This window comes from Heterodontus francisci, chromosome 23 (assembly GCF_036365525.1).
Source record: "Heterodontus francisci isolate sHetFra1 chromosome 23, sHetFra1.hap1, whole genome shotgun sequence".
Taxonomy (NCBI): domain Eukaryota; kingdom Metazoa; phylum Chordata; class Chondrichthyes; order Heterodontiformes; family Heterodontidae; genus Heterodontus; species Heterodontus francisci.
Window position 1 is genome coordinate 63,327,570 of NC_090393.1, and position 279,079 is coordinate 63,606,648.

At 45.2% G+C, this 279,079-nt stretch overlaps 3 protein-coding genes and 1 long non-coding RNA gene across 8 annotated transcripts; 2 read left to right on the forward strand and 2 right to left on the reverse strand.

Annotated features, from left to right (window-relative positions):
• The first annotated feature begins 28,561 nt into the window (after nucleotides 1-28,561).
• On the forward strand, nucleotides 28,562-56,944 carry ddt (D-dopachrome tautomerase). Its single transcript, XM_068055428.1, has 3 exons — nucleotides 28,562-28,737; nucleotides 32,578-32,749; nucleotides 56,751-56,944. The coding sequence occupies exons 1-3, from the start codon at nucleotides 28,626-28,628 to the stop codon at nucleotides 56,821-56,823; spliced, it is 357 nt and encodes a 118-aa protein (XP_067911529.1). The 5' UTR covers nucleotides 28,562-28,625; the 3' UTR covers nucleotides 56,824-56,944.
• On the reverse strand, nucleotides 49,654-73,941 carry LOC137382876 (uncharacterized). Its single transcript, XR_010977303.1, has 3 exons — nucleotides 73,811-73,941; nucleotides 70,236-70,369; nucleotides 49,654-49,824 (listed from the first exon to the last, which is right to left on the reverse strand). It is a non-coding gene; the product is annotated as an uncharacterized lncRNA (long non-coding RNA).
• On the forward strand, nucleotides 73,922-135,688 carry klhl22 (kelch-like family member 22). Of its 5 annotated transcripts, XM_068055423.1 has the most exons (8): nucleotides 73,922-74,074; nucleotides 96,953-97,447; nucleotides 105,525-105,804; nucleotides 114,611-114,776; nucleotides 126,744-127,462; nucleotides 129,831-130,023; nucleotides 132,161-132,394; nucleotides 132,813-135,688. In XM_068055423.1, exons 3-8 carry the CDS (start codon nucleotides 105,602-105,604, stop codon nucleotides 133,191-133,193), a joined length of 1,896 nt encoding a protein of 631 aa, XP_067911524.1. In that variant the 5' UTR covers nucleotides 73,922-74,074; nucleotides 96,953-97,447; nucleotides 105,525-105,601; the 3' UTR covers nucleotides 133,194-135,688. The 5 variants fall into 5 exon arrangements, with proteins under 5 accessions (XP_067911524.1, XP_067911523.1, XP_067911528.1 ...); XM_068055422.1 differs by lacking the exon at nucleotides 96,953-97,447; XM_068055425.1 differs by lacking the exons at nucleotides 73,922-74,074; nucleotides 96,953-97,447 and adding an exon at nucleotides 102,878-102,958.
• Nucleotides 135,689-155,323: 19,635 nt separating this feature from the next.
• crkl (v-crk avian sarcoma virus CT10 oncogene homolog-like) lies at nucleotides 155,324-240,528 on the reverse strand. The gene is made up of 2 exons (XM_068055429.1): nucleotides 239,410-240,528; nucleotides 155,324-158,787 (listed from the first exon to the last, which is right to left on the reverse strand). Exons 1-2 carry the CDS (start codon nucleotides 240,196-240,198, stop codon nucleotides 158,653-158,655), a joined length of 924 nt encoding a protein of 307 aa, XP_067911530.1. The 5' UTR covers nucleotides 240,199-240,528; the 3' UTR covers nucleotides 155,324-158,652.
• Between the last annotated feature and the right edge of the window lie 38,551 nt (nucleotides 240,529-279,079).

Below are 279,079 nucleotides of genomic sequence, written 5' to 3' on the forward strand. Positions count from 1 at the left end.
TGTCCATCCAGTGACACCAACCCGAAAACACAATTTCCATTCAGTGACACCCAACATTAAAACACAGTGTCTATCCAGTCAAATCCAACACTAAAACAGTGTCCATTCAGTGAGACCCAACACTAAAACACAGTGTCCATCCAGTGCCACCCAACACGAAAACACAGGTACCGTCCAGTAAAGCACAACACTAAAACACAGTGTCTGCTCAGTGACAACCGACACTGAAACACACTGTCCATACAGTGACACCCAACACTAAAACACACTGTCCAGCCAGTGACACCCAACATTAAAAACAGCGATTGTTCAGTGACATCCAACACTAAAACACAGTGTCTGCTCAGTGACACCCAACGTTAAAAACAGCGACTGCTCAGTGACACCCAACAATAAAACACATTGTCCATCCAATGACACCCAACATTAAAACACAGTGACCATCCAGTGACACCCAACACGAAAACACAGTATCCATCCAGTGATACCCAACAATAAAACACACTGTCCATCCAGTGAACACCAACACTAAAACAGTCTCTGCTCAGTGACAACCAACACTAAAACACAGTGTCCATCCAGTGACAACTAACATTAAAACACACAGACCATCCAGTGGCACCCAACACTAAAACACAGTGTCCACACAGTGACACCCAACACGAAAACACACTGTCCATCCAGTGACACCCTGCACTAAAACACAGTGCCAATACAGTGACGCCCAACACTAAAACACATAGTCCATCCAGTGACACCCAGCACTAAAACACATTGTCCATCCAATGACACCCAACATTAAAACACAGTGACCATCCAGTGACATCCAACACTAAAACACATTGTCCATACAGTGACACCCAACACTAAAACACACTGTCCATCCAGTGATACCAGCACTACAACGCACTGTCCATCCAGTAACACCCAACATTAAAACACTGTGTCTGCTCAGTGAACCCAACATTAAAACACATTGTTTATCCAGTGACACCCAACATTAAAACACACTGTCCATCCAGTGACACCCAACACGAAAACACAGTTTCCATCCAGTGATACCCAACACTAAAACACACTGTCCATCCAGTGACACCCAACACTAAAACACACTGTCCATCCAGTGACACCCAACACTAAAACACATTGTCCATCCAATGACACCCAACATTAAAACACAGTGACCATCCAGTGACACACAACACTAAAACACACTGTCCATCCAGTGACACCCAACACTAAAACACACTGTCCATCCAGTTATACCAAAGGCTAAAACACATTGTCCATCCAGTGATATGAACACGACAACACGTTGTCCATCCAGTGACACCCAACACTAAAACACATTGTCCATCCAATGACATCCAACATTAAAACACAGTGACCATCCAGTGACATCCAACACTAAAACACATTGTCCATACAGTGACACCCAACACTAAAACACAGTGTCCATCCAGTGACATCCAACACTAAAACACATTGTCCATACAGTGACACCCAACACTAAAACACAGTGATCATCCAGTGACACACAACACTAAAACACACTGTCCATCCAGTGACACCCAACATTAAAAACAGCGACTGTTCAGTGACACCCAAAACTAAAACACAGTGTCTGCTCATGGACACCCAACGTTAAAAACAGCGACTGCTCAGTGACACCCAACAATAAAACACAGTGTCTGCTCAGTGACACCCAGCACTAAAACACAGTTTCCATCCAGTGATACCCAACACTAAAACACACTGTCCATCCAGTGACACCCAACACTAAAACACACTGTACATCCAGTGACACCCAACACGAAAACACAGTTTCCATTCAGTGACACCCAACACTAAAACACATTGTTCATCCAGTGACACCCAACATTAAAACACAGTGACCATCCAGTGACACCCAACACTAAAACACATTGTCCATCCAGTGACACCCTACATTAAAACACAGTAGTGACACCCAACACGAAAACACAGTTTCCATTCAGTGACACCCAACACTAAAACACATTGTTCATCCAGTGACACCCAACATTAAAACACAGTGACCATCCAGTGACACCCAACACTAAAACACATTGTTCATCCAGTGACACCCAACATTAAAACACAGTGACCATCCAGTGACACCCAACACTAAAACACATTGTCCATCCAGTGATACCCAACACTAAAACACACTGTCCATCCAGTGATACCCAACACTAAAACACACTGTACATCCAGTGACACCCAACACGAAAACACAGTTTCCATCCAGTGATACCCAACACTAAAACACACTGTCCATCCAGTGACACCCAACACTAAAACACACTGTACATCCAGTGACACCCAACACTATGACACAGTTTCCATCCAGTGATACCCAACACTAAAACACACTGTCCATCCAGTGACACCCAACACTAAAACACACTGTACATCCAGTGACACCCAACACGAAAACACAGTTTCCATCCAGTGATATGAACACGACAACACATTGTCCAACCAGTGACACCCTATACTAAAACACAGTGCCAATACAGTGACACCCAACACTAAAACACATTGTCCATCCAGTGACACCCAACACAAAAACACATTGTCCATCCAGTGATATGAACACGACAACACATTGTCCATCCAGTGACACCCTATACTAAAACACAGTGCCAATACAGTGACACCCAACACTAAAACACAGTTTCCATACAGTGACACCCAATACTAAAACAGTGTCCGTACAGTGACACCCAACAATAAAACACAGTGTTGGCTCAGTGACAACCAACACTAAACCACACTGTCCATCCAGTGACACCAACACGAAAACACAATGTCCATCCAGTGACACGCAACACTAAAACACAGTGTCTATCCAGTCAAATCCAACACTAAAACAGTGTCCATTCAGTGAGACCCAACACTAAAACACACTGTCCATCCAGTGCCACCCAACACGAAAACACAGGTACCATCCAGTAACGCACAACACTAAAACACAGTGTCTGCTCAGTGACACCCAACACTAAAACACACTGTCCATCCAGTGTCACCCACCACTAAAACACACTGTCCATCCAGTTATACCGAAGGCTAAAACACATTGTCCATCCAATGACACCCAATATTAAAACACAGTGTCCATACAGTGACACCCAACACTAAAACACATTGTCCATCCAGTGACAGCCAACACTAAAACACATTGTCCATCCAGTGACACCCAACACTAAAACACACTGTCCATCCAGTGACACCCAACATTAAAAACAGCGACTGTTCAGTGACACCCAACACTAAAACACAGTGTCTGCTCAGTGACACCCAACGTTAAAAACAGCGACTGCTCAGTGACACCCAACAATAAAATACAGTGTCTGCTCAGTGACACCCAACACTAAAACAAACTGTCCATCAGTGACACCCAACACGAAAACACAGTTTCCATCCAGTGATACCCAACACTAAAACACACTGTCCATCCAGTGAACGCCAACACTAAAACAGTCTCTGCTCAGTGACAACCAACACTAAAACACAGTTTCCATCCAGTGACAACGAACATTAAAACACACAGACCATCCAGTGGCACCCAACACTAAAACACAGGGTCTTCTCAGTGACACCCAACATTAAAACACTGTGTCTGCTCAGTGAACCCAACATTAAAACACATTGTTTATCCAGTGACACCCAACATTAAAACACAGTGACCATCCAGTGACACCCAACACTAAAACACATTGTCCATCCAGTGACACCCACACTAAAACACAGTGACCATCCAGTGACACCCAACACTAAAACACATTGTTTATCCAGTGACACCCAACATTAAAACACAGTGATCATCCAGTGACACCCAACACTACAACACACTGTCCATCCAGTGACACCCAACATTAAAACACAGTGACCATACAGTGACACCCAACACTAAAACACAGTGACCATCCAGTGACACACAACACTAAAACACAGTGTCCATACAGTGACACCCAACACTAAAACACACTGTCCATCCAGTGGCACCCAACATTAAAAACAGCGACTGTTCAGTGACACCCAACACTAAAACACAGTGTCTGCTCAGTGACACCCAACGTTAGAAACAGCGACTGCTCAGTGACACCCAACAATAAAACACAGTGTCTGCTCAGTGACACCCAACACTAAAACACACTGTCCATCCAGTGACACACAACACGAAAACACAGTTTCCATCCAGTGATACCCAACACTAAAACACACTGTCCATCCAGTGAATGCCAACACTAAAACAGTCTCTGCTCAGTGACAACCAACACTAAAACACAGTGTCCATCCAGTGACAACTAACATTAAAATGCACTGATCATCCAGTGGCACCCAACACTAAAACACAGTGTCCATACAGTGACACCCAACACTAAAACACAGTGACCATCCAGTGATACCAACACTACAACACATTGTCCATCCAGTGACACTCAACACTAAAACACAGTGTCTGCTCAGTGACACCCAACATTAAAACACTGTGTCTGCTCAGTGACACCCAACATTAAAACACAGTGTCCATCCAGTGACACCCAACATTAAAACACAGTGACCATCCAGTGACACCCAACATTAAAACAGTTTCCATCCAGTGACACCCAACACTAAAACACATTGTCCATCCAGTGACACCGAACACTAAAACACAGGGTTTGCTCCGTGACAACGAACACTAAAACACAGTGTATATCCAGTGACACCCAACACTGAAACACAGTGTCCATCCAGTGACACCGAACACTAAAACACAGGGTTTGCTCCGTGACAACGTACACTAAAACACAGTGTATATCCAGTGATACCCAACACTGAAACACAGTGTCCATCCAGTGACACCGAACACTAAAACACAGGGTTTGCTCCGTGACAACGTACACTAAAACACAGTGTATATCCAGTGATACCCAACACTAAAACGTAGTGTCCATCCAATGATACCCAGCACCAAACACACTGTCCATCCAGTGACACCCAACACTAAAACACATTGTCCATCCAGTGACACCCAACACAAAAACACATTGTACATCCAGTGATACAAACACGACAACACATTGTCCATCCAGTGACACCCTATACTAAAACACAGTGCCAATACAGTGACACCCAACACTAAAACACAGTTTCCATACAGTGTCACCCAACACTAAAACAGTGTCCGTACAGTGACACCCAACACTAAAACACAGTGTTGGCTCAGTGACAACCAACACTAAAACACACTGTCCATCCAGTGACACGCAACACTGAAACACAGTGTCTATCCAGTCAAATCCAACACTAAAACAGTGTCCATTCAGTGAGACCCAACACTAAAACACACTGTCCATCCAGTGCCACCCAACACGAAAACACAGGTACCATCCAGTAACGCACAACACTAAAACACAGTGTCTGCTCAGTGACAACCAACAGTAAAACACACTGTCCATCCAGTGTCACCCACCACTAAAACACACTGTCCATCCAGTTATACCGAAGGCTAAAACACATTGTCCATCCAATGACACCCAATATTAAAACACAGTGACCATCCAGTGACACCCAACACTAAAACACAGTGTCTGCTCAGTGACACCCAACACTAAAACAGTGTCCATACAGTGACACCCAACACTGAAACACATTGTCCATCCAGTGACAGCCAACACTAAAATACATTGTCCATCCAGTGACACCCAACACTAAAACACACTGTCCATCCAGTGACACCCAACATTAAAAACAGCGACTGTTCAGTGACACCCAACACTAAAACACAGTGTCTGCTCAGTGACACCCAACGTTAAAAACAGCGACTGCTCAGTGACACCCAACAATAAAATACAGTGTCTGCTCAGTGACACCCAACACTAAAACAAACTGTCCATCAGTGACACCCAACACGAAAACACAGTTTCCATCCAGTGATACCCAACACTAAAACACACTGTCCATCCAGTGAACGCCAACACTAAAACAGTCTCTGCTCAGTGACAACCAACACTAAAACACAGTGTCCATCCAGTGACAACGAACATTAAAACACACAGACCATCCAGTGGCACCCAACACTAAAACACAGTGTCCACACAGTGACACCCAACACTAAAACACAGTGACCATCCAGTGATACCAGCACTACAACACACTGTCCATCCAGTGATACCAGCACTACAACGCAATGTCCATCCAGTGACAATCAACACTAAAACACAGGGTCTTCTCAGTGACACCCAACATTAAAACACTGTGTCTGCTCAGTGAACCCAACATTAAAACACATTGTTTATCCAGTGACACCCAACATTAAAACACAGTGACCATCCAGTGACACCCAACACTAAAACACATTGTCCATCCAGTGACACCCACACTAAAACACAGTGACCATCCAGTGACACCCAACACTAAAACACATTGTTTATCCAGTGACACCCAACATTAAAACACAGTGATCATCCAGTGACACCCAACACTACAACACACTGTCCATCCAGTGACACCCAACATTAAAACACAGTGACCATACAGTGACACCCAACACTAAAACACAGTGTCTGCTCAGTGACACCCAACACTAAAACAGTGTCCATACAGTGAAACCCAACACTGAAACACATTGTCCATCCAGTGACAGCCAACACTAAAACACATTGTCCATCCAGTGACACCCAACACTAAAACACACTGTCCATCCAGTGACACCCAACATTAAAAACAGCAACTGTTCAGTGACACCCAACACTAAAACACAGTGTCTGCTCAGTGACACCCAACGTTAAAAACAGCGACTGCTCAGTGACACCCAACAACAAAACACAGTGTCTGCTCAGTGTCACCCAACACTAAAACAAACTGTCCATCAGTGACACCCAACACGAAAACACAGTTTCCATCCAGTGATACCCAACACTAAAACACACTGTCCATCCAGTGAACGCCAACACTAAAACAGTCTCTGCTCAGTGACAACCAACACTAAAACACAGTGTCCATCCAGTGACAACGAACATTAAAACACACAGACCATCCAGTGGCACCCAACACTAAAACACAGTGTCCACACAGTGACACCCAACACTAAAACACAGTGACCATCCAGTGATACCAGCACTACAACACACTGTCCATCCAGTGATACCAGCACTACAACGCAATGTCCATCCAGTGACAATCAACACTAAAACACAGGGTCTTCTCAGTGACACCCAACATTAAAACACTGTGTCTGCTCAGTGAATCCAACATTAAAACACATTGTTTATCCAGTGACACCCAACATTAAAACACAGTGACCATCCAGTGACACCCAACACTAAAACACATTGTCCATCCAGTGACACCCACACTAAAACACAGTGACCATCCAGTGACACCCAACACTAAAACACATTGTTTATCCAGTGACACCCAACATTAAAACACAGTGATCATCCAGTGACACCCAACACTACAACACACTGTCCATCCAGTGACACCCAACATTAAAACACAGTGACCATACAGTGACACCCAACATTAAAACACAGTGACCATCCAGTGACACACAACACTAAAACACAGTGTCCATACAGTGACACCCAACACTAAAACACACTGTCCATCCAGTGGCACCCAACATTAAAAACAGCGACTGTTCAGTGACACCCAACACTAAAACACAGTGTCTGCTCAGTGACACCCAACGTTAGAAACAGCGACTGCTCAGTGACACCCAACAATAAAACACAGTGTCTGCTCAGTGACACCCAACACTAAAACACACTGTCCATCCAGTGACACGCAACACGAAAACACAGTTTCCATCCAGTGATACCCAACACTAAAACACACTGTCCATCCAGTGAATGCCAACACTAAAACAGTCTCTGCTCAGTGACAACCAACACTAAAACACAGTGTCCATCCAGTGACAACTAACATTAAAATACACTGAACATCCAGTGGCACCCTGCACTAAAACACAGTGTCCATACAGTGACACCCAACACTAAAACACAGTGACCATCCAGTGATACCAGCACTACAACACATTGTCCATCCAGTGACACTCAACACTAAAACACAGTGTCTGCTCAGTGACACCCAACATTAAAACACTGTGTCTGCTCAGTGACACCCAACATTAAAACAAAGTGTCCATCCAGTGACACCCAACATTAAAACACAGTGACCATCCAGTGACACCCAACATTAAAACAGTTTCCATCCAGTGACACCCAACACTAAAACACAGGGTTTGCTCCGTGACAACGAACACTAAAACACAGTGTATATCCAGTGACACCCAACACTGAAACACAGTGTCCATCCAGTGACACCCAACACTAAAACACAGGGTTTGCTCCGTGACAACGAACACTAAAACACAGTGTATATCCAGTGATACCCAACACTAAAACGTAGTGTCCATCCAATGATACCCAGCACCAAACACACTGTCCATCCAGTGATACCCAACACTAAAACACATTGTCCATCCAGTGATATGAACACGACAACACATTGTCCATCCAGTGACACCCTATACTAAAACACAGTGCCAATACAGTGACACCCAACACTAAAACACAGTTTCCATACAGTGACACCCAACACTAAAACAGTGTCCGTACAGTGACACCCAACACTAAAACACAGTGTTGGCTCAGTGACAACCAACACTAAACCACACTGTCCATCCAGTGACACCAACACGAAAACACAATGTCCATTCAGTGACACCCAACACTAAAACAGTTTCCATACAGTGACACCCAACACTAAAACAGTGTCCGTACAGTGACACCCTATACTAAAACACAGTGTTGGCTCAGTGACAACCAACACTAAACCACACTGTCCATCCAGTGACACCAACACGAAAACACAATGTCCATTCAGTGACATCCAACACTAAAACACAGTAACCATCCAGTGATACCAGCACTACAACACATTGTCCATCCAGTGACACTCAACACTAAAACACAGTGTCTGCTCAGTGACACCCAACATTAAAACACTGTGTCTGCTCAGTGACACCCAACATTAAAACACAGTGTCCATCCAGTGACACCCAACATTAAAACACAGTGACCATCCAGTGACACCCAACATTAAAACAGTTTCCATCCAGTGACACCCAACACTAAAACACAGGGTTTGCTCCGTGACAACGAACACTAAAACACAGTGTATATCCAGTGACACCCAACACTGAAACACAGTGTCCATCCAGTGACACCCAACACTAAAACACAGGGTTTGCTCCGTGACAACGAACACTAAAACACAGTGTATATCCAGTGATACCCAACACTAAAACGTAGTGTCCATCCAATGATACCCAGCACCAAACACACTGTCCATCCAGTGATACCCAACACTAAAACACATTGTCCATCCAGTGACACCCAACACAAAAACACATTGTCCATCCAGTGATATGAACATGACAACACATTGTCCATCCAGTGACACCCTATACTAAAACACAGTGCCAATACAGTGACACCCAACACTAAAACACAGTTTCCATACAGTGACACCCAACACTAAAACAGTGTCCGTACAGTGACACCCAACACTAAAACACAGTGTTGGCTCAGTGACAACCAACACTAAACCACACTGTCCATCCAGTGACACCAACACGAAAACACAATGTCCATTCAGTGACACCCAACACTAAAACAGTTTCCATACAGTGACACCCAACACTAAAACAGTGTCCGGACAGTGACACCCTATACTAAAACACAGTGTTGGCTCAGTGACAACCAACACTAAACCACACTGTCCATCCAGTGACACCAACACGAAAACACAATGTCCATTCAGTGACATCCAACACTAAAACACAGTGTCGGCTCAGTGACAACCAACACTAAAACACACTGTCCATCCAGTGACACGCAACACTAAAACACAGTGTCTATCCAGTCAAATCCAACACTAAAACAGTGTCCATTCAGTGAGACCCAACACTAAAACACAGGTACCATCCAGTAACGCACAACACTAAAACACAGTGTCTGCTCAGTGACAACCAACAGTAAAACACACTGTCCATCCAGTGTCACCCACCACTAAAACACACTGTCCATCCAGTTATACCGAAGGCTAAAACACATTGTCCATCCAATGACACCCAATATTAAAACACAGTGACCATCCAGTGACACCCAACACTAAAACACAGTGTCTGCTCAGTGACACCCAACACTAAAACAGTGTCCATCCAGTGATACCAGCACTACAACACATTGTCCATCCAGTGACACTCAACACTAAAACACAGTGTCTGCCTTGTGACACCCAACATTAAAACACAGTGTCCATCCAGTGACACCCAACATTAAAACACAGTGACCATCCAGTGACACCCAACATTAAAACAGTTTCCATCCAGTGACACCCAACACTAAAACACATTGTCCATCCAGTGACACCGAACACTAAAACACAGGGTTTGCTCCGTGACAACAAACACTAAAACACAGTGTATATCCAGTGACACCCAACACTGAAACACAGTGTCCATCCAGTGACACCGAACACTAAAACACAGGGTTTGCTCCGTGACAACGTACACTAAAACACAGTGTATATCCAGTGACACCCAACACTGAAACACATTGTCCATCCAGTGACACCGAACACTAAAACACAGGGTTTGCTCCGTGACAACGAACACTAAAACACAGTGTATATCCAGTGACACCCAACACTAAAACGTAGTGTCCATCCAATGATACCCAGCACCAAACACACTGTCCATCCAGTGATACCCAACACTAAAACACTGTGTCCATTCAGTGACACCCAACACTAAAACACGGTGTCTACTCATTGACACCCAACACTGAAACACAGTGTCCATCCAGTGACACCCAACACTACAAGACAAAAGAACAAAGACAAAGAACAGTACAGCACAGGAACAGGCCATTCGGCCCTCCAAGCCTGCGCCGATCTTGATGCCTGCTGAAACTAACACCTTCTGCACTTCCGGGGCCCATATCCCTCTATTCCCTTCCTATTCATATATTTGTCAAGATGTCTCTTAAACGTCGCTATCGTATCTGCTTCCACCACCTCCCCTGGCAGCAAGTTCCAGGCACTCACCACCCTCTGTGTAAAAAACATGCCTCGCACATCCCCTCTAAACTTTGCTCCTCGCACCTTAAACCCATGTCCCCTAGTAACTGACTCTTCCACCCTGGGAAAAAGCTTCTGACTATCCACTCTGTCCATGTCGCTCATAACTTTGTAAACCTCTGTCATGTCGCCCCTCCACCTCCGTCGTTCCAGTGAAAACAATCCGAGTTTTCCCAACCTCTCCTCATAGCTAATGCCCTCCAAACCAGGCAACATCCTGGTAGACCTCCTCTGTACCCTCTCCAAAGCCTCCATGTCCTTCTGGTAGTGTGGCGACCAGAATTGCACGCAATATTCTAAGTGTGGCCTAACTAAGGTTCTGTACAGCTGCAACATGACTTGCCAATTTTTATACTCTGTGCCCTGACCGATGAAGGCAAGCATGCCGTATGCCTTCTTGACTACCTTATCCACCTGTATTGCCACTTTCAGTGACCTGTGGACCTGTACGCCCAGATCTCTTTGCCTGTCAATACTCCTAAGGGTTCTGCCATTTACTGTATACCTCCCACCTGCATTAGACCTTCCAAAATGCATTACCTCACATTTGTCCGGATTAAACTCCATCTGCCATTTCTCCGCCCAAGTCTCCAACCGATCTATATCCTGCTGTATCCTCTGACAATCCTCATCATTATCCGCAACTCCACCAACCTTTGTGTCGTCCGCAAACTTACTAATCAGACCAGCTACATTTTCCTCCAAATCATTTATATACACTACAAACAGCAAAGGTCCCAACACTGCTCCCTGCCGAACACCACTAGTCACATCCCTCCATTCAGAAAAACACCCATCCACTGTTACCCTCTGTCTTCTGTGACTGAGCCAGTTCTGTATCCATCTTGCCAGCTCACCTCTGATCCCGTGTGACTTCACCTTTTGCACCAGTCTGCCATGCGGGACCTTTACTAAAGTCCATATAGACAACATCCACTGCCCTTCCCTCATCAATCATCTTCATCACTTCCTCAAAAAACTCAATCAAATTAGTAAGACACGACCTCCCCTTCACAACACCATGCTGTCTCTCGCTAATAAGTTTGTTTGTTTCCAAATGGGAGTAAATCCTGTCCCGAAGAATCCTCTCTAATAGTTTGCCTACCACTGACGTAAGGCTCACCAGCCTATAATTTCCTGGATTATCCTTGCCACCCTTCTTCAACAAAGGAACAACATTGGCTATTCTCCAGTCCTCTGGGACCTCACCTGTAGCCAATGAGGATGCAAAGATTTCTGTCAAGGCCCCAGCAATTTCTTTCCTTGCCTCCCTCAGTATTCTAGGGTAGATCCCATCAGGCCCTGGGGACTTATCTACCTTAATGCTTTGCAAGACACCCAACACCTCCTCCTTTTTGATAATGAGATGACTGAGACTATCTGCACTCCCTTCCCTAGGCTCATCATCCACCAAGTCCTTCTCTTTGGTGAATACTGATGCAAAGTACTCATTTAGCACCTCACCCATTTCCTCTGGCTCCACACATAGATTCCCATCTCTGTCCTTGAGTGGGCCAACCCTTTCTCTGGTTACCCTCTTACTCTTTATATATGTATAAAAAGCCTTGTATAAAAAGACAGTATCAGCTCAGGTGCTCCCACCACCATGACACATTGTCCTCCCAGTGACACAAACTCCATCACCCAGTGTCCGCCCAGTGACACCCAACACTATCACACAAGATCCTCCCTGTCACACCCAACACCATCAACCAGTGTCCGCCCAGTGACACCTAACACCCTCGCACAATGTCCTCCCTGTCACACCCAACACCATCACCCAGTGACCACCCAGTGACATGCAACACCAACAGACAAGGTTCTCCCAGAGACACCCAACACCAAGACAGTATATGCCCAGTGACACCCAACACAAACACATATGGTCATCCCCGTGACACCCAACACCAACACACAAGGTTCTCCCAGTGACACCAATGCCATCACCCAGTGTCCGCCCATTGACACCCAACACCAACACACAAGTTTCTCCCAATGACACCAACACCATCACCCTGTGTCCGCCCAGTGACATCCAACCCCAACACACAAGGTCCTCCCAGTGATACCCAACACCAACACACAAGGTCCTCCCAGTGACACCCAAAACAACACACAAGGTCCTCCCAGTGACACCAACACCATCACCAAGTGTCTGTCCAGTCACACCCAACTAAACACACAAGGTCTTCCCAATGACACCCAACACCATCACACAGTGTTCACCCAGTGACCACTCAAACTCTGCTTTTAGAGAAATCCAAGGGTTTCTTTTTAGTTTCTTTAAACCTTGTATTAAAAGATCCATAATCCTTCAATATGCACATTAGCACAGTTTTACAGGCTTGAGAGATGGCAGAGGGAAGAGGGAGAAAAGGGGAGAGGAGAGGTGAGAGACAGATGGGAGAGAGCAGAGTGGGGAGAGAGGCAGAAGGTGGTGGTGAGTCACCTTCTTGAACTGCTGCAGCCCATCTGGTGTGGGTACACGCACGATGCTGTTAGGGAGAGCGTTCCAGGATTTTGATCCAGTGACAGTGAAGGAACGGCAATATCGTTCCAAGTCAGGATGGTGTGTGGCTTGGAGGGGAACTTGCAGGTGGTGGTGTTCCCATGCATCTGCTGCCCTTGTCCTTCTAGGTGGTAGAGGTCGCGGGTTTGCATAGTATTGTCGAAGGAGGCATGGTGAGTTGCTGCAGTGCATCTTGTAGATGGCACACACTGCTGCCACTGTACATCAGTGGTGAAGGGAGTGAATGTTTAAGCTGGTGGATGGGGTGCCAATCAATCTGGCTGCTTTGTCCTGGATGTGTCGAGTTTCTTGAGTGTTATTGAAGCTGCTCCCATCCAGGCAAGTGGAGAGTATTTCACACTCCTGACATAGCACAGTTGTTCTTCGCACTAACATGGATATCCTTCACACTAGCAAAGATGTTATTCACACTAGCATGGTTTCTGCTCATGAGCATGGATGTAGTTCACTCTAGCACAGATGTTGTTTACACTAGTACAAGTGTGTTTCATACTAGGAGGGATGTAGTTCACACGAACACAGCTCTGGTTTATATTAGCTGTAGCAGGGTGAATGAGGGCTCTGGTCCCTGGGTTAGGATGCGGCCCCTAGAAAAGCCCTCCCCTATAAAGAGCATTGCACCTGTAGTGGGAGGAGACTTTCCCCAGGCAGTAAGGTGAGGTGAGACAGGCAGGACAGTGCCAGACACGACAGGGGAAACAGAGCAGGTCAATGCTAGGCAGGGCAAGCGAGGGATTCTCACGGGCACAGATGTGGTCCACGGTGACATAGATATGCCCGATATTGGTTGGTAAATGTTCAATTGTCAAGTTTGGGCCTCCTGACTGTGGCCTCAGGCGGGCACACTGCTGATATCACACCCATCTTGGGTCTGATTTTCAACCTGCCCCTCCTCCATCCCAATGACCTGGTCAGGGCTGCCCCTCTCTCAGCTCATCTGTTGTTGAACCAGTCATCCACACCTTTGTTACCTCTACAGTTGACTATTCCAAAACACTCCTGGCTGGCCTCCCACATTCTACCTTCCATAAACTTGAACTCATCCAAGATTCTACTGCCCATGTCTTTACTCGCAACAAGTCCCATGCACCCCTGTTCAGCAAGACCTCGATTTTGAAGTTCTTACCCTTGTTTTCAAATCCCTCCATGGCCTCACCTCTCCCTATTTCTGTAATCTCTATTCCCACAACCCTCATGAGATTCCAGATTTTAATAGCCCCACCATTGGTGGCCATGCCTTCAGTCTCCAAAGCCCTAAGCTCTGCAATTCCCTCCCAACACGTCATCAACTCTCTACCTCGCTTTCCTCCTTTAAGACACTCCTTAAAACCTACCTCTTTGTTCAAGCTTTTGGTCATCTACCCTTATATCTCCTTATATGGCTCGGTGTCAAATTTTGCTGTAGAACACTCCTGTGAAGCTTCTTGGAATGTTTCATTATGATGAAGGTGCTATATAAAGACAAGATGCTGCTGTTGTTGTTGGATTTGCTCACTGATTAGCTTGCAAGCTCAGTAAAATTAACCAGGACAAACCAGCAAATAAGGAACAGAAACACAAACAGGACCAACTGAGTGGGTTTCCCGGGAATGAGCTTTATGGGCCCTGCCCAGGCTGCATCATGGACACCCCCGGCCTTCCCAGGAGAGGGGAAGATCACGATTGCAGACTTGGCCTGAGTAAGGATCTAGGCAGCAGAGTTTTTGGATGACATTAGGTTTACGGAGGGTAGAATGTGGGAAGCTGGACAGGTGTGTGTTGGAATAACATTGGCAATTTTCCAGCCCAAGGGGACCTGAATCAGGAGAGTTTTGGAAAATCGTAACTGAAACATCTCCAATTTCCTCAGCTCTTTCTATTAATATTCTGGGGTGGAAACCATCAGATCCTGGAGATTTGCTTATCTTTAGTCTCATTATTTTCTCCGTTACAATTTAAAGGTAAATGTTGAATTATTTCTGTGGATGCTGGAGGAACAGGAGAGCCCCCTTGCAACCCCCAGGTCCCACAGTAATAATCCAGGCCACTACTGCCACTGGGGTCCCAGTGCAGAGAGTGTGATTGTGCAGAGTGGGGGCCCCGGTGGGTGGAGTGAGAATATAGAGAGTGGGGGCCTTGATGTGAGGACTGGAGATCTTGGGCAGGGTCTGTGTTATAATATCCCCTTATGTGGCTTGGTGACAAATTTTATTTGATAAGTTTGTTGCTCTGTCAGCAGGTAAGGGCCGGCAGAATGTTAGGGCTCAGCTCACATTGCTGTCTGCCATCTGCTAAAGTTTGTTCGTATTTTGAGATTTTGTTTTTTTTTACCTTGTTCACCTTCATTGCTTTTTACTTCCCTTCTCGTGCTTGATCCTTTGTGCCTTGCATCACCAACCCTTTTGTAATTTAATCTCTCCTGTCTTCCACCCGATCAGACCTTATCTTTTGTTCTTTTTCCCACCTTTCCCCTTTCACTTCCTTAAAACTTATTACATTTCTAACTTTTTCCAGTTCTGATGAAAAGTTACTGACCTGAAATGTTAACTCTGTTTCTCTCCCCACAGATGCTGCCAGACCTGCTGAATAATTTCCCATTTTCTGTTTTTATTTCAGACTTCTGGCATCCACAGTATTTTGCTTTTGTGTTGTGATGGGATTTTATGGGATGGAGTGGGGTGGAATGGAATGTGATGGGGTGTGATGGAATATCATGGGGTGTGATGCGATGGGGCAGGGTATGATGGGTTGTGATCGGATGTAATGGGATGAGGTAGGGTGCAATGTTATGTGATGGGATGTGGTGGTATGGATGTGATGGGGTGTAATGTGGTTGGATGGGGTGTGATGGGATGGCATGGGGTGGAATAGGGTGTATTGGAGTGTAATGGAATGGGATGGGATGGATTGTGATGTCAAGTGAAGGGTTGAGCTGTGATGTTGTGTGATGGCATGTGGTGTGATGGGATGGACTGTGTTGTGGTTCATTGTCATGGGTTAATATGGGTTGGGACAGGATGTGATTGGGTGAGATGAGATGTGATGGGGTGTGATGCGTTGGGATGTGATGGGATGAGATGAAATGGGTTGTGATCGGGTGTGATGGGGTAGACTGTGTCAGGTGGGATGAGAAGGGACGGGGTGTGATGGGGCGTGATGGAATTGTGATGGTGTACGATGTCGTGTGATGAGATGAGCTGAGATGGGGTGTGAAGGGATGTGATAGGGTGGACTGAGATGTAATTGGGTTTGATGGGGTAGGCTTGGTCTGATGGGATGGGAAGGGATGGGGTGTGATGGAATGTGATGGGGTTGCATTGGGCACGATGTTGGGCTGATGTCATAGTGTGTGCTGTGATGGGATGGAGTGTGATGGGCTTGGCTGAGGCGTGATTGGCTGTAATTGAATGGGATGGGATGGGGTGTGATTGAGCGTGATAGGATGTGATGGGGCATGATGGAGTTTGATAGGTTGTGAAGGGGTGTGATGGTCCATGGTGCTTTGAGTGAAATGTGATGGCATTTGATGGGATGTGATGAGTTGGGGTGTGCTGGAATGGGATGGGATCAGGTGGGATGGGGTGTGGCAGAGTGTGATGGGATGTAATGGGATAGGATATGATGGGCTGTGATTGTGTATTATGGGGTGCAATGGTGTGACCTGGGTGTATGGAATGTGAAGGGATGTTGAATGTCAAGGAAGGTAGTTAGATTCTCTTTTGGAGATGTTCATTGCCTGGCACTTGTGTGGCGTGAATGTTACTTGCCACTTATTAGCACCAACCTGAATGTTATCCAGGTCTTGCTGCATGCAGGCACAGACTGTTTCCGTATCTGAGGAGTTGTGAATGGAACTTAAGTCCCAATCCAGGACTTCAGCACAAAAATCAAGGCTGGTACTCCAGTGCAGTACTGAAGGACTGCTGCACTATTAGAGGTGGCGTTTCTCAGATGAGAGATTAAACTGAGGCCCCGTCCGCTTGCTTGGGTGGATGTAAAAGATCCCATGGCACTGTTTCTCTATGATTCTATGAGATTGAGGGGAGATTTAATAGAAATGTACAAAATTATGACAGGCTTAGATAAGTTAGAGAAGGAAAAACTGTTCCCATTAACTAATGGCACAAGGACTGGGGACACAGATTGAAGGTTCTGGGCCAGAGATGCAGGGGGAATATGAGGAAGAAGTGTTTTTCGCAGAGGGTGATAATGACCTGGAACTGGAACAAGCTGCATAAAATGCTGGTTTGGCCACAGCTGGAGTACTGTGTACAGTTCAGGTCACCACATTATAGGAAGGATGTGATTGCACTGGAGGGGATGCAGAGGCAGTTCACCAGGATGCTGCCTGAGCTGAAGCGTTTCAGCTATGAAGAGAGACTGAAAAGGCTCGGGTTGTTTTCCTTAGAGCTGAGAAGGCTGAAGGGGGACCTGATTGAGGTATACAAAATTATGAGGGGCATTGATAGGTTAGATAGGAAGAATCTTTTTCCCTTAGCGGAGGTGTCAATAACCAGGGGGCACAGATTTAAGGTAAGGGGCAGGAGATTTAGAGGGGATTTGAGGAAAATTTTTTTTCACCCAAATGGTGGTTGGAATCTGGAGCACACTGCCTGAAGATGTGGTAGAGGCAGATACCCTCACAACATTTAAGAAGTATTTAGATGAGCACTTGAAACGCCACAGCATGCAAGGCTATGAGCCAAGTGCTGGAAAATGGGATTAGAATAGATAGGTGCTTGATGGACGGCACAGGCACGATGGGCCGAATGGCCTGTTTCTGTGCTGTATAACTCTATGAATAACTTGCTGCCCACATGGGTAGTGGGAACGGAGGCAATCAGTGACTTCAAGAGGAAATTGGATGTCCCTTGAAGGAAATAGACTTGCAGGGCTATGGGGATTGAGCGTGGGAGTGGGACTGACTGACTAGCTCCATGGAGAATTGGCACTGACTTAATGGGCCGAATAGCCTCCTTCTGTGCCGTAAATGACTCTATGACTCTATGACTATGCAACCATCAGTGAACCATCACTTCTGACCTTCTGATGAAAGAAAGATCATTGATGAATCAGCTGAAGATAGTTGTGCCAAGAGCCAAGTCTGTGGCACCACGGGTGGGTCAGCTGCACAGGCGGGGAGGAAAAGGATTGGAAGGGCTATAGCGATAGGGGATTCTATCGTAAGGGGTACAGATAAGCGTTTCTGTGGCCGCAAACGTGACTCCAGGATGGTATGTTGCCTCCCTGGTGCTAGGGTCAAGGATGTCACGGAGCGGCTGCAGGACATTCTGAAGGGGGAGGGTGAACAGTCAGAGGTCGTGGTACCAATGACATAGGTAGAAAGAGGGATGAGGTCCTGCAACAAGAATTGAGGGAGCTTGGTAGAAGATTAAAAACAGGACCTCAAAGGTTGCAATCTCTGGATTACTCCCGGTGCCACGTGCTAGTGATTATAGGAATAGGAGGATAGAGCAGATGAATACGTGGCTGAAGAGATGGTGCAGGAGGGAGGGCTTTCGTTTCCTGGATCACTGGGACTGCTTCTGGCAAAGATGGGACCTGTACAAGTTGGACGGGTTGCACCTGAACAGGAATGGGATGAACATCCTTGCTGGGAGGTTTGCTAGTGCTGTTGGGGGGGCGGGTTAAACTAATTTGGCAGGGGGATGGAATACAGAGTGGAGGTACAGTAAGGGGTGAGGCACAGTTAAATATAGAAGAGAAACTGAGTCAGTCTGGAAGGCAGAGCAAATATAGACCTGTTAAGGCACAAGTGAAAAATGCAAGGCTGGATTGCATCTATTTTAGAAACATAGAAAATAGGAGCAGGAGTAGGCCATTCGGCCCTTCGAGCCTGCTCTATCATTCATTATGATCATGGCTGATCATCCAAGTCAGTAACCTGTTCCCGCTTTTCCCATACCCTTTGATCCCTTTAGACCCAAGGGCAATATCTAACTCCTTCTTGAAAACATACAATGTTTTGGCCTCAACTGCTTTCTGTGGTAGCGAATTCCACAGGCTCACCACTCTCTGGGTGAAGAAATTTCTCCTCATCTCAGTCCTGAATGCAAGGAGTCTTACTAGTAAGGCAGTTGAATTGAGGGCATTGATTAGCACATGGGATTATGATATTATTGCTATCACAGAGACATGGTTGAGGGAGGGGCAGGACTGACAGCTCAATATTCCAGGGTATAGAATCTTCAGGCATGACAGGGGAGGGAATAAAAGAGGAGGTGGCATTGCACTGTTAATCAAGGAGTCAATTACTGCAGTAAGGAGGGATGATATCTTAGAAGGTTCCTCAAATGAGGCCATATGGGTAGAACTTAAAAACAAAAAGGGGGCAATCACTTGGCTGGGAGAGAGAGATAGAGGAGCAGATATGTAGGCAAACCTCAGACAGATGTAAAAATAATAGGGTAATAAAAGTAGGGGATTTCAACTTCCCCAATATCAACTGGGATAGTCTTAGTGCAACAGGCTTCGGGGTGGGGGGGCGGGGGGGGGAGCTGGTGGGTGGAATTCTTAAAATGCATACAGAGAGCTTTTTGAGCCAGTACGTGGAAAGTCCTACAAGAGAAGGGGCAGTACTGGACCTAATCCTAGGGAATGAAGCTGGACAAGTGGTAGAAGTGTCAATGAGGGCGCATTTCGGGGATAGTAACCATAACTCTGTAAGATTTAAGGTAGTTATGGAAAAGGACAAAGATGGACCGGAAATAAAGGTAATGAATTGGGGGAAGGCCGATTTCAATCTGATAAAACAGGATCTGGCCAAAGTGGACTGGGAGCAGCTACTTGTAGGAAAGTCTACATCAGGCCAGTGGGAGTCATTCGAAGAGGAAATAGTGAGAGTTCAGACCAACATGTACCCGTTAAGGTGAAGGGTAGGACCAACAAGTCCAGGGAACCCTGGATGTCAAGGGATATAGAGGATTGGATCAGGAAAAAAAAGGAGGCTTATGGCAGATTCAGAGTGCTGAAAACAGCGGAGGCACTAGAGGAGTATAGAAAGTGTAAGGAAGGTACTTAAAAAAAGTAATTAAGAGAGCGAAGAGGGGACATGATAAAACACTGGCAGACAATATAAAGGAAAATCCTAAAGCATTTTATAAGTATATTAAGGGCAAGAGGATAACCAGGGAAAGAGTAGGACCCATTAGGGACCAAAGTGACAATCTGCATGTGGAGCCGGAGGATATAGGTGAGGTTTTAAATGATTACTTTTCATCTGTGTTCACTATGGAGAAGGACGATGTAGGTGTAGAGATCAGGGAGGGGGATTGTGATATACTTGAACATATTAATATTGAAAGGGAGGAAGTATTAGCTGTTTTAGCGGACTTAAAAGTGGATAAATCCCCAGGTCCAGATGAGATGTATCCCAGGCTGCTATGTGAGGCAAGGGAGAAGATAGCAGGGGCTCCGACACACATTTTCAAATCCTCTCCGGTCACAGGAGAGGTACCAGAGGATTGGAGGACAGTGAATGTGGTACCATTATTCAAGTGGGGTAGCAAGGATAAACCAGGTAATTACAGGCCGGTGAGTCTAACATCAGTGGTTGGGGAAATATTGGAAAAAATTCTGAGGCACAGGATTAATCTCCGCTTGGAGAGGCAGGGATTAATCAGGGATAGTCAGCATGGCTTTGTCAAGGGGAGATCGTGTCTAGTTAACTTGATTGAATTTTTCAAGGAGGTGACTAGATGTATAGATGAGGGTAAAGCAGTTGATGTGGTCTACATGGACTTCAGTAAGGCTTTTGATAAGGTCCCACATGGGAGATTGGTTAAGAAGGTAAGAGCCCATGGGACCAGGGCAATTTGGCAAATTGGATCCAAAATTGGCTTAGTGGCAGCAGGCAGAGGGTGATGGTCGAGGGTTGTTTCTGCGAGTGGAAGCCTGTGACCAGTGGTGTACCGCAGGGATCGGTGCTGGGACCCTTGCTGTTTGTAGTGTACATTAATGATTTAGACCTGAATATAGGAGGTATGATCAGTAAGTTCGCAGATGACATGAAAATTGGTGGTGTCCTAAATAGTGTGGCGGAAAGCCTTAGATTACAGGACGATATAGATGGGCTGGCAAAATGGGCGGTAGCAAATGGAATTTAATCCTGAGGTGATGCATTTTGGGAGGACTAACAAGACAAGGGAATATACAACGGATGGTAGGGCCCTAGGAAATACAGAAGATCAGAGGGACCTTGGTGTACTTGTCCATAGATCACTGAAGGCATCAGCACAGGTAGATAAGGTGGTTAGGTAAGGCATATGGGATACTTGCCTTTATTAATCAAGGCATAGAATATGAGAGCAGGGAGGTTATGATGGAGCTGTATAAAAACGCTAGTTAGACCACAGCTAGAGTACTGTGTACAGTTCTGGGCACCACACTATAGGAAGGATGTGATTGCACTGGAGAGGGTGCAGAGGAGATTCACCAGGATGTTGTCTGGGCTGATGCGTTTCAGCTACGAAGAGAGACTGAAAAGGCTAGGGTTGTTTTCCTTAGAGCAGAGAAGGCTGAAGGGGGACACAATTGGGGTATACAAAATTGCCATCTGTGCAAGAGAGTTTCAAACTTCTCCCACTCTTTGTGTTCAGTCCCAGTTTTAATTTGATCACCTGCAACAACAACAACTCCCAGCATTTATATAGCACCTTTAACATAGTAAAACGTCCCAAGGTGCCTCTCAGGAATGATATCAAACATAATTTGGTTCCAAGCCACATAAGAAGATATTAGGGCAGATGACCAAAAGCTTGATCAATAGGGTTTAAGGAGTGTCTAAAGGGATAAAGTGAGGTAAGGAGGTAGAGATGTTAAAGGAGGGAATTCCTTTGGGGCCTAGGCAGCTGAAGGCACAGCTGCCAATGATGAAGCAATGAAAATCGGGGATGCTCAAGAGGCCAGAATTAGAGGAGCACAGATATCTCAGGCGCTTGTAGGACTGGAGGAGATTACAGAGATAGGGAGTGGCGAGACCATGGAAGCATTTGAAAACACAAAAGAAAATCTTAAAATATAGGCATTGCTTAACCAGCAGCTACTGTAAGCCAGAAAGGACGGGGTGATGGGTAAATGGGACAGTGCGAGTTAGGACATGGGCTGTGGAGTTTTTGGACGATCTCTAGTTTACAGAGGGTAGATTGTGGGAGCCTGGCTAGGAGTGCATCAGAATAGTCAAGTCCAGAGGTAACAAAGACATGAATGAAGGTTTCAACAGCAGATTAGCAGAGGCAGTGGCCGAGATAAGCAATGTTACGGAGGTGGATATAGGTGGTTTTAGTGATGGTGCAGATATGTGTTTGGAAGCTCATCCATGGGTTAAATGTAACACCAAGGTTGTGGATAGTCTGGTTCAGCCTCATTAAGTTGCCAAGGACAGGGATGGAGTCAGTGGCTAGGGAGTGGAGTTTGTGGTGGGGATCAAAGACAATGACTTCAGTCTTCCCAATATTTAGTTGAAGGAAGTTTATGCTTATCCAGTACTGGATGTCAGACAAGCAGTCTAATAATCTAGAGATAGCGGAGGAGTCGAGAGAGGTGGTGGTGAGGTAAAGTTGGGTGTTGTCAGCATACGTGTGGAAACTAATGCAGTGTTTTCAGATGATGTTGCCAAGGGCAGTATTTAGATAAGAAATAGGAGGGGGTCAAGGATAGATCTTTGGGGGACACCAGAGGTAACGGTGCAGGAGCAGGAAGAGAAGTCATTGTAGGTGATTCTCTGGCTAGAAAAGGGTAGCTAAGAACAGAACCAGACAAGTGCAGTCCCAGTCATCTGGGCAATGATGGAGAGGCGTTGGTGGAGGATTGTGTGGTCAACCATGTCAATAGCTGTAGAAAGATCAAAAAGAATGAGTTGAATATTTTGTCATTGTTACAGTCACACTGGATGTCATTTGTGACTTTGATGATACTGTGACAGGGGTGGAAACCTGAGTGGAGGGATTCAAACATGAAGTTCTGCAACAGATGAGCAACAGATTTGGGAGGCGACAACATGTTCAAGGACTTTGAAGAGGAAAGGGAGGTTGGTGATGGAATGGTAGTTTGCAACGATGAAGAGATCATAGGTTTTTTTTGAGGAGAGGGGTGATGACAGTAGATTTGAAGGAGAGACACATAATACCTGAGCAGGGAGAGCAGTTAATAATATCATCTAACATGGGGACCAGGAGGGGAAGTTGGGTGGTCATCAGCTTAGTGAGAATAGGGTCGAGGGTGCAGGAACTGGGTCTCATTGACAAAATGAGTTCAGAGAGGGCATTGGCAGCAGGGGGTGGGGGGGGCAGTGGTGGTTATTGGGGCAGGGTGTTGCATATATGGGAGAAACTAGAGAAATATGCGAGTTCAGGGCTATGCCAGAGGGAACCTTCGAGGAAGTTTGGCCAGGTGGGCTAAAGGAAGGGAGGGAAGCAGTGGAGACAGCTGAATTGATGAACTCAATCTTAGTGTCAAAGAAGTCCATGAGGTTCTCACACTTCTTGTTGGAGGTGAGGGCGGAAGAAACAGGGGAGAAGGGTTTAGGAAGATGGTTTGCATAGAGAAAAGAAGCTGGGGGTTGTCCTTACATTCCAGGATGATCCTGGAATAGTGAACAGTTTTAGCAGACAAGAGCAGGACCTTATAGTGTTTCATGTGGTCCAGCCAGATCTGGCGGAGAATAGTTAAACCAGTTGTCTGCCATATCTATTCAATTTGGAGTCCCTTGAACTTAAGGGAATGACGATGACAGTCATACAAGGGAACAGCCAAGGTGAGAGAGAGTAATGGCTTTACTGCGGAGTTGGGCATCAAAAGTGAAGGCGAATGTGTGGTTGAGTAGATCGGTAGCTGCAGAAATGGAGGGCCAAAGGCTAGACAATTGGGATTTTGAAAGTGCAGTTGTAAGTGAATTGGGAGATATTTATTTTTCCAGGGCAGAAACAGAAGGAAGCAGGGTTTGGAAGGTCAACGGGATGTGGGTGGAGAGCGATTCAAGGAGTGAGTGGTCAGAGGTGGTTTTGTGATTGACACAATGGGAGTAGCCAGGCGGCACAGTGGCGCAGTGGTTAGCACCGCAGCCTCACAGCTCCAGGGACCTGGGTTCGATTCTGGGTACTGCCTGTGCGGAGTTTGCAAGTTCTCCCTGTGTCTGCGTGGGTTTCCTCCGGGTGCTCCGGTTTCCTCCCACATGCCAAAGACTTGCAGGTTGATAGGTAAATTGGCCATTATAAATTGCCCCTAGTATAGGTAGGTGGTAGGGAAATATATAGGGACAGGTGGGGATGTGGTAGGAATATGGGATTAGTGTGGGATTAGTATAGATGGGTGGTTGATGGTCGGCACAGACTCGGTGGGCCGAAGGGCCTGTTTCAGTGCTGTATCTCTAAACTAAACTAAACTAAACATGACAACCTCAAGGGGATGGCTACGAATACGGGTTGAGAAGTTTACATTGAGAGAGAGATTGAGGGGGGATAAGAGGCAGTGAACTCAGAGGAGAGAGAGCATGATGAGTTGAGATGAAGGTTGAAATCCCAAGGACGAGAAGTCGCTCAGTGCACAGGCTGAAGGAAGAAAGCACTGGAGATCTCTTATCGTACTTAGGCAGGCGGTTCAGAATGAGGATTTTAAATGAGAAGTGGGAGAGATGGAACAAGGTGAGATGCTCAAAGAGGAGGTAGGGGACAGACTATAGAGTCATAAAGTCATTTATGGCACAGAAGGAGGCCATTTGGCCCATCTAGTCAACACCAGCTTTTGACAGAGCTATCCTGTCAGTTCCACTCTCCTGCTTGATCCCCATAGCCCTGCAAGTCTATTTCTCACAAGTGTCCATTCAACGTCCTCCAGAAGTCATTGATTGTTTCTGCTTCCACCACCCTTGTGGGCAGTGAGTTCCAGGTCATTACCACACGCTGCGTAAAAATGTGCTTCCTCACATTCCCCCTGCATCGCTTGCCCAAAACTTTCAATCTGTGTCTACTAGTCCTTGTGTCATTAGTTAATGGGGACAGTTTACCCTTGTCTAACTTATCCAAGCCTGTAATAATCTTGCACACTTCTATTAAATCTCCCATCAATCTCTTTTGTTCTAAGGAGAACAAATCCAGTTTTTCCAACCTAACGTTGTAACTTAAATCCCCCCATCCCTGGAACCATTCTGGTAAATCTCCTCTGCACCCTCTCAAGAACCCTCACATCCTTCCTGAAGTGTGGTGACCAGAACTGGATGCAATATTCCAATTGGGCCTAACCAGAGTTTATAAAGTATATGAACCCCAAGCTCCCATATGCTTTACTAACCACTCCCTCAATATGCCCTGCTATCTTCAAACATCTATGCACATGCACGCCCAGGTCCCTCCGTTCCTGCACTCTTTAGAACTGTGTCATTAAGTCTTTATTGCCTCTCCCTATTCCTTCTGCCAAAATGCAACAGCTCACACTTGTCAGTATTAAATTCCATTTGCCACCTCTCTGCCCATTCTGTTAGCCTATCTATGTCCTGGTGCAGGAGGGTTCATATCATCCTCACTGTTTTCTGCACCTCCAAGTTTGGTGTCATTGGCAAATTTTGAGATTCTACTCTGTATTCCAAGATCCAAGTCATTTATGTATGTCAAAAAAACATTGCTCCCAGCACTGACCCTTGGGGAGCAGCACTGTCTGCTATCCTCCAGTCTGAAAAGCAACCATTTACTACAACACACTGTTTTCTCACCTTAAGTCAATTTTTTATCCATTTGGACACTGACTCTCTTATTACGAGCCTCAATTTTGTAAACCGGCCTTTTATGTAGTACCTTATCAAACTTTCTTAAAATCCATTTAAACAATATCCATCTCATTTCCTTCATCAACCTTCTTTGTTATGTCATCAAAATACTCAATTAGATTACTCAAGGATGATCTGCCATTTACAAATCCGTGCTGGCTATCCTTAATTAACTCGAACCTCTCTAACTGTCCGTTAATATTTTCCCTAATTATTGTTTCTAAAACCTTACCCACCACCGATGTTAAACTAACTGGTCTTTTAGTTGCTAGGACTGTCCTTACCATCTGTTTTTGAATGAGGATGTCACATTTGCCACTCTCCAATCCTCTGGCACCTTCCCCGTATCCAGGGAAGATTGAAAGAGTATGGCAAGCCTTTCTGCTATCTCCATCCCCACTTCCTTTAGCAACCTGGGATGCAAGGCATCCAAACCAGGTGACTTATCTACTAGCCAGACTTTCCAATACCTTCTCCATCTCAATTTTATCCATTGTCTCTAATCTTGCCACTTTTACTGATAATTTGTCAGATTTCATCTTCTTAGTGAATACTGGCACAAAGTATATTAGTTAAGTATATTAGCTTTGCCCTTTGCCTCTAAGCATATATTACCCTCTTTGTCCCTAATAGATCCCACACCACCTTTTACTACCCACTTATTATTTACATGCTGTTCGAAGATCATTTGGTTTCCTTTTATGTTGACTGCCATTCTATTTTCATATTCTCTCTTTGTCAGTCTTATTTTCTTCTTCACCTCTCCTCTCAACTTATTGCATATGGCCTGGTTCTCACTTGATGAGTTCACCTGACATGCATCATACACCCTCTTTTTTTGTTTCATCATCTCTATTTCCCTTGTCAACCAACCAAGGAGCCCTGTTTTTGATTTCCCTACCTTTTGCCCATGTTGGAATGTAACTAGCCTGTATCTGAAGCATCTCTTCCTTAATGATAACCCATCGTTTCCTGTCAGTCTTTGGTTCCATTCTACCTTGGCTAGATCTGTTTACATTGTGTTGAAATTAGCCTCTTCCAATCTACACATTCTACCTTATTTGCTCCTTTGCTGTTCGACTAGTCTAAACCTTAAAAAGATGATTTGATGGTAAAAGCCACACCATTATCACAACAGTCTGGGCAGGTCAAGTTGTGGAATATTTAGCCAGCGGAGAAGCTTAATTTAGGGGGAAGGTGTTATTTAAGGAGCATTTTAAAGAGAGAGTTGGAGAGGTTTAAGGATAAAATTCCAGAGCTTATGCCATAGGCAGCTGAAGCATGTCCACCAACGATGAAGGGAATGAACAAGATGGCAGCATTGGAGGAACACAGTAATCTCAGAGGGTTGTGGGGCTGGAGGAGATTATAGAGATAGGTGAAGCCTTTGAGGGATTTGAAAACAAGGAATAGAATTTTACTACTGAGGTGCTGCCCAACTGGAAGCAAATGCTGGTCAGTGAGCATAAGGGTGATGGGTGAATGGGACTTGCTGCAATGAGAGCAGGCAGATAAAAGAGAAACAGCAAGAGTTAGAACAAAGGATGTAGTGAATAAGAAACTGCCCCACTAAGATAAAGGCTGACAGCTGCAAGTTAAAACACACAATGGAGAGCCAAATAAGGTAAAACAAAAACAAGAGTTAGGGGCTAGAAAGTTAGAGTAGGGGGAGAAGTAAACAGAGGAGGAGACTGTAGCAACCATAGGATAGGTTAGTGTCATAATACGTTATAACCAATAATGTAAAATAAAGGCGTGGACAAATGGATTTGTATTGTATAAACATGAACTGAATATGTTGATCGGTGTGCCTGCTTGTAGGACACCCGATCTTGCAAGAACGTTAAATAAACTTACTTCTTCAGAGTTTGACTTGGTGTAAATTATTATTAAGTGGGCTACGTTTCTCACAGTCAGCCAGGAGAGCATTGGAATAGTCAGGCCCGGACACAACCCATACCTCTGTAAATCTGACTGTGATGTTGCAACATCAATGTCATTGCAAGGAAAAGGGCATTTGACGGCAGTCAGCAGAGAAAGTCCTTTGATCTAGATGAGGTGGGGGATTGGGTCTTTTCCAGCCAATGGCAGCGCTGTCCCGCCTCCTCCACTCCCAACTCCCTGTCCATATCCCGCATTGTATCAGTTCGCAATACTGGGATTCTGGCCGATTGGATAATGCCCTTCCTAGACTTGGAGAGTAACCTGCCGGCAAGCCACTTCTCCGAGGAGCTGGTGAACAAACTGTGTTGCGTAACGGCCACCATCCTCGGCAAACCCTTGGAGGCAGGTTTAACTTTTTAAAGAGAGAATTTCCGAGGCTTTTCACTTGGAAACTGATGGGGGAGCAGCTGGAAGGGACTGAAACACAACCTCTCGGGAACAGGAAGTTCACATCAGCCTGTTCTGGCCCCCGAGAAGTTTTCTGCAATTTGCTCCGACGTAACTCAGCCAGTAATTGTAAAGTTTGAATTCCCTAAGTCAGTGATAGACAGGCTGGAGCTGGAACTAAGTTGTGTTGAATTTATGTCGAGGCTCTTGTTTTTGTTTTTGCTCTGGCACTGTGCCAGCCTGAGCCTCTGCAAAGGGTTTGTGAGGCTCTGGAATGCACTGCTGGATTAGTGATTGAAGCAGAGATCATAATAACTAAAATAGAAATCTCAACAGGGAACTGGGTTGTCGGGTGCAGGAGTCAACAATCACCTTGAAAATCCACACTGGCAGGGTTCCTGTTAGTCCCAGTATGGAATGTGCATTCTCTTCTTGTAGGGATTCACATCACTTACTTGTGCAGAGAGCATAGTGCGGTTTAGCAAAGGCTTCAATACCCACATTCTCACCCACCCCAGCCAAGTGTGACCAGGGGAACAGCTGGAGTTGAGGTGAAACCGCAGAACCTGTCAACGCAAAGGACTGCCAAGTGGCCCGTCCATTCTTGATCTGGCAGGGCCTCATGATGTTTTGGGGTATTAGTTTATGGGAAGGTTCCCAGCCCCACTGTCACATGTCTAATACCCCCAGCCCAGATCCCATTGGCAGGCCAGGTGGCTTCTTCAGTCATCACCTTGTGCCCTGGAGTATTGCAGGTCTGCCTGGTTTAGGTACTGGATTATTGTATTTGTCACAAAGGATTAGAACCATAGTTTACCACACAGAAGGAGGCCAGTCGTGTCTTGGACACAACAACAATTTGCGTTTGTGTAGCATCATAATGTAGAAAAATGTCCCAAGGCCCTTCACAGAGAAGCAATCAGACAGAAATGTCTGTCATACCAAAGGAGATATTAGGAGGGGTGACTAAAAGCTTGGGCAGAGAGTTGGGTTTTAAGGAGCCTCTTAAAGGAGGTGGAGCTTGGGTGGAACTCCCGGAGTGGGACCTATATGGTTGAATGCACAGCTATTAGTAGTGGGGTAAAGAGAGATGGGGTGGTGGGGGTTACTCAAGTGGCCAGAATTGGAAGAACGCAGAGTTCTCTGAGGGTTGCAGGGCTGAAGGAGGTTACAGAGATAGGAGAGGTGAGGACATGAAGGCATTAAAACACAAGATTGAGAATTTTAAATTGGAGGTATGGGGGATGGGAGCCAATGTAAGTTAGCATCTGTTAAAACAAACTTTTAAAAACCTTTGTTAAATCTTCTTAGCACTGTTGAAAATAGTTTCAGAATCTCGATTTGCTCCTCATAACTAAGTTTGCCATCTCTGTCATCATCCTGGTGAATTTATGCTGCATGCTCTCTATAATGGGGCACCCAAACGTGCACGTATAAGTACATCTGTGATCGAACCACTTTCCCTTTCATGTTCGGACATGTCCTATATGCCACACATTTAATCCACGCTGTGGCTTTTCTGTCACTGGAAAAGATGAAAATAAAATTACACTTTCCCATGTTTCAGCATGATCCCAAAGTTTCCAGGCTGGCAACGCCATCTACCAGAACACACCCATCCGGTTATATTGGCAGATGTGCCTTCAGATGTCCGGGCTTATTTTCTAGAATTCCCCCACTCTCCAACTTTCTACTCCTTTAAGACCAATAGCAACAACTTTTATTTGTACAGTACCTTTAAACGTCCCAAAGTGTTTCACAGAGGCATTATAAGACAAAGATGACCAAAAGCTTAGTCAAAGAGGTAGGTTTTAAGGAGCGTCTCAAGGAAAGAAAGCGAAGTGGAGAGGTTTAGGAAGGGAATTCCAGACCTTAGGATCTCGGCAGCTAAAGGCACAACCACCAATGGTGCGGCTATTAAAAGTGAGGATGCTGAAGAGGCCAGAATTAGAGGAGTACAGATATCTCGGAGGGTTGTAGGGCTGGAGATTACAGAGAAAGGGAGAGGGCGAGGCTATGAAGGGGTTTGAAAACAGGGATGAGAATTTTAAAATTGAGCTGTTGCTTAACCAGAAGCCAGTGTAGGTCTGTGAGCACAAGGGTGCTGGGTAAACAGCATTTGGAGTGAGTCAGGACCCGGGCAGTAGGGTTTTGGATGACCTCATGTTTACAGAGGGTAGAATGTGGGAGGCAGGTCAGGAGGGCACAACAACAGTCAAGTCTAGAGGTAACAGACACATGGAATGAGGGTTTCAGCAGTAGAAGTGCTAAGGCAGGAGTGGAGACAGGCAATGTTAGTGGTGGAAATAGGCAGTCTTAATTATGGTGCAGATATGTGGCTGAAAGCGTATCCCAGAGTCAAATATGACACTGAGATTGCGAACAGTCTGGTTCAGCCTCAGACCGTTGCCAGAGGGAGGGATGGAATCGGTGGAAAGGTGTTTGGGGGGGGGGGGGGAGGTGGTGGTGGTGCCGAAGACAATGGCTTCACTCTACAATATTTAATTGGCGTAAATTTCTGCTCTTTCTGTAGTTGATGTCGGATAAACAGTCTGACAAGTTAGAGACAGAGGAGGGGTCAAGAGAAGTTGTGGTGAGTTAGAGCTAGTTGTCGCCAGAGTACGTGTGGAAACTGATGCTGTGATGTCGAATGATGTTGCCAATGGGCAACTTGTAGATGAGAAATAGGAATGGTCCAAGGATAGATAAATCCTTGGGGAACACCCAGAGGTTACTGTGTGGTCCAAGGATAGATCCTTGGGGAACACCCAGAGGTTACTGTGTGGTCCAAGGATAGATCCTTGAGGGACACCCAGAGGTTACTGTGTGGTCCAAGGATAGATCCTTGAGGGACACCCAGAGGTTACTGTGTGGTCCAAGGATAGATCCTTGAGGAACACCCAGAGGTTACTGTGTGGTCCAAGGATAGATCCTTGGGGGACACCCAGAGGTTACTGTGTGGTCCAAGTATAGATCCTTGGGGAACACTCAGAGGTTACTGTGTGGGATTGGGAAGAGAAGCCATTGATGGCCATTCTCTGCCTACATTGAGATAATGGAATCAGGCGAGTGCAGTCCCACCCAGCTGGACAATGGTGCAGAGGTGTTGGGGGTGGATGGTGTGATCAACTGTCCCAGGTTGCAGATAGGTTGAGAGGACAAGCAGGGATAGTTTGCCCTTTGTCACAGTCACATAGGTTGTCATTTGTAACTTCGATAAGAGCCGGTTCAGTACTGTGGTGGGGCAGAAACCTGACTGGATGAATTCAAACATGGAGTTCTGGAACAGATGAGCACAAAATTGGAGGCGACTTTGGAGAGGAAATGGAAGTTGGAGATGGGGCGGTAGTTTGCAAGGATGGAAAGGTCAGGATTTGGTTTTTTGAGGAGAGGGATAATGATGGAAGATTTGAAGGCGGGGGGGGGGGTGGTTTGGACTGAACCTGAGGAGAGAGAACTGTTAACAATGCCAGACAACATGGCAGCCAGGATGGGAAATTAGGTGGTCAGTAGTTTAAGACCGTCCTTAAAACCAACCTCTTTGACCAAGTTCTTGGTCTCCCCTCCTAATATTTTGAGCTCAGTAGTCATTTATTTTGATTATGCCTCTGTGAAATGCTCTAGTACATTTTTCTACAATACTATGCGAATACTGGTTGTTGCTGTGTCAGCAATGTATATGCTAATGAGACAACTTTACTGATGGTTTAAGGTAGATTAAACCTTTCCATGTCCATTACTAATAACACATTCTCCTGTACATTTATTCCTGAAAGAAAGTTTTTCTTTTTACAGTCAGTCAATGTGTCTGTGAAGGCAGACCTGCTAATGGCCATTAGAGGCAGCATGGCCCCTGGTGTCCAACTGGTTGTGTCTTCCATTGGTGTGGTGGGAACAGCTGAGCAGAACAAGCAACACAGTGCCAAGTACTTTGAGTTCCTCACACAAGAGCTGGGACTAACTGCAGACAGGTAAGTGTGAGAATTCAGAGCCTTGTGGTAGACATGTCATCTGCATTCCCAGTGGTGGCTCTCATCTCTGAGTCAGAAGGTTGTGGGTTCAAATCGCACTCTAGAGACTTGAGCTCATAATCTAGGCTGACACTTCAGTGCAGTACTGAGGGTGTGCAGTGTTGTTGAAGGTACTGCCTTTTGGATGAGACAAAAAAGAAAGACTTGCATTTTTATAGGCCTGTCACAACCTCAGGACATCCCAAAGTGCTGTACAGCCAAATAAGTCCTTTTAAACTGTAGTCGCTGTTAATAATGTAGAAAATGTGGTAGCCAATTTGTGCACAGCAAACTCCGGCAAACAGCAATTTGACACAAACCTGGGCACTGCCTGCCCTCTTAGGTGGACACAAAAAAAACTCCCATGGCACTAGTTCAAAGAAGAGCAATTGTTCCAGGGGATTAACCAAAATGTATCTGTCAACCATCATCACTAAAACAAATAAGGCAGGAGAGAATATGGGTTGTAGAGTTTGTAAGGAATGAGGGGATTTTTTTTGGCGGTGTCGGTTGGTCAATCAAGAGAAAAGGAGATAGAAGTAATTGGGCTCGGGTGCGGCCTCAATTTGAAATTATAAACAAGGGTAAAGTAGCCTGAAAGAACATATACAAACATCCAAGGGCATTTGAAGAAAATGCTGTGTGTAATCCTTTGCAATTGGCTGAAGACACTTCCTTCAATTAACAAGTAGGATTTGGTATCTACAAAGTCTCTTGTGTACTGTTAACGCAAAGTTTTAAATGGAGTCCCCTGATTATCAGCATGTTTATTCTTATTTATTTAGTGATACAGCACTGAAACAGGCCCTTCGGCCCACCGAGTCTGTGCCAACCAACAACCACCCATTTATACTAATCCTACATTAATCCCATATTCCTGACCACATCCCCACCATTCTCCTCCCACCTACCTACACTAGGGGCAATTTATAATGGCCAGTTTACCTATCAACCTGCAAGTCTTTGGCTGTGGGAGGAAACTGGAGCATCCGGCGAAAACCCACGCGGTCACAGGGAGAACTTGCAAACTCCGCACTTGATCAGTGTTTTCCTATTTAGTGGCAGAGAAATCATAAACCTTCTATCTGGACTGTGCTGATTTCAACCAATGATACACATCTACCACTGTATAGGAGCTGGAGTAGGCTACTCAGCCCTTTGGCCTGTTCCTCCATTCAATTAGATCATCATTGCTGTGCATCTTAACACCATCTATCTGCATTAATTCCATCTCCCTTAATATCCTTCCCGAACAAAAATCTATCAAACTCAGTCTTGAAATTTGCAATTGACCCCCACCCCACCTCCCACCTCATATTGGCAGGCTGGGGTACCATAAGGATCAGTGTACAAAATATGGTCTCACCAAGGCTCTATCCAATAGTAGCAAGTTATCTTTACTCCTATACTCAAATCCTCTTGCAATAAAGGCCAACATACCATTTGCCTTCCCAATTCTTGCTGCACCTTCATGTTAGATTTCAGTGACTCATGGACAAGGACACCCAGGTCCCTTTGCACATCAACACTTCCCAGTCTCTCATCATTTGGTCCCCACATCCAAATCGTTGATATAGACTCTTAATAGCTTTCGCCCAAGCACCGATCCTTGTGGTACCCCACTAGTCACAGCCTGCCAATCTGAGAATGACCCATTTATTCCTACTCTCTGTTTTTTATGTCCGTTAGCCAATTCTGAATCCATGCCAGTATATTCCCAACCCCCCCTCCAATCCCATGTGCTCTAATTTTATTTACTAATCTCTTGTGTTGGGACCATATCAAAAGCCTTCTCAAAATTCAAATACATCACATCCACCATTTCCCCCTTATCTATTCTGCTAGTTACATCCTTAAAAAAACTCCAACAGATTTGTCAAACATGATTTCCCTTTCATAAATCCATGTTGACTCTGCCCAATCCTACCATTATTTTCTATGTGTCCAGTTATCACGTCCTATATAACAGTTTCTAGCATTTTCCCTACTGCTGACGTCAGGCTAACAGGTCTGTAGTTCCCCGTTTTCTCTCTCCTTCCATTCTTAAATAGTGGGGTTACATGTGCTACCTTCCAATCTGCAAAAACTGTTTCAAAATCTATGGAATTTTGGAAGATGCATCCACTCTCTACAGCCACCTCTTTCAACACTCTGGGATGTAGATCATCAGGTCCAGGCGATTTACCGAATTCCATTCCCATTAATTTCTCCAGTACTACATTTTCACTCATATTAATTTCTTTCAACTCCCCATTCCTGCTCGTCCCTTGGTTCTCTAGTATTTCTGGGAGGTTTTTTGTATCTTCCTCTGTGAAGACAGACACAAAGTATTTGTTTAGTTTCTCTGCCATTTCCTTATTTCTCATTATATATTCTCCTGTCTCTGCCAGTAATGGGCCCACATTTGTCTTTGCTAATCTTTTCCTTTATCATACCTATAGAAGCTTTTACAGTACGTTTTTATGTTCTCACTAGTTTACTTTCATTATTGTATTTTCTCTTTATCAGTTTCTTGGTCCTCCTTCGCTGAACTCGAAAATGCTCTCAATCCTCAGGCTTCCTACTTTTTTGGCAACTTTATAAGCCTGTTCCTTTGATCTAATACAATCTTTAACTTCTCTTGTTAGCCATGGTTGTATCACTTTTCCTGTTTGGTTTTTGTTTCTCAAAGGAATGTATATTTGTTGTAAACCATGTATTAATTCTTCAAAAGTTAGCCATTGCCTGTCTACCGTCATACCTTTTAATGTAGTTTCCCAATCTACCACAGCCAACTTGCCTCTCATACATTCGTAGTTTCCTTTGTTTAGATTTAAGACCCTAGTTTCGGATTGAACTACATCAAGGTTTTATTTATTTAGAGATACAGCACTGAAATGGGCCCTTCGGCCCACCGAGTCTGTGCTGACCATCAACCACCCATTTATACTAATCCTACATTAATCCCATATTCCTACCACATCCCCACCTTCCCGCAATTCCCCTACCACCTACCTATACTAGGGGCAATTTACAATGGCCAATTTACCTATCAACCTGCAAATCTTTGGCTGTGGAAGGAAACCGGAGCACCCGGCGAAAACCCACGCGGTCACGGGGAGAACTTGCAAACTCCGCACAGGCAGTACCCAGAATCGATCCCGGGTCGCTGGAGCTGTGAGGCTGCGGTGCTAACCACTGCGCCACTGTGCCGCCCTATTTCTTTTTTTTACATCTTGATTGTTAATGTAATGTAAAAGTTAATGTAAAATTCTATCATATTATGGTCACTCTTCCCTACAGGCTCCTTTTACAATGAAATTATTAATTAACCCTTTCTCATTGCACAATACTAGAGCTAAAAAAGCCTGTTCCCTAGTTGGTTCCTCAGCATGCTGTTCAAGAAAACCATTTCGTATATATTTCAGGGCGAGAGATTTCCAGATTTCCACTACCCATTGTGTGAAGAAGCACTTCCTGACGTCACCCTTGAGCCACCTAGCTCTAATTTTAAACACTCTCCATCAGAGGAGAGAGTTTTTCTCTATTTCAGCTCCTTTATATCATCTCCTTTAATCATCTAAACACCTCCAATTAGATCACCCCTTAATCAAGGAGATACAAGCCTATTGTATTGTTCAGTTGAATCTATGCTGCACCTTCCAGAAGTATTTCAGATGATCTTCCACATCAAAGTTCCTCATGGGATACATGGAAGAATTCCATTTTGTTCCCAACGTTGTAACAATATAGTAGAGGCATCAAAAGACAAGGGCTGTTCCATTTTGCTCATGGGCTGTAACCAGGATACATTTTCTTGGTTCAATATTCACAGGAGTGCTGTCTACACAGAGGGCCATGCAATTTGTAAGGTTATGAGTGTGTATCTGTAGAATGTTTTGCATAGTAGTTAAAAAAGAAAGTCATCTGTATTTTGAGACTTGCTTGAGCACCCTCTGATATCCTTTGTTTTGACACTGAACATTCGCATCGTCACTGGAGATTTTGGCTTTTGGCATTTATTTGAATGTAATGTTGTTTTCTTTTCACTTTCAACATCTAATCTTTGAATGCACTTCTTGCATTTATTAATCAGGGATGAAGATTTCGGTCTGAAGTACTGATGCTGTTGGGTGATTTTTCTGTCAGGAGATGTTTTGTAGAATAAAGGACATACACACTGACTGCATGCAGTTGGAATCAGATGTCTAGTATAGAAGAGCTTAGTAACTGAAAAGTAATCAATTACAAATAGAACACATTTTGAGTTACTTTCTTTGCAGTGTCAAATGTCAAAGCTTAAAGAAAATTGCAATTATTGTTGAACTTATCATTCATATAGCATTGCATCCATTTGCCCATAACCCCACTTGCCTAGATTACATTTATATAGCATTCTTCACATCTCTATGACATCACAAAGTGTTTTACTGCCAATGAAGTACTTTTGAAGTGTAGTGATTGTTGTTTTGTAGGAAGAACACGGCAATCATTTTGCACACAGCCAGGTCCGACAACAGCAACGAGATAATGAGCAGATTGGTAGAGGTTTGGAACTCTCTCCCGCGAACAGCAGTTGAAGCTAGAACGGTTGTTAATTTTAAATCTGAGATAGATAGATTTTTGTTAAGCTAAGATATTGAGGGATATGGGCCAAAGGTAGATATATGGAATTAGGCCGCAGATCAGCCATGATCTCATTGAATGGCGGGACAGGCTCGAGGGGTTGAATGGCCTACTCCTGTTCCTAGATTGCTAATGTTGATGAAGGGATAAATATTAACGAGGACATCAGGGAAAACTCTGCAACTCTTCCAGTAGTGCCATGGGATCTTTTTCATCCACTTGACAGGACAGGTGGGCCCTTGGTTCAATGTCACACTGAAGGATCAGCATCTCTAACAATGCAGCACTCCATCAGTACTGCACTGGTGTATCAGCCTGGATTATGTGCTCAAGTCTCTGAAGTGGGGCTTGAACCCACAACCTTGTGACTCAGAAAGGAGAGTGAGACCAACTGAGCCACGGCTGTTAGTCAAAGCTGTTACTGGAATCAAGGTCTTTGTTGTTAAACTATTCATTGAGCTTGCACTGAATCACATCAGACTTAACGTATCAGGTACAATGTGCCTGACTAACTTTTCTTTAGAGACTCTAATCTGAGTTGTTCAGAATCTCTCGATGTTGTGCTGTTCACCATCCACTATCATGATGATGTAGTGGATTATAATCCTAGTCCCTTTTTGGGGCTGTCTTGGATCAGGCGTACTTATCAGATAATCACTCTGAATTTAAGGTTGAGACAGACCGATCCCAGACACTTGAATGGGTCTGAAGGACTGATCTAACTCTTCCTTCAGGAAAGGAACCAGCTGAGAATATTACCGATTACCAGATAGCCTTTTTAACAAGTTTGAGCCAGATTATAATAACACGGATTATAAGGGTTGTGGAATCTCTCCTCAGTAATGTACGGAGATGGGTTCACGAGTTATCGACACAGAAGACTACGTGAGACAGTCAATCGCAACATTAAGGAAAAGATAGAAAGTGAAATCTTATTTCTAGTAGAGAATACAATTTTTAAATCTAAATTTTTCAGTAGGATATCAATCGATTATTAAAGTAGCATTTACCTGAAATCCCCGAATGGAAGAATGCAGAGTTAGCGAGATATCTCTGTCCCTGTTAAGGGGCGAACTATCATTGCCTCACCCCATGGTACCTTTACCATAAGAGATGTTAGAGTGAGTCCAACAAATCTAAAAATCCAGTGTGTGCTTTTAATATTTATACTGTTTTCCAAGTTGCAGAACTAATTTTTTATGTATGGGAGTGTTAGTTTAGTTTAGTTTAGAGATACAGCACTTTAACAGGCCCTTCGGCCCACCGAGTCTGTGCCGACCATCAACCACCCATTTATACTAATCCTACACTAATCCCGTATTCCTATCACATCCCCACCTGTCCCTATATATTTCCCTACCACCTACCTATACTAGGGGCAATTTATGATGGCCAATTAACCTATCAACCTGCAAGTCTTTGGCATGTGGGAGGAAACCGGAGCACATTCGTCCCCCTTTATTTCCCAAATAAGGCTGGATAACTGTTAATTTCAGTTAAGATCCACTCTCTTTGATATCTAAGAAAGGTTGTACAACTATTAATCTCTAGGATTTCCGTCGCTCTTCAATTTCTAAGAAATGCTAGCTGTGAGTGTCATGATGGTCAATTTGTCATTAGTCATCTAACTGTATTTCAAGATTTTAATTCAGGTTTTGCGTTTTGTTAGTTTTGTCAAAAGTTTATTTGTTTGTGGTTTAGGACTGGCAGCAAAGAACATCTTATCAACCATTACACTGTGTAACCTTTGTGGCAGTTTGCAAAACTGTGTTATCAATGTTTTACAGTGTGTTGAAGATGGTGACATTAGGAGGGGATCCTCCTTATCAGAAACTGCCTTTATGTTCTAAGATGAGGCAAGCTTTTTCACTGAGGCTGTTAGTATTATAGAAATGAATGTTTTAAACCTTTTAGGAAGATGAACCCATTTTAAAGAACTTTTTAATCCCTCACTCATAGAAACATAATTCTTTTAACCATATAACCCCTCATTATGGACGGATTCCTTCACAATGACACTTCAGTGCTTTTGCTCCAAATGAAGGAAATGTGTCTAGGATTCTAATTATCTGATGTGGGCACGGTAAATGGCAATCAGAGACAAAAATCCAACAGCTGGTGATGTGAACAAGTGGAGAAAAATGTACTTAAAGTATACTTTGACAAGTGTCAGGGAGTTATAAATGTGTCTAAACCATTAAATAGCCAAGTTTTGCATAACAGAAGAAATATGCTCTTCTGCTTTTCTTCCCACACCTCCAACTTAATTGTAAAACCTCTTGGTCTCTGTGGAGCTCACAATAAGTTAAGATGATCCATTGTTCTGCAATGACAGGGGCATGACTCCCTGTAATAGACAATGGGATAGATTTTGGTCAGACCCCAGTATTCTGGCCCAGACTTGGAGCCGTGTGATCAGTGGGCACTTGAACCGAGAATTGGTGGAACTTGGTCCTGGCCTGATTCGTAGCGGCTGATTGTTCCTTCACGGGCAGCTTGCCTGAATGAAGAGATCTATCTCAGTCCAACCACCTCGCCAGCCGTAATCCTTGGGTAAGTCCAGGGGGTGGGGTTTAGAGTGAGCTACATGTGGGGGGGGCATCGCAATTGGGGAAAAGAGAGAAAGGGAATTTGCCTTTTGTTGGCAGTTGCTGAAGAACATTGAGAGGAGTCGGCTTGATGCCTGCTGCTCTCATCCGAGACTCATTTCTTGATGGAGTCCTTCAACAGGTGTTCGGCCCCTGAATTATGTGCTGAAGGGGCGCCCGCTTGATGTACTCGAAGAAGAGTCCCACGAATTTAGCAGTCGGGCTAACACCTGTTCAGATTGCAAAGTGTTGCATCCATTTCAAGCCTGAAAAACTGACTTATTTAACCTTGATGCATTAACTGTTCATCCAGTTCTATGTAGGACCTTTGGTAAATGGGGAGGTGGTTTTTGAGATGAACTTCCTTTCCAGGGTAATTTCCCACTATTCAAAGATCATCCAGGAAGGCAAAGATAACGCCAGGCTTCTCTTCTCCACCACAGACCATCTTAAACCACTCACCCCTGCCTCCTCCACCCTCACCTCCAACAATCATTATGCGCACCTCAGACTTTTTTTTATGACAAAGATTGAGCCCATCTGTTTCTCTTCCTTCCCCTCACCCCCTGGGCTTAACTTTCTCCAGGTACCCTCTGCTCTAACCCTGAATTTGTACCTTTCTCTAGTTTCTCCTATCTTCCCTCATGCCCTCTCCAAGCTCATCTTGTCGACAAGACCCACGTCTCATTCTCTGGATCCTATTCCTTCTAAACTGCTGACCACTCATCTTTTCTTCCTAGCTCCGATGTTAGCTGATATTATGAACGTTGTCTTTCCTTACATACTGTTCCCTTCTCCTTGTACTAATATCATTACCCATCTCCTTAAAAACCACCCCTTGACCCCCTTCGTTATTGCAAACTACCGGCCCATCTTCTCTTTCCTCTGCAAAGTTCTAGAGCGTGTTGTTGCGTCCCAAATCCATGCCCATCTTTCTCAGAACTCCCTGTTTGAATCTCTCCAAATTACTTTCCACCCCCACCATGGAAAAAACTTGCAGTTACACCTGCCTTTCACTATATTAGAATATTTCAAAGGTTAAGGACATCTCTTCTGGGCTGGAGAGGAACTTGGAGTGGGAGGGGAAGGATCCAGTTGTCGTGGTCCATGTAGGTACCAATAACATAGGTAGGACTAGGAAAGAGGTTCTGCTGAGGGACTAAGAGCAACACAGGGCTAAATTTAAAAAGCAGAACCACAAAGGTAGTAATCTCTGGATTACTACCTGAAGCACATCCAAATTGGCCGAGGATAAATAAGATTAGAGAGGTAAACGTGCGGCTCAAAGATCGGTATGGAGGAAATGGGTTCTGATTCATGGGGCACTGGCACCAGTACTGGGGAAGGAGAGAGCTGTTCCAGAGTAGTGTAGAGATACAGCACTGAAACAGGCCCTTCGGCCCACTGAGTCTGTGCCGACCATCAACCACCCCTTTATACTAATCCTACACTAATCCCATATTCCTACCACATCCCCACCTGTCCCTATATTTCCCTACCACCTACCTATACTAGGGGCAATTTATAATGGCCAATTAACCTATCAACCTGCAAGTCTTTGGCATGTGGGAGGAAACCGGACGGGCTACATTTTGAACGATGCTGGGACCACTGTCCTGGCAAATCATATAACTAGGGCTGTACATAGGACGTTAAACTAATTAGTGGGGGGGAGGGTTCAATTAAAGGGACGTTTAAAAAATCAAAAAGAAACAAGTGAGCAGAGGTGCAGAGTAGTGAAGAGGCGAATGGTAATCAAAGTGTGACAGAAAGGGGCAGAAAATATAAGCAGAAGAGTGCAGCAGAAATTAGACCCAGAATGAGTAATAATGGTAAAAAGTCAAAGCTTAAGGCTCTTCATCTGAATGATAGATAGATGAGTTGACGGCACAAATAGAAATAAATGAATATGACTTTATAGCTATTACAGAGATGTGGCTGCAGGGAGACCAAAACTGGGAACTCAATATTCAAGGGTATTCGACATTCTGGAAAAATAGGCAAAAATGAAAAGGAGGTGGGGTAGCCTTGTTAATAAAGGAAGGTATCAGTGCAGTGGTGAGTAGTGATATAGGTGCAATAGATCGTGAGGTGGAATCAGTTTGGGTGGAAATAAGGAATAGCAAGGGGAAGAAGTCATGGGTGGGAGTCGTCTCTAGCCCCCGAAGAGTTGCCTCACTGTTGGACAAAGTATAAATTGGGAAATAATGGAGGTGTGTAAGAAGGGTGCTACAATTGTGATGGGTGATTTTAATCTGCATATTGACTGGACAAATCAGATTGGCAGAGTTAACATGGAAGATGAATTTGCACAGTGCATCAGGGATTGTTACTCAGAGCAATATATTGCAGAACCTACCCGGGAACAGGCTATTTTAGATCTAGTAATGTGTAATGAGGTAGGATTAATAAGAGATATCAGTAGTTAAGGATCCTCTAGGGGGTAGTGATCACAACATGGTAGAATTTCAAATTTAGTTTGAGAGCAAGCAACTCGGGTCTCAAACCAGTGTCCTCAACTTAAACAAGGGCAATTACAGAGGTATGAAGAAAGAGTTGCCTAAAGCAGGCTGGGAAGATAGACTAAGGGGAAGGTCGGTGGATGAGCAGTGGCAGACATTTAAGCAGATATTTCATAACGCTCAGCAAAAATTTATCCCGGTCAAAAAGAAGGATTCGAGAAGGATGAAACGCCCGTGGTTAACAAAGGCGGTCAAGGAGAGTATCCAATCAAAAACTAAGGCATACAAAGTGGCGAAAACTAGTGGTAGGCCAGAGAATTGGGAATTTTTTAGGAACCAGCAGTGGATGGCTAAAAAGCTAATAAAGAGTGAGAAAATTGATTATGAAAGTAAATTGGCAAGAAATATAAAAACAAACAGCAAAAGCTTCCATGGGTAAATAAAAAGAGAGTAGCGAAAGTGAGTGTGGAACCCTTGGAGTATGCGAATGGAGAATTGATAATGGGGAACAAAGAAATGACAGATAATTTAAATCAATATTTTGCATCGGTCTTCAGTTATCAGATAAGCAAGGAGCTAATGGGAGGAAAGATCTTGTAACAGTCTCTATCACGAGGGACAAAGTATTTGACAAACTAATGGGACTAAAGGCAGACAAGTTGCCAGGACCTGATAGCCTACATCCAAAGGTTTTAAAGGACGTGGCTGCAGAGATAGTGGAGGCATTGGTCAAAATATTCCAGAATTCACTGGATTCCGGGAGGGTCCCAGCGGATTGGAAAACTGCTAATGTGACGCCCCTGTTCAAGAAGGGAGGGAGACAAAACGCAGGAAACTATAGGCCAGTCAGCCTAACATCAGTCGTTGGGAAAATGCTAGAGTCCATTATTAAGGAAGAAATAGCAGGACATTTAGAAAAGCTTAGTGCAATCAAACAGTGTCAACATGGTTTTGTAAAAGGGAAATCATGTTTGACAAATTTGTTAGAGTTCTTTGAGGATATAACAAGCAGAATTGATAAAAAAGGAACCGGTAGTTGGAGTGTCTTTGGATTTCTGGAAGGCATTCGATAAGGTGCCACATAAAAGATTATTGCACAAGATAGGAGCTCACGGTATTGGGGGTGATGTATTAGCATGGATTGAGGATTGGTTAACTCACAGAAGACAGAGTCGGGATTAATGGATCTTTTTCAGGTTGCAAAGAGGTAATTAGTGGAGTGCCACAAGGATCAGTCCTAGGGCCTCAATTATTTACTATCTGGATTAATGACTTGGAGGAGGGGCATAGTGTAATATATCCAACTTTGCTGACAATACAAAATAGGTGGAAGGACATGTTGTGATGAGGACATAAGGAATCTGCAAGGGGATATAGATAGGTTGCGTGAGTGGGCAAAAACTTGGCAGATGGGAGTTTAATGTCGGAAAATGTGAGATCATGCACTTTGGTCGGAAGAATCAAAAGGCAGACTATTATTTAAATGGAGAGAGACTCCAATAAACTGCAGTACAGAGGGATCTGGCTGTTCTTGTGCATGAAACACAAAAAGTTAGCGTGCAGGTGCAGCAAGTAATTAAGAAGGCAAATGGAATTTTGGCCTTTATTGCTAGGGGGTTGGAGTTTAAAAATAGGCAAATCTTGTTACAACTGTGCAGACTGTTAGGGTGTTGGTGAGGCCACACCTGGAGTACTCAGTACAGTTTTGGTCCCCGTATTTAGGAAAGGATATACTGGCATTGGAGGCAGTTCAAAAGAGTTTCACTAGGCTGATTCCTGGGATGAAGGGGATGAGTTATCAAGAATGGCTAAACAGGTTAGGCTTTAATTCATTTTAGTTTAGAAGAATGAGGGGTGATCTTATTGAAACATACAAGATTCTGAGGGGGCTTGACAGGGATGTTGAGAAGATGTTTCCACTAGTGGGAGAATCTCAAACTCGCGGACATAGTTACAGAATAAGGGGACATTCATTTAAAACTGAGATGCGAAGGGATTTCTTCTCTGAGGGTAGTGAATGTCTGGAATTCTCTACTCATGAGAATTGTGGAGGCTAGATCACTGAAAGTATTTAAACAGGAGGTAGATATATTTTTGAAATATCGGGGAATTAAGGGTTATGAGGAGCTGGCACGAAAGAGGAGTTGAGGTCTGGGGCAGATCAGCCATGATCTTATTGAATGGCAGGGCAGGCTTGAGGGGTTGAATGGCCCACTTTTCTTTAGAGACTCTAATCTGAGTCGTTCAGAATCTCTCGATGTTGTGCTGTTCACCATCCACTATCATGATGATGTAGTGGATTGTAATCCTAGTCCCTTTTTGGGGCTGTCTTGGATCAGGTATACTCATCAGATAATCACTCTGAATTCAAGGTTGAGACAGACCGATCCCAGACACTTGAATGGGTCTGAAGGACTGATCTAACTCTTCCTTCACGAAAGGAACCAGCTGAGAATATTACTGATTACCAGATAGCCCTTTTAACTAGTTTGAGCAATATTATAATAACACGGATTATAAGGGTTGTGGAATCTCTCCACAGTAATGTACGGAGATGGGTTCACGAGTTAGCGACACAGAAGACTACGTGAGACAGTCAATCGCAACATTAAGGAAAAGATAGAAAGTGCAATTTTATTTCTAGTAGAGAATACAATTTTTTAATCTAAATATTGTTTCAGTAAAATATGTAAATAGGAAATCCATCAATTATTAAAATAACATTTACCTTAAATCCCCAAGTAGAAGACTGAAGAGTTAGTGAGATACTTTTGTCCAACAAATCTAAAAATCCAGTGTGTGCTTCTAACATTTATACTGTTTTCTAAGATGCAGAACTAATTTTTTATGTATGGGAATGTTACCTCGAGTACAAGTAAGTTCGTCCCCCTTTATTTCCCAAATCAGGTTGTATAACTATTAATTTCCAGGTAAAGCCTGTCCATCTTGGATTTCTAAGAAATGCTAGCTGTGAGTGTCATGATGGTCAATTTGTCATTAGTCGTCTAACTGTGTTTCAAGATTTTAATTCAGTTTTTGGGTTTTGTTAGTTTCGTCAAAAATTCAGTTGATTGTGGTTTGGAGCTGGCAGCAAAGAACATCTTATCAACCATTACACTGTGTAACCTTTGTGGCAGTTTGCAAAACTGTGTTATCAATGTTTTACAGTGCGTTGAGGATGGTGACATTAGGAGGGGATCCTCCTTATCAGAAACTGCCTTTATGTTCTAAGATGAGGCAAGCTTTTTCACTGAGGCTTTTAGTATTATAGAAATGAACGTTTCAAACCTTTTAGGAAGATGAACCCATTTTCAAGAACTTTTTAATCCCTCATTCATAGAAACATAATTCTTTTAATCATATAACCCCTCATTATGGACGGATTCCTTCACAATGACACTTCAGTGCTTTTGCTCCAAACGAAGGAATTGTGTCTAGGATTCTAATTCTGATGTGGGCACGGTAAATGGCAATCAGAGACAAAAATCCAACAGCTGGTGATGTGAACAAGTGGGGAAAAATGTACTTAAAGTATACTTTGACAAGTGTCAGGGAGTTATAAATGTCTAAACCATTAAATAGTCAAGTTTTGCATAACAGAAGAAATATGCTCTTCTGCTTTTCTTCCCACACCTCCAACTTAATTTTGAAACCTTTTGGTCCCTGTGGTGCTCACAGTAAGTTAAGAGGATCCACTGTTCTGTAATGACAGGGGCATGACTCCCTGTAATAGACAATGGGATAGATTTTGGTCAGACCCCAGTATTCTGGCCCAGACTTGGAGCTGTGTGGGCACCTGAACCGAGAATTGGTGGAACTTGGTCCTGGCCTGATTCGGAGCGGCTGATCGTTCCTTCACGGGCAGCTTGCCTGAATGAAGAGATCTATCTCAGTCCACCCACCTCGCCAGCAGTAATCATCGGGTAAGTCCAGGGGGTGGGGTCTAGGGTGAGCTACATGTGGGGGGGGGGCATCGCGACTGGAGGCAGGGACATGCTCCTGCTTTTCAAAAGAGAGAAAGGGAATTTGCCTTTTGTTGGCAGTTGCTGAAGAACATTGGGAGGAGTAGGCTTGATGCCTGCTGCTCTCATCTGAGACTCATTTCTTGATGGAATCCTTCAACAGGTGTTAGGCCCCTGAATTATGTGCTGAAGGGGTGCCCGCTTGATGTACTTGAAGAAGAGTCCCATGAATTTAGCAGTCGGGCTAACGCTCCAACGACCCAGGTTCAATTCTGGGTACTGCCTGTGTGGAGTTTGCAAGTTCTCCCTGTGTCTGCGTGGGTTTCCTCCGGGTGCTCCGGTTTCCTCCCGCATGCCAAAGACTTGCAGGTCGATAGGTAAATTGGCCATTAGCAATTGCCCCTAGTATAGGTAGGTGGTAGGGAAATATAGGGACAGGTGGGGATGTGGTAGCAATATGGAATTAGTGTAGGATTAGTATAAATGGGTGGTTGATGGTCGGCACAGACTTGGTGGGCCGAAGGGCCTGTTTCAGTGCTGTATCTCTAAACTAAACCTGTTCAGATTGCAAAGTGTTGCATCCATTTCAAGCCTGAAAAACCGACTTATTTAACCTTGATGCATTAACTGCTTCATCCGGTTCTATGTAGGGCATTTGGTAAATGGGGAGGTGGTTTTTGAGATGAACTTCCTTTCCAGGGTAATTCCCCACTCTTCAAAGATCATCCAGGAAGGCAAAGATAACGCCAGGCTTCTCTTCTCCACCACAGACCATCTTAAACCACTCACCCCTGCCTCCTCCACCCTCACCTCCAACAATAAATATGCGCACCTCACAGACTTTTCTTATTACAAAGATTGGGCCCATCTGTTTCTCTTCCTTCCCCTCGCCTCCTGGGTCTAACTTCCTCCAGGTACCCTCTGCTCTAACCCTGAATTTGTATCTTTCTCTAGTTTCTCCTATCTTCCCTCATGCCCTCTCCAAGCTCATCTTGTCGACAAGACCCACGTCTCACTCTCTGGATCCTATTCCTACTAAACTGCTGATGACTCATCTTTTCTTCCTAGCTCCTATGTTAGCTGATATTACGAATGTTGTCTTTCCTTACATACTGTTCCCCTCTCCTTGTACTAATATCATTACCCATCTCCTTAAAAACCACCCCTTGACCCCTTTGGTATTGCAAACTACCGGCCCATCTTCCCTTTCCTCTACAAAGTTCTAGAGCATGTTGTTGCCTCCCAATTCTATGCCCATCTTTCTCAGAACTCCCTGTTTGAATCTCTCCAAATTACTTTCCACCCTCACCATGGAAAAGATTTGCAGTTTCACCTGCCTTTCACTATATCAGAATATTTCAAAGCACTTTACAGCCAATGAAGTACTTTTGAAGTGTAGTAATAAACTTGTGCATTGCAAGCTCCCACAAATAGCAATGTGATAATGATGAGATAATCTGTTTTTGTGATGTTGATTGATGTATGCATATTGGCCAGGACGCCAGGGAAACCTCCCCTGCTCATCTTTGAAATAGTGTGTTAATGTCCACCTGAGGGGGCAGATGTCAACTGTCTTGAGGCTGAATCAGTTTAATGGCTCATTTGAAAGACGGCACATGCAATAGTGCTGCACTCCATCAGTACTGCACTGGTGTGTCAGATTTGATTTTTGTGCTTAATTCAACCTTCTGACTCGGAGGCCAGAGTGCTTCTCATGGAACTGCAGCTGATAATACTGGAACAGTTCTTACAAAGTCTCAGATGACATCCTAGTTGACATTGACAATGTTAAGTTATCCCTTCTTGAGCTTTGACATTATTGACCATGAAATTCTGCTCCAGTGCCCTTCCATGTCGTCCAGCTGGGACTGCACTCACTTGATTTCAATCTTATCTATTCAGTCATAGCCAGAGAATCACCTGCAATGGCCTCTCTTCCCTCTCCTGCACAATCACCTCTGGTGTTCCCCAATGATCTATCCTTGGCCCTCCTCTTATTTCTCATCAACATGCTGCCCCTTGGCGATTTCGTCCAAAACCATTGCATCAGTTTCTACATTTACACTGACGGTACCCAGCTCTAGCTCACCACCTACTGTACTGACCCCTCCAATGTCCCTCTAACTCAATATTGGGAAGATCAAAGCCACTGTTTATCCTCGTCACAAACTGTGTTCTCTTTCCACCAACCCTATCCCTCTCGCTGTCAACTGTCTTGAGGCTGAACCAGTCTGTTCACAACTTTGGCATTACATTTGACACCGAGATGAGCTTCCTACCACACATCCGCACCATTACTAAAACCGCCTATTTCCACCTCCGTAACATCATCGACTCCATACTTGCCTCACCTTATCTGCAGCTGAACTTCTTAACCGTCCTTTATTACCTCTAGGCTTGACTATTTCAACACACTCCTCGCCAGCATCCCTACTTCTTCTTCTTCTTCTTCTTCTTTGGGCCTCCTTATCTCGAGAGACAATGGATACGCGCCGGCGCATGCCTGGGCAAATTTATGGAGGTTGAGAGTTGCCCAGTCGTCAAAACCCCCCTCTCGGCCTTTCTGGTGGGGTCCAAAGGAGTGCAGGACACGACGTTTGGCACCAGTATGGCTGCAGGAACTGCCGGAAACATGCCAAAGGTGACACATGACCGCCTACGAGGTTCCGCTCCGGATTTTCTGTTAGGGTTTACTCCCTTAGCCTTGGTCTCTCCCGAGACGCCCACAAGGCAGTGGGGTTGTTGGGGCCCCTACACAGGTGTAGGATGGTGCCGGTGGGAGGAGGGGATGCAAGGGGGAGGGGTACTTCTACTCTCTGCAAATTTGATGCAATTCAAATCTCTGCTCCCTGTGTACCTAACTTGTACCAAGTCCCACTCACCCATCTCCCCTATAGTTGCTGATCTACACTGGCTCCTGGTTAAACACCTCAAGTTTAAAATCTCTCCACAGCCTCGCCCCTCTTTATTTCTGTAATCTCCTACAGCCCTACAACGCCCCGAGATTTCTGCGCTCTTGAACATTCCCGATTTTGATTGCTCCCCCAAATGTGGCTGTGCCTTCACCTGTCTAGGCCCTAAGCTCTGGAATTCCCTTCCTGAGCCTCTACACCTCCCTTTCATCCTTTAAGGTGTTCCTTAAAAACCTACCTCCTGAGGCAGCTTTTGGTCATCTGCCCTAATATCTCTTTATGTAGCTTGTTGTCAACATTTGTTCAATAATGCTTCTGTAAAACATCTTGGGACGTTATTGTTTTAATTGGTGACAGAAGTGTGTAGGCTAGACGTCTCTCCTCCACCTGTTACCTCGCAGTTTAGTCCTAGATTTTGCACCAGGGCTGACAGGAACTCCTATACATGCCCTTGGGGCTCTGAAGCTTGAAAGAGACAAAATACAAAATACTGCAGATGCTGGAAATCTGAAATAAAACAGAAAATGCTGGAAATATTCAACAAGTTCGACAGCATCAGGGAAGAGATAGAAACAGAGTTAACATTCCAGGCCGATAACCTATCATCAGAATATAATGTCTCATATGCTAGAAGCTTAATCTGCACAGGGGCTTATGCTGACATTGAAGAGAAATGGGTACGACCATTCTTTAATACCCATCTGAATGGGCAGGTGTCATAGAAGCATATATAGGAACATAGAAAATAGGAGCAGGAGTAGGCCATTTGGCCCTTTGAGCCTGCCCCGCCATTCATTATGATCATGGCTGATCATCCAACTCAGTAACCTGTTCCCACTTTCGCCCCATACCCTTTGATCCCTTTAGACCCAAGAGCTATATCTAACTCCTTTTTGAAAACATTCAATGTTTTGGCCTCAACTGCTTTCTGTGGTAGCGAATTCCACAGGCTCACCACTCTATGGGTGAAGAAATTTCTCCTCAGCTCAATCCTGAAAGGTTTACCCTGTATCCTTAGACTATGACCCCTGGTTCTGGACTCCCCCACCATCGGGAACATCCTTCCTGCATCTACCCTGTCAAGTCCTGTTAGAATTTTATAGGTTTCTATGAGATCCCCCCTCACTCTTCTGGACTCCAGCGAATATAATGCTAACCGACTCAATCTCTCCTCATATATCAGTCCCACCATCCCAGGAATCTCTCTGGTAAACCTTCGCTGCACTCCCTCTATAGCAAGAACATCCTTCCTCAGATAAGGAGACCAAAACTGCGCACAATATTCCAGGTGTGGCCTCACCAAGGCCCAGTATAATTGCAGCAAGACATCCCTGCTCCTGTACTTGAATCCTCTCACTCTGAAGGCCAACATACTATTTGCCATTTTTACCGCCTGTTGCACCTGCATGCTTACCTTCAGTGACTGGTGTACGAGAACACCCAGGTCTCGCTGCATATTCCCCTCTCTCAGTTTATAGCCATTCAGATAATAATCTGCCCTCCTGTTTTTGCTACCAAAGTGGATAACCTCACATTTATCTATATTATACTGCATCTACCATGCAATAGCCCACTCACTCAACTTGTCCAAATCACCCTGAAGCCTCTCTGCATCCTCCTCACAACTCACCCTCCCACCCAGTTTTGTGTCATCTGCAAATTTAGAGATATTACATTTAGTTCCCTCATCTAAATCATTAATGTATATTGTGAATAGCTGGGGTCCTAGCACCAATCCCTGCGGTACCCCACTAGTCACTGCCTGCCATTCGGAAAAAGACCCATTTATCCCCACTCTTTGTTTCCTGTCCGCCAACCAATTTTCTATCCATGGCAATACACTACCCCCAATCCCATGCGTTTTAATTTTACATGCTAATCTCTTATGTAGGACTTTGTCGAAAGCCTTCCGAAAATCCAAATAAACCACAACCACTGGCACCCCCTCATCAACTCTACTAGTTACATACTCGAAGAATTCTAGTAGATTTGTCAAGCATGATTTCCCTTTCGTAAATCCATGCTGACTCTGTCCGATTCTACCACTGTTCTCCAAGTGCTCTGCTATAAAATCTTTGATAATGGACTCTAGAATTTTCCCCAGTACCGAAGTCAGGCTGACTGGTCTATAATTCCCTGCTGTCTCTCTAACTCCCTTTTTAAATAGTGGGGTTACATTAGCTACCCTCCAATCTGTAGGAACTATTACAAAGTCTATAGAATCTTGGAAGATGACCACCAATGCATCCATTATTTCTAGGGCCACTTCCTTCAGTACTCTGGGATGCATACTATCAGGCCCGCCGGATTTATTGGCCTTCAATCCCATCAATTTCCCCAACACCATTTCCCTACTAATACTGATTTCTTTCAGTTCCTCTCTCTCACTAAGCCCTGTGTTCCCCAACATTTCTGGTATAATACTTGTGTCCTCCTTTATGAAGACAGAACCAAAGTATGCATTTAGTTGGTCAGCCATTTTTTTATTCCCCATAATAAATTCCCCTGTTTCTAACTGTAAGGGACCTACATTTGTCTTCACCAATCTTTTTCTCTTCACATACCTACAGAAACTTTTACAGTCAGTTTTTATGTTCCCCGCAAGCTTGCTCTCGTACTCTATTTTCCCCTTCTTAATCAATCCCTTGGTCCTCCTTTGCTGAATTCTAAACTGCTCCCAATCCTCAGGTCTGTTGTTTTTCCTGGAATATCTATATGCCTCTTCCTTGGATCTAATGCTATCTCTAATTTCCCTTGTAAGCCATGGTTTGGCTACCTTTCCCGTTTTACTTTTGCGCCAGACAGGGATAAACAATTGTTGCAGTTCATCCGTGCGCTCTTTAAATGTTTGCCATTGCCTATCCACCGTCATCCCTTTAAGTAACGTTTCCCAATCCGTCATGGCCAACTCGCGCCTCACATCTTCGTAGTTTCCTTTACTAAGATTCAGGACCCTAGTCTCAGAATCAACTACGTCACTCTCCATCTTGATGAAGAATTCTATCATATTATGATTGCTTATCCCCAAGGGGTCTCGCACCGCTAGATTGTCAATTATTCCTCTCCCATTACACAATACCCAGTCTAGGATGGCCTGTACTCTAGCTGGTTCCTCAACATATTGGTCCAGAAAACCATCCCGTATACATTCCAAGAATTCCTCCTCTACGGTATTGTGACTAATTTGATTTGCCCAATCTATATGCAGATTAAACTCACCCGTAATTACAGATGTGTGTTTCTATCACATGCATCTCTAATTTCCTGTTTAATGCCATTCCCAACATCACCACTACAGTTTGGGGGTCTATAGACAACCCCCACTAACTTTTTTTGCTCCTTAGTGTTTCTCAGCTCTACCCATACAGATTTCACATCGTCAGAGGTAATAACTCTTTCCTCACTATTGCGTTAATTTCCTCTTTAACCAGCTATGCAACTCCACCGCCTTTTGCTTTTTGTCTGTCCTTCCTAAATACTGACTATCCCCGGATGTTCATTTCCCATCCCTGGTCAACTTGCAGCCATGTCTCTGTAATCCCGATTATATCATACCCGTTTACATCTATTTGCGTGATTAGTTCATCCATTTTATTGCAAATGCTCCGCGCGTTAAGGCACAAAGCCTTAAGACTTGTCTTTTTGACATTACTTGTCCTCTTCCCAATATTTTTAACTGTGGCCCTGTTTGATTCTGGCCCTTGATTTCTCTGCCTATCACTTTTCTTATTCAGCTTACTGTCTTTTGTTCTTGTCTTTGTTTCGCCCCCTCCTCTGACTCCTTGCAAAGGTTCCCATCCCCCTGCCATTTTAGTTTAAATCCTCCCCAACGACTCCAGTAAATACTCCCCCTCGGACATCAGTCCCAGTCCTGCCCAGGTGTAACCCGTCCAGTTTGTACTGGTCCCACCTCCCCCAGAACCGGTCCCAATGCCCCGGGAATCTAAAACCCTCCCCCTCACACCATCTCTTCAGTAATGTATTCGTCCGATATATCCTGCTATTTCTACTCTGACTAGCACGTGGCATTGGTAGTAATCCTGAGATCACTACCTTTTGAGGTCCTACTTTTCAACTTGCTTCCTAGCTCCCTAAATTCTGCTTTTAGGACCTCATCCTTTTTTTTTTACCTATGTCGTTTGTACCAATGTGTACCACGACCACTGGCTGTTCACCGTCCCCCTTCAGAATGTCCTGTAACCGCTCTGAGACATCCTTGACCAGGGAGGCAAAATACCATCCTGGAGTCTCTTTTGCGTCCACAGAAACGCCTATCTATTCCCCTTACAATTGAATCCCCTATAACTATTGCATTCCCACACCATTTACTCCTCCCCTGCGCAGCAGAGCCAACCGTGGTGCAACGAATTGGGCTGTTGCTGCTTTCCCCTGAGAGGCCATTCCCCCCAACAGTATCCGAAGCAGTTTATCTGTTTTGCAGGGGAATAGCCACAGGAGATTCCTGCACTGCCTGGCTAGTCCTCTTGCTCCGCCTGATGGTCACCCATTCCCCTCCTGCCTGTGAGTCTGCAGTGTGACCACCTCTCTATACGTGCTATCCACGATGCTCTCTGCCTCGTGGATGCTCCACAGTGTCCCCAGCTGCCGCTCCAGCTCCGAAACCCGGGCTTCTAGGAGCTGCAGCTGGACACACTTCCTGCACACATGCTGGTCCCGGGCACTGGAATTGTTCCCGGCTTCCGACATGGAGCACGAGGAGCACACCACGGCTTTGAGCTCTCCTGCCATGACTTAACCCTTTAAATTAAATTAAACCTTCCGGAAGATCTTAATGTCCAATAATATCAGTTACTCTAGGGCCCTTCTTCCCTGGTCCTCGTTACTACCGAACTTCCTAAAAAAAAAACACTACTTGCTATATTTGAAATAAACTTTAAACTTTTCTTACCTGAGATACTTACCCAGCTATTTAGAGCTATTCCCTAACAGCAGTGACTCACCAACCAATCACCTTGCAGCTCTCCTGTGATGTCACTGTTGGCTTTTTTTTTCTTTTTTTTTCAAAACTCCGGCGTGCTGTAAGAGGTCTGACTGCTCTCCGCTCCCGGAAGGTAAGAGCACAGAAGGAGACCATTCAACCCATTGGCTCCATGCCAGCTCTCCGCGGAGCAATCCAGTCAGTCACACTACCCCATTCAATTCCCGTAACCCTGCAAGTTTATTTCCTTGAAGTTTTCATCCAATTTCCCTTTGAAGTCATTGATTGTCTCCCCTTCCACCACCCTCATGGGTAGCGAGTTCCAGGTCATTACCACCCACCGCGTAAAAAAAGTTCTTCCTCACATACCCCCTGCATCTCTTGCCCAAAACCTTCAATCTGTGTCCCCCTAGCCCTTGTACCATCAGTTAATGGGAACAGTTTTTCCTTGTCTAACTTATAACCTGTCATAATCGTGTACACCTCTAACAAATCTTCCCTCAATCTCCTTTGTTCCAAGGAGAACAACCCCAGTTTTTCCAACCTAATCTTGTAACTAAAATCCCCCCATTCCTGGAACCATTCTGGTAAATCTCCTCTGCACCCTCACATCCTTCCTAAAGTGCAGTGACCAGAACTGGGCACCTACTCTGGTGGGGCCTTATCAGAGCTTTATAAAGGTTCAGCATAACTTCACAGTTTTTGTATTCAATGCCTCTATTTATGAAATCTAAGATCTTAAATGCTTTGCCAACCACTCTCTCAATATATCCTGCCATCTTCAAAGATCGATGCATATGCACCCCCAGGTCCCTCTATTCCTGCACACTCTTTAGAACTGGTTTAGAAAGGGTTTAGAACCCTATCCCTTCTGCTAAAATGCATCACCTCACACTTGTCTGTATTAAATTCCATCTGCCACTTGTCTTCCCATTCTACTAGCCTATTGCAGGTGGTTGGTATCATCCTCACTGTTTGCCACACCTCCAAGTGTGGTATCATTGGCAAATTTTGAAATTCTACTCTGCATTCCAAGATCCAAGACATTTATATATAGCAAAAAAAGCAGTAGTCCGAGCACTGACACTTGGGGAACACCACTGTCTACCATCCTCCAGTCTGAAAAACAACAGTTTTTCCCTTGTCTGACTTATCTAAGCCTATCATAATCTTGCGCACCTCTATTAAAGCTTCCCTGAATCTCCTTTGCTCCAAGGAGAACAACAGCATCTCCAACCTAACCTTGTAACTAAAATTCCCCCATCCCTGGAACCATTCTGGTAAATCTCCTCTGCACCCTCTCAAGGACCCTCACATCCTTCCAAAAGTGCAGTGACCGGAACTGGGCACCTACTCTAGTTTTCTGTCCTGAAGCCAACTTTCTATCCAATTGGTGGGTGCCTTGATTTAAGAACCCAGCAGAAGTCAGCACCAGGAGTGGCAAGAGAAAATCTGATCTAATAGTACAGGCTTGTTTCCTATTTGTTTTGAGAATTGCATATATTCAATGGTGGAAAGTACTTGAGCATTTTCTGTTCCAGCACTCTCTGCACTACTGACTGTAGGTATATACCTGTCTACAAAATAAAAAGTTATAATTTAAAAAATAATTGTGGATCCTTTTAAAAACATTGGGTACATTACTTTTTTGTTTACAAGTGCCGACCAGCGCGAACAATAGTGTCACGATAGAAAAATCTGATATCCTGTGAGTTTGATTCCTGTTACTTGAGTTAAACTGATTGCAGACAATATAATGGTTAGGATGTTATACTGGTCACAATGCCTTTGTGCTACACTGTGATGATTGGACTTGGCTACGATGCCCTCTACAGTCCAAGAGCCTGCTGACACTTGTTAGGCTTACACATGAATAATCACCCAGGAAAAGTAGTGGGGACAGATCAGTCTAGGAGAGGTAGTGGGGCGGGAACAACCCCATGGAAGTGTCCACCAGGGTCTTACAAAGCAGAGAAAATTGAGGAGAAAAATGTGGTCATTTATAGCAACCCAACTGTTGCTTTGTCAGGAAACAGTAAACTCACAGACCAAGGTTCAAAACTCAGGTGATCAGATTTCTCTACTGTGATACTTCATGCAAGGCTGAAAACATGTAGAAGATAAATGATTGAGGAAATTATCTTGTCAGTTTATCTTTGAGTATCCACATCCAGTCATGTAGGCCAAGTAACTTTGATCTAATTCTGCTTTATTGGATGGCTTGGATTATGCAGACTTGGGAGGTTCAAAAGGGCTGTTGGCTCATACATCCTAAATTAGAACATCAGAACGTGTTAGTGTTAGTAACTTGGGAAATGAAAACGAATGGGAATGTTAATTTGAACTCTCTGTATGTTCCATGAAGCTCCATACTGTTGCCCTAAGTGGCTGGCAAAGACAATCTTGATTTATCCAATTAAGTGTCTCTTAACAGAAATGCACACAATGGAACTATGATTTGATATTCCCTAACCTCTTAACTACTTCTTTCCAGGATCCTGATTCGATTTTATCCTTTGGAGAAGTGGCAGATTGGGAAAAATGGGACCGTCATGACCTTTCTGTAGACAAACTGGACTTGAAATTTTGTGTATTGACGCCTGTGTACCCCACCTGCCAGTGGTGGGCAGTTGTGTCCTTGAGCGTGCTACAGTATCCAAAAATAAACATTTCCAATTATGAATCAAATTTTGACCATGATACTAATTCAACAGACAATGAGTGAAACATACAGAGGCTATGTTGGAGTCACCAGGTCCTCTCCCAATGTTAGCAGAATTCTTGGGTTAGGGAGGGGTAGACCTGCTCTTGATCACCAGGTGAGAGTGGCCAAAGACCAAAATTCTGAAAATTAGTGGCCGAAGACAAAAAGATCTCAAATTTTGTTTTGACAAGGAATCCTGTAATCATAGCACTGTTAATGATCTGTAATGAATGCAAATACTTCCAGGCCACTTCAAATGTGTAGAAACATTGGTTTTCCTTTGTTTACCTTTAATTACCATCAAGAAAGCAGGGGGTATGGGAGGGGTGCTGTGGGGGGGAGGGGGGGGGGGGTGGTGGGCAGGAGAGTGTGGGAGGGGTGTTGGGGGGCAGGAGGGTGTGTGGTGGGAGGTTGGCCGCTGGACAACCAGTGAGTGGAGTTTGTGGAGGGGGCGGAAGTGTAATATCTTGTGCAGGTTTTGATGAAGGATTCTCATCCAAAAATATAAATTAAAATGAAGTCTGCCTCTTTTATTACATTCCGGGCACCTTAACAAACTAACAGCTTCCCGAAATAAACTGAGCTCTTAAGAGGCTCTTTGATATGGACATTAATACAAATTGTTATTGCTTTTTATCCAGTATAAGCGCATGCCTGTTGCAAACGTGGATGTTTGAATAGGTGGGGTCTGCCATCGCTATAGTGCCCAGCCTCAATCGCAACACTGTTGACACTGCAAAGGTGCCTTCAGCTTGCTGCTGGGCTTCCTGAGGACCGGTCTTCCCTCCACTCCCTTCCCCCCCCTCCCCCCCACTCCCTTCGCAACCCCTCCCTTCCCCCCCTCCACTCCCCCCTCCCCCCCTCACCTCCTTCCCCCCCTCCCATCCCTACCATCCCTCCTCTCCCCTCCCTTCCCTCCCTTCCCCCCTCCCCTTCCCCCCCTCTCCTTCCACTCCCTTCCCCCCCCTCTAACCCTTCCACTCCCTTACCCCCCTCACCTTCCACTCCCTTCCCATCCCTTCCCTCCTCCCCTTCCACTCCCTTCCCCCCCTCCCCTTCCACTCCCATCCCCCCCTCCCCTTCCCTTCCCTCCTCCCCTTCATCTCCCTTCCCCTCCTCCCCTTCCACTCCCTTCCCCTCCCTCCCCTTCCACACCCTTCCCCCCCACCCCTTCCACTCCCTTCCCCCCCCTCCCCTTCCACTCCCTTCCCCCCCACCCCCTTCCACTCCCTTCCCCCCCTCCCCGTCCACTCCCCCCTTCCACTCCCTTCCCCCCCTCCCCTCCCCCCTCCCCTTCCCCCCCCCCCTTCCACTCCCTTCCCCCCCTCCCTTCCCCTTCCCCCCCTCCCCTTCCACTCTCTCCCCCCCTCCCCTCCACTCGCTAAGTCCCCTCCCCTCCCACCCCTCCTCTCCCCTCCCCTTCCCCCCTCCCCTCCACCCCTCCTCTTCCCCTCCCCTTCCCCCCACCCCTTCCATTCCCTTCCACTCCCTTCCCACCCCTCCTCTTACCCTCCCCTTCCCCCCCCTCCTCTTCCCCTCCCCTTCAACTCCCCTACCCCCCTCCTCTTCCCCTTCCCTTCCCCCCTCCCCTCCCACTCCCTTCCCACCTCCCCACCCACTCCCTTCCCCCCCTCCCCCTCCCCACCCACTCCCTTCCCCCCCTCCACACCCTTCCCCCCACTCCCCTCCCCACCCACTCCCTTCCCCCCCCTCCCCTCCAACTCCCTTCCTACTCCCTCCCCCCACCCCCACTCCCCTCCCCCACTCCCCCACTCCCTTTCCCCCCTCCCCTCCCACTCCCCCCCCTCCCCTCCCACTCCCTTCCCCCCCTCCCCTCCGCTCTCCCTCCCCCCTCCCCTCCCCTCTCCCCTCCCACTCCCTTCCCCCCCTCCCCTCCCACCCCATCCCCCCTCCCATCCCCCCTCCCCTCCCACCCCATCCCCCACCCTTCCCACTCCCTTCCCCCCTCCCTTCCCCCTCCCCTCCCACTCCCTCATCCCCCTCCCCTCCCACTCCCACTCCCTTCATCCCCCTCCCCTCCCACTCCCACTCCCTCAACCCCCTCCCCACCCACTCCCTCCCCCCTCCCCTCCCAACTCCCACTCCCTTCATCCCCCTCCCCACCCACTCCCTTCGCAACCCCTCCCTTCCCCCCCTCCCCTCCCCCCCTCCCCTCCCATCCCTCCTCTTCCCCTCCCCTTCCACTCCTTCCCCCCTCCCCTTCCCCCCTCCCCTTCCACTCCCTTCCCCCCCCTTCTAACCCTTCCACTCCCTTACCCCCCTCCCCTTCCACTCCCTTCCCATCCCTTCCCTCCTCCCTTCCACCCCTTCCCACCCCCACCCTTCCACTCCCATCCCCCCCTCCCCTCCTCCCCTCCACTCCCTTCCCCCCCTCCCCTTCCACTCCCTTCCCCCCCTCCCCTTCCACTCCTTCCCCCCCTCCCCTTCCACTCCCTTCCCCCCCCTCCCCGTCCACTCCCTCCCCTTCCACTCCCTTCCCCCCTCCCCTTCCCCCCTCCCCTTCCCCCCTCCCCTTCCACTCCCCTTCCCCCCCTCCCCTTCCACTCCCCTTCCCCCCCTCCCCTCCACTCTCTTCCCCCCCTCCCCTTCCCCTCCCCCCCTCCCCTCCACACTCTCCCCCCCACCCCTCCCCACTCCTAAGTCCCCTCCCCTCCCACCCACCTCTTCCCACCCCTTCCCCCCACCCTTCCACCCCTCCTCATCCCCTCCCCTTCCCCCCACCCCTTCCATTCCCTTCCACTCCCTTCCCACCCCTCCTCTTACCCTCCCCTTCCCCCCCTCCTCTTCCCCTCCCCTTCAACTCCCCTACCCCCCTCCTCTTCCCCTTCCCTTCCCCCCTCCCCACCCACTCCCTTCCCTCCTCCCCTCCCACTCCCTTCCCCCCCTCCCCTCCCCTCCCACACCCTTCCCCCCCCTCCCCTCCCCTCCCACTCCCTTCCCCCCCCTCCCCTCCAACTCCCTTCCTACTCCCGTCCCCCCCTCCCCCACTCCCCTCCCCCCCTCCCCCACTCCCCTCCCCCACTCCCTTTCCCCCCTCCCCTCCCACTCCCTTCCCCCTCCCCTCCGCTCTCCCCTCCCCTCTCCCCTCCCACTCCCTCCCCCCCTCCCCACCCCTCCCACACCCTTCCCCCCTCCCCTCCCACTCCTTCCCCCTCTCCCTCCCCCTCTCCCTCCCTCCCCTCCCATCCCTTCCCCTCCCACTCCCTTCCCCCTCCCCTCCCACTCCGTCCCCCCCTCCCCTCCCACTCCCTTCATCCCCCCTCCCACTCCCACTCCCTTCATCCCCCTCCCTCCCACTCCCACTCCCTTCATCCCCCTCCCCACCCACTCCCTTCCCCCCTCCCCTCCCACTCCCTTCATCCCCCTCCCCACCCACTCCCTTCCCCCCTCCCCTCCCACTCCCACTCCCTTCATCCCCCCTCCCAACCCACTCCCTTCCCCCCCTCCCCTCCCACTCCCTTCCCCCCTCCCCTCCCACTCCCTTCACCCCCTCCCCTCCCACTCCCTTCACCCCCCTCCCTCCCCCCCCCTCCCCTCCCACTTCCTTCCCCCCCCTCCCCTCCCACTCCCTTCCCCCCCCTCCCCTCCCACTCCCTCCCCCCCCTCCCCTCCCACTCCCTTCCCCCCTCCCCTCCCACTCCCTTCCCCCACCCCCACTCCCTTCCCCCCCTCCCCTCCCTTCCGCCCCTCCTCCGACTCCCTTCCCCCCCCTCCCCTCCCACCCTTCCTCCCCCTCCCCTCCCACCCTTCCTCCCCCTCCCCTCCCACCCTTCCTCCCCTCCCCTCCCACCCTTCCTCCCCCTCCCCTTCCCCCCCTCCCCTCCCACTCCCTTCCCCCCCTCCCCTCCCACTCCCTTCCCCCCCCTCCCCTCCCACTCCCTTCCCCCCCCTCCCCCTCCCACTCCCTTCCCCCCCTCCCCTCCCACTCCCCTTCCCCCCCCTCCCCTCCCACTCCCTTCCCCCCCCCTCCCTTCCCCCCCTCCCCTCCCTTCCCCCCCTTCCCTTCCCCCCCCTTCCCTTCCCCCCCTCCCCTCCCACTCCCTTCCCCCCCTCTCCTACCCCCCTCCCCTCACTACCCCCCTCCCCTCCCACCCTTTCCCCCCCTACCCTCCCACTCCCTTTCCCCCCCTACCCTCCCACTCCCTTTCCCCCCCCACCTCCCACTCCCTTTCCCCCCCCCCACCTCCCACTCCCTTTCCCCCCCCCACCTCCCACTCCCTTTCCCCCCCCCACCTCCCACTCCCTTTCCCCCCCTCCCCTGCCACTCCCTTTCCCCCCCTCCCCTCCCATTCCTTTCCCCCCCTCCCCTCCCACTCCCTTTCCCCCCCTGCCTTTCCCCCCCTCCCACTCCCTTTTCCCCCCCTGCCTTTCCCCCCCTCCCACTCCCTTTTCCCCCCTCCCACTCCCTTTCCCCCCTCCCCTCCCACCCTTTCCCCCCACCCCTCCCATTCCCCCCCTCCCCTCCCATTCCCTTTCCCCCCACCCCTCCCATTCCCTTTCCCCCCTCCCCTCCCATCCCTTTCCCCCCCACCCTCCCATTCCCTTTCCCCCCACCCCTCCCATTCCCTTTTCCCCCCTCCCCTCCCACACCCTTTACCCCCCTCCCCTCCCACTCCCTTTCCCCCCTCCCCTCCCACTCCCTTTTCCCCCCTCCCCTCCCACTCCCTTTTCCCCCCTTCCTTCCCACACCCATCCCCTCCCCTCCCCTCCCCTCCCACTCCCTCCCCTCCCCTCCCACTCCTTCCCCCCCACCCCTCCCTTCACCCCCCTTTCCCCCCCCCTCCCCTCCCTTCTCCCCCCTTCCCCCCCTCCCACTCCCTTCCCCCCCCCTCCCCTCCCTTCTCCCCCCCCTCCCCTCCCTTCTCCCCCCCTTTCCCCCCCTCCCCTCCCTTCACCCCCCCTCCCCTCCCTTCTCCCCCCCTCCCCTCCCTTCTTCCCCCCCTCCCCTCCCTTCTCCCCCCTCCCACTCCCTTCTCCACCCACACCCTTCTCCCCCCCTCCCCTCCCACTCCCATCTCCCCCCTTCCTTCCCACTCCCTTCCCCTCCCCTCCCCTCCCACTCCCTTCCCCTCCCCTCCCACTCCCTTCCCCCCCTCCCCTCCCTTCTCCCCCCACCCCTCCCTTCTCCCCCCTTTCCCCCCCCCTCCCCCTCCCTTCTCCCCCCTTTCCCCCCCCCTCCCCTCCCTTCTCCCCCCTTTCCCCCCCCCTCCCCTCCCTTCTCCCCCCTTTCCCCCCCTCCCACTCCCTTCCCCCCCCCTCCCCCTCCCTTCTCCCCCCCTCCCCTCCCACTCCCTTCTCCCCCCCCTCCCCTCCCACTCCCTTCTCCCCCCCCTCCCCTCCCACTCCCTTCTCCCCCCCCTCCCCTCCCACTCCCTTCTCCCCCCCCTCCCCTCCCACTCCCTTCTCCCCCCCCCTCCCCTCCCACTCCCTTCTCCCCCCCCCTCCCCTCCCACTCCCTTCTCCCCCCCCTCCCCTCCCTTCTCCCCCCCTCCCCTCCCTTCTCCCCCCCTCCCCTCCCACTCCCCTCCCTTCTCCCCCCCTCCCCTCCCACTCCCCTCCCTTCTCCCCCCCTCCCCTCCCACTCCCTTCTCCCCCTCCCATTCCCTTCTCCCCCTCCCATTCCCTTCCCCTTCCCTCCCCTCCCCACCTCCCTTCCCTCCCTCCCCCTCACTCCCTTCCCCCCCTTCCCCTCACTCCCTTCCCCCCCTTCCCCTCACTCCCTTCCCCCCCTCCCCCTCACTCCCTTCCCCCCTCCCCCTCACATCCCTTCCCCCCTCCCCCTCACTCCCCCTCACTCCCTTCCCCCCTCCCCCTCACTCCCTTCCCCCCTCCCCTTCCACTCCCTTCCCCCCCTCCCCTTCCACTCCCTTCCCCCCCTCCCCTTCCACTCCCTTCCCCCCCTCCCCTTCCACTCCCTTCCCCCCCTCCCCTTCCACTCCCTTCCCCCCTCCCCCTTCCACTCCCTTCCCCCCCCTCCCCTTCCACTCCCTTCCCCCCTCCCCTTCCACTCCCTTCCCCCCCCTCCCCTGCCACTCCCTTCCCCCCCCTCCCCTCCCCACTGCCACTCCCTTCCCCCCTCCCCTTCCACTCCCTTCCCCCCCTCCCCTTCCACTCCCTTCCCCCCCTCCCCTTCCACTCCCTTCCCCTCCCCTTCCCCCCCCTTCCACTCCCTTCCCCCTCCCCTTCCCCCCCCTTCCACTCCCTTCCCCCCTCCCCTTCCACCCTCCCCTTCCCACCCTCCCTTCCACCCTCCCCTTCCACTCCCTTCCCCCCTCCCCTTCCACTCCCTTCCGCCCCTCCCCTTCCACTCCCTTCCCCCCTCCCCTTCCACTCCCTTCCCCCCTCCCCTTCCACCCTTCCCCCCCTCCCCTTCCACCCCTTCCCCCCCCTCCCCTTCCACTCCCTTCCCCCCCTCCCCTTCCACTCCCTTCCCCCCCTCCCCTTCCACTCCCTTCCCCCCCTCCCCTTCCACTCCCACTCCTCCCCCCTCCCCTTCCACTCCCTTCCCCCCTCCCCTTCCACTCCCTTCCCCCCTCCCCCCCTCCTCCTTCCCCCCTCCCCTTCCACTCCCTTCCCCCCTCCCCTTCCACTCCCTTCCCCCCCTCCCCTTCCACTCCCTTCCCCCCCTCCCCTTCCACTCCCTTCCCCCCCTCCCCTTCCACTCCCTTCCCCCCCTCCCCTTCCACTCCCTTCCCCCCTCCCTCCACTCCCTTCCCCCCTCCCCTTCCACTCCCTTCCCCCCCTCCCCTTCCACTCCCTTCCCCCCCTCCCTTCCACTCCCTTCCCCCCCTCCCCTTCCACTCCCCTTCCCCCCCCTCCCCCCCTTCCCTTCCCCCCCTCCCCTTCCACTCCTCCCCTTCCACTCCTTCCCCCCCTCCCCTTCCACTCCCTTCCCCCCCTCCCCTTCCACTCCCTTCCCCCCCTCCCCTTCCCCCCCCCTCCCCTTCCACTCCCTTCCCCCCCTCCCCCCTTCCCCCCCCCTCCCCTTCCACCGCCTCCCCTTCCACTCCCTTCCCCCGCCTCCCCTTCCACTCCCTTCCCCCGCCTCCCCTTCCCACTCCCTTCCCCCGCTTCCCCTTCCACTCCTTCCCCCGCCTCCCCTTCCACTCCTTTCCCCCGCCTCCCTTCCACTCCTTTCCCCCGCCTCCCCTTCCACTCCTTTCCCCCGCCTCCCCTTCCACTCCTTTCCCCCGCCTCCCTTCCACTCCTTTCCCCCGCCTCCCCTTCCACTCCTTTCCCCCGCCTCCCTTCCACTCCTTCCCCCGCCTCCCCTTCCACTCCCTTCCCCCGCCTCCCCTTCCACTCCCTTCCCCCGCCTCCCCTTCCACTCCCTTCCCCCGCCTCCCCTTCCACTCCCTTCCCCCGCCTCCCCTTCCACTCCCTTCCCCCGCCTCCCCTTCCACTCCCTTTCCCCCTCCCCTTCCACTCCCTTTCCCCTCCCCTTCCACTCCCTTCCCCTCCCCTTCCACTCCTTCCCCTTCCCCCTCCCTTCCACTCCCCTTCCCCTCCCCTTCCCCTTCCCCCCTCCCCCCCCTCCCCTTCCACCCTCCCCTTCCACTCCTTCCCCCCCTCCCCTTCCACTCCCTTCCCCAGTCTCCCCTTCCACTCCCTTCCCCAGTCTCCCCTTCCACTCCCTTCCCCAGTCTCCCACGAAACCTAAACCTTCTCCTCTCGGTCATTGCCGCTCACTCATCCAGCTGCCTGAAAACAGCAGGGCCGGCTGATTTCAATGTGCCTGTGCTGTGAACCGCCAATCAACACTCACCCTGGCCAGGCAGCCCGCTGTCAGACACAGACACTGACCAATCACAGGGCCGGATTCAAAGCTTTGGCGGGCTGGAAGAAGCCAATGGCAGATTTCCAAAATCCTAATGTCGGAAATCTGCCATTTGGCGGAAATATTTCATCCCTGTGATCACTATTCATTGATTTCCAGCTAGAACGTGTAAGAAGTACGAGGCTCTGCAGTCAATCTACTGACACGTATGGTTAAGGATCTCAGTGTGAATGATGGTCCATTGCTCAGTATGTATTGTGCTGGCCAACACAATAGAGGCATTGGAGTCTTTTGTGCAGAGATTATTGCCCTACATTTTTTTATTATTCATTTCATGGGCTGTGGGCATTGCTGGCATTCCTAATTGCCCTTGAGAAGGTGGTGGTGAGTTGCCTTCTTGAACTGCTGCAGTCCATCTGGTGTGGATACACCCACAGTGCTGTTAGGAAGGGAGTTCCAGGATTTTGATCCAGTGACAGTGAAGGGACAGCGATATAATTCTATGTCAGGATGTTGTGTGGCTTGGACGTGAACTTGCAAACGGTGGTATTCCTATGCAATTGCTGCCCTTGTCCTTCTAAGTGGAAGAGTTTGCAGATTTGGAAGGTGCTGTCGAAGGAGGCATGGTGAGTTGCTGCAGTGCATCTTGTATATGGTACACACTGCTGCCACTGCGCGTCAGTGGTGGAGGGAGTGAATTTTAAGTTTGTAGATGGGGTGCTGATCAGTCAGGCTGCTTTGTCCTAGATGGTGTTGAGCTTCCTGAGTGTTGTTGGAGCCGCACTCATCCAGGCAAGTGGAGAATATTCCATCACACTCCTGCCTTGTGCCTTGTAGATGGTGCACAGGCTTTGGGGAGTCAGGTGAGTTACTTGCTGCAGAATTCCCAGCCTCAGACCTGCTGTTGTAGCCACAGTACTTATATGGCTACTCCAGTTCAGTTTCTAGTCAATGGTAACCCTTAGGATGTTGATAGTGGGGGATTCAGCAATCGTAATGCCATTGAATGTCAAGGGGAGATGGTTAGATTCTCTTTTGTTGGAGGTGGTCATTACCTGGCACTTGTGTGATGCGAATGTTACTTGCCACTAATCAGCCCAAGCCTGAATGTTGTCCAGGCCTTGCTGCATACGGACATGAATTGCAAGTTGGGGTAGAATACATACTCCAGTACAGTGTTCATTGATTTTGGTTTTTTTAATCTCTTTTTTTTTCTCTCCAACTTCCTTCGGAATAAACTGGTCATTTTTGGGATGGCAGGATGGAATGCATCAAGGATCAGTGTATGTGCCTCAAATATTTATTTATTAATGACATAGATGAAAGAACTTAGCTTAATATATTCAAGTTTGCTGACAGTGCAAAGCCAGGAGGAAACGTTAAGCTGTGAGGGGAATGCAAAAAAACTGCAAAGGGATATAGATAACTCAAGTGATTGCACAAGAAGGTGGCAGATGCAGTATAATATGGGGTCTGTCCACTTTGGTAGTAAGAATGGAAAAGCAAAATATTTTTTAAAAGGTGAGAGACGAATAAATGTTAGTATGCAGAGGGATTTGGGTGTCCTTGTACATGAATCACAAAGTTAACGTGCAAGTTGGGGCAGATGGTGGCGTAGTGATAATGTCACTGAGTAATCCAGAGGCCCAGGCACTGGTTCAAATCTCCCCACGGCAACTGGTGGAATTTAAATTAGAGATAGAGCACTGAAACAGGCCCTTCGGCCCACTGAGTCTGTGCCGACCAACAACCACCCATTTATACTAATCCTACATTAACCCATATTCCCTACCATATTCCCCCAATTCTCCTACCACCTACCTACACTAGGGGCAATTTACAATGGCCAATTTACCTATCAAACTGCAAGTCTTTGGCTGTGGGAGGAAACCGGAGCACCCGGTGGAAACCTACGCGGTTACAGGGAGAACTTGCAAACTCCGCACAGGCAGTAGCCCAGAACTGAACCCGGTCACTGGAGCTGTGAGGCTGCGGTGCTAACCACTGCGCCACTGTGACCCCCAAATTCAATCAATTAATAAAAATTCAATTAATAAATCTGGAATTGAAAGTCTCAGCAATGGTGCCATGAAACTATCATCGATTGTAGTAAAAATTCATCTGGTTCACTAATGCCCTTTAGGGAAGGAAATCTGCCATCCTTATCTGTTATGGCCTACATGTGACTCCAGAACCACTGCAATGTGGTTGACCCCTAACTTCCCTCTGAAATGGCCTAGCAGTCACTCATTTGTCAAGGGCAATTAGGGATGGGCAACAAAGGCTGGCCTTGCCAGTGACGTCCACATCCCATGAAAGAATGAAAAAAAAGAACTGCATCAGTATCTGAGGCGTTGCGAATGGTACTGAACATAGTACAATCATCAGCGAACATCCCCACTTCGGACCTTATGATTGAAGGAAGGTCATTAATGAAGCAGCTGAAGATGGTTGGGCCTCGGACACTACCCTGAGGAACTCCTGCAGCAATGTCATGGGGCTGAGATGATTGGCCTCCAACAACCACAACCCTCTTCCTTATTGCTCGGTATGACTCCAAATAGTGGAGAGTTTTCCCCGATTCCCATTGACTCCAGTTTTGCTAGGACTCCTTGATGCGTCACTCAGTCAAATGCTGCATTGATATCAAGGGCAATCACTCTCTTGAGTTCAGCCCTTTTGTTCTTGCTTGGATCAAGGCTGTAATGAGGTCAGGAGCCAAGTAGCCCTGACAGAACCCAAAATGAGCATCAGTGAGCAGGTTGTTATTTAAGTGATGCTTGATAGCATTGTCGATGACCCCTTCCATCACTTTGCTGATGATTGAAAGCAGACTGATGGGAAAGTAATTGGCCGGATTGGATTTGTCCTGCTTTTTGTGGACAGAACATATCTGGGCAATTTTCCACATTGTCAGGTAGATGCCAGTGTGTAGCTGAACTGGAACAGCTTGGCTAGGGGTGTGGCTAATTCTGCGGCCGGGATGTTGTCAGGACCCATAGCCTTTGCAGTATCCAGTGCCTTCAGCCGTTTCTTAATATCACGTGGAGTGAATCAAATTGGCAGAACGCTGGTACCTGTGATGTGGGGGACCTCAGGAGGCCGAGATGGATCATCCACTCGGCACTTCCTCTGAAGATGGTTGCAAATGCTTCAGCCTTTTCTTTTGCACTGGGTTGCCCCATCATTGGGAAAGGGGATATTTGTGGAGCCTGCAGCTTAGGTTAGTTGTTTAATTGTCTGCCATCATTCACAACTGGATGTGGCAGGATCTGATCCGTTGGTTGTGAGATTGCTTAGTTCTGTCTAACTTATGCTGTTTCCGCTGATGGGCAGGCAAGTAGTCCTGTGTTGTAGTTTCACCAAATTGACACCTCATTTTTAGGTATACCTGCTGCTGCTTCTGGCATGCTCTCCTGCACTCTAGTGAACCAGGGTTGATTCCTTGGTAGAGTATGGATCATGAGGTTACAGATAGTTGTTGAATACAATTCTTCTGCTGCCGATGGTCCACAGCATCTCATGGATGCCCAGGTTTGAGCTGCCAGATCTGTTCTGAATCTATCCCATTTAGCACAGTGGCCACACATAATGGAGGTATCCTCAGTGTGAAGATGGGACTTTGTTTGCACAAGGATTGTGCAGTGGTCGCTCCTACCAATACTGTCAAGGACAGATGCATCTGCAACAAGTAGATTGATGAGGACAAGGTCTAGTTGGTTTTTCCCTCTTGTTGGTTCCCTCACCACCTGCCACAAGCCCAGTCTGGCCGATATGTCCTTCAGAACCCGGCCTGCTCGGTCAATACTGGCGCTACTGAGCCACTATTGGTGATTGACATTGAAGTCCCCAGATGTCAGTTAGGAGGACTTTGCAGGGTCGACAGGGCTGGGTTTGTCATTGTCATTTCCAGTGCCTAGCTCGATGCCGGGTGCTCCATCCAGCTTTATTCTTTTCAACTTTTGTGTAGCAGTTTTGTACAACTGAGTGGCTTGATAGACTATTTCAGAGGACAGTTAAGAGTCAACCACATTGCTGTGGATCTGGAGTCACATGTAGGCCAGATCAGGTAAGCACAAGGGCATTAGTGAACCAGATGGGTTTTAATGACAATAGATAGCAGTTTCATGGTCACCATTACTGAGACGAGATTTCAATTCCAGATTTTATTAACTAATTGAATTTAAATTCCACCAGCTGCTGTGGTGTGATCTGAACCCACAGCCCAAGTATTGACCTGGGTCTCTGGATTTCTAGTCCAATTACAGTAACACTACCACCATCCTCAGGAAAGGGATTGCCTGGTAAGGGAGGCAAATCCTTCAGTGGAAAACAGCAGTGAGAAAAAGCATAGCTCACATGAAAAGAATAGGGATTCTTGGAAACAGCCATCATGGGTCACAACAAGCTCATTCGGTTTTCAGAGCTCCATCCCACATACCAACCTTCAGGCATACAACAACTTGTACCTTTAAATGTAGTAAAACATACCAAGGTGTTCTGAATCTATCGGCACAAATGTTGTCCCTTGAATACTTACACTAGCTGCTTTAATGAGATGATTTTCGGCTAGAATGTGTCACTACTACAATAACAACTTGTATTTATATAGTCCCTTTAATTTAGTAAAATGTCACAAGTGCTTTACTGGAGTGTATAAGAATACTGGTGCTGAGCCACAGGATTAGACATTCGGACAGGTGACCAGGTAGTTTTTAAAGGAGCATTTTAAAGGAAGAGAGAGGGGTGCAAAGGTTTAAGGATGGAATTTCTGAGCTTAGGTGCTCGATGGCTTACAGCAGGATCATTAATGGTACGGTGAACGAAGTCAAACATGTACAAGAGGCCAGAACTGGAAGAATGCAGAATTCTTGGGTTAGTTGGGGCAGGGGGCGAATAGAGCTGGAGGAAGTTAGAGATCAGGAGGGGTGAGACCATGGAGGGATTTGAACACAAGAATGGGAATTTTAGTTTTGAGGCACTGGCGTACAGGAAGGCAAAGTAGGTTAGTGAGAAGAGTGGACCTGGTGCAAGTCAGGATACAGGCAGCTGAGTTTTAGATGAGCATACGTTTATGGAGGGTGGCAGTAAAAAGCAGAAGATAGGTTATGAAGCAGTCCCATATGACATAGCATACCTTAGAAGCAGAGATTAAACCCATATCCTATTGATTACTGCTTCATACCAGAGGACGAATGGCTGGAAAACTTCTACCCCCTTGCCCTTGTCTCTGGGCTAAATGAAAGTGGTCTCAGTTTCTGTGAATGCACACAGATCAAACTTAGATTCAGAGCCGTACACTGGACGTAACAGGAGTGAATGACAACACTAAATTGTGTTAAAACAGCAATTTTTATTAAGTAATTATTTATGATAAAAATAGGAAAGAAAGATAATTTTGAGGAAAAGAGTATAGAAAGACAACCATCTTATAGCAAAACTGCTATAAGCCCAAATTAGTCTGTTCTGTCTCTCACCTGCCGTCAATTAGATTATACTGTCCACCAATTAAACTCCATCTCCTGCCTCCACATCATAGTTGATCACCCCATGTGCAAGCATTTGTCCTGGCTTGTAGTTCAAGGGTCATCACATACCATAAGAACCGATCCTGTTTAAACAATAGGAAACAGCCTTTATTTTTAAGAGAAAAACAGTAGTTTCGACAAAGCAACAGCTGCGAACATGGCCTGCTTTGACCAGCATGAAAACAAAATGAAGGAGTTCTTGGGAGAAACAAGTTCACAGTTAATATTACTACTGATTACCATTGATTACATAATGGATTAATTACTAGACTTAATCAGAGCACAAACACACTTTTAAATCAATGTATAAAAACTAACATTTAAAAATTCAATACAGGTTTTTTTAAAAAACAAGAGCAAAGCAGAAGTAAAACGCAAGAATATAAAGGTGCAAAAAGTAGTGGCTGCAGGCCTTTCACCTTTCAGGGCATTCCAAAGCACTTCTCAGCCTTATTCACGGACATCCAGGTCAAAAGTGCTCGGAGAAGTAAACGAAGAGGACACTGACTTTGAGAAAGGTCTGGGAGATCCAACCCATTGCAACTGGGAGGAGTTTGAGACTTTTAACTACAAAAATTTCACCACCAAAGATGTATAAGTGTGGTGTGATGTTTTCAAGTGTTTTAATAATAAAGAAAATACATTTCTTTGTAATTTGGAGTATCAGCTAATTACAAAGTACTATTTAGTTACTGGAGATTTCTTTTAGTTTAGTTATAATAAAAGTCTTAAAATGTGAATTGTTTTTGTATAATTCTTTAAATTGGTCTGGGGGTTCATATCTCATTTTAACATTAATGATCTCACTGAGGTCACAACAAAGGGTGTCAAATAGATAGTGGAGTGGGGTGAGTCTATCAGTATACACTGACAATGGAGAAACCAGCTCATGAGCACCATGCCTGTCATGTTCTTTTCAGTAGGTGCGAGCCAGTCCTTGACAGACATGACCACTGGTAAATTTACTACAGCATAAAGTCCTAGTTTTTGCCCACTTCGTATGCCGTTTTTACATTGCTGAACTGTTTTCTTCAGACACAGTGGGCACAACACTGAATACAGAATAATATATTTTTCTATACATAAATATGCCAAAAGTGCCGAAAGTGCTCAAAGGGTAAAAACCTGTGGATGGTGTCTGTCATACTCAGGTGTTTATCAGCTCAAACAAAATCATTTAACTGAACAGTTCAGGTGCAATTAAAGGGGTCAGAAAGCTCCCAGTGAGAAAACACATTAAACAGGTACATATGTGCCAATGAGAACCAGCAAGTAACCAAGAGCTACCACTACTCTTGAAAGTTATTTCAGTCCCAATACGTTGTATTTAGGTCAATGCAATTTTGGTTTCCCACTGGTGGAGTGTGTGCTTGGCCCAATGGAACTGAGCAGCTGCACCAACAGTTCTGGACCAACTTTCCCAAGCATTTTTGTGGGATCAGGAACACTAATGTTCCTCCTGGCTCCCCTATTTAGAACTGGGCCCTTCAGGAAGCTATTCACACAAAGGGTTGTGAAATCTGTAACTCCCTCCCTCCCTCCAAAGGGCTATGGGTGCTGGGGCAATTGGAGCCTTCAAGACTGATATCAATATGTTTATGTTGGGTAAGAGTATTAAGGGATGTGGAGTTGAGGCACAGATGCAATAATTTTCAAACAGACTGACTTAAATTCAGTGCTAGATAAAATGAAGGTTTAGTGCTTGCCCTATACAATCATATAGCCATTCAAACCCTAGAGCCTATTCTGCCATTCACTTAGATCATGGCTGATTTGTATTTTAACCTTATCCACCCATCTTGGTTCTGCCATTCAGTTTTGAAATTTTCAATTGACCTAGTCTTAACAGCTTTTTGGGGAAAAGAATTCCAGATTTCCACTACCCATCGTGTGTGAAGAAGTGCTTCCTATCATCACCACTGAGTGGCCTAGCTCTAATTTTAAGCTGGTTCTTGGATGATGGACTCCTTCCCAGCCAACTGAACCTTTTCTCTTTCTTTAGAGGATTAAACAGTCCTTCTTTATATGTTGGCTGCTGGCAAACCAAACTTCCCAGTAACTTTCCATCTTCCTCCATCTCTCTGTCTCTGATGGAAAAGCATTTTTCTAATGTTCCCACTGTCTCCCAAGGTTTAACTGGGCAGCTGTCTTCTTCAATATTGACCTTACCTCTGCAAATGTACATCATCTCATTTAGACGTCTAAGCAGTTAACAATTATGTGTTCTATCCTTTGTGGTTAATGCTGTAAACAACAAAAGCAACTTACATTTATCTCGCACCTTTAACACAATAAAATGTCCTGAGGCACTTCACAGGAGCATTATATAACAAAATATGACACCGAGCCACAGAGATTAGGCAAGATGGCCAAAAGCTTGGTCAAAGAGGTAGGTTTTAAGGAGCATTTTAAAGGAGGAAAATGAGGTGGAGGGGCGTGGGAAGGGAATTCTAGAGCTTAGGGCCTCCGCAACTGAAGGCACGGCCACCAGTGGTACAGCGATTAAACTCAAGAGGCATTAGATGAGCGCAGATATGTCAGGGTGCTGGGTCTGGAGGAGATTAAAGAGTGCAGGGCAAGGCCATGGAGGGATTTGAAAACAAGGTCGAGATTTTAAAATAAAGATGTTGCTTAACTGGGAGCCAATATAAGTCAGCAAGCATAGAGGTGATAGGTGAATGGGTCTTGATGCGAGTTAAAACATGGGTAACAGAGTTTTGGATGAACTCAAGTTTATGGAAGGTAAAATGTGCGAGGCCAGACAAGAATATGTTGGAATAGTCAAGCTTAGAGGTAACAACAGCACAAATGAAGGTTTCAGCTGCAGAGGAACTGAGACGGGTGAAGTCAGACGATGCTACGGAGGCGGAAACAGACAGTCCAAATCCTGTTTATTTTAAAGAAATCCAGGGTTTCTTTCTAGTTTCATTAAAATTGGTATTTAAATCTCCATAATCCTTCAACAACATTCACCCCATCCCCTGCAAAGCCAATGTATTGTTCCTGAAGTGTGGAGCCCAGATATAAATGCAGTGCTCTAAATGGGATCAACCAGTTTTATATAACTTCCATTTCTTTGGATTACCAACTCTCTCAAATCCAACAGGCCAGTAAAGCCCAACATTCCTTTTTGATTTATTTGATAGCTTCCACGAGCTTTTATTGATCTCGATTTAGGGACCCCCTAAATCTCTGCTTATGCACAGTTCCTCGTCTCACCATTTAGGCCCATTGTGCTTGTGCTGGCTCCTTGAGGGAGATATCTATTGGTCCCACTATTTCCTCATAGTCCTTTCCTTTTCACAATTCCTTTTGGAATTAGAGAAAGTCGGGCATCTCGTCATAAAAATTCACTTTTGCCATATGATTATATTCAGTGCGAACCACTCCAAGAGGGTAAAGACCTCTCGCAGAATCTCTGTGTACAGCTCACAACACGGTATAAATATTTGCGGTCAGATTTACGAACACAAGTTGATGCTAACTGCAAACGCATTAAGGGAGTCCCTTTTTTTTTTACTAACTCTCATACTGAAGCAGGCCATTGTGCCTTTACTCGGTCTGGCCCTCTACCCGCTCCAGCCGAGCCGATGCGAAATTTCTGGAAGCCCGCCGACACAGCCAGCGCCTCACCGCCCGCCGCCATTTTGTCAGCAGAGACTCGGAGGAAGGAAACTAAAATGGCGGCGGGTGCCGTCCGGCCCGGGGCAGGCTCCGGCCTTCGGGCCGCTCTGAGGGGATCTGCCCTACTGTAAGCCACCGCAAGAGTTATCTTCAATAAAGCAAAGGTAAGCGTTGCTTATTAAATTCGAATAGCTTCGAGGCTAGTCTTGTCTGAATTTTTTCAGACTATGGTTTATTTTTGAATTGTTTATTTCCGTATCTGTAAGCCCTTCACTTGACTATTCCAGCGCATTTGCAGTTATTGTTGAGCACATTTGAAACAATGAAGATTTGCCAAGTTGTCGCTGATTTTAGGCTACATTTGGGCAAATCTGAGACCTATGACTCATCTAAATATTCAAAATTGACCTGCTTTCTTCACTCCTCCTATTCCCTTAACCCCACCCATTCAAATAGCCCCGCCCATTCCCTTAACCCCACCCATTCAAATAGCCCCGCCCATTCCCTTAACCCCACCCATTCAAATAGCCCCTCCCATTCCCTTAACCCCCCCCATTCCCTTAACCCCGCCCATTCAAATATCCCCTCCCATTCCCTTAACCCCACCCATTCAAATAGCCCTCCCATTCCCTTAGCTCCTCTCATTCAAATGGCCCCATTCCCTTAACCCTTCCCATTCAAATATCCCCTCCCATTCCCTTAACCCCACCCATTCAAATATCCCCTCCCATTCCCTTAACCCCACCCATTCAAATATCCCCTCCCATTCCCTTAACCCCACCCATTCAAATAGCCCTCCCATTCCCTTAGCTCCTCTCATTCAAATGGCCCCATTCCCTTAACCCTGCCCATTCAAATATCCCCTTCCATTCCCTTAACCCTGCCCTTTCAAATAGCCCCTCCCACTCCCTTAGCCCCTCCCACTCCCTTAGCCCCTCCCACTCCCTTAGCCCCTCCCACTCCCTTAGCCCCCATTCAAATAGCTCCTCTCATTCAAATGGCCCCATTCCCTTAACCCTGCCCATTCAAATATCCCCTCCCATTCCCTTAACCCCGCCCATTCAAATAGCCCCGCCCATTCAAATAGCCCCTCCCATCCCTTAGCCCCCATTCAAATAGCCCCACCCTGTCCCTTAACTCCACCCATTCTAATAGCCCCTTTCCCCCATTCTAATAGCCCCTCCCTTTCCCTTAACTCTTCCCATTCAAGTAGCCCCCCCATTCCCTTAACTTCATTGTAATAGCCCCCCATTCCCTTAACCCCATTGTTATCGCCCCCCATTCCCTTAACCCCATTGTTATCGCCCCTCCCATTCCCTTAACCCTATTGTAATAGCCCCACCATTCCTTAATGCTATTGTAATAGCCCCTCCCATTCCCTTAACCCCTCCCATTCAAGTAGCCCCTCCCACTCCCTTAACCTCTCCCATTCAAATGGCCCATCCCATTCCCTTAACCCGCCCCCATTCAAATAGCCCCTGAGATCAGCCATGATTGTATTGAATGGCGGAGCAGGGTCGAAGGACTGAATAGCCTACTCCTGCTCCTATTTTTCTATGTTTCTATTCAAATAGCCACTCCCATTCCCTTAACCCCTAATGAAATAGCCACTCCCATTCAAATAGCCCCACCTATTCCCTTAACCCCAATTGAAATAGCCGCTCCCATTCAAATAGCCCCTCCCATTCCCATAAACCCTCTCATTCAAATAGCCACTCCCATTCCCATTGCCCCTTTAATACCCATAACTTTGCCCATTCCCTTTACCTCTCCCAGTAAATGTAGTCCTTTAGCAGCACAGAGGAGGAATAATCATGGGGAATGAGAAAATGGCAGTGGCATTGAACAGATATTTTGTTAAGGAAATTAAGAATTAAGGAAACTAATATCGGCAGAGAGAAAGTATTGGAGAAACGTAAGGAACTAAATATCCAACAAATCCCTGGGATCTGCTGGCCTACACCTAACGGTTCTAAAGGAGATAGCTGCAGAGCTGGTGGCTGTGCTAGCTATGATTTTCCAAAATTCCTTAGGTTTGGGAATGGTCCCATCAGATTGGAAGTTGGCAAATGTTACACCACTTTTCAAGAAAGGAGGGAGAGAGAAAACTGAACTACAGGCCAGTTAGCCTAACAGCAGTCATTGGGAAAATGCCAGAAACTATTATTTAAGGAAGTCTTAACAATGCACTTAGAAAAGCATAATATGATGAGAAAAAGTCAACCCGATTTTACTAAAGGGAAATCTTGTTTGACAAATTGTAACTAGTAGGGCAGATAAAGGGGAACCAGTAGATGTTGTATCCCTGGATTTCCAAAAGTCATTCAGTAAGGTGCCACACAAAGGGTGAATTGGCAAGATAAGGGCTCATGAAGTTGGGGGTAATATATTAGCAAGGAAAGAGGATTGGCTAATGGACAGGAAGCAAAGTGTGGGCATAAACGTGGCATTTCGAGTTGGCAGGCAGTGAATAGTGGAGTGCTGCATGGATCAATGCTGGGGCCTCAGCTATTTACAATCTATATCAATGACTTAGATGAAGGGACAGAGAGTAATCTATCTAAGTTAGCATGCAGGTACAGCAAGCAATTAGGAAGGCAAATGGCATGTTGGCCTTCACTGCAAGTGGATTGGAGTACAGGAATAAAGAGGTTTTGCTACAATAGTACAGGGTTTTGGTGAGGCCAAATCTGGAGTACTGTGTGCAGTTTTGGTGTCCATATTTAAGAAAGGATATACTTGCATTGGAGGCGGTACAGCGAAGGTTCACTAAATTGGTCCCTGGGATGAGGGGGTTGTCCTGTGTTGAGAGGCTGAGTAAATTGGGACTATATTCTCTGGAGTTTAAAACAATGAGAGGCGACCTCTTTGAAACATGCAAAATTCTGAAGGGGCCAGATAGGATAGAAGCTGAGAGACTGTTTCCGCTGGTTGGGGAATCTAAAACAAGGGGGCACGGTCTCAGGATAAGGAGCCAATCATTTAGGACTGAGATGAGAAGTTACTTCACTCAAAGGGTTGTGAATCTTTGGAATTCTCTACCGCAGAGGGTTTTGGATGCTCCATTCTTGATTACATTTAAGGCTGGGATAGACAGGTTTTTGGTCTCGGGGAATCAAGGGATTTGGGGAGTGGGATGGAAAGTGAAGTTGGAACCTAAGATCAACCATGATCATATTAAATAGTGGAGCAAGTCTGATGGGCCATACGGTCTACTCCTGCTCCTATTGTGTTCATTACCATAACCCCTTCCATTCGCACTGTTCTTCCCATTCCCATTGCCCCTCCAATTCCCATAACCCCGCCCATTTCCTTAACCCCTCCCATTCCCATAGTTCATCCCATTCTTTAACTCCTCCCATTCCCATAGTTCCTCCCATTCCCATAGCCCCACCCACACATGGAGTCAGCTTCATGTTTATGCTGATGAGAACCCTCAACCATCTCTTGTGTTGTCAGATCCTGACATCCACATACATACAAACAAATATACAAAAACATCAGACAGAAGGCCAGCTGAGCCATATAGTTGTTCCATGCTGTTGTAATACCCTTTAGCCATGTAGTCTCTTGGGAGAGTCAAAAAACCAGAACACAAGACAAGGTCAATTAGGGGGGAAAAATCTGGAACATTTTCCAGTATTCTTCTGGTCATTGAAACTAGGCTAGGAGACCACGTTGACCATGACTTATATTAGTTAGTACCTACCTCGCGTTTTGTGTGATATCCGCCCCAAAAAGTACCTGATCCAATTCTATCTTGGAGGTACTCAAGCAGACAGCTTGTTCCATTGGTCTGCTATTCTCTGGGAAAAGAAATCCCACCTAACATGTAACCCATTTCTTCTCTTGTGTAATTGACCAATGTCGTAAACTCCACCCCTTGGCACTGATTCCATCCACTTGTACGAAGAGTAGAAATAGGAAGCTAGGAAGGATCATTGCGTGGTTTGAAGCATGCTGCAGGAAGGAGGGCTTCAGATTCTTGGGGAATTGGGACCAGGGGAGGGTTGCACCTCAACAGGACTGGAATCAATGTCCTCGCGGGGAGGTTCACCAGTGTGGATGGGGAGGGTTTAGACTAAATTGGCAGGGATGGGCACCAACGTATAGAAGTAGAAAAGAGGAATATGGTGCATAATGTTGGACACTGCTAGACAATGGAGTAGTTCTGTATTAGATGGGAGTGTTGTGAGGAATGCAAAGAATGCATGTATGTAAATGCACAAAGTGTGATGAATAAGGTTGGTGAGTTACAAACACAAATAGCAGTATGGGAATATGATATTGTGACAATATTGGAAATGTAGCTTAGAAATTGTGAGGACTGGGTGCTTGATATACAAGGATATAAAGTGTTCAGAAAAGATGGGGTGACAGTACTGATTAGGGAAGATATTATAGTGTTGGAAAGAGGGGATGCTTTTGAGGGGGCAAAGACAGAATCCATTTGTTTAGAGTTGAGAAGCAAAAAGGGTATGCTCACACTACTAGGGGTATTCTGTAGGCCTCCAAATAGTGAGAGAGAGAGAGGGTGGAATTTTATGCTGTCCCTCGTGATGGGTTTGGAGACAGGGAGTGCATAAAATTGGGTGAGATGGTGCGGGGGGGGTGGGGTCCCGCCTCCACCCCACCTCCACCGAAATTTATTTTGCGATGGGAAGGCCTGTGAATGGCCTTCATGCCCTGCCACTAATTGAGGCCCTTTAACTAAGCAATTAACCCCCAATTAAGGGCCCATTCCCGCCACAGCTGCAATTACACATGCAGCAGACTGCCCTGTCATCGCACGGGAAGCATGGTAGAAAAACCGTGCAGGCTGCTTCCAAACTCTGTGGGGGTGTGGGGATCCGGGTTAAAAGGCATTTAGTCCCTGAATGAGGGACCCGGCATCGGGAAGGTTGGTCTTGCTGAGGGCTGACCACCCCCCCCACAATCCACCCCGCGACCCCCCCACCCCGTGAGACCCCTCCTGCCTTGACTTACCTGAGGCCTGGCTCCACTGCCTTGGCGGTGGCGCTGTAGCTGCTGGCCTCTAAATGGCCGGCAGCTCTCCAAGGGCGGGGCATCTGGCAACGGGGTCCCAGATCCTATGGAAGGTTCACTGCTGTCCGCTTAAGTGCCTGATTGGCACTAAATTCAGCAGGCCTTCTGGCTAAGAGGCAACACGGGAATCTTGGCGTCAGTTTCTCCCAAGTCGAGACCCCACTGCTAGGATAAAATTCCCCTCATAGTGGAGTAAGTCTGCAGGGCAATCACAGAGAGGCGCAAGACCTATAGAGTGGTGATATTGGAGGAGTTTAAATACCCAGATATTGATTGTGATAATGTTAGAGTAAAGGGTAAGGAGGGGGAGGAATTTCTGAAATGTATTCAGGAGAACTTCCTTAATGAGGATGTTCTCAGCTCAACTAGAAAGGAGGCATTGCTGGATCTGGTGCTGGGGAATGAGGTGGGCCAAGTGGACCAAGTGTCTATGGGGAAGCACTTGGGTCAGAGTGATCATCATATCATAAGGTTTAGACTCGTGATGCAAAAGAGCGAGGAACATAGGAAATAAGAGCAGGAGTAGGTCATTCGGCCTATCAAGCCTGCTCTGCCATTCAACTAGATCATGGCTGGTCTTCTACCTCAATGCTATTTTCCCGTACTATCCCATATCCCTTGATATCTTTAATATCTAGAAATCTATCGATCTCTGTCTTGAATATATTCAATAACTGAGCCTCCACTGCCCTCTGGGGTAGAGAATTTCAAAGATTCACCACTGTCTGAGTGAAGAAATTCCTCCTCATCTCAGTCCTAAATGGCCTACCCTCTTATTTTGAGACTGTGTCCTCTGGTTCTAGACCTCCCCAGCCAGGGGAAACATCCTTCTTGCATCAACCCTGTCGAGCCCTGTAAGAATTTTGGATGCTTCAATGAGATCACCTCTCATTCTTCTAAACTCCAGAGAATACAGGCCCAGTCTCCTCAATCTCTCCTCATAGGACAATCCCGCCACCCAGGGATCAGTCTGGTGAAGCTTCGTTGCACTTCCTTTATGGCAAGTATATCCTTCCTTAGGTAAGGGAACCAAAACTGCAAACAATACTCCAGGTGCGGTCTCACCAGGGCTCCATACAATTGCAGCAAGACCTCTCTACTCCTGTACTCAAATCTTTTTGCAATAAAGGCCAACATACCAAATTGCTTGCTGCACTTGCATGTGAGCTTTCAGTGACTTATGAACAAGGACACCCAGGTCCCTTTGGACATCAACACTTCCCAATCTCTCACCATTTAAGAAATACTCTGCATTTCTGTTTTTCCTACCAAAGTGGATAACTTCACATTTTTAAACATTATATTCCATCTGCCATATTCTTGCCCCTTCATCCCCTTGAAGCCTATTTGCATCCTCCTCACAACTCAAATTCTCACCTAGTTTTGTGTCATCAGCAAACTTGGAAATATTACATTTGAACCCCACATCCAAATCATAGATTATGAATAGCTGGAACCCAAGCACTGATCCTTCTGGTACCCCACTAGTCACAGCCTGCCAACCTGAGAAGGACCTGTTTATTCCTACTTTCTGTTTTCTGTCCGTTAACCGACTCTTAATCCAGGAATGAGATAAGGTAAAATGGCTGGATTGGACGAGGTCTAATTTCAATACGGTGAGAAGCGATCTAGCCAGGATAAAACGGAACCAAACACTGACAGGAAAAATTGCATCGGAACAATGGGTTATCTTTAAGGAAGAGATGTTTCAGGTACAGGCTAGGTACATTCCAACAAGGGCGACAGATAGGGGAACCAAAAACAGGGCTCCTTGGATGATGAAGGAGATAGAGAATATGATGCAACAAAAAAAGAGGGTGTTTGATGCATGTCAAGTGAGAACTAGAATAAATACAATAAGTTTAGAGGGGAGGTGAAGGGAAAAATAAGACTGACTCTTTAGAGAATATGAGAATAGAATGGCAGTCAACGTAAAAGGGAACCCAAAAATCTTCTACCGGCACGTAAAATTAAGTGGGTAGTAAGAGGTGGAGTGGGGCCTATTAGGGACAAAGAGGGTAATAATATATGCTTAGAGGCACAAGGCAAGGGTAGAATACTTAATGAGTACTTCGTATTGGTGTTTACTAAGGAAGAGGAATCTGATAAAATATCAGTAGAAGCGGCGAGAGTAGAGGCCATGGATAGGGTAAAAATTGAGAGGGTGGACATATTGGGAGGCTGGCTATGCTTGAGGTATATAAGTCACCTGGTCCAGATGGCTTGCATCCCTGGTTGCTAAAGGAAGTGGGGATGGAGATAGCGAAAGGGCCTGCCATAATCTTCCAGTTTTCCCTGGATATGGGGAGGTGACAGAGGATTGAAGAGTGGCAAATGCGATACCCTTAATCAAGATAGGGTGTAAGGGCAGTCCTAGCAACTACAGGCCATTTAGTTTAACATCAATAGTGGGTACGGTTTTAGAAACAATAATCAGGGAAAAAAATCAACAGACACTTGGCAAGGTTTAAATTATTAAGGATAGTCAGCATGGATTTGTAAAAGGCAGATCATGCTTGACTGATCTAATTGAATTTTTTGTTGAAGTAACAGAGAATGTTGATGAAGGGAATGCAGTGGATGTTGTCTATATTGTTACGAAAGTGCCTTTGTGTTTTGTTAAATTGAGGATTCATTTTTGAAAGATTGATGAAATGTTAAACGTTAGGGTTTTCAAAGGGAGTCATGTAAACGCCACTTGACTTTGAAAAACAGCCCTGGAAATGTTTTTTAAAAGTGGCACTGAGAGGTCTTGTGAGGAAAACAAGCCTTTCTGGGAAACCACCTGACTTCCAGCTCAATAAACAACAGAGAACTTTGGATACCTGGAGAAGTTGTTTACAAAGAGGTGACAGGTCAAGATTGATGGAGGTCAAAAGATTGACCTCCTGTTGTTGGTTTTGCTTTTGAATTGTTTTCAGTTGGGGTTGAACTATATAAAAACGGAGAGAACTTCCAAGGAGAGAAGAGAACTTCCAGGAAAAGAGAGAAGACCACAACCCAGCTCAGCTTTCCAGTACCTCTCTAAAAGACTCTGAGAAGTCCACTGTGTCAACTCATCTCGTTTCCTGTCTTTGAAGAAAAGCACGCTAAATTAATTCTCAGTGCTGCCTGAAAAGAACTGTTCTAAAAGATCCCAGTGACCCGTTCACATGTACTCGGAGGCCAGACTGTGTGCCAGTCTTGGAACACAACATATCTCATCTGCTGTTGCTTCAAGAATGAGCAAGTATTCAGCCCAAGTGTTTTTTTTTGTCTGTAATAGAACTCTTAAAAACAAAAATCCCTTTATTTTTCTGGTTAACCGGTGTGTGTGTGAGTGTGAGGGGCTAAGGTTAAAAGGGAACCTTAATATTTCAATCTGTGTGTTTATGCTTTGCGTCATTACTGGTTAAGACTTGTTTTGTAATAAACTGATAATTTGTTGTTTATTAAAGAAACCTGGTTGGTGAGTCTATGATTGACCATAACGGTAAGTGGGAAAAAAATTTAAATATATGTTGTGACCCTTGTAGAAGTGGAACTTGAATAAATAGTGCACTCCTCCTGCCTTGGTCGTAACATATAACTGGGGGCTGTTTGCAATATAAACTCAATGCCGAGGACGTACAATTGTAAGTGGAGTAATATTAATTGAAAAAGGAAAAATGAAACAACCAGGTTCCTTGTGTAATAGAGTAAAGTCTACACCATCGGAATGTCTTTAACAGTTGCTGCGACTTTTCTGGGGAAGGAGGATGTATCCCTGAGTGATTTGAAGAACTTAACCAAGATTAAGCTAATAGCATCAGCAGCAAAATTGGGGTTAGAGCTAACAGCAGGAGCTAAGAAAGCAGACATAATTGAAGTAATAGCACAACATTTGCATTTGGAAGGAAAACATAGAAACATTGAAAAATAGGAGTAGGAGTAGGCCATTCGGCCCTTCGAGCCTGCTCCGCCATTCAATACGATCATGGCTGATCATCCAAACTCATTTACCTGTTCCCGCTTTCTCCCTGTATCCCTTGATCCCATTAGCCCTAAGAACTATATCTAAAAGAAAGCAACCAGAGGGTAGCGCAGTTGAATTCACTAAAATTCAGTAACAGAAGAAGCAGCTTGAGTTTGAACAGAAAAAGGAGGGAAAAGAATTGAAAAAACTTGAACTGAAAGAGAATTGACAATGAAGAAACTTGAACTTGAGGAAAGGGAAAGAGAAAGAGAAGAAAAGGAATTCAAATTAAAAAAGATGGAACGAAGACAAAAGAGTGGCCTTGGCTGCAAGGAAAGTTTGGGTGAGGAAAGATCTGACTCCAGCCCAGGACCCAATGGAGAGCTGCTAAAATTTGTGTAAGCCCTCCCTAAGTTTAAGGAAGGAGACATAGAGGCAGTTTTCGTTTCTTTTGAACAGATAGCCAAACAGATGAAGTAGCCAAAGGAAAGCTGGACACTGCTTATGCAAAGCTAATTGATGGGCAGAGCTCATGAAGTTTATGGCATGCTTTCTGAGGAGGCTTCTGCAGACTATGTGATGGCAAGAAAGGCTATTCGTGCTGCGTATGAGTTAGTCCCTGAAGCATACGGGCAGAAATTTCAGAACCTCCGGAGATTGTCTGGGCAGACTTAAATAGAATTTGGGAGGGTAAAGCAAATTAATTTTGATAGTTGGATTCGGGCACTAAAGATGGAGGCCATGTATGAGAATCTTAGGGAACTAATTCTTCTGGAAGAATTTAAAAATTCACTCCCTCCATTTGTAAGAACCCATGTAGAGAACCAGAAGGTTTCAACGACCAGAAAGGCAGCGGAAATTGCTGATGATTATGAGCTTATGTATCAGCCCAAACCCTTTGTCCATCACCCCCACAAACCCAAGAAGGCGAGAAGGTGGGAGGGTGAAAGGAAGGCAAGTAGCCGGGGACAAGAAGGGACAGCTGGGAACGCCCTGGGATCTCCTCCTCTGGCCAGAAAGGAAGATGCTGAGGGTGGAATTGCGATCCGGAAGCTTAAATGTTATCATTGTCACAAGATGGGACATCTTTGTACAGAATGCTGGAAGTTGTGGGGTAAATGCAGGGGACTTATTGGCGTACACAAGGCCAATGCAGTGAAAGGGGCCGTGACCGAGAGTACAGCAGATCAGTCTGTAGCTCTGACTGCAGCTGTAAGGCCAAATACAAAAACCAATGTGAGTGCAGGGGTTGAGAATAAGATACCTGAGAGTTATAGGGCATACTTGTCAAAAGGAAAAGTAACTCATTATCCCTCAAGTAGGCAGGCAAACCTATAGTTATACTTAGGGATATGGGAGCAACCCAAACTCTTTCGCTGGGGAAAGGCATAACATTTCCACGAGAGAGCGTACTGAATACTAAGGTTTTAATGAATGGTATTGGCGGGAGTACGTACCCATGCTTTTGTATCGGGTGCACCTGGAGTGTGACCTGATGTCTGGAATGGTAACTGTAGGAGTTGTCCATAGTTTGCCAGTAGACGAAGTTGACCTACTCCTGGGGAATGATTTGGCTGGAGCGAAGGTAGTAGCTTCTCCAGTAGTCATGGAGAAACCAAGTGAAGTTAAAGAGACAGAACGGTTGCAGGAAAAGGTTCCAGGAATTTTTCCTTCATGTGTAGTAACCCAAGCAATGACTAAACAAGTTCCATTGTCGGAGGTAAAATTGGCACCACAGTCAGATAGATGAATATCTGAAACTTTCTTTGGTGATTTGGATAATCTGAAGGAAATGTTTAATATGTCTTCACTGATCACGGTTCAGCAAGCTGATCCAGAGTTAAATAAGGCGGCACAATTGGCTCTAACAGAAGCTGAGGCAAAAGGGAGTTCCAGAAGGCTATTATATTAAAGATGGGATTCTGGTGAGGAAGTGGAGACCTCCTCACAGACCTGCAGACGAAGAATGGACGGTAGTTCATCAGATAGTGGTACCGCCAAAGTATCGCTGGGAACCATGAAGGATAGTGCATGAAATTCCTATAGCGGGACATGTGAGGATCCGGAAAACCAAATCACGTATAAGTCGACAGTTTTATTGACCAAGTCTTTCCAAGGATGTGGTGCAGTTTTGTAAAACGTGCCATACGTGCCAGATTGTAGGAAAACCGCAAACTGCCATAAAACTGACACTTCTAATTCCCATACCAGTTATTGGGGAACCATTTAGTAGGATGTTGGTAGACTGTGTAGGATCTTTACTGAAAACAAAAGCCGGACACCAACATATACTGACTATCGTGGATATGGCTACACGGTTCCCAGAGGCCATTCCCTTGAGAATAATTTCTGCTAAGGTAGTAGTAGAGAAGTTAACCCAGTTCTTCACTAGATATGGTTTACCGATTGAGATCCAGTTGGATCAAGGTTCCAATTTTATGTCTAAAATATTTCAGTAAGTTCCGGATAATTTGGGTATAACACAGTGAAAGTCTTTAGCTTACCTCCCACAGACATAAAGAGCTTGAGAAAGGTACCATCAGACCCTCAAAATGATGATCAGGGCATAGAAACATAGAAAATAGGAGCAGGAGTAGGCCATTTGGCCCTTTGAGCCTGCACCACCATTCAATATGATCATGGCTGATCGTCCAAACTCAGTACCCTGTTCCCGCTTTCTCCCCATATCCCTTGATTCCTTTAGCCCTAAGAATACACCTAACTCTTTCTTGAATATATTTAATGATTTGGCCTCAACTGCTTTCTGTGGTGGAGAATTCCACAGGTTCACCACTCTCTGGGTGAAGAAATCCCTCCTCATCTCAGTGCTAAATGGCTTACCCCATATCCATATTGTGACCCCTGGTCCTGGACTCCCCCACCATTAGGAACATCCTTCCTGCATCTAGTCTGTCCAGTCCGTCAGAATTTTGTAGGTTTCTATGAGATACCCTCTCATTCTTCTAAACTCTAGCCAATACAAGCCGAATCGACCCAATCTTTCTTCATACGTCAGTCCTGCCATCCCAGGAATCAGTCTGGTGAACCTTCGCTGCACTCCCTCCATAGCAAGAACGTCCTTCCTCAGATAAGGAGACCAAAACTGCACACAATACTCCAGATGTGGTCTCACCAAGGCCTTGTATAATTGCAGCAAGACATCCTTGCTCCTGTACTCGAACCCTCTCGCTATGAAGGCCAACATACCATTTGCCTTCTTAACTGCCTGCTGCACCTGCATGCTTACTTTCTGCGACTGGTGCACAAGGACACCCAGGTCTCACTGCACCTCCCCCTTTCCCAATCTATCGCCGTTCAGACAATAATCTGCCTTTCTGTTTTTGCCACCAAAGTGGATAACCTCACATTTATCCACATTATACTGCATCCGCCATGTATTTGCCCACTCACTCAACCTGTCCAAATCACACTGGAGCTTCTCTGCATCCTCCTCACAGCTCCCACTCCCACCCAGCTTTGTGTCATCTGCAAACTTGGATATATTACATTTAATTCACTCATCTATATCATTAACATATATTGTGAATAGCTGGGCTCCCTGCGGTACCTCACTAGTCACTGCTTGCCACTCGGAAAAAGACCCGTTTATTCCTCTTTGTTTCCTGTCTGCCAACCAGTTCTCTATCCATGTCAGTACTTTACCCCCAATCCCATGTGCTTTAATTTTGCTAATCTCTTATGTGGGACCTTATCGAAAGCCTCTGAAAGTCCAAATACACCACGAACACTGGTTCTCCCTTATCTATTCTACTAGTTACATCCTCAAAAAGTTCCAGTAGATTTGTCAAGCATGATTTCCCTTTCGTAAATCTATGTTGACTTTGTCCGATCATGTAATTGTTTTCCAAGTGCTCTGTTATTACATCTTTTATAATGGATTCTAGCATTTTCCCCACTACTGATGTCAGGCTAACCGGTATATAATTCTCTGTTTTCTCTCTGCCTTCCTTTTTAAATAATGGGGTTACATTAGCTACCCTCCAATCCATTGGAACTGTTCCAGAGTCGATAGAATTTTGAAAAATGACCAGCAATGCATCTACTATTTCAAGGGCCACTTTCTTAAGTACTCTGGGATGTAGATTATCAGGCCCTGGGGATTTATTGGCCTTCAATCCCATCAATTTCTCTACTAATACTGATTTCATACAGTTTCTCCTTCTCACTAGACCCTATGTTCCCCAACATTTCTGGGAGGTAATTTGTGTCCTCCTTTGTGAAGACAGAACCAAAGTATGTATTTAATTGGTCTGCCATTTCTTTGTTTTCCATTATAAATTCCCCCGTTTCTGACTGTAAGGGACCCACATTTGTCTTCACTAATCTTTTTCTCTTCACATACCTATAGAAGCTTTTACAGTCAGTTTTTATATTCTCTGCAAGCTTACTTTCATACTCTATTTTCCCCTTCTTAATCAATCCCTTTAACTTCCTTTGCTGAATTCTAAACTGCTCCCAATCCTCAGGTTTGCTGCTTGTTCTGGCCATTTTATATTTCTCCTCAATTTCCCAATTTCTCTGCCCCCCTCACTCACTCTAACCTGTCCCCTTCTGAACTTGAGGCACTCCGTTCTCTCAGGTCTAACCCCGACATGGTCATCAAACCTGCAGACAAGGGTGGTGCTGTTGTCGTGTGGCGTACCGACCTATACCTTGCAGAAGCTCAACGCCAACTCACGGACACTTCTTCCTACCTCCCTCTGGACCATGATCCCACCACTGAACATCAAGCCACCGTCCAAAGGACTGTCACTGACCTCATCTCCTCTGGAAATCTTCCCTCTACAGCTTCCAACCTCATAGTCCCGCAACCCCGGACAGCCCACTTCTACCTCCTTCCCAAAATCCACAAACGGGACTGTCCCGGCAGACCCATTGTGTCAGCCTGCTCCTGTCCCACTGAACTTATTTCTTCCTATCTTGACTCTATCTTTTCTCCACTGGTCCAGTCTCTTCCCACCTACATCCGTGACTCTTCTGACGCCCTACGTCATTTTGACAATTTCCAGTTTCCTGGTCCCAACCGCCTCCTCTTCACTATGGACGTCCAATTGCTCTACACCTCCATCCCCCACCAGGATGGTTTGAGGGCTCTCCGCTTCTTCCTGGAACAGAGGCCCAACCAGTCCCCACCCTCCTCCGCCTGGCTGAACTTGTTCTCACATTGAACCACTTCTCCTTCAAGTCCACGCACTTCCTTCAAGAAAAAGGTGTCGCTATGGGTACCTGCATGGGTCCTAGTTATGCCTGTCTTTTTGTGGGATATGTCGAGCACTCTTTGTTCCAGTCCTACTCAGGCCCCCTCCCCCAACTCTTTTTCCGGTACATTGATGACTGTATCGGTGCCGTTTCCTGCTCCCGCCCCGAACTGGAAAACTTTATCAACTTTGCTTCCAATTTCCACCCTTCTCTCACCTTTACATGGTCCATCTCTAACACTTCCCTTCCCTTCCTCGACTTCTCTGTCTCCATCTCTGGGGATAGGTTGTCTACTAATATCCATTATAAGCCCACCGACTCCCACAGCTACCTCAACTACACTTCTTCACACCCTACCTCCTGTAAGGACTCCATTCCATTCTCCCAGTTTCTCCGTCTCCGACGCATCTACTCTGATGATGCTACCTTCCATGACGGTGCTTCTGATATGACCTTTTTCCTCAACCGAGGATTCCCCTCCACTGTTGTTGACAGGGCCCTCAACCGTGTCCAGCCCATTTCCCGCACCGCTGCCCTCAACCCTTCCCCTCCCTTCCAGAACCGTGACAGGGTTCCCCTTGTCCTCACTTTCCACCCCATCAGCCTCCATATCCAAAGGATCATCCTCCGCCATTTCCGCCACCTCCAGCGTGATGCCACTACCAAACGCATCTTCCCCTCCCTTCCCCTGTCAGCATTCCGAAGGGATCGTTCCCTCCGCGACACCCTGGTCCACTCCTCCATTACCCCCACCACCTCGTCCCCGTCCCATGGCACCGTCCGCTGTAATCGCAGGAGGTGTAATACCTGCCCATTTACCTCCTCTCTCCTCACTATCCCAGGCCCCAAACACTCCTTTCAGGTGAAGCAGCGATTTACTTGTACCTCTTTCAATGTAGTCTCCTGGGTGACCGCTTTGCGGAACACCTCCGCTCTGTCCGCAAGCAGGACCCTGAGCTTCCGCTTGCTTGCCATTTCAACACTCCCCCCTGCTCTCATGCTCACATCTCTGTCCTGGGATTGCTGCAGTGTTCCAGTGAACATCAACGCAAGCTCGAGGAACAGCATCTCATCTACCGATTAGGCACACTGCAGCCTGCTGGACTGAACATTGAGTTCAATCATTTCAGAGCATGATAGCCCCCCATTTTACTTTCATTTTTAGTTATTTTTTCTTTTTTCCTTTTTTACATTTTTTACAATTTTTTTTTTGCATTTATTTCATTTCATCTTAGTTTGTTCAGTTTGCTGACCCACTGGTTTTTTTCATGTTTGCACTTGCTGCTGTTCAATATTCAGTCCGTTAACACCTTATCTGTACTAATGCTTTGTCTTTCAACACACCATTAACATATTGTTTGCCTTTGCTCCATGACCTTTTGGTCAGCTATGTGGCCTTGTCCAATCTACACCTTCTCCTTTGTTATCTCTTGCCCCACCCCCACCTCACTTGTTTATAACCTGTGACATTTCTAATATTTGTCAGTTCCTAAGAAGGGTCACTGACCCGAAACGTTAACTCTGCTTCTCTTTCCACAGATGCTGCCAGACCTGCTGAGTGGTTCCAACATTTCTTGTTTTTATTTCAGATTTCCAGCATCCGCAGTATTTTGCTTTTATTATATTTCTCCTCCTTGGATCTCATACTATCCCTAATTTCTTTTGTAAGCCACGGTTGAGCCACCCTTCCTGTTTTATTTTTGCACCAGACAGGAATGAACAATTTTTGTAATTCATCCATGCGCTCTTTAAATGCTAGCCATTGCCTATCCATTGTCAACCCTTTAAGTAACGTTCCCCAATCTATCATAGCCAACTCGTGCCTCATACCTTCATAGTTTCCTTTATTTTGATTCAAGACCCTAGTCTCACTCTCACTCTCCATCTGAATAAAGAATTCTATCATGTTATGGTCGCTCTTCCCCAAGGGTGCAAAAATCCATCACATATATTGTCATGAATATCCCCATGATTCGGATAAAGGGCTAGAATTTCTTTTGTTTGCCACTAAGGATTCATCTAATGAATCTACTGGTTTTAGTCCTTTTGAATTAGTTTCCGGACATGAGATAAGAGGTCCTCTAAAATTAATTAAAGAAAGGTTTTCAGAACAGAGGGATGAATCTTCTGTGCCAGATTATGTATCCGGGTTCTGGGAACGACTCACAAGAGCTTGCAAAGTGGCTCAGGAACACCTTAAAGCTTCCCAAACAACTATGAAGAAATGGGCAGACAAGCATGCCAAGACGCAAACATTTCCACCAGGGGATGAGGTGTTCATATTACTGCCTTTACAGGATGAGCCATTGAAAGCACGGTTCAGTGGTCCATATAAAGTGGTCAGGAGAATTGGTAAAGTAGATTATTTTGTTGACACCCCAGATGGCCGAAAAAAGAATCGGCTGTATCATATCAATATGTTGAAAAATAGCTGGGAGGAGAATAAGCAAGCACAGGTATGTCAAGTAGTAGGGATAATGAGGCTGAGGCAGAAGGAGGTCTAGACAGTTCTCAAATTGAACCTCCTACTATCCGGTTAGCTAATATAGAATTGCTAGGAAGATTGGACACTATGCTTTCATATTTAGATGCAGAACGAGAAGACCTAACAAGGCCAATCAAGCCATTTAAAAGAGTCTGTAGGGATAAACCAGGATGTACAACCTTACATGATGTGGATGTAGGGGAATCCTTTCCTATAAAACAGCATCCTTATCATTTAAGTCCAGAGAAACAGGCTCAGGTAAAAGCAGAAATCCAATCCATGCTGAAAAAACAACCTAATTGAACCCAGTCAAAGCAGCTGGAGTTCCCAGTGGTATTAGTGCCTAAACCTGATGGTTCAACTGGACTCTGCATACACTACAGAAAAGGTAATGCAGTAACAAAGGCAGACTCCTACCCAATTCCTCGCTTGGAAGACTGTATTGAAAGAGTGGGCAGTGCCATGTTTCTTACAAAAATAGATTTTTTTAAAGGATATTGGCAAGTTCCTTTAACATCCCGAGCTAAAGAAATATCGGCCTTTGTCACACTGGACTGTCTTTTCCAGTGCCGAGTGATGCCATTCAGGCTTGGGGATGCCCCAGCCACTTTTCAGAGACTAATGAACCAAGTGGTAGCCAGTGTTCCTAACTGTGTAGTTTACCTTGGTGACATGCTGGTCTACAGTGATACTTGGAAGGAGCACTTGGAACAATTGAGGAGCTCTGTTTGGAAGGTTGCAGTCGGCTGATTTGGTGATAACCTTTGTGGAAAAATTGAAAAACCATAATGCCAGGCTCTTCCAATGGAGTTTATTATTACAGCCCTATCACGTAAAGATTATCCACATTGTGGGCAAAAATAATGTTATTGCCGATGCTTTATCGAGAATCTAACTTTGTTTTGAGTTATATCTGAGTGAAAAGAGGGTACAGAGCAGAATTGTATTAACTACAGGTAAAGAGTGAATGGGATGGGTGTGAAAATGTGCTTTAAAATTTTTCATCTATTTTTTCCACACTTTGTAATGAAACGCATTTAAAAATGGTGTTTCAGTTCTCCAAGGGTGGAGGTGTTATGGAAGTGACTCTGAGTTTTGTTAAATATATTTTTTGAGGATTCATTTTTGAAAGATTGAAGAAATGTTAAACTTTGGGGTTTTCAAAGGGGGTCATGTAAAGGCCACTTTTTACTTTGGAAAACATTCCATGGAAATGTTTTTTAAATGGGGCACTTAGAGGCCTTGTGAGGAAAACAAGCCTTTCCAGGCAGCCAATTGACTTCCAGCTCAATAAACAACAGAAAACTTTGGACACCTGGTTAAGTTGTTTACAAAGAAGTGACAGGTCAAGATTGATGGAGGTTAAATGGTTGACCTCCTGTTGTCAGTTTCGCTTTTGAATTGTTTTGAGTTGGGGTTGAACTGTATAAAAAGGGAGAGAAGAGAATTCCCAAGGAAGGAGAGAAGACCACAACCCAGCTCAGCTTTCCAGCACCTCTGTAAAAGACCCTGAGAAGTCCACTGTGTCAACTCATCTCATCTCCTGTCTTTGAAGAAAAGCCTGCAAAATTAATTCTCAACGCCCCCTGAAAAGAACTGTTCTAAAAGATCCCAGTGACCTGTCGATGTGTACTCTGAGACCAGACTGTATACCAGGAACACAACATATCTCATCTGTTTCTTCAAAAATGAGCAAGTATTCAGCCCAGGTTTAAAAAAAATCTGTAATAGAGCTCTAAAAACAAAAATCCCTTTATTTTTCTGGTTCACCAGTGTATGTGTGTGTGTGTGTGAGTGTCAGGGGCTAAGGTAAAAAGGGAACTTTAATATTTCATTCTGTGTGTTTATGCTTTACTTCATTACTGGTTAAAACTTGCTTTATAATAAACTGATAATTTTGTTGTTTATTAAAGAAACCTGGTTGGTGTGTTTTATTCTGGGATAAAAATAGAGTCTATGATTGACCGTAAAGGTAAATGGGGAAAAAATTTTAATATATGTTGTGACCCGTGTAGAAGGGGAACTTGAATAGACAGTGCACTCCTCCCGCCTCTGTCATAACAATATGGATTTTAAGAAAACGTTTGATAAAGTAGCAAATAGAAAGCTGGTTAACAAAATTGAGGCTCATGGAGTAGGAGGGTCAGTATCCAGTTGGATAAAAAAAATGGGCTAAAGGACAGAAAATAGCGAGTCGTGGTAAATGGTTATTTTTCAGACTGAAGGATGGTAGACAGTGGTGTTCCCCAAGGGTCAGTGCTGGGACCACTGCTTTTATTGCTATATATAAATGACTTGAATCTTGGAATACAGAGTAGAATCTCAACATTTTCAGATGATACTAAACTTGGAGGAATGGCAAATGGTGAGGATATGAACTGCCTGCAATAGGAAATAGTCTAGCAGAATGAGCAAAGAAGTGGCAGACGGAATTTAATGCAGACACGTGTGAGATGATGCATTTTAGCAGAAGAGATAGAATGAGGCAATATAGACTTAATGGCAGAGTTCTAAAGAGTGTGCAGGAACAGAGGGACCTGGAGGTGCACGTGCATCGATCTTTGATGGTGCCAGGATCCTATCTATTCCCCTCATAATTTTGTATACCTCAATCAGGTCCCCCCTCAGCCTTCTCTGTTCGAAGGAAAACAACTCTAGCCTATCCAGTCTCTCTTCATAGCTGAAATGCTCCAGCCCAGGAAACATCCTGGTGAATCTCCTCTGTACCCTTTCCACTGCAATCACAGCCCTCCTATAGTTTGGCAACCAAAACAGTACACAATACTCCAGCTGTGGCCTAACTTGCGTTTTATACAGCTCCATCATAACCTCCCTGCTCTTATATTCTATGTCTCGGCTAATAAAATCAAGTATCCCATATGCCTTCCTAACCACCTTATCTACCTGTGCTGCTGCCTTCAGTGATCTATGGACAAGTACACCAAGGTCCCTCCGACCCTCTGTACTTCTTAGGGTCCTACCACCCATTGTATATTCCCTTGCCTTGTTAGTCCTCCCAAAATGCATCACTTCACACTTCTCAGGATTAAAGTCCATTTGCCACTGCTTCGCCCATCTATATCGTCCTGTAATCTAAGGCTTTCCTCCTCACTATTTACGACACCACCAATTTTCGTGACTCTGTGACCTCTCTGGCCACTTGCTTAGGCTGAACCATACTGGGCGAAGCCTTGGTGTCACAATTACAAAAGCAGAAGATAGCGATGATGGAAGCCATTTGCCCCATCTGAAGTCATCCATCCAGAAAGATCCTAACCCCCACCCCAAACAGCCTTCAGTTGTTTCTTGACAGATTCTCGGATTTTCTCCCCTGCTTCCACCTGGAAACCTATTCAATATATTGCATTTTAGCAGAAGGGATAGGGTGAGGCAATACAGACTTAATGGCACAGTTCTAAAGAGTGGGCAGGAACAGAGGGACCTGGGGGTGCATGTGCATTAATCTTTGAAGGTGGCAGGACATATTGAGAGAGTGGTTAGCCAAACATTTAGGATCTTGGGCTTCATAAATAGAGGCATGAAAAATAATTTTCTGACAGTTTTGTTTTGACATAGAGCTAAGCTTTAAATCCCACATCCTGTGTGTTACCAAGACTGCTTACTTCCACCTCTGGCTTTGCTTCAGCCCCATAAACACTGACGCATACATGTTTTTGTCTCCTTCTCCCAGTGGTCTCTTTGCTTACCCTCCCACCCTCCAACTTGTCGAATAATCAACCACCCATATTCTGTCCCATATTAAGGGCTGGATTTTGTTCTCCCTCAGGCGTTGGAGTCTGTGGTGGGGTGGGGAGGGGCCTGAAGATGCCTCTGGGAGAGGGCCGCCATGCACTCCGACGCCGGGAGGGCCCGGCCTGAAAGTACTGGTGGCGCCGAGGCCTTGTGGCGGCACCCCCACCACTCGGTGACGGGACACCCATTTGTTTAGTTTTTTAGTTTAGAGATACAGCACTGAAACAGGCCCTTCGGCCCACCGAGTCTGTGCCAACCATCAACCATCCATTTATAGTAATCCTACATTAATCCCATATTCCCTACCACACCCCCACCATTCTCCTACCACCTACCTACACTAGGGGCAATTTACAATGGCCAATTTACCTATCAACCTGCAAGCCTTTGGCTGTGGGAGGAAACCGGAGCACCCGGAGGAAACCCACACAATCACGGAGAACTTGCAAACTCCGCACAGGCAGTACCCAGAACTGAACCCGGGTCGCTGGAGCTGTGAGGCTGCGGTGCTAACCACTGCATTGAATGAATAAATGATACTTATGCCACCTAATGTCCCACTGTGATCTTCGGCCCGGTGGCTGACACGCCCGCGCGTTCAGATCCTTTTCCGGGGAAACGAAGCGCCACACTGGTGGAGAGGGGGTAGGTTCATCAGTTTGGGGGGGTGCGGGGGAAGGTCAGATGGACAAGGTAAGTATTTTGGGAGGGAGAGGGCAAATAATTAATTGTTATTGGGGTGGTGAGAGAGGGGCAGAAGAAATGTTTTTATTTTCTTCATCCATAAATATTTAAATTTTTCAGTAGGGCTGAGAACCCTTTAAAAATGGTGTCAGCACCTGCACACAGCCATTGCGGGGACATACAGCCAACCCTCTCCATGTGTTCGGGGAGGGAGGGGGGGACGCCCGCCTTGGCTATTTACATGAGCTGCTGCACTGAAGATTACGGTGGCCCGCCGTTTTTTTCCGCCTGCCTACGACATCGGCAGCGGGCACCGAAGATTCAGCCCTAAGTTTCATTGGCTATTGCTAAGTCATCACTGACCCACACTGGTTTGACAGAGTTGATATGGGGAAACTGTTACCACATGTGGATGAATTCAGAACGAAGGGGCAATATCCACCAACAGATCAAATAAAGGAGGTAAAAACAGATAATGCTGGACATACTCAGCAGGGCTGGCAGCAACTGTGGAGAGAGAAACAGAGTTAAGGTTTCAGGTCGATGACCTGAAATCGTATAGGTTATCGGGGGTAGGTGGGAATGTGGAGTTGAGGTTATAATCAGATCAGCCATGATCTTGTTGAATGGTGGAGCAGGCTCGAGGGGCCGAGTGACCTACTGCTGCTCCTAATTCGTATGTTCACATGTTTCATCAGAAAGGTTTAAGAAGATTTTGTTACGACCAGGTGAGAAAGGTGTCCAGGGTTCCCTTTCAGCCTTCACCTGGTCTTACTGTAACAGGATTTAATTTTTAAACACACCGTGTTTTTAGCTCCCCCTTGATGAATTCTTGTTCACCGCTTTCCAATTATAAGGCAAAGAAATGAGCACCAATAGGCTTTCTTTGGCTGAAGAAAAAAAGTTGAAATTTATTAAACTTTTAAACTCTAATTCGGTTAATGCCTACTGATACATGACATGCAAACGCGATACACACATGCAGATAGAGAAAGAAAGAAAACAGAAGAAATAAAGTGGAAAAGTTTGAGGCAATATCTGAGGAGGTTTTTTGTGTTATGGTTCTTCGAGTTCACTGTAGAGTCCTTGATTGTAGGTAGATCTTGCTTTTCATTGGGGCCCAGTATTCTTCTTAAATCTTGCTCACTGTAGGAGATTTTTCTCTCTTGGGGTTCATGTGTCTTCAGTGAATTTGGAGTTCCATGAGAAAGAGATGGGAGCAGGCAGACAGGCGAGGCTGTGGTGAGCCAGCCAGGAGAGATCTTCTCAGTCCAGGAGCATTCTATTTTCTGCCCAAACATTTTGTACAAATTCAAAAATCTCAGGTTGCCCAGCAGGTTAGTCATGTGACTAGCTGGTTTGACCATGTCCATTTGTGTAATCAGCCATCCTACCAGTCAACCTAGCATGCGAGCTCCCCCACCTTCAACGTCTGGTGATCACAAGTCCATTGTGGGTTGAATGTGTCAGGGAATGGTCCTTTGTCTTTTCCAAGCACTGTCTGTTAATATGCAAATGTCTTTCCAGCCCAGATCTGGCAATTTGTTTTCAAGCAAGTCCTTTCTTCACTTCAACAACAGTTTGAAATTTAATGTCCATATAGTGAAATTAATATGCCTCATGCTTGGCAAGTGGGGGCCTGCATGACAATTTTCTTTACATAGAGAGTGGTGAGAATGTGGAACTTGTGGCCAGATGAAGTCTGTGAAGCAGATAGCACTGATCTAGTTAAGGGGAGGCTTGATGCATGAGAATGAAGGGAATAGAGGGAAACGGGATAGTGTGGTAAGAGGTAACTAGCGTGGGAGGAGGTGCATGTGGAGTATAAACACTGGCATAGACCAGTAGGGCAAATAGCCTTTTTCTGTACTGTAAATCTGATTGCATTTCTTTATATGGCTCTTGTTTGTTTTTCTATAGCTGTGGCCATGACTAGTGGGCAACAGTATCTCACCTCTCATTCAACTTCAGACACCCAGATATTTGCATCCTAGATGATGGAAACTGCAGCCTTTGGGAGGTTCTGTGACTGGTACACATGAATTATTCATGTCTGTATATTGAAAGAATATGGGAAACACTGATGGGAGAATAGACCAGATATGGAATGCATCAATTCAAGGATGTCCTTCTGCATTTTAACACTTCTTCAACAACTTACTGTATGGGGAAACAAAACAGTTAAAAAGTAGCACTGAACAATCTCTGTAGTGAGCGTTTATACATGCTGCAACATTCGGTCTGTCTTTCCGGGATCAGTGCCACTGAAAATTGTGCTTGTAGACTTAAAAAGAAAACCAGTGACTGCTGAAATAAAAACAGAAGGTGCCAGAAATACGCAGAGTATCTATCAGCATCTGAAAAGAGAACAGCTCATGTTTCGGGTGGAAACCCTTTGTCAGATCTCGTGGTTGGGTAGGTCTGATTCCAGTCTGTTTTGTGTTAATGCGAGAAGTGTTGTGGCACTTTCTAAAAGTGTGGCTCAGTGGTAACACTCTTGCCTCTGACTCAGAAAGTCGCTGATTCAAGTCCCCACTCCAGGGATTTGAACACGTAATCTGACACTAGTGCAAAGTGCTGTTTTTTGGATAAGACTATAAAAGGTGCTATATTATTGCAAATTCTTTCTTTAAATACAAGTAGTATCATTAGAATCAGAATTATTAAAAGGGCCATTACCTGATGCAAAACATATCATTGGCAGCTGTGCCCTCAGCTACCCAAGCCCCATGCTGTGGAATTTCCTCCCTAGACCCCTCCACCTCTCCACCTTCTCTCCTCCTGGCTCAATGTCCATTTTCTTTTGATTGCGTCTTTGCAAAGTGCTTTGAGGTCTTTATCTGTATTAAAGGGACTATATAATTGCAAGCTGTTGTTGCGATTATAAGGACTTTGAGCAGAAGAGTGCACAGTGACCTGTTGAAGTCCTACTCTTTGCCACTATGGCTTCATAGCTACGATACCAAAATTTTCATCATAACAGATACAGACCTGAAATGTACCACTAGAAAATGAATCGTTAGTGCATGTCTGCAATATTCCTTTGTCACCTTTGCTGAACAGCACTTAGTGTGGGTGGGACAGTGGAAGAATTCCTCTATGTACTGAGTGCAGTGATGTTTCCCCAAAAATTGCTTAATGTGCCAGCAGTGTCCCTAAGAGAACTGGTCACAGTTGAATACTGAAGTGCAGGAAAATACTGTACGTCCTCAGAACAACTCTTTCTTTGTACAACTTATTGCACAACTTTGTTATTTGATAGCTTTAGACTTCTCTTCCCCACATCTATTAGACCTAAATTTCCTGTGTAAACATCCTTCAGTCAACATACTTAAAGCTTCCATCCTAGTTATACTTCTCATGGGTAGCCCCTTTTCATTTGATCTCCACCTGGATTCTCCTACTATAATTTAACTTCTGTAAGGTGCTCTACTCACATGGGTGAAATGCTTTTTTAAAAGGCAAAGAGTGTTGTGTAGAAATGTTGATTTTGAAAAACTTCCACCAACAAAGTTTCTAAAGTTAATCTGAAAAAGATGCTTTCCTTTGTTCCAGCTGATAGCTGTGGCCTGTTCCTTTTAGATTCTTTCTTCTTCTTCTTTGGCCTCCTTGTCTCGAGAGACAATGGGTAAGCGCCTGGAGGTGGTCGGTGGTTTGTGAAGCAGCGCCTGGAGTGGCTATAAAGGCCAATTCTCGAGTGACAGACTCTTCCACAGGTGCTGCAGATAAAATTGGTTGTCGGGGCTGTTACACAGTTGGCTCTCCCCTTGCACTTCTGTCTTTTTTCCTGCCAACGCTTAGTCTCTTCGACTCGCCACCCTTTAGCCCCACCTTTATGGTTGCCCGCCAGCTCTGGCGATCGCTGGCAACTGACTCCCACGACTTGTGATCAATGTCACAGGACTTCATGTCGCATTTGCAGACGTCTTTAAAGCGGAGACATGGACGGCTGGTGGGTCTGGTACCAGTGACGAGCTCGCTGTACACTGTGTCCTTGGGGATCCTGCCATCTTCCATGCGGCTCACATGGCCAAGCCATCTCAAGTGCCGCTGGCTCAGTAGGGTGTATATGCTGGGGAGGTTGGCTGCCTCGAGGACATCTGTGTTGGAGATATGGTCCTGCCACCTGATGCCAAGGATTCTCCGGAGGCAGCGAAGATGGAATGAATTGAGACATCGCTCTTGGTTGACGTACATTGTCCAGGCCTCGCTGCCGTAGAACAAGGTACTGAGGACACAGGCTTGATACACTTGGACTTTTGTGTTCTGTGTCAGTGCGCCATTTTCCCACACTCTCTTGGCCAGTCTGGACATAGCAGTGGAAGCCTTTCCCATGCGCTTGTTTAATTCTGCATCGAGAGACAGGTTACTGGTGATAGTTGAGCCTAGGTAGGTGAACTCTTGAACCACTTCCAGAGTGTGGTCGCCGATATTGATAGATGGGGCATTTGTGACGCCCTGTCCCATGATGTTCGTTTTCTTGAGGCTGATGGTTAGGCCAAATTCATTGCAGGCAGCCGCAAACCTGTCGATGAGTCTCTGCAGGCACTCTTCAGTGTGAGATGTTAAAGCAGAATCGTCAGCAAAGAGGAGTTCCCTGATGAGGACTTTCCGTACTTTGGTCTTCGCTCTTAGACGGGTAAGGTTGAACAACCTGCCCCCTGATCTTGTGTGGAGGAAAATTCCTTCTTCTGAAGACTTGAACGCATGTGAGAGCAGCAGGGAGAAGAAAATCCCAAACAGTGTGGGTGCGAGAACACAGCCCTGTTTCACGCCGATCAGGATGCGAAAGGGGTCTGATGAGGCGCCGCTATGCTGAATTGTGCCTTTCATATTGTCATGGAATGAGGTGATGATACTTAGTAGCTTTGGTGGGCATCCAATCTTTTCTAGTAGTCTGAAGAGACCACGTCTGCTATACTTTCAGCACTACATGAACTGCTTTGCCTGTGCTGGGATGAGGGAGCAGTACCACAGGACATGCACGATGCCAATATCATCACCCTCTATAAAAACAAAGGTGACCGCGGTGACTGCAACAACTACCGTGGAATCTCCCTGCTCAGCGTGTCGCTTTAAACAGACTCCAGAAGCTGGCTGAGCGTGTCTATCCTGAGGCACAGTGTGACTTTCGAGCTAATAGATCCACCATTGACATGCTGTTCTCCCTTCGTCAGCTACAGGAGAAATGCCATAAACAACAGATGCCCCTCTACGTTGCTTTCATTGATCTCACCAAAGCCTTTGACCTTTTAGATTATATTGGTACTAAATGAATGCAACACTAGTTCTATATGTGGGGAGATAGTGACTAGTCTCCAGTTCAGTTTTTTCCATTTTCATGATTTTTATGGCCCAATATGAGGACCTTAATTTTTTAGCAAAATTGTTTCTCTTGATACTGAAATGAAAATCATAGAATCGTACGGCACAGAAGGGGACCATTCGGCCCATCGTGCCTATGCCTGCTCTTTGAAAAAGCTGTCCAGTGAGTTCCACTTCCCCTTTTGTTTCCCTATAGCTCTGCAAATTTTTCTTTTTCAAGCGTATTTCCTTTTGAAAGTTACTATTGAATCTGCTTCCACCACCCTTTCGGATAGTGCATTCCAGATCATAGTAACATTAAGAACAGGAGGAGGCCATTCAGCCCCTTGGGCCTGCTCTGCCATTCAGTTCGATCATAGTCGATCTGCACTTGAGCACCATATTCCCACCTTTGCTCCATATCCCTTGAAACCCTTTCCTAATAAACTCCAATTTCCAGAATCTATAGCCTTTTGGTGGAGAGGATTCTAAAGAATCATCATTAGCCACTGCTCACATGACTTCAGTCTAAAATGTTAAAATAAAACAGAGGTTGCTTCCAGTTTTGCTATATTGGCCATTTAGGTTGAGGGCGGCAGAAGTGAACTCTGTCAGGACAAAGAGTTTCAGTGTCAAACTTCCTCTCAGCCCAATTAAAGTAATGCAGTCGTACAGTTGGGTGCAGGCCCACAGTGCAGAAGGAAGTGTTGGTTCTTTGGAGACCTGAGGCAGGAAGGGAGCCTCAGGAATATTCCTCCTAATCGTAAGACCCTACACGGGTGATAATTCTGAAAAGTGGAGAGGAAAATGTACTTTTCGCTTAAATGTTACCGATGATGTGCTTTAAAAAAAAAGTCTTTGTTCAAAATATAAATGTCTTGTCGTTTTCGCATATAACACTTGCCTGGAAGCTGTTGTACAGTTCATGGTTTTGTGCTGTTCTGGTGCTGAAATAACAATAGCTGCTAATTGGCAGCTGTAGAAGCCCGCGCGCCAGGGTTTAATGGGCATTCTGCCCCTGGTTTGTATCCAGTGTTCGTACAGGAACTCTGAATGCAGAGCCAGCTGACATCAGTTGACATGTCATTTACGTTATGCCCTCTTCAGGTGGACATTGGGGAAATTTGGGTATAGTGCTACTCAATACAGAATAGGCACAAAGAATTTGCACCCACTTTTCCTCTGCACTTCAGCTGATTTATGCAGCCAGGCTGAAGGAAAGATTTGCATTTCTGTAGCACCTTTCACAACCTCAAGATGTCCCAAAGCATTCTACAACCAATAAAGTGTTGTAGTGTAGGAATGTGGCAGACAGTTTGCACACAGCACACAAACAGCAATGTGATAATGACTGGATGATCTGTTTTAGTGATGTTGGTTGAGGGATAAATATTGGCCAGGACAACAGGGAGAACTCCAATGATCTCCTTCACATTGGGCCATTAGATCTTTTATATCCACTTGAAAAGGAAGATGGGACCTCGGTTTAATCTCTCATCTGAAAACTGGCACCTCTGACAGTGCAGTATTTTCTCAGTACTGCAGTGAAGTGTCAACCTAGATTATGTGCTCAAGTATTTGGGGTGGAACTTGAACCCACAGTCCTCTGACTCTTGAGGTGAAATTTCTACCACTCCACCATGGAAATCTGCAAAGGTCACTGGGTAGTAATTACGTGGCAACCCTGTTTTGATTAATGTACATTAACGTTCTGGGTACTGCCTGTGTGGAGTTTGCAAGTTCTCCCTGTGTCTGCGTAGGTTTCCTCCGGGTGCTCCGGTTTCCTCCCACAGCCAAAGACTTGCAGGTTGGTCGGTAAATTGGCCATTGTAAATTGCACCTAGTATAGGTAGGTGGTAGGGAAAATATAGGGACAGGTAGGGATATGGGATTAGTGTAGGATTAGTATAAATGGGTGGTTGATGGTCGGCACAGACTCGGTGGGCCGAAGGGCCTGTTTCAGTGCTGTATCTCTAAATAAATAAATAAACATACTGTTTGCCTTTGCTCCATGACCTTCTGGTCAGTTATTCTCTGTGACCTTGTCCTAGCAACACCTCTCTTGTAATCTGTTGCCCCACCCCCGCTTTACTTTCTTAAAACCTTTTACATTTCTAATGTCTGCCAGTTCTGATGAAGGGCCACAGACGTGAAACGTTCACTGAGTTTCTCTCTCCACAGATGCTGCCAGACCTGCTGAGTATTTCCAACATTTCTTGTTTGTGTTTCAGATTTCCAGCATCTGCAGTATTTTACTTTTACATTTTAGAGAATTAGAGACTCACTCATGGAATATCCTCATAACCCATTGTGGGATGGCCTTTATATATATTATAAGATTAAAATTGTTTTGTTGAAATTAGGCAATCTCCCCTTTTAAATGTGACATGTAGAGATTTATTATTTTCTTGAAATCTTAAACCATTATTCGACCAATTGGCTTCATTTTGTTTTACTGTTTCTGATAGGAGAGTAAAAGTGAAACTATCACTGGGTGTTTATCACAGTTGGGATTATTGTGCTGATGAAGTTTCTTCCGTGTTGTTCTTCCTGTTCTCTGAGGGTGACAGTAATGTTGGACTGTATTGCAAAGTGAAATTTCTAGAGTCACTGCGACGGCTGGTTAGTTTCAGTTTGATAGCCTGCCCTTTCTTTGTCCTTTTCTGGATTGCTAAAGTAAGTGCTTGTCTGTCTGCCTTCAATCGTCATGTCTTCAGTACTCTTTACAGTTTGTCATTTTTAAACTTTATCAGAGAATGATATAGCACAGAGGGAGGCCATTCGACCCTTCATTGCTGTGCCAGTTCTTTGAAAGAGCCATCCAAGCCCCTGCTGTTTCCTTGCAACCTACATATTTTTTTTCTCTTCAAGTATTTATCCAATTCCCTTTAGAAAGTTACTATTGAATCTGCTTCCACTGCCCTCTCAGGCAGTGCTTTCCAGATCATAACAACTCCCTGAATAACTTGTATCTAGTGAGTTTGGATTTTTCGGAGCAGCCAGTGTGAACACCGACCTGGGGCTTTAACCAAACTTTTGTTCAGCTGTCCTAATATTTTTTATGTGGCTCCATGTCAATTTATGTCTGATAATGTTCCTGTGAAGCACTGCGGAACATTTTCCTATGTTAAAAGTGCCATATAAATGTAAGTTTTGGTTGTTCAAACTGAAGAAACCACAAATGTAAATCACTGGGGGAAAAAACCAGCATAAAAGGGAGTGCACAGTCTGCAAAGGTCCCTGCCTCCTTGCCTGGTGTACTCTGGAACCAGGTCAGCCGGGAAGTACTGTTAGGTAATTGCATACGGGGGAGGATTATTGTAGGTTAACTGCTCATCTAATGAGCAATGGAAAGATGAAAAAGAGTGAAAATGATATTGCAGGTGCATGTTTGTACAGAATGCAATTTAAAGGCTGATTTTTTCAATTGTGTGGATCCCAGCAGCAAAGTTGCAAACAGTTGTAATAATCAATGTAAGCTGTCTTTATACTTGATATAGATTCTCTAGTAGCAAAAGCCAGGGTTAGTCTGCACTTAAGCTGATTTGAGCACGGATGTCAGTACAGATGGTGGCGCAGTGGTTAGCACCGCAGCCTCACAGCTCCAGAGACCCGGGTTCAGTTCTGGGTTCTGCCTGTGCGGAGTTTGCAAGTTCTCCCTGTGACTGCGTGGTTTTCCGCTGGGTGCTCTGGTTTCCTCCCACAGCCAAAGACTTGCAGGTTGATCGGTAAATTGGCCGTTGTAAATTGCCCCTAGTGTAGGTAGGTGGTAGGAAAATTGAGGGAAGCTGGGGATGTGGTAGGGAATATGGGATTAATGTAGGATTAGTATAAATGGGTTGTTGATGGTCAGCACAGACTCGGTAGGCCGAAGGGCCTGTTTCAGTGCTGATATCTCTCTATTTCTCTAGGACAATAATCTCTCTAGCTTAGGATGGGAAGATCAGCTGGGTCCTTGCTCCGAATCGCTGTGTGATCAGCCCCTGGTGGAAAGTGCCTTTGTGTGTATATCGGATGAGGATATTCCCAGTTGCAGTGCCCTCCCCATGGTCGAGCAGGCTCAACCTTATGGTGAGGAATTGGAGGGCAGGTGCTTCTGGGCCATAAAACTCATTAGGAGTTGACACCTTCAAAGGAAGGAGAGAACAGTAATAAAAAAGATGAATTTACTGAGATGATGGACTTTCCTGCACGTACAAAATTTTCACTGTAGCTTAGTTAGACCTCATGAAACTGAAGAGTGTATCATAAGTGAAACCTCACACTAGTACTGTTTGTGGATTGTATTACAGTTTAAAGGAAATCTTCCCAACATCCAGTTTAAGGATAAGAATGATATAGAAGTACAGCTTATGATGTTGGAGTTGAAGGACCCTGTGATGACTTAGTGTTATGGTGCCTAGCCCTACATTGTAGGAGTCCCAGGTTCCTCCCTGCCTTTACTGATATATAATTGGCACAGCAGAGAGAGCAGTAATTTACCCAGGATGTCCCCCAAATATGGATGCTCAAGGGCAGCTGGGCGTCTGCAATTTTACGGACCAGGAAATGTGTGAGTGTGGGGTAAGGACAAGATTGGGTTCAAATGGTGGGGATGAATAGGGGCAAAGTTGGAGAAAGACAGAGTTCTTTGTGATGGAACGGATCTGAGGTTGGAAGCTCAGCTCAGGTTCAGATAGGCCACTAAGGTTACAAAATATCTGGTTCAGCTTGAGACAATGGCATGGGAATGGAATTAGTACATGGCTTTCACTAACCTCATCTTTATCCCCTTCTCTCTTCCTTGCTCCACCATTTTCTTCCTTCCCCTCCTCAGATAATGATTCATGCAAGGTACCAACTGTCTTAGAGTACCTTTCTCACGCAGCTATACTTTGGGTGTGAGTCCAGAGGACATGAGTAGAGTCACAGGATGTGAGGTTATAGGCATGCTTGATACGGTTTTCTTCGGATGACCACAAGTGCCCTTTTCTGGCAGGGGTCAAATAATACGGCATGGGAACCCTGGTTGATGTTTACTTTCCTTCTTTATTAACCCAAGGCATCAGTCCTCCTAGCCACAGTCAGGTAACTAACACAGAAAGGATTAATCCAGAGACAATTCTGATCTTTATTTGTGAAATTGCAGCCACACACACCCAGTCTCTTGCCTGCTAAATGATTTTTGGGCATTTTCAATATTTTTCAGAAGAATCAATGTGGAAAGCTGTCTGTTGGTCCACATTTTCCGGAAGGCTAGGTGTTATTGGCAGCATTTGAAAGACCATGGCAGAAGAGCAAGAGGACAAACAGAAAAGTCAGAAAAAAGTGAGCCAGACGTATCAGAGTTTGGCACACTCCCAGTCTCTGCTCGATGGACTAGTTGCACTCCGGAACAGTGCAAGCCTATTTGACGTTACACTCATCGTAGAAGGGAAGTCCATTGAAGCTCATCGTATACTTCTGGCAGCATCATGTGACTATTTTAGGTACTACACCTGTCTCGTGTGTGTGTGTGTCAATGTGCATGTGTGTTGGTGTGTGTTTGGGGTTGTTTGCGTTGGCGTGTGTGTGTGTTGGGGGGTGGAGATCCATGTTTTGGGAGTGTGTATTTAGTTGGGGGTGTATATGTGTGTGTTTGGTGGGGTGGGTATGTGTTTGGCAATGGGTGTGTGTGTGTATTTGTGTTTTGGGGTGTTTGGGTGTGTGTTTGGTGACGCGTGTGTGGGTGTCTGTGTTTGCGGGTGTGTGTGTGCATGTGTAAGTTTAGGTGCGTGTGTATGTTCTTGGGGGTGCTGTGTGTGTTTTTGTAGATGTTTGTGCATGTGTGGGGGTCTACGTGTATGTGCGCTTGGGGGTGGATGCCTGTGTGTCTGGGGGCAGATGTGTGTGTATTTGTGTTTGTACAGGTGTTTGTGTGTGTGGGGGGTGGTTCTGTGTGTATGTATGTGTTTGGGAATGCGAGGGGGAGTGTTTGGGGTGTTTGGTTCTGTGTGTGTCTGTTTTGGGATGTATGGGTATGTGTGATTTTGGGGTTGTGTAATGTACTTATTGTCTGATGACTAGTGTTGGAGTGATAAGCATTGTTACCCATTAATTTATTCTCTGTGTGTCTCAGGAGTTAATGATGGGCAGATGCTTCATTCAGGCCTTTGCCTAAAATAATGTGAGAATTAACTGATTTCCCCAGTTGCATAATGTCTACAGCCAGCCCACAGATTAGACTGCAATTCTTTATTCATCTCATCATCAGTGCTGCTTCCTATCTTGTCACAATCACCTCCCACCATCTTCAATTTGACTCATGATAGAAATTTTGCCTGATCACAGAAACTTTATCCCATTTCATCTCATTCATCCAGAACGCCATCTTCCATCCGCTGTGATGTTATTTCAGTGGTACATTTTGTCCTTTTATTGTTCAGACTGAAGGTGGCCCTGTTTTCTTACCTTACAAACTAACACGTTCTGCACAATCTGTCATGACATTTTGTCCTTCTGTGCATCAGAATTGGGTCTGAAGTCCAAGTTTCAGAAACAAGCCCAGCTCCTTCAGGTCAAACACTGCAGTGCAGCACTGAAGGAGTGCTGCACTGTTGGAAATGCTGTCTTTCGGATGAGATGTTAAACCGAAACCCTGTCTGCCCTTTTAGGTGGATGTGTGCGATCCTATGGCATTATTTCAAAGAAGAGCAGGGGAGTTATCCTTGGTCCTGGTCAATATTTATCCCCCAATCCACATCACAAAAACAGTCTGGTCTGCTCACCACCACCTTCTCAAGGGCAATTAGGGATGGGCAATAAATGCTGGCCTGGCCAGCGTCGCCCACATCCCATGAATGAATAAAGAAAAATTATCACATTGCTGTTTGTGGGATCTTGCTGTGCGCAACTTGGCTGCTGTGTTTCCTATAGAGCAACAGTGACTACACTTCAAAAACTTTGTGGGCTGTAAAACACTTTGGGGCATACTGAGGTTATGAAAAATGTGCTAGAAATGCAAGTCTTTTTTCCTTTTTAAACTTGTTAAGTATAATACTTGCTCACAGTAAAGACATTTTTCCAAAGCACCAGGGAAGGTGTACCATCTCAGTTGAGAGGAAACTGGGGGTATTCTATGAATTGGAATCTTTCAGCTTGTACTCTAACAGTGCTAATGGGGCTCTGGTACAATGCTGGGCCATCTTCCTCCGAGTTCTTCAGGGAAAGTGTGCAGGCACCATTTCACTTCCTCCAAAAGTTCTTTGAATTGGCACTCTGGTCGGGAGGAAAAGTGATGACTCAAAAGTCTCTGACCAGGCTATGGTTGTCTGAACCAGTATTTGTGATTCCAAATGCATCCTTAAATTGTGAACCAACATCTCTGTTCTGGCTAACATAACCTGGGTCAGCAGCACAGTGTTTGTTGACCTAGTGTTGAACCCTCTGCTTCCATGGAATTATTTGATTTTTTATCTCAAAGCTCCTAGATCATCAGATTGGGGTAGAGTAGACCTTAGACAAAGAGATGCCCATTTGAGGCCCACTGACCTGTAGTCTTTTAACTGCTAAGGATGCACTATTCCTTGTAGATCTTTCTATCCAGTTGGTAGATTATAAACTCAGTTCCAAGAATACAGGGATACAGGCTGCAAACGCTAAATTATATAGAGAGAACAGCAGAGAAGAAGATAACAAAGTACTGCTTAACATTAACCAATACTCGTCAGATTTTCTCTCAAGCACTGCGACAAGTTCTGATCAGGAAACCAAAGGAAAGCATTGATGTTCTGAAGGCTATGACAGAGGTTCTAGATGAAGTGACCAGAGGGTACTGGCACCTGTGACTCAGTTCTCGATATTGTGATGAGTTCTACAAGTTGTAATGGGAGGTTCCAGATGCAGTGACTAAGATTTGACATGTTGTGACTGTGGCTCTGGATTTTTTTTATGGGCGTCACTGGCTAGGCCAGCATTTATTGCCCATCCCTAATTGCCCTTGAGAAGGTGGTGGTGAGCTGCCTTCTTAAAACACTGCAGTCCTTGGGGTGTAGGTACACCAACAGTGCTGTTAGGAAGGGAGTTCCAGGATTTGACCCGGCAACATTGAAGGAACGGCGATATAGTTCCAAGTCAGGATGATGTGTGACTTGGAGGGGAACTCGCAGGTGGTGATGTTCCCAAGCATCTGCTGCCCTTGTCTTTCTAGGTGGTAGAGGTCACAGGTTTGGAAGGTGCTGTCGAAGAAATCTTCATGAGTTGCTGCAGTGCATCTTGCAGATGGTACACACTGCTGCCACTGTACATTGGTGGTGGAGGAAGTGAATGTTGAAGGTGGTGGATGGGGTGCCAATCAAGTGGGCTGTTTTGTCCTGGATGGTGTTGAGCTTCTTGAGTGTTGTTGCAGCTCAACCCATCCAGGCAAGTGGAGAGTATTCCATCATACTCCTGTCTTGTGCCTTGTAGATGGTGGTCAGGCTTTGGGAAGTCAGGAAGTGATTTACTCGCTGCAGGATTCCCAGCCTCTGACCTGCTCTTGTAGCCACAGCATTTATATGGCTACTCCAGTTCAATTTCTGGTCAATGGAGACCCCCAGGATGTTGATAGTGGGGGATTCAGCAATGGTAATGCCATTGAACGTCAAGGGGAGATGATTAGATTATCTCTTTTTTGAGATACTCATTGCCTGGCACTTGTGTGGTGCAAATATTACTTATCACTTATCAGCCCAAGCTTGGATGTTGTCCAGATCTTGCTGCATAAGGACATGGATTCCTTCAGTATCTGAGGAGTTGTGAGTGGTTATGATCATTGTGCATCCATCAGCAAATATCCCCACTTCTGACCTTATGATGGAGGAAAGGTCATTGATGAAGCAGCTGAAGATGGTTGGGCCGAGGACATTACCCTGAGGACCTCCTGCGGTGAATTCCTGGGAATGAGATGATTGACCTCCAACAACCACAACCATCTTCCTTTGTGCTAGGTATGACTTCAACCAGTGGTGAGTTTTCCCCTTGATTCCCATTGAGTCCAGTTTTCCTAGGGCTCCTTGATGCCATACTCGGTCAAATGCTGCCTTGATGTCAAGGGCAGCCACACTCACCTCACCTCTGGATTTCAGCTCTTTTGTCCGTGTTTGGACCAAGGCTGTAATGAGGTCAGGAGCTGAGTGGCCCTGGGCGGAACCCAAACTGAACGTCAGTCAGCAGGTTATTGCTGGGCAAGTGCCGCTTGATAGCACTGTCGATAACCCCTTCCATCACTTTGCTGTTGATCGAGAGTAGACCGATAGGGTGGTAATTTGCCAGGTCGGATTTGTCCTGCTTTTTGTGCATAGGACATACCTGGGCAATTTTCAACATTGCCACTATTGTAGCTGGACTGGAACAGCTTGGCTAGGGGCAGGGCAAGTTCTGGAGCACAAGTCTTCAGTACTATTGCCCGAATGTTTTCAGGACCCATAGCCTTTGTAATATCCAGTGCCTTCAGCTGTTTCTTGATATCACATGGAGTGAATCAGATTGGCTGAAGACTGGCATCTGCAATGCTGGGGTCCTCCGGAGGAGGCCGAGAGGGATCATCTGCTCAGCACTTCTGGCTGAAGATGGATGCAAATGCTTCAGTCTTATCTTTTGCACTGATGTGCTGGCTCCCCCATTGTTGAGAATGGGGATATTTGTGGAGCCACCTCCGTCCAGTTAGTTGTTTAATTGTCCACCACCATTCCTGACTGGATGTGGCAGGACTGCAGAGCTTAGATCTGATCAGTTGGTTGTGGGATCACTTAGCTCTGTCTATTGCCTGCTGCTTCCGCTGTTTGGCATGCAAGTAGTCCTGTGTTGTATCTTCATCAGGCTGACACCTCATTTTTAGGTATGCCTGGTGCTGCTCCTGGCATGCCTTCCTGCACTCTTCATTGAACCAGAGTTGTTCCCTGGGCTTGTAATGATAGAGTGGGGGATATGCTGGGCCATGAGGTAACTGATTGTGGTTGAATACAATTCTGCTGCTGCTGATGGCCCACAGCGCCTCATGGATACCTAGTTTTAAGGTGCTAGATCTGTTCAAAATCTGTCCCATTCAGCGCATTGGTAGTGCCACACAACATGATGGTCGTTAACCTCAGTGTAACGACAGGACTTTGTCTCCACAAGGACTGTGTGGTGGTTACTCCTGCCAATACTGTCATGGACAGATGCATCTGCTACAGGCAGATTTCCTTTTGTTGGTTCCCTCATCACCTTCCGCAGACCCAGTCTTGCAGCTTTGTCCTTTAGGAGTACATTCTCTACCCTTGCTACCCTCAGTGCTTCTTCCAATTGGTGTTCAACATGGAGGAGTACTGACTCATCCGCTGAGGGAGGGCAGTAGGTGATAATCAGCAGGAGGTTTCCTTGTCCATGTTTGACCTTTGCCATGAGACTTCATGTGGTCCGAAGTCAATGTAGAGAACTCTCAGGGCATGCCCCTCCCGACTGGATAGCACTGTGCCGCCACCTCTGGTGAGTCTGTGTTGTTGGTGGGACAAGACATATCCAGGGTGGTGATGGTGGTGTCTGGGATATTGTCTTGTAGATATGATTCAGTGAGTATGACTATGTCAGGCTGTTGCTTGACTAGTCTGTGGGACAGCTCTCCCAATTTTGGCACAAGCCCCAGATGTTAGTAAGGAGGACTTTGCATGGTCGACAGGGCTGGGATTGACATTGTCATTTCCAGTGCCTAAGTCGATGCCGGATGGTCCATCCAGTTTCATTCCTTTTCTTACACTTTGTAACTGTATGATACAACTGAGTGGCTTGCTAGGCTATTTCAGAGGGCATGTAAGAGTCAACCACATTGCTGTGGGTCTGGAGTCACATGCAGGCCAGACCAGGTAAGGACAGCAGATTTCCTTCCCTGAAGGGCATTAGTGATACAAATAATCGACAATGGTTTCATTATCACCACTAGACCATCTGCCGTGGTGGGATTCTAACCCATGTCCACAGAGCATTAGCCTAGGGCTCTGGGTTACTAGTCTAATGACTACCACTACACCACCACGTCCCCATGTTGTGGATGTTCTGTCTGTGATTCGGGATGTTGTGACTGTGCTTCTGGATGTTGTGACTGTGGTTCTGGCTGTTGTGACTGTGGTTCTGGCTGTTGTGACTGTGGTTCTTGTTGTGACTGTGATTCTGGATGTTGTGTCTGTGATTCTGGATGTTGTGTCTGTGATTCTGGATGTTATGTCTGTGGTTCTGGCTGTTGTGACTGTGGTTCTGGCTGTTGTGAATGTGGTTCTTGTTGTGACTGTGATTCTGGATGTTGTGACTGTGATTCTGGATGTTGTGACTGCGTCTCGATGTTGTGACTGTGGTTCTGGCTGTTGTGACTGCGGTTCTGGATGTTGTGACTGCGGTTCTGGATGTTGTGACTGCGGTTCTGGATGTTGTGACTGCGGTTCTGGATGTTGTGACTGCGGTTCTGGATGTTGTGACTGCAGTTCTGGATGTTGTGACTGTGGCTCTGGATGTTGTGACTGTGGCTCTGGATGTTGTGACTGTGGCTCTGGATGTTGTGACTGTGGCACTGGATGTTGTGACTGTGGCACTGGATGTTGTGACTGTGGTTCTGGATGTTGTGACTGTGGTTCTGGATGTTGTGACTGTGGCTCTCGATGTTGTGACTGTGGCTCTGGATGTTGTGACTGTGATTCTGGCTGTTGTGACTGTGATTCTGGCTGTTGTGACTGTGATTCTGGCTGTTGTGACTGTGGTTCTGGCTATTGTGACTGTGGTACTTGTTGTTGTGACTGTGGTTCTGGATGTTGTGACTGTGATTCTGGATGTTGTGACTGTGGTTCTGGATGTTGTGACTGTGGCTCTGGATGTTGTGACTGCGGTTCCGGATGTTGTGACTGTGGCTCTGGATGTTGTGACTGCGGTTCCGGATGTTTGACTGTTATTCTGGATGTTGTGACTGTGGCTCTGGATGTTGTGACTGTGATTCTGGCTGTTGTGACTGTGATTCTGGCTGTTGTGACTGTGGTTCTGGCTATTGTGACTGTGGTACTTGTTGTTGTGACTGTGGTTCTGGATGCTGTGACTGTGATTCTGGATGTTGTGACTGTGGTTCTGGATGTTGTGACTGTGGCTCTGGATGTTGTGACTGCGGTTCCGGATGTTGTGACTGTGGCTCTGGATGTTGTGACTGCGGTTCCGGATGTTTGACTGTTATTCTGGATGTTGTGACTGCGGTTCCGGATGTTTGACTGTTATTCTGGATGTTGTGACTGTGGTTCTGGATGTTGTGACTGTGATTCTGGATGTTGTGACTGTGGTTCTGGATGTTGTGACTGTGGCTCTGGATGTAGTGACTGCGGTTCCGGATGTTTGACTGTTATTCTGGATGTTGTGACTGTGGTTCTGGCTGTTGTGACAGGGGTTCTGGAGGTTGTGACTGTGGTTCTGGATGTTGTGACTGTGCTTCTTGTTGTTGTGACTGTGATTCTTGTTGTGACTGCGGTTCTGGATGTTGTGACTGCGGTTCTGGATGTTGTGACTGCGATTCTGGATGTTGTGACAGTGGCTCTGGATGTTGTGACTGTGATTCTGGATGTTGTGACTGTGATTCTGGATGTTATGTCTGTGATTCTGGATGTTGTGACTGTGGATCTTGTTGTGACTGTGGTTCTGGATGTTGTGACTGTGATTCTGGATGTTGTGACTGTGATTCTGGATGTTGTGTCTGTGATTCTGGCTGTTGTGACTGTGGTTCTGGCTGTTGTGACTGTGGTTCTGGCTGTTGTGACTGGTTCTGGCTGTTGTGACTGTGATTCTTGTTGTGACTGTGGTTCTGGATGTTGTGACTGTGGCACTGGATGTTGTGACTGTGGTTCTTGTTGTTGTGACTGTGGTTCTGGATGTTGTGACTGTGGTTCTAGATGTTGTGACTGTAATTCTGGATGTTGTGACTGCGGTTCTGGATGTTGTGACTGCTGTTCTGGATGTTGTGACTGTGGTTCTGGATGTTGTGACTGTGGCACTGGATGTTGTGACTGTGGTTCTTGTTGTTGTGACTGTGGTTCTTGTTGTTGTGACTGTGGTTCTTGTTGTTGTGACTGTGGTTCTGGATGTTGTGACTGTGGTTCTGGATGTTGTGACTGTAATTCTGGATGTTGTGACTGCGGTTCTGGATGTTGTGACTGCTGTTCTGGATGTTGTGACTGCGGTTCTGGATGTTGTGACTGTGGTTCCGGATGTTGTGACTGTGGTTCTGGATGTTGTGACTGTGGCACTGGATGTTGTGACTGTTAATCTGGATGTTGTGACTGCGGTTCTGGATGTTGTGACTGCGGTTCTGGATGTTGTGACTGTTATTCTGGATGTTGTGACTGTGGTTCTGGATGTTGTGGCTATTATTCTGGATGTTGTGACTGCGGTTCTGGATGTTGTGACTGCGGTTCTGGCTGTTGTGACTGCGGTTCTGGATGTTGTGACTGCGGTTCTGGATGTTGTGACTGCGGTTCTGGATGTTGTGACTGCTATTCTGGATGTTGTGACTGCGGTTCTGGATGTTGTGACTGCGGTTCAGGATGTTGTGACTGTAATTCTGGATGTTGTGACTGCGGTTCTGGATGTTGTGACTGCGGTTCAGGATGTTGTGACTGTAATTCTGGATGTTGTGACTGCGGTTCTGGATGTTGTGACTGCGGTTCTGGATGTTGTGACTGCGGTTCTGGATGTTGTGACTGTGATTCTGGATGTTGTGACTGTGGCTCTGGATGTTGTGACTGTAATTCTAGATGTTGTGACTGTAATTCTGGATGTTGTGACTGCGGTTCTGGATGTTGTGACTATTATTCTGGATGTTGTGACTGTGATTCTGGATGTTGTGACTGTGGCTCTGGATGTTGTGACTGTAATTCTGGATGTTGTGACTGTAATTATGGGTGTTGTGATGGTCTGATTCTTTCTGGATGAATGAGCTGGGATGCTCCTGTATGTCCACCTGTATCTATCCAGTTACATTGTTTCTTGGGTCAGGCAGTCCTGATTTAGCCTTCAGACTGCTAATTAAGTCAAAAACCCTGTTGTTCAGGGACCCAGAGCCATAAGCAGTGTTGCTGGATTCCTACCTGGGAAGGATGTGATTTGTAGTGGTTTCCCTCGTGGGAATGTAACTCATCCTTTTTTTGGAAAATGTTTGGTAGCATTGCAGTTAATACAATTACTCTTTTCTTGTTGATTGGGGAAGTTCTTGTGTAGAATTTGCCTGCCCTTTAATTTCACTGTGTGAAGACTGATCAGCGTTTGTCCTGTTTGCAGGGGAATGTTTGCTGGTGGGCTGCGGGAGATGCAGGAGAAGGAGATATTTTTACGTGACATATCCTATATGGCTATGTGCAAAATCTTGGACTTCATCTACACATCTGAGATGGAGCTGAACCTGAATAATGTGCAGGACGTCTTGGTGGCTGCTTGCCAGCTGCAGGTAATTGAGCCACAATCTTTACCCATAGGCTTGAACAAAATATTAATAATCCTACATTGAGGGGGCAGGCTACAACTAAATGTGAATCCATCCGTTTGGGATTCCATGGGAGATGGTGGGTGAATCTTTATACAGCAGCTGACACAAATCAGACTCTTCTGTCACCAAATCCATAGGGAATGCCTGGAGGATTTCACATTCTGTGTTTCAGGACCTCATTGAACAATATTCATCTGATGCTTTTCAAGTGGAAGTGTCTCACTGGCAATCAAATGGATTGAAAGCTCAAAGTACCAGCAACAAAAGTCATCTGGTTGTGGAAATGCCTACCTTTTGCATTGCCATTTTTCCCTGTCCTTGCACATTTCCAAAGTTCAGATTCACAGCTAACACGTCAGGTTGCAGATCTTCGACCTTTTCTCAGTCCCCAGGTTTCCACAAATGGCTGCCTGCCCTTTGAAATGGCCTAGCAAGCCACTCAGTTGTATTAAATAATAAAATAAGAAGAATAAAACTGGACAGACATCAACCTAGGCACTGGATGCAACAAAGGTACACACTGCCCGGTCGACCCTGCAAAGTCTTCCCACTAATTTCTGGGGACTTGCGCAAAAACTGGGAGAGCTGTCACACAGACTAGTCAAGCAACAGGCTGACAAAGTCATAGTCACAGAATCATATCTTTCAGCCAATGTCCCAGACTTCTCCATCGCCATCCCTGGGTATGTCCTGTTCCACCTGCATGACAGGCCTACTAATGATGGTGGCACAGTGGTATACAGGCTGGACAGAATGGCCCTGGGAGTCCTCAACATTGACTCTGGAACCCATGAAGTTTCACGGCAACAATTTTTTTTTCATTCTTTCATGGGATGTGGATGTTGCTGCCAAGGCCAGCATTTGTTGCTAATTCTTAATTGCCCTTGACAGCTGAATATATTGTTCGGCCACTTCAGAGGGAAATTAAGAATCAATCACATGGCTGTGGGTCTGAAGTCACATGTAGGCCAGACCAGGTAAGAATGGCAGATTTCCTTCCCTAAAGGACATTAGTGAACCAGATGGGTTTTTACGACAATCGATGACAGTTTCATGGCACCATTACTGAGACTAGCTTTCAGTTCCAGATTTTTTATTAATTAATTGAATTTAAATTACACCAGCTGCCATGGTGCGATTTGAACCCATGTCCCCAGGTCATTAGGCTGGGCCTCTGGATTACCATAATAAAAGCAAAATTCTGCAGATGCTGAAAATCTGAAATAAAAACAAGAAATGCTGGAAATACTCAGCAGGTCTGGCAGCATCTGTGGAGAGAGAAGCAGAGTTAACATTTCAGGTCAGTGACCCTTCATCAGAACTGGCAAATGCTAGAAATGTAATAGGTTTTAAGCAAGTAAAAAGGGGGTGGGGCAAGAGATAACAAAAGAGGTGTTGATAGGACAAGGTCACAGAATAACTGACCAGACGGTCATGGAGCAAAGGCAAACGGTATGTTAATGGTGTGCTGAAAGACAAAGCGTTACTACAGAGAGGGTGTTAATGGACTGTAAAATGAACAGCCCTGACTCCAAGCACAAACATTAAAAAAAACAGCATATAGGCACAGTAGAAACAAACTAAACAAACTAAAATAAAATAAACAAATAAAAAAGAAAAAAATAACTAAAAATAAAAAGGGGGGCCTGTCATGCTCTGAAATTATTGAACTCTTTGTTCAGTCCGGCAGGCTGTAGTGTGCCTAATCGGTAAATGAGATGCTGTTCCTCGAGCTTGCGTTGATGTTCGCTGGACTGTTGCAGCAATCCCAGGACAGAGATGTGAGCATGAGAACGGGGGGGTGGTTGCTGAAAAGGCAATCAACCGAAAGCTTGGGTTCATGCTTACGGACTGAGCAGAGGTATTCCACAAAGCGGTCACCCAATCTGCGTTTGGTCTCCCCAATGTAGAGGAGACCACATTGTGAGCAGCGAATACAGTATACTACATTGAAAGAAGTACAAGTAAATTGCTTCTTCACCTGAAAGGAGTGTTTGGGGCCTTGGATAGTGAGGAGAGACGAGGTAAATGGATACACCTCCTGTGAATGCAGGGGAAGGTGCCATGGGAAAGCTGGTGGGGGAAATGGATGAGTGGACCAGGGTGTCATGGAGGGAACGATCCCTTCGGAATGCTGACGGGGAGGGAGGGAAAGATGCGTTTGGTAGTGGCATCACGCTGGATGTGGCAGAAATGGAGGAGGATGATCCTTTGGATCTGGAGGCTGGTGGGGTGGAAAGTGACGACAAGGGGAACCCTGTCACGGTTCTGGGAGGGAGGGTGAGGGTAGAGGTGCAGGGAATGGGCCGGACACGGTTGAGGGCCCTGTCAACCACAGTGGGGGGGAATCCTCGGTTGAGGAAAAAGGAAGACATATCAGAAGCACCGTCGTGGAAGGTAGCATCATCAGAGCAGATGCGTCAGAGACTGAGAAACTGGGAGAATGAAATGGAGTCCTTACAGGAGGTAGGGTGTGAAGAAGTGTAGTCCAGGTAGCTGTGGGTGTTGGTGGGCTTATAATGAATATTAGTAGACAGCCTATCCTAAGAGATGGAGTCAGAGAAGTCGAGGAAGGGAAGGGAAGTGTCGGTAATGGACCATGTGTAGGTGAGAGAAGGGTGGATTATAGACAAGAGACATTACCATTAAATAGTCGTTTGGTAGTACAGAACTTGAATATTGCTGAAAAGAGAGACATGTTGTTGAAGCTTTTCATCTGGCACTCATCAGGACAATCCGCAATAATACCAATGAAGGGAAAATGATTTTATACTGTATGAGAAGAGAGTGCTGATTGGTAGAGGAGTTGCCATGGAGAATGTGCCAGTTTACGGTGATTGACAGTTAACTGCCAAGCTTTGTTTGAAATTTAACCCAGGCAGCTTGACTCTGATTGGTCAAGACATTGCCCTGAGGAATGAACCAGCGAATGGCTGTCACTTATTTTGTTTAGCTAGAACAGGCGCAATGTTTGTACATGTTCTTTCTGTCTGCAAAGAACAGGGCCCTGTTAATATATGTAGCTTCCAGTACGTGCGCCACATTGCGAGCCCTACTTACAATCTTAAATTGGTTGTCAGTGTAATTCTTAGCACACTGAGGATTATTTAGCAAATGTTGTCCAATCGCAGAATCACATCTGGACACTGTTTTGAGTTTTGCAAGCACGGGCTGATTGGGTACTGCCTGTACCTTGCCCGTTGTAAACAGCAGAAGGGACATGTTGTTTGATAATATCTGCCAGTCTTTGGGACGTACGGCATTGAAATTCATATATCACATTACTCATTTGTGTGATAGGCAGGACGTCTTTTTGGCTTGACAGCAGCATCTTGTTAGTGGTGAGCACCACACGTGTTGCTACTGCATAGTAGCAGCGTGAAATAGCTAGTTTCACCTGTTGCTCAAATTTTTGGGATACATTATCCTTGCAGGGTAATCTGAGGTAGACTGAGCACTTTTCAGGGCCGAAAATGAAGGCCTTAAGCCCGTTCATAAGTTTCCGCAATATACAGCAAGAAATGATCTGATAAGGGTAGCCATTGTCACGCAGGATGTCTTTGATTCGCCCTATTTCAGCATAAAGCTTGCATGGTGAGCAATTGGCTTGGTCCCTATTTACGAGGTTACCAATAAGGCCAATCTTATAGCACGTTGAGCCAAAAAGACGTCCTGCCTATCGCACAAATAAGTAATGTGATATATGTGCTATAGACAGAGCTAAGCAATCCTACAACCAATGGATCAGATCAAAGCTCTGCAGTCATGCCACACCCAGTTATGAATGGGAGTGGACAATTGAACAACTAAGGGGAGAAGGAGGATCCTTGAACATCCCCACCCTCAATCATAGCAAAGCTAAGCATGTCAGTGCAAAAGACAAGGCTGAAGGATCTTCAGCCAGAAGTGCTGAGTGGATGATCCATCTCTGCCTGATTCTGAGGTCCCCACTATCACAGATGCCAGTCTTCAGCCAATTTGATTTGTTCCGCATGATATCAGGAAATAACTGCATGCATTGAATACAGCAAAGGTTAAAGACCCTGACAAAATCTCAGCTCCAGTACTAAAGACTTGAGTTCCAGAACTATCTGAGCCTCTAACCAAGTTTTTCCAGTATAGCTACGGCACTGCCTTCTGCCTAACAAAGTGGAAGATTGCTCAGGTATATCCTGTCCTCAAAAGGCAGGACCAATCCAATCTAGCTAATTACCGCCACATCAGTCCACACTCAAGTCATCAGCAAAGTGATGGAAGGTGTCGCTAACAGTGCTATCAAGCAGCTTACTCATCAATAACCTGCTCACTGATGCTCAGTTTGGGTTCTGCCGGGACCACTAGGCTCAAGATCTCATTACAACCTTGGTACAAACATGGATAAAAGAGTGGAATTGCAGAGGTGAGGTAAGAGTGACTGCTCTTGACATCAAGGCAGCATTTGACCGAGTATGCCATGTCTTTGTAATGTTGAAATCGATGTGAATCAGGGGGAAAACTTTCCATTGGGTTGGAGTCATACCTGGCACAAAAGAAGATGGTTGTTGTTGATGGAAGCCAATTATCTCGACCCCAGGACATCGCTGTAGGAATTCTTTGGTACAGTGTTCTAGGCCCACAAATCTTCAGCTGCTTCACCAATGATCTTCCCTCCATCATAAAGTCTGAAGTGGGGATGTTTGCTGATGATTACACAGTATTTAGTATCATTCACAACTCCTTAGATATTGAAGCAGTTTGTGCCTGCATGCAGCAAGACCTGGACAACATTCAGGCTTGGGCTGATAAGTAGTAAGTAACATCCGCACATACAAGTGTCAGGCAATGACCATCTCCAGGATAAAGCAGCCCACTTGATTGGCACCCCATCCACCACCTTAAATATTCACTCCCTCCACTACCGGTGCACAGTGGCAGCATTGTACATCATCTGCAAGATGCACTGCAGCAACTCGGCAAGCCTCCTTCAACAGTACCTTTCAAACCCGTGACCTCTACAACCTAGAAGAACAAGGGCAGCAGATGCATGGGAACACCACCATTTGCAAGTTCCCCTCCAAGTCACACACCATCCTGACTTGAAAATATATCACAATTCCTTCAAAGGAAATCCCTCCCTAACAGCATTGTGGGTGTGCCTACACCACATGGACTGCAGCCATTCAAGAAGACAGCTCACCATCATTTTCTCAAGGGAAATTAGGAATGGGCAATAAATGCTGGCCTTGCCAGTGACGCCCACATCCCATGAGAAATTTTTTTTTTAAAGTACTAGACAGATTGACATCAATGAATAAGGTAACCGGAAGGATGTGCTTCATTGGAGAGTTAGACTAGTGGAGGGATGGGCTTTGATGGGAGAGTTAGGGTAGTGGAGGGATGAGCTTTGATGGGAGAGTTAGGGTACCAGAGGCTTCAGTGGGCCAAATGGCCTTGCCCTGTCTTTGAATTTTTAATCTTTTTTGTCCAGTCAGCTGCCATCAAGAGTTTAATGTGCTGCAAGATGTGTTCTGTTGCAATTCTGCAATATTCAGTTCCTGCCGCTAGGTGGCACAAGGCCACTTCGTATATGCAAAAATGCATGTTAAAAGCAAGCAGGGTTTATTGATAATGCTGCCATACTGATAATATTTTAATGATAAAATTCTCATTCTTGTGTTCCGATCCCTCCATGATCTCACTCCTTCCTATCTTTATAATCTTCTCCAGCACTACAACCCACCAAGCTCTCTTTGTTCCTCCAACTCTTTTTCCTTTGCTCCAGCATTGGTGCCTGTGCTTCCAGCTGCCTAGGCCCTAAGCGCTGGAATTCCCTCCCTAAACCTCTTTGCATCTCATTTCTCCTTTCAGGCTTTCCCTGAAACTTAGCTCACTTGTCCTAATATCTCCTTTTCCTGCTCGTGTCAGTTTTTATTGTGTGGTAACAGTGAAGCTCAGTAGGATGTCTTACTACATTAAAGGTGTCATTTAAATGCAAATTGTTCTTATTTACAAATTAAATCAGGAAGCACTTCTTTGCAGAGAGAGTAGTAGAAATCTGGAAGTCTTCCCCTAAATGTGAATCCTGGATCAATTTAAGCCTGAGATTGATCGATTTTTGTTGGATAATTATATCAAGGTATCTGGAACCAAGGTGGTTAAGTCGAGCTGATTTGCAGATCAGCCATGATTTAATTGAATGACCAACAGGCTCAATGGGCACAAAGGCCTCCTCCTGTTCCTGTGCTTCGAAATCTACTGAATGTGTGTGTTTTCAATCTATAAACACCATTGCATTTGGCCATTATGTGTTACTGACACTGTGTGTTCCTCTTCCAGTTTTTTTTTCCAAAATATACTTTATTCATAAAAATCTGTAAAAAAAAATACATTACAAAACGGTTCAAAACAGCATTAAGTCAACAATACAAAGAGTGCAAAGGAGATCAGTTTCCTCAATGCAGGAGTGAGTTGCCTCACAACACGTCCATTTCATTTTACATGCCATGTACATTTTGCAGCAAACCCATATTTTCTGTATACAGCCCAAGGGGTTTCCCATGGGTCGAGCCCCTCAGTTCACCTTGGTGGGAGGACCTTACACAGTGGTTTTTCCCCATTGAGCCTTTCCTCTTCCAGTTACCATCCTCAAAGGGAATTTCTGAGGACATGGCAGCTGTTAGCAACCACTCGAACTGGCAGGGCAAGATACTGGCACATCATAGTGCAATCACTCATGAAAGGCAGATGCAAATGAAGTGACCAGTAATAACTCAATTCACCTTTAAAAAAAAGCTGCTTAAACCAGGAAGGTGTTTACAAAAACAACTGGAGAAAATTAGCCAGATTTTCTTCCTTCTGTATTTCGTTTCCTAGCTCCCTCCCCTGGAGGCTTTGACCCCTGCAGGGGATGCAGTTCCATCGCCGCCACCAGCCCTTAGAACTTCCTTCATGTGTCCATGCTTCTCAGTTGAGGTTAGACGGGGACTGTGGGTAAGCTGCTTAACCAAGCGAGCTTGATCCTGCCCTCATCTATTGTGCTACCCAGCAGTGATCGGGAATGGGCACCTGGTTGATTTTTGCTTTGGACTCCTCCCTTGCCCAAAGACACTAAGCCAACTGCGATCTCAGATGAGATGTGTTTATTCGTTGAAGTAATACTTCATCTATTTCTTATCAAGCAACATCAATCCTTTCATTCCTGCAGTATCACTTACTTTAAAAAAAAGAAAAAATTAAACATGTTTTGGTGTCTACCTTTGCTTGGCCAGTTGGTGGCACTATGCATTAGATTTTGTCTTAATTCAATTAAATTAGATTCTTATATATATTCAATGTCAAAAACAACTGCAGGTGTTGTAGTGTGTACTGGGCAGTATATTGAAGGTAGAACAGCTTTGATTTCCTTGTTCTATGTTTAAACTGTCAGTTTGACTGTTGCTGAAAGAAAGAAGAGGCTTGCGTTTCTACAGCACTTTCATGACCTCAGGATGTCCCAAAGCACTTCACAGCTAATGAAGTACTTTTAAGTATAGTCACTGTTGTAATATAGGAACATAGGAGCAGGAGTAGGCTATTCAGCCCATCGAGCCTGCCCCGCCATTCAGTATGATCATGGCTAATCATCCACTTCAATGCCTTTTTCCCACACTATCCCCATATCCCTTTATGTCATTGGTATTTTGAAATCTGTTAATCTCTGCTTTAAACATACTCAATGACTGAGCTTCCACTGCCCTCTGTAGTAGAGAATTCCAAAGATTCACAACCCTTTGAGTGAAGAAATTTCTCCTCATCTCTGTCCTAAGTGGCTTCCCCCTTATTTTGAAATTGTGTCCCCTGGTTCTAGACTCTCCAGCCAGGGGAAACATCTTAGCTGCATCGACCCTGTCTATTCCTTTGAGTATTTTGTAGGTTTCAATGAGATCATCTCTCATTCTTCGAAACTCTAGAGAATACAGGCCCAGTTTCCCCAATCTCTCTTCATAGGACAGGCCCACCATCCCGGGAACGTAATGCAGGAAACATGGCGGCCAAATTCGCAAGCTCCCACAAATAGCAATGTGATAATGACCAGATAATCTGATATTGTTTGAGGGATAAATATTAGCCAGGACACAGCAGAGAATTTGGTTTAACGTTTCATCGGAAAGACAGCATCTCCACCAGTGCTGCACTCCCTCAGCAGCAGGTTCCACAAATACCCCATCCTCAATGATGGGGATCCCAGCATGTCAGTGCAAAGGACAAGCCTGAAGCATTTGCAACCATCTTCAGCCAGAAGTGCTGAGTGGATGATCCATCTCGGCCTCCTCCTGACATACTCAGCATCAAAGATGCCAGTCTTCAATCATTCAATCAATTTGATTCACTCCACATGATATCAAGAAACAGCTGAAGGTACCAGATATAGCAACGGCTATGGGTTCTGACAACATCCAGGCTGTAGTACTGAAGACTTGTGCCGCACAACTAGCTGTGTCCCTAGCCAAGCTGTTCCAGTACAGCTACCCAACAATGTGGAAAATTGCCCAGGAGTGTCCTATCCACAAAAAGCAGGACAATCCAATCCAACCAGTTACCACCCCATCAATCTACTCTCAATCATCAACAAAGTGATGGAAAAGGTTGTCAACAGTGCTATCAAGTAACACTTACTCAGCAATAACCTGCTCGTCGATGTTCACTTTGGGTTCCACCAGGGCCACTTGGCTCCTGACCTCATTACAGCCTTGGTCCAAACATGGACAAAAGAGCTGAATTCCAGAGGTGAAGTGAGAGTGACTGCCCTTGACATCAAGGCAGCATTTGACTGAGTGTGACATCAAGGAGTCAATGGGAATCAAGGGGAAAACTCTTCACTGGTTGGTGTCATACCAGCACAAAGGAAGATGGTTGTGATTGTTGGAGGCCAATCATCTGAGCTCCAGGACATCACTGCAGGAGTTCCGCAGGGTAGTGTCCTAGGCCCGACCATCTTCATCAATGACCTTCCCTCCATCATAGAGTTAGAAGTGGGGATATTTGCTGATGATTGCACAGTGTTCAGTACCATTTGCAACTCCTCAAATAATGAAACAGTCCATGTCCGCATGCAACAAAACCTGGACACATTCAGATTTGGGCTGATAAATGGCAAAGTAACATTCGCACCACATATGTTTCAGGCAATGACCATCTCCAGCAAGAGAGAATCTAACCATCTCCCCTTGATATTCAATGGTATTAAGATCGCTGAATCCCCCACTATCAACATCCTGGGGTTTACCATTGACCAGAAACTTAACTGGTCCAGCCCTATAAATATTGTGGCTACAAGAACAGGTCAAAGGCTGGGAATTCTGTGGCAAGTAACTCGCCTCCTGACTCCCAAAGCCTGTCCACCATCTGCAAGACAAAAGTCAGGAGTGTGATGGAATACTCTCCACTTGCCTGGATTGGTGCAGCTTCAACAACACTCAGGAGGCTCAACACCATCCAGGACAAAGCAGCCCGCTTGATTGGCATCTCGTCCACCAACTTAAACATTCACTCCCTCCACCACTGGCATACAGTGGCAGCAGTGTGTACCATCGACAATATGCACTGCAGCAACTCACCAAGCCTCCTTCGACAGCACCTTCCAAACGTACAACCTGCATTACCTAGAAGAATAAAGGCAGCAGGCGCAGGGGCACACCACTACCTGCAAGTTCCCCTCCAAGTCACACACCATCCTGATTTGGAACTATATCACCGTTCCTTCACTGTCGCTGGGTCAAGGTCCTGGAACTCCCTTCCTAACAGCACTGTGGGTGGACCTACACCACATGGACTGCAGTGGTTCAAGAAGGCAGCTCACCACCACCTTCTCAAGGGCAATTAGGGATAGGCAATAAATGCTGGCCTAGCCAGTGATGCCCACATCCCATGAATGAATGAAAAAATACTTCACTGAAGTGTCAACCTGGACTATTTGCCTAAATCTCTGGAGTGGGACTTGAACCTACAACCTATTGGAGGTGCTGTTCTTTAGTTAAGGTACTCATTATTGTCTTAGAGTCATAGAGAGATGCAGCACTGAAACAGGCCCTTCGGCCCACCGAGTCTGTGCTGACCAACAACCACCCATTTATACTAATCCTACATTAATCCCATATTCCCTACCACATCCCCACCATTCTCCTACCATCTACCTATACTAGGAGCAATTTACAATGGCCAATTTACCTCTCAACCTGCAAGTCTTTGGCTGTGGGAGGAAACCAGAGCACCCGGCAGAAACCCACACATTCACAGAGAGAACTTGCAAGCTCCGCACAGGCAGTACCCAGAATCGAACCCGGGTCGCTGGAGTTGTGAGGCTGCGGTGCTAATCACTGCGCCACTGTGCCGCCCCTTGTCTTGTTTTGTCTTGTGGCTCAGCTGGTGGCACTTATGCCTCTGAATCAGAAGATGGTGGGTTCAAGTCCAATCCAGGATTTCAGCACAGTAATCTAGGCTGACACTCCAGTGCCGTACTGACTGAGTGCTGCACTGTTGGAGATGCTGTCTTTCAAATGAGATGTGAAATCTAAGCCCATCTGCCCTCTCAGATGGACATAAAAAGATCCCATGGCCACTATTTGGTAGAAGAGCAGGGGGAGTTCTCCCTGGTGTCCTGGTCAATATGTACTCCTCAATCAAGATCAACAAAACAGATTATCTGGTCATTGTCACATTACTGTCTGTAGGAGCTTGCTGTATGCAAAATGGCTGCTGCATTTCCTACATTACATCAGTGATTACACTACAAAAGTACTTAATTAGCTGGTAAGTGCTTTGGATGTCCTGAGGTCCCCTGTACTGTACCCACCATAACAGTTTCTCCTCCTACCTCACACTGTGCCCATCTCCCTTCTTATTGTATTCTGTTTTGCTGAAAACTAAGAGGGCTGTGAACTTCTGTTGAAGGAAGTTTTTTTACTTGCTGTTTATTTATGAGCGTGTTGATGACTGTGCCATTTTCAGTGAATTATTGCCTAGTGTAGCAATCCACCTGCAGGTCAGAATGTCCTGGTCTAGAATCCCACTCTTCACTGATCTCAGCCCAGGCCTTAAAATTGGCATCAACATCCCTGGACAGGGAGGAGGAGAAATCTGGTGAAGTTCCTGCTCCTAATCCCTATCTAGTGCTGCCTGCCAGAAAGTGCATGTGAGTCAATGTCAGACGAGGACATAATCAGGCTGGCTGTGTTGCCCTCCACAGTCAAATAGCTTGCAAACACTCATTGCCTGGGCTCACAAGTGAAGAATAGTCATCTGATTTAGGTACCAGTGAGAGTGGGGCAAGGATCTGGGGGAAAGAAATCTGAGGGAAAAGCACAGAATGGTACAACAAAGAATAAGGCCATTCGGCTCACTGTGTCTGTGCCAGCTCTTTGACAGAGCTATTCAGTTGGTCCCTCTGCCGTGTTGTTTCACCATAGTCCTGTAATGTTTCCTTTTCAAATATATATCTAATTACCATGGATAGAAATACACATGAGCACAATCATTGCAGGAGTCACGTGAGTGCCCTTTCTTTTGTACAAGAAGCACTGCTGGTGATTAGAAAGTGTTGCGCAGTTCTATACTGCTTGTGACCCTCAAAGCCATGAAGAACATCCCAGTGCTGGAAGTAGTGGGCTGGTGCTGACGATCTGATCCTAGCCTAATGCCCTGGTGTTGGTGAGCCGACCAGCAGGAAGCACACTCAGTGCTCACTCTTAATTTGTCCTTGCTCCTTTCTGATAAAGAGGTGAGATCAAGAATGTTCAGTGCGAGCATCCCAATAATTTGCAGCCCATGATGAATCTTGTCACAGGTGGAATTTGGTGGCCCAATTTTATTGGATTCTTCAAAGGCTGCTGCGAGATTCCGAAGAGTCTCCTGGGGCAGGGTTTCATGCAGAGCTCTGAGTGCTCATGGTTTTTTTTTCTTTGCTTGGTTCAGATTCCGGAGGTAATCGATTTCTGCTGTGACTTCCTCATTTCCTGGATTGATGACGATAATATCATTGAGCTGTACAGGCTGGCTGAGCATTACAGTCTGACCCAGCTGAGCAACAGGATCGACTTGTACATCCTCCGAAACTTCCTGACCATCAGCAAGACCGAGACCTACCGTCGGCTGCCCCTGGCCAAGGTGCAGAGCCTGCTGAGCAGCGACCAGCTCCACGCCAGCTCCGAGAATGAAGTCTACGAGGCGGCCTTACTTTACCACTACACCCAGGAGGAGATCGAGAAGGACCAGGTCTCCCTCCATGATCCGCCAAAACTGCTGGAGATGGTCCGCTTTGCGCTGATCGAACAGCAGACTTTCCAGAAACTGTACAACCGGCTGAGCCCCTGTCCCCTCAAGGAGGTCCTGGCAGATGCCCTGGCCTACCACCAGAATGAAATCCTCCAGCCTGTACTCCAGACCTCTCAGACACAGCTGAGGTCAGAGTTCCGCTGCGTGGTGGGATTTGGAGGGATGTACTCATCGCAGGATGAAGATTTGAGTGACGAGGTCAAATTTCTGAATCCATTGACCCGGGAATGGCGAACTCTGACCCAGGCACAGATGCCAAAGATGTCAAACCAGGGCATTGCTGTTTTAAATAACTTTGCTTATCTCGTGGCTGGGGATAACAACACAGCAGGGTACAGAGCAGAGGTGAGCTGCTGGAGGTATGCCATTTTTTCCTTTCCCTATTCATACACTAGGGAATAAACTGATGAAGAACAACTAGCACTCTATAAAACTGGAATTATTCACCATTCTGCTAGGGTAACAATGTCACAAGGAATATTCATACCCTTCATGCTCCCATTTCCTCACCTTCCACCCACCTCCCTCAGGGAAGACACAGATTATTGCTGGAGGTCAGTTCATGGGCTCTAGTACCCTTGCCCAAGTTCTTCATGTGTTGCTTAGTCTGTGGTTTGAAGCCATCACAGCCAAGTCCATTAAATTTGTGCTCAACTTCCACACTTACAGTTGAGTGAGTCATAGGATAATGGTGAGGAGCAGGAGCCCAAGCTTATCCCCACCCCTTCCTATTCCAAAGGCACTAGAGAAGATTGTAGAGCCCCTCCAAAGAAGCTCAGAGCACGCATCAAACCTGGGGCCACATAGTTTCACACTAAGTACTGTTTCCAAACACTAGACCATCTGGACTTCTGGTGACTGTGTGTGAAGTGAGATTATATCCCAAATCCCAATGATGTGCTATTTTCAAATTACTATTGTTTTTATTAATCTTTCGTCTTTGTTATTTTCTTCTGTTTTTCCTTGGTCCATTCCTTAGCCCATGAAACACTCCCCACCAGAGAAGGGAACCTGCTCCCGGCTCTCCCTGTATCACAGGGAGCAGAGCGCTGTGTACAGCGAACCTGCCCCCGGCTCTCCCTGTATCACAGGGAGCAGAGCGCTGTGTACAGCGAACCTGCTCCCGGCTCTCCCTGACCTCCTGTATCACAGGGAGCAGAGCGCTGTGTACAGCAAACCTGCTCCCGGCTCTCCCTGTATCACAGGGAGCAGAGCGCTGTGTACAGCGAACCTGCTCCCGGCTCTCCCTGACCTCCTGTATCACAGGGAGCAGAGCGCTGTGTACAGCAAACCTGCTCCCGGCTCTCCCTGTATCACAGGGAGCAGAGCGCTGTGTACAGCGAACCTGCACCCGGCTCTCCCTGTATCACAGGGAGCAGAGCGCTGTGTACAGCGAACCTGCTCCCGGCTCTCCCTGTATCACAGGGAGCAGAGCGCTGTGTGCAGTGAACCTGCTCCCGGCTCTCCCTGTATCACAGGGAGCAGAGCGCTGTGTACAGCGAACCTGCTCCCGGCTCTCCCTGACCTCCTGTATCACAGGGAGCAGAGCGCTGTGTACAGCGAACCTGCTCCCGGCTCTCCCAGCTCTCCCTGTATCACAGGGAGCAGAGCGCTGTGTACAGCGAACCTGCTCCCGGCTCTCCCTGTATCACAGGGAGCAGAGCGCTGTGTACAGCGAACCTGCTCCCGGCTCTCCCTGTATCACAGGGAGCAGAGCGCTGTGTACAGCGAACCTGCTCCCGGCTCTCCCTGTATCACAGGGAGCAGAGCGCTGTGTACAGCGAACCTGCTCCCGGCTCTCCCTGATCTCCTGTATCACAGGGAGATGAAAGTGTGGCTCAGCATGATCATGTGTTGAGTTATTTCTTAACTTGGCCTGTTGAGAAACATTCAGTCTTTGCTCTGTGTCTTTCCTGACAGCCTGTGCAAAGCTAGGGATCAATGGGTCAGGGACAGCAAGAGTGGATTTGATTTTTGTCATTGTATGATGCAGGATACCAGCACACTAAGTTTATTTCAGTAGTAAAGAGTTTTATGGTATGTATTGTGTTACTATTATTAAGTATCTCAAATGGCTCACCAACTTTGAATTGTATTTTCTCAATTGATTGGTACCCCATCCACAAACATTCACTCCCTCCACCACTGACACACAGTGGCAGTTGTGTGTACCATCTACATGATGCACTGCAGCAATGCACCAAGGCTGCTTAGACAGCACCTTCCAAACCCGTGACCTCCACTAGAAGGACAAGGGCAGCAGATGCATGGGAACACCACCACCTGCAAGTTCCCCTCCAAGTCACACACCATCCTGACTTAGAACTATATCGCCGTTCCTTCACTGTCGCTGGGTCAAAATCCTGGAACTTCCTAACAGCATTGTGGGTGTACCTAACTCCCATGGACTGCAATGGTTCAAGAAGGCAGCTCACCACCACCTTCTCAAGGGCAATTTGGGATGGACAATAAATGCTGGCCTAGCCAGTGATGCCCACATCCCATGAATGAATAAAAAAAATTGAAGTATCTGTCTTGTTGCAAGTATTTCTTTCTATTTAAGTTGTTGGTTTGTATCTTTAAAAAGCTAGCGTGACGTTTATCTTCAGCTGTGTAGGCTGCTGCAGTGTGGCTTTCCTGTTGTTTAAACTAGAGTGTGGTTAGGTTGGGAACTGTGGTGAGATTTCAGAGCAGTGTGAATTTGGTCGCTTCATTTCTTGTTTCAAGGTTTGATCCACGGCACAACAGGTGGACTCGTATCCAGTCACTACAGCAGCCACATGCTGACCATTGTGTGTGTGTAGTGGGTGAGTATCTGTATGCCATAGGAGGCCGAGACTACCACCAGGAGTTAAACACTGTGGAACGCTATGATCCTCGGTTAAATACTTGGGAATATGTGGCATCACTAAAAAAAGAGGTACGTACAAACTCACTCTGACAAATATTAGCAGCTTCAAATCTGATCTGTTTGAAGTGAAATCGACCTTATTTTTTGTTCACCTTCCTATACTCATACTGTAATCTTTGGATAACAGGGCAGACTGTTGTATTATTGGGTACCTACCAGTGGAATCACAAGCAGAGATGGGAGGGAATGTGCAGGGACAGTCCGGTTGTAAGTGTATAGGGAAAGATCATTAGGTTCAGGTGCTGTGAATGAAAGGTTCTCCGGGTGATGACCAGGGCTGTTTATGTTTCATGAAAAGAAAATTCAAAGAATCTTAATTTTTCAAATACTTCTGTTTTCAACAAAGAAAAGTGTGAGGTGATACATTTTGGTAGAAAGGAGACAATATAAGCTGAATGATACAACAACAACTTGTATTTATAGAGCACCTTTAACATACAATTTTAATAGGGGTGCAAGAAGAGAGAGATGGGGAGGTGCAGGGGTGTTGTGCACAAATCTTTGAGGATGGCAGGACAGGTTAACAAAGCAGTTAATGAAGCAGAGAGTACAAAAGGCAGGAAGTTACGCTAAACCTATATAAAACCACTATTTAGTCCACAGTTAGAGCATTGTGTCTCATTCTGGGCACCACACTTTAGGAAGGATGTGAAGGCTTTGAAGAGGGTACAGACAAGATTTATTAGAATGGTTCCAGGGATGAGGGATTACAGTTAAATAAATAGACTGGAGAAGCTGAGGTTGCTCCTTAGAGCATTGAAGTTTAAGAGGAACTGTTTCCAATGGATGAAGGGTCAATAACGAGAGGGCATAGATTTAATGTGACTGGCAAAAGAACCAGAGAAGAAATGATTTAAAAACATATTTACCATCTAGTGATTAGAATTCGGGATGCACTGCCTGATAGGGTGGTGAATACAGATTCAATAGTAGCCTTCAAAAGGGAATTGGATAAATACTTTAAGGAGAATAAATGGGAGAAGAGTGGGAAAGTGGGACTGCCTGGATTGCTTTTAGTAAGAGCCGGCACAGATTTGATGCACCAAGTGGCCTTCTCCTTTGCTGTACTATTCTCTGATTCTATGGTTTGTTCCCCTATGAAGAAGCTCCACTTTCCGTTTCAGCTCTTAGTGTGGAGCTGACACACTGGGGTGACAGAAGCTGTGGAACATTTTCACTTCTCATAATATCGTAAGACCTGAAGCTGAACAAAGGACCCTTCAGCCCATCTAGACTCAGCCCCCTGTAGTATTATTTCGTAGCTTGTTAATCTTCAAAATTCTAATAGGTTCTTCTTGTGAAAGAAGGTTAGTCACGGCCAAGAGCCAGTTTCCATAAGCAGACCATGCATGCCACAGGGCTGTCAGTTACCTCCTTAAGGTGTTCTGTGCTGAGACCATGCAGGATGATACCACATTCCCCTGTGAAATCTGGTAAATATTACACTGCAAGTCACTATGTTCAGGCTAAAATTAATAGCTGCATTTATTTACAGATAAGATAAATTGCACTAAAGTAGAAAGACACAGTAAGAAGCTATGGTGTACCACTTCACTTAAACAATTCACAAACTTTCAAAATAAAAATTAAAAGACCAAACTCTTTATAGTTCTTTTCAGAAACTAATATTTATTTAAAACATGATAATTACACAGAAATAAAAACATTTAGTGCAACATGTGACTTAACTCAAACTGTTTCAAAACCATTTAAGAAAATGAATTTTGTCCCCTTCCTCCGGTTGGTAGCCTTGTAGATATTAACCTTGCAAAGAAGGATATCACCTGGCAACTTTTTACAAATGGAGTGAATCAATTTTTACAGAAGACGATGTACCTTATTAGATACAGGCAACTGATTATAGAGGAATTGAGTCAGAGATCTGAGAATGAGGTGCTTGTCCTCTGGGGGAGTTATGCCGGTGCAGAGGAGGAGGAAAGCATAAGGAAAGAATGGGAACCTATGCAGTGTATTGAGTGATGAACTGTTGCTTTTCCTTGTGAGATTTGTATTTGTGAATGAGCTTGAGTGAGGCTGTTGAGCGATCAGTGATCCAGTATAAGTGCAGCAAAATAAAATTCTCGGGTAATTATTTGATTCAATTTATGTTGCAAGTAATCCTGGTGTCCCTTTTCCATTCAATTAGGTGTATGCCCACGCTGGAGCAGTGCATGCAGGGAAGATTTACATAGCCTGTGGGAGAAGTGGCAGAAATTACTTGAAGGAGCTGCACTGCTACGATCCAGAGGCAAACCAGTGGGAATCGAAGGCTGATGCCCCTGTGGAACGGGCCTGGCATGGAATGGCTGCAGTCCAAGGCCAGCTTTATCTCCTCGGTGGCAGCAACAATGCCAATGGATACAGGCAGGACGTCATGCAGGTGAGCTTTGAGCAAGGGGAGACATTTCTCCTTCCGGGGTTCTTCTACCTCACCACCTGAACAGCCAAGGTGGAAGGTTTGAGTGTCTGGGATTTATCTGAGTGGATATTCCAGCACTCTGGAGAATGTCACGGATGACAAAAACTGCCTAATAACTACAAGTTATTGTTGTTGCTAAACTGTGCCCACTGCCGACAGCACTGCCACCTCAGGCCTAGGTATGGCCCACCAACCAGCCTGGCACACTGCTCGGTTCAGACCGCCACCTGTCCTTGGGAACTGCACACCATGGTTGCTTTGAAATTGAATTTGTGACTTCAAGAACATTGGCCTGTAAAGTGTTAGATTGCCAGTTTGTACCCTGCTTTATGCCTCCCAATCCAATATTTCATTGTTTTTCTTCCTGTTATGTTTGAAGGTTTCCTGTTACAGCCCCGAGCGGGACCAGTGGTCAACAGTGTCCGAAATGCCCTTTGGACATGGGGAACCGGGCATTGCTGTCCTGGATGACAAAATCTACATCCTGGGCGGGAGGTCACATGACCGGTACACGCGCACTGACTATGTCCATATATACAACGTGGCGGAATGCTGCTGGGAGGAAGCGCCCGATATTGAATGTGCCAATTCTGGGATGTCCTGCTGTGTCCTGACCCTCCCGCGACAGCTGGTCGAGGACTGCGGGAATCAGACACCCCGAAAGCATACCCAGCGTGCTTACCGTCGCCGCCGTGCCTACATGCTTCCCGAAGTGGTTGGGCTTTCAGACTTTGAGGAGTTCAGTTCCAGTGAAGATTGAACTGACAGCAAAATAGGCTGGACTGTTAAACATTCTGCCATTAATGTGGCACATCCTGTGGATATTCGCCTTGTCCCTTTGTTTCTTTCATGTGTTCTCGGCCCTTCTCTCGAAGGTTCTGGTTAATGCTGGACCACTGGGAAGAGGTGGAAGGGGGTGCGGAGGTATCACAGGAACCGTTTCCCCACCCCACATTACCTCGTCCACGTGGCCATTGTTCAGCAGATGAGTCCGGACAGCGTGTGTCGGCCTTGTGGGACCTCGGGAAGGCCCTTGCATCTAAACCTGATCAAGTTATCATGTTGAAGTTTATATTCTACAGTGGGGATCCTAACACCCCCACTACTGCACCCCACCACCTCCTGCCACCTCTCCCCTCCCCCCCCCCCCCCAGCCTGAGGCTGCTGAGGCCAAATGTAAACTTCCAAACTGAGAATTGCTAACTCAACACAGGAAAAGGAATCAAAGCTGGGACCATGTGATTTGCATAACTTTGTACAAAGTCATTGGGGAGCTTCACTTCATCCCTTGAAGGTTGTTATTTTTCTGTTCAGTGTTAGCTCATAGAAAGTCATTTCCATCATTCTCTCACTCCATCCTCCCCCATCCTAACCTCTCTCCCTTCCAGTCCCATTTAACAACACAGCTTTGGTTGGTACTCCTGTAAACAGAAGCTCAGAATCTTCTCTGCTTTTTCACTGTGTTAAAATTAAGACTCATTCCTTGCTCTCTCATTCTTTCCCAGGACCCTAGAATTGTTGGTCTCACCTCCTTTAGCTTTCACATTCTCCTACACTCTTCACACGACAAAAGAACCAAGCTTAGTATCACATTGTCATCTGTGGCACTCCCGCCTCTGAGTCAGAAGGCTTTGGGTTCAAGTCCCACTCCAGAGACTTGAGCACATAATCCAGACTGGTATTTTGTGCTGTACTGAGGGAGTGCTGCATTGGCAGAGGTGCTGTCTTTCAGATGTGACTAAACCAAGTCTCTGTCTACCTTCAGGATCCCATGGCACTATTTTGAAGAAGAGCAAAGGTGTCCCTGGCATCAAGTCCATATTTGTTCCTTCAGCCAACACCTAATACTGATGATCTGGCCATTATCACATTGCTATTTGTGGAAGCTTGCTGTGTGCAAATTGGCTGCCACATTTCTTTTCGTAAGTCTTTGGAATTCTCTTCCTCAAAAGGCGGTGAAAGCAGAGTCTTTGAATATTTTTAAGGCAGAGGTAGATAGATTCTTGATTAGCAAGGGGGTGAAAGGTTATCGGGGATAGGTGGGAATGTGGAGTTGAGGTTACAATCAGATCAGCCATGATCTCGAGGGGCTGAGTGGCCTACTCCTGCTCCTAATTCCTATGTATGTATGTATGTATGTACATTACAACAGTGCTTGCACTTCTCAAATACTTAATTGGCTGAAAAGCGCTTTGAAGCATTCTGAGGTGCAAGTCTTTATTTAATTGATTGTATCTTTTCAGTTCCTCCACGTGGGGAGCTTTGCACTGTGTCAAGGCCCGTTATCTTTTTTTCCAATAAATTCACAGTGATGAGATTGCTGACTTGTACTTGTCAGTGTTTAAAAGGTCCAGTTCCCCTGCTCTGGTCCAAAAATGAAACAGCATTCTAATTGATCTTGATGTAAATCCCCTGCGTGCACAATTGTCGATGTAAAGATTACATCACTCGCATCCTCTTACATCTTCCTTTGGCTCTGCATCCATTCTCCTTGATTCATTCAAGGTTGCTATATAAATGCAAGTTGCTGGGGTGGGATGGTGATGAATTGATATATAATATACTTAATTTATTGACATGTTTTAAGGGGCATAAACTGCTTTTGTTCAATAAGCACACAGTTGATGCATGGTTTACTTTTCAAATTTGTACTATCTGTGATCCACTGTTGTTTTTCCACTTTTCTCTACAGACGTGTCCACTCTCTTTTTTCTGGGTGGCACGGATTTGAGGTCCATCTCACTTAAATGTGCTTCAAGCCAAGCCTGTGAGGTGACTGACAAGCTGTTAGTCACTCATAAAGTTTGATTGATTTGCATCAATAAATATCTGACCAGATGAACATGATGGATGTTTGTTCAAATCTAAAGTAGTCAGGGGATTCAGGTAAAGAACAGGATATAAGTGAGAAAGGTTTGTAAGGATCAGGGAAGAGTGGAGGAGGCCTGTGTCTGTTTTCAATAATGCATGTTATTTGTTTGGGAAGTGCTTGTTAAATGTATGAAGTTCTGATTTATCAAGGGGTAATCAGCTGGTGATGTCATGAATATAATCAGATAAAAGTTTTATAGAATTCTTCAAATCATGCAACTACTGCTGGAGTGTTGACATTGAGTGAAATTTACTGTTCATTTTACAGAGCTGTAAAGTTTCACATATTAGAAACTGCAGTCACTCATAGTTTTAAAAATGTGACCTATTCTGCTGTATGACACACAACAATAAACATAACTTTTTATGTTTGTGGATTTTCAATTTGCCTCACTCTTTGTGATTCTTAAACTGACTCACAGTATTATCTCGATGGCAGTGTATCCAAATAAACAGCTTTATCTCACGAGGAAAGCTGTTTGTTTGACCCTAAAAATGCTTAAACTGTGGTGGGGTGGGGCGGGGGGTGGTGGGGGGGGGGGGGGGGGGCAGGCACCACTGGGGCCTTCGGGTGGATCTCTGATCCAGTGGAAGGTTTTGGAGAGACTATCTCACAGGTTTCAATATTCAAATCTAGGATGACCTCCACAGGCCAAGGCCAGTAAACCCGAAACCAGGAGCTCCCTCGCGTTATGGAGTCACAGAGGTCATGGGTTCAAATCCCACTCTAGAGACTTGAGCACATATTCCAGGCTGGCACTCCAGTGCAGTGCGAAAGGAGAGCTGCATTGTCGGAGGTGCTGTTTTTTGGAAGAGACATTAAACTGAGCTCCTATCTGCCCTCACAGTTGGACATAACAGATTCCATTACAATATTTCGAAGAAGAGCAGGGGCGTTCTCCCAGGTGTCCTCACCAATGTTTATCCCTCGACCAACATCACTAAATTACTGGTCTTTTATCTCATTGTTGTTCATGGGACCTTGCTGTGTACAAATTGACCGCCATGTTTCCTCTATTACAATAGTAAACAATTCAGTTGGCTGTGAGGCATTTTGGGACATCCTGAGGTTGTGAAAGTGGCTCTGGGAATGCAAGTCAGTCTTTCTTTCTTTCTGACTTGTGACACTCTCGTGTTGCTTTTCTCCCAGGCCTAGTAAGGCTAGTAAGCACCAAAAGGTGATGCTCAAACGAATGATTTTATCAGCAGACCTGTGTTGTGCCTTGCTGTGTGGCTCTGTAAAATGGCCCAATATCTCCAGCTCCATCAAAAACAGCTGATGCTATGCTAATAAATGAAACTAGAGCTGCCTTGTAATCGGGGGTTAGTGGGCTGGACAGTTGACTTGGGTACTGTTCCACTCAACCACTTCCTCACTGATTCTGCATTGAGCACTTTGCACAATGATGTCTGCATCACATCTCATTGGAAAGTGGTGCGATCAAACACAGCCCCGTCCAGAACCATAGCTTTCAGCCAGTAAGCTGGCTAGCTCTCCAGTTAACCCCTTGACTGCTGCAAGTTATAGACCAAGGATCAAAAGGCTTGCATTTTGCACAAAGTAGTTTGAGGGCTTCCCACAGTTGTTCAATGGTTAGCTGAACCACATAGCACTGCAGGCTCTGTGCTGATTGTTGGTCAAAGTGGCCATTACACATAACCTCACTGCCCCGTGCTTATGGAGATGGAGTGGCCAGAATTCCGATGCCTGATTCCAGATCCACCAAAAAGCCCCTTTGTGTGTTTGTACAGTGAGGACAGGCTCAGGTTCAGATGTAAAGCCAGTTGCAGCTGAATAGTCTGCCAACTTACACAGTGAAAGCTTACACCCCAGACAAACAACCATTTGAGCAAGGTACAGCAGAGGGAGAAGCACCTTTGGCCCATCAAGGAGGGGAGACAATAAAACCTTCAGCCTGGAGCTGTTACCAATACTGTTGTTTCCTCTGGTACCACACCCCAGTGCCATGGCTTCCTCTGTTATAAAGCCCAGTGTTGTGGTTTTCTCTGTTACCAGTACCAGGGTTGTGATATGGTTTCCTCTTGACCAGTGCTGTAAGGCTCCTGCACTCAACATCACTCTCAGTTTTATTTGTTTATTTGATATAAAATTTAGTATGGGATGTAATTGTTTATATTATCATTTAACCCTTTTTTGAATCCAATTTAAATAGAATCCCTCTATATATGATCACCTTTGAGATCAGTTTTTCGTAGCCTTTCTTCTGAATGGTTGCCATTGTCCCTAACCTGCCTTTTATTAAAACTGGGGACTCTGTTTGTTCTGATATAACATGCTGGTTACCCGCTCACAACCAGTACCTATTCATTCCTTTAAGTAATCCTTCCAATTGCTGTGCATTATTTTATTATGTTCCCTTTGTCTCCATGCGAGCTCACCTAAATATCTTACTGGACCTTTTTTATTCATTTGAAGGAAATGGGCACTGCTGGCAAGGCCAGCATTTATTGCCCATCCCTAATTGCTCTTGAGAACATGGTGGTGATAACAAAGAACAGTACAGCACAGGAACAGGCCATTTGACCCTCCAAGCCTGTGCCTATCTTGATGCCTGCCTAAACTAAAACCTTCTGCACTTCCGGGGTCCATATCCCTCTATTCCCTTCCTATTCATATATTTGTCAAGATGTCTCTTAAACGTCGCTATCGTATCTGCTTCCACCACCTCCCCTGGCAGCAAGTTCCAGGCACTCACCACCCTCTGTGTAAAACACTTGCCTCGCACATCCCCTCTAAACTTTGCCCCTCGCACCTTAAACCTATGTCCCCTAGTAACTGACTCTTCCACCCTGGGAAAAAGCTTCTGACTGTCCACTCTGTCCATGCCACTCATAACTTTGTAAACCTCTATCATGTCGCCCCTCCACCTCCGTCGCTCCAGTGAAAACAATCCGAGTTTTTCCAACCTCTCCTCATAGCTAATGCCCTCCAGACCAGGCAACATCCTGGTAAACCTCCTCTGTACCCTCTCCAAAGCCTCCACGTCCTTCTGGTAGTGTGGCGACCAGAATTGCACGCAATATTCTAAGTGTGGCCTAACTAAAGTTCTGTACAGCTGCAACATGACTTGCCAATTTTTATACTCTATGCCCCGACCGATGAAAGCAAGCATGCCGTATGCCTTCTTGACTACCTTATCCACCTGCGTTGCCACTTTCAGTGACCTGTGGGCCTGTACGCCCAGATCTCTCTGCCTGTCGGTACTCCTAAGGGTTCTGCCATTTACTGTATACTTCCCACCTGCATTAGACCTTCCAAAATGCATTACCTCATATTTGTCGGGATTAAACTCCATCTGCCATTTCTCCGCCCAAGTCTCCAACCGATCTATATCCTGCTGTATCCTCTGACAATCCTCATCATTATCCGCAACTCCACCAATCTTTGTGTCGTCCGCAAACTTACTAATCAGACCTTCTTGAACAGCTGCAGTCTGTGTGGTGTAGGTACACCCACAGTGTTGTTAGGGAGGGAGTTCCAGAATTTCCAAATCAGGATGGTGTGTGACTTGGAGGGGAACTTGCAGATGGTGGTGGTCCCATGCTGTGATTGTTGTTCTAGGTGGTAGAGGTTGTGGGTTTGGAAGGTGCTGTCGAATGAGCCTTGGCGATTTACTGCCGTGCATCTTGTAGATGGTGCACACTGTCACTGTGTTCCAGTGCTGGAGGGAGTGAATGTTTAAGGTGGTGAATGGGGTGCCAATCAAGCAGGTTACATTATCCTGGATGATGTTGAACTTTTTGAGTGTTGTTGGAGCTGCACTCATTCAGACAAGTGGAGAGTATTCCATCACTTGTGCCTTGTAGATGCTGGAAAGTCTTTGGGGAGTCAGGAGGTGAGTTACTGCAAAATACACAGCCTCTGACCTGCTGTTGTAGCCACAGTATTTATATGGCTGGTCCAGTTCAGTTTCTGATTAGTGGTAGCCCCAGGATGTTGATGGTGGGGGATTCAGCGATGGTAATTCCATTGACTATCAAGAGGAGATGGTTAGATTCTGTCTTGTTGGAGATGGTCAGTGCCTGGCATTTGTGTGGTGTGAATGTCGCTTGTCATTTATCAGCCCAAGCCTGAATGTTGTCCAAGTCTTGCTGCAGGCATGGATAGCTTCAATATCTGAGCAGTTGCAAATGGTACTGAACACTGTGCAATCATCAGTGAACATTCCTACTTCTAACTTTATGATGGAGGGATGGTCATTGATGAAGTAGTTAAAGATGGTTCTGCCTAGGACCCTGAGGAACTCCTGCAGTGATGTCCTGGTGCTGAGATGATTGGCATCCAATAACCATAACCATCTTCCTTTGTGCTAGGTATGACTCCAACCAGTGCAGAGTTTTGCCCCCAATTTCCATTGATTTCAATTTTGCTTGGGCTCCTTGATACCACAGTCAACTGCTGCCTTGATGTCAAGGGCAGTCATTTTCACTTCACCTCAGGAAATCAGCTCTTTTGTCAATGTTTGGGTCAAGGCTGTATTTAGGTCTGGAGCTCAGTAGTCCTGGCAGAACCTAAACTGAGCATCTGTGAGCAGGTTATTGCTGAGTAAATGCTACTTGATAGCATTGTGATGCCACCTTCCAGCACTTTGATTGAGAGTAGACTGATGGGGTGGCAATTGGCTGGATTGGATTTGTCCTGCTTTTACAGGATATACCTGGGCAACTTTCCACATTGGCAGGTAGATACAGTGTTGGAGCTGTACTGGAACAGCTTGGCTAAGGCGTGCCTAGTTCTGGACCAGAAGTCTTCAGCGCTATAACCAGAATGTTGTTGGGGCCCATAGCCTTTGCTGTATCCATTGTACTCAGCCATTTTTTGATATCATATGGAATTAAATGAATTGGCTGAAGAGTGGCAACTGTGATGATGGGGACCTTAACAGGAGGCCAAGATGGATCATCACTCAGCATTTCTGGATGAAGATGGTTGCAAATGCTTCAGCCTGTACCTTTGCACTGATATGCTGGGCTCCACCATCATTCAGGATGGCGATGATTATAGAGCCTCCTCCTCCTGGTGGTTATTTAATTATACACCAACATTTATAATTGGATGTGGCAGGACTACAGAACTTTGTTCTGATCCATTTGTTGTGGGATTTTTTAGCTCTGTTTATAGCATGCTGTCTCTGCTGTTTAGCATGTATGTAATCCTGTGTTGTAACTTCACCAGTTTGGTACCTTATTTTTAGGTATGCCTGGTGCTACTCCTGGCATACTCTTCTCCACTCCTCATTGAATCAGGTTTGGTCCTCTGGCTTGATGCTAATGGTAGAGTGGGGGATATGCCAAGCCATGAGGTTACAGATTGTGGTTGAATACAATTCTGTTGCTGCTGATGGGCCACAGTACCACATGGATGCCCAGTTTTGAGGTGCTAGAACTGTAGCATGGTGGTGCCACATAACACGATGGATTGTGCAGAGTGGGTGTATAATTTCTCCGAACACTGTATAATAAAACTACATATTCAACTACATAACTTTTCTTTCTGTATCTTGCATCATCTGAATTTATGGCTTAGGAATAAGTTCTAATAGTTATATAAATGCTTCAGTTCATGTCGTTCACAAACGTGGTGTGCATTTTTTCTTGCACCTTCCATTTTAAAGTATTAATTGCAATAGTGTCCATTTTTAGATCAAGTCTAAACTGCACTTGGGCCTGCCTGCAGGAAAACATCCATCGTATCCTCATAATTTGAAAATTTAATCACTCAATCTGCCAATTACTCCAATTCAGGTCAAAACCAAAAACATAAACAGCAACAGTTACTGCTAAACAAATTATCTGCATATCATCACTATTAACTTTCAAGATCCTGTAGCCAACAACAAACTTTCACTCATACCTTCAAAGACTGAGAACAAAATTAAGCAGCCTTTTCAATTAAAAACAGAAAGTGCTGAAAACATTTATCCTGTTTCTTTCCCACAGCAACTAACTTTGGCTGAGGGCTTTTTCCCTCACCCTTTTGTCACAGCTCAAGTGTCCAACCCACAGTTTTTATAGCACATTGGTTGACTGTGAAAGGCCGATTATTAACTCCACATCGTCTTGTACAAACATTTTTAAGATCCTCAGAGGCAGTAGCAGCCGCTGACTGCATCTGATCCACCTCATTCCAGCAGAATTCTACTCGGTTTCAGACTTTCTCAATGAGAATTTTTCCATATGTAACCATACCTTGGCAACATCATATGTTGTCCTCTCCGCACACCATCCACATGGTCTTTCAATATTTTGAACAGCTTCTCTCCACTCATCAGAAGCAAGAGCTCCTCAATTCCCTTAATAACAGACAGATATTTCTGCATTTCCTTTTTCAAGCAATAATTCCACCACCCGTTTTTTGTTTCTTTCCATGTAAAATGAGCTGCATAGATCAACAAATGCCTCTCTGCTTTTCATCTTTTTCTCATTCACCATCCACTCTGTGTGGGTCATTGCCATTACATAAGACGCATTTGTTACAGTCATTACGGTGACCAACATCTTATTACCAGTTATGTTAATTAGCTTCTTTTGAAGAACTTCCATGACAGTCGCCATGGCTACCCATACTACAGGAGGGATAACCCCATGTACCCGCTGAAATGGTTTCCTGCCTTTACAGACTGGGTTTAGCTCTTGTCCTATTGTAGACACTCATTCTCTCTCAAAGCAGATTATGAAGTGATGCATTTTGGGAAGTTAAACCAGGGCAGGACATACACAGTGAATGGCAGGGCCCTGGGGAGTGTTGTTGAGCAGAGACACCTTGGGGTGCAAGTACATAGTTCCCTGAAAGTGGCAACACAGGTAGACAGGGTGGTGAAGAAGGCGTATGGCATGCTTGCCTTCATCGGCCGAGGCATTGAGTACAAGAGTTGGGACGTCATGTTACAGTTGTACATAACGTTGGTTAAGCCGCATTTGGAGTACTGTGTGCAGTTCTGGTCGCTGCACTACAGGAAAGATGTGATTAAGCTAGAGAGGGTGCAGAAAAGATTCACAAGGATGTTGCCTGGTTTGGAGGGCTTGAGTTATAAAGAGAGATTGGATAAGCTGGGTCTGTTTTCCCTGGAGCGAAGGAGGCTGAGAGGGGACATGATAGAGGTGTATAAAATTATGAGAGGCATAGATAGGGTAGATAGCCAGAGTCTGTTTCCCATGGAAGGGGTGACTTAAACTAGAGGGCATAGATTTAAGGTGAGAGGGAGGAAGTTTAAAGGGGATCAAAGGGGTAAATTTTTCACACAAAGAATAGTGGGTATTTGGAATGAGCTGCTTGAGGAGGTGGTGGAGGCAGGAACAGTAGCAACATTTAAGAGGCATCTGGACAGGTACTTGAATGAGCAAGGCATAGAGGAATATGGAATTAATGCAGGCAGGTGGGATTAGTATAGATAGGCATTATGGTCGGTGTGGACGTGGTGGGCCGAAAGGCCTGTTTCTATGCTGTACGACTCTATGACTATTACTTGTCAAATCCCTTCATGGTTGTCACTTTGTAAGGTTCTTGAACTTGACACCAACTTGGTTGCAAATCATCTTTATTGATTTCGACCAAATTGCGACACACTATCTTAAGCATAAATCATAGAGAAATAGACACTATAAATAAACACGCTTTTGCTCTGGATAGAGAACATAACCTTCATCAATTCTTTTGTTCTTGTCTCTGCAAATTGTGAAGGAAAGCTCAAGATCGTTATAAGCCTCCAGACACACTCATACATCCTTGTAACCTTGATGACTCATTATGATGAGATAAAAGTTTTAATCCAATTTTTGAGCTCTTTTTCAGTTTTCTTAACTAACCTGTTGATCATTGTCTTGTTTATAACATAACTACCCTCTTAACTGGGAGAACATTGACCCTTTATTTTGCAGTCCTTGTTAGTCAAAGTCCTCCCCTTGCTGACAAAAGCTTTTTCTTTTCTAAATGTCATTTATGCCCTGAAGCATTCTGGGAATGAAAAAATGTGACCATTTTATTATTTCTAAATACTGTATAAATCCATAAGCTATTTAAGTGACAACTAAAACCATAAATCATATGAAATTAAACCAAATCCTAACCGTACGTATACGGTTTCCTCTGTGACCAGTGCTGTGCTAGTTTCCATTATCAGTACCAAATGCTGCGATTGCCTCTTACCAGTGCTGCAGTTTCCTCTGTTGCCAGTGTCCAATGCTGCGATTGCCTCTTACCAGTGCTGTGGTTTCCTCTGTTGGCAGTGCCATGTTATGATTTGTGCTGTTACCAGTTCTGCTGCCCTCTGCTGTTCAATCATCTTCAGATTGCTAGTTTAATGGCGACCATCAAGCCATTGTCGGTTGTTATAAAAACCCATCTAGTTCACTTATGTCCTTTAAGGAAGGAAATCTGCTGTCCTTACCCAGTCAGGCCTACATGTGATTCCAGACCCACAGCAATGTGGTTGACTCTTAAATGCCCTCAAATGGCCTAGCAAGCCACTCAGTTCAAGGGCAATTAGAGATGGACAACAAATGCTCGCCTGCCAGCAACGCCCACATCCCATGAAAGAATAAAAAAAGATTCAACTACCCCAATGCTTCCCATCCATCACTCTCTCCGTGAACTTGAGCTCATCCAAAAAGTTGCTGCCCATATCCTAACTTGCACCAAGTACCATTCACCCATCACCTCGATGCTTGCTGACCTATGCTAGCTCCCAGTCCAGCAATGCTTCAAATTTAAAGTCACCTTCATGTTCAAATCCCTCCGCGGTGGTGCCCCTTCCTGTCTCTGCAACCTCTTCCAGCCTTACCACCACCTAAGAACTCTGCACTCCTCCAATGTGACATTTTGCACAGCCCTGATTTCCTTCATCCCACTATTGGCGACCGTGTCTTCAGCTGCCTAACCCCTAGAATTCCTCCCTTCATGAAGGTAAAGGCCTATTCATTCCTGCAGTCCTCCATAATTCCAGCTAATCTTCACCTTCCTACTACCCTTCATACTGCTGTGGTCTTTCATACGGTTTGCGAGTGGTAGATGTGTAGCACAAGAGGGGCTATGCATGAGAGGTGTGCCACTGGGGGAGTTATGGCACTGGGTGATGTGTGCTCTTACCATAAACATTATGGGTCAAATCTTCGGAGAAAAATAACAGCACATTCCCAATGCAAGCGTTATTAATGTGCAAATTGGCCAGCAAGTTCAGGGGAAGAGATGCATCACAAGTTGTGAACCTCCTTGCACATCCAGCATCTCACCCTTAACCTCCCTGTTATTTTTAAGAATTTTGCAGATTTTCACATTAATTGTCCATTAAGTTCACACTTAACAAAAGTATACATGTAATGACATGATAATTGTAAATCCAGTGCCAAGCTCTCTCTCTAGCCCTGAAACGGAACAATTTAAACTGCTTTGAGTCTCTTTACACTTGTAGTAACTTCTTAGATTTTAAAAGTTAGTTAATTTTTTCTTGCTTTTGTCTTTCTCTCAATCCAATCTTTCTCTCCCTCTTTCTGTTCCTGATTTGACCCACCTTTCCTTCTCAGTCTCCTTTTCTACCCCCCAATCCTTAAATCTCATTGTCCCATCATTGGCCAACTTCTGTCATAGGGAAAATGTTAGAATCTATTAAAGGAGGTTGAAGCAAGATACTTAGAAAATCATAATGGTATCAGACAGAGTCAACATGGTTTTGTGAAAGGGAAATGATGTTTAACTAAGTTATTAGAGTTCTTTGAGGAAGTAACAAGCAAGGTGGATAAAGGGGGACCTGTAGATGTGGTGTACTTGGATTTCCAAAAGACATTTGATAAGGTGCCACATCACAAGATAAGAGCACATGGTGTAGGAGGTAACATATTAGCACGGATAAAAAACTAGTAAGCTAACAGGAAGCAGAGTGTAGGGATAAATAGGTCTTTATCAGGTTGGCAAGCTATAACTAGTGAAGCGCCACAAGGATTAGTGCTGGGGCCTCTTCTTTCTTCTTCTTTGGCCTCCTTATCTTGAGAGACAATGGGTAAGCGCCTGGAGGTGGTCAGTGGTGTGTGGAGCAGCGCCTGGAGTGGCTATAAAGGCCAATTCTAGAGTGACAGGCTCTTACACAGGTGCTGCAGAAAAATTTGTTTGTCGGGGCTGTTACACAGTTGGCTCTCCCTTTGCACTTTTGTCTTTTTTCCTGCCAACTGCTAAGTCTCTTCGACTCGCCACACTTTAGCCCCGTCTTTATGGCTGCCCGCCAGCTCTGGCGAACGCTGGCAACTGACTCCCACGACTTGTGATCAATGTCACAGGACTTCATGTCGCGTTTGCAGACGTCTTTAAAGCGGAGACATGGACGGCCGGTGGGTCTGATACCAGTGGCGAGCTCGCTGTACAATGTGTCTTTGGGGATTCTGCCATCTTCCGTGCGGCTTACATGGCCAAGCCATCTCAAGCACCGCTGACTCAGTAGTGTGTATAAGCTGGGGATGTTGGCCGCCAGGAGGTACACCTCCTGTTGGAGATATGGTCCTGCCACCTGATGCCAAGTATTCTCCGGAGGCAGCGAAGATGGAATGAATTGAGACGTCGCTCTTGGCTGACATACATTGTCCAGGCCTCGCTGCCATAGAGCAAGGTACTGAGGACACAGGCTTGATACACTCGGACTTCTGTGTTCCGTGTCAGTGCGCCATTTTCCCACACTCTCTTGGCCAGTCTGGACATAGCAGTGGAAGCCTTTCCCATGCGCTTGTTGATTTCTGCATCTAGAGACAGGTTACTGGTGATAGTTGAGCCTAGGTAGGTGAACTCTTGAACCACTTCCAGAGCGTGGTCACCAATATTGATGGATGGAGCATTTCTGACGTCCTGCCCCATGATGTTCGTTTTCTTGCGGCTGATGGTTAGGCCAAATTCATTGCAGGCAGCCGCAAACCTGTCGATGAGACTCTGCAGGCACTCTTCAGTGTGAGATGTTAAAGCAGCATCGTCGGCAAAGAGGAGTTCCCTGATGAGGACTTTCCGTACTTTGGACTTCGTTCTTAGACGGGCATGGTTGAACAACCTGCCCCCTGATCTTTTGTGGAGGAAAATTCCTTCTGCAGAAGACTTGAACGCATGTGAAAGCAGCAGGGAGAAGAAAATCCCAAAAAGTGTGGGTGCGAGAACACAGCCCTGTTTCACGCCACTCAGGATAGGAAAGGGGTCTGATGAGGTGCGGCCATGTTGAATTGTGCCTTTCATATTGTCATGGAATGAGGTGATGATACTTAGTAGCTTTGGTTGTCATCCAATCTTTTCTAGTAGTCTGAAGAGACCACGTCTGCTGACGAGGTCAAAGGCTTTGGTGAGATCAATGAAAGCAATGTAGAGGGGCATCTGTTGTTCACGGCATTTCTCCTGTATCTGACGAAGGGAGAACAGCATGTCAATGGTCGATCTCTCTGCACGAAAGCCACACTGTGCCTCAGGGTAGACGCGCTCGGCCAGCTTCTGGAGCCTGTTTAGAGCGACTCGAGCAAAGACTTTCCCCACTATGCTGAGCAGGGAGATTCCACGGTAGTTGTTGCAGTCACCGCGGTCACCTTTGTTTTTATAGAGGGTGATGATATTGGCATCGCGCATGTCCTGAGGTACTGCTCCCTCGTCCCAGCACAGGCATAGCAGTTCATGTAGTGCTGAGAGTACAGCAGGCTTGGCACTCTTGATTATTTCAGGGGTAATGCTGTCCTTCCCAGGGGCTTTTCCGCTGGCTAGAGAATCAATGGCATCACTGAGTTCCGATTTTGTTGGCTGTATGTCCAGCTCATCCATGACTGGTAGAGGCTGGGCTGCATTGAGGGCAGTCTCAGTGACAACATTCTCCCTGGAGTACAGTTCTAGGTAGTGCTCAACCCAGCGGTCCATTTGTTTGCGCTGGTCAGTGATTATGTCCCCTGATTTAGATTTGAGTGGGCGATCTTCTTGATGGTTGGCCCAAAAGCTCTCTTAATGCCATCATACATTCCTCTGATGTTTCCGGTGTCTGAGGCCAGCTGAATATGACTGCAGTAGTCATTTGCGCAGCGCCTGGCTGTTCTTTGTGCAGTGCTTCTGGCTGCTTTAAGTGCTGCGGATGTTAAATCGCTGGGGGCTTTCTTGTAGTTCAACAGTGCAATGCGCTTAGCGGCTATGACAGGTTCCAGCTCTTCATTATGAGATTGAAACCAGTCTGCATTTCTCTTCGCACGTTTGCCGTAGGTGGTCAAAGCTGACTCATAGATGGCGTCTCTGATGTGGGCCCACTTGGTCTCAGCATCCCCTGTGGGAGTGTTTTGAAGGGCTGTTATAAGTGAATTTAGCAATTTTTGTAACAGCTGTGGATGAGAAATTCTGCTCGGGTTGATGCGCGGGTGGCCCTTCTGCTTGGAATGATGCAACTTCTTTGGTCTGAGTCTAACCTTGCTGCACACCAGGGAGTGGTCGGTGTCGCAGTCCGCACTGTGGAAGCTGCGTGTGATTTGAACACTGTTTAAGGAGGCTGGCCTTGTGACGATGAGGTCTAGCTGGTGCCAACAACGCGATCTTGGGTGCCTCCATGAAACCTGGTGACAGGGTTTAGTGTGAAAGAACGAGTTGGTGATGCAGAGGTTATGATAGGTACACAGCTCAAGCAGTCTCTGCCCGTTCTCATTCATCCTTCCAACGCCATAGCACCCAAGGCAGGAGGACCATGAGTCATGGTCGGCCCCAACCCTGGCATTCAAGTCCCCCAGCAGGAACAGGTGTTCGGTGTTGCGGATGCTGCTAATGTTATGGAGTTCCTCGTAAAACTGGTCTTTAGCTTCAGGTGGGGAGCAGAGTGTTGGAGTTTAGATGCTGAGTAGGTGTACTGGACCAGAGGTGGTGAGCAGTCGGATGGACAGTATGCGTTCCGAGCCATTTGAAGGTGGCTCTATCATGCTGAGCAAGGAGTTTCTGATGGCGAAGCCCGCTCCATGCTGTCTTGGTTCTTCAGGATCCCTGCCCTGCCGGAACGTGGTGTAGTTTTGCTCTGCTAGAGATCCACTCGATAAAGAACTAGTAAGCTAACAGGAAGCAGAGTGTAGGGATAAATAGGTCTTTATCAGGTTGGCAAGCTATAACTAGTGGAGCGCCACAAGGATTAGTGCTGGGGCCTAAGCTATTTACAATCTATATTAATGACTTGGATGAAGTGACCAAAATGTATGGTAGCAATATTTATTATTGACACCAAGATCAGAAGGAAACTAAGTTATCAAGAGGAGGTAAAGAGTCTACAAAGGGATATGGATAGGTTAACTGAGTGGGCAAAAATTTGGCAGATGGAGTATAATGTGGGAAAATGTGAACTTGTCCACTTTGGCAGGAATAGAAAAACAGAATATTTAAACTGAGAGAGATTGCAGAAATCAGTGGTACAGAGGGTCCTGGTACATGAATCACAAAATGTTAGTATGCAGGTACAGCAAGTGATTAGGAAGGCAAATAGAATGTTGGCATTTATTGCAAGGGGAATCGTGTATAAAAGTAGGGAAGTTTTACTGCAGTCGTACAGGGCCTTGGTGAGACCACATCTGGAGTACTGTGTAGAGTTTTGGTCTCCCTATTTGAAAAAAGATGTAATTGCATTAGCAGTTCAGAGAAGGTTCACTCAACTAATTCTGGGGATAAAGGGCATATCTTATGAAGAAAGGTTGAATAGGTTGGGTCTGTACCAGCTGGAGTTTAGAAGGAGAGGTGATCACATTGAAACATACAAGATCCTGAGGGGACTTGATATGAGTGGATACCGGGAGGATGTTTCCTCTTGTGGGGAGACGGTTTAAGAATTACGATGATGAGGAGAATTTTTTTTTCTCTGAAGGTTGTTAGTGTGTGGAATTCTCTTCCCCAGAAAGCAGTGGTGGTTGAGTTGGATAGATTTTTGATAGACAGAGGAGTCAAGGGTTGTTGGGTGGGCGGGGTCAGGTAGACAGGAAAGTGGAGTTGAGACCATAACCAGATGAGCCATGATCTTGTCGAATGGCAGAACGGGCTCGAAGGATCGAATGGCCTACTCCTGCTCCTAAGTCCTATGTTCCTATGTCCTATTGCCCTCAGCATGCTGGTATCAGCTCTCATTTTCAGCAAGTTACAGGACCTACTCCTGCAACATTTTGATGTGACTGGAATATTGAATTTCAGACTTGCCCCAACTCGAAATAATTGCCTTGACCAGCAAAATCCTTCACATCCTCACACCAGTAACCACTGAATTGATGTAGCAGTGGAGTAGGTAACTGAAGCAGTCATGAGCACTCGTGTTCAGGCCAAGAGCAAGATATAATTTTTACTCAGCAATATTCCTTCACATTACTTAGTTCCCTCCAATTTCCATACTGTAGGTTAGGTGCTTTGATGGCCCATAAAAACGTCATATGTAACAGATTGAAAACCTCTGCCTTGGTGTGGGAGGCTGAGTTTAAAGACATTGTTGTATTGACCATCTACTATGAAGCAGGAGAGCAGTCCTCTTCAGTCTCTCCCTGACTGGCACACAACAAAACAAAGGTGAGCATCACATCTGAGAGCACTCAACACCTCACTCTTCATAGGTTCCAAGACCAGTCAGCCGAGATATGAAAAACTGATTCAACAATCACTGCTGAAATGAAGAAAGCAGCATTCAGAAACTGTGGACTCCAGTTCCTGCTATACTGGCACTAATGTAAACCCAGCCCCAATACTGTCAGATCACTCTTCAAATGCTGCACCTTCTCATGATGGAGGATGAGGGTACTATAATTCCACGGAGGGAATCTGCAGACCTTGTTCGTAACTAACATTTCTGCAAGGAAACTGACCTTCAATACCCAAATACTGTAGTATGGGATCTACATCATAATAGAGTCTTTAATAGGCCCCAATGTAAAGAACTTGCATTTGAATAGCACATTTCACCACCTCCATCCATCCCAAAATCTTTTTGAAGTGTAGTCACAGAAAACGTGGCAGCCAATTTGCACACAAACACCCACAAACAGCAATTCGATAATAACCAGGTGATATTGATCAAGGATAAATATTGGCCAGGACATTGGGGATAACTCCCCTGCTATTCTTCAAATCGTGCATGGGATCTTTTACGTCCACCTGACAGGGGCTCAGTTTAACATCTCATGTGAAAGATGGCAGCTCTTGACACTGCAGCACTGGAGTGTCAGCATTGATTGTGTGCTCTGGTGTCTGGAGTGGGACTTGAACCCACAACCTTCTGATTCAAGAGAGTGCTAGCTACTGAGACACAGCTCTAGTTAAACAAAGGATAAAAGAGTGTCTGAGGATGATTAATAGATAATAATGAGTTCAGGAAGTGGGGTTTATTTTCTGTGAAAGAATCTAAGGTAATCAAATTGAGGTTTTGAGAATAATGAAATGTTTTTTTATATTGCGACAGTGTCCAGGGGTAATGGGATAACGCAGGCCCTCCCAGGCAACACAATTAAAACTCAACAGCACTTCCTCCGAGCCCTGCTCCAGAATAACTTGAGCAAATTCTTGTCATCCTCTCAGAGAGCAGGTGTACAAAGCAGCATTTATTTTCCAATGTGGTTAGCTTTAATCCAGTGTGTAAAACCCAGCCTGTGCAAGTCTGGAAAGTGAGCCATTTCAGGCCATAATTTCCAGCAGCATTCTCCAAGTTCATTGGCTACTTGAGGTTGACAGCACCATAAAGAGGAACAGATGGTGTGAATTGCACCTGAGAATGCAGCTCACATCACTGAGCTGCAAAGGGATTCTATGACCCAGCATCTCCACTACTTGTAGGCTGTGGGGATATAAGAAGTGCAGTGATGAGGCCACAGATGATAGAATGGTGTCTAATCACCATCCTCCATTCTGGCACAAAGTCAACTCCATAGATGCAAGAGTCACTAAATTATTCTCTACACCATGTTATGATCCTGTAGTTTTTTTTTTGGGGTGGGGGGGGGGGGGGAAGAATGCAGTGCACCTTTAAGGCTGGGAAAAGGAGCCGTACTGCTTTAAGGCAGCAGGCTCCAGAAGCCAAGTCAAAGATTGTATTTTCGTTGCGTAGGATACAGCCACTTGGACTGAATATTGAGGGATACATTTGTTACAATTTATCTTTGAACTGGCTTGTAGTGGAAAAACAGACAGCTGTGTGTTAGCATCTGAAAGGAGTGCTCTCAGACCATTTAAACTGAAGGAATTTAGACTGTTTATTATTATTCTCTCAAAATTCTAGTCAAGCCAAACAAGAGATCTCAGAATTTAAAGGAAGGGAAGTTAGACTGTGACAATCTTTCATACCTCAAAAATTCTAAAGCCAAATTGATTTATTAAAAAAGTGCTGGCCAGTTGTTAATCGTAGAAATTCATCACTGGAGAAGGAAAGCAACAATTTTGACTTCTGGATTAGACTACGGACTGTTCTACTATTGAAGAACCCTTTTTTCCCATCAGAGGGCTATGAGGACTTCAAGCAACCTTGGACTGTTCCACAGCTGGCAGGAATGCAAATTTGCAAGTACTCTATTTTTTTCTATTTTAAATGTTGTTTCGATCTTTGTAGTGTTTAAGAATTTAGTTCTTCTAATTAAAGAGCTAATTTGTTGATTTAAAGACACCTGGTTTGGTCAGCCTTATTCGGGGGTTAATAGATGGTACAATGGCGCAGTGGTTAGCACCGCAGCCTCACAGCTCCAGCGACCCGGGTTCAATTCTGGGTACTGCCTGTGTGGAGTTTGCAAGTTCTCCCTGTGTCTGCGTGGGTTTCCTCCGGGTGCTCCGGTTTCCTCCCACAAGCCAAAGACTTGCAGGTTGATAAGTAAATTGGCCATTAGCAATTGCTCCTAGTATAGGTAGGTGGTAGGGAAATATAGGGACAGGTGGGGATGTGGTAGGAATATGGAATTAATGTAGGATTAGTATAAATGGGTGGTTGATGGTCAGCACAGACCCGGTGGGCCGAAGGGCCTGTTTCAGTGCTGTATCTCAAAAAAAAAAAAAAATTTGGCTGGATCTTTCTTTAATTTGGAAAGTTTAAAATGATATGTCCGGCGATCTGTGGAGGGACGGAATTGAATTAAGTGTGTTTCTCCCACCACAATCAGAATCGTATATTTTGATCGGGGGCTTTGACTGGTGCGGTCGGTCGTAATAATCATTAATTACTCCCAGGCTGCTCATGTGTTGGCAGAAGTGACTCAAGGAACAGTGCAGCTCCAGATGGTAGCTTGTTTCACAGTATATGCTGTCCCATCCTGGCACAAAGTGCAGGAACCATAACCGTTCTTTCCCAGTGAATATACAAGTGCATGATGATTTAAATTTACAGGTCTCCACTTTTGCCTGTCAGAGTTAAACACCAGGACCAATAGAAAAATAAAATGGCCAGGCTAATATACAAGAGATACAAAGGAATGGGCTAGCAGGGAGATAGCAGCATTCGGAACAGGACAGACAGAGCATCATGAAGTGACCAGCTAGCTTTGAACTTTAAAACAAATCCTCCAGGAAGACAACATTGTGTTGGAAGCAAGGCATCTTTTCTCGATGTATTGTTCCTGAAACCCCAGCTCTAGCAGAGGCACTAAGTTTGCAAACAAGTGAAAGAAACACCAGTCTATGATGATGCTCACATGGCTGAGGGGCAAGAGTTGGACAGTTGGAATCGGCTAGTGGTGAATGAAATGCTCCATTATAGAGCCAGAGATTAGAAAACCTCAGGTTTGATCTCCAGCGTGTAGATAACCAGCTCAAACACATTACTTGTTTCCTTTCACCAACTTTCTCCTCATTAAAATAACAAATTTGCAATTTATAAAGGTGCATTGGCTACTCACCAGTCTCTTGCTCAAGTGATCGTGTGTGTGTGTGTGTGTGTGTGTGTGTGTGATTGGACAGAGTCCTTACATAAACCAACTGTGAAGGCCAAAGCAGAGCCAATGACCCCATCCCTTTCCAGTGCTGCTCAATGACTCTTTTCCTCCACTCCCTCCAAGGCCAATGCTGCTCTATGACACTCTTCCCTCACTTCCATCTGAGGCCAGTGCTGCTCGATGACTCTCTTCCCCCACTCCACCCCGAAGCCAATGTCGCTCGATAACTCTCTTGCCCCCCACGCCCATCCGAGGCCAGTGCTGCTCTATGACCCTCTACCCTATAAATACTATTAAAATAAGTGAATCCTCCTTCAATGAGCGCCAAATGCAGTGTTCTCAAAAAGCAAAATACACTGGGTAAAAAAAGCTCGTTAGAAAAGAAAATCACCCCAGTTAAAATCCCACACTCCTTTAGATTTCCAGCTTCCACTTTAGAAATATCTTCAGGGAGAAAGTGAAAATAGCTTGTAAAATGGAACAATCTGCATGGCTCAGTAAAACAATTATATGATTATAAAACAACAGTTAATTTCACTTTATTGTAATATTTTAGACAAAACAGCCCCAAGGTCATTTCAAACCATTAGTATCAATTTCTGGTTCAGCATCAATAAATTTTTCAGTATCTCAAAAAACACATTTGCTAAAAATAATGTTCAAATATCAGGAATAGGAGTGGGGTGGGAAGGGAATAGAACACCATTCCCGCCCCCCAACCATAATTGAACAAAAAGGGCAGTGTTGAGGTTAAACTGGGATATATCAATTTCAGCATCCCACCTCCCCTAGGTCAACTGATGTATTCCCCAAGACACAGCAAGAAAACATCAGATCAATTCATTGCAAAAGCAATGTACAAGAAGCTAACCAGAGGCGGCTGTGAGGCTGTTACTATCCAGCTAGGCAGATCAGTGCATAAACCACTTAAGACCTGCACTATAAAGCTCCAGATCTTTCTCTACCATTGGCTTTTACTCTCTATACATGGTCAATTCTAAGTGCTGCAAAACAAGGTTTGCCTGCACACAAAGAAACCAAATAAACAGACGAAGCAAAGTGGCCTCCTTTCAACTGGGATCTGTATACCTTCTAAACAAATGCCGAAAGGGTTCTCCCTAAAAGTGTTACGAGCACTCATTAGACACATTACCTCTGCTACTTGTGGTCTTTTTAAAAAGGTTCGACTGTTCTCCCACACTCACCAGGGTGAGGGGGTGTCAATGCTGAAGAAAGGTGGGGTTTGGGGGCTGTTGCAACTTCAGTCGCCAAATGGTAGTCATTTCCAAGAATGGGCAGCTGGTTTCAGGGGACAGAGACCTGTAGCTCAAGAAGCACAAGCGAGTTTGCCCACACCACTATAGAATAGAGAGGCGCAGAGCTAAAATTAGCTCCGTATTAGTTACCACTTTAGTAATGAGTCAAATAACGCCGCAAACGAAAAGCTGCATCTGCCGTGGCATGAATATACATGAGAAAGTCTTTTTTTTTTAAGCAGCCTGTGGTTTCAAGAAAAATTCATCAACAACTGATATCAAACCCACAATAATGATAAAATGTTTGTCACTGATCTAAAACTTGGGTTAAAGGTAACTGCAGAAAACTAAACATAGTATTTTAGTTGGGTTGTTTAGCTTAAAATGTTCCCTTTTAACCTAACAAGATTACTTGGTGGATGCAGCCTTCCATTCTAGCATCTGAATTAACATTCCTACTGAGTCCACCAGAAGGCCTGCTGCGATTCCTGAGTCCACACTGCTCTGAAGTAGCACTGGGTAGATTACATGCAGCTGTATTTTTCCCTTCACTCCTTTAGATTTCTCCTAATGTCCACATCAGCTTCTACTATTGCTGCTGTTTCAAGATAGTGGAGGGGAAAAAACATGAATTGCCAATTTTATTTACTATGTACAAACCAGCTATACAAACACTGGCTTCAACAATGAGGCATTTGACCTAAATGAAAACTAAGTAAGGCACTACATTTTAAAGTAAAAAGGCACACCCTTTTAGTGAACCCTAGAAATAGGCCAAATTATGTAATACTGTTAACTTCTCAAATAGAAATCAAAAGCACCCCAAAACAGCCTGTTTAAGCAAATGGCATTTTATAGATTAATGGGGTTTGCAAGCAGAGCTTACAGTTCTAGACACTTGCGTTTCCAAACACTAGATTTATTCAATCAAGGGTTAGACATGATCTGTACTGTACACAGGCAAAAAGCTCCCATTCCCAGAATGTTAAACAAAATGCATTAATAATTCTCTTGGAACAGACAGCAAAGCTTTCTACAAAAATAAAGGAGAGACTAGTACACATGGAGCCCACAGACAAACATTTTCCATAGTTTAAGTATTAGCACGTATTGAAAACCTGTTGTGAATTTGCTGTGTATTTGTAAACAATTTTTTTATTGCTGATAGATGCAGTGGGAAGGCAGGCAAGTGATGCAGGCTAAGTACATGCTTACCCTCCACAGAATGATTCATCGCTTGACTCACTGCGTGACATTTACAAGAGGCAAGGACATGAGTTTTATTTCCTTCTTGTAGTGCACGAGCCTGGTTACAATATAATGGAAGCTGATAAGCCAAGCAGGAAGAGAAGCAGGCCAGTTACTAATAATCTGAAAGGGGAAACACTCACAAACTGGAACCAAATCAAGGGATAAAGAGGGGGAATGGGGGGAAAATGTAGGGCATCGTCCATTCTCATGAGGCATTTCTGGCAACTAGACAGAATTTTAGGAGTCCAGTGTAATAGCTTGGCAAGCAAGCCAAGGGATCTATAGTGGTTTGATGAAGGAAACTAAAATAGAACAAGGCACTAACCTAGTCGCATTAGTACGAGTAGTGAAACTGAGGCATAGCCAAAGAATCTATGATTCTGTAATAAAAAGCCTGTTGGGTCAATACTGTTGTGTCACGGTTGATTAGACCTACACTTGGGACCTATTCAATGAACTGAAGACCTCAACAAGGCGAAAAGTGGAGGGGAAGGCAAATAAAATTATTGTTTTTAAAATGTGAAGCCACAGTTTGATAGCCCCTATGCAAATGAGTTCTAAAACTCACCTTCAAAAAGTTATCAGGACAGTGATACCTAATCTATCTCAACCTGTCCCACCCATATTGTAGACAATTTCTTTTTAGGCACTAGGTAAATACTTTGGTTCGATGGTGTACTAACCTCATAAGTTGGCCGTTCCCCATCGCCCCAATCCCACCAGATAATTTTCTCAATGCTCAGAATATGCAGTGAGCCTTCAGGAAGGTCTTGTAGAGCATCGAGGCTTCATGTTAATAACCAGTAACTATGATGTACTGTGAAAACAGTGCAGCAACCAGTTACAATTCACACACAGAATGGCTGCTCCAAGTCACTGAGTGGCAGAAGAGAGCTCACCTGGATTTGTTCCATACACACTTCAACTGGATAAAAATCCAGTCAATATCAACTTTCCAATAGGGAAAAAACTGCAAATGCCCATTACTGGCATCTGTCATCTATTGTCCATCCACCTGGTTAAACTGCTGTGTATATTGCTGCCCAGGAACAGAGCAGAAACAGGTGTAACTGACCAGTCCCCCATGCATTGCTGTTCAATCTAACAATAGTTTAAGTACAAGTACTCCACAGGTTGAGACTACTGAGAAAGTAATGCTTCCACAGCAGCAAAAGGTCAGACCCAGTACCTTAAAATGAGTGCAGCAGCCCCCGCTCCCCCCCATGAATTGGCTAGGTGGGGGCGACAGCTTGTCAAGAGTGTTTGATTTTAGTGTTGCACTGCAGGTGACAATTTTTTCACCCAGGGTATGAAATAAAGCACAGTCAGTGCACAGGTATTAAAACATACAAGGCTTGAACTTCAAATTAATTATTGAATAGTACAAACGTAAAAATGAGCAGCTAATCAAGGGGCAAACCATCTCAAGACAGATTACCTTGGACTACTCTGTGTAAAAAGATGGTTTAAAAAGTGGGGGCCCAAGCCCTTTCTCCCAGTGTGCACAAGGGTGCAACACAAGAGAAAGCATGCATGCTGGGAGCGGGGGGGGGGGGGGGGGGGGTGGTGGTGGTGTAGAAGAGAGCGCACAAGCGCAAAGAAGCATTTACAGAGAGAAAGTACAGTGGGTGTGCGATCGACAGAGAAAGCACAGGTACATACACAAGGGCAAGTATAGGGGTGCAAGTGAAAGGAAGTAAGCGCGCACGCAAGAGTGTCTGTTCCAGAGGTCAGAGGTTAAGCAGGACAGTCTGTAAAATACACTGCACCACATCAGACTGACAGCCACTGATTCCTAACAAACCCAACAACCCCTGTGGCCACCTGGAGTAGGCGAAGACCATCTGATTTGAGCTGGGCACAGTTAAGTCAGGCAGATTGTATGTGCTAGACATGGGTTTACCAAGGGTGCTGTCCAATATTGAGCATCACAAATACAGATCGAGAAACTGCTTTCAGGAACCACTTCCAAAAGAAAAAAGGCAGCTATCTCCATTGGAATATTCTCTGCCTGTTGGCTAGATGTTTTCTGCTATTCTAGATTTTCTGAAGGTCATTCGCTACAATTGAACCCATGGTCTCCATATTTAGAGATATGAAAAGGTTCCACCTTACTGAGTCCTTTTGCAGGTTACGAGCACCCAAGCCCACCCAGCACTTTTTAAGGCTGTGAATCACCAGTATACCCAAGATCCTTGTGCCCCACTCAGCCAACACCTGGCAAACTTTCTGGATTCCCAAGTGTGAGCAATTCTGTTCCCGTTTACCCAGAGTGTTTCCCCTTTCAAAGCTCAGTTTTTACAAGTATTACAGAACTGTAGAAGTGACTTATCCATGATTGTTTTCTACAGCTATCTGATTGTATCGAAAAAAATTGTGACTCCTCTACATATTGGATATGGCACCACAGACTAACATTATATAGACTGTACTCCAAACCATTTAAAAATCATCGAGTCCAATGCCTCAGTTATTCACTCAGCTTCTTTACATTAAGTGAGCACTCAAGATAATAGATGAGGCTAGATGAATCTAGTCTCAGTAGCCTCCCTAAATACCACAATTAATAAGTTGGCAAGGGATCATTACATTTACATGCCTGTCACAGGCAAGAGGAATATCCATCGAATGTTCCAAGTGTGAGGGGTGCGGCCAAGTATACACTCGGTTATCCCAGTTGGCTTCAAACTTGTACCGAAGCATGATCTATCATGGCACTGAGATAGAGACTGTCCCTCTCCCATCCTTTTCTCCATTTATTGTTAGTAATCATGTAGCTTTAATGGTACATGGGAAGAGCTCAGACAGAAACATTAAAATCCAGCAAGTAAGCAGATACTCAAAAATCCAATCGCGGTTCCATGGCAAAAATGATGAGTTCCCCATTAGTCTGGAAGTAATGCACCAGATGTGATGCTGATACCGTGTGCGATGAACAGGCAGATGGAGGTGACCATGTGTTCCTGGACTTTTGGGTCACTCATTCGCTTCAGGATTCTGGGGGTCAATGATCTGGACGTGAGTGAAGGGGAAGAGTCCTTGCCGGCCGTTCACCTCACCCTCCCACTGGCCACTGATGTTCATCCTGGTCACTTTCACAAGGTCACCAACCTGTTGGAGAAAAAAAAAACCCAGAGTTCAAGTCACTGCATGGAATCAGAGTTAAGTGGCCAATCAACCATTTACTGATATGGGACAGTCATAGCCACATAGAGGCTACCTCCTTTTGCTATATGTACCTATCAATATGTACAGTACACTAAAGCCTGGCTACCCAACCCGAACCTGACCAAACCCGACTACATGTGTCAGGGTCAGGTCGGGTCAGGTCTGTCCTCTGCATCCAGCATTCAGGATCGGGTCGGGCTGGACTGTAGAGTTTTGTTTCGTATTGTCTTTTTAATGGACAATTTGTTGGCGTTTCAATAATGTGTTTGTTATTTTCGGGTCAGGTCGGGCATTTAAAAAATTAAAGGACTTGGGCCCGGGTCGGCTGTTGTCGGGTCAAGTTTTAACTCTATACCCGAACCAGGCTTCACAATATAAATCAAAGCTGCTAAATTCAAACCATCTGACAATTAAAAACTGGGTTTAGCACCAAATGACGACCAGGCTGTCTTATTGATGTTGCTCAATTCAAATTATTGTATAATTCTGGGGGTTTATTTCAGTGCAAAAAACAATCTGAACTTTCAGGAGCAGACTGAAGCCACTACATTTTTCATTGTAGTGAACAGATCTTGAACCCACACCCACGATATTGCAGACATCCATACACTTTTTTTTTTTAAATGGTGATTTGTTAGGTACAGCACATTTCACAATCTTGCAGTAGTCAATGCTGATCAAATTTTAACAAGTTAACACTGAGTTCCTGCTGTAGATGCAATAGACCAACACATGACTGTCCAAATGGCTTCACTACTTTTTCTAAAATGTACTAAAAGCATTTCAACATGGTTTGTATTATAGGACCTATCACTCCTCCCCCATAGCCAGTTCAGCACTGTATTCTGCTATAAAAGGAGCCAGGGGTTGGGGTTAGTCACACAAAACGAGGATAAACTTCAGTAGTTACAGTGGGCGAGTGTCTGCTGAAGCATTAGAACTAGGCCAGCTCTGTATTGGCCCCTCCATCCAAACCCCATAGAGCTTTTTACACCAGTGCCATATACTATACTCAAATCAGTATTGCTACTTCTGAATAACCACAAACACTGGAGGAAAGCAGAAACAGAAAGATAGTGTATAAAGAAAACAAGAAACATTCCTCAGAAAAGTTGCAACACAAACTATAACTTGGATATTAACCCTTAGCATGCTGCCAAGCTGCATCAGGACACAATGGCACCAGCAGAGGTTGGGAATTATGTGAATAACTCACCTGACTCCCCAAAGCCTTTCCACCATCTACAAGGCACACGTCAGGGGTGTGATGGAATACTCTCCACTTGCCTAGATGGGTGCAGCTCTAGCACTATCCAGGACAAAGCAGACTGCTTGATTAGCATCCTGTCCGCCAGCTTAAATATTTACTCCCTCCACCACTGATGAAATGTGGCTGTTATGTGGACCATCTATAATCACTTATCAGATGACGACAGCAACTCTCCAAGGCTCCTTCAACAGCACGTTCCAAGCCAGTGACCTCTACCACCTTGAATAACAAGGGCAGGAGGTGCATGGGAATACCACCACATACAACTTCCCCTCCAAACCACACACCATCCTGACTTGGAAATATATCGCTGTTCCTTCATTGTCACTGGGTCAAAATCCTGGAACTCCCCAACAGCATGGTGGAAGTACACACATCCTAAGGATTGCAGCAGTTCAAGAACAGAACTCACCACGTCTCAAGGGCAATTAGGGATGGGCAATAAATGCTGGCCAAGCCAGCGATGCTCACATCCCATAAATGATTTTAGGTAAAAGGAACTGCAGGCACTGGAAGGCCAGAACAAAGGCAATTGTTGGGGAAAGAAAAGAGGAAAACATAAGTAAGGGAAGCCACAGTAGGGGAATTTTAAAAGTTACTTTCAATTCAAATTGCAACTGAGGAAGAGAGCTTAAAAACTGATACACAGCCCTGGAAGCCTAGAGTTTCTTTAATTTTTTTTAAATTCATTTATGGCATGTGAGCATTCTTCAATTGTTATTAATTCGTTTATGGGATATGAGCGTCGCTGGCTAAGACAGCACTTACTGCCCATCCCTAATTGCCCTTGAGAAGGTGGTGGCGAGCTGCCTTCTTGAACCTCTGCAGTCTGCGTGGGGTAGATACACCCACAGTGCTGTTAGGGAGTTCCAGGATTTTGATCCAGCGACAGTGAAGGAACGGTGTTATAGACCCACGTCAGGATGGTGTGTGGCTTGGAGAGAAACTTTCAGGTGGTGTTTCCATGTGTCTGTTGACCTCGCCCTTCTCGGTGGGAGAGGTCATAGGTGAGGAAGGCTCTATCGAAACAGCCTTGGCACATTGCTGCAGTGCATCTTGTAGATGGTACACTGTGTGTCATAGAATCATAGGAAGGTTAAGGCACAGAAAGAGGCCACTTGGCCCATCGTGCCAGCCGAAAAGCGTTCCACCTATTTGAACCCCACCTTCCAGCACTTTGTCCATAGCCCTGCAGATGACAGCACTTGAGGTACATATCCAGACTCCTTTTGAATCAGTTGAGAGTTTCTGCCTCAACTCCCCTCTCAGGCAGAGAGTTCCAAACCCCAACACCCTCTGGGTGAAAAGGTTTTTCCTCATCTCCCCTCTAATTTTTCTACCAATCACTTTAAATCTATGTCCCCTCATCACTGACTTTGCGAAAGCAAATAGGTCATAGAAACATAGAAAATAGGAGTAGGCCATTCGGCCCTTCGAGCCTGCTCCACCATTCATTGGCTGATCATCCAATTCAGTAACCTGTTCCCGCTTTCCCCCCGTATCCTTTGATCCCTTTCGCCCCAAGAGCTATATCTAACTCCTTCTTGAAAACATACAATGTTTTGGCCTCAACTGCTTTCTGTGGTAGCAAATTCCACAGGCTCACCACTGTCTGGGTGAAGAAATTTCTCCTCATCTCAGTTCTGAAAGGTTTACCCCGTATCCTTAGACTATGACCCCTGGTTCTGGACTCCCCCACCATCAGGAACATCCTTCCTGCATCTACCCTGTCAAGTCCTGTTAGAATTTTATAGGTTTCTATGAGATCCCCCCTCACTCTTCTGAACTCCAGCGAATATAATCCTAACTAACTCAATCTCTCCTCATGCATCAGTCCCACCATCCCAGGAATCAGTCTGGTAACCTTCGCTGCACTCCCTCTATAGCAAGAACATCCTTCCTCAGATAAGGAGACCAAAACTGCACACTATATTCCAGGTGTGGCCTTATCAAAGGCCTGTATAATTGCAGCAAGACATCCCTGCTTCTGTACTTGAATCCTCTCGCTATGAAGGCCAACATACCATTTGCCTTTTTTACTGCCTACTGCACCTGCATGTTTACCTGCAGCGACTGGTGGACCAGAACACCCAGGTCTCGTTGCATATTCCTATCTCTGTTTATAGCCAGATAATAATCTGCCTTCCTGTTTTTGCTACCAAAGTGGATAACCTCACATTTATCCACATTATACTGCATCGTGCAACTTGTCCAAATCACCCTGAAGCCCCTCTGCATCCTCCTCACAACTCACCCTCCCACCCAGTGTTGGGTCATCTGCAAATTTGGAGATACTACATTTAGCTCCCTCATCTAAATCATTAATATATATTGTGAATAGCTGGGGTCCTAGCACCGATTCCTGCGGTACCCCACTAGTCTCAGCCTGCCATTTGGAAAAAGACCCCTTTATTCCTACTATTTGTTTCCTGTCTGCCAACCAATTTTCTATCCATCGCAATACACTACCCCCAATCCCATGCGCTTTAATTTTACATGCTAATCTCTTATGTAGGACCTTTGTCGAAAGCCTTCTGAAAGCCCAAATAAACCACATCCACTGCCTCCCCCTCCAACTCTACTAGTTACATCCTCGAGGAATTCTAGTAGATTTGTCAAGAATGATTTCTCTCTTATAAATTCATGCTGACTCTGTCTGATTCTGCCACCGTTCTCCAAGTGCTCTGCTATAAAATCTTTGATAATGGACTCTAGAATTTTGCCCACTACCGACGTCAGGCTGACTGGTCTATAATTCCCTGCTTTCTCGCTACCTCCCTTTTTAAATAGTGGGGTTACATTAGCTACCCTCCAATCTGTAGGAACTGTTCCAGAGACTATAGAATCTTAGAAGATGACCACCAATGCATCCACTATTTCCAGGGCCACTTCCTTAAATACCCAGGGATGCAGATCATCAGGCCTAGGGGATTTATCAGCCTTCAATCCAATCAATTTCCCCAACACCATTTCTCTACTAATACTGATTTCCTTCAGTTCCTCCCTCTCACTAAACCCTGTGTTCCCCAACATTTCTGGTATGATATTTGTGTCCTCCTTTGTGAAGACAGAACCAAAGTATGTATTTAGTTGGACAGCCATTTCTTGGTTCCCCATAATAAATTCCCCTGTTTCTGACTGTAAGGGACCAATCTTTTTCTCTTCACATACCTATAGAAACTTTTACAGTCAGTTATTATGTTCCCCACAAGCTTACTCTCGTACTCGATTTCCCCTTCTTAATCAATCCCTGGGTCCTCCTTTGCTGAACTCGAAACTGCTCCCAATCCTCAGGTCTGTTGTTTTTTTCTGGTGAATTTGTACACCTCTTCCTTGGATCTAATGCTATCTCTAATGTCCCTTGTTAGCCATGGTTTGGCTACGTTTCCCGTTTTACTTCTGCGCCAGACAGGAACAAACAATTGTTGCAGTTCATCCACGCGCTCTTGGAATGTTTGCCATTGTCTATCCATCGTCATCCCTTTAAGTAACGTTTCCCAGTCCGTCATAATCAAAGGTCCTTCACCTCCACTCTATCCAGGCCCCTCAAAATTTTGGACATTTCTATCAGATCTCCCCTCAGCCTTCTTTGTTCCAGGGAGAACAACCCCAGTCTACCCAATCTTTCCTCATCCCTGCATTTTTCCAGTCCTGGCAACATCCTTGTAAATCTCCTCTGTACCCTCTCTAGTGCAATTACATCCTTTCTTCAATGAGGTGACCAGAACTGCACACAGTACTCAAGTTGTGACCTAACCAATGAGTTATACTGTTCCAGCATAACCTCCCTGCTCTAATATTCTATACAAAAAACAGTACAGCACAGGAACAGGCCATTCGGCCCTCCAAGCCTGCGCCGATCTTGATGCCTGTCTAAACTAAAACATTCTGCACTTCCGGGGACCGTATCCCTCTATTCCCATCCTATTCATGTATTTGTCAATATGCCTCTTAAACGTCGGTATCGTACCTGCTTCCACCACCTCCCCCGGCAGCAAGTTCCAGGCACTCGCCACCCTCTGTGTAAAGAACTTGCCTCGCACATCCCCTCTAAACTTTGCCCCTCGCACCTTAAACCTATGTCCCCTAGTAACTGACTCTTCCACCCTGGGAAAAAGCTTCTGACTATCCACTCTGTCCATGCCACTCATAGCTTTGTAAACCTCTATCATGTCGCCCCTCCACCTCCGTCGCTCCAGTGAAAACAATCCGAGTTTATCCAACCTCTCCTCATAGCTAATACCCTCCAGACCAGGCAACATCCTGGTAAACCTCATCTATACCCTCTCCAAATCCTCCACGTCCTTCTGGTGGTGTGGCGACCAGAATTGCACGCAATATTCTAAGTGTGGCCTAACTAAAGTTCTGTACAGCTGCAGCATGACTTGCCAATTTTTATACTCTATGCCCCGACCGATGAAGGCAAGCATGCCGTATGCCTTCTTGACTACCTTATCCACCTGCGTTGCCACTTTCAGTGACCTGTACGCCCAGATCTCTCTGCCTGTCAATACTCCTAAGGGTTCTGCCATTTACTGTATACTTCCCACCTGTATTAGATCTCCCAAAATGCATTACCTCACATTTGTCCAGATTAAACTCCATCTGCCATTTCTCCGCCCAAGTCTCCAACCGATCTATATCCTGCTGTATCCTCTGACAATCCTCATCACTATCCGCAACTCCACCAACCTTTGTGTCGTTCGCAAACTTACTAATCAGACCAGCTACATTTTCCTCCAAATCATTTATATATACTACAAACAGCAAAGGTCCCATCACTGATCCCTGCGGAACACCACTAGTCACAGCCCTCCATTCAGAAAAGCACCCTTCCACTGCTGCCCTCTGTCTTCTATGACACAGCCAGTTCTGTATCCATCTTGCCAGCTCACCTCTGATCCCGTGTGACTTCACCTTTTGTACCAGTCTGCCATGAGGGACCTTGTCAAAGGCTTTACTGAAGTCCATATAGACAACATCCACTGCCCTTCCTTCATCAATCATCTTCGTCACTTCCTCAAAAAACTCGATCAAGTTACTGAGACACGACCTCGTTAATTCTGTTGGCCAATGACTTTTCATGACCCCTTTTCGCCCTCCTGACTCCTTGCTTAAGTTCCTTCCTACTGTCTTTATATTCAAGGGCTTCGTCTGTTCCCAGCCTTCCAGCCCTTATGAATGCTTCCTTTTTCTTTTTGACTAGGCTCACAATATCCCTCGTTATCCAAGGTTCCCAAAACTTGCCAAACTTATCCTTCTTCCTCACAGGAAGATGCTGGTCCTGGATTCTAATCAACTGACGTTTGAAAGACCCCCACATGCCAGATGTTGATTTACCCTCAAACAGCTGTCCCCAATCTAAATTCTTCAGTTCCTGCCTAATATTGTTATATTAGCCTTCCCCCAATTTAGCACCTTCACCCGAGGACTACTCTTATCCTTATCCACAAGTACCTTAAAACTTATGGAATTATGGTCACTGTTCCCGAAATGCTTCCCTACTGAAACTTCGACCACCTGGCCGGGCTCATTCCCCAATACCAGGTCCAGTACGGCCCCATCCCTAGTTGGACTATCTACATATTGTTTCAAGAAGCCCTCCTGGATGCTCCTTACAAATTCTGTCCCATCCAAGCCTCTAACACTAAGTGAGTCCCAGTCAATATCGGGGAAGTTAAAATCACCCACCACTACAACCCTGTTACCTTTGCATCTTTCCAAAATCTGTCTACATATCTGCTCCGCTACCTCCCGCTGGCTGTTGGGAGACCTGTAGTAAACCCCCCAACATCGTGACTGCACCCACTTCCTATTCCTGAGCTCCACCCATATTGCCTCGCTGTATGACCCCTCCGAGGTGTCCTCCCGCAATACAGCTGTGATATTCTCCTTAACCAGTAATACAACTCCCCCACTCCTTTTACATCCCCCTCTATCCCGCCTGAAGCTTCTAAATCCCGGAACATTTTGCTGCCAATCCTGTCCTTCCCTCAACCAAGTCTCTGTAATAGCAACAACATTATAGTTCCAAGTACTAATCCAAGCTCTAAGTTCATCTGCCTTACCTGTTATACTTCTCGCATTGAAACAAATGCACTTCAGACCAGTCCCGCTGTGCTCCGCAACATCTCCCTGCCTGCTCTTCCTCTTAGTCTTACTAGCCTTATTTACTACTTCCCCCTCATTTATTTCACCAGCTGTCCTACTGCTCTGGTTCCCACCCCCCCTGCCTCACCTCCCAAGTGACGCTAGCAAACCTCGCAGCCAGGATATTTGTGCCCCTCCAGTTTAGATGCAACCATTCCTTCTTGTACGGGTACACTTCCTGCAGATGTCGTCGTCCGGAACGCTGGAAGCGTCATGGACCTCCCAAATCTCTCAGGTGAAGCACTTTACCCCTCTGACATTTTTAGCACTAATTAATAAATTAATTTAAAATAAATACTTATTAAATCCTTACTAAGTTATGTTAGAAATAATTATATGGTCCCTAGTGCTAGATTTCTACTATAAATATTAAATGCTAACTAAATACAGTAATCTCCTCCCTCTGGTTTAGTTACTCTACTTATTAGTTAATTAGGGTTTTAATCAATTTTTATCAATGTTTTATTTTCAAATTCAGTACAGATTACAGATGCCTAGGCTAATAAAGGAAAGGTTTCGATATGCCTTCTTGACCATCTTATCGACCTGTCCTGCTACCTTCAGGGATCTGTGGATATTCACTCCAAGGTTCCTAACTTCCACAACACTTCTTAGTATTTTCCCATTTATCGTGTATTCCTATGCTTTGTTTGATCTCCCCAAATGCATCATGTCGGTGGTGGAGGGAATGAATTTTGAAGGTGGTGATGGGATGCCAATCAAGCGGGCTGCTTCGTACTGGATGGTAATCGAACTGGAATGTTATTGGAGGTGCATCCATCCAGGCAAGTGAAGATTATTCCATCACACCCCTGACTTCTGCCTTGTCGATGCTGGACAGGCTTTGGGGAGTCAGATGAATTACTCGCCGCAGGATTCAGAGCCTCTGACCTGCTCTTGGTATTTATATGGCTACTCCAGTTCCATGTCCAGTCAATGGTAAACCCCAGGATTTTGATCGTTGGAGATTCAGCCATCATAATGCCATTGAATGTCATGGGGAGATGGTTAGATTCTCTCTTGTTGGAGATGGGTCATTGTATGGCACGCATGTTACTTGCCACTTATCAGCCCAAGCCTGGACATTGTTCAGGACTTGCTGGATTTCTGCAGGGACTGCTTCAGTATCTGAGGAGTCACGAATGGTGCTGAACATTATGCAATCAGCGAACATCACTTCTGACCTTATGATTGAAGAAAGGTCATGATGAAACAGCTGAAGATGGTTGGGCCTCGGGCATTACCCTGAGGAATTCCTGCAGAGATATCCTGCAGCTGAGCTGATTGACCTCCCAAAACCACACCCATCTTCCTTTGCACTCAGTCTGACTCCAACCAGCAGAGATTTTCCCCCGATTCCCATTGACTCCAGTTTTGCTAGGGCTCCTTGACACCATACTCTGTCAAATTCTGCCTTGATGTCAAGGGCAGTCACTCTCACCTCACCTCAAGTTCAGCTCTTTTGTCCCTATTTTGACCAAGGCTGTAATGAGGTCAGCTGAGTGGCCCTGGTGGAACCCAAACTGAGTGTCACTGAGCAGGTTATTCCTAAGCAAGTGCCGCTTGACAGCACTGTCGATGACACCTTCCATCACTGTACAGATGATAGAGAGTAGACAAATAAAACGGTAATTGGTCGGGTTGATTTGTGCTGCTTTTTGTGCACAGGACATACCTGGGCAATTTGCCACATTGACTGGTAGATGCCAGTGTTGTAGCTGTACTGGAACAGTTTGGCTAGGGGCGGGGCAGGTTCTGGAGCACAAGTCTTCAGTACTATTGTCCGAATGTTGTCAGGGCCCATAGCCTTTGGGGTATCCAGAGCCTTCAGTCATTTCTCAATTGGAGTGAATCGAATTGGCTGAAGACTAGCATCTGTGATGGTGGTGACCTCAGGAGGAGGTAGAGATGGATTATCCACTTGGCACTTCCGGCTGAAGACTGTTCAAAATGCTTCAGCCTCATCTTTTGCATTGATGTGCTGGGCTCCCCCATCATTGAGGATACGGATAGTTGTAGACCAACCACCTCCAGTTAGTTGTTTAATTGTCCACCATTCACGACTGGATGTAGCAGGACTGCAGAGCTTAAATCTGATCCGTTGGTTTATAGGATCGCTTAGCTGTCTATCGCATGCTGCTTACGCTGTTTGGCATGTAAGTAGTCCTGGGCTGTAGCTTCACCAGGTTGACACCTCATTTTGAGGCATGCCTGGTGCTCTTCCTGGCATGCCCTCCTGCAATCTTCATTGAACCAGGGTTGATCCGCCAGCTTGATGGTAATGGTGATATGCTGGGCCATGAGGTTACAGATTGTGGCTGAGTACATTTCTGCTGCTGCTGCTGGCAGTCCACAGCGCCTCATGGATGCAGAGTTTTGCATTGCTAGATCTGTTCGAAATCTATCCCATTTAGCACAGTGGTAGTGCCACACAACACCATGGAGGGTATCCTCACTGTGAAGACAGGACTTTGTCTCCGCAAGGACTGTGCGCTGGTCACTCCTACTAACATGGTCATGGACAGATGCATCTGCGACAGGCAGATTGGTGAAGACAAGAATGTTTCTTCCTCGTTAGCCCTCTCACCACCTGCTGCAGACCCAGTCGAGCAGCTATGCCCTTTAGGACTCGTCCAGCTCGGTCAGTAGTGGTGTCAGTAGTGATGGAGATCAAAGTCCCCCACCCAGAGTACATTCTGCACCCTTGCCTTCCTCAGTGCTTCCTCGAAATGGCGTTCAACATGGAGGAGTACTTAGCAGCTGGGGGTGGGTGCGTGTGGTTGGTGGTAATCAGCAGGAGGTTTCCTTGCCCATGTTTGATCTAATGCCATGAGACTTCATGGGGCCTAGAGTCGATGTTGAGGACTCCCAGGGTAACTCCCTCCCGACTGTTTACCACTATGCTGCCACATCTGGTGGGTCTGTCCTGCCGATGGGACAGGACATACCCAGGGATGTGATGGCGGTGTCTGGGACATTGTCGATAAGGTGTGATTCCGTGAGTCTGACTAGGTCAGGCTGTTGCTTCACTAGTCTGTGGGACATCTCTCCCAATTTTGGCACCAGTCCCCAGATGTTAGTAAGGAGAATTTTGCAAAGTTGACAGGGCCGGGTTTGCCATTGTCGTTTCCGGTGTCCTGGTCGATGTCGTGGGGTCCGTCCAGTTTCATTCTGTTCCTTGGACTTCATAGCAGTTTGATATAACTGAGTGGCTTGTGAGGCCATTTCAGAGGGCATTTAAGAGTCAACCACATTGTTCTGGGTCTGGAGTCACACGTAAGCCAGACCAGATAAGGACAGCAGATTTCCTTCCCTGAAGGACATTAGTGAACCAGATGGGTTTTTACGACAATCGACAATGGTTTCATGGCCATCATTCGACTAGCTTTTTTAAATTCCAGATTTTATTAATTGAATTCAAATTCCACCTTCTGCTGTGGTGGGATTCGAACCTCCGTCCCCAAAGCAATACACTGGGTTTCTGGGTTACTAGTCTAGTGATAATACCACTAAGCAACTGCCTCCCCATTAATTCTGCAGATTAGAAAATAAATGTGAAGTTTAAAATAAAAATTCCAATTCAGACCACAAATCTCAAATTTCTCACTTCTTAGCACACTGACTATATCAATATTTTCCACCTTCAATGAAGAGGAAATGCAAAATTCAACCAGCTCATGGAACGTCAGTGTGTGGACTGCTGCAGTGAAATGGTGTTTGCGGGGGGCGGGGGGCTAGTGGGCAGTTTTAAGTGCTGTTAGGTACAGGACTATTCATTTGAGGGGCTATTCATTTGAGGGTCTAGTTATTTAAGTCGATGAAGTGAGAGCATCACACAACTGTGCAGAGTATTAACACTGATTGAAACAATCCGTTTGTGGAAGAGATAGTGGTCTTATTTGAACTGCAAACATTGTGAAATATAAAAAGTTACACATCTGCTGAGTTAAGCATTTCAGCTGCAAATTCCTACTGAGAATGAAATTACAGATAGTACCTTAGTGACAAATACCACAAAGGGAAAATTTACTTGCAGCACTGCTACAAACTTCTTCTTCTTTGGCCTCCTTGTCTCGAGAGACAATGGGTAAGCGCCTGGAGGTGGTCAGTGGTTTGTGCAGCAGCGCTTGGAGTCGCTATAAAGGCCAATTCTCGAGTGACAGACTCTTCCACAGGTGCTGCAGATAGAATTTGTTGTCGGGGCTGTTACACAGTTGGCTCTCTCCTTGCGCATCTATCTTTTTTCCTGCCAACTGCTAAGTCTCTTCGACTTGCCACACGTTAGCCCCGCCTTTATGGTTGCCCGCCAGATCTGGCGATCGCTGGCAACTGACTCCCACGACTTGTGATCAATGTCACAGGACTTCATGTCGCGTTTGCAGACGTCTTTAAAGCGGAGCCATGGACGGCCAGTGAGTCTGGTACCAGTGACGAGCTCGCTGTACAATGTGTCCTTGGGGATTCTGCCATCTTCCATGCAGCTCACATGGCCAAGCCATCTCAAGCACCGCTGACTCAGTAGGGTGTATATGCTAAGGATGTTGTCCGCCTCGAGGACTTCTGTGTTAGAGATACGGTCCTGCCACCTGATGCCAAGGATTCTCCGGAGGCAGCGAAGATGGAATGAATTGAGACGTCGCTCTTGGCTGACGTACGTTGTCTAGGCCTCGCTGCCGTAGAGCAAGGTACTGAGGATACAGGCTTGATACACTTGGACTTTTGTGTTCTGTGTCAGTGCGCCATTTTCCTACACTCCCTTGGCCAGTCTGGACATAGCAGAGGAAGCCTTTCCCATGCGCTTGTTTAATTCTGCATCGAGAGACAGGTTACTGGTGATAGTTAAGCCTAGGTAGGTGAACTCTTGAACCACTTCCAGAGTGCGGTCGCCGATATTGATAGAAGGGGCATTTCTGACGTCCTGTCCCATGATGTTTGTTTTTTTTGAGGCTGATGGTTAGGCCAAATTCGTTGCAGGCGGCCGCAAACCTGTCGATGAGTCTCTGCAGACACTCTTCAGTGTGAGATGTTAATGCAGCATCGTCAGCAAAGAGGAGTTCCCCGATGAGGACTTTCCGTACTTTGGTCTTCGCTTTTAGACGGGCAAGGTTGAACAACCTGCCACCTGATCTTGTGTGGAGGAAAATTCCTTCTTCTGAGGACTTGAATGCATGTGAGCGCAGCAGGGAGAAGATCCCAAACAGCATAGGTGCGAGAACACAGCCCTGTTTCACGCCACTCAGGATAGGAAAGGGGTCTGATGAGGTGCCGCCATGTTGAATTGTGCTTTTCATATTGTCATGGAATGAGGTGATGTTACTTAGTAGCTTTGGTGGGCATCCGATCTTTTCTAGTAGTCTGAAGAGACCACGTCTGCTGACGAGGTCAAAGGCTTTGGTGAGATCAATGAAAGCAACGTAGAGGGGGTATCTGTTGTTCACGGTATTTCTCCTGTAGCTGGCAAAGGGAGAACAGCATGTCAATGGTGGATCTCTGCTCAAAAACCACACTGTGCCCCAGGATAGACACGCTCAGCCAGCTTCTGGAGTCTGTTTAAAGCGACACGAGCGAAGACTTTCCCCACTATGCTGAGCAGGGAGATTCCACGGTAGTTGTTGCAGTCACCGCGGTCACCCTTGTTCTTATAGAGGGTGATGATATTGGCATTGCGCATGTCCTGTGGTACTGCTCCCTCATCCCAACACAGGCAAAACAGTTTGTGCAGAGCTGAAAGTATAGCAGGCTTGGTACTCTTGATTATTTCAGGGGTAATGCCGTCCTTCCCAGGGGCTTTTCCGCTGGCTAGAGAATCAATGGCATCACTGAGTTCCGATTTTGTTGGCTGTACGTCCAGCTCATCCATGACTGGCAGAGACTGGGCTGCATTGAGGGCGGTCTCAGTGACAACATTTTCCCTGGAGTACAGTTCTAGGTAGTGTTCCACCCAGCGGTCCATTTGCTTGTGGTCAGTGATTGTGTCCCGATTTAGATTTGAGGGGGGCAATCTTCTTGACGGTTGGCCCAGAAGCTCTTAATGCCATCATACATCCCTCTGATATTTCCTGTATCAGAGGCCAGCTGAATATGACTGCATAGGTGTTGCCAGTAGTCATTTGCGCAGCGCCTGGCTGTTCTTTGTGCAGCGCTTCTGGCAGCTTTAAGTGCTACGAATGTTAACTCGCTGGGGGCTTCCTTGTAGTTCAGCAGTGCAATGCGCTTAGCAGCTATGACAGGTTCCAACTCTTCAATGTGAGATTGAAACTAGTCTGCATTCCGCTTCACACAATTTCCATAGTGGTCATTGCTGAGTCATAGATGGCGTCTCTGATGTGGGCCCACTTGGTCCCTGCATCCCCTGTGGGAGTGTTTTGGAAGGCTTTTTCAAGTGAATTTAGAAACTTGCGTAACAGCTGTAGATGAGAAATTCTGCTTGTGTTGACGCAGGGGCGGCCCTTCTGCTTGGAGTGATGCAGCTTCTTTGGTTTGAGGCTAACCTTGCTGACACCAGGGAGTGGTCGGTGTCGCAGTCCACACTGTGGAAGCTGCGTGTGATTTGAACACTGTTTAAGGAGGCTGGCCTTGTGACGATGAGGTCTAGCTGGTGCCAACGACGTGATCTTGGGTACCTCCAAGAAACCTGGTGACAGGGTTTAGTGTGAAAGAATGAGTTGGTGATGCAGAGGTTATGATAGGTACACAACTCAAGCAGTCTCTGTCCATTCTCATTCATTCTTCCAATGCCATAGCGCCCAAGGCAGGAAGGCCATGAGTCATGGTCGGCCCCAACACTGGCATTCAAGTCCCCCCAGCAGGAATAGGTGTTCGGTGTTGGGGATGCTACTAATGATATTATGGAATTCCTCATAGAACTGGTCTTTAGCTTCAGGTGGGGAGCAGAGTGTTGGAACATAGATGCTGAGTAGGTGTACTGGACCAGAGGCAGTGAACAGTCGGATGGACAGTCTGCGTTCCGAGCCATTTGAGGGTGGCTCTATCATGCTGAGCAAAGAGTTTCTGATGGCGAAGCTCACTCCGTGCTGTCTTGGTTCTTCAGGATTCCTACCCTGCCAGAAGGTGGTGTAGTCTTGCTCTGTTAGAGATCCGCTCGCAGGGAGGCGTGTCTCCTGAAGTGCTGCAATGTCTACATTGAGTCTACTGAGCTCGTTGTTGATGATGGCGGTCTTCCGAGAATCGTTGATTTGTGTAAAGTCTTCCGACAGGCCAGGACACATAGTTCTGACGTTCCAGCTTGCAAAACGAAGGGCTGGTACCTTCGTTCCTTTTTTGGTCGTGCTGTTTGGTGCGGTGTTGCAGTCCACTTGTCGGGCAATGACCCTGAGCTCCAAGCACCCATTGAAGCAGGTGGACTATGGCGGGACAGAACCTTACTGACTGGGGACTGCCCGGTTTGAGGCGGGCGGTAGCTGTCCAGTGAGATGCGATGACCGCTCCCACCTACAAAGGGTGCAGGTAATAAAACATTGCATCAGCTCCCACCATTGTCCCTTTTACAATGGTGTACTACTACTGGGATCGGGAGCCGAGCCTAAGTTGTGGAGAAAGTTTGTGTGGAAACAGCGCGGAGTCGCCGACTGAGTGGGAGCCGCTGCCAGGATCATGTGGCTGCTCTTCCTCCTGATCGTCACCATGGACGGGCTCACCGAACACAGCCAAGTGGCCTTCCAAGCTTGGCCACAACTGGCAGGGTCTTCATCAGCAGTCCTTTCCCGGAGTGCCAGCCGTTCACCCTCTCTCTGCGGTGAATTCCTCTCCCAGCATTATGCAACCACCGTCCTGGACGCCGCCATCTATTACATTGCTACAAACAGTAATTAACTAACGGTCAATTTTCCTGGACTCCCAGATGCTAAGTGCTCCACCAATCCTTACCAGGCCAACTAATTGCTGTCCTATGTACACATTCCCCCTCCCTGCCATACAACGCCTGATTCCCCCCCGCCCGCCCCTTTCCGCCCCTCTGGGCTGGCTGTTAGTGAGAATTCCGTAACACCACATGCCATTGCAACATGGTATCCAAATATAGTTCCCAAACCCTTAGCAAGTTGACTCAAATTCTAGGCAACTGAGCCATATAGGTGCTAAACATTTCCTATTTGTTGGTTTGAGCTGTACAGATTAACTGGGTGTGGAGCTAAAAAACAAGATAAATGTTTGGTAGATAAATCCTGCATCAAAACACCAAGATCAATTAGTGTCTCAAACTTGAGATAAATATAACTGAAGAACCACCAGGATTTAAACTTTACTGGCTGTCACTTGAAGCTCTGAGACATTTACCTACATGCTCAGACGATGAAACCCAGATACTTGACGTTCAACAACATTACCAATGCTGAATTCCCCATCAACATCAGCGTGCGGGGTCACCATTGACAAACAACTTAAATGACCCAGCCATATAACTACTGTGGCTACAAGAACAGTTAAGAGGCTGGGAATTCTGGCAAGTAACTCACTTCTCGACTCCCCAAAGCCTGTCCACCATCTACAAGGCACAAGTCAGGAGTGTGATGGAACACTCTCCTTGTCCCTGGCTGAGTGCAGCTCCAACAACACTTAAGTTCAACACCATCCAGGACAAAGCAGCCTGCCTGATTGGCACCCCATCCGCACCACCTTAAACATTAACTGCCTCCACCACCGGCACACAGTGGCAGCAGTGTGCATCATCTACAAGATGCTCAGCAGTAATTCACCAAGGCTCCTTCGACAGGACCTTCCAAATCCACAACTTCTACCACCTAGAAGGACAAGGGCAGCAGCACCTGCAAGTTGCCCTCCAAGCAACACAACATCTGAGTTGGAACTATATTGCTATTCCTTCGCTGTCAATGGGTCAAAATCCGAGAACACCCTCCCTAAAGCACTGTGGGTGTACCAAGACCACATGGTCTGCAGCGGTTCAAGGCCGCGACTCATACCACCTTCTCAAGGGCGATGAGGGATGGGCAATAAATGCTGGCCTTGCCAGTGATGCTCACATCCCATAAACATAATTAAATAAATTGGCTCTTCTGCTCAACTTGAAACTGGGATCATACTTGAAAAGATCAGAAAGTTACTGGTGTTGTATCTGCTCAGATCCTGGAAGGGGGAACATTAGACAGCGTCCAGCATTTATGCTGCTAAATTGGCTTCCTTATCCTAACAAACTTACAAACCCACAAATAAAACTGGCATGTAAAATTAAAGCGCATGGGATTGGGGGTAGTGTATTGCGATGGATAAAAGATTGGTTGGCAGACAGGAAACAAAGAGTGGGGATAAATGGGTCTTTTTCTGAATGGCAAGCTGACACTAGTGGGGTACCGCAGGGATCGGTGCTAGGACCCCAGCTATTCACAATATACATTAATGATTTAGATGAGGGAACTAAATGTAATATCTCCAAATTTGCAGATGACAACACTGGGTGGGAGGGTGAGTTGTGAGGAGAATGCAGAGGGGCTTCAGGGTGATTTGGACAAGTTGAGTGAGTGGGCTGATGCATGGCAGATGCAGTATAATGTGGATAAATGTGAGGTTATCCACTTTGGTAGCAAAAACAGGAAGGCAGATCATCTGAATGGCTATAAACAGAGAGAGGAATATGCAGCGAGACCTGGGTGTTCTGCTGAAGGTAAGCATGCAGGTACAACAGGCAGTAAAAAAGGCAAATGGTATGTTGGCCTTCATAGCGAGGATTGGAGTACAGAAGCAAGGATGTCTTGCTGCAATTATACAGGGATTTGGTAAGGCCACAACTGGAATATTGTGCGCAGTTTTGGTCTCCTTATCTGAGGAAGGATGTTCTTGCTATAGAGGGAGTGCAGCGAAGGTTTACCAGACTGATTCCTGGGATGGTGGGACTGATGCATGAGGAGAGATTGAGTCGGTTAGGATTCTATTCGCTGGAGTCCAGAAGAGTGAGGGGGGAATCTCATAGAAACCTATAAAATTCTAACAGGACTTGACAGGGTAGATGCAGGAAGGATGTTCCCAATGGTGGGGGAGTCCAGCACCAGGGGTCGTAATCTAAGGATACGGGGTAAACCTTTCAGGACTGAGATGAGGAGAAATTTCTTCACTCAGAGAATAGTGAGCCTGTGGAATTCACTACCACAGAAAGCAGTTGAGGCCGAAACATTGAATGTTTTCAAAAAGGAGTTAGAGAGAGCTCTTGGGTCTAAAGGGATCAAAGCGTATGGGGAGAAAGCCATTACAGGCTACTGAGTTGGATGATCAGCCATGATCATATGAATGGCAGAGCAGGCTCGAAGGGCCAAATGGCCTACCCCTGCTACTATTTTCTATGTTTGCAAGGGTCTTCAAATCAGCATTTAGTGTAAACTGCTGGTCAGCAGTATACAAAAAGCTCCAAGAGTTATAGGGACAAGGCACGGGGCGGGGGGGGGGGGGGAAATCAGTCTCTGCAAAGATAAACACCCGATTCCACAGGAAACTGAAGCGCAGTTTGGCGCAGCTGGCAGTCAATCCACAGGAGCAGCAGATGGCAGTTGACTCAGCTAGTAAGATCTTTCTCATTCATCCTCCACATTACATGTAGAAGTCACCTCCACCCACTGGCGTGACTCATTCAGGACCCGGTCTGTCATTTCAGTCCCTGACCAATTAGGTGGCCTTTCCCCAGATCTTCAGGACTTTACCCAGACGGAGTGACATGATGAAAGGAGATCGCTGCTTGGCATCCTTCCATCTACAGAAGATGGACACGCAGCAAACAATCCATTTTGGTGGGGTGTCTTCTTTCGGTGCACCTTTTCTGATGGCTGTGAAGGTCAATCCTTCAGAGGCAGGTTATAGCACAAGTGCTGTGCGTGAAGCTGCCAAATGACGTTTTGAGTTGCTTTCGATGATGGCGCCTGTTGCCAAGCTGGATGGGCACACCAGTCCACAGATGTGTCACCCTTTCCTTCTTTCACCAGCTAGTGACTCCCAAGTGTGATAGCCAACATTTAGGGCCTTCATGTCATGCTTGCAAGCATCCTTGAGGTGGATCTTTGGGCACCCCAATGGTCATCTGACCCCAGCTACCTCACCATACAGAGGGTCCTTTGGCACGTGACAGTCTTCCATCCTGCGGACGTGTCCGATTTATGGAAGCCGCTTCCGTTTGGTTTGTGCCCACACACTTGGGAGCTCTGCCTTTGAGAGGACTGCCACATTTGTGATTTTGTCCTGCCAGGATATACCCATAAATGCGTCAGACAGCGGATGGAAATTATTGAGCTTCTTTTCGCCCATGTTTCACAGCCATACAAGAAGGTGCTGAGAACACAGGCCTTATAAACCATCAGCTTGGTCCCAAGGGTCAGCTTGGTGTTATCCCCTGCGCGTTTTTAAAATCGGCCAAAGGTGGTAGCTGCTTTCCCTGTGTATCGAGCTCTGCATCAAGGGTCAGATTGTCTGTCAGAATGTACTAGGTGGCAGAATTTACTAACCACTTCCAGTGGGGTATTATTTAGTGTGATCGGGGCAGAGATGCAACACCTGGTCCCATTAGCACGGTTTCTTGACACTCAGTCAAGGAGAATAAGTTACAGGCATGGGAGAGACAGTCCGTAAGTCTTTGTAGCTGAGTTTCCATGTGAACGACTAGCACAGCATCATCAGCATAGAGGAGTTCTCTGATCAGGTGTTTCTGTCTTAGCTTTCAGCCTTGATAGATTGTTGATATGAGCTTACCATCTGACCTAGTGTGCAAGTAGACTCCTTCCATATCTGCAGGGAAGGCAAAGGTCAGGAGCGTGGAGATGATGATGCCAAACAGAGTGGGGGCTAGGACACAACCCTGTTTCACTCCATTCTTCACTCCAAAACTGTCAGAAGTGGAGCCATCAAACTGTACAGTGCAGTCTATGTTGTCATGGAAGGAGCAGATGAGACTGAGGAGTTTCAGTGGACAGCCAGTTTTTTTCCCAAAATTTTGTTCAGCCCTGCTGTGCTGCTGATGTTGAATACCTTAGTGAGATCTACAAAAGTAAGGTAAAGGGGTATGCTCTGTTCCCTGCACTTCTCTTGTAGCTGGCGTATGAAGATCATATCAACAGTAGATCTGCTGGCACGGAAACTGCACTGTGCTTCCGGGTACACTCGGTCTGCAAGTAAATGGAGTCTTTTACCTATGACCCCAGCCAAGGCTTTCCCCATGAGGCTAAGGAGGGAGATGCCTCTGTAGTTGTTGCAGTCTCCTCTGACGCCTTTGTTTTTGTATAGTGTGATGATTTTGACATCACGCATCTCCTGTCAAACAGAGCCTACTTTCCAGCAGAGGAGGTGGTCATAAGGTTGTGGCGACAGATGAGACTTTCCGTGCTTGAGCAGCTCAGCTGGCATTCCATCATTGCCCGGTGTCCTTCTGCTCGCTAGGTGGTCTATGGCCTCCTCCAACTCCAGTGACAAGTGTCCTTCATCTAACTCATGGAAGTTGTGGGAGAGCAGACTGGAAGATGTCCGACTCTCAGGAGTACAGCTCACAGCAGTGTTCAGCCCAGCGGGATATCTGTTTACTTCTGTCGGTCAGTACTTCACCGCCATCTGCCGACATCAGGGGAGAACTTTGGTGATGGCAGGGCCAAGTGCCCACTTGATCCCTTCATACATAGCTCATAAATTTCCTTTGTCACATGCGGTTTGGATTTCTTGACAAGCTGATCCAGTGTTGCTTGCACAGTATGTCCTTCTCCTTTGCACGGCTGTCTTGGCTACTTTCAGGTCATGCAGTGTCTTAGCTGTTGGGTTTATATTGTGTTAATGTAGGCTTTGTTTATTGCATCAATGACCTTTCAAGTCAAACTAGCCCTCACTGCGGGTTCCGCCTTTACCAAATGACACTTCTGCTTTGTAGATGATTGAGCTTAGTGACTTCCAAGCTTCATCAATGCCAGCATCAGTGCTTCTCGTTAAGGCTTTGGAGATAGTGTGAACACCAACAATACGATGTGGATGAGAAAGGGAGAGAAAATCCATAGTCTAGTGATGCAAACTTACTTGTACTGGTGAGGCCACCAGCAGTCTCAAAAACTGGCAACTCCCAATATATACTGCCAGCCACAGCCTCAATACCACCTCCTCAGGTGGCTCTGCACCCCTCTAGTGACTCACTGCTGTCAAAGTTTGGCCTGTCCTTAGCAGTATTGTACTACAAAAGGAGGTATAAGCATAGCTCCAAACCACTTTGTCAGAAAAGGAATGAGCCTATCAACTAAGTGCAAGTTCTCCATGAGGTAACCAGCACCCATAGAAACCTCACAGTAACTTGACATCCTTCCTCATTCAGTTTGACAAAAATATGGTATAAACACTAGCAGCCCTAAAGCAGCAAGATAACCCTTATGCTGACCAGGCAAGGCAGTTTGCTGAGGGCAAACCACTCCCAGTAGGTGGCTCACACAAAGTCTGAAGAACGACACAGTTTCTCAACTCAAAAAGTGATCACCAGAGAGAATGAGCTCTAATTTTTGCTGTTGGTATTTCCAGTGAGACTAGACCCAAGTGCATATAGTCCACTATTGATTTTGGAAGGATGGATACTGCTGGAATGTGCATGTTAGGTAAAGATGAGCCTAGAGTGCTGTTTGAATGCCTTTGTAGTCCAATGAAACTTCATGCTGATGCGTACCATTTAGGACAACTTGTGAAGTGGATCAAATGCTTTGGAAGCCCATCAGTACCCAGGGAACCATGCGTCAGCAAGTGCCGCATTTGCTTGTGAAGGAGAAGGGAGAGAATTTCTTCAGCTATAGGCTAGAAACAAGTTTGTCATTACACACCTTGGTCTTCTGGTTCTGTACCCTGGGGTCTGATCTAGATGATCGGATATAAATGACAGTTCCCAGAGTTTTCATTTGGTTAGTGTGACTCGTGGGAAACTAGTTAGTTACAGCATCAACTTCTAGGGAAACCCTTGGTTCTGAAAGTTTGCAACAATGCATGGAAGTACTTTGCCCACTGTTATTGTGATCATTTCAGTTCAGTTAAAGATGTCATCAACCCGCTCCTCAAAAACCCAACCCCTGACCTCTCCATTCTGGCAAACTTACATCTATTGTGAGGTAGGTACACCCACAATGCTGTTAGGAAGGGAGTTCCAGGATTTTGACCCAGCGACAATGACGGAACGGCGATATAGTTCCAAGTCAGGATGGTGTGTGGCTTGGAGGAGATCTTGCAGGTGGTGTTCCCATGCATCTGTTGCCCTTGTCCTTCTAAGTGGTAGAGGTCGTGGGTTTGGAAGGTGTTGTCGAAGGAGCCTTGGTGAGTTGCTGCAGTGCATCTTGTAGATGGTACACACTGCTGCCACTGTGTGTCAGTGGTGGAGGGAGTGAAAGTTTAAGGTGGTGCAGATAGGGTGCCCAGTAAGTGGGCTTTGTCCTGGATGGTATCGAGCTTCTTGAGCATTGTTGGAGCTCCACTATTCAGGCAAGTGGAGAGTATTCCATCAGACTCCTGAGTTGTGCCCTGTAGATGGAGGACAGGCATTGGGGAGACAGGTGAGTTACTCACCACAGAATTCCCAGCCTCTGACCTGCTCTTGTAGCTACAGCATTTATGTAGCTGGTCCAGTTCAGTTTCTGGTCAATGGTGACCCCCCCCAGGATGTTGATAGTGGGGAATTCGGCAATGGTAATGCCATCGAATGTCAAGGAGAGATGGTTAGATTCTGCTTCTCTTTCCACAGATGCTGCCAGACCTGCTCATCAACGCAAGCTCGAGGAACAGCATCTCATTTACCGATTAGGCACACTGCAGCCTGCCGGACTGAACATTGAGTTCAATTATTTCAGAGCATGACAGCCCCCCATTTTACTTTCATTTTTAGTTATTTTTTCTTCCTTTTTTTTTTAAAACATTCTTTTTTACAATCTTTTTTTTTGCATTTATTTCATTTCATCTTTGTTTGTTCAGTTTGCTTACCCACTGTTTTTTTTCAGGTTTGCACTTGCTGCTGTTCAATATTCAGTGTATTTACACCTAATCTGTACTAATGCTTTGTCTTTCAACACACCATTAACATATTGTTTGCCTTTGCTCCGTGACCTTTTGGTCAGCTATGTGGCCTGGTCCAATCTGCACCTTCTCCTTTGTTATCTCTTGCCCCACCCCCACCTCACTTGCTTATAACCTGTGACTTTTCTAATATTTGTCAGTTCCGATGAAGGGTCACTGACCCGAAACGTTAACTCTGCTTCTCTTTCCACAGATGCTGCCAGACCTGCTGAGTGATTCCAGCATTTCTTGTTTTTAATCCACTCAGCACTTCTGGCTGAAGATGGCTGCAAATGATTCAGCCTAGTCTTTTGCACCAATGTGCTGGGATCCCCCACTGTTGAGAATGGAGATATATTTGTGGAGCCTCCTCCTCGTTAATTGTTTAATTGTCCACTATTCGCGAATGGATCTGGCAGGACTGCAGAGCTTAGATCTGATCCTTTGGTTGGGGGGACCGCTTAACTCTGTCTACTGCATGCTGCTTCTGCTATTTGGCATGCAAGTAGTCCTGTTATGGCTCCAGCAGGCTGACACCTCACTTTTAGGTATGCCTGGTGCTGCTCCTGGCATGCCCTCTGCATTTATCATTGAACCAGGGTTGGCCCCCCAGCTTCACGGTAATGGGAGAGTGGGGGATATGTCAGGCCATGAGGTTACAGATTGTGGTTGAATACAATTCTGCTGCTGTTGATGGCCCACAGTGCCTCATGGATGCCCAGTTTTGCATTGCTAGATGTTTCGAAATCTATCCCATTTAGCACAGTGGTAGTGCCACACAAAATGATGGGTACCCTCAATGTGAAGATGGGACTTTGTGCGGTGGTCACTCCTACCAATACTGCCATGGACAGATACATCAATAACGGGTAGATTGGTAAGGACAAGGTCAAGTAGGTTTTTCCCCTCTTGATGGTTCCCTCACCACCTGCCACAGACACAGTCTAGCAGCTATATCCTTTCGGACTTGGCCAGTTTGATCAGTAGCAATGTTACTGAGCCTTGGTGATGGACATTGAAGTCCTCCACCCAGAGTACATTCCGTGCCCTTGCTACCCTCAGTGCTTCTTCCAAGTGGTGTTCAACATGCAGAAGCACTGATTATCAGCTGTGGGGGGGGGGGGGGGGGGGAGGAGGGGTGCATGTGGTAATCAACAGGAGGTTTCCTTGCCCATGTTTGACCTGGTGCCAAGAGACTTCATGGGATCTGAAGTCAAAGTTGAGGACTCATAGGGCAACTTCCTTCCCGACTGTATATCACTGTGCCGCCACCTCTGGTGGGCCTGTCCTGCCGGTGGGACAGGACCTACCCAGGGATGGTGATGGCAGTGTCTGGGGCATTGTCTGTAAGGTATGATTCTGTGAGTATGACGTCAGGCTGCTGTTTGACTAGTCTGGGGGATAGCTCTCCCAATCTTGGCAGAAGCCCCCACGTATTTGTAAAGACGACTTTGCAGTGTTTGCCATTGTCGTTTCCAGTGCCTCGGTCGATGCCGGATGGTCCGTCCAGTTTCATTCTGTTCCTTAGACTTTGTAGCTGTTTGATACATCTGAGTGGCTAGGCCATTTCAGAGAGTCAGCCACATTGTTGTGGGTCTGGAGTCACATGTAGGCCAGACCAGGTAGGCATGGCAGATTTCCTTCCCTAAAGGATGAGTGAACCAGATGCATTTTTCACAACAATCGACAATGGTTTCATGGTCACCACCCAACTAGCTTTTTTAGAACAAATTCCAGATTCATTAATTGAATTCAAATTCCACCATCTGCTGTGGTGGGATTCAAACCCATGTCACCAGAGTATTAGCCTGGGGCTCTGAGTTACTTGTCTAGTGACATTACCACTATGCCACCACCTCTCCATCTTACTTTCGTCCTTGAAGACACTCTTTAAAACCTACCTCTTTAACCAAGCCTTTGGTCATCCGATCTAATATCTCGTGTGGCTTGGTGTCATTTTGTTTTATAGTGCTCCTGTGATGCACCTTGGAATGTCTAATTATTAAAAGCAATATTTTTTGTTGTTGCAATGCAAGAGCTGCTGAATGAGGGTGGAATTCAAGCTCTTGGCAGATTTCTTGTTGCTGCTGTTGCCCATCAGACTAATTTTGGTCATAGCAGTGGGCAAGCATGCCTTGATGTCTTGGCTAATGAAGGATATGTGCTTATTTCCTCCTCAGAGGTTCTCTTATGTAGGATTTTAATATGACTCTGACCAAGCTCTTGTCAGAACCATTTGATTTCTGATTTTCCTGGTTTTTTAAGACTGTACTTTCCTTTGTAAATATAGGAAATTCGGGAATTGCCCTGATCTACCTTACCTCTAGTGTATGAACAGGGTAAGTCTGTACCCCACTTCAGCTGACCCAGGCTCGGCACTGATTCACTGACAGCATTCTCAACCAAACATCATATTTAATGCCGTGAAAGGATTCTGACACACGGAATATCCGGCAGCCATTCCTACTGCAGCAGGGCATGCATTTGTGGATCAGAGTCTAGTTTTTCACATTAATGCTGAAACACCTCTGAATTGCTCACTCAGATAGCTGCATTGTATCTATAAGTAACTGATGTCACCACCAGGTGCAAAGCTGAAATGTTTCATTCTCTCCTCGCGCACACTTCCTTTGAAAGAAAAAAGGTTTCAATTCAAATGTCTCTTCCATGAATCCTGGAATTCCCATGAACAAGAATGTCAACACAATAGCCTTGTTTGCTTTGCAAAGATTTTCCATTGTTTTTGCTTCAGTTGGACATAGTTCCTCGAGAGGTGTAGGCTGCAGCAAATGGCCTCAGGCTGCAATCTGTGGAGCACTTGCACAACCAGTATGTGAGCAATGTTGCAGTCAGCCACATGGGAGCTCTGTTCCCACACATGGGGTGCTCTGTTCCCAGGGAGGTTAGTAGTGTCCAGAGTGCAGTTGGTTGCACTCATTTACTCCTGTCAATAAGGCTGGAATTACACTTCAAAATGGCATGAGGAAGCTGGAGACCTCCCAGCTTGTTTAAATGGTAATGTGGGGTGGAGAAGAGTTAAGGAATATGAATTTTAAATCTACCAAAACAGGTTTTCAAACTAGCATTTGTGAATCCTAATGGTCTGTAAAAGTGATCCCAGAGACCTGCAGACTTGTAATATTTGTCCTGCTGGGGCCACAAGTATCCAGCACCATGAGCAGAGCTTTTTTTCCCTGCATTTATTGACTTACTAACAAGGTCAATGCTCCGCCTCATCAGTACAAACTACAGCCTATAAAGAGCTAATCAGAAATTTAAACTGCTTCAGATACCACAGATTTGGCATTTTTGTGCCCAATTAGTAAGAAGGCTGAGATAGCCTCCACATATACATATTGATACATATTGCAACTCACTGCTTCTTCCAAAAGGGTTCCAAAACTATGCCGTCAACTCCCTGGACCCATGTAGCTCCCAGTATGGTCACATCTTGAGACCCAATGCAGATAACACAGAACCATCCACTTCACTTATCTGCTGCTTGGCAAGCGTTTACTTTAGGCCTTTCCATAATAAGTAACTGCTACAACCTTCTGAATTGTTTTGCACATCTGTGCTGTGAAGATTACTGCACAGGCAGGTGTGGTGATGGGATAAAATGAGGAATTAAATTGCCTGCCTAAAATCAAACTGGGAAACTATTTTTGGTACAGATTCTAGCCAAATCTTAAGAACTCATTAGAAAACCTAGGAATTAAGGTCCCAATCAGGAACCAGTAAAGACCTAATTCAGCACAATGCCCAAGATTGTACAAAATGATACATCCAAATGGCCAAACTGACAGGTCACAATTTAACAGTGACCCAAATTATTCAACTACTGTAAATTAAATGGAATTACTGGTTTCTAAACTTAAGTACTAGCCATCACATTTTTCAAATCTGTGCATTTTTTCCCTGTGAAAACCACATGGTTGTAGTCATATGAGCTTGGCTTTAAAAAAGCTTTCCAATAAATAACTAATGCTGCCAACAGATGCATACATGCACACTAGATTGCAAAGCCAAAACAAGCCTGAAAGTTTCACACAAACCAGGCTGACTTTAAAACTGCAGAAAAGTGTGGAGAACAATTGATGAGAAGAATCTACAATTAAACTTGTGAATTTGACCTGCTTGATGGAAATATAATAGAATTGACACTGGTAAAGATTTGAAACAAATTACAGAAGACTGCACTAGTGTGTTGACTTAAAAATTAGAGACTTCAGTAACCATGAAATGATTTTCGTGGGGAAAACATCATACTGTGTTTCTATCTGTTCTTCTGACCCAATCCTGGCCCTCTGGAAGCTACATCAAACAGAAGCAGCTAATATGTGAACCTCTTCAGGAGCACCTGCAATTCTTAAAGAAAAACCTGCATTGATATAGCATTTGTCACAACCACCAGATATCTCAAAGTGCTTTACAGCCAATGGTCCTTCAAATCTGGCCTTTTGTGATCCCTGATTTTCTTTGCCCCATTAGTGGCAGTGCCTTCAGCTGCGAGGCAACAAGCTCTAATTCCCTCCCTAAAGCATCCTCTCTCTCCTATAAGAAGCTCCTTAAAACCTACCTCCTGGACAAAGCTATTGGGCAGCTGACCCAATATCTCCTTATGAGTCTCAGTGTCAAATTGCATTTGACGCACTCCTGTGAAGTGTCTTGGAATGGTTTACTGTGTTAAGGGTGTTACATAAATTCAACTTGTTGCTGGTAACTGAACTAGTGGTTGTGAACAGGAACGCTGGTCTGTTTCTCTTTCTGTAGGCAGGTGGCCTGAGGCTAACTGTAGCTACTATTCCAGCAGTTCAGTTCATTCAGTTCATGCAAGGAATCAAATCTGTAATCTCACCTGTAATGTACACTTTCCCTCACTTGGCCATCAGTGAAGCCATGTGCACAACTGTTTTCCATATAAACTGAATTTTGTAAAAAGTGCAGAAATTAAATGGATGATAGCGGTCTATAAATTAATTATCTTTCTATAACTGAGCTGCTCTGTACAACTGATTATTTTCTCTATTGGGCAATTTTTAAGGTCCTCATAAAATAGAATGAGGACAGCACAGGAAGTGGCCATTCGGCCCAGAGTTAGCTAGTCCCACAAACCTCCCCCTCCCTTGCCCTTGCCCCGTAGCCCTGCAAATTCTCTTCAGGTACTTATTCAATTCCCCTTTGAAAGCCATGATTGAATCTGCCTCCACCACACGTTCATGACCTCATTACAACCTCATGGAAAAAAGAGCTGAACTCCAGAGGTGCATTGCAGGTCCTAACCACTCGCTGCATAAATGTTTTTCCTCATATCACCTTCGGTTCTTTTACCAATCACCTTAAATCAGTGTCCTCTGATTCTCGACCCTTCCACCAAGGGGAACAGCTTCTCCCTACTATCTGGACACCTCATGATTTTGAACTACTCTATCAAAACTCCTTTCGACCTTCTATAATCCAAAAGACTTCTCCAATCTATCCACATAACTGAAGTTCCTCATCCCTGCAACCATTCTCAAATATTTTCTGCACCTTCTCTAAAGCCTTCACAACCTTTCTAAAGTGTGATGCCCAGAATTGGACAATGCTCCATTTGAGGCCGAACCAGTGTTTTATAAAGATTCATCATAACTTTCTTGCTTTTGTGCTCTTATGCCCCCATTTAGAAAGCCCAGAATCCCATATAAAACCTTTTTGGAAAGAAATCTTCTGTCCTTCCCTGGTCTGACCCACAGCAATGTTGTTGACTCTTAACTCCTCTCTGAAATGGCCAAGCAAGCCACTCAGTTGTATTCAAGGTGCTATGATATCTAAGCAAAGGAATGAAACCAGCCGGACCACCCTGCATCGACCTAAGCACCGGAAATGACAAACCCAGCCCTCTGGACCGTGCAAAGTCCTCCTTACTAATATCTGGGGCCTTGTGCCAAGGTTGGGAGAGCTATCCCACAGAATAGTCAAGCAACAGCCTGACACAGTCATACTCACTGAAGCATACCTTACAGACCATGCCTCAGACACTACCATCACCATCTCTGGGTATGTCCTGCCCCACTGGCAAGAGAGACATCAAAAGGTGGCGGGATAGTGGTATACAGTCAGGAGGTGGTTGCACTGGGAATCCTCAACAGAGTTTCCGGACCCCATGAAGACTCATAGCACCAGGGCAAACATGGGCAAGGAAACCTCCTGTGGATTACCACCTACTGCCCCCCTCAGCTGATGAATCAGTGCTTTTCAACATTGAAGGCCAACACGGAGGGCAGCAAGGGCACAGAATGCACTCTGGGTGGAGGACTTCAATGTCCATCACCAAGAGTGGCTCAGTAGCACTACTACTGACTGAGCTGGTTGAGTCATAAAGGACACAGTTGCTAGACAGGGTCTGCAGCAGGCGGTGAGGGAACCAAGAGGGAAAATCCTACTTGGTCTCATCTTCACCAATCTACCTGTTGCAGATGCATCTGTCCATGACAGTATCAATAGGAATGATCACTGCAGTTCAGTCTTCACATTGAGGATACCCATCATCGTTCTGTGTGGCACTACCATCGTGCTAAATGGGAGAGGTTGTGAACAGATCTAGCAACACAAAACTGGGCATCCATGAGGCGCTGTGGACCATCAGCAGTAGAATTGTATTCAACCACAATCTGTAACCACATGGCCTGGCATATCCCCCACTTGACCATTACCATCAAGCCGGGGGGACCAAACCTGGTTCAATGGAGTGCACAGGAGGGCATGCCAGGAGCAGCACCAGGCATACCTCAAAATGAGGCATAAGCCTGAAGCTACAACCCAAGACTACTTGCATGCCAAACAGCAGAGGCAGCATGCGATACAGGGCTAAGCGATCCCACAATCAACAGATCAGATCCAAGCTCTGCAGTCCTGCCACGTCCAGTCGTGAACGGTCAACAATTAAACAACGAGGAGGCGGCTCTACAAATATCCCCATTCTCATCAATGGGAGGGCCCAGCACATCAGTGCAAAGGACAAGGCTGTAGCATTTGCATCCACCTTTAGCCAGAAGTGCCGAATGGATGATCTATCTCCATCGTCACCATCACAGATGCCAGTCTTCAGTCAACCTGATTCACTCCACGTGATATCAAGAAAGGGCTGAAAAGACTTGTGCTCCAGACTAGCTGCTCCCCAACCAAGCTGTTCCAGTACAGCTACAACTCTGGCATCTACCCAGCAATGTGGAAAATTGCCCAGGTATGAACTGTCCACAAAAAGCAGGACAAATTCAACCCGGCCAATTACCGCCCCATCAGTCTATTCTCAATCAACAGCAAAGTGATGGAAGGGGCTGTTGACAGTGCTATCAAGCAGCACTTGCTCAGCAATAACCTGCTCACTGACACTCAGTTTGGGTTCTGCCAGGGCCACTCAGCTCCTGACCTCATTACAACCTCATGGAAAAAAGAGCTGAACTCCAGAGGTGAGGAGAGAGTGAATGCCCTTGACGTAAAAGACAGCATTCGACCAAGTATGACATCAAGGAACCCTAGCAAAACTGGAGTCAATGAGAATCGGGGGAAACTCTATGCTGGTTGGAGTCATACCGAGCAGAAAGGAAGATGGCTGTAGTTGTTGGAGATCAATCATCTCAGTCCCAGGACATCACTGCAGGGGTTCCTCAGGGTAGTGTCCTAGACCCAACCATCTTGAGCTGCTTCTTCAATGACCTTCCCTCCAGTATGAGGTCAGAAGTAGGGATGTACACTGATGATTGCACAATGTTCAGCACCATTTGCGAACCTCAGATACTGAAGCAGCCCATGTCCAGATGCAGCAAGACCTGGACAACATTCAGGCTTGGGCTGACAGGCGTCAAGTAACATTCATGCCACACAAGTGCCAGGCAATGACCATCTCAAACAAGAGAGAAGCTAACCATCATTGATGTTCAATGGCATTACAATCGTAGAATGTCCCACTATCAGTTCAGAGGAGGTTCACCAGATTCATTCTGATCTGTACTGTCTGTTTCGTGCCGATGATGACATGAAATGCTGTGTTTTTTGACTCAGACACTGGCCTTCTACACTAGGTCATATTTTCAGACACCACGATTCGCCAATTAAAAACAGAAAATGCTGGAAATACTCAGGGTCAGGCAGCATCTATGGAAAGAAACGGAGTTAACATCTCAGAACTGATGGAAAGGTTGCTGACCTGAAACGTTAACTCTGCTTTTCTCTCCACAGATGCTGCCTGATGAGTGTTTGCAGTATTTTCTGTTTTTATTTCAGATTCCCAGCATCTGCAGTTATTTTGCTTGTTATCTTGACTCTCCAGCTCTTTTCCCCAAAACACTTTAGACAGTTTCACTTTGGCAAAGTAATGGTTCAAACAAACTCACTGCATCTTTTAAAGGAAAATTGTATTGTGAAAAATCTGGAGCTTTGGGATGCCAGAAATGGTTTTGGATTCTTTTAGTAAAGAGCCAGTATACACAGGTGAAAGGATGCCTCCTGTGCTGTTGATTCTTCAAGTGAGTACATGTTTCAATTTCTGTTGAGGGGTGACCTGTAATGTTACTGCCACATGCACAGTCAGTCTCATGAGCATGCAGTTAGTATTATAGGGAAATCTTGGTTCATCAATCAGCTGTTTGGGACTGGTGATTGCTATAGGAACCATTCCCCGCACGTGCACCATCAGGCAAAATCCTGGTACTTTGTTTGGTGGGGCTGTAATAGAGTTTCTGAATCCAAGCAGAATAAAAACAGCTTGCAATGCCTTTAGCATAGTAAAACATCTCAAGCTGCTTCACAACAAAATCTGACAAGAGCCAAATAAGAAAATATTAGAACATGTGACCAAAAGCTTGGTCAAAGAGGTAGGTATTAAGGAGCATCTTAAAAGGAGGAAAGAGTTAACGAACCATAAAGGATTGTGGAGGAAATCCCAGAGTTTAGGGCCTTGGCAGCTGACAGCATGGCCACTAATGGTGGAACAAAGGAAATCAGGGGTGCGCAAGAGGCCAAGAGTTGGAGGACTGCACTGGAATACAGAATGACACTTGCCATACAAACCCCCTTTCAACACTTACCTCAACCATCATATGAAAGGCACTTAGGTGAGGTACTAGAGGGTGGTTACTGCCTCTGGAACCACACTATAGTACCAACTTGCACCCTCAGGAGAAGTCAAAAGAAAAGTTGGAGTAAAGAGACAAATATTTAAATAAATGTTTTTCAAAAACTTTTCAAACTGTTTCCTGTTACTTCCTGCTGGACAATGGGATTTTGCGCTGTTTCTCTAATTTCCTCAAGCACGGAAGGTCAGCGCTACCTTCACAGGGATGCCACGCACGGAAGGTCAGCGCTACCTTCACAGGGATGCCACGCACGGAAGGTCAGCGCTACCTTCACAGGGATGCCACGCACGGAAGGTCAGCGCTACCTTCACAGGGATGCCACGCACGGAAGGTCAGCGCTACCTTCACAGGGATGCCACGCACGGAAGGTCAGCGCTACCTTCACAGGGATGCCACGCACGGAAGGTCAGCGCTACCTTCACAGGGATGCCACGCACGGAAGGTCAGCGCTACCTTCACAGGGATGCCACGCACGGAAGGTCAGCGCTACCTTCACAGGGATGCCACGCACGGAAGGTCAGCGCTACCTTCACAGGGATGCCACGCACGGAAGGTCAGCGCTACCTTCACAGGGATGCCAAGCACAGAAGGTCAGCGCTACCTTCACAGGGATGCCAAGCACTGAAACTGAGAAGTTTCCCCTTTCTCTTTAAATAAAATAAAAAGTACTTGACTGGATGTTCTACATGAAGTCCTGACTATTAATGGTGACTGAGGGGAAATGGGATCACTGCCAGGTGAATCATGCCCTGCAAACACTCTACGTTTCACCAAAGGTTTGACAAAACTCAATAAAACACAGTTGTTCACCAATTAAAAACCCAGTTAACAAGCAACTTTCAAAAAAAATTACAACAGTATCATCTACCAGCTAAGTGCATTAATGGGGAGGCCTGCAGCAGAGCTTTCATTGAAAGGACCCCATGTTAAAATCCAGTTTCTGCAGATATGTAACCTGGCAGAATCTGTCAATGCATTTTAATTCAACAAGTAAAATTCACAAATTGATTTTCAAAAGCTTACACACATCATGCTTTCAATCATTAGCTAAAGTGCAACATATAATGCTGATTACACAGCTATTGCAAATTTGGCATATTTTCAGTTTTGTAGGAAGATCTTGTGTGGTAAGCATTACCATAACGGAGTCTGTTGCATCACTGGATTGGGTTGTGCAACTGGGCAAATCGATGAGGGAAGTTCAGAAGTACAGTAGGAACATTAACTCAATCATTGTGCTGAAATCTCTCCCCATAAAAAAATCCAAATCCAAAAATCAAATAGGCATATTTCCATAAAAAAAGCTGCTATGACGACTCAGATAGCAGCAGGTCACAACTGACTCCAATTTCTATTAAAATAATCAGGATAGGGAGACACATAAATGGTTGGTCCAGCAATATCAGACCTCAAAGCTGAACTCATTCTTCATTGATATGGCCAGAACCTTTGAAGCTCACACTAGGAAGGGGGAAAAGGGAATGCAGCATGTGCATCACTGATCTCACCAGAGCAACAAGCCAATACACTCACATGTACCATTCCTCATACTCGAGCCTTCAGTAATTTGTGCATGTAGCACTGAGACTTCTCCTGGAGTCCTGGCCAACACTCACCCCTCAGTCAACACCACCAAAAAAAAAAAAGAGACATTTAGTCAATCCACTCATTTTGTTAGTGGAACATTGTTGCCCACAAACTGGCCGCTTTATTAGCCTACAAAAACCAGAATGACACTTCACAAGTACGACAGAATGCTAAATATTCTGGGACACCTCATTGAAAGAGGCTACAAAGAGACAGTTCGTTCTTTAAGTGAACAAAATGGCAAATACAAATGGTGGGTGGATGAAATATACACCATGCAAGTAAAGAGACAAATTAGGGGAAGTAAATAAAGGCAATGGTTAATGAGGAAGAGAAGTAGTAAAATTGCAGAGCTCAAGAGAAAGGGGCATGGGTTCACTCTTTGCTATTTTACCTCCCGACCTTAGCAACTCTGGCCGTCATCACTCCCAACAGCTCAAACTTTTGAGGGAGCCGGGGGGTGGAGCAGCGAGGCGAAATGGACAATCATAAGTACGGTTAACAATCCAAAATTATTCAAATGTTCTAAATCATAAAATTTTCTAATTTACTTTCTCCAAACATAACTTATTTACATTAATTTTCAAAATTTGGTCAAACACACAAAGCATTTCATTCTTTATGGCATGTTTTTCCCAAATACAACTTACTATCAGACTGTGACACTCCCCCTCTCCTCCCAACAATCTAGGCTCACATGAATTTTAACTACTTGGGCAAAGTAAAGAAGGGCAGTCATCGAACCATACCCCAGCAAGAATCAGTCCTTCAGGTCGAGGGAAAAAATTGGGAGAAATTTGCCAAAATATGAAAATATTCTAAAATAGCCCGCAGCCCCAAATATTTTCTTCAAAGGACCTGCGAACTAGTATTGGGTTGCAAAGCAGTGTGCTGGCCATATATTCATTTTAATTATTCATTTGTGGAATGTAGGCATTGCTGGCAAGGCCAGCAATTATCATCCATCCCTAATTGCCCTCAAGGTGGTGGTGAGCCAGCTTCTTGAACCACTGCAGTCCGTGTGGTGTAAATACACCCACAGTGCTGTTAGGTCAGGAGTTGCAGAATTTTGACAGCGCCAGTGAAGAACCAGTGACATATTTCCAAGTCAGGACGGTGTGTGCTTGGAGGAGAATTTGCAAGTGGTGTGTTCCCATACGTCTGCTGTCCTTGTTCTTCCAGTTGGTAGAGGTCACAAGTTTGGAAGGTGCTGATGAAGACTTGGCCAGTTGCTGCAATGCATCTTGCAAATGGTACACTGGAGGTTGCTCCTGGAGCTATACTCAGTCATTTACGGCACAGAAGGAGACCATTCGATCCATTGAGTCCATGCTGGCTCTCCACGGAGCTATGCTGTCAGTCCTACCCCCCAGCTCGATCCCCGTGGCCCTGCAAGTCTATTTCTATCAGGTGACATCCAACTTCCACTTGAAGTCATGGATCGTCTTCACTTCCAGCACCCTTGTAGGCAATGAGTTCAAAGTCACTACCTCCCGCTGTGTAAAAAAGTGCTTCCTCATATGCCCCCTGCACCTTTTGTCTGAAACCTTCAATCTGCGTCCCCTAGTCCTTGTACAATTTGTTAATGGGAACAGCTTTTCATTGCCTAACTTATCTAAGCCTGTCATAATCTTGCACACTTCTATTAAATCTAGCCCTCAATCTCCTTTGCTCTAAGGAGAACAACCCCAGCTTTTCCAACCTAACCTTCTAACTAAAATTCTCCATCCCTGGAACCATTCTGGTAATTCTCCTCTGCATCCTGTCAAGGGTCTCACAGCCTTCCTGACTAGAACTGGACACAATATTCCAGTTGGGGTCTAACAGAGCTCTATAAACGTTCAGCATAACTTCCCTGCTTTTGTACTCAATGCCTTTATTTATGAACCCCATATGCTTTACTAACCACTCTCAATATGTCCTGACACCTTCAAAGGTCAATGCACATGTACCCCCAGGTCCCTCTTTTTTTATTTTAAAATGTTTTATTTTCAATCTTCGTTAATATACTGAAAAGTTTAAGATCTTGGTCTCTCCTTCTTGCCTTTGTACAGGGCCAACAGAGATACATTGGCAACTTTCACCACCTTGAAACGAACACCAGGAATATCACCAACAGCATGGCCCTTACGACCAAAACCAGCGACCAGAACTTCATCATTTTCCTCAATGAAATTCAAACAACCATCATTTGGAACAAAAGCTGTGATTTTCTTGCCATTCTTAATGAGCTGGACTCGAACACACTTTCGGATGGCAGAATTGGGCTGCTTAGCCTCAACACCAACTGTTCCTGAGCTCTTCAAACTGTGCCATTAAGTGTATATTGCCTCTCCCAATCCTTCTGCCAAAATGCATCACCTCACATTTGTCAGTATTAAATTTCATCTGCCCAGGGAAGTGGAAAGTATTCCTTCATATTCCTGATATGTGTCTTGTAGATGATGGAAAGGCTTTGGGGAGTCAGAATACCCAGCCTCTGACATGCTCTTGTAGCCACAGTATTTTTGTGGTTGGTCCAATTAAGTTTCTGGTCAATGGTGACCCCCAGAATATTGATGCTGGGGGATTCAGCAATGATAATGTCACAATGTCAAGGAAAGGTGGTTAGATTCTCTCTGGTTGGAGGTGGTCATTGCCTGGCACTTGTGTGGCATGAATGTTACTTGTCACTTTGCAGCCCAATAACCTCAGGCTAAACTTTCAAATTGTGGGGATGCATCATAGATTCGCAGAAGGGTCTACCAGAAAAGGAAATGCAGGAGGAAAAAGGGGAAATCCTGGCTGGTTGACGACGAGCAGGGTCTGTCTGTCTCTCCACTCCGATGATGAGAGGTGCAACGGGTGCATCGAGTTGGAATGGAAAAAACCTCCACTCAACAACGTGCATTCACTTATGATCCCAGGAAAGAGATTAGAGTTGAAAGATTAAATACAAAATCTCATCCTTCGTGCCATTTATCTGAAAGGTCACAGTGTGGTGATACGCCTGCAGTAAAGTGTTCCTTTCTGCAATGCTAAAATGGTCATCAATTTCATGATTATTTGACACATTCAAGAAAACCGGTAATCTGCCCTTCTGCTCTCTGCCCTAAGCTATAAACCACTGCATCTAGTGTCAGCTTGTCACAGACAATAGCATTCTGACCTCCGTCAGAAGGTTGTGGATTCAAGGCCCTCTCTGGACTGAAACAGAATAAATGATACTCCTGCGCAGTACTGGCATCAGAGATATTGTCTTCAGGATTACAGGTTGATCAGAAGCTCAATAACAGCAATGTTAAACATCCTGCAGAACCATCCATAGAGGAACAGGGAGTTCTCCTGGTGCCCTAACCCATATTCCATCCTCAAAAGACCAAAAATAAAAGTTAACAAACTACATCATAACATTTTTACGCAACCTTAGTGTATGCAAAATGACTTCCAGGATTAACCACATAATAACGATTGTACAACATCCCTGAAGTGCTTTGGGTTGTTTGATGGTGTACTTCATAAATGCAGTTTTCTTTCTTCATTCCATATAAAGCATTTCTGGGACATTGTGTGGAAACAGCATGGTGGGAAAGGTTCCTTTCTACATTGCTCTTGGTTAAGTCAACCAAGCAGCAGCACTGACCAGATATATAAATCTGCAGACTGGAGCAGCCTGCCTGTCTAACAGCATAAATGGTTTGGGATTTTTGGGGGTTAAGGGGAAGAGAAGAGAATAAACAAGCCCATTTTGTCAATCATTTCCTATTATAGCTGATCCAAAATGAGTGGTGCCTACAATAAGAAAGCTGGCAATCCACACCAACTCCTTTTAATAAAGGTGCCTGTGAGAAACTGCCAGCAAGCGCCTAGATCAAAGGGGCTGGTGTACAGGAGGAATATCATGAAGCCCACAGTTATTGCCAAGTCTGCCCCTCTGCTGAATTAGCATTTACTTACATAAATAAAATTACCCCAAGTCTACTTAATTAAAAATTAATATTCAGTGAAATAGTGCACTGATCATACTGCATAGTTCAAAAGGACATGAGTTACTGTGCCTAGTTCCACTGGAGCACAGCAGGCTAAGAGAAGATTTCAGAGATGTCTAAAATTAGGATGGGCTTTCAGTGTGACCAGTGAAAAGACTACTTATGCTAGTTGAGGAGTAAGCGGTGAGGTGTCATTAATTTAAAATCAGCAAATGAGGGGAGGGAGGTTAGGAGAAATGTTGTTAAGCAGAGCTGTTGGGACTATGGAATGCTTTGGCACAGGGTGCGACTGATGCACAGACTAGTGCATCTTTTACAGGAAATGTGAACAAATATTTGAAGGGGACGAAACAGGGCTATAGGGAGAGAACATCACAAAGGGGGCAGCACAGTGGCGCAGTGGCTAGCATCGCAGCCTCACAGCTCCAGCGACCCGGGTTCGGTTCTGGGTACTGCCTGTGCGGAGTTTGCAAGCTCTCCCTGTGACCGCATGGGTTTCCTCCCACCGCCAAAGGCTTGCAGGTTGATAGGTAAATTGGCCATTGTAAATTGTCCCTAGTGTAGGTAGGAGAACAGTAGGGAATATGGGATTAATGTAGGATTAGTATAAATAGGTGGTTGATGGTCGGCACAGACTCAGTGGGCCGAAGGGCCTGTTTCAGTGCTGTATCATTCTATGACTCTAAATGGGGTTTGTTTTGGACTATACTAGCAAACAGCCATCACAGACATGGGCAATGACCATCTTATATGCTGTAAACATAAACATAGCCTTTCTTTTTAAAGTCAGTGTGAATGGTGGTTTATTAATAAGCAATGCCTGAAATACAGCAGCTACAGACCCCATGTTGATAATTTGGCTGACATCTTCAACCCATGTTCCTGTTCCAGATCATTATTCAGTAAACCCTGCTGTGAAGTTTGTGTATTTTCATCAGGGAGGAAATTCAGGAATTGGGTGCATGGAACACAGTAATATTCCCAGGAGGCTTTCAAAGGCAGGGAGACAGATAGCGTGGAAGCACAGTTTTGGAAAAGAAATAATGCCAATGGGTAGGGATAGTGACACAAACGTCGAGCTTCCAGAGAAGGTACAGGGAACCAAAGGGAAGCAGTGAGAAGGCTGAAGGGTGTACACGGAGACACATGGGATGAATTTGCAACACCTCACAGTGAGCCCTACAATTAAACACAGTCCTATTGAGGGCACTGACCATACTCCCAATGCACAAAAAGGCACACAAGCTTTGAGCCAGCATGCGAGGAAGCTCACATTCCCCACCGCGACCTGTCGATATTATGCAATCTCCAACTCACCTTCCCCACTCTCAGTTTTCACATTTTGAAGTGAAACGGGGATTTTACACCACAGGGGTTAAGGTTTAAATATATACCAACCAGTGACTAGTCAGAGCAATGAAGCAGCAGAATTAATCTAAAACATACTTCCTGCTAAAGACATGCCAACCCATATGCAGCAGTAATAGACCAGCATTTCTGAGAGTCTGGCACCACAGCTCAGTGCTCACTTGAGCACAGCTTTCTCCGAATCCCAGTGTAAACACAAATTACCAGAATGATTCAGTGTTGACCGAGTGTAATCACTGTGAAGTTTCAATGATGGGGCAACATTTTGCATGGGTACACTGCACCATCTGCTCCATGTGTTTACCGACAACTTTGGATTTAGCCCAGACAGACAGATTTCCATGGCTTTGCCTATCAAATTAAATTTAGTTCTTTGTAGTATATTCAGTTAAAGAAAGTGAATTGCAACTTCTGCTCCTTTATGCCTTATCCATAAACTAGAACTCATCCAAACCTCTGCTGGCTTGCATCCTAACTCTCACCAAATCCCATTCACCCTTCACTTGTGTTTGCTGACATCCATTAGCCCTTGCTTCAAATTTTAAATTTTCATCTTTATTTTCAAATTCCTCATGGCCTCGTCCGCCCTTATAAATTTAATTTCCTCCAGACATACAAAACCCTCCAAGATCTCTGTGCAACCAATTTCCATCACTTCACTATTGGCAGCCGGACATTCTGCTGCAGAGGCCCTAAGCTCTGGAATTCCCTCCTTAAACCTTTCTGCTTTTCTAACTCTCTGTGCCAAATTTTGTTTGATAACCCTCCTGTGACGTGCCTAGGGACATTTTACTAATTGAAGATGCTATTTAAATACAAGTTGCTGTTATTTAGTCTGATACTACAGGCCTACTTTAAGAGACTTGTTCAAGTGTTTACTGACATCAGCATCACACGATTACAGGGCCATTTAGCCACTTAGTGTGATATCTAAGGAACAAGTTTAGAAAAAGTTTAGGAGGCACAATCCTAAAATAACAATACCCAAAGCATTCTGCTGTCTGCACCAGATGGGTCAGGAGTGGCATAAGTTAAATGCAGGATGGATGGACATTCAACAAGCTAATGTGGGATCCACTAATCATGCATTGGGAGGGGTTAGAATTTACATAACACCACACTTGTGTCAGAGTGTTTAAGAAAACCTTAAAATTTTTGTTCAAGATGATAAATGTACTGGTCTTTTTACATGGTGTCCACACAATTATCTGGTCATTAAATTGGGGATTCATCAATGCAGGCAATTCAAAATGTTTACCATCAGCTGAGGCAGCCGAGTCTAATCTCCCCTACACACACACACACAGCAATAGTGCAGAGGCCTCCAGACGTTTTCATTATGGGAGTCTGATGTGTTGGCTGCTTCTATATTGGTTTTGGAGGGAGCCAGTGCCCCTGGCTACCAACATACGAGCCCCACACTGCCAACAGAAACCCCAAAGTGAACTGCGGTCAAGGACAATTTCCTTGCTTTAAAACCAAGTCTTTCTGGCTGTCAGCATTCAAAAATCCAGTAGCTTTAGTTTAGGTTACCCTCAGCTTTGCATGTCAACACTAAAGCCAATACAAAAGTCAATTCCCACCCTGGCCAATGTAGTGTCACAACGACATATCTGGGTACAAGGACTGTTGGGACGGATACCACAATGCTTGGATACCAATATATTTTATATGAAACCCCTCCACTTCCAGCTTCAAACACTTAAGGAGCGCCCATTACTCCCATTAGCATCCCTTCTTATGCACCTTTACATAAGCACTTTCCTCGGATTACAGGTCTGACATCTACTGTTAAAACCAAATCCCTTGTCACAGTAATAAAACCGCACATCCACAAAAAAGGTTCAATCAGATAACACATGATGGCAACCCATCCACCACCTTCAACATCCACTCCCTCTACCACCAGTGCCCAACGGCAGCAGTGTGCTGCAGCAACTCACCAAATCTCCGACAGCACCTTCCAAACCCACAACCTCTACTACCTAGAAGGACAAGGGCATCAGACGCATGGGAACACCACCACCTGCAAGTTCCCCTCCAAGTCGCATACCATCCTGACTTGGACCTATCAACAATTCTGGAACTTCCTCCCTAACAGCACTGTGGGTGTACCCACACCACATGGACTGCAGCAGTTCAAGGCAGCTCACCACCACCTTCTCAAAGGCAATTAGGGATGGGCAACAAATACTGGCCTTGCCAGTGACACTTACATCCCAGGAACAAATTAAAAAGAACTGGTTTTGACAAGTAAATGCAGGAAAACTGCTGCACACCAGTCATTCCCTCAAACAAAACCTGTGCCAAAGCATGTCAGCTGCCCCTATGAACATACTAATTAGGAGAAGTAGGCCATTCTGCCCCTCGAGCCTGCTCTGCCATTCAACAAGATTATGGCTGATCTGTTTGTCTCAAATTCCACACTCCCATCTACCCCTGAAACCTTTGATTCCCTTGCCCAACAAGAATCTATCTACCTCCACCTTAAAAAATATTCAACCACCCCACCTCCACCACCTTCTGAGGCAGAGAGTTCCAAAGTCGCACAACCAGCTGATCTTTTGCATGGGGGCAGATAGGCCACAAATTGTGAACAGTCAGCACCGGAACAAATGAATTAATGCATACGACTTGCTCCTCAGCTATCCAACTCGACCTTCCTGCCCTATCCCTATATTCATCGATTCCCCGAACACCCAAAAGTCTAACGATCTCAGTCTTGAATATATTCAATTACTGAGCATCCACAGTTTCTGTTTGATCTACAAAATCTGTTTGGAATACTCAGTAGGCATGGATTCCTCTCTCTACCTGGAGTTGTCCCAGGACAGGTATGCTGGCAGAGTCTCCTCTCTTGGTTTATACTGCTTCTGGCCAGTTCAAATAAAAAGTACACAAAAAAGTGCCTAGGGATTAGTATGAAGCATGAATGCTGTCGCATTGGTAACTCATTTTTGCAGCCCACATTCTAGATTAACATTGTGCCAGTATATTGCAGCAATTCTAACATGGTGATATGTGCCGTTATTTCCCCATCAGCTTCTGCTACTTCCCCATTGTGAGATAACCTGGATACCTTCAACTGCTGGAGGAGGAGAATTACAACTGTGGCAGGGAAAGAACCTGGAAGGAGAAACTGAGACAGATGCACTGCTGCTAATTTTGCAAAGCCAGACACTGTCCTTTGGTTTTGCATACAACAGCAAACTGATTATTGGCTCAATTTATTTGGAAAGGGGGGAGGGGGGACAGGCAGTGGAGTAAGAGCATGTGTGTAACAGGGTGCAGAGAAAAACAGAAAAAGGAAAACTGCACTTTTCATGTCCAAGATGTCCTAAAGCACTCTACAACCAAAGAATTACTTTGTCAAAGGGTGACTTTGTTCTATAGGAAAATATGGCAGTCAATTTGCACACAGAAAGGACCCACAAACAGCAGTGAAAAATGACAAGTTGACTGATTGATGGTTGAGGGATAAATATTATCCAGGACACCAGAACTCCCCAGTTCTAACAGCGCACTGGAATCTTCTACATCTATCTGAAAAGGCAGACAAGGCCCCTATTTAATGTTTCATCTGAAACTTGCACCTGACAATGCAGGATACCCACTGTACTTAACTTACATGACTTGGAATGGAATGAACCCACAACCTTCAAACTCAGGCAACTGCATTACAACTGAGCCAAGCTACCATATTATTCATTCGCAAAGTTTGGGATGGGTTGTATTTATAATTTCAACGGGTAGGTGTTTTAAAAACAGCTTTTCAGCCAGCCATCGACTTAAGGGAGACTTTAAAGAAGACTGGCACTTTATGGAAGACCTTTTCTCCATAAAGGAAGTTGTGACAATGGAAGCTTGGTCTGAGGGAATTAGTGTGCCTTAGTATTACTCTTTCTGGGGAGTTGTACTAGTTGTTTTACCCCTCTGAGCAGGAAAGGTGGTGACAGATATGGGAAAAACAACCTCAATGCAAGGTGACTTTCTGTCCAAGTTCTTTTGGAAAGTTGGGGGTGGGGAAAGGGGCATTCAAAGGAGGTACTGAGCTCAGTTTACTTGCCCCAATAAGAATCACTTTCCTAAAAAGGGAAATTAAACTTAAGGTGCCAGATTTGAAAATATTTGGTGGCTCTCAGCTTTGTACAACTTCAACTGATTTTCCCAACTCAACACCAATCACCTCGGCAGTCCAACAAGGGGAGGAGAACAGAGCTTGCACAGTTGGAGCCTCCAAACAGGGTAATAACTGTTCAGGAGTGAAATTAGGAAACACTTCTTCACGCAGAGGGTTGTACAAATTTGGAACTCGTATAGCAACTGATAATAGATTTCGGTTAGCCAAAGGGATATAGGGCAAAGGCAAGTACATGGAGTTAGTTCACAGATCAGTCATGAGCTCAGTGAATGGTGGAACAGATTAAAGCAGCCAAGTGGCCTCCTTATGTTCCCACGTAACCACATCTGATTAGTTGGAGATTCAGTTGAGATATACAGATTGCGTACGGAGTAGAGAAAGATCACAAGAACATAGGAGCAGAAATAGGCCATTCAGCCCATCGAGCCTGCTCCTCCATTCACAGAAATCATGGCTGAACATGACTTACCCCATATTCCTTGATGTCATGAGTATCCAGAAATCTCTATTTGTGTCCTGAACATGCTCAATGATTGAGCTTCCACAGCCCTCTAGGGTAGAGGATTCGAAAAATTTGCCACCCTCTGAGTGAAGAAATTCCTCCTCATCTCAGTCTTAAATGGCCTACCCCTTATTCTGAGACTGTGTCCCCTGGTTCTGGACTCACCAGCCAGGGAAAACCATCCTATCCACATCCACCCTGTCACGCCCATTAAGAATTTTCCAAGCTTCAATGAGATCACCTCTCATTCTTCGAAATCCAGCCGTGATCTGTCTGAATGGCGGAACAGGCTCGTCTGGCCGAATGGCCTACACCTGCTCCCATTTCCTATGATCTATGTAGACTGTAAACAGCTGTGGCCCCAGCACTGAACCTTGTGGTACCCCACCAGTAACAGCCTGCCACCCTGAGACTGACCCATTTATCCCTGTTTTCTGTTTAATAACCAATTCTCAATCCATACCAGTATATTATCCCCAATCCCATATTTTGCTTACTAACCTCCTCTGAGGGACCTTATCAAAAGAATTCTGAAAATCCAAATACACCACATCCACTGCTTCTCCTTTATCTATGTTACAAATAACATCTTCAAAAACTCCAAACGGTTTGTCAAACATGATTTCCTTTTCATAAATCCATGTTGACTCTGCTAACAAGGCAGTTCTGTGTTTTCAGGAGTTACACGGTATTTATAGCTCAGTAGATGGTGTGCCAAAGGGAGGCAATGTGGCTTGCTTTGCCAAAGGTATTCATGACAAAGTAAGGAATGTTATCATAGTAAAGTGCAATTACCAAAGAATTGCCTGTAAAACTGAAGATAAAGCTAGGACTGTGGTCTCTGATTTGCCAATAAGACAGTAATAGCAGGATCATTTGCATGTGGGATTAAGTAAAAGAAAGACATGGTTTGCTAGATGACCAGAAGACATTTCCCGGAGACAGCAACTTTTTTAACTTGGAAGGGGTTCAATAAGAATCAACATGGGGTTGAAAGGTTGGCTCTTAACGTAGCAAGTGCCACCGGGAGATACTTAAACATGTTGGGACAGGCATAGTGTAGTTTTGCCAGAACATATCAGAACTAATGATAATAAAAATTAAATTAATTCAATTACAAGGAACAAGGTAGTTTACTTAGGAGGCAAACATGTAAAATATGCATGGAATGTTTTATGGTAATGCTGGAAGCAGACATGTATGCTCCCAGAGAGCACTGAGATATTAGAAGTATCTCAATCTTAGTTGGGTAATAAGCAAAGGACTGGAATGCAGTTCAAATGATATGAAGAATTTGGAAAGGATGTTAGGTCACAAAGGAGGGGATGCAGAGGCAAAACTAACCTCAGGCAGCATACTGGTCAGCAGAGGGGAGCTGGAACAGCTGGATCATAGTACTGGTCTACGGTTGATTCCTGACACCTCTAGAGACTCATCATCCTCTGGAATAGACCAGTTAAACATGAAGAGGGGGCAGATTCCAATTATACGGTAACCCAAGAAATTCCTGTACAAAGTTGGGGGCAAGTTGCTAGTTAGCTGTGATTATGAGCTTCCATGGTCTCCTGGAACTTTGCTCAGAGTCAGAGTCATTACAGCACAAGAGACCATGCTGATTCTCTGTAGAACAATCCAATCAGTCCCATTCACCCGCTCTATCCCCAGAGGTATGGAAGTCTATTTCCCTCAAGTGCCCATCCAATTTCCTTTGAAATCATTAATCATCTCGACTTCCACAACCCTTGAAGGAAACCAGTTCTGGTACTGAGGGTAATTCAGACACCAGAGTGTACCAAACAAAACCAGAACTGCTATCAAAGGAAGGCAGATCAGGGTAGTAACAGGAATAGTCTTCAAAATACCATAACTAGATCTGTACCAGAATGGCTCTTTACCAGATCTGTACTGGTTACCATTTGCAAGTCCTGGGGCCCATTAGTGAAACAGGTTCTGCATAAGTCATCAACACACAAGGTACAAGGGGAAGGGTACCCAATTTCTGTTGGGGAGTGGATGTCAGCACAAGAGCTCAACCATAACAGATAATGTAAACACGACAGACCTGCACAATCTCTGGTGCCACTACAATCTGATAGAACTCATTCCAGAAGGTCTGGGACCAAAACAGAAATGGAACTGGAATGAGTTGGGAGCAAAGGACATAAGGAACTTGCATTGTGCCTGGGCAGCAGCTCATTTTATTGATGTTTCACACTCAGATTCCAATTACAGGCTGCATTTTTAGATATGGCGTGATAGTCTGAGAGCCCTTCTTCTATGATTGAATAGCCCCCTTGTAATCACACTCCTGACTCGAAGAATAATCCCGTCGGCCAGGTACCAGAGGCCTGCTGCACTCTTAGGGTTGTGCACTCGAGGAGGATGGGAGAAAATTACTTATTTACCAAACTACTTCCCATTAACTGCACAAGGGTGACTAATGCAAGCAGAAAACAAAATCCTGGGCAGGACTCACAATGTTCCCCCAACATCTGTTTTCTCAGCACACAAGTATCAGTAAACTGCCAAGTTTTATGGACAGAGAGCAGCAGAGTCTGGAATTTTAGAATCACTTTAGTTTAGTTTAGAGATACAGCACTGAAACAGGCCCTTTGGCCCACCGAGTCTGTGCCGACCATCAACCCCCCATTTATGTTTTGAGATCTTGGTGTATTTTCTCCAAACAGATCTTGGGTAACTGGGCAGCCAGTAATCCCAGTCTTCTGAGAGCTGGGCCGCATTGGGACTGGGTGGCGAGCTGCTGTCCAAGACTAAGCGGTCTGGTTCAATCACAATGGTATTCAAGCCAATCCCACTTATCACAGTGCAACCCAAACCAGTCATTACTCAATATCCATCTATGCCGACTTTGAAGCAGGAAGGATCCGGAAAGTGACTGGCAACAGGAACAGTGGCTGATTTGCTCCTTCCCTAGCCCAAACTCAACAAAACTAAACTGATGGGCTGAGACTACCAAACTCAGCCCAGGGATTAAACCTGGATCCTACATGGTCTGCATGACTCAGTTCGACAGGGGGCAATGCATTAAAAAGAAAAATCAGCAGGGGAGCGCGCAACAGACATTTTTAACTTCTGAACACTGGAGAAAAGTACCCAGAGCACCTAACATGCAAACCAAGCATGTTCCCCAAGACAACAAAACTGATCACTGCACAACTGATTATTTTGAAGAGTAGGCAGAGAAATCTGTTCGCCTGTTGGAAAGCAATACCCCAGTGAACAAAGTACCGGAGCTAAGCTTATACCATACAAAAAAGAAAAAACAGCAAACAGCAAGATGCTCAAGATGTCTTTGTGACTGATATTAAGGAGAATGCCAGTGTGTCAAATATAATCATAGAAAGTTTACAGCACAGGAAGAGGCCACTTGGCCTTTTCTAAAACTCAACAAAACCGAGAAATATAACTTTTTGTTTGGGGAAATGCAAGAGAGGAGAGAGAATTCCGAAACCACAGACAACAAATACCTCACTGGGATTTCCAAACATGAGAGGTTCAATTTAGTATTTTGTACAGACATAGATTAATTGCTTTGTTCTGAACTTTGGCATAAGTATCATTTCTTTCCAAAATTAGTTTAGGACGACACTGTTTAATTTAAATAGGACATTAAATTTTCTGATAATTAGAGTAAATGGACTGGGGCTACTTAAAATATTTTACACTATGGTTACTTAAAAGCCACACTGCATCATTCTTTAATCACCTGGTACTTGAATAACCTAGTTTATTTTTCTGGCTGCAGATTAGAGTGTCTTTCTTTTTTCAAAGTTTCATGGCACATTCTGACACTGCCGCTCCCAGCCCTCTGTTAACATCTCCCTTCCGCCAGCTTGTGGGAGGACATTATATTTCAGGGTCATGTGGACAGGGATCTACAAATTTTTTTTTCATTCATGGGGATGTGGGTGTCGCAGGCTAGGCCAGCATTTATTGCCCATTTGTAATTGCCCTTGAGAAGGTGGTGTGAGCTGCCTTCTTGAACCGTTGCAGTCCATGTGGGGTAGGTACACCCACAGTGCTGTTTGAGGGGGGGGGGGGGGCAGCAGTTCCAGGATTTTGACCCAGCGACAGTGAAGAAACTGAGATGTAGTTCCAAGTCAGGATGGTGTGGCTTGGAGGGGAACTTGCAGTGGTGGGGTTCCCGTGCATTTGCTGCCCTTGTCCTTCTAGGTGGTGGAGGTCGCAAGTTTGGAAGGTGCTTTCCCACTAATGTTCCTTCCTGTGGGCCCATAATCTAACCTCCGCTTAGCACTTCCACATGACAACAGCAGGAATAAGGAACCTACCTGGTTAAAGCAACAAGTATGTGAAACTGCACTTAACCACAACACTGAGCATTAAGCACAGCCACACTTGAAGTTTTTCCCTCTATCTACATCAAATCAAATATTGATATCATGCCTAGCAACAGTCTTACAGAACATACTGCTGCCTAAGCTCGAGACATAACAGCAGGAGACAACCATTCAAGCAGATCATGGCTGATCTGTACCTTAATCCCATTTACCTGCTTTGATTTTGTGATATCGTGTCAGCTGTGGCTCAGTTGGTAGCACACTCGCTTGAGTCACAACGTTCCTGATTCAAGTCTAAAAATCCAGGCCTTGAGCATCAATGCTAGCATTCCAGTGCAGTACTGAGGGAGTGCTGTACTGTCAGAGGTGCAGTCTTTTGGATATGATGTTAAACCGAGGTCGCATCTGTCTGCTCAGGTAGATGTGCAAGATCCCATGGTACTATTTTGGAGGAGGACGGGAAAGATAATCCCAGTGTTCTGGCTAATATTTAATCACTCAATCAACATCACAAAAACAGATTATCTGATCATTATCACAATGCTGTTTGTGGGAGTTTGCTGTGCACAAAATTGACTGCCTCGTTTCCTACATTACAACAGTGAGTAGACTCCAAAAGTATTTCATTGGCTGTAAAGCACTGAGACGTCCAATGATCGTGAAAAATGCTATATAAATACAAGTCTCTTTCTTTTAACCCTTAATATCCTAGCCTAACAAAAATCTAACCACCTCAATCTGTCACGGCAGAAGTATCCAGAAGGGAAATCCATCAATGCTTGATTCAGAGCTGTGGGATTTGGGTTTGGGGTAGGCAAAAGTGATAATTAACTCCTCAAATAGGCCTAAGTTCTGCTCTTGTAGCTTTTATAGTGCAAAGAGCAACAAGCAGCACCTGAATAAAAGGGCAGTTCAAGGTGTTGACTCAATGAGTTGAGTACTTGTCAGCTTTCCACAGAACAAGTGCTTACAGAACATGTAATCTTTAAACTATAGTAGGCGAGTCCAATAGTATCACTCATCCATCAACTCCAACATTGACAATCTATTGCAAAAGAGGGGTTGTGCAAAGAATCCAAGTCAAAGTTAGGGAAAGAATACAACTTGATCCCTGGAAACAAATGATGTTCCATGCCTCTCCGAGCAGCAAGTTGTAAGATCACATAGAATAAAGCCACTTCTCTTGTTCTGCAATGATGTTTCTTTCCTCCTAAAAGCATCTGCTTCTTACTCAGCTACAGTTCAAACAGGTTGAATACAAGTGCAATAGGGACCCAAATGATGGGGATAAAGATTGCAAAGATTAATATTTAAAAATATCTTTCATTCTCTGTTGCAGGGAAATGAGTTAAAATTAGTAAGAGGATCAGTGCATCAAAGGATGAAAATTAAAACATTTTCTAGAAGTCTTCAAAGATAACATTAACTTGCTATCCAATATTTAGAGTACACCCAACATTCTACAGATTTTTGAAGTTAAGACCAACAAATCCTTTTGAGCAGATGGCATTATCCATAATGTTCATGTGTACATGGACTTCCAAAAGGTGTTTCGACAGTGTCACATAACAGACTTGCCAGCAAAGTTGAAGCTCACGGAATAAAAGGAACAGTAGTACGATCATTGGACGTCTCAGTGCTTTACAGCCAATGAAATACTTTGAGTCTACTCACTGTTGTAATGTAGGAAACGAGGCAGTCAATTTTGTGCACAGCAAACTCCCACAAACAGCATTTGGACACAAAGTTGGCTGAGTGAAAGGGAACAGGAGTGAACGGTTTTTTTATCTGATGACAGAACCGTATACAGTGGGTTTGCCCAGGGGTCAGTGTAGGACCACTGCTTTGCTTGATCTATATTAATAACCTGGATTTGTGTGTACAGGGCACAATTTCAAAATTTACATATGACAAAACTTGGAAGTATTGTAAACTATGAGGAGGATAGTGATAGACTTCAAATGGATATAGACAGGCTGGTGTAATGGGCAGATAGGTGACAGATGAAATTTAATGCAGAGAATTGCATTGTATCTGTGGTAGGAAGAACGGGGAGGGGGAGAATATAAAGGGCGCAATTCTCAAGGAGCTGCAGGAACTGAAACCTGGGGGTACGTGCGCACAAATTGTTGAAGGCGGCAGAACAGGTTGAGAAAGTGGTTAAAAAGGCATATGGGATTCTGGACTTTATAAAGAGATGCAACAAGTACAAAAGCAAGAAAGTTATGATGAACCTTTATAAAACACTGGTTTGGCCTCAACTGGAATATTGTGTCCACTTCTGGACACTACACTTTAGGTAGGAAGTAAAGGCTTGAAGAGAGGATGCAGAGAAGATTTCAGAATAGTTCCAGGGAGAGGGACTTCAGTTATGTGGGCAGGTTGAAGAAGCTGGGGCTGTTCTCCTTAAAGAGAAGGTCGAGAGGAGATTTGATAGAGGTGTTCAAAATTATGAGGAATCTAGATAGAGCATATAGAGAAAAACTGTTCCCATTGACAGCTGAACTGTTGAGAATAAGAGGACACCAATTTACGCTGAATGGCAAAAGAACCAATGGCGAAAGGAGAAAGTTTTTTTTTAATACTGCAAGTGATTAGGATCTGGAATACGCTGCCTGAGTTTGTGGTGGAGGCAGATTCAATTGTGGCTTTTAAAAGGGACCTGGATAAGCACTTGAAGAGAAAAACATTGCAGAGCTATGGGGAAAGGGCAGAGGAGTGGGACTACTGAGTTGCTCTTGCAGAGAACCAGCACAGATACAATGGGTTGAATAGCTTCCTTCTGGTCTGCAACCATTCTATGTTTCGACTACTGTACAAAGATGATTAAGGCAGATGTATGCTGGACTTAAACTATCATTCCAATATCTATTATGGGGCAACTGGCCCAAATACCACCTTTAGGAAGTGGGGGAAGAAACAGAAGAAATCCACAACTTCTGTTCCTGATAACTATCCAATGACTTCTCTTGGAAGGGTGCACAAGGGAACAATGGACACAGACAAGCTTGGGCTAAGACGTGATGCTCCAGCAAACAGCCTGCCAAAACCTACAGTCTGGGTCTATACTACAGAAAACTGCCACTTTGGTACGGTACTGGCAGCTCTCAGCTTGAAGACAGACAACAAAAGAGACTGCTCCTCTGAAGCAGCTTGGGAAACTGTCTGTATAAGGTGACAGCGTTTGCTACCACAGAGTGATCGGGGACAGAGTGCTAAAGTTGTGAATTTGGTGCATGGGAATTCAGTGCAGCCGGGGAAGGAGGTGCCACTTTTTATTCTTTTGTTTCACCTCCAGTAGCCGGACAGTGTTCTTTTGTCTCCAAGACAGGAGGCTCTAACTTGCTATCACCTTACTTAACTAAATTAGGAACTAATTAACTAGACAAATAAATAAGGCTGAACAGGCATGGCAGGACAGGTGGTGTGCCATAACTGCAACATGTGGGAGTTTGTGGGAAGCACTGAATTCCCAGACACCCATGTCTACAGCTTGAGCAACTTTGCCTCAGAGTTGATGTCAGACTGCAGACATTGCAGAGCAACAGGGAAGGGAAGAGTTATCTGGACACTTTGCTCCAGGAGGCAGTCACACCTCTTAGGTTAAGTAGAACTTTAGAGTTGGTCAATGGTCAGGGACAGGAGGCGGATACCAAGTCAGGCAGGTACAGGGATCTAGCATACAGTGATGGAACAGCCTCGGCCGCTGACTTTGACCAACAGGTACAAGATGCTTGTGAATGAGAACAAGGACTGTAAGGTGAATGAGCAAACTGACCATAGCACACCATGGTGCAGGATGCCATTCAAGTGGAGAGTGCGAAGAGGAATGCGGTACTGATAAGGGAAGGTATAGCTGTTCTCAGCAGCCACAACCGTGAGTTCCAAAATTTGTGTTGCCTGCCCAGTACCAGGGTTAAAAACATCTCCTCGCGGCTGGAGGCGAACCTGGAGAGGGAAGGGGTGGATGCAACTGTCTTGATCCACATAGGAATCAATGACATAGGTTGAACCAGGAATGATGAACTGCTGAAAGTGAGAGAGGGGTTAGGGTCCAAATTAAAATGCAGAACCTCAACAGGTAATAATCTCTGGATTGTTTCCTGAGCCACATGGCAATTAGCATAGGATGAAGCAGGTTACTTAATTCAACACATGGCTCAAAGAGTGACGTGGGAAGAAGGGGTTTTGATTAATGAGGCACTGCCACCAGTACTGCGGAATGAGGAAGCTGTTCCTTTGGGATGGGTTCCACTTAAACCAAGCTGGGATCCGTGTCCTGGCAAATTGTATAACTAGGACTGTGGATAGGGCATTAAACTAAAAAAAAAATGCAAGTTAGGGTCAGGCGAAAGGAGATTTAGAAATTTAAAAAAAGTCAAGGCAATGCAGCAACGTAGACAAGCAGAGTGGGATAGGAAGGGAAAGAGTTTAACGTTAAGTGCATGCAAAGAATATTTGTAAAAAAAAAAGCAAAAGGCCCTTTATCCGAATTTGCAATGAAATATATGAACTAGTAGCACAAATAGAGATAAATGGTTTACATCTAATCATCATTACAGAGACGTGGTCCCAATGTGACCAAGGTTGGGAAATATGTTCCAGGGTAGACAACATTTAGAGAAGACATACAGAATGGAGCAGGAAGAGTAGCCCTCATAGTAAAGAATGACGTAAGTACAGGAGTGAGAAAGGATCTTGGCTCATAAGATCAGAAGCAGAATCAGTAATGGTAACAGCAATTATACAGTTGAACAGAGCATTACACAGGAAATAATTTGAGTTTGCAACAAAGATAATGTAATAATTGTGGGGGGACTTTGATCTTCATACAGACTGGACAAATCAAATTGGCAAAGGTCGTCTGGACGATAAAGTTTGTAGAATGCTTTTATGATTGTTGCAGGAAACTGTGTTTTGGAATCACCGAGGGATGAAGCTATTTTAGATCTAAATAATGTGCAATGAGGCCGATTTAATTAGTAATCTTACAGCAAAAGATGATCTTCTTGGGGGAAAAAGTGACAATACAATTGAATTCCATATTAAGTTTAAAAGCAACATGCTCTAGCTCCAAACAAGACTTCTGAACTTAAAGCAATTATGTAGGTCAAAGGAGAACTAGCTAGTTGATTGGTGATAAATAAACAGTGGGAAACATTTAAAGAAACAATTCAAAATGCTCAATCGATACATTCCATTAAAAAACAAAAGCTCAGCAAGAAAGATCCATCCGTGACTTACTACAGAAGTTAAGTATAAGCCTCCTCTTTTCATCTAATAATGTTGCAAAAAAAGGTAAGCCTCAGCATTGGAAGCGTTTCAGAAACCAGACAAGGGCGATCAAAAAGTAGCTAAAAAGGAAAAAATTAAAATGAGAGTAAACTAGCCAGGAACATAAAAACAGACTGAGAAAGGGAGTAACTCAAGTAAATTAAATATTGGGGGCAATGGATCAGATTTGGGAAGATGTGGTAAATCAAAGAGACAAGGCAAGAGAGAAAGGTGAAATAAAAACAAGAAATGTTGGAAATACTTAGCAGGTCTGGCAGCATCTGTGGAGAAAAAGGTTAGTGACCTTTCATCAGAACTGACAAAGGTTAGAAATGTAAGAGGTTTTAAGCAAATAAAGTGGGGTGGGGCACGAGATAACGAAAGTGAAGGTGTTGATAGGACAGGGTCACAGAAGAACTGATCAGGTGGTCATGGAGCAAAGGCAAACAGTATGTTAATGGTGTGTTGAAAGACAAAGCGTTAGTGTAGAGAGGGTGTTAATGGACAGAAAAATGAACAGCCCTGGCCCAAAGTACAAACATGAAAAAAACGAGTGGGCAGGCACATGGTAAGAAAAATGAATGATGAAATAAATTAAAATAAAAATGAAGGAAAAAAGAAAACACTGAAAATAAAAAGGGGGCCAGTCATGCTCTGAAATTATTGAACTCAATGTTCAGTCCACAAGGCTGTAGCGTGCCTAATCGGTAAATGAGATGCTGTTCCTCGAGTTTGCATTGATGTTCACTGGAACACTGCAGCAAGCCCAGGAATGATATGTGGGCATGAGCAGGGGGGTAATGTTGAAATGGCAAGCAACCAGATGCTCAGGGTCATGCTTTTGGACTGAGTGGAGGTGTTCCGCAAAGCGGTCACCGAATCTGCATTTGGTCGCCCCAATGTAGAGGGGCCCACATTGTGAGCAGTGAATACAGTATACTAAATTGAAAGAAATAGTAAACAGCTGCTTCACCTGAAAGGAGAGTTTGGGGTCTTGGATAGTGAGGAGAGAGGAGGTAAAAGGGCAGGTGTTACACCTCCTGCGATTGCATGGGAAGGGGACAAGGCGTCGGGGTTAATGGAGTAGTGGACCAGGGAGTCACGAGTGGAACGCTCCCTTTGGAATAGAGAAAGGTATTAATATGGGGAAAGATAAACAGACTGTGACAGGAAGGGACAGTGAGTACAAATCGAAACGTATATCAGCAGACAAGACTAGAGGTTACCAAAATTATAAAACGGACAAAACTGAAGGCTCTGTATCGGAATACATGTAGCCTTCAAAACAAAACAGATGAACTGAAAGCACAAACAGAAATAAACGATTTGATAGCCATTACACAGACATTCAAGGTAATCAGGCAGAGTCAACATGGCCTTGTGAAAGGGAAACCATGTTTAACCAATTTATTGGATTGTTTTGTAGTAACGTGCTGTGGATAAAGGGGAAACAGTGAATGTACTGTATTTAAGATTTCCAGAAGGCATTTGATAAAGGTGCCACATAAAAGTTATTGTAGAAAATAAAAGCTCATTGCGTAGGGAGTAACATTGGCATGGATTGAAGATTTGCTAGCTAACAGTAAACAGAGTAGGCATAAATGAGTCATTTTCTGGTTGGCAAGATGTAACCAGTGGTGTGCCACAGGGATCAGTGCTGGGGCCTCAACTTTTTACAATTTATATAAATGACTTGGATGAAGGGACCGAAGGTATGGTTGCTAAATTTGCTGATGACACAAAGATAGGTAGGAAAGTAAGTTGTGAAGAGGATATAAGGAGGCTACAAAGGGATACAGATAGGTTAAGTGAGTGGACAAAGATCTGGCAAATGGAGTATAATGTGGGAAAATGTGAAATTGTCCATTTTGGCAGGAAGAATTAAAAAAAGCATATTATCTAAATAGTGAGATATTGCAGAGCTCTGAGATGCAGAGGGATCTGGGTGTCCTAGTGCATGAATCGCAAAAGATTAGTATGCAGGTACAACAAGTAATTAGGAAAGCTAATAGAATATCATTTATTGCGAGGGGAGGTTATGCTTCAGTTATACAGGGCATTGGTGAGACCACACCTGGAGTGCTATGTACAGTATTGGTCTCCTTATTTAAGGAAGGATGTAAATACGTTGGAAGCAATTCAGAGAATGTTTACTAGGCTAATACCTGGAATGGGCAGGTTGTCTTATGAGGGAAGATTGGACAGGCTAGGCTTGTATTCACTGGAGCTTTGAAGAGCATGAGGTGACTTAATTGAAACATACAAGATTCTGAGGGATCTTGACAGGGTGGATGGGGAAAGGATGTTTCCACTTGTGGGAGAATCTAGAACTAGGGGTTACTGCTTAACAATAAGGGGTCGCCCATTTAAGAGAGATGAGGAGAATTTTTTTCTAGAGGATTGAGAGTCTTTGGAACACTCTTCCTCAAAAGGCAGTGGAAGCAGAATCTTGGAATATTTTTAAGACAGAAGCAGATAGATTATTGATAAGCAAGGGGGCGAAAGTTTATCAGGGGTAGACAGGAATCTGGAGTTGAGGTTACAATCAGCCATGATCTTTTTGAATGGCAGAACAGGCGAGAGGCTGAGTGGCCTACTCCTGCTCCTAATTCGTATGTTTGCAACATTGTCCCCTTCGAGGCAGAGACAGGAGAAATTATCATGGGGAATGAGAAAATGGCAGAGACGCTGGACAAATATTTTGCCTCACATTACAGTAGAAGACACAAACTACATTCCAGAAATAGAGGATATGATTGCACTGGAGAGGGTGCAGAGGAGATTCACCAGAATGTTGCCTGGGCTGGAGCATTTCAGCTATGAAGAGAGGCTGGATAGATGAGGGTTGTTTTCCTTAGAGCAGAGAAGGCTGAGGGGGGACCTGATTAAGGTATACAAAATTATGAGGGGAATAGATAGGGTAAATACAAAGAAACTTTTTCCTTTAGCGGAGGTGTCAATAACCAGGGGGCATAGATTTAAGGTGAGCGGCAGGAGGTTTAGAGGGGATTTGAGGAAAGATTTTTCCACCCAGAGGGCGGTTAGAATCTGGAACACAATGCCTGAAGGGGCGGTACAGGCAGGTACCCTCATAATATTTAAGTAGTATTTAGATGAGCACTTGAAATGCTACAGCATACAAGGCTACGGGTCAAGTGCTGGAAAATGGGATTAGAATAGATAGGTGCTTGATGGCCGGCACAGACACGATGGGCCGAAGGGCCCTTTCTGTGTTGTATAACTCTGTGACTCTAAGAGGGTAATAAGTGTGAGGAACTTAAGGTAATTAATATCAGCAGAGAAAAAGTATTGGAGAGACTTAAGGAAGTAAAAGCCAACAAATCCCCAGGAACTGAAGGCCTCCATCCTCGGGCTCTAAAAGAGGTAGATAGTGGATGCACTCGTCATGATTTTCCAAACTCCCTAGGTTCAAGAATGGACCCAGCACACTGAAAATTATCAAATGTATCAGTAATTAAGAAAGGAAGGAGAGAAAACTGTACTACAGGCGAGGTAGCCGGACATCAGTGGTCAGGAAAATGCTGGAATCTATGAAGGAAATCTTAATGCATTTAGAGAATCGTAATGTGGTCAAAGTCAACAGGGCTTTACGAAAGGGAAAGTGTTTGACAAATTCATTAGTTTTCTGAGAATGTAACTAGTACAGTAGACATACTATACTTGGATTTCCAAAAGGCATTCGATAAGGTGCCATACAAAACGCTAAAATGCAAGGGCTCATGAAGTCAGGGAAAATATACTAGCATGGATACAGGATTGGTTAATGGGCAGGAAATAGTAGCGATAAAGAGAGAATTTTCAAATTGGCAGGCTCTAACTAACTGGGAGTGCTGCAAGGATCAGTGCTGGGGCCTCAGCTATTTACAATCTATATTCATGACTTAAATGAAGAGGCCAAGAGTTCTGTATCTAAGTTTGCTGACACTACAAAGTTAGGTAGGAATGGAAGCTGTGAGGACAAAAAGAGGCTGCAAAGAGGTATAGAGGTTAGGTGAGTGGACAAAAAGGTGCAAGATAGAGTATAATGTGGGGAAGTGAGAGATTATTCACTTTGGTAAGAATAGAAAAGCAGAATATTGAATCAACGCGAAAGTTCTAATTGTTGACGTTCAGAGACACTTGGATGTACTCGCGTATGGATCACAAAGCTCGCATGCAGGCAATTACGAAGGCAAATGGCATGTTGGCCTTTATTGCAAGGGGACTGGAGTACAAGAAATGGAGTACAGAGATAAGGAAGTCTTGCTACAATTGTACAGGGCTTTGGTAAGACCACACCTGGAGCCCTGTGCGCAGTTTTGGTCTCTAAATTTAAGCAAGGATATACTTGCATTGGAGGCGGTAGGTTCACTAGATTGGTTCCTGGGATGAGAGGGTTGTCCTATGATGAGGGGCTGAGTAATTGTGCCTGAACTCCCTGGAGTTTTGAAGAATGAGAGGTGATCTCATTGAAACATGCAAGATTCTGAAAGGGTTTGACAGGGTAGAGGGGGGTTGGTCCCCCAGCTGAGCAATCTACAACATTGGGACACAGTTTCAGGATAAGGGGGCTATCATTTTGGACTGAGATGGAGAAATTTCTTCATTAAAATGGTTGTGCACACTCCATCGGCGAGCATATTTAAGGCTGAGATCAACAGATGTTTGGTCGCCCAAGGAATCGAGGGATATGGGAAGAGGGCAGGAAAGTGGAGTTGAGGCAAAAGATTAGCCACGATTATAGTGAATGGCAGAGCAAGTTCAATGGTTCCTATGGTCTTCTCCTGCTCCTATTTCTTATGTTATTAAACATCAACAGCAGAAAAATGTTAACCCAAATTCACCAAACAACTTTTAAAATGCACTACAGATGATATTCCTATCTGCAATGTATTTGCTTTTCCATGGGGAATTACCATTAGGTCTCTCTCAGTGGATTGCTCCAATAGATGTTTACCCACTGTAGGAGTGCACTAAGCAGCAGAGGTGTAGCTCTCCCTCATGCAGCTGCTTTTCTAATTGAAACAAGCCAATGTTCAGGAATCCACTGGCATTGCACACTTACAAAAATGATGACGACATTATGCTGGAACTGGTTCTCTGAACACCTCATGTAAGGATTGCACAGGATAAATACAGTAGTTTGTACATGCGAATACATCTGCCCCAAGTAGTTAGTCTTGTAATGGGGCTACACAGAGACCTGAACAAAAACAATATGAACAGGGACAGCACATGCAGTTCACCCTCCTGAGACTTGAACAGCAGCATACAGTAGTGTTGACATCAATTGCAGGGCAACTGGTGAAAACTTTTGATTGTCAATAGATCAGCATCCTCATTTGTCTTCTAAGTCATTAAATGCATATCAAAAATAAAGAGTGAATCTCAGTCACACTGCACCACCTTACATAACCCTTTTCCTCAATTAAGGAAAAGTGAATCATGTCTGGGCTTTCAGCAAGTGCAATTATGATAGTGTGAAATTTTCATACAACATCCACTAGAATTCGAACACCAACCAGCACTACAATTAGCAATTCATCCTCCAAACCTTGTGCCTGGCAAAAGCATTTTGTGCTGTACAATACTGGGAATTCTAACTAAAGAATCAGTTCTGATAAAAGGTCATCGACCTGAAAAGTTAACTGTTCCTCTCTCCACAAACGTTGCCAAATTTGCAGAGCATTTCCAGCGTTTGCTGCTTTTATTGTTGAAGGATCAGGTGGTTGTCGCAGTAATGGACTACCATGATATCATTAAGATTTTATTTGGGTGGAATATGTTTTTAATAGTTCAAGTGGAAAGTACACAAATACAGATTTACTCAGATCTCATTTGCCCCTGGTAAGTTGAAGCACATACTTCAAGAAATGAGCATTATACCACACAACATACATTACTCTAACACTGCACAACAGTGTGTAACCTGGTGTATCTCCTTGAAGCCACAGGCCTAATGGTTATGCTTTCACAAGAAAGCACAGGAAATAGGAGCCAGACTGCCCCTCAAGCCTGCTCCGCCATTCAAGATCATGGCTGAACTTCCGCAACAACTCTACCTTCCGGCACTGTACCTTGATTCCCTTGCAACGTTCCCTCTAAAGTATACACATGCACAGCTGCGCAACAATCTGGAATGTACCGCACATTGTAATAAATAGGCCGCTCAACAGAGAGCGAGAGTGAGGAGCAGGCTGGCCAACAAACCCCAATGGCTAAGTGCGAATAGCTGGAAAAAGCAGGAAACTGCGATTCGAGGATCATCGAGCAAGAGAGACAAAGAAATGATTGGAGGAACAACGAGCACCGAGAAGAAATCAGTGACTGGAGAAGCAGCAAGCTTGGGAGAAGCAAGGGGTGCATCCAGAAGTGAGTAGCACGCAGAGAGAAGGATTGGAGACGAGGAGCCAGACAAGACCTCAGAGCCTTGAGAGAAACTGAGCATCAGAAGGTGAGGACTCCAAATCTATTTGCCCAAGAGTTGTGGAAGGGGAGAGACTCAGGAAAATTTTCCAGTAGTCAGCCAGCCTTTTGGAGGAGTGGCTGAGCCGGTTAAAAGTGATGAGACAGCAGAGAGACTGGTTTCCAGCCCAGGATCAGAGCGAGACCAGAGTGTTCCCCATTCAGCAGTTCTCAATAGCTCAGGCCTCAACCCGAAGCCAAATGGCCAAGAAAGACCCAAAGCAAATAAAGGTTACAAACCCAGTGAGTGTGGCCCATTAATGGCCAGATAGAGAGAATCTGGTCTTACTGCTCCTGCACAGTTACTTGTGTCCAAGGATCCATCCTTGGCTCCCTATTTCTCATCCACGTGCTGCTCCTTAGCGACATCATCCGAAAAAACCAAGTCAGCTTCCACACATAGGTTGATGACACCCAGCTCCACCTCACCACCACCTCTTTCGACCCCTTCACTGTCTCTAAATTGTCAGACTGCTTGCCCTACATCCAGTACTGGATGAGCAGAATTTCCTCCAACTAAATTTTTGGAAGGCCGAAGCCATTGTCTTTGGGTTCTCCCTTGCCACCCCACAACAGAATTGAAATTGCCTAGACTAATAGATAATGGACAAAAGACCAGATTATGAGAGTTTTATTTCCCTGTTAGTGAGGATGAATGGATCTTTAAAGTTCTTATTATCTTAGCCTAGACTTTCAGGTCGTGTGCATCTTTCCACGTTTCATCGACTCTCCTGAAAATTTGAGTTTTTGTGTCTAGATTGGAGTGTTAACAATCGACGTGTGCGAGGAGAGGGGGACAGCAGGACATGTCTGGAGGACAGCAAAACTCTGACAGGGAATTTAGGACCAATTTTGCAAGGCTCCAATTCTGGCAGTCTTTCACTCTACAGGATTACAGGTCAGAGAATCTGACAAGTCAACCAGAAGCACTGAGAATCCTGGAAACCTGAAACACAAACAGAAAATGCTGGAAATACTCAGATCAGGTAGCATCTGTGGAGAGAAAAGCAGTGCTCATGTTTCTGGTCTGTATGACCTTTCATCAGAACTAAGAATCAGCTGAACTGATCTCCACCTCAGATTCCCTAATGTATACTCAGAGAGGCACTATGCTAGGGTTAAAGCCTTGGGGATGAACCAGTCTACCTTTGAAAGGCCGAAAGGATCAAGAATTTACAGCTGAAAATTGCTTTAGTTTGTATCAAAGCTAAATTTGCTAGCCAATTTCTCCTCCACACTGGTATTACACTGGCAGGCTAAATCAATTAACCAGGCTCCCAAGCAAAGTGGAGTGAGACTCCTGAGGGGGTGTGGGAGGTAGGTTAGCCTCACACCACTTTGGTTTACATCACAAAAACCTGATTAACAAGTCATGAGGATGTTAGAGCTGGGAAAACTACTTGACCTGAACTGAAATACTTAAAGATCACAATCTAGTTTGGGCATATGTGCATCCAGGTACATGAACGAATCTCTCAACAGCTCAATTAGCCTTCCAGCCAGATAGGAGTCAGCAATATAAACGGGGTTCTGCTCGACTATATTTTGAACGTGACCAGCAGCTGCCCTGTAAATGCATCCTTAATTAGAAATTTAACAGATGCTAACAACACTTAGTCATCTGTTGCAATGTCCTAGAAATGAGAAAGCACTAGCACCAAATACATAGGAAATAGGAGCATAGGAAACAGGGGCAGGAGTAGGCCATTCGGCCCCTCGAGCCCACTCCACCATTCAACTCCATCATGGCTGATCATCTACCTCAATGGCATTTTCCCGCACTATCCTCATACCCTGGTTCAGTCTGCACTGAGTGTGAAGGAGGCAGTTTGGTAAGTAAATACAGATTTTAGTTGGGGTTGCTGCAGGGATCTAGGGACCCTGGATGCAGTTGGTATCAAAATACGCTGCTTTTCCTCTTGCTTCACAATTCAGCATTCGAAAAACTAGTTCTAACTGGAATGCAGACTATCGCTAGTCTACACCACTGCAACTAGACTTCAGCAGTGTAAATTTTATCCTGTTAGTTCCTTCCCTGACTCTTCAATAAAGGCCTTGGGGCATTTTGCTATGTTATAGACACAGTAAGACCAAATTGCTGTTGATTACAGCAGAAATTTATCCATATCAGTACAAAATTCCATTGTTGACAGAACCGTCCTTTCCCAGCTCAAAGCTCCTCCTCACTCAGTACTGGACCTGAGCCATTTGCTATTTTTAAATAAAATGTAATCTAAATTTTTGCTTTCACCAGAAAATACTGATCAACATGCTGTCAACAGAGACAGACAGGTCCGTAGCAGGCATGAGGAAAAGGAGACCTTTAGAACAGACTTTGCTCCCCACTTCCAAAGATTCTGATTTTCTTCCTTCCATTCAAAGGAATTGTTGACTTGTATGTTTCCACAAAAGTCCTGGCTCCAAAGCAAGTTGCCATTCTTCACAGCAAGTGTCACCTTGAAATTTAACTATGGGGCGGCTCCACAACCAAGCATGATCCTGCCCTCACCCAACATCCAGATATGAACTTTTGAGCAGGAATCACTGGATATCTATAAGGAACAGAAACCATGGTTGATTCCCTCCTCTGCCTCCTCCTTCCCCTGCTTCACCACTTTACCAAGGGGACCCAGATGCCAGTTGCAGTGCAGCAAAGCTTAGCTAACTCTGGTCTGTATGGCTTACTATGCCAATAGTGCCGACACAGGCTTCCACAACACCTTGACCAGGCAAAGATGGTGTTCAATACTAGTTGGCTGCAACCCAATTCTTTACAGGTAAAGATTTTTAAGTGGCCACACTGTCCAATGTGTAAACTCAAAAAGCTGGCCTTGCACCAGACAGGCCTGAAACATTTCTCCCTTTTGTTTCCTTTCTGCTACAGAAAATTGTTACATATTTGAATAGTCTTAAGTCCTCTCCAAGGTCCGGCCTCAATAAAAGCCATTTCCTGACTTTTAAAAAAAGTCAGTACTCTGCTTCACATCACTGAATTGCCAGATGCTTAGAAACATACCTATCATCAGGACAGAATTATCTTTAAGAACAAATTACACATACAATCAACTGTAATAAAAATGGCTAGAAACAGACAAGAGTAGTTATGGTTTCAGAGAGCACTCATAAGACAATGGATTGAGCAAAGATACAAGTAGGAAGACAGAATTTTGCAGAACTCAAATACAATTATATTTGGATCTGCAACCCCCAGATTACTCTCATTAATGTTAGTCTACATGGATATGGAAGTTACATGTTAAGACTCTTGTCTAAAAGGGAAATGCAGACCCAGTTAGTTAGAGTTCTACCTCAGGCAGAGCCATGCTGCTTTCTCAAGGAATTGAAACAGACCCCATCTTCACTTCAAAATAGCTCATTTTCAGAAGTAGCACCCATCACATTAATGTAAACAGAATCTTCCTCAAGTCTTTCAATAAAGCTCAAACAGGCATTCCTGGGGCACCCCAATGGCTCAGATAATGTGAAATCACGCTGACTACGAAATTAGGTTTCATCCTTGGTTTACACAGAGTTAGCTAATCACTGTCAAGGTCTACAATTGGCCTCAGCATTTTAGGGCCAAGGAAGTGAAAGACCACAGTTTTTCAGCCCGAAAATTGTCACTCTCTGGGCAAATACATGAAGGACCACTGGAGGGCAAGCAGTGGCCATAGAACCATTCAAGTACCAACTAGTGGTGGCAAGAGAAAAGACAGAGGAGCTGAAAACAATGTAGAGATTAGAGAAACTTATGGAACAATTCTACCTTCAACATGACCAAGTCATTTCAGTTCAACAATTTCAGATCATAACCAGTGTTTTTTTTTTGGTTCTGCTGTTGCCATTCACAAGTCCTCTAGACCCATCTTTTGTTACCTGTCCCATTATTATCTCCTTTCACCTTACATCATCACTCCTGTCTTCCACCCCATCAGATATTTTGTTCTCTCCTTCCCTCTCCCACCTTTGCACTTGCTTTAAAAACTGTTACAACTATATCATCCAGTTCTGATGGAAAGTCACAGTGGCGCAGTAGTTAGCACCGCAGCCTCACAACTCCAGGGACCCGGGTTCGATTCTGGGTATTGCCTGTGCGGAGTTTGCAAGTTCTCCCTGTGACCGCGTGGGTTTTCGCGGGGTGCTCCAGTTTCCTCCCACAGCCGAAGACTTGCAGGTGATAGGTAAATTGGCCGTTGTAAATTGCCCCTAGTGTAGGTAGGTGGTAGGAAATATGGGATTACTGTAGTGTTAGTATAAATGGGTGGTTGTTGGTCGGCACAGACTCGGTGGGCCGAAGGGCCTGTTTCAGTGCTGTATCTCTAAATAAAATAAAATGAAACATTAACTGTTTCTCTCTCCACAGATGCTGCCTGATCTGAGTATTTCCAGCATGACCAATTCTGTTTTGCATGAGCAGTGGTAACTTGGCAGAGTCAGCACTACTGAAAAGATGCTGTCAAAAATTAAGTGGCAATTTGCTCCAATACCTTCGACAGTAGTGGTCTTGTATTCATTGCCAGTAGGTGCAAGGGTCAATCCAAGGACAGGAGAAGTTGATAGTGCTTGAAAAAAAGTTATGGAATCCTAGATTTTCCAAGTGGACGTATGCAATACAAAGCACAAGACACAATGCTAAAATGAGAAACTCATTAGTGAGGCCGGTTAGATTATGCCCAGGTTTGGGCATCCTACATAGGAAACAAAGATCTGGTGGTACTAGGCAAGAGGGGCTTCACTTACGATGAGATTACAAAAACTGGGTCCATCCATCCCATCTGAGTTCTGGTACATGCTCAAGATTTTGATATGGTAAAACTGGCCAGTGAGCCAATAACTGAAAGGCATAAACTTATTGCCAAAACAAAAGAGGAGGTTAGAAAATGCACGTTTCCTTTTTACACAAAAAATAACTGTTAGGATACAGAATGCTCCACCAGAATGAGTAACAGAAACAAGATTCACAATAGCTGTTAAAAGGTAGCATGGAAAAACATTGGGAGATGGAAAATTTGAAAAATGGGGAAAAAGACTAAGCAGATAACTCTTGAAGAGCCTGCACAGGCATAATGGGCCAGGTGACCTATTTCCGTGCTGCAAAATTCTATGGCTGTGTGCAAAGAGACATACCTTGCCTGATGACAAAGCAGAGATTAAGAACCATAGGGAACCTACAACCCTTCCACATATTCCATGAACCACCAGAAACAAACCATCAGCTGGGTACCACCCTGCATCAAAATTCAGACAACACAGAAAATGCTGCAAACACTCAGCAGGCCTGTAGAAAGAACAGAGGAGCTACTGCAAGTTGACAAAGATTTCATACCTAAAACATTAACTGATCTGTTGTCTCAGACGCAAGAAGCAGAGGGTAAAGGGTGGGTGTTTTTGTGACTGGAAAGCTGTTTCCAGTGGGGTTCTGCAGGGCTCACTAATAGGTCCCCTGCTGTTCGTGGTATATAATTAAAGATTTAGACTTGAATGCAGGATTTCTGATGAAGTAGTTGACAAAAAATACAAAAATTGGCCCTGTGATTGATAATGAAGAAAGCAGCTGTAGACTGCAGGAAGATATAAATCAGGTGGGCAGAACAGTGGCAAATGGAGTTCAATCCGGAGAAGTGTGAGGTAATGCATTTGGGGAAGGCAGAGGAATACATGATAAATGGTAGGATATTGAGATGTATAGAGGAACAAAGAGACCTTGGATTGCACTTCCACAGATCCCTGAAGGTGGCTGGACAGGTAGATAAGGTGGTCAAAAGGCACGTGGGACACTTGGCTTTATTAGCCGAGGCATAGAAAGCAAGAGGTGGGAAGTTATGCTGAAACTGTAAAACACTAGTAAGGCCACAGTTGGAGTATTGCAAGCAGTTGTGGTCACCACACAATAGGAAAGATGTGATTGCACTAGAATTGTAGAATGGCTACAGCACAGAAGGAGGCCATTCAGCCCATCATGTCCATGCCAGCTCTCTGCAACAGCAATTCACTTAGTCCAACTCCTTTGCCTTTTCCCTGTAGCCCTGCAAATCTTCTCTTCAGATAATTATCCAGTTCTCTATTGAAAGCCTCGATTGAGTCTTCCTCCACCACACTCAGACAATGCATGCCAGATCCGAACCACTCTCTGCGTAAAAAAAGTTTATCCTCATGTCGCTATTGCTTCTTTTGCCAATCACCTTAAATGCGTCCTCTGGTTCTGGATCCTTCAGCAATGGGATCAGTTGCTCCCTATCTACTCTGTCCAGACCACCCCCTACCATGATTTTAAACACCTCTATCATATCTCCTCAATCTTTCCTCCAAGGAAAGCAGCCCCAGCTTCGCTAATCTATCCATGTAACTGAAGTTCCTCATCCCTGGAACCATTCTCGTGAATCTTTACTGCACCCTCTCATGCTGTCACATCCTTCCAAAAGTCTGGTGCCGAAAAATGGAGCCAATACTTCATTTGAGGACAAACCAGTGTTTTATACAGGTTTATCACAACTTCCTTGTTTTTGTACTATATGCTTTAAAGCCCAGGATCCCACATCTGTATACTGACTGGTGTCTCAGTCCCTCTCGCTCTGGGAGATAACTGTACATTGCGTTATTCAAAATCGAGGCTTTCAGAAAAGCGATTCGACATAAGCGTTCCCAGTAAAAGCACAGCAGTTAAACGAAAACTCTAATGTGACCAGTGTACCTCAACCCATGCTAGCGAAGGGCCTGTTTCTGTGCTGTATAACACTATGACCAGTTTTTATATTTCTATGCCCCACATCCGCAACACCATTGCCTCTCTGAACCTGTGTATCATTTTAGTGCCAAATTAGGGGGCAGTTTTGTCAACCATTACAGGCACTATGTAAATCTAAGTTGTTGCTGCTGACATCAATGATTTCATATAGGACGAGATGGAATCTCAGATGCCAACAGTAAAAGGTCAGGGTCTAAACCACTGTGATAACAAGCTCTCCTCCCCATACTCCCAAGGAACACTACACCTGACCCTGGTAGTTAGACCCGGGGGATGAGGGGAGATGAAGGAAGAGGTTAAGTTAGCCACAGCTCACAATCCAGACCACCATTCAGTAACTCAAGGTGTAAGTACATGTGAGCATTACAGAAACTTAGGTTTAGATCTGATGGCCTGAGGCAAATATGCTTACAACATGCCCCTTATAGGCTCACAAAGAGGCACCTGGATGTGGACTGCCATCCCAGTATACCAACTTGAGAGAAGACAAAAACTGAAAAAAAATCAAAGTGTGCATGCCAATGCTCAGAGTCCCAACATCACAAAATACCAGTTTTATTATCCTTACAAACCAAATTATTTTTAAGGCACTATTATGTCCCAACACAAAATTGGCGACACTCCATTTGACCTGGCAATGATGCTTAAATTACACAGTTAAATGTTGCACTATCTGGAAGACAGAAGATATTAAGAAACTTGAGCCAAGTATTCATGGCTTGAGGAAGCATTTCATCAACAATCCTCAATTCATAAACTCTTTCCCTCCCCCAGAATCCAAATATAACCTTTGTAACAGCTGCAGAACGATAACAGCATTCATAAACCAGCATTGTTGTGCCGTTCATTCTTAATTCCTTCCCCCTGCTCAAGCTGTGAACAAATGAATGAATGAAGGCTGGGTATAGACTTAGTTTACACGCAAAACTTCAGCCACAAAAGAAAAATTCAACAGGATGGAAAAGACAATCCAGCTGTTGCATGTGCTCCACCTGCAGCATTCTAAACACATCGAAGTCCAAACTAACCAAAGGAGGTCTACCTTGTAATATCATTACGTATCTGTCCTAAAGCTTTAATATTAGGGCAGGACAAAACAAAACGTAACTACGCCATACACAAATATAGCTCTCCAACAAGCCCACAGCAGCAGCATTCACTTATGCTGCGGTACTGCCCAGGTTACATATATACATCAGTTAACGTTGACAAGCTATTCAATGATGGGACCCATCAAAACAGACCCTGGTTCTTGGCTTATCCAATGCCCCAACACATGTCCTTTCCAGCAATAATCACTGGAAAGTGACTAAATGGTAAAACGCATTGTCCAAGAACAGGGTATCAACTGTATTAGCTCTACTACAACACAACACAAATCAGCTACTTAGCACAGAACAATCTGCTCCTTTATATACTCCTTTATAAACCTTCTATCACCATTCAATCCTTGATTTCTTTTGCTTTCTTCCCGAGAAGTGCCGTAGAATGTCTTCCATGTTAAATGTGCTTTACAATTACAAGATTGAACTGAGGATGCTCTTCTGCATGGCTTAGCTTCAGGTTGATTCTGCTACTGCAGATCTGGGTTTTAGTCCTTCACTACTTGACTGACAAAAGAAAAAGTCTGCATTGTTAAAGCACCTTTCACAAGCAGAGGACATCCCAAAGGGCTTTATAGCCCATGAAGTACTTCTGAAGTGCAGCCACTGTCCTAATGTAGGAAACTTGGCAACCAGTTTGCACACAGCAAGCTCCCCCAAAAGCAATGCAATAATGACCAGCTACTCTTGTGACACACAAACATGAAATGCTGGAAATACTCAGCAGGTCTGGCAGCATCTGTGGAGAGAGAAGCAGAGTTAACGTTTCAGGTCAGTGACCCTTCATCAGAACTGCCAGTTCCGACCTGTACAAGTCCCATCTCCCAAGAATCTAAAGCCCTCCCTCCTGCACCAACTTTCCAGCCATGTAGTCAACTGTCTTATCCTTCTACTCCTGTACTCACTTTCACGTGGCATTGGGAGTAATCCGTAGATTACAACTCTTGAGTCCTGTTTGCTAATTTCTTACCTAGCTCAGAAAACTCTTTCTGCGGGACCACATCCCTCCTTCTACCTATGTCGTTGATACCAATGTGGACCATGACTGCTAGCTGTTCACCCTCCCCATTTAGGATGCTCCGCAGCCGCTCAGTGACATCCTTGACCCTGGCACCAGGGAAACAACACACCATCCTGAATTCATGTCTGTGGCCACAGAAACACCTGTCTGTTCCCCTGACTGTTGAATATGCTATCACTAATCACTCTTAGAGTCTTCCTTGTGCCCCCCACCACCCCTCTGCTAAGCCACCCGTGGTGAGCCTTGGCTCTGGCTGCACTCCCCAAATAAACCATCACTCATCAGTATTCAGAACAAATACCAATTGGAGAGTGAGATGCACTCAGGGGTCTCCTGCACTACCTGCCTGTTTCTTCTAGAGTGCCTGGCGATCTCCCATTCCCTCTCTCCCTGCATTCTCTTAAACTGCAGGATGACATCTATAAACGTGCTATTTATAAAACTCTCATCCTCAAGAATGCCACTGTCACTAGCTGGAATTCAGGCTGCTGCAACTGACAACACTTCCTGCGTAAATGGTTATCCAAGACCCAAGAAGCATCCTGGAGTTCCCACTAGCACAGGATGTGCACTGCAGAGGTTGGAGCAGCCCTGCTATTCTATCCCCTATTAGATAGTAACCTTGGGACTACAACTCAACCCTGCTGCTATTACTAATAACCCTACCAATAGTAATTAACCTTAACAATAGTAATTAACCTTAACAATAGTAATTAACCTTAACAATAGTAATTAACCTTAACAATAGTAATTAACCTTACTACTGCCAATACCAAACTTTACCAATACTAATATACCTTACAACTATTAATACACCTACCACTACTAAATTTTAAAAGGCATGGAAGTTTTAAAAGTTCATGTTCAGAGCCACTTGATTGTACTCGTTCAGGAACACACGAGGTCAGCAAACAGGTACTGTAAGCAATTGGGAAAGCAAATGGCATGTTGGTCTTTATTGCAAGGGGACTTATTAGAGCACAACAAGGAAGTCTTGCTATAATTATTTAGGGCTTTAGTGAGACCATACCTGGTATACTGTGCACAGTTTTGGTCTCCATATTTAAGGCAAGCTATACTTGCATTTGAGGTGGTATAGTTAAGGTTTACGATTAGTTCCTGGGACGAGAAGCTTGTCCTACAATGAAATTCTGAGTAAATTGAGCCTTTACGCTCTGGAACTTAGAAGAATGAAAGGTGATCACACTGAAACATACAAGATTCTGAAGAAGCTTGACAGGGTCGACACTGAGAAGTTGTTTCCCCTGTCTGGGGAATCTAGAACACGGGGCATAGTCACAGGATAAGGGGTTGATTATTTAGGACCAAGATGAGGAGGTATTTCTTCATTCAAAGGTGGGTGAATCTTTGGGATTGTCTACCTCTAAGGGTTATGGATGCTCCATCGTAGAGTATACTTAAGGCTGAGACGATACATTTGTGATCTTTCTGGGAATCGAGGGATATGGGAAACAGGCAGGAAAGTGGAGCTGAAGCCAAAGATCAGTCATGATTGCACTGAATGGTGAAGCAGGCTCGAGGGGCCATATGGTCTACTCCTGCTATTACTACTTATTTCGCACACTTACTTCAGCTAACACAAATTTTCAAATCCTCTCCGGCCATAGTAGTACCACCAGAGGACTGTAGGACAGTATAAGTGGTAGCATTATTCAAGAAGGGTAGTAGGGATAAACAAGGTAATTACAGGCCAGTGAGTCTAACATCAGTGGTTGGGAAACTATTGGAAAAAGTTCTGAGGGACAGGATTAATTTCCACTTGAAGAGGCAGGGATTAATCAAGGATAGTCAGCATGGCTTTGTCAGGGGGAGATCATGTCTAACAAATTTAATTGATTTTTTCAAGGTGGTGACTCGGTGTGTAGATGAGAGTAAAGCAGTTGATGGCGTCTACACAGACTTCAGTAATGTTCTGGATAAGGTCCCGCATGGGAGATTGGTCAAGATGGTAAGAACCCATGGAATCCAGGGCAATTTGGATCCAAAATTGGCTTAGTGGCAGGAGGCAGAGGGTGATGCTCGAGGGGCGTTTTTGCGAGTGGAAGCCTGTGACCAGTGGTGTACCATAGGGATCAGTGCTGGGACCCTTGCCGTTTGTAACGTACATTAATGATTTAGACGAGAATATAGGACGTATGATCAGTAAGTTCGCAGATGACACAAAAATTGGTGGTGGCGTAAATAGTGAGGAGGAAAGCCTTAGATTACAGGACAATATAGATGGGCTGGTAAGATGGGCAGAGCAGCAGCAAATGGAATTCAATTAGGAGAAGTGTGAGGTGATGCATTTTGGGAGGACTAACAAGGCAAGGGAATATACAATGGGTGGTAGGATCCTAGGAAGTACAGAGGGTCAGAGGGACCTTGTGTACTTGTCCATAGATCACTGAAGGCAGCAACACAGACAGATAAGGTGGTTAAGAAGGCATATGGGATACTTGCCTTTATTAGTAGAGGCACAGAATATAAGAAGTGAGGTTATGATGGAGCCGTATAAAATGCTAGTTAGGCCACAACTGGAGTAACGTGTACAGTTCTGGTCGCCACACTATAGGAAGGATTGCACTGAAGAGGGTGCAGAGGAGATTCATGAGGATGTTGCCTGGGCTGGAGCATTTCAGCTAAGAAGAGAGACTGGATAGGCTAGGCTTGTTTTCCTTAGAGCAAAGGCGGCTGAGGGGGGACCTGATTCAGGTATACAAAATTATGAGGGGCATTGATAGGGCAGATAGGAAGAAACTTTTTCCCTTCGCGGAGGTGTCAATAAGCAGGGGGCATTGATTTAAGGTAAGGGGCAGGAGGTTTAGAGGGGATTTGAGGAAAGATTTTTTCTCCCAGAGGGTGGTTAGAATCTGGAACACACTGCCTAAGGGCATGGTAGAGGCAGGAATCATCAACATTTTAGTAGTATTTAGATGAGCACTTGAAACGCCATAGCAGACAAGGCTATGGGCCAAGTGCTGGAAAATGGGATTAGAATAGATAGGTACTTGATGGTCCGCACGGACACAATGGGCCAAAGGACCTGTATATGACTCTAATCTCTGTTCATATGACTACAGCAGTTTTTAAATTTACTCTCATTCTCAATTAATTTCTTGGTCCTCCTTTTCTGAATTCTAAAACTCTTCCAATCCTCAGACTTACTCCTCTTTTTGTTAACAGTTAGCCATAGCTGGACCACTTTTTCCATGGGGTTTTTATTCCGTAAAGCAATTTATATTTGTCGCAAATTATGTATTAATTCTTTAAATTAAGCCCCAAGGTAGATAAGCCATTGCTTATCCAACGTCACATATTTACTCTAGTTTCCCAATCTGCCTTAGCCAACTCGGCCCATAGACCTACACAGTTTGCTTTGTTCAGGTTTAAGATCCTCGTTTCTGACTTAACGAAACCACTCAAGCTAAATATAAAATTCTCTCATATTATGATCACTCTCCCCTAGTGACACCTTAATGACAAGGTTATGAATTAACCCTTCCTCAGTGCATAATATTAGACCCAAAATAGCCTGTTCCCTATTTGGCTCCTTGACATACTGATCTAGAAAATTATTTTGTATACATTCCGTGATATCATCCTAGATGCGATTACTGCAAATTTGGTTTGCCTAGCCTACATGAAGATTTACGTCCTCCATGATTACCATATTACCATTGTTACATGCAGCTCTAAGTTCCTGACTTATACACTGCTGGACACAACTATATTTATGGGACCTATAAACTACTTCCACCAGTGTTTTCTGCCCCTAGCTGCTTCCTACGCAAATCTGTTCTACATCTTGATTTTTCGAGCCATGATCCTTTCTTTCTCCTGTCTTCGTCCCATCCTTTCAAGGCTAGCTCACCATCCCCCAACTGCTTTTCCATTTTGCCCAAGCCAAGTATCATGACTAGCACCATGAGCTGTTTGTTGTAAAAGTAGTTCTCCTAAATATTTATGCAGCTAGACTAATGCTTCAGTCTTCTTAATCCAGTGATTATTCCATTTACAGGAAATGGCCCTGGACCAAAACCAACCTCTATTAAAACTTAGATAAAAGCAAAACACTGCAGATGCCAGAAATCTGAAATAAAAACAAATGCTGTAAATACTCAGCAGGTCTTGCAGCATCTGTGGAGAAGCAGAGTTAACGTTTCAGGTCAGTGACCCCTGCTTCTCTTTCTATTAAAACTTTGCTGAACCAACAAGTTTTGCAGCAAAATCTGTTACCAATTCAAAATATTGGTCCCCATCTCAGCCATCTATCACCATAATGGTCACTGGAGCCCCAAGAAAAAGTCTACAACTTGCTGCACATGGGCAGCTTTCCAGTTTCCCATTTAAAACAAGACAATACATTGTCCTGATACACTCAAACTTCTTTCACCTTCAATGACAGTCCTTTAACCAACATTAATGCTCTCAAAATACCATCCTGCAGTTAGGAGGGACAGAATAGAACAAAGAAAATTACAGCACAGGAACAGGCCCTTCTGCCTTCCAAGCCTGCGCCGATCCAGATCCTCTATCTAAACCTGTCGCCTATTTTCTAAGGGTCTGTATCTCTTTGCTTCCTGCCCATTCATGTATCTGTCTAGATACATCTTAAAAGACGCTATCGTGCCCGGGTCTACCACCTCCGCTGGCAACGCATTCCAGGCACCCACCACCCTCTGCGTAAAGAACTTTCCACGCATATCCCCCCTAAACTTTTCCCCTCTCACTTTGAACTCGTGACCCTAGTAATTGAATCCCCCACTCTGGGGGAAAAGCTTCTTTCTATCCACCCTGTCTATACCTCTCATGATTTTGTACACCTCAATCAGGTCCCCGCTCAACCTCCGTCTTTCTAATGAAATGTATAATTGTATTAGCACTGATTCCTTTATGTAACTGTCATCTTCAAATTCATCTATTCTAACAGCCTCCTTTCTGGCCTCCCTACCTAAACAAACCCCAAATTGTCCAAAATGCTGGCCTGCACTAAATTCCAATCACTCATCTCACCAAACAGAATCTCACCCCCACATCTTCTCTGCCCTACATTGTCTCTCCCAACATATTTAATTCAAAATCTTTGCCTCGGTCTACAAATCTCTCCCTAGCCTGAACCTACTTCATCTCTGCACATTCCAACTCTTCGTCCTTTCCCTTGCTTCCACTCCAGCCTTTGTATATCCCACCCCCTCCACTGGTGGCACAGCCCCCACCCATCTCCATTCTAATCTTTAGAACACCTTCCCTAAATCCCCAACCCAACTTTTGCCATAGCTTTCAGCCTGCCGAGACCATTTTCCCATGCCTATTTGAAGAACCTTGGGATGCATCTTTAAGGCACTATATAAATACAAGATAATAAAAACAAAATACTGCAGATGCAGTTCCGATGAAGGGTCACTGACCCGAAACGTTAACTCTGCTTCTCTTTCCACAGATGCTGCCAGACCTGCTGAGTGATTCCAGCATTTCTTGTTTTTAATATAAATACAAGATATCTCTTAGTACAATTAAGCTCATTCAATATAATACAGTGCAAAAATAATAAAACCTGCCATGTAGCTTTGTCCATACCCCCAACATTACATCTCATTGAAATCCTTCTTAGAACGGTGTACAGACTGCTGTTTATCTTCTCATCACAGCGAAGCTCTGGATGATCAATACACCCATCTCAACTAGAATTCACAGGCAAAAGAAAGCCCAGTAGATATTTTTTACACAAGTTTTAAAGTTTTTTTTTAAAAAGGTCAAAACAAATGATTATGGAACAGTTTATTCTCTGGACCTTGATTGGAAGCCAAACAGCAAGTCAACAGTGGTCTCCTAGTGCATGCAGTGAACCAAGTGGGAATGTGCTTCGTGTGGACAGTCAGAATATCAATTTGGTGTTTAAAATTTAGAAAAAGATCACGCCCCAACTTGCAGGTTCTCTAACAGCCAAAACAATAACCTAGCGACCCAATGAAACCAGTTACATTCACAACTGAAGCCTCACCCAGACAGACTCCCCTTATACATTAGGGTCACAATCTTCATTGCCTGCTTATCTTTTAGCCTGCAGAACCCAAAATCATTCCAACTGGACTCTACTCTTTACTGATGATGTCTGACCGACGCATTTCCTGCAGTTCCCATTTTCCAGGTATCAAACCTAACATTCCATCCCAAACACTCTACTTACTGAAGTAAACTTTCAGCAGTTGAATAGGAATTAATGTACCCACTTCAAGTCCCAAAGTTAAATTGAGTCAGAATAGAGCAATCACAGGAAGAAAGAGAAAAGCTAATTTTTCCAAAGAAAATTTAAAAGAAACTACCAGAAAACGCTGAGGACTTATTCCTTAGTCTTTACAGTGGATACTTAAAGCCATAATGCACAAACTTCAGGAACTGAAAACCAAATATATTGTTTCTAAAACAATGAGTGGGCCGTACACAATTACGCAAAAGAGCGAGATCCATCATTGCACAAAGAGCCCTAAACCTACAAGCGCACATGAAGACACTATCATTTCCGCTCACAATCTCCTTTCAAGTTGTCAGCCTCCCAGTCTTTTGCCACAATCCCCACTTCCAATGCTTGAATTTTCTGCTCTTTATCTTATAGTTCCTTAAACCCATTTCTAATCCCCTTTTTCTTCTGGCCATTTCTTTCCAGTCTTCTCACATCTCTTTCTTTGGTCCTCTATTCTGCCCCTTTGGCCTTTAACATTACTACTTGTTCTCCAACCTACCTAGCGCAGGTAACAAATCACTGATGGTTCTAACCTCCCATCGCCAAATGGGCTACTTTGAAGCCTATTTAATCCCAGAGACCCTGTTGACTTTCTGTCCTTTCCCCACCCCTCTGCAAGACAAAAATCCAAAATATCAGGGTCTTGGACAATTTACAAACTGCACTGCAAGTGCAGCAGTACATAAACATTACAACTGGTGAACTCTTAATAGGCCGAGCACTTCAAGGGACAAGCTTAAATACAGAATGTGGACACCAGAAATCGGCACTGCAATAGTACTATTTGGAAAACTTATTTCAGTCCAATATACTGAGTTAGGTTGCACATCAGCCATGATCTCAATGAATGGCGAATAGGCTTTAGGGGCTAAATGGCCTACTCCTGTCCTTATAAAAATCACAAATTGGTTTTTATCAGGATCAGATTCAATATCCCACATGCCTCTTTCAGCAAGTACAAATAATTCTTTCTCCAAAATTAATAATTGTATGATCAGGTCACAATTCTCAGAAGCTCAAAGTAATTTAACAAGAGTCAGCCAATTAACAATAATTTAGATCAATTTTAATTTCTTTCTATTTCTGTTTGAACAATGACCCCCACAGGGAGGGAGAAAAAACTTCCAGGAAACAAGAGAACTTAGTATGATGAGGAAAACGTCAACGATTCCAACTGATGGTGCATCCCCTATACAAAGTCAGCAACAAACTCAATAGTGACCTTGATCCAAGAGTGAGCAATCAAGCTAACCAGAAATCCATAACACTGCTTTGTAATTCTTAAGCTCTCTCTTTAAAAAGCCAGACTAACTGCGTAATGCAAGAATATATAGGCCAGTCAGTTTGGTTGAATTTTAATGCATAGATCTTGTGTGCCTTAGGGTTGGAATCATGCACTAACTTCCATTGGCTGTATTTGCGACAGTCCTCCCATTAGGATGGCATCAGTTCCATAACTTGGTTGCAGCACAAGTGCTGTTGAATTGATGGTTGCCTGCATGTTGCCAGATCCAAAATCATTCTGGTAACTAGCTCAAATTCAGACAGACAGTCAACACAATACAAATGGAGTTCATCTTGCAAAAAACACAGATTGAACAGCACATTTAATGGACACAAAAAGGGAACAGTATGCAACCAGATCATAATACAAGACTAGAAATCTGCAATATCAACTGTTAATTCCTATGGCATATCCCAATACAATGGATGCATCTCTATGTAGTTCACCCCAGGAAGAATAGAAGACCTGGTGGCGCCAGTGGCTGTTCTCGACTTTCACATCCCCGCTGATTAACAGTGAATGAAGCAATACCAATTGACAAACCCAAAGAAATGACACTGCAAATTTAGGAAATGACATGGCAATTTCAAATGGGAGGCCTTCACTGACTATCTTGATCGTATCTGAAGAATTCTATTATGTCCAGAGAGCTCCATCTCAGATTTTATACTACCCTCTGGGGGAGATGTTTCATTGCCCTATCTTGTTTCATACTTTCAGTTTCAAAAACACACGTCCAGTTATCAGAGGACAGCAAGGATGAATTTTCAGATTGCAGGCAGCCTCTCTGAAGTATTCCTATAATTGCGCAAAGATGGGTGGCAGGTCAGAAGATTGGACAGAATATAACAAACAGCAAAGAATGACTAAAAGATTGATAAGGTAAAATTAGAGCATGAGAGAAAGATAGCTAGAAATATAAAGACAGATGGTAAGAGTGTCTATAGATATTTAAAAAAGAAAAGAGCTAACACACTGAGCATTAGTCCTATAGAAAGCGAGTCTGGGGAATTAATAATGGATAACAAGGAGATGGCAGATGAATTGAACAGATATTTTGCATCAGTCTTCACTATTGAGGATACAAGTAACATCACAGTATTAGCTGTAAGTCAGGAAATGGAAGGGAGGGAGGAACTCAAAATTACAATCACCAAGGAAGTGGTACTGAACAAATTGTTGGAGCTGTGGGCCGACAAGTCCCAGGGTCCTGATGGACTTCATCCAAGGGTGTTATAAGAAGTGGCCAGTGAGATAGTTGATGCGTTAGTTTTAATTTTCCAAAATTCCCTAGATTCGGGAAAGGTTCCATTAGATTGGAAAATAGCCAATCTAACTCCTTTATTTAAAAAGAGAGGGAGACAAAGCAGGAAACTACAGGCCAGTTAGCTTAACATCTATCTTAGGGAACAAGTTAGAAGCTATTATTAAAGACGTTAAAGCAGGGCATTTAGAAAAATTGAAGGTAATCAGGCAAAGCCGACAAAGGGAAATCATGTTTAACCAATTTATTGGAGTTCTTTAAAGTAGTTGCATGTGCTGTAGATAAAGGAGAACCAGTGGATGGGTATTGTACTTAGATTTCCAGGGGGCATTTGATAAGGTGTAACATCAAAGGTTATTGCAGAAAATAAAAGTTCATGGTGTAGGGGGTATCATATTGGCATGGACAGAAGATTGGCTAGCTAACAGGAAACAGAAGGTATAGAATCTTCAGGCTCCTGAAGTGGGGGGGGGGGGGGGGAGGAGCAGGTATAAAAGGAGGTGGCATTGCACTATTGATCAAGGAGTCAATTACTACCGTAAGGAGGGATGATATCTTAGAAGGTTCCTCAAATGAGGCCATATGGGTAGAACTTAAAAACAAAAAGGGGCAATCACTTTGCTGGGAGTGTACTATAGGCCTCCAGTCAGGGAGAGATAGACGAGCAGATAGGTAGGCAAATCTCAGAGGTGTCAAAATAATAGGGTAATAATAGTAGGGGATTTCAACTTCAATATTAACTGGAATAGTCTTTGTGCAAAAGGCTTAAAGGGGGCGGAATTCTTAAAGTGCAATAAGGTAAGGGGCAGGAAGTTTAGAGGGGATTTGAATGAAAACATTTTCACCCAGAGGGTGATTGGAATCTGGAACACAATTCCTGAAGAGGTGGTAGAAGCAGGAACCCTCACAACATTTAAGAAGTATTTAGATCACTTCAAACGCCATAGCACACAAGGCTACGGGCCACGTGCTGGAAAATGGGATAAGAATAGATAGGTGAGTGATGGCCAGCATGGACACGATGGGTCTGTTTTTGTACTGTACAACTGTGAGCGGGCATAAATGGGTCATTTTCTGGTTGGCAAGATGTAAAGAGTGGCGTGCCACAGGGGTCTCTGCTGGGGCCTCAATTTTTTACAATTAATCTAAATGACTTGGCTGAAGGGACCGAAGGTATGGTTGCTAAATTTGCTGATGACACAAAGATAGGTAGGAAAGTAACTTGAAGAGGACATAAGGTGGCTACACAGAGATATAAAAGCAAAATACTGCGGATGCTGGAAATCTGAAACAAAAACAAGAAATGCTGGAATCACTCAGCAGGTCTGGCAGCATCTGTGGAAAGAGAAGCAGAGTTAACGTTTCGGGTCAGCGACACAGAGATATAGATAGGTTAAGTGATTAGGCAAAGAACTGGCAAATTCAGTATAACGTGGGAAACTGTGAAATTGGCCACTTTGACAGGGAGAATAAAAATGTATATTATGTAAATGGTGAGAGATTGCAGAGCTCTGAGATGCAGAGGAATCTGGGTGTCCTATTGCATGAATCGCAAAAGACTAGTATGCAGGTGCAGCACGTAATTAGGAAAGCTAATAGAATGTTATTGTTTATCGCAAGGGGAATTGAATACAAAAGTAGGGAGGTTATGCTTCAGCTATACAGGGCATTGGTGAGACCACATCTGAAGTACTGTGTACAGTACTGGTCTCCTTATTTAAAGGAGGATGTAAATGCGTTGGAGGCAGTACAGAGAAGGTTTACTAGACTAATACCTGGAATGGGCGGGCTGTCTTACAAGGAAAGATTGGACAGGCTAAGCGTGTACTCGCTGGAACTGAGAAGAGCAAGAGGCGACTGGATTGAGGGGTCTTGACAGGGTGGATGTAGAAAGGATGTTTCCCCTTGCGGGAGAATCTAGAACTAGAGGTCACTGTTTAAAAGTAAGGAATCGCCCATTTAAGACAGAGATGAGGAGAAATGTTTTCTCGCAGAGGGTCGTGAGTCTTTGGAATTCTCTTCCTCAAAAGGTGGTGGAAGCAGAATCTTTGAATATTTTTAAGGCAGAGGTAGATAGATTCTTGATAAGCAAGGAGGTGGAATGTTACCAGGGGTAGATGGAAACGTGGAGTAATCAGTTCAGACATGAACTTATTGAATGGTGGAGCAAGCTCAAAGGACCAAGTGTCCTACTCCTGCTCCTATTTCGTATATTCGTAACCATCCTATAGCTTTACCTTTAGTGGATTGTCAGTTCTGTTCCCATGTTACTGTTTCTACTGGTGACAGAATCAGCTACACACTTAGAGTTCTATCCTCTTACATCTTGCTCTTCGAAACATGGCACTTTCCAAAATCACCGTGTTTGCTTTTAACACCCAATCTGCATATTCTGCGTACACCTTCACGACCCAAAAAGTCATCTGATGCTTTAACCCAAAACCTCCTAGAGACTCTTACACCAGAACAGCACTATCAACTGCAGACATACAACTCTCCCACAGGCCGCCAGTGATCTTGCACTGTAATGAAGCAGGCTAACTCCAGATCATGCATCTCAATTGGATTGTTGCAGATCAGCCATTGCAAACCTTGCACTCAATCTCAATATGCAAACAGGCAGTTTGCAAATACAAAATAATGGCTGCTACAGAGACTATAGAACTGCGATTGGCTTGAGGGATTGCTAAAATCATCTTTTAAAATAATCTTTTCAAATAGCAACAAACACAAAACTTGAATGTTCGTCAAATCACTGAGTATCCTAATTATGACGTGCAGCCCATGCCTCCAGTTCTAATATCTCTATCTTATTTACTCTTATTTTTCTTACTCACTAGTTTGGTTTAGATTTTGTAGGTTTGGAAAGGGTATTTTTTAAGGGCTGCTGCACCATTGCTGGATCTTAAATCAGTGATTTAGTGCCCACAGTTCGATGTATGCAAATTAATAGGAACCCATTTCTCCCAAGCTATCCACCTAGAGTCAAAAACTTGAGCTTTCCTCCCAAACTGTCTCAAGCCAGGCTCTTTCTGAACCGAATGTGTATGTCTCCAATACCACATCTGGCAGTTCACTCCAAACAAATTTTAAACTCAGATTTCACATCCTTTGTTCCTGCTTTCTTGGCTGATTTTAAGTATTATTCAGGGTTTGCTGTGTCATTCAACATTTAGTCTTTCTAGCAGTAAGGTTACTAGTATTTACAGGAGTTAGTTTCACATTTTAACCTCCATACAGCACTTTTCAAAAACAAATGCAAAGACAACCATTCACTGTATTGTACCTCTTTGAAAAAACGACTCAATTAGTCCCACTCTTTCCCCATAGCCATACATTTTTTCTTTTTCGAGTATATACCCAATCCCTTCCGAAAGTTGCTATCGAATCTGCTTCCGCTGCCCTTACAGACCATGAGTTCCAAAACTTACTTTTCAACGGTTCTCTTACCTCAAATCTGTGCCCTGTTTACCAACCATCCTGCCAGTGGAAATAGTTGCTTCCTATCCACCCCAACAAATCTTTTATTTCTATTAAGTCTCCCCTGAACCTGGCCTGTTGCAGGCAGAATAAGCCCAAAATTAACAGCCTATCCACATAACTGTCCCTCATCTCGGTTTTTTATTTAAACAGCAGACAAATTGCCAAGTGAAAATTAGAAAAAGACTGCTCTTAAAAGTCTACGGGATCTATAACCAAGCTGGGGTTCTTTTTGGCCGACTGAATATTGTACCCACCTCCAATGCTAAGGCCGTTTTGTCGTAGGCGCAGGGGACTCGCTTCTGGATGGCCCTGGCATAGATGGGTCCATTCTGGGTAGTAGGTAGCGGGTTGGCACCGGTGGACACGGGGCTGCTGGTCTGGGGCTGGGCGTAAGCGTGTGCGGGCTCGGGGATGCCGTAGCTGCTGGAGTTGCGGTAGCCGGGCACCTGCTGTTGCTGCTGGGGCGGCGACTTGACCACCACCTCGACATAAGGCACGGGGATCATACCGAGCCGGCCGTCCTTGTTGCGGGCGCTCCACCACTGCTCCTCGGGCTTCTCCACGATCACCAGCAACTCGCCCTTCTTGAAAGGCAAGTCCTCCACGTCGTTGCCGGGGAAGTCGTACAGCGTCCGCACGTACTCGGCGCTGTCCTCACCACCGCCCGAGGATGAGGCAGGCCCCGCCAGGCCGTGGCCTTGCCCTTTACCCAGCGAGACAGGCGGACCTGTGGCTCGGGGTGCCGGTTCCATCAAGGTGGTGGTGTCCAGGTAGTGGATCTTGTAGAACTCGAGCAGGCCCGGCAGGTTATCGAACTCCTGGTCGCCGATTTTGAACTTGCCTGGCAGGCTGTTGATGATGTAGTGAGACACCTTGGAGTTCTCGGACACCGACAGCACATAGTCACCCGGGCAGGTGGTGCTGTCCCGCACCAGGAAAGTACCGTGCCGTTGGCCCTGCAGTTTGGCCTGAGCTTCCTGCCGGCTCAGCTGCCCGAAGTACCAACTCGTCCGGTCGTGCGATTCGAACTTGGCAGCCGCCATGGCGACGGTGATTTACCCTCCCCCCCTCCACCCGCCCTGAGGTAATCAAGCCCGAGGCCAAAGCCTGAGGCCCCGGGACACACTCAACAAACACACGGCGGCGGCGCCTCCTTCCCGGGGCCCGCGGCTCGGCAAGGGAGGGCCTCGCTCACTGGGAGCGCTCGGTGCGGCCAGCTCTCGACTCCGTGCTTTCTCCTCACAGCCGCCTCGGCATAGCGGGGTGCGCGCCGGCTGAGTCGCTGCTGCCTCCCGGTTGCCGGCGGCTCCCGGTTCCTTACTCTCCCGCTCTGGCTAAGATGGCGGCCGCGCTGGGCTTGGCCTTTGGCGTCGGTTGGCGCGATGATGTCACGGTTACGTCGTGCGTGGCTCTTTTGGCGGGAAGAATAAAAAGCGACGCTGGAGAAGAGTTTTCCGTTTGTTTTTATTATAGTTCAGGACTATATCGGTGGTGTTTCTTTTAAAGAAAGTCGGTACTTATGGATTAAGTGATTTTGATAGATAACTGAAAAGGATCAGACTGGTTGTTACATACCCATTGCTTGGCCCAATTTCTGTCAGAGAATGGTTATAGCACAGAAGGTGGCAATTCGGCCCGTCGTGTCTGTGCCGGCTCTCTGCAAGAGCAACTGGCCTGGTCCCACTTCCCTCCTTTTCCCGTAGCCCTGCAACTTTTTTCGCCACAGATAATGATCCAATTCTCTCTTGAAAGCCTCCATGGAATCTGCCTCCATCACACTCTCAGGCAGTGCATTCCAGATCCTGACCACTTGCCGTGTAAAAAAATGCTTTTCCTCATGTCGCTTTTGCTTCTTTTGCCAATTACCTTAAATCGGTGTCCTCTAGTTCTGGATCCTTCTGCCGATGTGAATAGTTTCTCCTGATCTACTCTGTCCAGACGCCTCATGATTTTGAACATCTCTATCAAATCTCTTCTTAGTCTTCTCTTCTCCAAGGAGAACAGACACAGCTTCTCCAATCTATCCACTTAACTGAAGTTCTCATTCCTGGAACCATTCTCGTGAATCTTTTCTATAGCCTTAACTTCCAAATGCGTGGACACAATACTCCAGTCGAGACGGAACCAGTATTTTATAAAGGTTTTTCATAACTTCCTTGTTTTTGCACCCTATGCCCTTATTTATAAAACCCAGGATCCGATATGCTTTATTAACCGCTTTCTCAACCTGACAGCCTATTCCCAGGAGTTTAGGAGGTTGAGCTGTTTAAAATGGCAGGAGTTTGTGAGAGGGTAAATGGCAGAAACTAATTGCTCAATTACTCATCAACTCTCTCTCTTTGGCCTCCTTATCTCGAGAGACAGTGGGTAAGCGCCTGGAGGTGGTCAGTGGTGTGTGGAGCAGCGCCTGGAGTGGCTATAAAGGCCAATTCTAGAGTGACAGGCTCTTCCACAGGTGCTGCAGAAAAATTTGCTTGTCGGGGCTGTTACACAGTTGGCTCTATTTATCAACTCTATTTATCATTATATCATGTGACTACCAGGATGGTCATAAGTGAGCTGATGGTTTTGTTTACCAGTTCTTATGTGCATACAGAGGATCATTTCCTCTTGTAGGGAAACCCACAGCAGTTGGGCATAATCTTAAAATTAGAGTTCGGCTAGATTTCTGTTGGGGGATACGAAGCAAATGGGGATGAAGCACAGTTCAGTCATGATCTTATTGAATGGCCTCCTTCTGTTCCTATGGTATAAAGGCACTACCATCTTGGTTAATTTGGTATCGATTCCTAAACCCAACTGGAGGGCAAAGGCACTTGGTGCAGCATGAAGTATTCCACTTGCTGGTCTGCCAGTTGCTAGAGGACATAAATATAGGAGCACCATTAAAAGAATGAAGGCAAAGGTTTGCAGCAATTTGTTTCACAGTGGTTTTTAGGAAATGTCATGTCCTACAGTGGATGCAGGACACATGTAAGAGGGAAGCAGTCAAATATTTGGAGAAGAATTTGGTATAGGAAAGGGAAAGAGACTAGGATTTAACTAACTTTTAGTAGTATTATTTACCACCTTATTAATAGTGTGCTCAACCAACACAGATGTCATGTGTCCAATACGGTATAATGTTCTATGAGAAGAAAACACGGATGCTAAACTTTAAATTTAAAAGCCTGCAAATCGTAGGTAGTGGTGAAATGTGTCTTTATATTTGAAGCTGGGTAAGTGTAGAAAGGAGGAAATGTATGTTGAATGGCATGTTTAGAACGAGACACAAGTGTAAAGAAGCTTTGACCTATGGAACCATTCAATGTGTATATATGACGATACAGAAAACTAGCAAGGCTTTTTTTTTTAAAGTAGTCTACAGCCCAGTCATTTGGATTGTGAAGAAAAAGTGAAAGTGTAGATAAGTTGGTTTTAGAACATAAGAAATAGGAGCATGGTTAAAAAATAGAATAAAATAAAATATAAAAAGGCAGTCATACTCTGAAATTGTTGAACTCAGTGATGAGTACAGAAGAGTGCCTAATCAGAAGATTAGGTGCTGTTCCTCGACCTTGCGTTGACATTCACTGGAACACTGCATCCAGGAGGAGTCTTGGATGTTGGGAAATCTCCCACTGGTTACCACCCACCATCCTCCCTCAGCTGATGAATTATTACTCCTCCATGTTGAACACCACTTTGAAGAAGTATTGAGCATAGCAAGGGCACAGAATGTACTCAGGGCAGGGGACTTCAAAGTCCATCACCAAGAGTGGCCCGATAGCACAGCTACTGACCGAGCTGGCTGAGACATAGCTGCCAGACTGGGCCTGAGGCACGTGGTGAGAGAACCAATGAGAGAAAAAAACTACTTGACCTGGCCCACACCAATCTACCCGTCATAGATGCATCTATCATTGAGTAATTAGTCTCTGTGGTGCTTTCACATATTGTACCAATGCTGTAGTTACAGTGTAAATGCAGCCTGAATCCTAAAGGCACAAATGGACTCGGTAGCAAGGGGGAGGATGGGGCAGTTGTCACTTTGCTTCAGTCAGCTCAGGCTTTGATGACCAATTTCACACCACAGGTTTGCGGTTCAATACAAAATTTCTTCACACCAATGCTAAATTTGAGTTGTGAATGTGCCAGAAGCGACATAGGAAAGGCTGCAAAGGGGGATATAGACAGGTTAAATGAGTGGGCAAGAATGTGGCAGATGGCATATAATGTGGGAAAATGTGAAATTATCCACATTGGTAGGAAGAATAGAAAAGCAGATTTTTTTTTTAAAAAGGTGTGAGTCTAATAGCTGTCAGAAGGATTTTGATGTCCTTGCACATGAATCACAGAAAGTTAATATGCTGCTACAGCAAGCAATTAGGAAAGCAAATGGTATGTTATCCTTTATTGAAAAGGGGTTAGATTTATATAGGGCTTTGATGAGACCACACCTGAAGTACTGTGTTTGGTCTCCTTACCTAAGGAAGGAAATACTTACTTTAGACGAGGTGCAACATAGGTTTACTGGATTACTATGGACAGGTGGTAAGTGGTGTGGGTGGCTTTCACTTTTCACCTCCCAACTGACTGCAGATAGTGTTTTATTAAAAATGGTGTGTTAACACCTGAGTGTTTTTAGGGTCAAATAAACAGACAAACAACAGGTTTTCTCGTAGGTTTAAAAAAAGGAAGATTAAATTTTTATTTAGACAGCAAAACCCGAATTATTCACAACCTTCACTCACTCATACATGCATACACAAGAATAGATAAAGAGAAAAAGGGTAGGATGCAATTAAAGTGCAAAGTGATCTAAGACTTCACGATTCACAGAAACCTGTTGAATCTTCTCAGGAGGAAAGTCTTTCAAAGATGCAGGTTGGATGTTTGCAGTCATGAACTTGCTGCAGCAAGTTGAAGTATAATATCAACGGCAGGTCTTCTTCCTTAGCAAGATCTGACAGCCTTTGGCTGGAACTGGCTTTCTGTGACCTTTTTTTGATCTTCCCTCTCCCTCCAGACAGCCACTGTTTAAGGTAACAATCCATCACATCTGAGTCTCTGTCAGATGACACAAGGCCTTCTTCCCTGGTGTGATCACACAATGGTCCAGGATATGGAAACCATTGCTATCTGTTGGTGTCTGGCTGGGGACCATTTTGTTACAATGGTGTTACTTCACACCTATTCATCTTGGTTTGGGCTGTGGAGTCAGTCTGTCTTTCAGAACCTTTGTTAGTTCATTCCTGTAGATAGGAGTCATCAACATGTAATGGGCACCTTTCAATTTCATTACAGACCTGAAAAGTTAACTCTGTTTCTCTCTCCGCAGATTCTGTCAGACCTGCTAAGTATTTCCAGCACTTTCTGTTTTTATATGGAAGATTTCCTTGCTGGTTTGACCTGATGCTGTGAGACGTCCTTGGCAGAGTCCCCTCTGGTGTGTCTGTCTTGTATGTGGAAAAATGGTGATGGAGGAGGCTGGGATGTTGGCTGAAAGGTATGATACTGTGAGTATGACTTTGTTACACCTTTGGTTGACTAGTCTGTGGCACAGATATCCCAAATTTGGCACAAGTCCCCAAATGTTGGTGAGCAGAACTCCAGAAATTTACAAAGTATTCCTCTCGCCCATGGCTGATGCTAGGTGGTCCGTCCAGTTTTATTCTTGATATGCTTTGTTATAATGGTTTGATACAATTGAATGGCTTGTTAGCCCATTTCAGAGGGCAGTTAAGACTTAACATTGCTGTGGGTCTGGAGTCACATGTGGGCCAGACCAGGTAAGGACAGAACATTTCCTTCCCTGAGCTTTTACAACAATCTGATAATTTCATTGGCACCATCACTAATATTAGCTTTTTATTCCTGATTTTTATGTAATTAACTGAATTTAAATTCCCCAACTGCCTGGTGAGGCTTGAACTCATGTCTCTCGATCAGTGTTCCAGGCCTCTAGATTACTAGTGCCTAGTAATCAATATGCTACCATATCTGAGTTGTTTGGGTACCGTTAAATGAAGAAGGGTGGGAAGCAACTCATGTGGAGCATAAACACTGACATGGACCTGTTGGGCCAAATGGCCTGTTCCTGTGCTGTACTTTGTAATACTGTGTACGGTTCCCTATTACTGATGTCAGGCTAACTGGCATGTAGTTCCCTGTTTCCTTGCTCCCTCCTTAATTGAATAGTGAGTTTACATTTGCTAGCTTCCAATCCATGGGGGCCTGTTCTAGAATCTAGGGAATTCTGGAATATCGCAGCCAATGCATCCACTATCTCCATAAGAACCTCTTTTAAAACCCTAGGATATAGTCTCAGGGGCTTTGTTGGATTTTAGCCTCATTAATTTCTCCAGGAACAGTTGACAGATTTAGATCCTAGTTAGAGGGTTTGGGAACACTGTGTGCTAAAGATTTGCCTTCTGGAAGCATCTGGGATATACCCCCTCCCTGGAAAGTTTTGATTTTCAACATTATTTAGTGCATTTTGAGTATCTACTCTTGTGTTGTCAACTTGGTTCATTTGGAACGATTCCTGGCTCTCGATCAGGGAGTTGTGGAATCAAAGTCACTCTAGGTTTTGAGATTGTAGCCTATCCTGCCATTCCAGCATAGTACTGAGGCCATGCTGCGTTGTCAGAAGTGTCATTCTTCATATGAGATGTTAATCTGAGAAAGAACGGACTTGCATTTCTATAGCTCCTTTCTCGACCTTTGGAAATGGAGTACTGTCAATGTGTATCCACTGTTTTAACACGGCAACCAATTTATGCACACAACAAGCTCCCACAAATAGCAATCAACAAAATCACCAGATTATGTGTTTTTAAAGAGTTGGTTGAGAGATAAACATTGGCTAGGATACCAAGTAGAAATCCCCTCCTCTTTGAAATAGCGTCATGGGATCTTATATGTCCACCTGAGAGGGCAGACGGGGCCTCATATTAACATCTGATTCCAAAGATGGTACCTCTGACAGTGCAGCACTCCTTCAGTACTGTACTGAAGTATCGGCCTAGAGTTGGTGCTCAAGTCTCTACAGTGGGACTTGAACCGGCAATCATCTGATCTGGTGGCGAGAGTGATATCACTGAGCCACAGCTGACGCTGCTATTCTTGTGGTTTGGGTCGACATTAAAGTTCCATTTGCACCATTCAAAGGAGAGGCCTCTGGTCAACAATCCTCCCTCAGCTGGAAACTGATTAACTGGTCATTGTATGTGTAACATGTTTGTATATTTGCCTACATAACAGCAATTGAATTTAAAAGTGATCTATTGCATATTTTACCTCATCCACTGGCTTAAACATTCCACTCCCTCCCCAGCGATGCACCATGGCTGCAGTGTGTACCACCTGCAAGATGCACTGCAGCTACTCACCAATGCTTCTTCGACAGCACCTCTCAAACCTGGAATCTCTACCTCTTAGAAGGAAAAGGGCATGAGGTACATGGGAGCATTACCACCTGCAAGTATCCTGCCTAATCACGCACCATGCTGACTTGGAACTATCTCGTCTTTCCTTCATCATCCCTGGGTCAAAATCCTACAACTCCCTCCCTAACAGTACTTTGGGGGGCATGCCTTCACGGCACGGACTGCAGTGGTTCAAAAAGGCGGCTAACCACCACCTTCTCAAAGGGAACTGAGGATGGGCAATAAATGCTGGCCTTGCCAGTGATGCCCACATCCCAAGTATGAATTTTTAAAAACTACTGGCATTTTGGAGAGCTGTGATAAAGCACTATATAAATTTAAGACTTTCTCTCCAAGCTTGGACACCACAATAAACTGGACCTTTCATGACACTATGAAATGTGTATTATGATCATTTTAATTTCAAGGGGATTGGAGTGCAAGAATAAGGAAGTCTTGCTACAATAGTACAGGGCTTTGTTGAGACCACACCTGGAATACTGTGCACAGTTTTGGTCTCCATATCTAAGGAAATATATACATGCTTTGGAGGTGGTACAGTGAAGGTTCACCAGATTGGTTCATGGGATGAGATTTATTTATTTTATTTATTTATTTAGAGATACAGCACTGAAACAGGCCCTTCGGCCCACCGAGTCTGTGCCGACCAAGAACCACCCATTTATACTAACCCTACAGTAATCCCATATTCCCTATCACCTACCTAAACTAGGGGCAATTTACAATGGCCAATTTACCTATCACCTGCAAGTCTTTGGCGGTGGGAGGAAACCGGAGCACCCGGCGAAAACCCACGCTGCCCATGAGATGAGGTGATAGACAGGTCTGTCAGCTTCTATAAAATTGGATTAAGGACAGAAAAGTGAGTCAAGGTTGTTTTTCAGAATGGAGGATGGTAAGATACTGGTGTTCCTCAAGGTTCAGTGCTAGGACCACTGCTTTTTTAATCTATATAAATGACTTGCATTTTGAAATACAGAGTAAAATTTCAAATTTTTTATGGTACCAAACTTGGAGGTGTGGCAGATAGTGAGGATGATACCAGATATGGGCAGACAAGTTGCAGATGAAATTTAATACAGGGAAGTGTGAGGTGATGCATTTTGGCAGAAGGGATGCGGAGAGGCAAATAAACTAAATGGCACAGTTCTAAAGAGTGTACAGGGACAGAGGGACCTGGAGGTTCATGAGCATAGATCTTTGAAGGTGGCAAGACATATCAAGAGAGTAGTTAGCAAAGCATATGGGATCTTGGGCTTCATAAATAGAGGTATTGAGTACAAAAGCAGGGAAGTTATTCTAAATCTTTATAAAGCTCTGGTTAGGCCACAACTAGAGTATTGGGTCCAGTTTTGGTCACCACACTTTCGGAACGATGTGAGGGTCTCTGAGAGCGTGCAGAGGAGATTTACCAAAATAGTTCCAGGGATGAGGCAATTTAGCTCCAAGGTTAGGTTGGAGAAACTGGGGTTGTTCTCCTTGGAGCAAAGGAGATTGAGAGGAGATTTGATAGAGGTGTACAAGATTATGACAGGTTTAGATAAGGTGGACAAAGAAAATCTGTTCCCATTAGCTATTGGTTCAAAGACCAGGGTACGCAGATTTAAGGTTTTGGGCAAGAGATGCTGGGGGATGTGAAGAAGAACTTCTTCAGTGAATGATAATGACCTGGAATTCGCTGCCTATGAGGGTGGTGGAACCGGGGATGGTGAATGATTTCAAAAGGAAATTGAATGGGCACTTGAGGGAAATAAAGTTGCAGGGCTATGGGGAATAAAGCAGGAGAATGGGACTGATTGGAGTGTTCTACAGAGAGCCAGCATGGACTCGATGGGCCAAATGGCCTCCTTCTGTGCCGTAATGACTGAGAGGGTTGTCCTATAATGAGAGGCTCAGTAAATTGGGTCTATTCTCTCTGGAGTTTAGACGAATGAGAGTTGATCTCATTGAAACATTCAAGATTCTGAAGGGGCTTGACAGGGTAGAAACTGAGAAGTTGTTTCCCCTGGCTGGGAAATCTAGAACACAGGGGCGCAGTCTCAGAAAAAAGGGCCAATCATTTAGGACTGAGATCAGGAGAAATCTCTTCACTCAAAGTGTTGTGAATTGTTGGAATTCTCTACCCCAGACAGTTGTGGATGCTCCATCATTGTGTATATATATTCGTAAGATTGACAGATTTTTGGTCTCTCAGGGAATCAAGGGGCCAGCAAAGTGGATTTGAGGCAGAAGATCAGCCATGATCATACTGAATGGAGGATCAGGCTCAAAGTTATGTGTGGTCTACTCCTATTTCTTGTAAAAAAGCAATTCGAGCTGAATATAGGCACCCGAAGTGATACAAAATTTGATTGGTTAAATTTATTTAACATTTATTTATACATTTATTCTGTATTCACCTCAATGAGTGTTCCTAAGACTAATGAAAAACAGTCAGGTCCTAACATTTTAAGAACAATTTGCATTTATATAGCACATTTAATATAGAAAAATGTCTCAAGTTGCTTCACTGAGGCATAATCAGAAGAATTGTCCAAATCAAAGTAGGAGATGTTAGCAGAAAATGCTGGGAATACTCAGCAAGTCTGGCAGCATCTGTGGCAAGAGAAACAGGGTTAATGTTTCAGGTCGATGACCTTTTGTCAGAACCCAGTATTTTGCTTTTGTCTTGTTGTAGGCAATATTAGCATTGGCGGACCAAAAGTTTGGTCAAGGAGCTGTGTTATAAAAAAAGAGTCTTAAATGAGGAGAGACAGCTAGTGAGGCAGAGGTGTTTACAGAGGGAATGCCAGAGAGTGGCATCTACCAGAGGCACGAATGATGAAATTTTATGGAAATGAGCCTCAGACTCCTAGGTCTGAGGTTGCCAGACGCACAAATGGTTCAGTTTTAGATGAGCTGGCATGGTAATCTTCATAAATTCAAATTGATAAAGCTGAGAACAGTGGAAAATTTAGGGCATCAACTAGCCAGACCTATCATATTCAATGGCCAGCGTCTTATAGTGTGGGTCTACATTCAATATTGATTAATAGCCGTTTCTTCTAACGAACAGCAACAGCTTGCATTTATATCGTGTCTTTAACGTAGTAAAACATTCTAATGTGCTTCACAAGAACATTATTAAAGGAAATTTAACACTGTGCCACATAAGATATTCAAACAGGTAACCAAAATCTTGGTCAAAGAGACAAAAGCAAAATTCTGTAGATGCTGGAAATCTGAAATAAGAACAAAAAGTGCTAGAAATGCTTAGCTTAAATGGAGAGAGAAATACTTAAGGTTTCAGATTGATGACTTTTCATAAGAATTAGAAAAACTTAGAGATGGAACAAATTTTAAGCTAATACAGAGGCAGGAAGGTCTGTTATAGGGTGGAAGGCAGGAGACATTAAAAGACAAAAGGGATGATGGCGCAAGGCAAAAGGAGATAGTAACGGGACAAAGAAAGAAACAAAATATGGATCTAAAGGTGATGTAAAAGGGCTGGAGGAGGTTACAGAGATAAGATGGAGTAAATCCATGGAGGGATTTGAAAACAAGGATGAGAATTTTAAAATTAAGGCTTTGCCAGACCGGGTGCCAATGTAGGTCTGTGAGCACAGGGGTAATGGTTCAACAGAACTTGGTGCGAGTTAGGATACAGACAGCAGAGTTTTGGATGAGCTCAGGTTAGGGAAGGTAGGAGGTCAGCCAAGAAAGTATTGGAATAATTGAGTCTAAGTTAACACATGCATAGATGAGGGTTTCAGCAGCAGATGAGCTGAGGCAGGGCAGAGATGGGCGAAGTTATGCAGATGGAGGTGCTCTTGGTGATGAACAGAGATATGGTCGGGAGCTCAGCCAATGCTCTTCTGCCTCCCACCTTCCACCCGCTGTAAACTTGAGCTTGTTCAAAACCTGTCTGGATCCTAACTTGCAATGATCCCCATTTGCCCTTCATCCTTGTGCTCGCTGGCCTACATTGACCCCTGGTCTGTCAATACCTGAAATTTAAAATTCTTATCCTTGTATTCCAGCCCACCCCACCCCGCGTACCCCACCAATGGCTTCACACCTCACTATATCTGTAACCTCTACCAATTCCTCCAACTCTAGCCTCTGGTATGTCCCCCATTTCCATCACCCCACCATTGGCATTCATGCTGTCACCTGTCCATGTCCTAAGCCCTGGAATTCCCTCGCTAAACCTCTCAAAATCCTTGAATGATACAGTACAGAAGGAAGGCATTAATCCCATGGTATCCCAGCTCTTTGAAAATGCAATCCAATTATTTCTATTCCCCTGCTCTTTCCTCATAGCTCTGCAGATTTTACCCTTCAAGTATTTATCCAATTACCTTTTTTGAAAGTTATTATTGAATCTGCCTCTTCAATGGTCTCCTGATCAGCTTCCAACCTTCCACCCTCCATAATTGTGAGCTCAACCAGATTCAATATCATTTACCCAGGATATTGGAATAGGGAAAGGCACACCCTAGATCATAGGGGTGCAAGACCAACATCAACTTGCTCCTATAAAGCACTTTTAACTCAGTAAGATGTCCCAAGAACTCATATGCAGTGAACCTCCATTTCTTGAAATATTTTTAATGAACAGCTCACCTCCTGGCCCCTCAAAGCTTCTCCCTCATCTATAAGGCTCAAGGCTCTTCCCCAAGGACAAGAGGAGCAATGTCATGGAAATGCTAACACCTCCAAGTCACACACTATCCTGACCAGAAAGCTCTAGTTAGACTCCATTTGGAGTTCTGTGTTCAGTTCTGGGCAATGCACATCAGGAAGGATATATCACCCTTGAAGGGAGAGTAGCACAGAGTCACCAGATTGATACTGAGACTGAAAGGGTTAAATTAAACTTGACTTGTATTACTTTGAGTACAGAATATTTAGGGGTGATCTAATTGGTGTGTTTAAGAAGATTAAGGGATTAGATAGGGTAGATAGAGAGAAACTATTTCCTCTGGTGCAGGAGTCCAGAACAAAGGGGCAACACCTTACAATTAGAACTGGGCCTCATAGGGATGATGTGAAGAAGCATTTCTTCACACAAAAGGTAGTGGAAATGTGAAACTCTCTTCCCAGAAATGCTGTTGAGGCTAGAGGTTAAGTGAAATTTTCAAACTGAGACAGATGCTTGTAAGGCAAGATATTCAGACTTACTTAAGGCGGATAGATGGAATCAAGCTACAGGTCAGCCATAATCTAATTGAATGGCGGAACAGGCTCAAGGGTGAGTTAAATGTCCTCCTGCTGCTCCTACATTTCTATGACTTGGACAATATATCACTGTTCCTTCATTGTCACTGGGTCAGTAACATTGAATTCCCAACCTAGTATCACCTTCACCAAATGGACGGCAAGATTCAAAATGAAGGCCTATGACCACCTTCTCAGGGCACCTTGTGCAGTGTCTTCCACATCCTAAGGACAAATTTGTAAAAACATCTGTCCTGTTTTAATAAACTCACAGTGCTCATGACCTTTCATTGCATATCCCAAATAGAGAACGCTCACCAGTCATAGGGCCCCATGTGTCCAGCCAGGCATCCAGTCTGAATATTGACCATTGCTTGGAATGTCAACTTTTAACATGTGCATCTTCCTGGGAGATATCTGCTAATGTTTGTACCTCTTGGTTCCTCTTTTTCCCTGAAATCAGCCCTGAATCCCTGGGGATTTTAACTCCAATGTAAGACTGTTAGAATACTCCAGGAACAGGCCATTTCCAGCCGTTCTGAGTTGATACTCTTGGTACTGAAAGCGTACCACAGCAGGCTAATGTCATTCTAAGAAGAGTAGGTGAGGCTTTAGGTGAGTAAGCTATCCTTACCTCCTTTGGAAATACCATCCAGACCGCCAGGATGAATGTATCTCGACTGTAAGGGTTTTGGGTTTATTGTTGAGAGCTCACAACTAGCCCATAATTTTGCACAAATTGACCCTGTCTTGAAGATGGAAATATGTCATATTAGCATAAGACAAGGCATATTGTTGGGGCTGAGTGAATGGAGCTTTACTCTGCATCTAGCCCACACTGTACCTGAGCAAGGACTAATTGAGGCAGTCAGGGGCTGTGCAAATTTGTTGTTCCATTACCTATGCCGCACTATCTCTGATCTCGATGCAAAAGCTCCAGTCGTGTGAGGCCAGCAGCATCAGAGAGTACACGCTGAGAGCAGGTGGGGTTGCTGGCGTGTGAGGGGGAAATGGAAACCACCAAAAGTTTCCTATGGAACAGTTCCAGCTCTGTGATGAAATATGTAGGGGGGAAACCATAAACTCAGCTTTCATCACCTACCTGAATGGTGCAAGGCATGGTGAGGTTCTCACTAAAAATACAGCAGAATTTTACACTTGGAGGCGGAGATTATCACATTATCAGGGCCAGCAAACAGGCGCTATGAAGTTGAATATGACAGCGTGACAGTCTGTGCCAGAAAACCATGTGATGCCATATCAGTTTGGGCGCCCACATCAGCTGCCTGCAATCTGCGCTGCTGTCATTTAAATATAATAATCAATTCTGCACCCGATTCAGGCCTTTTTATTACATTGGTGTCGAATCTCACCTCCTTGTACCCACCCAGTGAATCATGCTAGGAATAGTTAGTAAGCAACCTTCACAGGTGATATTTAAAGGGATTCTCACCTCCATTAAGGCAAATCTCTGGTTGATCATTTTAGTCTGCTTTCCACCTAATTATTGGTTGCTTTGGCAAGTTTTTCTCTGTTTAATACTTCTGCAGAGTGAAATTGTGGAGAAGATGAGTTGTTTCACAGGATTTGCTTGTTCTTTAGTTTAGTTTAGTTTTACGATACAGCACTGAAACAGGCCCTTCGGCCCACCGAGTCTGTGCCTACCATCAACCACCCATTTATACAAATCCTACACTAATCCCATATTCCTACCATATCCCCACCTATATATTTCCCTACCACCTACCTATACTAGGGGCAATTTATAATGGCCAATTAACCTATCAACCTGCAAGTCTTTGGCATGTGGGAGGAAACCGGAGCACCCGGAGGAAACCCACGCAGACACAGGGAGAACTTGCAAACTCCGCACAGGCAGTACCCAGAATTGAACCCGTGTCCCTGGAGCTGTGAGGCTGCGGTGCTAACCACTGCGCCACTGTGAATTGCTGAACGTGGGAATATTGCTGGGCTCAGCATTGAGGTTCCCAAATCAAGAGGAGCAGCAACAAGGAAGACAAGATCTGCACAGCCTGCAAGATGAGGGTGAAGAAGCCAAGGGAACAGGAGGTTTTGCAACATATGGGTCTTCAGCAACTGATCATCGTACCTCACAGAGGAACAGTGTCGAAGGTGGTTACATTTCAACATTTTTGGAGATAATAATCCAAGATAAAATTAGATGTCACTTGGAAGAGTATGGACTAATAAATGAAAGTCAGCACAGATTTAGAGTCACAGAGTCGTACAGCATAGAAACAGGCCCTTCGGCCCACCACGTCCATGCTGACCATAATGCCTATCTATACTCATCCCACCTGCCTGCATTAATTCCATATCCCTCTATGCCTTGCTCATTCAAGTACCTGTCCAGATGTCTCTTAAATGTCGCTATTGTTCCTGCCTCCACCACCTCCTCAGGCAGCTCATTCCAGATACCCACTATTCTTTGTGTGAAAAATGTATCCCTTTAAACCTCCTCCCTCTCACCTTAAATCTATGCCCTCTAGTTTTAGTCACCCCCACCATGGGAAACAGACTCTGGCTATCTACCCTATCTATGCCTCTCATAATTTTATACACCTCTATCATGTCCCCTCTCAGCCTCCTTCGCTCCAGGAAAAACAGACCCAGCCTATCCAATCTCTCTTTATAACTCAAGCCCTCCAAACAGGCAACATCCTTGTGAATCTTTTCTGCACCCTCTCTAGCTTAATCACATCTTTCCTGTAGTGCGGCGACCAGAACTGCACACAGTACCCCAAATGCGGCCAAACCAACATTATGTACAACTGTAGCATGACGTCCCAACTCTTGTACTCAATGCCTCAGCCGATGAAGGCAAGCATGTCATACGCCTTCTTCACCACCCTGTCTACCTGTGTTGCCACTTTCAGGGAACTATGTACTTGCACCCCAAGGTCTCTTTGCTCAACAACACTCCCCAGGGCCCTGTGTTCACTGTATATGTCCTGCCCTGGTTCAACTTCCCAAAATGCCTCACTTCACACTTGTCTGCATTAAATTCCATTTGCCAATCCCTTGCCCACTTTCCCAGTTGATCTATATCCTGTTGTAACCTCAGACAACCTTCTTCACTGTCCACTATACCACCAATTTTGATGTCATCAGCAAACTTATTAATCATGCCCCCTACATTCACATCCAAGTCATTAATATACATACTTTGCTTCAGTATTCACTTGTGAGAGGGACCTGGTCGTTTGTGAGGACAGCGTGAAACAGGCTGATATGCTTGAACAGGTTGATGTTAAGAGGGAGGATGTGCTGGAAATTTTGAATGATATGAGGACAGATAAGTCCCCGGGGCCAGACGGGATATACCCAAGGATATTACGGGAAGCGAGGGAAGAGATTGCCGCGCCTTTGGCGATGATCTTTGCATACTCACTGTCCAATGGATGATTGAAGGGTGGCAAATGTTATTCCCTTGTTCAAGAAAGAGAATAGGGATAACCCTGGGAATTATAGACCAGTCAGTCTTACGTCGGTAGTGGGCAAATTATTGGCGAGGACTCTGAGAGACAGGATTTATGATTATTTGGAAAAGCATGGTTTGATTAGAGACAGTCAGCATGGCTTTGTGAGGGGCAGGTCATGCCTCACAAGCCTTATTGAATTCTTTGAAGATGTGACAAAACACATTGATGAAGGAAGAGCAGTGGATGTGGTGTATATGGATTTTAGCAAGGCGTTTAATAAGGTTCCCCATGGTAGGCTCATTCAGAAAGTAAGGAGGCATGGGATACAGGGAAAGTTGGCTGTCTGGATACAAAATTGGCTGTCCCATAGAAGACAGAGGGTGGTAGTAGATGGAAAGTATTCAGCCTGGAGCTCGGTGACCAGTGGTGTTCCGCAGGGACCTGTTCTGGGACCTCTGCTCTTTGTGATTTTTATAAATGACTTGGATGAGGAAGTGGAAGGCTGGGTTAGCAAGTTTGCCGATGACACGAAGATTGCTGGAGTTGTGGATAGTGTGGAAGGCTGTTGTAGGTTGCAACGGGACATTGATAGGATGCAGAGCTGGGCTGAGAACTGGCAGATGGAGTTCAACCTGGAAAAGTGTGAAGTGATTCATTTTGGAAGGTCAAATTTGAATGCAGAATACAGGCTTAAAGACAGGATTCTTGGCAGTGTGGAGGAACAGAGGGATCTTGGGTTCCATGTCCATAGATCGCTCAAAGTTGCCACCCAAGTTGATAGGGTTGTTAAGAAGGCGTATGGTGTGTTGGCTTTCATTAACAGGGGGATTGAGTTTAAGAGCCGCGAGGTTATGCTGCAGCTCTATAAAGCCCTGGTTCGACCACACTTGGAATATTGTGTTCAATTCTGGTCGCCTCATTATAGGAAGGATGTGGAAGCTTTAGAGAGGGTGCAGAGGAGATTTACCAGGATGCTGCCTGGACTGGAGGGCATGTCTTACGAAGAAAGGTTGAGGGAGCTAGGGCTTTTCTCATTGGAGCGAAGAAGGATGAGAGGTGACTTGATAGAGGGGTACAAGATGATGAGAGGCATAGATAGAGTGGATAGCCAGAGACTTTTTCCCAGGGCGGAAAGGGCTATCACCAGGGGGCATAATTTTAAGGTGATTGGAGGAAGGTTTCGGGGAGATGTCAGAGGTAGGTTCTTTACACAGAGAGTGGTGGGTGCGTGGAATGCACTGCCAGCGGTGGTAGTAGAAGCAGATACATTAGGGACATTTAAGCGACTCTTGGATAGGTACATGGATGATAGTAGAATAAAGGGTATGTAGGTAGTTTGATCTTAGAGTAGGTTAAAGGTTCAGCATAACATCGTGGGCCGAAGGGCCTGTACTGTTCTATGTTCTGTGACAAACAACAGAGGGCCCAGCACCGATTTATTAAAGGATAATCATGTTTGACTAACTTGATTGAGTTCATTGGTGAAGGAATGGAGAGGGTTGATGAGGATATAATGTAGTTGATGTTCTGTAAATGGACAAAGGCAATTGACAAAGTTCTACATGCTAGACATGTTAGCAAAATTGAAGTCCATTGGGATTAAAGGGACAATGATAATGTAGATACAAAATTGGCTCAGGGACAGAAAGCAGCGAGTAGTGATGAATGGTTGTTTACTGGAGGCAGTGGTGTTCCCCAGGGGTCGGTATTAGGACTACTGCTCTTTTTGATAGCTGGTATATCTATCCCCTGCAGTGAGTTTGGCAGCGGGGACAGCATAAAATCAGGTAGGATGGAGGCGGGGGGCCCTGCCACCATCCCGCTTCCGCTGAAATTTAGTCCAGGGCGGGAAGGCCTGTGAAGGCCCGCTGCCAATTGAGGGCCTTAACTGCGAAATGAACCCCCAATTAAGGGTGTGTTCCTGCCGCAGCCGCAATTACCCAGACAGCGGGCAGCAGAAGGCACGAGAAACTGTGCAGGCTGCTTCCTGGCTCTGACGAGGGATGGGAGGGGGTCGAGTGTGGGGGGGGGGGTTTCCCATTCAAGGGCACAGTGTCTGAACGAGAGACCCAACATCGGGAAGGGGGGGCTTGCTGAGGGCCACCCCCCGCCCTTTATGCTGACACCGCCCTCCCCTCCTCCCCGCAACCCCCATCCCACGAGACCCCTGCCTACAGCACCAGCCACCGCCTCCACGGCATCTAATTGGCCAGTAGCCCTTAAAGGCTGGGACTTCCAGTGATCGCGTCCTAAATCCTATGGCAGGCCTGCCGCTGTGCAGTTAAGTGCCTGATTAGCACTAAATTCGATGGGCCTTCCGTAGAAGAGGTGACACGGGGATCTCGCCGTCAGTTTCCCCCGACATCAAGACCCCCACCACCAGCATACAATTCCCCCCCATTGAGTACAAATGCAGGGAAGTTATGCTGAACCTTTATCAAACTCTGGTTAGCCTCTAAATGGATTATTGCATCCAGTTCTGGTCACCACACTTCAGGAAGGACGTGAGGGTCCTTGAGAGGAGATTTACCAGAATGGTTCCAGGGATGGAGAATTTTTGTTACAAGGTTAGGTTGGAAAAACTGGGGTTGTTCTCCTTTGAACAAAAGAGATTGAGGGGATATTTAATAGAAATGTACAAGATTATGACAGGCTTAGATAGGTTAAACAAGGAAAAACTGTTCCCATTAAACAGTGGTACAAGGCCTAGCGGACTCGGATTGAAGATTTTGGGCAAGAGTTGCAGGGGGAATATGAGGAAGATGTTTTTTACGCAGCAAGTGGTAATGACCTGGAACTCGCTGCCCACAAGGCTGGTGGAAGTGGAGACGATCAATGATTTCAAAAGGAAATTGGCTGACCACTTGTAGGAAATAGACTTGCAAGGCTATGGGGATCGAGTGGGGGGGGGGGGGGGGGGGCGGGGGGTGGACTGACTGGATAGCTCTGTGGAGTAAAAACAAGAAATGCTGGAACCACTCAGCAGGTCTGGCTGCATCTGTGGAAAGAGAAGCAGAGTTAGCGTTTCGGGTCAGTGACCCTTCTTCGGAACTAGCAAATATTAGAAATGTCAAAGGTTATAGGCAAGTGAGGCGGGGGTGTGGCAAGAGATAACAAAGGAGGTGTAGATTGGACAAGGCCACATAGCTGACCAAAAGGTCATGGAGCAAAGGCAAACAATATGTTAATGGTGTGTTGAAAGACAAAGCATTCGTACAGATAGGGTGTTAACGGACTGAAGATTGAACAGCAGCAAGTACAAACATGAAAAAAAAACAGTGGGTAAGCAAACTGACCAAAAACTAAGATGAAATGAAATAAACAAAAAAAATGTGTAAAAAATGTAAAAAAGAAAAATAACTAAAAATAAAAGTAAAATGGGGGGCCCGTCATGCTCTGAAATTATTGAACTCAATGTTCAGTCCGGCAGGCTGTAGTGTGCCTAATCAGTAAATGAGATGCTGTTCCTCGAACTTGCGTTGATGTTCACTGGAACACTGCAGCAAGCCCAGGATAGAGATGTGAGCATGAGAGCAGCGGGGAGTGTTGAAATGGCAAGCAACCGGAAGCTCGGGGTCCTGCTTGCGGACTGAGTGGAGGTGTTCTGCAAAGTGGTCACCCAGTCTGCGTTTGGTCTCCCCAATGTAGAGGAGACCACATTGTGAGCAGCGAATACAGTATACTACATTGAAAGAAGTACAAGTAAATCGCTGCTTCACCTGAAAGGAGTGTTTGGGGCCTGGGATAGTGAGGAGAGAGGAGGTAAATGGGCAGGTATTACACCTCCTTTGATTGCAGGGGAAGGTGCCATGGGACGGGGACGAGGTGGTGGGGGTAATGGAGGAGTGGACCAGGGTGTCGCGGAGGGAACGATCCCTTCGGAATACTGACAGGGGAAGTGAGGGGAAGATGCGTTTGGTAGTGGCATCATGCTGGAGGTGGCGGAAATGGCGGAGGATGATCCTTTGGAAATGGAGGCTGATGGGGTGGAAAGTGAGGACAAGGGGAATCCTATCACGGTTCTGGGAGGTTCTGGGAAGGGGTGAGGGTAGAGGTGCGGGAAATGGGCCGGACACGGTTGAGGGCCCTGTCAGCAACAGTGGGGGAGGAATCCTCGATTGAGGAAAAAGGAGGTCATATCAGAAGCACCGTCATGGCATCATCAGAGCAGATGCGTCGGAGACGGAGAAACTGGGAAAATGGAATGGAGTCCTTACAGGAGGTAGGGTGTGAAGAAGTGTAGTCCAGGTAACTGTGGGAGTCGGTGGGCTTATAATGGATATTAGTAGACAACCTATCCCAGAGATGGAGACAGCGAAGTCGAGGAAGGGAAGGGAAGTGTCAGAGATGGACTATGTAAAGGTGAGAGAAGGGTGGAAATTGAAAGCAACATTTTTTACGCATTTTTTTTGTTTATTTCATTTCATCTTAGTTTTTGGTCAGTTTGCTTACCCACTGTTTTTTTTTTCATGTTTGTACTTGCTGCTGTTCAATCTTCAGTCCGTTAACACCCTATCTGTACGAATGCTTTGTCTTTCAACACACCATTAACATATTGTTTGCCTTTGCTCCATGACCTTTTGGTCAGCTTTGTGGCCTTGTCCAATCTACACTTCCTTTGTTATCTCTTGCCCCACCCCCGCCTCACTTGCCTATAACCTTTGACATTTCTAATATTTGCTTGTTCCGAAGAAGAGTCACTGACCCGAAACGTTAACTCTGCTTCTCTTTCCACAGATGCAGCCAGCCCTGCTGAGTGGTTCCAGCATTTCTTGTTTTTATTTCAGATTTCCAGCATCCGCAGTATTTTGCGTTTATTTTAGCTCTGTGGAGTGCCAGCATGGAGTCGATGGGTCAAATGACCTCCTTCTGGGCCATAAATGACTCTATGACCCGGCCTTGGCACAGCAGTATGGCTCAGCTGGGGTACAAGTTCCACAGTCAGCAGTACCTCAGTTAACTGACCATTTTTCACATGTGGCATCTATTCGTGAGCAGACAGGCAGAAGAGCTTCAACCCCAATAGAATTCTAGGCTGGGTCTCACCATTCTGACCCTTGATTCTTAAATGATTAATTGAGACAGAAGAGCATCCGATGGGAAGAGACTGATCCCAAATAGCTTGGCTGTGGCTGCCTTGGACAGGTTGGCTTCATCTCATAATTGTGCTTAATTTTTGTTTCCAAATTTTCCTTCAGACCCTTCTCCCTCCACCATTCCTCCCATACTGCCTGGTATACCTAGCCACGTGTGTCAGCTGAGAGGGTGGCTGATATGAGTCAGTTTGGGGTTGGTGCCTGTCTCAATTAATCAAGGGTCTCCGTGGTGAGAGCCTGCCTGGAAGTCTATTGGGGTACAATTGGGTGGCCTCCTCCCCTCCTTCCTTCCTCCCCCTCCCTCCTCCTCATCATCTCCCTCCCCACTCCCCCTCCTGCTCCCCTCCCTTCTACTCCTCCCTCTCCCCTTCCTCCCTCTTCCCCTCCTCCCATCATCTCCTCCTCCTCCCCACTACCCCTCCTGCTCCCCTCCCTTCTCCCTCCTCCCCTTCTTCCCTTCTCCCTTCCTCCCCCTTACTCCCAGTTAAACATTAAATCCAGCTCTCCTCAGATTCCGTTGCCATTTCACAAGAGCAGTAGTTGCTTCACCTCCTGCACATTTCCACATCTAGTCACACGCAGACTCTTGCTCTCTGGTTAAACTGGAGCTGGCTTCTGACTATTTGGTTATTGTTTTTTTAACTCCGCGTGTATTTTCTGACCTGGTTATAGTTGGTGCAGGGTTCCTGGAGGGCCCCCTACCCTCTGGTACCTCACCCACGTGACCATTCTTTGTGTGAATCCAAACTGCATTGCTCTCTCTCCCTAGGCCAGGCAGTGTATTCCAGATCACAACAATTCACTGTGTAAAAAACAAGTCTCCTCATCTCAACTCTGCTTCTTTTACCAATTATCTTCAAGCTGTGTCCTCTCATTACTGTCCTTCCTGTCAATGGAAACAGTTTCTCCTTATTTACAATGTGTTTTGCATTCCTGAAATTCCACTTGACTGTATAAGCCAGCGTAAAATGCAGGGTCAGCTCATTAACATCTCTCCTGACAGTCAATTGTGCCACGAGGGGGAGAACTCAGAGTGCAGTTTTTCAAACAGCCAAGAATAGCTGAACAGCTAACTGCGGGCAGCAGTGGGTAAGTGGGAGAGCATTTGGCTCAGTGAGTTGACTGTCAGGTAGCTTAATTAGATGGTTCATTTTATACCAATTTAAACTGTGTCTTCAAGTGCAGGACTTGGTAGGAGAACCAAAGAAGGGAGCTGGGCATTGCACGGAGGCAAATGAGAGGAGTGTACATTATCAGTGAGAATGAACTTCACATACTCCAGGATAAGATGCATCAAAGGAGTGAAAGACTGCTAGGTGTCCACTGCAGAAATCTCAGAAAGGTATCTTGAATACCATGTGAGGGCGTACCATTGAGTGCCATCTCTCTCAGGCCCAGAGCTGAAGACTATTGCCAAGAAGGGCTGAAAGATCTGACAGAGGCAGACAATGTAACAGACCGCTCAATATTCCTTTACTTCCTTGGTTGTCAATACACTCCTTTATAATAAATACCTGCAGAAATAACCCAAACTCACTGCACTAGGTTGAACTGGGTCACTAACTCAAGATGTGTCAGAAGTTACTTGCACATATAATTTTAAAACCTGTTCTCTACTTTAACAAGGTGATACCAGCAGACCTTTTACATTAGCTATCTGATGCCACCTTGGAACTCTCAAATGTTGGTCCTCACCTAAATCACTCAATAGGCTAGAAATTTAACTCTGTAACACTGCTGGAGCCTGTGCTACGGAAGCTGGAGGCTCTCAGAATGGCTCATGTAGCACTACTGGGAGGGCCCGTGCGCAGCTCCATGCTGGGAAGGGTGCTAGAGCGGGCAAGCCGTGCTTGAACTGGAAGCATCCCAACTGCCCAGATCATGCCATCAAACAGTCATTCTGACTGATTTGATGCAGCTCCAACAACACTCAGGAAGCTTGACACCATCCAGGACAAAGCAGCCCGCTTGATTGTCATCGCTGGCATACATTGGCAGCAGTGTGTACCATCTACAAGATGCAGCAATTCGCCAAACCTCCTTCAACAGCACCTTTTAAACCTGTGACTTCTACCACATAGAAGAACATGAGCAGCAGATGCAGGGAAACACTACCACCTTCAAGTTCCCCTACAAGCTAAACACCATCCTGACTTGGAACTATATCACCATTCCTTCACTGTCGCTGGGTCAAAATCCTGGAACTCCCTTGCTAACAGCACTGTGGGTGTACCAACACCGCATGGACTGCAGTGGTTCAAGTAGGCGGCTCATCACCACCTTCTCAATGACAATTAGGGATGCACATCAAATATTGGCCTTACCAGTGATGCTGACATCACACAAACAAATAAAGATTAAACCCAATATCACACTCAGAGTAACACCAATTGTTGTTGTAATCCAGAAAACCAGTTGGTGAAGGATAGTACTGGAGCCAATTTTTCCTCAGTCTTGCATTTATTTACAGAGTGAAACATTACACGCATGTACCTCCGAATTCAACCACAGCACAGTTTCAATAAGTGTCTCTTTATATGAGTTCATGTAAAATCCCACTTGAGTGAATGCCCACCACCTGCTTGCAATTAAATGCAATTAATATACAATTAACAAAGTACAATTTCACTCTTTAAATAAAAATTAGAATCAACGTGAGAATCAAAATTTCAAAACAAATTAAATCAAAAACCTCCAAATTCTGTACAAAGCGTTGCATTATGAGATGCCCCTCCTCCAGGATCCTAACAATTTTTTGGTACATGCATTTCTTTTTGTAAAACAATCTGACAGTTGATGATTTCCATCCACCCATTTAATTTTACAGATTTCCTTTCATTTCAGCATTTGTTTCAAGCCAGCAAGTTCAATCCGTAACCATTTTTTACTCACACTTTTCATAGATTGTATATGATCCTGTAATGAACATTTATCTACATAACATTCAATGGGTATACTGTCTTCAGTCCACCCATTGTATAGAATCTCACTTAAAATATTTGACAAATAGAATCTCATTTCCACTGCCTCCACAAGAACCAGTGTTTCTGCATCTTAAGTACTTTTAACAATCCTTTTTATTTTGTTCGCCTCCCAAGCTAAAGGACAACATTTCCCATTTTCACCCATTAGAAATATTATGAAATGAGCTGCACTCAAATATCCATCAGGAAGATTAATATGTGAAGCATCACTAAAAGTGATTAGTTTAATGTTCCTTGGGTCACCTCAGGATGGGAACTTAAATACACATTTCTCCAGATTTAGCCTTTTAAATGTTTTATCTGCCCTTAAGACATTCTTGACTTTAGGGTGTTTCACAGCAGTATCAAAACTACCATCTGGTTTAGTCTGAGTGCCAAACCAGTTCAGCTGACCAATCAAGCTTTGCAATTGCTCTGTCTCTTTAGATGTGACCTTGGGCTGGATTTTGTGCTGGAGGCAGAGCTCCTGTTACCAGGCTGAAAAGGCGGGGTCCTTTTAGTGCCCCCCGAAGCAATCCTCTGGTCTTTTTAAATCAAAGTTTCAGAAGGCGGGATCCCCATCCCTTTAAAGAAGGAGCTGCCAGCCAATCAGAGGGACGGCAGCATCAGCAGCAGTGGCCACTGCCGGTTTTGCAGAGGCCTCGGACCCAGGGCCAGCACTGGAACACCAGACAAGAGGTAGGTGAGGCAGGGTCGCGGGGGCCAGTCTGGAAGGTCCCTGCAAGGGGTGGTTGGGGGTGGTCTTGCTGTCCAGAGTGAGGGCTGTCCCCGGGGGTAAACTGGTTCCCAGTGGGGTTCCTCCATGGGCCACAAATTGCCTTTGGAGGAGGACCCTTCCCCAAGCCCGCAGAGAGGGCACCTCATGTTCAAGGTGAACTCAGTGCATGGTGGAGACCCTCCCCTCACCCCCGGTAGCTGGTATGATCCCAGCGGCTGCAGGAACAGGCTGTTCATTGACCATTAATAGGCCACTTAAGAGCTTCAATTGGCCTCTGGGAAAGAAGACAGTCGTCAGCCTATCCCACCCCCGGGAAGATGGCTTGGCGATGGGGAGGTGACGGGCCCTCCGCCCCACTGCCTCTCACACAAAATCCAGCCCATTATCTTACTGTGATGACCTAGCATGATTACCTGGGATGGGGTAACACTCTCTAAATAGGATTGTTGATTTAAATTTATTACAGACTTAATATCTAAATCAATTAATTTAAATGCCCCACACGCCTGACTCTCAATCTTAAATTCTACTCTAATCTTATTAATAACACATTTTCAAATTCACAGTACCACACAATAAGAAATCATTAACATGCATCATGAAGATGGCTGAAGGTTTTCCTTTATGACCCCAATAAAACATTGCAGGATCTGCTTTTAGTTGATCATAACCAATTTGCAGCAAAACAGATCTCACTGAAAAATATAATACGAACGTATGAATTGGGAACAGGAGAAGGCCATTTGGCCCCTCAAGCGTGCTCTGCCATTCAATAAGGTCATGGCTGATCTGATTGTAACCTTAACTCCACATTCCCAGCTACCCCCGATAACCTTTCACCACCACCACCCCCCCCCCCCCGCCTTGCCTATTAAGAATCTATCTACCTCTGCCTTAAAAATATTCAAAGACTCTGCTTCCACTGCCTTTTGAGGAAGAGAGTTACAAAGACTCACGACCCTCTGAGAAAAAATTCCCATCTCTGTCTTAAATGGCGACCCATTATTTTTAAATAGTGACCCCTGGTTCTAAATTCTTTCACAAGGGGAAACATCCTTTCCACATCCACCCTGTCAAGACCCCTCAGAATCCTATATGTTTCAATCAAGTTGCCTCTTACTCTTCTAAACTCCAGCGGATACAAGCCCAGCCTGTGCAATCTTTCCTCATAAGACAACTCACCCATTCCAGGTATTAGTCTGGTAAACCTTCTCTGAACTGCTTCCAATGCATCTACATCATTCCTTAAATAAGGAGACCAATACTGTACACAGTACTCCGGATGTGGTCTCACCAGTGCCCTGTATAGCTGAAGCAAAACCTCCCTACTTTTGTATTCAATTCCCCTCACAATAAACAATAACATTCTATTAGCTTTCCTAATTACTTGCTGTACCTGCATACTAACCTTTTGTGATTCATGCACTAGGACATGCACATCCCTCTGCTTCTCAGAGCTCTGCAATCTTTAGATAATATGCTTCTTTTTTTATTCTTCCTGCCAAAATGGACCATTTCACATTTTCCCACATTATACTCCATTTGCCAGATCTTTGTCCACTCACTTAACCTATTTCTATCCCTTTATGTCCTCTTCACAACTTAGTTTCCTACCTATGTATCATCAGCAAATTTAACAACCATACCTTTGGTCCCTACATCCAAGTCATTTATATAAATTGTAAGAATTTGAGGTCCCAGCACTGATCCCTGTGGCACACCACTCGTTACATCCTGCCAATCAGAAAATCACCCATTTATGCCGACTCTCTGTTTCCTGTTAGCTAGCCAATCTTCTGTCCATGCCAAAATATTACCCCCTACACCATGAGCTTTTATTTTCCACAATTAACTTTGATGTGGCACCTTATCAAATGACCTCTGGAAATCTAAGTAGAGTACATACACAGCACATGTTACTTCTTCAAAGAAATCTAATAAATTGGTTAGACATGATTTCTCTTTCACAAGGCCATGTTGACTCTGCCTGATTACCTTGAATTTTTCTAAGTGCTATAATGTCTTTAATAATAGCTTCTAACATTTTCCCTAAGACAGATGTTAAACTAACTGGCCTGTAGTTTCCTGTTTTCTGTCTCCCTCCCTTTTTGAATAAAGGAGTTACATTGGCTACTTTCCGATCTAATGGAACCTTCCCCGAATCGAGGGAATTTTGGAAAATTAAAACCAATGCATCAACTATCTCAGTAGCCACTTCTTTTAAAACCCTTGGATGAAGTCCATCAGGACCCGGGGACTTGTCAGCCGCAGCTCCAACAATTTGCTCAGTACCACTTCCCTGGTGATTGTAATTTTCTTGAGTTCCTCCCTCCTTCCATTTCCTGATTTACTGCTATTTCTGGGATGTTACTTGTGTCCTCTGGTGAAAGCCGATGCAAAATACCTGTTCAGTTCATCTGCCATCTCCTTATTTTCCATTATTAATTGCCATCACATCAATCACATCCTGGAAGCATCATTCAGACCATAGATACATTTGTTTAGTTCCCATAGATTTCATTCTGCATTTTCTGACTTTTTGGGCATTTTCAGATACACTTCTATCTGAAAAGTATCATCCTGCAGAAATGTGACTTTTATGTCGATTGATCTACACTCCCATGAACTTGTAGCCAAAAGAGTTAAAAAGATTTTCAATATTACTTTTCCAGCTGTGGGAAAATCCACTCCAACATCTGTATCACCCAGTTGCTCTTCAAAACCCCTCGCAACTACCTTATAGCTCCAATCTGCAAGAACTTTTTCAATAATAATCTATCTCTATGACAAAGCTGCTTGCCCCTTATCTGGTACCTCAGAATGACCTCTCTCTGACAATCAAATTCCCTCTGTTTAAATTTCAAACAAAGGTTGGCAGTTAACTGTCAGTCACCGTAAACTGGTGCATTCGCTATGGCAAAGCCTCTACCAATCAGAGTTCACTTGCCAACCAATCAGCACTCTCTTCTCATGCAGTATAAGTGGTTGTTTTCCCTTACATTGGTTATTCTTGCGATTTTCCTGATGAGTGCAAGACGAAAAGCTTCGACAACATTTTTTTATTTTCAGCAATATTCAACTAATATTTATACTTGCCAGTAGCTTTTCCTGCATGTCTCACAAGTGTCCATTCCTCCATTTATTAGACCCCTCTGGAATATATGTCACCTGAGTATCCACTCTGGGCAATTGGCCTTTGGCTGTGATAGCTGTTTCCTGTGCCTTTTGATCACTCACATTACCACTATTCAGCCCTTGATCTACCACATTCTGCAGGAAATTACTGCTTCCCCAGGAACTTTTTCAAAGTAGCAGACATTGGATCCAACAGGGAGTCTCTTGTTGAGAACCTTGTGCTCTTGGGTGGCACAGTGGCGCAGTGGTTAGCACCGCAGCCTCACAGCTCCAGCGACCTGGGTTCAGTTCTGGGTACAGCCTGTTTGCAAGTTCTCCCTGTGAATGCGTGGGTTTCCGTTGGGTGCTCTTGTTTCCTCCCACAGCCAAAGACTTGCAGGTTGATAGGTAAATTGGCTATTGTAAATTGCCCCTAGTGTAGGTAGGTGATAGGAGAATTGTGGGGATGTGGTAGGGAATATGGGATTAATGTAGGATTAGTATAAATGGGTGTTTGATGGTCGGCACAGACTTGGTGGGCTTTAGGGCCTGTTTCAGTGCTGTATCTCTCTATAAAAAAAACGAACGCCATTTAGAACCAGGAGCATGTCCATATGCGGTCTGTTAGCACAGTCCAGCAATTTAAGCACTAGTACTTATCCAGAGATCTCTAATTTGAGTTTCCTCAATCTTTTATGCAATCTGTTAAAGTCCATGACATATTCCTCCATTGAATAACTATCTGTTTTTCAAATTTCTCAAAGTCTGCCCATGCTTCATAGCCATTTAACAGATCATCTTTCTTCTAAATTTCATCCAAGAACTCTAATAGAAACTCTTCATCACAATCCAACTGATGGGAATCCAGTTCACAAAATACTTTACTTCTGATTTTACTTCTTGTAGGAAGTGACAACGCCAAGGCCATACCTTGTTTCCTCTTTGCTAGGGACATAACCCATATCCACATGACCACTTCATTCTTTCACTGGTCATATGGTTCAGACTCTGAGAACATCGAAGGGTTATCGGAGCTGTACCATTGGGACAGCCTTCACCTGAACTGCGCTAGGACCAGTGTCCTGGCAAATCGTATAACGAGGGCATTAGAAAGGGCTTTAAAGTAAATAGTTGCGGGGTGGGGGGGGAGGGGTACAGGTAAGGAAACATTTAGAAAGCTAATGTGGAAGGACAAGATAATAGTGCAGGGTGACGATACAGGTAATGATAACCAGAATGTGGCAGGAAGGGACAGGGTGTACTAACATAAGAGTGCACCAGCAAATAAGGTCAGAGTAGGGAAAAATGATATCAAGACAGAATTAAAGGCTCTTTATCTGAATGCATGCAGCATTCATTACAAGATGGATGAATTGATAGCACAAATAGAAATAAATGGGTCTGATATGATAGCCATTAGAGAGACATGGTTGCAAGGTGACCAAGGTTGGGGACTAAATACTCAAGGGTATTTGATATTTTGAAAGGATAGGAAGAAAGAAAAATGAGGTGGAGTAGCTTTCTTAATAAAGAATGAGATCAGTACAGTAGTGAGAAATGACCTTGGCTCGGAAGATCAAGATATTGAATCAGTTTGGGTGGAGATAAGAAATAGCAAAGGAAAGAAGTCACTGGTGGGAGTAATTTATAGGCCCCATAACAGTAGCTACACTGTAGGATAGAACTTAATTCAAGAAATAATGGGGAGTTGTAGGAAAGGTACTGCAGTAATCGTGGACAATTTTAGTCTTCATGTAGATTGGATGAATCAAATTGGCTAATGTAACCTGGAGGATGAGTTCATAGAGTGTATTAGGGACAGTTTCTTAGAACAATACGTTCTGGAACCAATCCAAGAGCAGACTATTTTAGACCTAGTAATGTGTAATGAGTCAGGATTAATAAATGACCTCATAGTAAGGGATCCTCTGGGCAAGAGTGATCATAACATGATAAAAGTTCACATTCAGTTTGAGGGTGAGAAGTTTGGGTCTGAAACTAGTGTCTTAAACTTAGATAAAGGCAGTTACAAGGGTATGAAGACAGAGTTGGCTAAAGTGAACTGGGAAAATAAGTTAAAAGGTAAGACAGTAGAGAAGCAATGGCAGACATTTAGGGAGTTATTTCATAACTCTCAAGAAAGATATATTCTATTGAGAGAGAAAGACTCTGTCCAAAGGGACCTGGGTGTCCTTGTTCATGAGTCACAAAAAGCTAGCATGCAGGTGCAGCAAGCAATTAGGAAGACAAATGGTATTCATCGCAAGGGGTTTTGAGTACAGGAGTAAAGAAATCTTTCTGCACCTTAGTGAGATCGCACCTGGAGTACTGGTCTCCTCATCTAAAGAAGGATAGAGGGAGTGCAATGGCGGTTCGCCAAACTAATTCCTGGGATTGTCTTATGAGGAGAGATTGAGGAAACTGGGCCTGTATTCTCCAGAGTTTCGAAGAATGAGAGGCGATCTCATTGAAATGTACAAAATTCCTACTGGACATGACAGGGTGGATGTAGATAGGATGTTTTCTCTGGCTGGTGTATCTAGAACCAGGGAACATAGTTTCAGAATAAGGGGTAGGGCATTAAAGACTGAGATGACGAGGATGTTAGATTGGCACCACAGACAGGTAGCCGAAAATCTGAAACTTTCTTTGGGGATTTGGATAATCCAAAGGAACTGCTCAGTAAGTCTTCTCTGATCAAGGCTCAGCAAGCTGATCCAGAGTTAAATGAAGTGGCACAATTGGTTCTAACTGAAGGTGAAGCAAAGGGAGTTCCGGAAAGCTACTATATTAAAAATGGGATTCTGGTGAGGAAGTGGAGACCTCCTCACAGACCTGTGGATGAAGAATGGACAGTTGTTCACCAGGTAGTGGTACTGCCCAAGTATCACCGTGAAATATTAAGGATAGCCCATGAAATTCCTATGGCGGTACATGTGAGGATCCGGAAGACCCAATCATGTATAGGTCGACAATTTTACTGTCCAGCTCTTTCCAAGGATGTGTTGCACTTTTGTAAAACGTGCCATATGTGCCAGATTGTGGGAATACCCAACCTGCCATAAAACTTGCACCTCTAATTCCAATACCAGTTATTGGGGAACCATTTAGTAGGGTGTTGATAGACTGTGTAGGACCTTTACCGAAAACAAAAGCGGGACACCAATATATACTGACTATCATGGATATGGCTGTTTGGTTCCCAGAGGCCATTCCCTTGAGAACAATTTCTGCTAAGGTAGTGGTAAAGTTAACCCAGTTCTTCACTAGATATGGATTACTGATTGAGATTCAGTCGGATCAAGATTCCAATTTTATGTCTAAAATTTTAAAGGAAGTTATGGGTAATCTGGGTCGAACACAGTTCAAGTCTTCAGCCTACCACCCACAGACACAAGGGGCTTTAGAACGGTACCATCTGATCCGCAAAACGATGATCAGGACATATTGTCATGAATATCCCCATGATTGGGATAAAGGGTTAGAATGTCTTTTGTTTGCCACCAGGGATTCATCTAATGAGTCTACAGGTTTTAGTCCTTTTGAATTAGTTTATGGACATGAGGTAAGAGGTCCTCTAAAACTAATCAAAGAAAGGTTTTTAGAACAGAGGAACGAATCTTCCATGTTAGATTATGTATCCGTGTTCCGGGAGCGGTTCACAACAGTCTACAAAGTGGCTCAGGAATGTCTAAAAGTTTCCCAAACAACTATGAAAAAATGGGTAGACAATCATGCCAAGACCCAAACATTTCAACCAGGGAATGAGGTGTTAGTATTACTGCCTTTACAGGGTGAACCACTGAAAGCACGGTTCAGTGGTCCATATGAAGTGGTCAAAAGAATTGGTGAAGTAAATTAGTTGATTGACATCCCAGATCGCCAGAGAAAGAATCAGCTGTGTCATATCAATATGTTGAAACAGTATCATCGCTGGGAGGAGGATAAGCCAGCACAGGAATGGCAGGTAGTAGGGAGAGTGAAGGATGAAACGTATAGTGAGCATGAGGCAGAAGGAGGCCCAGACACTATCCGGTTAGCTAATACTGAATTATTAGGGAGATTGGACACTATGCTTTCATATTTAGATGCAGAACAACGAGAAGACCTAACAAAGCTGCTCACAGCATTTATAGGGGGTTGTAGGAACAAACCAGGGTGCACAACCTTAGCCATACATGATGTGGATGTAGGAGAATCCTTTGCTATAAAACAGCATCCTTATCACTTAAGTCCACAGAAACAGGCCCAGGTGAAAGCAGGTATCCAATACATGTTGGAAAACAACCTAATTAAACTCAGTCAAAGCAGCTGGAGTTCCCCAGTCATGTTAGTGCATAAACCTGACAGTTCAACTAGATTTTGCATAGACTACAGAAAGGTTAATGCAGTAACAAAGGCAATTCCTCGCTTGGAAGACTGTATTGACAGAATGGGCCATGCCACATTTCTTACAAAAATAGATTTGTTAAGAGGATACTGACAGGTTCCTTTAACACACCAAGCTAAAGAAATATTGGCCTTTGTGGCACCAGATAGTCTTTCCCAATGCCGAGTGATGCCATTCGGGCTAAAAAATGTCCCAGCCACTTTTCAGAGACTAATGAACCAAGTGGTAGCCAGTGTTCATAACTGTGTGGTTTATCTTGATGATGTGCTTGGTCTACAGTGACACTTGGAAGAACAACTTGGAACAATTAGAAACTCTGTTTAGAAAATTACAATCGTCTGATTTAGTGATAAACCTTGCCAAAAGTGAATTTGCAAAAGCGAGGTAACCTACCTCAGGCATATCGTAAGGCAAGAACAAGTGATGCCAAGAACTAGTGTTGCCAAGAACAGCAAAAGTACAAGCATTGATGGAGTTCTCCACCCCTAAGACTAAGCGAGAAATCATGAGGTTTTTGGGGATGTGTGGTTTCTACTGCAAGTTTATAATAAGTTTTAGTGCTATAGCTGCTCCACTGATGGATTTAGTACAAAAAAAGAAAACCAAGGTAGTGTGGTCAGGGGAGTGCCAAGCATCTTTTGAGAGGCTGAAAGCCATTTTGATTAATGAAGCAGTGTTGGCTGCCCCAAATTTCACTAAGCCCTTCAAGGTAGCAATTAATGCTAGTGACCTGGGTATTAGTGCAGTCCTGTTACAAGATGATGAATCGGGCATAGAAAGGCCAGTGGGATACTTTTCCAAAAAGCTAAACTGACACCAAAAGAGATAGTCAACAGTGAAAAAAGAAACCCTGGCCTTATTACTAGCTCTTAAACATTTTGAAGCCTATGTCCACCATGACTACCGAGAGACACAGGTATATACTGACCATAACCCTTTGTGGAAAAATTCAAAAACCAGAATGCCAGACTATTCCGAAGGAGTTTACTATTGCAACTTTATCACTTAAAGATTATCCACATTGCGGGGAAAAATAACGTAATTGCAGATGCTTTGTCTAGGATTTTACTTTGCTTTGAGTTATCTGACTGTATTAGTTACAGGTAAAGAGTGAACGAGATTCTGTTTTTCCATACTTTGTAATGAAACACATTTTAAAATTGCATTTCATTTCTCCGAGGATGGAGGTCTTATGAAACTGCTCCTTGTTTTTTAAATTTTTTTTTGATGGTTCATGTGTTAGAATTGTGGAGATGAATTCATTTAAGACTGGAGAGATTTCATAGATGTTGGACTTACTTTTTGTTTGAAGGGTCACTGTTAGGTCTTGTTTGAAAGCAAACCTTTCCTGGATGTCACATGTCTTAAGCTCAATAAACAACTGAAACCTTGGTGACTTGGGGGAGATGTTTACAGTGAAGTGACATGTCAAGATTTATGAGGGTCAGGAGTTAGTTTTGCTTCTGAGATATTATTTTGGTTCAGTTGGGATGTGGACTGTTGTTGAAGGTAGTTGGAGATCAGCCTGCCAAGAGAACAACATCCAGCTCATCTCGTTCCTCCTGTCTCTGTGAAAGCCTGCAAAAAAACAGTGTGTGGGAGCAAAAAAATCCTGAGATGCTCCTGGAAGGCCTGCTAGATTAATTCTCGATGCCGCCTGAAAAAAACTGCTCCAGAAAAGATCCCCATGACCCATCTACTTGGACTCGGATGCCAGTCTGTATGCCATTTTGGGACACATCCTATCTCATCCTTTGTCTTCAAGAATTAACAAGTATTTGGCCAAAGTATTCTTTGTTCTTTTTTGTAAAAGAGCTCTGCAGAGAAAATGTCTTTATTTTTTTTTTAACCAGTGTGTATGTTTGTGTGTGTATGTTTGGGCTGAGGTAAAAAAGGGAACTTTCATATTTCAATCTGTGTGTTATAGCTTTGCTTAGTTACTGGATAAGTCTTGTTTTTTAATAAACTGATAACTTTTGTTGTTTATTCAAGAATCCTGGTTGGTGTATTTTATTCTGGATGAAGATTAGAGTAAATGATTGACCATATCGGTAACCGGGTAAACATTTAAATATGTGTTGTGACTTGTGGAGAAGTGGAACTGGAAAAGACAGTGCACTCCTCCCACCTTGGTCATAACAAAGGGTTTTCACTCCATCAATGTACAGCTCATTTGCAACCACAAAAAAATCATCATGTATGTTTGTGCAAGATGCTCAGGGAGCTGCCATGATTATTCATCCTGCATAGTCAAGCCTCCCTGAGATATTCATGCCTCAAAGCAGATGTCTCCTTAGAGACACGGACTATCGACAGAAAAGCTGGCTGAAAATACTTGGGAGGTGCTCAGCCAATGATGCCCAGGAGAGGTACAACAGAAGCCACCTGACCACCAAAGCTGTGATAGAGCAAGCAATCGCGATGTTGAAGATGCACTCCAGGTGTCTCGACAGATTTGGGGTGTCCTTCAGTATATACCAGCCAGGGTGTCTAGAATGATTGTGGTCTGCTGTACCTTGCACAACATAACGCAGCAGTGAGGACTGGAGCTCGGGGAAAGGAAGATGCTGAGAGCTCTGCCTGTTCAGAGGAGTAAGAGGAGGAGCAACATGAGGAGCAATAGGAGGAGGTGGAGTGTGATTTGGCAAGGGCAATAGCAGCAGCACACAGAGCTGCTGGGGATACCTGATTTAGGCATGGTTCATTTAGACTTGATGCAATTTGACTGTGGACTGATATTCCCGGCTCTAACTGAGATTGCTGTAACACTCCAGCTTCCATCCTACCCAGCTTCCACACTCACCCCCACTCCCACCTTCACCCTCACTCCAACCCTCACCCTCACTCCCACCCTCACCTTCACCCTCAACCCAGTTTCCATCCTCACCCTCACTTTCACCCTCAGCCCAGTTTCCATCCTCACCCTCACTCCCACCCTCACCCTTACTCCCACCCTCACCTTCACCCTCAACCCAGTTTCCATCCTCATCCTCACCCTCACTCCCACCCTCACCTTCAACCCAGTTTCCATCCTCATCCTCACTCCCACCCTCACTCCAAACCTCACCCTCATTTCCACCCTCACTTTCACCTTCAACCCAGTTTCCATCCTCACCCTCACCCCTGTTGAGAACTGGGTGCAGTCAGTACAACCCAGGGGGCTTCTGTCCTGCGTGGCAGACCGGCGGAGTTAGGCTGGTTACATTCAGGCCTAGTTTCTGAATTGAAAGCCTGTGTTTAATTTCAGCGGCTCCTCTGCGGATCTTTGCACAGTGCAACCCAGAACAGGAGCAAGGGGTTGGTCTGGGGGCGGGGGAGTGGGTTGGGGAACCGAGAATGAGCTCACATGTGGAGCAGCAGCAGACTGCATTGAGGAAAGCCCTCTGTGCAAAGTAGTTGCTATAGTTCCCAGGAGGTTGGCCTAAAAACAAACCACACCCATTGGTTGAAATCCAGCAGAGTGTGAATTGGTGGAATACTTCAGTAAGTTATTGTTTTTTTTTCTCATTTCCACTTCCAAAGATGTTGATTCTTGCTGAGGTTCTGTCTCTGGGACTCCAAACACTCTCCTGCATTTTAACCTATTAGTGAACAATGAGTGTTGTGGACTTTTCAATGACAGGGAGTCATCAGGCTAAGCAGGGAAGAAAGAATTTCATCTGTCTCCCATCTGAATTCCCTCCACACACCCCGACCCCCCCCACTGCCCCACGACCCCCCCCCACACACCTCGACCCCCCCTCACTGCCCCACACACCCCAACCCACCCCACTGCCCCACAACCCCCCACACACTTCGACCTCCCCCCACTGCCCCACATCCCCCCACACACCCCGACCCCCCCACTGCCCCACAACCACTCCACACACCCCAACCCCCCCACTGCCCCACACCCCCCCACACACCCCAACCCCCCCCACTGCCCCACACCCCCCACACACCCCGATCCCTCCCCCACTGCCTCACACACCCCGATCCCCCCCCACTGCCTCACACACCCCGGCCCCCTCTACTGTCCCCCATCTCCTACATAACTCCCAAGCAAGAGAAACCCTGCTTATTGTGTATTGGTGTGTGGGTGTGGGTGTGTGGACGGGTGTGTGTGTGTATGGGGATGTGTGGGTGCATGTGTGTGCGAGCGTGTGCTGGTGTGGGTCTGTCTGTGTGTGCGCATGTGGGTGTGTGGGTGTATGCGTGGGTGGGTGTGTGAGTGTGGGTGGGTGTGTCAGTGTGTGTTTGTATGTGTGTGTGAATGTGTGGGTGTGTGCAGGAATGTGTGTGTGTATGTGGGCATGTTTGTGTATGAGGATGTGTGTTTGCATGGGTGTGGGTGTGTGTGTGTCTGTGGGTGTGAGTGTATGAGGGTGTATATGTGTGTGTTTGTGTGTGGGTATGAGTGGTAGGGAAACTATTGGAGAAAATTCTGAAGGAGAGAATCTATCTCCACTTGGAGAGGCAAAATTTGATTAGGAATAGTCAGCATGGCTTTGTCAGAGGGAGGTCATGCCTAACAAATTTGATTGAATCTTTTGAGCATGTGACCAGATGTGTAGATGATGGTAGTGCAGTTGATGTAGTTTACATGGATTTCAGCAAAGCCTTTGACAAGGTCCCCACGTGGGAGACTTATCAAGAAAGCAAATGCACATGGGATACAAAGTAACTTGATAAGGTGGATTCAAAATTGGCTTCGCTGTAGGAGACAGAGAGTGATGACAGACGGCTTTTTTAGTGACTGGAAGCCAGTGTCCAGTGGCATACCACAGGGATCTGTGCTGGGTGCCCTATTGTTTGTCATTTATATAAACGACATAGATGACTATGTGGGGGGTAGGATCAGTAAGTTCGCGGATGACACAAAGATTGGCCGAGTGGTTAACAGTGAAATTGAGTGTCTTTGGTTACAGGAAGATATAGACGGGATGGTCAAATGGGCAGAAAAGTGGCAGATGGAATTTAACGCTGAAAAGTGTGAGGTGATACACTTTGGAAGGAGTAATGTGACACGGAAGTATTCAATGAATGGCCTGACATTGGGAAGTTCCGAGGAACAAAGGGACCTTGGCGTGTTTGTCCATAGATCGCTGAAGGCAGAAGTGCAGGTTAATAGGGTGGTGAAAAAGGCATATGAGACACTTGCCTTTATCAATCGAGGCATAGATTACAAAAGCAGGGAGGTCATGTTGGAGTTGTACAGAACTTTGGTAAGGCCACAGCTGGAGTACTGTGTGCAATTCTGGTCGCCACATTATAGGAAGGATGTGATTGCACTGGAGGGGGTGTAGAGGCGATTCACCAGGATGGTGCCTGGGATGGAACATTTAAGCTATGAAGAGAGGTTGGATCGGCTTAGGTTGTTTTCGCTGGAGCAGAGAAGACTGAGGGGTGACCTGATCGAGGTGTACAAGATTATGAGGGGCATGGACAGGGTGGATAGGGAGCAGCTGTTCCCCTTAGTTGAAGGGTCAGTTACTAGGGGACAGAAGTTTAAGGTGAGGGGCGGGAGATTTAAGGGGGATTTGAGGAAGAACTTTTTTACTTAGAGGGTGGTGACAGTCTGGAATGCCCTGCCTGGGAGAGTGGTAGAGGCAGGTTGCCTCACATCCTTTAAAAAGTACCTGAATGAGCACTTGGCACGTCATTACATTTTTTACAATCTTTTTTTGTATATATTTCAGTTCATCTTAGTTTGTTCAGTTTGCTCACCCACTGTTTTTTTCAGGTTGTTTTTCTTCAGGTTTGCACTTGCTGATGTTCAATATTCAGTATATTCACACCTAATCTGTACTAATGCTTTGTCTTTCAACACACCATTAACATATTGTTTGCCTTTGCTCCGTGACCTTTTGGTCAGCTATGTGGCCTGGTCCAATCTGCACCTTCTCCTTTGTTATCTCTTGCCCAACCCCCACCTCACTTGTTTATAATCTGTGACTTTTCTAATATTTGTCAGTTCCGAAGAAGGGTCACTGACCCGAAACGTTAACTCTGCTTCTCTTTCCACAGATGCTGCCAGACCTGCTGAGTGAATCCAGCATTTCTTGTTTTTGTTTCAGATTTCCAGCATCCGCAGTATTTTGCTTTTATTACATTCAAGGCTATGGGCCAAGTGCTGGCAAATGGGATTAGGTAGACAGGTCAGGTGTCTTTAATGCATCGGTGCAGACTCGATGGGCCGAAGGATCTCTTCTGCACTGTATTATTCTGTGATTCTGTGTGTGGGTGTGAGTATGTGTGTGTGTGTGGCTGTGTGTTTGCATGTATGTGGGTGTATGTGTGTGTGGCTGTGTATGTGTGAGCGTGTGTGTGTATAGGGGGTGTGTGTGCGTGCGTATGTGTTGGGGGTGTGTGTGTGGGTATGTGTGTGTGCGGGGGTGTGTTGTGTGATCCAGTGTTAATCGTGGATGTGGTCCAGGAGCTTCCCCAGGCACAAGTTGTTAGAAGCTTCAGGATGGAAGGAGAGATTATTGAAGTATTTTTAATCTAAAATAAATTATAAGCATTCATGTAGCACCTTTCTTGACTTCAAGACATCCTTAAGCACTTCACAGCTGGTGAAGTATTTTTGAAGTGTAGTCACTGTTGTAATGTAGGGAAACTGAGCAGCCAATTTGTACACAGTACGATCCCACAAACAGCAATGAGAAAATCTATTTTGTTGTTGTTGGTTGAGAGATAAGTATGGACCATAACACTGGGGATATCTCCCCTGCTCTACAATGAATAGCACCATGAGATCACGTACCACCTGAGTGAGCAGATGGGGCCTCAGTGAACATTTTCATTTGAATGATGGCACCACTGAGTGTGCAGCACTCCCCCAGTACTGCACTGGAGTGCCAGCCTAGATTATGTGGCCAAGGTGCTGGAGTGGGACTTGAACAACATTCTAACTCAGAAGAGAGTGGGCAGCTCACTGAACGCCTGAGACTTAGAGGAAAAAGAAAGTGATTTTGGGGTTGTGCATATACCAGAGACCAATCAGACTATTTTGTTTCCAGAAAGTACCTCAGGAGTCACTGCCGAGCTCCAAGCGCACTCCAATTCATAGACCCTTCACCTCCAACTCTACCCCAGCTCACAGAGAAGCTCCACTTCTGTACTGTGCCTTTTAATGCCAGTCCCAACTGCAGCTCTTCCCGAGTACTGCAGTTTGGTTCAGGATATTATACCCCTGAACTATCTCCAGGACAGCAATTTCCACTTGCAGTCCAGATCTGGAATGAAAGAAGAGGGCATGGTAGGAGCTGCAGCTGGGACCAACATGTAGTATGCAAGTATCTGCCCTTTGGTAAAGTATAACAGATACTGTGGCCCAAACTCATAAGCTACCAAGTTTTAAAGTCAGGACATAAAAACTGTTTCATTTGTATAGACTGGGCTCGGCTCGGCAGCAGGCTCAACCCAAGCAAGTGTCTGTGCAGTAGTATACATCCTGTCACGATCCTGTTATTTTTTCTCTTCTTGGGAAATAAGTGGTGCGCCTTTAAGGCAGCAAAAGATCAGTACTTCTTTAAGGCAGCCAGCTTCATACATTACTGAGTGAAAGT

Excerpts from the sequence above, each read along its gene's own strand:
- ddt (XM_068055428.1), top strand. The coding sequence starts at position 28,626 with ATGCCCTTCCTAGACTTGGAGAGTAACCTGCCGGCAAGCCACTTCTCC. Across the intron at positions 28,738-32,577 it reads CGGCAAACCCTTGGAGGCAG|TCAATGTGTCTGTGAAGGCA; the intron begins GTTTAACTTTTT and ends TTTTACAGTCAG. Across the intron at positions 32,750-56,750 it reads CTGGGACTAACTGCAGACAG|GATCCTGATTCGATTTTATC; the intron begins GTAAGTGTGAGA and ends ACTTCTTTCCAG.
- klhl22 (XM_068055423.1), top strand. The coding sequence starts at position 105,602 with ATGGCAGAAGAGCAAGAGGACAAACAGAAAAGTCAGAAAAAAGTGAGC. Across the intron at positions 127,463-129,830 it reads GCAGAGGTGAGCTGCTGGAG|GTTTGATCCACGGCACAACA; the intron begins GTATGCCATTTT and ends TCTTGTTTCAAG. Across the intron at positions 132,395-132,812 it reads ACAGGCAGGACGTCATGCAG|GTTTCCTGTTACAGCCCCGA; the intron begins GTGAGCTTTGAG and ends TTATGTTTGAAG.
- crkl (XM_068055429.1), bottom strand. The coding sequence starts at position 240,198 with ATGGCGGCTGCCAAGTTCGAATCGCACGACCGGACGAGTTGGTACTTC. Across the intron at positions 158,788-239,409 it reads AAACGGCCTTAGCATTGGAG|GTTGGTGACCTTGTGAAAGT; the intron begins GTGGGTACAATA and ends TTTCTCCAACAG.